Here is a 275,063-nt window from a genome sequence, read left to right on the forward strand (position 1 = left end):
TTTGTATCTGAGCTTTGTGTTGTTTTGGGAAAGCTTCTATAGGGCAGTGTCACGTGTCTGTTGATAGATGTTCCAAAGTTCTATGGAAAATGTAGATTCAATTCTGTCCTCTAACCCTCTTTCTCCTCTGGTGGTGTGTTTCAAAATAAGAAACCAATTCTTAGGGCAAATCATCATCATTCGTCAGCTTGATAAAGTCACCAGGAAGGCTGATGATGCATTTCAACCAATTGAAACCAAACTGTCAAACAAAAACTGTCAGCCAGTTATTTTACCTTTTATGGGAAAGTTGCTTAAGGCCAATTAGCTGCAATGAAAATGTTTTCAGTAACCATGTTATTACAAGGAATTTTATGATGCTTGGGTTATTTCTGGGCTTTCTATTCTATTCCACTGATCTATATATCTGTTTTTGCGCCAGTACCATACTGTTTTGATAACCATAGCTTTGTGGTACAGTCTGAAGTCAGGAAGTCCAATTCCTCAAGTTCCATGTTTCTTTTTCATATTGCTTTGGCTATTTGGGATCTTTTGTGTTTTCATACAAATTTTACAATATTTTGTTCTAGTTCTGTGATGAATACCACTGGTAATTTGATAGGGATTGCATTGGATCTGTGATTGCCTTGGGTGGTATAGTCATTTTGACAATATTGATTCTTCCAATCCAAGACCATGATATATCTTTACATATGTTTGTGTCATCCTTGATCTCTTTCATCAGTGTCTTACAGTTTGCAGAGTACAGGTCTTTTGTCTCTTTAGGTAGGTTTATTCCTAGGTATTTGGTTCTTTTTTAATGTAATGGTAAATGGGACTGTTTCCCTAATTTCTCTTTCTGATCTTTCATTGTTAGTATATAGAAAGACAAATACCATATCATATCACTTATGTGTGGAATCTAAAATATAAATGAACCTAACTACAAACAGAAACAGACTCACGGACATACAGAACAGACTTGTGGTTGCCAATGAGGGTCGGGGGAGGGAGTGGGATGGACTGGGTGTTTGGGGTTAGTAGATGCAAACTATTATATTTAGAATGGATAATCAATAAGATCCCACTATATAGCACAGGGAACTATGTCCAATCTTTTGGGATAGACCATGATTATAATATGAGAAAAATAATGTATATATATGGAGCATCCTTTCTTAGTCACTTTTCTGTACAGAAGAAATTGGCACAAAATTGTAAATCAACTATAATTTTTTTAACAGAAGCTTATGGTATTCCACAGTTTGTTTATCCATTCACTTACTGAAAGATACCAGCTGCTACCAAGTTTTGGCTGTTAGGAATAAAGTTGCTATTAACATTGTAGGCAGGTTTTCGTGTGGACAAAAAGTCTTCAACTCCTCTGGATAAATAACCATGAGCTCGATTTCTGGATCCCATGGTAAGACTGTGTCTAACTTTGTAAGAACCCACCACACTGTTCCAAAGTGGCTGCACCATTTTGCATTCCCACCAGCAAAAAATGAGAGTGTCTGTCACTCTACATCCTCAACAGCATTTGGTGTTGTCGGTATTTTTTATTTTAGCCATTCTTAGAGGTGTTTCACTGATAGATTTTTAAACCAGCTCTGCAGGATAAGGAAAAGCCTCAAATAGTTTGTCGACTTTCATGGTGTAAATACTCCCATCATGGCCAATTTAAGCAACCAAAGTGGTATCACTGAACACAGAGATGGGAGATGTGCTGAGGTGTGGGCTGACTCCAGTTCCATTGCCTGTACAGATGCTCATTACACAGAGGGGGCACTTAGCCATGCTGGACAAATCCTGCTGTCATCTTCTTAGACTGGCAGCCACTGCATGATGACTAACAGTGATATCCTGATGTTTGAAGTGGGGAAATTAAGAAAGCGGCTGCCTCTACAGAACCCAGGCGTAACCGGGCTAATTTCTACCTTACTGACAAAGAGGCTAAGGGTGGCAAGTGGGTGTTTGGCAATCACTAACCCATTCTCTTCAATGCTTGGTTCTACAGCATATTTTCCAATCTCTAGAAACTTGTTCCCCAAATCATCTAAAATGGTTTATTCCTGCAGGACCAAATCCTTTCCACGCTTTACCTTCTCCCTCTTCTCTTTGACCCCCACCCCACTCAGCACCCAATGCTTTTCTGGGGTCACCCCCTTTCTCTCCACAGCCAATGGGGTTTCCACGCCTTCTCAGAGGACATCTTCTATAAATGCTGAGCTTTCTGAAATAAGAAAGGAATCACATGCGCACAGGAGTATGCTTTTTTAACCTCACTGAGCGTCCAGTTATATAACTGATCCCTCTCTTCCTAGAGCATCTTTTCTTAGTCACCAATAATTGGAGTTGGTAATGATCATTTGATGATTTACTGTGGGGCAATTATTTGATTAAAGCTAAATTTAGCCTTTATATGGGAGATTATGCTTTGAAGTGTGACCAGTGAAACCAGGCTCCACAAGAATGAAACAGGTGCAGCCAAGAAGTCCAAGCCAGGGTGTGGGAGCCGGGCTGCTGGGTCCCGTGCCATTGCAGTAATCCTAATCCACCTGCACAGAGGGGAGACTTTTGTACAATTAGCAGACAGGATTAGTAGGGGTGATCATCCCAGATAAGTGAAGTAATTTGTCTAAAAAGAAAACAGCTCCCACAGCTCTGAAGGCCCGGCCAGCAGCCTGATCCCTGCTGGCTTCTCCTGTCCCTGGTAATCGCTCTGCATGAAGCCCAGGTCTGACCTTGAGCAGATTATGCAACCCCTTGAGGTTAATGTCCTCATCTGTTACCTGAGACCACAGCCTTTGATGAAGGGCAGGTGATCAAGCTCAGAGGGTACAGCCATGGGCTGCAAGCAGGAGACAGGGAATTTAAAACTGGTTTTGTCACCTGTGGTGCTATGTGACCTTGACTGGGAAAGCACTTAATTTGAACCTGTTTCTCTCCCTAAATAAGGATGACAATGATGGTGATGGGCTAGGAAGTTACAGGATGTCCACTGTAACCCCCTCGTCCACAGAAATCCTGTTAACCCTGGTCCAAATCCCAAGGCCTTGGCCCTATAGATGTCCGAAGTCCTCCCAGTGGTTGCTGTGAATTCCTGGGCTCACCTTTGCATGATTCTCCTGCCTCCAGGGGCCTCCCGTGTGCGTGTTACCTCCATTCTGGCCACATCAACCCAGATGTCAGCCCAGTTCGACTGCCTTGACAAATGCACTTAGAAGTTCACAAGCACCTGGTGAACAGAGAGAGAGTGGACATGGGGGAGGTGGCCATGAAGTGGGGTCACTCCAGGCACCTCACAGCCTTTACATGCTCCCAAAATCTCCCTAATAGGATGTACAACCCTCTCTATTCCTCCAGGCCCAGGTCTGCCTAAATTCCAGCTTCTGTTCCAAAGCACAGATCAAAGTATTTCCCCAACGATCCAGCTCTCTTCTTCTAAGGGAGATGCTGGTGAGTAACCTCTCCATCTCACTGCAGTTGCAACAACTTATACCAACGCACTTTGTTCCTGGGCGTGTATAGGCCACCTCATCCTGTCCTCAAAACAGCTCCGGAATGTGTGACTTTACAGACAGGAAATGGAGGCTTGGAGATGTGAAGTGAGCACCCTGGAGTTCCCGCTGTGGTGCAGGGGAAATGAATCTGACTAGGAACCATGAGGTTGCAGGTTCGATCCCTGGCCTCGCTAAGGATCCAGCGTTGCCATGAGCTGTGGTATAGGTCGAAGACACGGCTCGGATCCCATGTTGCTGTGGCTCTGGTGTAGGCTGGTGGCTACAGCTCCAATTCGACCCCTGGCCTGGGAACCACCATATGCCACGGGTGCAGCCCTAAAAACAAATAAAATAAAACAAAAGTGAGCACCCTGGGAGTTCCTGCCGTGGCGCAGTAGTTAATGAATCCGACTAGGAACCATGAGGTTGCAGGTTCAATTCCTGGCCTTGCTCAGTGGGTTAAGGATCTGGCATTGCTGTGAGCTGTGGTGTAGGTCACAGACGCGGCTTGGATCCCGCGTTGCTATGGCTCTGGCATAGGCTGGCGGCTACAGCTCCAATTAGACCCCTAGCCTGGGAACCTCCATATGCCACAGGACCGGCCCCAGAAAAGGCAAAAAGACAAAAAAAATAAATAAATAAGTGAGCACCCTGCACACCCAGGAGGGGCCAGTGCCCAAATCCTAAGCCAGGCTGACTCCAAGGCCCACGTTTTCCCTCCACCACCCACCCCTTTGTTTCTGAGGCTGAAGACTGACCCCAGGACCAGCGCAGACAAACACCTGCTCCAGGAGGTGTTGGCAAGCCGCCCCCGCCCCTCCAGGAAGGTGAAGACCCCGCTTCCACACCACCCCCTCCCCAGGAAAGCCTGGTCCTCTGACCACCAAGGAGCAGCCACAATCTCCCAAAGGTCTTTCCCAGGAGCCACAGGAAACACGCTGAATGGGGCAGGAGGAGGCCCGCGCTCTGGCTTTCCTCCCTATGTTTGTCCTTCCACAGCCCTATCAGCCTCTGGGCGCCCAGCCAGGACACCCATGTCCTGACCACAGAGAGAAAAGCCCAGGCTGGTGGGTGATTCGGAGACAAAGTGAGAAGCAGGCAGGAGGGAGCAGCGGAGGAAGGAGTCTGAGCGAGGCTGCGACACAGTGGAGGGCCAGTCACAATGGAAGTAATAGGGGTGGAAGCAGAGGACCCACAAGGGCACAGTGAGCCTAAAACCGTCCCAAAGACTGACAAGTCCCCATCAGGTAATGAGGATGAGGAGACGTGGGAACGCATCTTAGCAAAATGCGCCTCAAAGATCCGCTGTGCTCTGAAATGCAGCTTGTCTCTCACAGGCCTGCACCAGCCAACCAAGTCTGGCTCCGGTTGGTACTAGGAAGCTGGTAACCTCTTGGCGCATTCCCACTGCCCATAGGGCAAGAGGAGGCAGAGAATGTGCCAGGAGGTCTGGGGTTAAGGATTGGTCATGGATAATCTACAAGATAAAGTCCAGCAGAGAGTCAGAGCTGCAACAAGGGGATGCCAGGGCTGAGCAAGGAGGCGGCAAGATCCAATACAAAAATGCCACTTAGGAGCTCCCGTCATAGTTCAGCGGGTTAAGAACCTGACTAGCATCCATGAGGATGCAGGTTCCATTGCTGGCCTCGATCAAGTGGTTAAGGATCCGATGTTGCTGGAAGCTGTGGTTTAGGTTGCAGACGTGGCTGGGATCCCATGTTGCTGTGGATGTGGCCAGCAGCTTGCTGGCAGCTCTGATTCAACCCATAGCTCAGGAACTTCCATAGGCTGCAGGTGCGGCCCAAAAGAAAAAAAAAAAAAAGCGACATTTATTTATAGGCCACCAAGTAAATGGAAGGTGAAGTTGTAATAATTCCTCACATTTCTACAGCACTTTATAGTTTGCCTAACACTTTCGTGTACATCCTTTCAGTTAGAGAACTGAATCCTCTGGGCTCTGGAGTTAAACTGCCCCACCATGCACTCGTCTAGGACTATATAAAGACGGTTTTCTTCTTGCATCTCGGGCTTCCCATTTGTACAACAGAGGTGCTAACAGTATGCTCCTCACAGGGCCATTATGGGGACTAAGTGAGATGGCCATTCATTCACTCATTCATTCATTCAACAAACAGTTTTGAGCGGCTCCTCTATGCCAAGCTCTGTTTCACAGGGAACAAATTATGCCAAACTCTTTCTCTTCAGGAAATGCTCTCTTTAGTGGGAGGGACAGAAAAATTGGCCATTGAGTGGACTGTACTGAATGAACAAAACTGAGCAGGTAGGTGGGACCACGGCGCCTGGCACTTCCAAAGCACGTGGCAAACACCAGCCATTATCACCCCTACCTCACAGCAACCCTGCGTGGTGGGCAGGCTTAAAACTCACATTTTACAGACCAGCCACGGAGCTCAGAGAGGCTAAAGACCTGCCCAGGGCCACACAGCCAGCCCAGGCCAAGTCAGGACTTGATCTTCTGACTCTCACCCCCGACCCCTCTCCCTGCCTTGTCTGCAGCTCCACAAGGACGAGAGGGGAGACCAGCCGTAGTAAGTAAGAAGTGGTGAAGCCTGGAGGGGACTCACCCCAGAGAAGCTGCTGTCACCGCAGCTCTGACACCTCCTTCCCCGCCCAGCAAGCCCAGAACCTGCTGAGCAGGACACATGGGTGGGCTGGCCCTGAGCGCCTGCTGGGAGGCTGGGTCCTAAAGGAGCCTCCTGAACCAGGGTTCCCACGGTGAGGAGGCTGTCAGGGCGCCAGGGGAGAACCGCCAGCTTGTTTTATTGACTTTCCACCCAGCCGCCTCCTCCAGCCTGCGGGGTAGGAGACAATGAACAGAAGGCAGCAAAGATGCAGCCTGGGCAGCCCCCTGAGGCCGCACCTTCTCCCAGCCCAGGGCCTCCAGGAGGCTGGCAGGGCTCAGCCAGGCAGCCTGGAATAGCAGCCAGTCTGCAAACAGGCGGGGAGCAGGCTCCAGGCACACCCAGTTCAGAAGGGGCCCTGCCAGGCCTCAAAGGGGGAAGCGGTAGGCAGCTTCCACACCAGGCCCCAGCCTGCTTCCCCATCCGCATTGCTGTGGATGTGGCCAATCATCATCATCATCATCATCATCATCCTAATACAGTATTGCATATTTGAAAGTTGCTAAGGGAGTAGATCTTAAAAGGTCTCATAAGAAAAAAATTTTTTGTACCTGTGTGTGGTGACGGATCTTAACTAGACTTACTGTGGTAATAACTGCACAGTATACACAAGCATTGAATCATTATATTGTGCACCTGAAACCAATATAATATTATATATGTCAATTATACCTCAATAAAAAATTAATAGCTCCCCCTGCACTCCTCCTCCTTAATCTCAATCCCAGAAGTATCCACTCTTAATAACATTTTGGCAGGTATCCTTCCACTTTTTTACACACACACACACACACACACACAGAATTCTTTCACACAAACAAGAACATTTCATGCGATTCTGCACTTTGCTTTTGTGATTGCTGCATGGATATTTTCCCATGCAGGGCATGTAAAGCTAACTCTGGCTTCAGTAGCTGCTGTGGCATTTGCTGCAGAGATGGCCCGTGATATGTTTAATTTTTCCCCTATTTGTTTTTGTCTTTTTAGGGCCACACCCGAGGCATATGCAGGTTCCCAGGCTAGGGGTCTAATCGGAGCTGTAGATGCCAGCCTAGGCCATGGCCGTGGCAACGTGGGATCCAAGCCACATCTGTGACCTACACCACAGCTCACAGCAACACCAGATCCTTAACCCACTGAGTGAGGCCAGGGATCAAACTCTCTTCCTCATGGATACTAGTTGGGTTCATTAACCACTGAGACACAATGGGAACCCCATTTGTTCCCCTATTGATGTATAGTTAGGTTGTTTCCAGTTATTCACATCTACAAACAGAGCTGCAGTAAACATCTTTGCGCAAACATCTCGAACTTCTGTTTTTCAGTGGGTTCATTTCCAGGAGCACTTGTGATTCCATTTTACTTTGCATTCTTTTTTTTTTGTCTTTTTTGCCATTTCTTGGACTGCTCCTGTGGCATCTGGAGGTTCCCAGGCTAGGGGTCTCATCAGAGCTGCAGCCACCAGCCCACGCCAGAGCCACAGCAATGCAGGATCCGAGCCGCGTCTGCAACCTACACCACAGCTCACGGCAACACCAGATCGTCAACCCACTGAGCAAGGGCAGGGACCGAACCCGCAACCTCATGATTCCTAGTCAGATTCGTTAACCACTGCGCCATGACGGGAACTCCTACTTTGCATTCTTTGATGATGAGTGAGGTTGGCATATTTTCACCTGTTGGAGGGCACTTTGCATTTCTTCTGTGAATCTCCTGCCTTCTGCTCTGAGGTCGTAGTCAGACTCAACTCTCCAGCCTTCCACTCACAATCCCTTTATCTTGGCCACCGCCAGCTCTGACCTTCCTCTGCATCAGTACAGAGCAGAATCTACATTCTCATGCTGGTTTGGCTCTAATACAGCCGCGGTAAAAGCACACTTCTTGCATAAATTTTCCCAAACAGAGGGGGAAGGACCCACATCCTCCTGCCCATCCAGGCTCCCTTCAGAGCCCTACAGAGCCTCATCAAGGAGGACCCCGCTCTCACCCAGCCCATGGTGGAGGCAGCAGGCTCTGCAAGGCCCAAGGATCTTGTCAATCAAGGACGGGTGTCCCAAGTGAAAGATGAGGCTGTCAGGAGGGAGGTGTGGAGGAACTCAGTAGGGTCTGGAGAGACACTGGGAATGAGAGTAATGACGGCGTTTTGTCACAGGCCCCTTGGCAAAGCCCTGAGTGATGAGGTCTTATCCTGCCTCCTCTTCCCCCACCACTACTGAGGGCTGAAAGGTGATGAGTAGCTAAATGACATCCCTCATTCTCTGATGATGCGTTGCTTTTGCTCTTGGAGCCCTTTAGGAATTGATACACTTGACCTTGGGAAGGCAGTATGGTGGTCTTTGGTACAAGGGGGCAATGCCCAACCTAAGCAAGCATCAGCCTCCCACCCCCAAACAGCAGAGGTGATTACAGACATGACCTAACCCCGAAGCTTCAGTGGCCCAGAGGCCTGTTCCACTCCCTCCTCCCTGCTCCCCTCCAGAAGCCACTAAAGGACACCCTCTCACAGGACAGAAGGACCCTGCTGCTCAAGCGATGCTATTATAACAGAAAATCTTAAAATGGAGCAACAAGAAAATTTGCAGGGGCCCATCCAACCTTATCTCTCATGAATTCTAAAAACTTCCATCCAGGCCTGTGTGGTCACCTCTCCTCAGAACCTTTCCAGGTCATGAGACTGGCTCTCGCATGGAGTGACCAGCTCTCCTTGGACTGTGGCCGAGGCAGGTGCTTGGATAGTGACCTGGGCGTTGTTCCCAGGCCAGTCTGGGCAAATTTGGGATTGTGTCCCCATGGCTAACACTCTGTTATCTCTTCAGAACAAACATGGGAACGTCACATATTAGAAAGTCACTCTAGATTTGGAAAATATTTAAATTAGCAGAGGAATTCACACACATAACATGAGTGTCCACATGCCATCCTCCTAGGGCCTCAGGCGTTCGGGTCAAATGTGAATATGTGTAAGGGTGCGTTTCATAACTGCGCATTACTACACAGAAAACATCAAAACTGCTGTACGTTTCCATTTCTACTGTATTGCAACCTATTTTTAATAAACTTTGTATGTACTTTAAAAAACAACCCTTGGGTTAAGTTATTGTCACCACGCCTGTTGATAAGGCCTGTTGCCTTATGCAAAATGAACTTCAAAGACATTCCAGTACTTGGAGAAGTCACATGGCTGATAAGTGGGAAAGCATGAATTGAAGCCCAGGTCTTCAGATTCTACATCCCAAACTCTCTCCATCACCCAAATTGATTACATAATCCATTCACCATCTCTCAAGTGGTGCGGAGCAAAACCCCTCTGTTTTTCTTTCTCTGTTTCTCCGATCTGATCCGTGAGCATCTCCAGTGGGCAGTGAAGAAGGAATCAGGAAATACGGGGAGATCAGTCAAGAGGTGGGAGAATGGCCACCAGTGGAATTGCAGGAGGCCAGCTCACAGATGGCCGGTGGACAGAAGGAGGCTGTCTGAACAGACACCTCCTTCCCACATTCCACCATCCTGGTCAGTGTTGTTGTTAGAGTCAGCAAGCTGAGGTGGGTAGGAAAAGGGCAGCCACTTCCAGCTCAGAGATAAGTTCAAAACCAGCCATACTGAGATGGGGAGAAATCACAGGCCTTGGTAAGAAGGGAAGTAGCCAGGAGTTCCCTGGCTGCCTAGTGGTTAGGAGGCGGGTCTGGTTCAGTCCCTGGTCTGGTCCCACATTTCAAAACCTGCTGTGTGTGGCAGGAGGGAGGGAAGGATAGAGAGAGATGGGAAGAAAGAGAGAGATACAGAAAGAAAGAGAAAGAAAAAAGAAAAAGAAGGAAAGAAAGAAAGAAAGAAAGAAAGCAAGCCAGCCAGCCAGCCACCTCAGCCCCTCAGTGCTACATGTGGCAACCACAGAAACTCCCCACCATCTGGGCATTCGTGAACTTAACTGGCAGGCAGTGGCATGCTGGTGAATGTTTGACAACCAGATCTCTAGAAAGACCAAAAGCCCTGAGTGGTAGCAGCATCTGCTGGATTTCCATGAGGTAAATACCACCTCCCAAGGCCAATTTCAAACTCGAATATGATGTCACAGGTGCTAGAGTTGGGAAGAGTCACTCAGTCCTCTCCCAGCTCTCTCAAGGTGGTGTGGTTGGCTCCAGCATAGCCGTGGAGGACCTTGGACCCGGGATGCAGACGGGACCCGGTGGAGAGGAGGAATCAGGGCCTCATATAACCCATCCGCTTCTTGTCTGTCCTTATTCACTACATGGGCAAGACCACGCACCACTGTAAGCAATGAGGCATCTAAGTCACACAGGTAAGGAGCAAGGGGGACAAAGATGTCAGCCGAGAATGTCCTCTATTGTTTGAAAGTTCTTTTTAAAGAGAATGCTTGGCTTCTCTTTTTTTTTTTTTTTTGTCTTTTTGCTATTTCTTTGGGCCACTCCTGCGGCATATGGAGGTTCCCAGGCCAGGGGTCCAATCGGAGCTGTAGCCACCGGCCTACACCAGAGCCACAGCAACGCGGGATCCGAGCCGCGTCTGCAACCTACACCACAGCTCACGGCAACGCCGGATCCTTAACCCACTGAGCAAGGGCAGGGACCGAACCCGCAACCCCATGGTTCCTAGTCGGATTCGTTAACCACTGCGCCACGACAGGAACTCCAGCTTCTCTTATTGTATTTCCTAACCCCACAGCCTAAATTTGAGCCCTAAGGAGCTCTCAGAGTTGAAGTGATGGAGGCCTCCTGTGGCTGGCTTTATTCCCAGCCCGACCTTCTCGGACGGTCTCAGTATGGAACCTCCTCGTAGAAGAAGTCTAATCACTTCCCTCCCCTTGAAATGCTTCCATCCCATCCCGTCTCTTTAACATGATCCGTAACAGTCTGTCCCCCGCCCACCACCACAGCCTCAATTCTCTCCTTTGCCCTGAATCCTAGTCATAATGAATGTCTTCCAGCTGCTTGAGCTACTCATTCTCTGTCTCAGCCTCCCACCTCTGCACAGGCTATTCTTTCTACTGGGGACTCTCTTTGACCTCCTTCCCCAACTGCTCCAAACTCCTCCCTAGGTTTCCAGTTGACTCACTTCCCTGACCTCTAGCCTGGATGAGACCTCGATGCCGTGGTACCAGGACCCCCCATTTTCCCCAGTGTCGACTCATCAAGCATTGCTGCTATGACTTCCTGCCAAACTCTACACCCTTCCAGGGCAGAGACCTCTCTGCTCTACTGCCTTCTTAGAACGATGTTTGGCATAGGTAAGCACTCGGGAAACAGCTGTCCAATGAGCCTCCAGCTTCTATTCAAGAATGCATTCATCAAATATGTGTAAGCACACTAACGTGCTAAGATCCGAACGAGGCCCAGGGATTCAGAAGTCAGAAGTCATCATAGGAGCAGCAGCACACCCTCATTCTCCCTGAAACACATGGAGCAAAAACAAGAACCAGAGGACCAAGGCGCCTACCTCTCTGGTAGAGAGCGACCAGGGGAGAAGTAGGAAGCGAGAGGAAAAACTGTGGATTCCAGCTATAAATTATACAAATGCCTGGCATTAAAAAAATTATTTTAACCCATCAAATATTAAGTCATTCGTATGCTCTGCAATTACTTTATCTGTCATCAGCACACTTCAGCTATTTGAAGCAGTGACAGATGGAAAGGAGTCCCTGCCAGTTTTTCCTGCAGGTGTGCATCTGGGCGAGAGGAGAGGATTCTGTACGTGCAGGAAGGGAGGGGAAGGGGCAGGGTGACCGGGGTTATGAAACTGGAGCTGATGTGAGAGGCTTGGCAAAAAAATTAAAATGACAAATTTGCATCCTGGATCACTGCAGGGCATCGCGCTCCCTGGGAACCCAGAGTGATGATTAACCAGGCAGCTCAAAGGAGGTGAAACGGCCTGCTGCCCACATTACAGAAGGGGAAAATCGAGTCCTGGCAGAACGCAGGAGGTTGGCAAGGCAGAACTAGGGACCAGCCTCAGGAGTTCTGCCTCCTCTCCATTTGTTTGGAGCCCTAATCAAGTCTCCAGGGCAGCAACCTGGAAAAAATCAGGCAGAATGGAGGGGGTACAGAATAGCCTAGAGACTGGGGCTCCTCAGAGGCCAGCAGGAGTGGGGAGCAGGTGATGGATGGAGGGATGGAGGGATGGAGGGAAGATCAACACAGATTATCTGACCCAGGCCAAAGGGTTTTCTAGAAAATATTCTGGCACAGGATATGAATTGCACCTTTAAACCCAGCCTGTTGCAGACCTTCCTGGGTCCAATAAAGTACCCTGCCAGGTGGCATTACCCACTCACCCCAGCTCCTCTCCAAAAGGCCTCTGGAAGTCAGGGCATGGCTGACGCTCATCGTCTCAGGCCACCTCCTTATGACTCCACACTCTGCCACTCCAGCCCCATCTTCTGCTTCCACAGTCTGGATGCATCCAATCACTCCGATTTCAGATCACATGATCTTAGCTTTTGGAATCAACTTTGCTTTCAGGAGTTCCCATCATGGCTCAGTGGTTAACGAATCTGACTAGGAACCATGAAGTTGCAGGTTCAATCCCTGGCCTCGCTCAGTGGGTTAAGGATCCGGCATTGCTGTGAGCTGTGGGGTAGGTCACAGATGCAGCTTGGATCCCGAGTTGCTTTTGGCTCTGGCGTAGGCCATTGGCTGCAGCTCCGATTAGACCTCTAGCCTGGAAACTTCCATATGACTTGGGTGTGGCCCTAGAAAAGCCAAAAACAAACAAACAAACAAAAAACTTTGCTTTCAGAGCTCACTGCTCCCTCCTTCCTTTCACTCTGTTCCTTACAAATATGGACATGAGAAGACGGTTATGTTTCTCAAAGGAGAAACATCTTTTTTTTTTTCTTTTTAGGGCCACACCCGTGGCATAAAGAGGTTCCCAGGCTAGGGGTCCAATCGGAGCTGTAGCCACTGGCCTGTGCCACAACCACAGCACCATCAGATCTGAGCCACATCTTCGACCTACACGACAGCTCACGGCAATGCCAGATCCTTAACCCACTGAGCGAGGCCAAGGATCGAACCCGCAACTTCATGGGTCCTAGTTGGATTCATTTCCACTGCGCCATGACAGGAACTCCTAGAAAAACATTTTCATTGGAGCAAAGGTGCCTGCTTTATTCATTCCTTCATTCATTTATTCCTACAAGAAAAGAAACTCATTTCTTACCGTGGACAAAGTATTCCACTAGGCCTGGAATTATAAAGTTAAATAAGGCCTGGTCCCTGGCCCCCAGGAAGGCATCATATGACAGAGGGAGAAGGTATAAGAGCGACTAACTACTGACCTTCTTGTTCAGGTGGGTTCTGAGATGTAGGGTTCTGCAGGAAGAGGAGAGAAGGGACATCGGACCTAGCTTGGGTCAGGAAGCCTTCACAGAGGCAGGAACGTTTGAGCAAGTTCATAGGAAGCTCAAGCAGAGGAGAGTCTGGGACCCTATAGGCCCAGAAGCAAACAAAACCCACAGAAGTGTGGAGGTTAAACCATCATCACGTCTTCCAAAGGTTCTCCTCCATGACTGAATATTGATGGGAGAGTGGTTGATGCAGGGAGGGAGCCAGGGTGGTGGTGGGCGGGGGGCAGGGGCACCCCCTGAGCTCAAAGATATACACTTACAGGATTGTTACGTTGCAGCAGGAATACACTGGAGAACTTTAAGGAGAGAAGGGACCCAATTGGATTGAGATTTGGAAAAATCACCCTGAGAAGGCTGGACAGGAGAGGAGGAAAGCTGGGTCTAATGGGAGGGGCACAGGAATTAGGAGGCTCCTGCAGTAATCTGTGTGGAAGAAGGCTGCATGCTGGAATCTATTCCATCCTGGAGATCAACAACATATCACACCTCTCCATCGTTCATCACAACCGTGAATCTAGTGATTTTTTTTTTTTTTTTTGGTCTTTTTCCAGGGCCACGCCCTCGGCATATGGAAGTTCCCAGGCTAGGGGTCAAATCAGAGCTACAGCTCCGGGCCTACACCACAGCCACAGCAACTTGGCATCTGAGCCTCGTCTGCAACCTACACCACAGCTCATGGCAATGTTGGATCCTTGACCCACAGAGCAAAGCCAGGGATCAAACCTGCGTCCTCATGGATGTTAGATGCATTTCCCCTGAGCCACGATGGGAACTCCCAAATCTAGTGATCTTAAATGTCATCGATTTCAAGGAGGAGTGAAGAATAAGATTGGAATAAAAATGCAGAAACTCCGGGGTTGGGGGGGGATTGCAGTTACTGCAGGATAGACTCAGAGGAACAAAGAGCAGCTTTAGGAAAAGAAGTGAAGGGAACTAGGAAAAGCCGGGCAAAAACGACCTTCCCACTCCCTGAAGAGCTGAGAGCTGAATTCCAGAAGAAGGCTTTAGGCTCCTCAAGTATCTGAGTCTTAAGGAGTCTGGCGGAAGGGCCTCCAGTTTGAATGTCATCTGCCACGTTGCCTTGAAGCCATTCCTTGTGGGGACCCTGGCCCAGGGGATGCTGTTCCCTGGCTGGCCTGGTCGGCTCTCTCCATGGGTCAGGAACAGAACTGAGCTTTCCCAGCTCAGCAGCTCCGACAAGATCTCTGCCCCAGGAGGCCCAGTTCCCTGGCAGGCACTGGCCCCCTTGCCACACCTGATGTCGAGAAAAACGATGCAATCCTCCCAGATGGATTGGGCTGAACTGGGAGACCAAGCCCTTGTCAGTCAAGTGCCAGCAGGGCAGCTATGAACCTGCTGGCTGGGTGAGTCATCACCCTTATAAAATCAAATACCCCAATAATTAATACGGGAAAAATTAATTAAAGGAAGGGGGCCCATTATGAGCTGGGTGATGATTATTAGCAAACCCAGAAGAGGTTTAGTAAGTGCCCCTGACTCCCGCTTCATTGACGATGAACTAAACGCTGAAAACCCGCGTATCTGATGTCAGAAAAAACAGTGGCTGAAACAGGTGACATGGCCACCTAGGCTCAGCCCTCGGCCTGAGCATTTTACCCATTTGAGAATTTTCTTAAGCACCTCTGTCCTCTGGCTGGTTACAGTTCCAGCCCTCAGGTAGAAGAACCACAGGCGTCTCCCCACGTTTTGATGGGAGAGCAGGAATAAGGGACCTCAATCCTATAACAGCCAGGCCTTGCCTCCACCAATGCTGCCTTCCCCATCTTCCAAGGAGCACTTCCTTGCTCTGGGGCATCTACCCCCCTTCTCTGCCATCCACCCACCTTCGTCTGGGCTATATTCAAAGGGCTTCTGGATAAAACTTTATAGATGATTGGAAACAGGGACCCCATCCAACCTGTGCTTAATTGGCTTTTTTTTTTTTTTTTGTCTTTGTAGGGCTGCACCCACGGCATATGGAGGTTGACAGGCCTGGAGTCGAATTGGAGCTGTAGCTACCAACCTACACCACAGCTCACAGCAATGCTGGATCCTTAATCCACTGATCAAGGCCAGGGATCGAACCTGCATCCTCATGGATGCTAGTCAGATTCGTTTCTGCTGAGCCATGACGGGAACTCTGAGGCTTTTTTTTTTAACCATCTCACTCACTTGCTACATAAATTATTTATCTACCCACTGGCTCTGCTCCCTCTCTTTCCAGGTCATGAACAGAACTGACCTTCCTGGGAGACAAGCGGCCACACAGCATGTCTACCAGGAGGTCAGATTTGCGACCAGCACTGACAGCCTGGCAGGCACCAACCCTCTCACCACTCGTGAGGTCAAGAGAGAACTCGTCATCCTCTGGAATGCACTGCATTTACTGCTCATTACCTGTCATCTCCCACTACAGAGAAAGGGCCACAGGGCAGCTTCATTTTATGGACAGATGTGGTCCATGAACTTAGAATGGCTCTTGCTGAGTAAGAGACTGAGGAAGGGGTAAGAAAAGAAACTGGAGTGATTGGGAGGGGTCAGGTCATGTTAGGGAGACTGAACTCAACCCTAAGGCCAATGGAAACCATTGGAAGGCTTTAGGGAAGGGATTCAGGGGAGAGCTTTCCAGCTGGAAGGGTGAAGGCGTAGGAAGGCAGCAAGATTTTGGGGACACCAGCTCAGGGTGGTTGTCACCCAAACTAGATGTGGGCTGGAGTGGGATGGAGAGAAGTGAGGTGGTCACAATGGCTTTCAGCTGAGGGATGTACGGGGATGTTTTTCAAACTTACGGCTTCATTAACAAACAAGCACAGTTAATACTGTTCTGTTGCCCTGGCACGTTCAACAAATATTTTGTTGACTAACACAGTCAGCACTTTTGGGGGGTATATTTTACAAGTTCTGTAGGATCCTAAGGGTGAAAGAGCACAGCGGTACCTGTTTCCCATCAGCATCCCTGTCCATCTATTGCAGTGGGGTCTGTGGGAAGCAGGAGTAGGGAGGGGAGACCAGAGCAGCCTTCACACAATCCCAGTCTGTGCAGCTGCTCAGGGACCTTGTGAATCAGCCAGGGCCTGAGAGGAGCTGACACTCACAGGATATGCACTCACACCTCCCCTGGGGATCCTAGGACCACATCTCCAGCAAATTCAACTTGACTCAAGCCACTGGGCATTCCTAGTCCCAACCAACTAATTGCATTGCAGAAATGCAGTGAGCAGCAGTGCTTTCGGCGCCTGCTGGAAAACCTTTGTTAGAATCCCAACCCCTGGCTCTTGGACATGGCACAGCTCCTGGTCTCCAAGTTCCCGGAGTGCCACAGCAACACAGGGTCTGGGCCACGTCTGCGACCTACACCACAGCTCAAGGCAACGCTGGATCCTTAACCCACTGAGCAAGGCCAGGGATTGAACCCACATCCTCATGGATGCTAGTCAGATTCGTTTCCACTGAGCCACGATGGGAACTCCTGGGCTGCAAAATATTGACAGATAATAAAAGGAGAAAATATTTCTTAAATGGATTCAAGAAACCTTTTGCAACCAATCCCTGGTAACAGACAGTGTCACATTAATCCAGCCCTCTGGTAACTGGCCAACTGGGATTTCATCTCCTTTAATGAGGCTGAAGGTGTAGAATATTCTAGTCGTGAGGCAAACTGAGCCCCTTAGAAAGAGTGGCAGGTCTCTATGGTCACCTGTCCACACAGAGACAGCAACTGGATTCTGAGGGGAGGAGGTCCCACTGGGAGCTCCTATCTCTTCACATGATCTGAATTGCTTCAGGGCAACAGAACAGTATTTACTGTCTTGTTAATGAAGCCGTAAGTTTGAAAAACATCCCTGTACATCCTTCAGCTGAAAGCCATTGTGACCACCTCACTTCTCTCCATCCCACTCCAGCCCAAATCTTGCTGCCTTCCTACCCCTTCACCCCTCCAGCTGGAAAACTCTCCCCTGAATCCCTTCCCTAAAGCCTTCCAATGGTTTCCATCGGCCTTAGGGTTGAGTTCAGTCTCTCTAACATGATCTGACTCCTCCTAACCACTCCAGTCTCTCTTCCGACCCCTTTCTCAGTCTCTTACTCAACAAGAGCCATACTCATCTCCTTTCTATTTTCCAAGACACAAGGCCTGCATCCCTACCAAGTGGTCCATCGTGCTACATCCTTCACAGCCCTCATCTTCCTCCATCCCTCCCCAATGAACCTCCTCTTCACCTATTAATGCTGCTCATCCTTCTAGCCTACAGCCTGCAGGCAATCTTCTGATCCCCAGACCTGGTTACCTCCCCCTGCTATGTATTCTCATCTGTCTGAACTTAGCCTGTCTTAACCCTCATTAACGCTCGGCAGTGGCAGGCTTCCCACAGGACTGAGAGCCAGCCAAGGTCTGGCATGCTTGCTCCCTGCTGCTTTAGCAACACCCAGCACATTGCGGCATCCATTAAGTGTGTGCTGGACAAAAACATAAACGCATTTCAGAACAGCTACGAATCTCCACCTCTCTGCTACCTCTCCAAACTCCTGCCCATCATTGCCTCTAGTTCTAGGTTCATCTCACACCTGGGATCCTCCTTCTATTCTATCGCTCAAGACCAGTCTTCCTGTTCTAATATCCTCCGACACAACTTTTTTGTCACTTTTCTTGCCCCCTCTCCCCAACTTAGCCTCGTACTCCTCCCCTGGTCGGGAAATTCCATCCCACTAAGGACCTCAGAAGTTCCCAGAAACTTTGAGAAATGCTGAAGGGTTGGCTGCTTAACCTTTCGCTCTAAGGGAGGACTGGCACACCCCCTAGAGGTGACAGTGAGTACTTTTGTAAAGTCACCTGGGCCTTTCGGTGGATCCCTGTCAGCAATTTCCGGAATCCCCAGAAATCACTAAGTGGAAATCTGGAAAGGTCTGGTAGGCGTCCTCTAGCCCAGCTGCCTACATTTACAATGAAACACTTGACCCATAAGATCTCAAAGAGGAAAGATGGTGAAAATATTGGTCTGATGTCCCACCTTATGCCTCCCAGTCCCCTTTGGCATTTTAACCCCCTCCCACTATAAATTCAAAGAGAGAAAAATAAAATAAAAAATAAATTCAATGTAATTTTTTTGAACTCACCCTCCAAAAATACTTTGGATCATTTTTACCCACTGACTATTTTGGATCATCGATTTTTACATTAATTGGTGACATCACTTGGGTGAAAGGGAAAAAAAAAACTATTGATTATAGTGTCTTCTGAGGTTGATTCTGTTTGACTGTGTGTGTGATGATGCAAAGTTGAAACAAAGCCTGGAAAGTTCATTCTTGATCTCATTAACTACTGGAATCATTGTTTTAATCTCTTAGTGGAAACTTTCAGTTGCTTAATTCTGTATTTAAGGAGTCTTTTTTTTTTTGCTTTTTTGGGCCACACCTGCAGCATATGGAAGTTCCCAGGCTAGGGATCTAATTGGAGATACAACTGCCAGCCTACACCACAGCCACAGCAACACCAGATTTGAGCCCTGTCTGTGACCTACACCTCAGCTCATGGCAATGCCAGATCCTTAACCCCCTGAGCAAGGCCAGGGATTGAATCTGCAACTTCATGGTTCCTAGTTGCATTTGTTTCCACTGCGCCATGATGGGAATTCCTGTATTTAAGGACTCTTTTTCTTTTCTTTTTCTTTTTTTTTTGTTTTTTTGTTTTGTTTTGTTTTGTCTTTTTACCATTTCTTGGGCCGCTCTGCGGCATATGGAAGTTCCCAGGCTAGGGGTCGAATCCGAGATATAGCTGCTGGCCTATGCCAGAGCCACAGCAATGTGGGATCCAAGCCGCGTCTGCGACCTACATCACAGCTCATGGCAACGCCGGATCCTTAACCCACTGAGCAAGGCCAGGGATGGAACCCACAACCTCATGGTTCCTAGTCAGATTCGTTAACCACTGAGCCATGAAGGGAACTCCTAAGGACTCTTTTATATTCTCACAACATATGTAGAAACAGTAACCTGTGAACTATACTTTTCCATAACTTCAAAATATATATATATATATATATATCTTAAATGAATGCAAGTGCATAAACATTTTTTAAAAGCAAGAGTGGGAGTTCCTGTCGTGGCGCAGCGGAAACAAATCTGACTGGGGACCATGAGGTTATGGGTTCGATCCCTGGCCTCGCTCAGTGGGTTAAGGATTCAGTGCTTCAGTGAGCTGTGGTGTAGGTCGCAGACGCGGCTCGGATCCAGCGTTGCTGTGGCTGTGGTGCAAGCCGGCAGATGCAACTCTAATTGGACCCGTAGCCTGGGAACCTCCATGTGGCGCAGGTGCGGCCCTTAAAAAGACAAAAAAAAAAAAAAAGCAAGAGTGAACTATTTGCACTTTTTGCTAATGCCTCTATTTGCTTGCTTTGGCGTAAAGAATGAGCCAATGAATCTCTGTGTCCTGTGGAAAATGTATAATGTTATCTGATACTGCTCTTTGATGTAATGCTAATATAAAATCACAAATAAACAGTATTTGAAGTAGAAAAATAAACAAATAAATTCAAAGAGAGTCAGCCAAGAAAAATGCCTGGAAGTGGACACAAGTCTGCTTTCCTTCCCTCTTTCTTTTCTTTTTTTTTTCTTCTCTCTTTAACAGGGCTGAAGAACTGTTATTGTCCTTAGTGACTGTTTGTTTTATAGCCTAGGACATAGTCTAAAGTACCAAGTGAGGAGTTCCCATCATGGCTCAGTGGAAACAAATCCAACTAGTATCCATGAGGATGCAGGTTCAACTCCTGGCCTCGCTCAGTGAGTTAAGGATCTGGCATTGCCGTGAGCTGTGGTGTAGATCACAGATGCGGCTCTGATTTGGCATTGCTGTTACTGTGGCATAGGCCAGTGGCTACAGCTCTGATTCAACCCCTAGCCTGGGAAACTCCATATGCTGCAGGTGCTGCCCTAAAAAGACAAAAAAAAAAGTACCAAGTGAGAGCTGAGGTTCTTTAGTTGGGGGCAAATGGGGGTGGTGGGGGGGACATCCAGGAACTCAATTCCTGAATCTCTTTCCCAGAATTATGCATGATGGGATTGCATTGCAAAACCTCATTTCTAACAGAATTCATTCACTCGTGTAATAAAACACCTGGAACACTCTGGTCAAATTTAGCAATCATATGAAATGAGAAATTTTTACTCATAGACTTTTTATGGTACCTATATGATAAAATGAGTGATACTATCAGATTTTTTTTTCTTAAGTCTAAGGCAGTTCTACCCCATGTCTGCTGAGTCTGAAGTGAGATGAACCTATTTCACTGTCAGTATTCTAGGGCTTGGGAAAGGTGGGGGGGGAGCTGAGAATTTTATATATATATCACTGTGTAGCAAGATAGTTCTTGTGCCAAGAGAAGACATGGTATTCATGGGCAGGAGGATTTTCCTCAAAAAAGATGTTCCCTTTTTCACATGTGGCACATCCCAAAAGTTATCAGATGGGTTTTTCTATCACAATGCAACTGTGAGTCAAGACATTAAAAGTTTATACATTTTGAACACTCAGAAACCCTTAAAGTGTGATCTACAGACCACTAAGAGGCCTCCCAAACATTTCTGAGAGTCTGAGGTCAAAACTATTTTCAAAACAATACTAAGATGTTATTTGACCATTTCACAGTGTTTACCATTCACTGGTGGAAAAAATTGCTGGTGCCTTAGTACAAATCAAGGTGGTGATACCAAACTTTGCCAGTAGAACTGCATTCCTTGCCATGCACTCAAAGGAAAAAAAAAAACCAGTTCTACTTAAGAATGGCCTTGATGATAAAAAGAACAAAGCTGCAATAATAAAAAAGAAAAAAAAGAACAAAGCTGCAGACAAAACCTTCCCAAACTTCAGACAATACTACAAAGCTACAGTAATCAAAACAGCATGGCATTGGTACCAAAAAAAAAAAAACCATTTAGATCAATGGAATAGAATAGAGAGACCAGATATAAACCCATCAAAAAGTCTACAAATAATAAATAGAAGGTGTAGAGAAAGGGAACTCCCTACATTGCTGGTATGAATGTAAATTGATGTAGCCACTATGGAAAACAGTAGGGAGGTTCCTTTAAAAACTAAAAATAGAGTTACTGTATGAATCAACAATCCCATTCCTGGACAAATATCTGAAAAAGTCAAAAACTAATTTGAAAAGATACATACACCCCAGTGTTCACATCAGCGCTATTTACAATAACCAAAACTTAGGAGCGACTTAAATGTTCATCAACAGAGGAATGGATAAAGAAGCTGTGGTTTATATAACTAATGGAATATTATTCATCCATAGAAAAGAATGAAATATTGCCATTTGCAGCAACACAGACAGACCTAGAGATTATCAGACCAAGTGAAGTAAGTCAGAGAAAAAAATTATATAATATCACTAATATGTGGAATCTAAAAAATAATACAAATGACCTTATCTGCAAAACAGAAACAGACTCACAGACATTAAAAACAAACTTACGGTTACCAAAGTGGGTAGAAAGGAAGAGGAGGGATAAATTAGGAGTTTGGCATTAATAGCTAGACATCACTATATATAAAATAGATAAGCAACAAAGATTTATTGTATAACACAGGGAACAATATTCAATATCTTGCAATAATCTATAATGGAAAATAATCTGAAAATATATATATGTCACTTTGCTATACATCTGAAATTATCACAATATTGTAAATCAATTATACTTAAATTAAAAAAAAATCCCTGAGGAAACTGAAATATAAATGTTATTGTCTCAGTCCTTGCATACACACCTCTGAAAAATGTAACACACTGAGCACTTTTACTGCACACTAAAGCACACCCCTCTCTAGAAAATAAGCAACTGTGGGTTTTCTGAATTGCAAGCTGCACTGGTTTTTTCATGGGACGCTACTATTACTTGAAAGAGTGACTGACAAACTATGCTTATTCAGACATGGATATTTAGAGACTTGTTCTCAAAAATAAATAAAATGAGACTGTCACTTCAATGGAAGCAGTTGACAACATTTGTTGCCAATGATAAATTTTGACCTTTCAAGCAAAAATACAGTTTTGGAAACTTTGTATCCGACACAGTAAACTAGACCCCTTCCAAACACTTAAGGACTTTTCCAGTGAAGTCAGTGGTGTCATTAACCAATGGGACATTTTTTATCTTGTGTAATGAAATTTGTCAACATTTGGAAGATCTGCGTAACTCGGTGAGTCACTATTTTCCAAATGACCAGTCCATGATGTGACTAAGTCACATAGGAGCGAAGAGCCACTCAAGTGCATGACGAGCAGTGGAAATCAATCTAACGGGGTATGAAATGCACCAATGCAGTTTCAGATTCCACACACAACTAACCTCTAAGACACAAATACCTGTCAATTTTTCAGGTCAAAAAAAAATCCCAATTATCTATTAAATATTTTTCCTCTTTACTACTATGTATCTGTGTGAAGCCAGATTTTCACCATAATCTGAACAGAAACAACACATTTTATTCAGAAGAGAACATGAGAATTCAACTGTCTTCTTTTAAACCAAAAATTAGGAAGCACTGTAAACATGTAAAATGATACCACTCTTCTCATTAAAATTTCTTTGGAGAATTCCCTGGTGGCCTAATGGGTTAAGGATCCAGCGTGGTCACTACTAAGGCTTGGGTTCAAATCCCTGGACCAGGAACTTCCACATGCAGTGGGTGTGGCCAAAAAAAAATTGCTTTGCTTTCAGAAAAAAATTTATTTATAAAAATTGAGTTATTTGTGTTAACATATGATGCATTTATGGATGCTAATTTTTTTTCTTTTTTTTTTTTTTGGCCATGCCTGCAGCATGCGGAAGTTCCCAGGACAGAGATCAAACCCACACCACAGCAGTGACCTGGCCATCAGATCCTTAACCCGCTATGCCACAAGGGAACTCCATTGATGTTATTATTTTTTTTTTGCCTTTTCTAGGGCTGCTCCCACGGCATATGGAGGTTCCCAGGCTAGGGGTCTAGTCGGAGCTGTAGCCACCAGCCTACACCAGAGCCACAGCAACGTGGGATCCAAGCCTCGTCTGCGACCTACACCACAGCTCATGGCAACGCCGGATCCTTAACCCACTGAGCAAGGCCAGGGATCAAACCCACAACCTTATGGTTCCTAGTTGGATTCGTTAACCACTGCACCACGACGGGGACTCCCAATATTATTTTTAATTAACAATTTTTTAAACTTCTTAGTTTGCATTTCTAACATATATATGAACAAAAATATCCCTCTCTCATGATTATCTCCATAGTAGCTGTAAATAAATTAATCTATATCACTCCCCTGATTAAAAAATCTTCCATTAATTCCCATTGCAATTAGAATAAAATCCAAGCCCTTTTCTGCTGCCAATGATGTACTAAACAAGACCCATGGCCAGCATCTTCTGTCATCCAGGGCCCCACGCCTCAGCTCCAGTGCAGCCCCCTGCTCCCTATTTCAGACCATATCAAGCTGCTCTCGCTTCAGGCTTTCGTACTTACTTATCCAGGCCTTTGCACAGAGTCTGTCACTGTGCAGGCCACCACCACTGCCTCAGGACCCTCTGCTGACCCCCATCCAAAGCAGTATCTATGCCTGGTGCTCGTATCCCTTGAAATCATCTCACCTATTTGTGTTTTTATGTCCCTGCTTATTGTCTGTCATAAATACTTTTATGCACCAGCATAAAAGCTCCATTAGGGCAGTGGCCTCATTTGCCTTTTTTAATCCCTATATCTCCAGTATGTGGAACAATTTCAGGTGAGTCATAGGATTGAAATAAATGCTTTGAATTAATAAATCTTTCCTGTGTTACAGAGACTATGGGAAGGGAGGAAGAATGAAGAAGGATTGAGTGAGAGGGCAGACACATTAGCCAGGAATAAAAAGTCAGTGTATAACAGTGGTGGAAGTGTTACCCAACTCAATTTCAGCTGCTCGTGGCTCAGGAATCCAATACTGAGACAGAAGTGTTGGGTAAAAGGAAAAATAGCTTTATTGAGGAAGCCAGCAATCCTGGGGAGAAGATGGACCCAGGTCCCAAAGAACCATCTCCCTACCATCAATCAATGGGAAAAAGGATTTTATTTTCTTTTTTTTCTTTTTTTTCATCTTTTTAGGGCCCCATTCTTGGCATATGGAGATTCCCAGGCTAGGGGGTCGAATCGGAGCTACAGCTGCTGGCCTACACCACAGCAACTCAGGATCCAAGTCATGTCTGTGACCTACACCACAGCTCACAGCAACACCTGATCCTTAACCCACTGAGCAAGGGCAGGGATCAAACCTGTGTCCTCATGGATGCTAGTCGGGTTTGTCAACTGCTGAGCCACAACAGGAACTCCAGTGGGCAAGAAGTTTTCTTTTTTTCTTTTCTTCTTTTTTTTTTTTTTAGGGCCGCACCCTCTGCATATGGAGGTTCCGAGGCTAGGGGGTCCAATGAGAGCTGTAGGTCCACATCTGTGACCTACACCACAGCTCATGGCAAGGCCAGATCCTTAACCTGCTGAGCGAGGCCAGGGATCGAACCCTCATCTTCTTGGATGCTAGCCCGGTTCGTTAAGCTCTGAGCCACGACGGGAACTCCAAGGGCAAGAGGTTTTAAAAGAGTTTTAGTGGTGCATAGGTGGGGTGGGGGGGTTACATGCAGAAACAGCACAGTTGGCTCTGACAGTCGTCAGAAACTGGCCATGTGGTGGTCTGACCAGCACTGTCTTGATTGTTTTCAGTACAGTTAATCTTCAGTCCAGGGTCAGTTTGTTTCCATTTCTTTGAGGCCAGTTCCCAGAATTATGTAAAATGGAGCAGCTTACATCTGGCTGCAGTCTGGTCATCATACGGTTAACTTCTTCCACCGGGTTGGGGCTGTGGTCTCTACAAGCCAGCTCATAGGATATGGCTCAGAATACTCTCTCCAGCCCTCAAGGAGGAACTAAAAGTCCTTGACTTTGCTTAATAACTAAACTATTATTATTTGTCTTGCCTGACTCTTTTCCTTTGTTTCTGCATTTTCTCAGTTTCCTCTGGTTAAATTTATTCTTTGACTAGAGTTTCTCTACATGCAAGAGGCAGGCGGAGGATGTAGTGGGGGTGGGGTGCCTGTCCTGGAAGACCCCTTGGGGTCCTACTTGGTTACAGAAGTGCCTTATCAATTGCTCAGCCTCTGTAAACATTTTCAAAGAGGAACTCAAGACGTCGCTTCACTGTGACTTTGGCGCATACACGCTCTTTCTCACACACAGGCTCACATGCGCTCCACTCACATCCAGGCACATAGACACTCACACACACAAACGTATACCCACATTTATAAATATGTTTCCCTTTAACATTCTTCCCTCTTCCTTTCCTGGAATGTCATCATTCCCATCCTTTCTGTTCCTTCCAGATTTATGAGTTCCAACATGCTTTTTAAGTAAGGATTTTATAAATCCCTTAGATGTCCCAGGTGTCAAGTTCACAGCAGGATGAACTCTCATAGTCTCAGGCTCCCTTCTCGTCTGTGAGCGTTCCCGTGTCCGCAAAAATGACGTGGTCCCTCCAAGAACAATCATAACCAGCTTGAATCTATAAAGTATTTTACACACCAGAGCAACTTGGCCCAGAATAACTTGCAAAGGTAACAAAAGACACAAAACTCAAGTAGAAATGACTGAAACCCCAGGCAGGGTTCCCTTAGCATCCACCATCCTGATGAATCTCTGAGGCAAGGGGGATTGTAGCCGTGGCCAGATTTAGGAAGTCACCAAAAATCCAGGGCCTTTGTCCTAAATAAACTGCAATTCTTTACCCCAAACCTTTAACATCTTGTGATTCTGTTCTGCCTAGAAGTATAGATGAGCGGTCAGGAAAGGTGAACTGGTCTCACAGGGTCTCTGATGAACTGGGGGCCATGCCAGGCAGTGGACTGCTCCACAGTGGAATACAGGCCATGCGTGGCCACACCTACCACATTTTCTGGGGAAGCTAGATAACCCGATTTTTATGCAAAATGCATCCATTTTTCAATGGCAGTTCATATTCCTTAAGAGCACTTAAAAAAAAATACCTTTAGGGAGTTCCCCTCGTGGCTCAGTGGTTAACGAACCCGACTAGTATCCATGAGGATGCGGGGTCCAAGCCTTGGCCTCGCTCAGTGGGTAAAGGACCTGGTGTTGCCATGAGCTGTGGTGTTGGTCGCAGATATGGCTCAGATCCCATGTTGCTGTGGCTGTGGTGTAGACCAGCAGCTGTAGCTCTGCTTTGACCCCTAGCCTGGGAATTCCATGTGCCGTGGGTGTGGCCCTAAAAAGGCAAAAAAATAAAAATTAAAAATACATTTAAAAACAGGTCTGTTTTATAATATAAACCTTGATGTACATGTTGAGATATTTGGACAACAATGAAAATGCCTTAAAAGGAATAAAAAAAATAAACAAAACCAAAAAAACAGGTCTGTAGGTCAGATTCAACCTGCAAATCACCAGTTGATGACTTTTATTCCCGAAGCTCAGAGTTAAAGAAAGAAAGAGGACAAAAACTCTGGTGGGGGGAGGGGACAAAGAAAAAAGAAAAAATATGCTTTTAGCAAAACTAAATTTCAGGACTGCAGAGAGGCCCTGGGCTCCAAAATGATGTGTGTGTCCCTGACTCAATTCCCATTCACTCAAACCCCAGCCAAGTCTTTTCTGGTGATAAGGGACCTTAAGAACTTGAGGACAGAAGTGAGGTGGCTCTGTGGGTTAAGGACATGACGGTGTCTCTGTGAGGATGTGGGTTTGATCCCTGGCCTCACTCCATGGGTTGTTGCTGCAAAGTGTGGGATAGGTCACAGCTGCAGTTCCAATTCGACCTCAGGTTCAGGAGTTTCCATATGCCACAGGTGCAGCCATAAAAAGTTAAAAAAAAAAAAAAAAGACGAGGCCCATGTGGACCAATCAGAGCCTTGACTGGGTCAGCCCCAAAGTTGAAGGAGAGAAAAACACTGAGAGGTAACGTAATGACAAACTTCACAAAGCAGGAAACGCGGAAAGAACAGCCGGCCGTGGAACGTTGCAGAATGCCCGGCAAGGCCTGACTCCCAAGACTGGGTCAGGGTGGGTATAGGAGGGGCCTGTCCAGTGTTTTGGAAGCAGCTTTCTGCTACTGGTGAAGCCTCCAAGGCAAGAGGGGGACCAGGCACCTGTTTGCAACAACAGGCACCTTGAGATGCTGAGCAAGGCCTGGGGAGGTCCCTGAGATGGAATTCAGGGGACCCCTCGTTCCCCGGCAAGAGGAGCTGAATGGCAGCTGACAGCACCCTGGTTTGGTGTTGAGTGGAGTCTCCACTGTCAATTTTTCCTTCCTATTTTCTTTCCACTGAGCAGGCCTTTCCCGCCTCAGTCCCTCATCTCCTTTCTCCAGAAAAAAGGATAAGGAATCCTATGGAGGTGAGCACCGTAAGAACAAGGCAAGCTGGGCACCTCCGCTCCTTACTGCCACCAAAAAGGCAGCATAACCCCAAAGAACTGAAGACAGGTGTTCAAGAGAGACTCAACACACGTGTTTGCTGCCACACTATTCAATCGTGCCAAAAGGTACAAACAACCCTGGTATTATGACTGACGAACTATAAACAGAATGTGGCATACCCACACTGTGGAATGTTCTTCGGCCACAAGAAGGAAGAAAATACCCATAGAGGCTGCAAACAGGAAGAACCCCCCAAATTTTTGGCCCACCAAAAAGTCAGGCACCACGGTCACATGTTGCATGATTCTGTTTCTATAAAATATCCAGAAGAGGAGTTCCCGTCGTGGCGCAGTGGTTAACGAACCCGACTAGGAACCATGACGTTGCGGGTTCGGTCCCTGCCCTTGCTCAGTGGGTTAACGATCCGGCATTGCCGTGAGCTGTGGTGTAGGTCGCAGACGCGGCTCGGATCCCGCGTTGCTGTGGCTCTGGCGTAGGCCGGTGGCTACAGCTCCAATTCGACCCCTAGCCTGGGAACCTCCATATGCTGTGGGAGCGGCCCAAAGAAATAGCAAAAAGACAAAAAAAAATCCAGAAGGGGCAAATCCAAGAGTCAAAAAGCAAATTAGAGGTTGCTTGGGGGTGGGGGGTGGGGTGCAGGGGAGAAGGGAGAATGAGGAGTGACTGCTAATGGGTTCAAGGTTTCTCTTTGGGGAGATGACATGTTTTGGAACTGGTGAGAGGTGATGGTGGTACAACCCTCTGAATGTACTTAATGCCATTGACCTGTATGTTTGACACAGCTAATTCTCTATTATGCGATGTTTAGCACAATTTTAAAAATAAAAGTCATCCCAGTATATTGGTTAAGAACTGACTGTCCTGGGGTGGAATCCTGACCAAGCCACCTGCCAGCTGTGAGACCTCAGGCAAGCTGCTTAAGCCCTCTGTGCCTCGGTTTTCTCATCTTAAATTGAGGGCACTGAAAACACTTTCCTTACAGGGTTATTATGAGGAGTAACTGAGTTAATATTTTCCAGAGGTGTGTATTGTACGCTAAGTGCCAGATGAAGGTTTTTAAGTAGATACCTGAGCCCCACAGCCCACTTCATGCCAGTTGCTCAGACCTGGGGTCCTGCCCTCCGGGCCTGTGGCTCCAAGACCCATAGGATGGCCTCCTGGGGAGCCTGGTGCCCAGTAGAAGCTGAAGCGCTCAGCCGGGTAACTGCTCCTCTTTCAGAGATCCTGGCCCAGTGGAAATGAACAAGAGCTTATAACCGGGGACCCAAACTCTCCAATGCCTCAGAGTATGAGACCTTGTTTTTAAGGACATAGGAGCTTCCTGCAAAGAAAAGGAGATTGAGGAGCTCTGAAGAAGCTACACAGGCAGACAGAGGCTCACGTCCACAAGGAGGCTGGAGTTCACTGGCCCTGCCCCTGTCCCAGGGTCTTAGGATAGGAGGCTGCAGAGAGCCACACTGTGCTGGGACCCTAGCCCCCCAGCGCCCAGGCAGAGGGGCCGCACCTGTGAGGAGGCCGGGTGGGGGGAACGTTCTCCACTCCCCTCCAGCCCAACTCAGGCAGTGGAACAGTGACCGCATTATTGGGTTTGGGGTCCTGTTTTCATTGTGCTCTGTTTTTGTCCTTTTTTTAAGGGCCACGCTTGCGGTATATGAAGGTTCCCAGGCGAGGGGTCGAATCAGAGCTGTAGCTGCCGGCCTACGCCAGAGCCACAGCAACACCAGATCTGAGCCTCACCTATGACCTACACCACAGCTCACGGTAACGCCGGATCCTTAACCCACTGAGCGAGACCAGAGATTGAACTTATGTCCTCATGGATACCAGTCAGATTCTTTTCTGCTGAGCCACAATGGGAGCCCCTGTTTTTGTCTTCTTTTTTTTTTTTTTTAATTTTACTTTCATTACAGTATAGTTGATTTATAGTGTTGTGTCAATTTCTTCTGTACATCTTAGTGACCCAGTTGTACATTCATATACATTCTTTTTCTCAATGAAACGGCTTTATTTTGTTTCAGAATAGGTATTCCATTGGTCCAAAATCAATTCACACCAAAAAGTGAACAATAAAGTCTCATGCCCAGCCCAGTTACTATTTCTCCCCTCTCCACAGCCATTCCATCTTACTAGTATCCTGGGTATCCTTCCCAGGGTCTCTTCAAGGTAATAAAAATACAGATGTCTTCTTATTTTCACTCCTACTTATAGGTAAGGTAGCATATTGTATACACCCTACCATATTTGAACTTTTCACTTAATAATCCTTGGAAATCAGCCTCTATATAGCTTCCTCAGTCTTTTTGTGGCTACGTAGTATTCCATGGTAAGGAGGTACCATAATTTACTTAAACACTCCCCTCTTGAATTTATCTTTAATGATTCCCCTCCAAATTTTGCTGTTAGAAACCAGTAGCAATTAATGTTTTGCATGTCATCATGCAAATGTGCAATATTCTATAAGGTAAATTCCCAGGAGTGTTCTTGTTGGGGGTCAAAGGTTATATGCAGTTGTAATTTTGATAGCTACTGCCACATTACTGTCCCTTCTGCTTGCCAGCATTAATCTGAGAAAGCTCTGTCTCCTCACAGATACACCAGCACAGCACATGGTCAAACTTTTAGACTTTTTCCAGCCTGATAGGTGAAAATGGTACTTTGCTGTAGTTTTAATTTGCGTTTCTCCTATCATGAGTGAGATTGAACATTATTTTTATATACTTAGGGGCCATGTCTATTTTCCACCCTATGAACTATCTGTTCACATCTTTCATCTAATTTGCTTTGGGATTTTTTGGCCTTTTGCTGATTGGTAGCTGTGAGTTCCTTTTTCTCTGATGTGTTTCAAATATTTTTCCTAGTTCATCATACTTGCAAGTGACGTTTTGCCATGCAGATTTTTTTATGTTGTTGAAGTGATTAATCTTCTATGATTTCTATGGTTTTGTGATTTCTGGATTTTGAATCAGAGTTAGAAACATATTACCTCAAGGTCCTAAAGGTTTTTACACAGAAATCCTACCGAGTTCTCATTTATACTTACACAGGAATTTTTAAATTTTATTTTAACATTTAATTTTTGGTCCGTTGAGAGCTTTATTTTTTTTTTCCCTAACTTCCTTTCACACAGGGAAGCGGATTCCTTGCATCTTCTCTCCATCCAGCCCCCCCTGACTCCCCTTCTATCCTAACCTGAACTTGGCCCTGGCACTACCTTTAGACATTACAGCAGCTGCCAGCAATGCAGACTTCAGGACAAGGCAGCGCCCTCAGGCACCTCCCAGAGGGATCAGAGTTTCCACATGAATCCATGCTGTCTGGGATGAAACAAGTTTTTGGGGGGATGGAAGGAGGCCACTGAAGGAACCCAAGAGCAAGGACCCCAAAGTTGGTTGCCTCAGCCACTTAAAATTCTTGGAAGCATCGAACAGTGTCACTTGGAAAGGGAGAGAAACGGACTTAAAAAGCAATTCCAGGGTTTCAACATGTGTTCCTCGCTGGTAGAATTCAGGATGAGGATTTGAAGGGCCCTGTGGGAGTATCTCTTCTCCGCTCAGCCCTAATCCTCTCCAAATCGCCTGGCTCTACAGCTGTTGGTTAGCCAGATAAACTATTTGTTCAATTATTCTTGGCCTCGACGGGGCGGCTTGCCTCAAAGGCTTTGGGCTTCATAATTCGGGCCACTTCAATCAGCCCAGGCCCTCCCAGGGCTTCGGACGGGAGACAGGGCCCGTTTGAAGACGGCAGTGGTCCCCACAGCCTCGGTCTTCCACCGCCCTTTCATCTCCACCCAGACGGGGCTGGGGCGCTGACACCTCCCCAAGGACCCCAGTGTCGGAGAGCAGAGTTCGCTTTGGGAACGATGCCAAAGCAGAGAATCACGGCGATAAAATAATTACAAATGAAAGGGAGATTAGCAGGCACTGTTGGGACAAATGCTTCCAAAATGGTTCCTGAAATCTCTGGGCGGCACAGTCTCAAAGGAGACGCTGCTGCAGCTGCTGTCTCCATGGCAACGGGGGCAACAGATGCCCGGCTGGGAGTGCTGGCCGCAAATATCAGACCCAACAAACCCCAGCCCCAGGGAAGAGAGATGACAGACCGGGTCACCTTTGCATCATGGAAATGGACTGGTAATTAACACAACTTTATTTTCTCCATTTGTCTGCTCTCCCTCCGCCTCGCTTTGGCTTCGGTAGAGACCCACTAATAAATGGTTGACAGCTGTTGAGAGATGGGTCCAGTCTGGCGGTTGCTATGAGAAGCATTCTCTTTTGGGGTTTGATCCTCCTGGCCGCTGCAGAGTCCTGGGCAGAGCTGCTGGTATGCCGGCCCTTCGGCTGAGTTCTCAGCTCGGCTCCTCTGCCGATCTTTATTTCAGTTTCTCAGGACCTCCGGAAGCCTCATGGAGAAGTGGCATCGAATAGCCACTCACGTGTCTCCAGCCCACGGTCTCCATCATGTCCCTGGGACCCAGGCTGATAAAATCCCTAGGACCCAGGCTGACAAAAGTAACACAACTGGAACTGCCGAATCAGCCCCTGAGCTTCATCCTTCCAAAAAGACTGCCACTCCTCTATACCATTTTATAGCATATTCTCTATAAAAATGCTAGAACTACTACCAACAGCGCCTTTCCATCTAAGATGATTATAAACTCAGATACTCTCCACACTTCATACCAGCTCAGGCATCCCTGTGGGGTACTTTCCCTAGAAGCCAGAAGTCTCAGCAATGTAAGCACAGGTTATGAAGAGGGTCTTTCTAAATACTCAAGAGACCTTTCTTTCTTTCTTTCTCTTTCGTGTGTGTGTGTGTGTGTGTGTGTGTGTGTGTGTGTGTGTGTGTGTGTTTTAAGGGCCACACCCGAAGGATGTGGAGGTTCCCAGGCTAGGGGTCTAATCGGAGCTGTAGCCACCTGCCTACACCACAGCCACAGCAATGCCGGATCCTAAACCCACTGAGCAAGGCCAGGGATCAAACTCGCAACCTCATGGTTCCTAGTCAGATTCATTTTCACTGTGCCATGATGGGAACTCCCGAGACCTTTATTTGTTTTTGTTTGTTTGTTTGTTTGTTGTCTTCTTCTTTTCTAGGGCCACTCCCGCAGCATATGGAGGTTCCCAAGCTAGGGGTCTAATCTCCAGAACCACAGCAACATGGGATCCAAGCTGTGTCTGCGACCTATACCACAGCTCACGGCAACACCAGATCCTTAACCCACTGAGCAAGGCCAGGGATCGAACCCACAGCCTCATGGTTCCTAGTCGGATTCATTAACCGCTGAGCCATGACAGAAACTTTCCAAGACCTTTCTTTTAAAAATGAACTTGTTGGAGTTCCCGTTGTGGCTCAGCTGGCTACCAACCCAACTAGTATCCCTGAGGATGTGGGTTTGATTCTGGGCCTCGCTCAGTGGGTTAAGGATCTGGTGTTGCTGTGGCTATGGCATAGGCTGGCAGCTTTGATTTGACCTCTAGCCTAGGAACTTACATACGTTGAAGGTGCAACCCTAAAAAGCAAAAACAAACAAATAAACAAATATATAAAGAACTTGTGTAGTTACTGAACAGGAGTCAAATAAATTAGATGCTATCTCAGCTCTGCATACTATGTACAAGGGTAAATTGTAAGGTCCCAGAGAGTAGACATTACACAAATTATGGGTGTGTAGCAGAATGTCTAGCAGAATGCTCATGTAACTATACTTTAATAAAAAATTTTCTAGGCGTTCCCATTGTAGTACAATGGAAGCAGCACCATCTCTGCAGCACCATCTCTACAGCTCCAGGATGAAGGTTCAATCCCCAGCCTGGCACAGTGGGTTAAAAGATCCTGCATTGCCACAGCTGCAGCATAGGTCACAACTACAGCTCAGATCCTGTCCCGGTCCCAGGGACTCCACACATGCCATGGGGCAGCAAAAAAATAAAAGAGAGAGAGAGAGAGAGAGAAAGAAAAAACAATTTTTTAAAGAATTCCCAGAGCAAGCACCAACAAAACACAAAAATTCTATTAGGCAAGGTATTCCAAACTTTTGAAATCATGTACTCTTATCAGAAAGTTTTCAATAGGCATTCCCAATATAGGTGTGTTTGAGTAATATGACCTTATTCTAATAATAAAAATGAACATTACAGAACATAAGAAAAGTAGAAGTTGAAAGGGGTAAGATAATTAGAAGTTGTAATACTTTTTTCTTATACTGCAATGGATCCTCTTTTTCTCGCCCCTTAGAGACCACTGCTGTAGAAGATACACAGTTTCTACATTCAGGACACCATGTACTAGTTGAGAAGACTTGAAAAAAAAATAACACTAGAACTTCTGGGGAAAATACAAACTAAAATGAAAGTTTAGAGGGGGAAGCAATCACCAAATTCATGGACCGCCTTCATGGAGCCCAAGAACCCCGCTGGAACTGAACGCCGAAGTTTATAGGTATGTGCATATGTGCACATTTTTAAAAGAAATTTCTAGAGTTTTCACACGATTCTCAAATGGATCTGGAAGACACAAAAACTATAGAACATGTAGTTTAAAGGGAGAAGGGAAATAAGGGAAAACAAAGCATCCTTCCAAAGTTGTCCTTGCTATTGCAGATAGAACAATCTAGACCTGAAGGTATCCAGCTCCAAAAGTTACCTGAGGAGGTTAAGGTATTTCCAAGGATTGAAACTTCATCTCTAGGTTAGAGATTTTTTTTTCATTGCTTTTAGCTGTGCCCACTTTCTAAACAAAGTCTTACATGGAAGCCACACATACAAAAAGAGATCAATCAGAGTGAAGATGCTTCAGGTGAAGCAGGGTCGATCCCAAACCACCACCCTCTCATCATCCTCAACCTCAACATCCCCACACTGGTGAGTCCAGAGGACCAGGGTCTTTTTTCAAATACAACTGGAAATCTCTACACCAGGCATACTTGAGCCTGTGGGTTGACAGTTTTCTTTAAGCAACATCCTCTTCACTCTGTCCAGAATCACACCTCTGCTCGGAGTCCACTTTCACCTATTTTACTCCCTTTGTCTCGTTGACAAATCCTCCAAGATCTGCAGTATCCAAATGCCACTCATCCAGTCCATGACCCACCCTCACCAGAATTACTGGTTTGCTTGTTAAAGATGCAGAACCCTGGGCATCACAGCAGGCCTCCTGCCTCAGAACCACTGGGCGCAACGTCCCTCCTGTGGGGCTTCCACAAGCCCCTCATAGATTCTCACACACCCTTGAGTTTCGTATCTACCCTGGGGCTCACGTCGGGACTCCCACAGGAAAGCACTCAGCTTCACCTGAGCCCACCTGAAACTAAAGTCAGAGCCCAAGAAGACAAAAATCTCAGGTCTGGAGTTCCTGTCATGGTGCAGTGGAAATGAATCCAACTAGTATCTGTGAAGATGAGGGTTTGATCCCTGGCCTCACTCAGGGGGTCGGGGTTCCGGCATTGCCATGAGCTATGCCATAGGTTGCAGATGCGGCTCGGATCCTGCATGGCTGCGGCTGTGGCGCAGACCGGCAGCTGTAGCTCGGATTCGTCCCCTAACCTGGGAACCTCCATATACTGCAGGTACAGTCCTAAAAAGCAAAAAAAGAAAAGAAAAAAGAAAATCCTAGGCCTGTTCGTCCCTGGCTCCAAGGAGGACCACAGCTGCATGTCCTCTGAGGTGACAATCCTTTCTCTAGTCTGGATGCACAGTGACAGACGTCCTCCTTTAAATACAGTGTATTAGGCCCCACAGACTTCCGGAGGGAACCAGGGCTGCTCAGAGGCGCTGCATTTACCCACCTGGAGGTCAGTCATCTGCAGCCATGGTGCAGGGGTCGGGGGATCCCAGGGAGACTGACCCCCGAGTTGGATCACTCAGTGCAAGGGCAGAGCCCTTGAGCCTCTGCATTTTTCCTACAGTTAAAAAGACAGCAGTGGCCCAAGCCTGAGATGAGGCCACCTGGAAACCTGGCATCATGGGACTGTCCCTGAGCCAAGTGGTTTTGCACTGCCGGCAGGACTGAAGAACCATGCAGGGAGCTGAGACTGGCTGGGTGCAAAGTCATAAAGTCAGTTCTCTGTAATCTGCCCATCTGTTTTTTTTGTTTTTTGTGGGTTTTTTTTTTTTTTTTGCCATTTCTTGGGCTGCTCTCAGCAATGTAGCACAGGTTATGAAGAGGGACCTTCTAAATACTCACAAGACCTTTCTTTCATTCTCTCTCTCTCTCTTTTTTTTTTTTTTTTTTGTCTTTTAAGGGCCACACCCGAGGCATGTGGAAGATCCCAGGTTGAATCAGAGCTATAGCCGCCGGCCTACACCACAGCCACAGCAATGCGGGATCTGAGCCACGTCTTCGACCTACACCAAAGCTCACAGCAACGCCAGATCCCTAACCCACTGAGAGAGGCCAGGGATCGAACCCGCAACCTCATGGTTCCTAGTCGGATTATTAACCACTGAGCCACAACAGGAACTCCCTGCCCTCCTCTTTATTTATTTATTTATTTATTTTATTATTATTATTTTTTTTAATATGTCTGTACCCACGGCATATGGAAGCTCCCAGAAACTGAATCTGAGTCGAAACTGCGGAAACACTGGATCCTTAACCCACTATGCCAGGCGGGTATCAAACCTGCACCTCTGCAGAGACCCAAGCTGTTGAAGTCGGGTTCTTAACCCACTGTGCCACGGCAGGAACTCTTCTGCCTCCCTTGGGACCCCAGTCCCACTCTGCTGCTTTTCATGAAGCCTTCTGCTCACATCACTCTCCCTCCCACCTCCTCACACATGTGTATCAGCGGCACACATTTTAATACAAGCTAATTCTTCACTTTAGAATTTTGCTTTTGTCTCCATGACTGTATGTCATAAGCCCTGAGCACAGAGATCACATTGGATTTTCTCGGTGCCTCCCCTATTTCTGTCACAGTGTCAGGGTGTCCCAGCTGAACAGAGAGACCTCGGCAAAGGGAGAGAGGGCTGGGAAATAGCAGTTAACAGCCAGTGTGTACTGAGTACCCATTATCACAGGTGCCACAGCCACTGGAAGCATTTAATGTGTGTTACTCAGTTTCCACCACAGACTTCTTTTCCCTCTGCCCACAGACTGCAGCCTCCCCCACCTCCCAGGAGCCCTCCCTGCCTCCGCATGGTTGGAAGAGGTGGGGGGAAGAGGGTGGCATTTGTCAGGGCAGAGCAGCTCCAGATGAGAGTCCCAGCTGGCATCTCAGAGTCACCTCCTGGGGACAGTCCCCAACCGGGCTGCACTGAACCCTGACTGGCAGGAGAACCCTCAGCGCCCTAGAAAAGCATCCCCAGACTAAAACCACCCCTCACCCACCCCTGGCCCATGCCACAGACTTTCTTCGAAACCCTCTAACGCTGGGTGATGAGATGTCCCCAGGTCCTACCCCTATGCCCACCCCAGGTGGCTACAGTCAAAACTACCAGAGACACCTGCTCGGCGCCGACTAGGAGACAGGCAGCACCTACTGCCTCACAGGAAAGGATTTTGCTGCGTGGAGGTGGGAGAGGAAACTTTCAATGAGGTGGGAGAGACTTCCCTTCAAAGACAATGACTATTTGAAGGATTTTTCTTTCTTTTTCTTTCTTTCTTTTCTTTTTTAGAGCTGAAGCTGTGGCATGCGAAAGTTCCCAGTCTAGAGGTGGAATCAGAGCTGTAGCCACTGGCCTTCATCACAGCCACAGCAACACCAGATCCGAATTGCATCTGCAATCTACACCACAGCTCATGGCAACCAGATCCTTAACCCACTGAGCGAGGTCAGGGATTGAACCTGTATTCTCATGAATGCTAGTTGGGTTCATAACCCGCTGAGCCACCATGGCAACTCCTGAAGGATTTAAGATATGAGCATGTGAAAGTGAACTTCTTCCTCTGGGAATAACTTAAAAATGTAAACATATTCCTAGATAGATAGAGCAACAATGAACACAGCATGCCAGCGGTCTAAGGCGTAAAATACCGGTAGGGTTCCAAGAGACACTGGCTTGGCTTGGTTTCTATGGAAACCTCTATGGGTATAAATTCCTTCTAAATAAAAGGGAAGTTTCCTTCATTCACTCTCCAAACATCTACTAGCGTCTACCGTGCTGGGCTCGCCCTCAGGCTGCATGCTGGAAGTGGGAAGGTGGCTGCGCCCCTCAAGGAGGCGATGGCCAGGAAGATGCGGACAAGAACATAGGCGCGTGCAGTGAAGGACGGGGTGTCTAGGACAGATGTCTCAATCCCACAGGCATCAAGGAGGGGACAGGAGTTCCCGTTGTAGCTCGGTGGGTTACGAAATAGTTACTACCCATGAGGACGCGGGTTCAATCTCTGGCCCCGCTCAGTGAGTGGTTAAGGATCTGGCATTGTCATGAGCTGTGGGGCAGGTCTCAGATCTGGCTCAGATCCCTTGTTACTGTGGCTGTGATGCTCTGGTTTGACCCCTAGCCTGGAGACCTCCATGTGCCACCAGAGCAGCCCTAAAAAGCAAAAATAAAATAAAAAATGCAAAATCTTAAAAAAAAAAAAAAAAGGAAGCGACAGACCCAACCAACAAGGGGCTGAGGCAGGGTGATACGGGGGAGGGGCGCCACTGAAGGATGCACGTGCTCACCAGGCACGGGGCCAGGGACACCCAGGTGGGCAGCAGGGGTCAAGGTGGGGAATATGGTGCAGATTAATACTGGAGGGGTGGGCAGGAGTCAGGGCACGTTACTTAAAGATTTACTCTATTAATTCAATTCCTGTAATCACGCTCATCTGAAGCTGACCAGGACCTGATTCAAGGTCCTTCTTTGGCTTGAACTTGACTGTTTCATGGGAGAAACAAACTTTCCCTCCTGCAAAGAGAAGCCAGGGCATGGTGGCCAGTCCTCAGGGGGCTAGCTAGGGTGGGGCAGGAGGGAGTCAGGGAGCCAGGAAGCTCTACCCTTCCCAGGGAAGCAGGTTCACCTCTCGGTCCTGGCTGCTTGATATTGCCTAAAGTTCAAGGATTTTCAATAATTTTCATATCACAAATAATAACTGGCCAAAAGTTTGGTGATTTTTTTTTTTTATGTGATAGCTTTTGGAGAGTAGGATGTGTTTTCTTTGTTTGGGGGGGGGGGTTGCCTTTTAGGGCCTCACCCGAGGCATATGGAAATTCCCAGGCCAGGGGTCAAGTCAGAGCTGCAGCTACTGTTCTGTGCCACAGCCACAGCAACACTGGATCTGAGCCAAGTCTTCGACCTACACCACAGCTCAAGGCAACGCCCAATCCTTAACCACTGAGCAGGGCCAGGGATCAAACCAACAACCTCATGAATACTAGTCAGGTTTGTTACTGCTGAGCCACAACAGGAACTCCATATATGTACTTACTGCTGACACAACACACTTGGGAGGTAGAATTACGTCCATATTCTGCATGTGAGAAAGCCAGCTCAGGTTGCAGCCATGGCCCTGTAAGCTGTGGGTCAGGGATTCAAACTCAGGTCTGCTTGGCCTGGACTCTGTGCCCTCTGTTACCTACACCCTGGGCTGGCAGTAGGGCTCGCACAGGGCCCAGAAGCTTTCAGCCAAGCGTCTAAGATGTGAGATGCGTGAATGCTGCCTTCCCTCCCTTCCTGCCCTTCTTACATCACCCCTGGAAACAGAGCAAAGGTTCAGGGAAGACCCACTGTCTCAGGTTCCTCTCCATCCAAAATTTCACACTCTCCTCTGACACACAGAGCAGCCCAATTCCTACCGGATTTACATCCTTCCATTTCTGATCTTGGATTTTCCATCTTCCCTCCTCCCCCTGCCTGAGAGGGAGAAACTTCCTAGAAGACAAAGCCTGTGCAGGTAAATGGAAGACTTTGGGACTCCAGGAAGTTGCTGATCCCACAGGTGGGATAGAAGTTACAGTGACCAGAAGCCTGCAGCCTTCTGCTCTCTGCCAGGACTGGCCCAGAAGACAGCCTTGGAAAGGACATAGCCGGTGTGCAGCAATCCCCTCCCACGGTGGGCACGCAGCCTCCTTCCTGGTCTCACCTTCTCACCTGGCTCTGCTGAAACCTTCAGGTGCAAATGCGGCAAGAACAGGACAAAGAGGGGTGCTCCTTCTGCCCCTCTGTAAAGAGAGACTCGCCAAAGAAATTAATATTTGCTTTAAGTGATAGCGTGTTCATAGAATCCAGTTTTGAATCTCAATGGCAGGCTTCTGCTGGCGGACAAACGCCAGGGTGGAGCTGAGACACCGCTATCTATCTATTACGGTGTCTGGCTTGTTCAGAATATCCTTTCACGCCTCTCACCTTTCACAGTGATCCGAGCCTGAGAAGCCAGGACAGAATACTGCCGTGAAAGTGCCTTGGATCTGGGATGTGTAAGATCCAAACTATATCTTGGAAGATAACAGGTTAGGAAGAGAGGAGATGGACTCTGAGCTCTGCACAGTTTTGTATTTTTCTAGGAGAGCTGAACATAAGCCTGTCTCACAGATTAAACTTGGTCTAGAAGCATAGTAACAGAAGAGCTCTGGCTGACTGGAGACACTGGGACTGCAGGTTCGCACACTGGAGGAAAAGAAAACACTGAGACTGCTTCAGGTCTCTGGTGCCAGCTGCAGGGAGGAAGAACGGACCCGAGCGCTCTCAGCTGTCACACTTCTCCAGGGCAGCACAGCACCCCCTGGTGGCGGCAGGAGGGTGCATGTCATCTCTATAGCGTGGCAACAGCGCCACCTGCTGAGCACTCTGTCGCGTGCAGACTTGCCAACGCAAACTTTTCTGCAGTTGCTTAAATTTGCTGAAATTAGGCAGTATTGGAAGTGTTCTAATGAAATCTAAAAAGAAAGTGAAAAATACAGTATGTTTTGCTTACTTAATGGGAGTCGAGGAAAATGGGCAGCAATTGTTTCAATAGTAAGTGCTGCCCATCTGCCCTGAGGTGTGAACAAACGTTAAGTCTGCACCGTGCAGTGAAATAAGCATGAATTTTGGCATCAGACAACTGAGATCAAATTCCCACGAGCTTTGTGAACTTGGGAAAGTTACTTAACATCTCTGAGCTTCAGTTTTCCTTATCTTTAAAGCGGGGAAGAGGTTTACCTTGCAGTATGACAGCAAAATTTAAATGAGATCATGTATATAAATTAAAAAGGAAATATATAAAGTAAATCAGATAATATATATAGTAATTAGGTTTTTAAAATATAATATACAATTGTAATGCAGAAAATCTCCCCTAATTGTTAGAATTGTGAAATATTCCTAGAATGGATATATCAAATGAGAAGGTGGATTCTCTGAGGTTTTTTCTTTAATAGTCTAGATTTTCTTTTCCCTAGAAAGGTAAATTCTGACCCTTCAAAAATCAATCTACTTCTGGTCATTGGGCCTAGAAACAAAATTTTGCTGAATTGAGCTTCCACTAACATGTATTGAAATGTCAGCTACGTGCTGGACACTTTCAGAGATGCTCTTTTATTTTCATCAGTAAAACCTAAAGCATCAAGGTCTTGATGGGTCATCTCTTCTTTCCACCAGAAAAGTCATTGCCAAGAATATTAGAACTTCCTGCTCTCATTCTCTCTCAAGTACTTTCAAGATTACTTAGAAAAGCCCAACACTGTCAACAACCCAAATGTCCATGAACAAAGAAATAGACTGTAGTCTATCCCTACAATGAAATGCAACCGCACAATAGAAAAGACAAACAACCAGATAAACACAGAAATACTGGTGAACCGCAAATCTCATGGGAAAAAAGCCAGACCAAAAAAAAAATCTATATCTACTGTATTTCTATGAGGTTCTAGTGTATGAAAAATCTAATCTGTGGTGAGAGAAATCAGAAGAGTAGTTTGCTTAGGACGGAGGTGAGGACTGACCCCAAGGAGGCACCAGGTAACTGGTGGGGGCATGGAAATGTTCTAAGTCTTGATTTGGGTGATGGTCACACAGGTACTGCAGCCCACTGGATCCATCAAGAGTACAGAAGGTTACCTTTTCAGGAAGTTTGCAAGCCAGCTGACAATCACATTGGTAGCTTGGAACCCACTGTGGTGAAAGTATTTATACCACAGAGTGGCTCATAGAAATCAAGAGAAAACTTTTACTTACTAGATCACCGGTTTACTGTAAATGGATTGAACACAGGAGCGGCCAGGTGGAAAACAGAAGCGATACAAGGGCGGGGCGTGTGGGAGGGGGAGGAGCTCCACGTCCTCTCCTTGCAGGTAACCCCGCCCTTTCTAGGCGTGCTGGATTACAACATTGGCCATTGGCGACTGATCCCAACCTCCAGTCCCCCTCCCCTCCTGGACGTGGAGGGTAGACTGAAAGTGCCAATCTTAATCCTGGGGGTTGGATCCCCTGGCAACCAGCCCCCATTCATAGGTAAGGAAAGGACTTTCCAAAAGTCACCTCATTAACATAACAGAAGACACCTTTATCACTCTGGTCGCGGAAAATTCCCAAAGTCTTAGGGGCTCTGTGCCAGACATGGGGACAAAACCTGTATACACACACACACACACACACACACACACACACACACACACATATATGGAACCCATATATATATATAAAATTTATATCACATCATAGGACCCTAGACACTAGGAGCAGACTTTGAAGGGGCTAGCGATCCTATGAGATGATGGCAGTACAAGAAGCAATGAAACTAGTGTTTTAAATTCATGATATGCTATTTCTGTAGGCCCATGAAGTCAAGAGAAAATGTCAACAGAAAGGACATGGAGATTTTCACTTTGGCCCTTTAAAACTCACCTGCCCTTCTCCTCCATCATAACACCTTCGAAAAGGCTCTGTTCCACCTTCTCCGCAGAGATGCTTGGAGCTGCGAAGGTGTCTGACCCCAATCACACCGCTAAAGACTACAGGGTGTCATCTGACTCAACATCAGGCTGCCTGTTAGTCATCACACTCCCTTGCTCCACTTACTTTTTCTATCATGGACAGATTCTCCAGGCTACAGAAATTACTCTCTAAACGGGATATCAAAATACCACTGGTTTATTAGAGAAATGCAGGTCAAAACCACAATGAGATATTGCCTCACACCAATCAGAATGGCTATCATTAAAAAGTCTACAAATAACAAATGATGGCGAGGGTGTGGAGAAAAGGGTACCTTCCTGCACCGTTGGTGGGAATGAAAATTGATGCAGCCACTATGGAAAACATTATGTGGGGTCTTCAAAAAACTGAAAATAGAATTAACCGTAGGACCCAGCAGTCCCACTCCTGGGCATATACCCAGACAAAACTACAATTCCAAAAGATACATGTTGAACCCCTATGCTCTTAGCAGCACTATACACAATAGCCAAGACATGGAAAAAACCTAAATGTCTATCAACGGATGAATGGACAAAAATGATGTGCATAAACACAATGGAATACTACTCAGCCTTTAAAAAGATTGAAAGAATGCCATTTGCAGCAACATGGATGGAACTAGAGATTATCATACTAAGTGAATTAAGTTAGAAAGAGAAAGACAAATACCATATAATATCACTTATATGTGGAATCCAAAGCATGACACCCATGAATCTACCTACCAAACAGAAACAGGCTCACAGACATAGAGAACAGACTTGTGGCTGCCAAAGGAGAGGGGGTCAGGGGAAGGAAGGACTGGGAGTTTGGGATTAGCAGACGCAAACTATTAAACACAGAATGGATAAATAACAAGGTCCTACCGTATAGCACAGGGAAATATATTCAATATCCTGAGATAAACCATAATGGAAAAGAGTATTAAAAAGAATGTGTGTGTGTGTGTGTAGCCAAGTCACTTTGCTGTAGAGCAGAAATTAATACATTGTACATCAACCGTACTTCGATTTTTAAAAAACCACCAGAAGTGCCCTCGACACCATCGTCTCTTTCCTCCCCTTCCTCTGTGAACCACTTTCCTCCTTTGCCTCTTCCTCAGCTCCCACCTACCCCCATCCTCCCCTTCCTTCCTCCTCCCTCTTCCCCAACTCCCCTCACTGAGACTGAACACCTGCCAGAAACCGTGCCACCCCTGGGCCCCTGGGGAGCTCCTGCAGCCCAGGCCCCCGTGACTTCCTATCCGCCCCCAGCATCCTGACGTCCCTGGGCCTCCCGACAGCTGGGCCCTTCCTGCATCCCCTCGCATCACCGAGCTAGGTCAATGTTCCAAAACAGTCTCCCGAGCAAGGATGACAACTGCACAGTTATTTTGGAAGATGTGGCCAAGACCCAGAACAATGCATTAAAGATAGCAGGGAAGTGACTAGTGAAGACAGCAGGGCCAGCTGTGTGTGTGCAGTGAATTCAAAAGCCCAGACCTCTCAGGATGGAGAAGCACCCAGGGTCAAACAGAGACCAGCTCCTTATGCACTCCACCCCCACCCCCATCCCTTAAATGCACAAGGGCTGTAAACACAGAGGGACAGCTTCCTTTAAAACGCTATATTGTCCTCACCAATGACAAAAATCCAGGCCTGGATCACAGCAGGTCATGGCCTGTTCTAAGCACCAGCACTATTCAAACTCCACTCCCAGTTTCTAGAATTGCTCAGAACAAAGTTCACTTATACCTAGTGATATATTTCTGGTTCATTTTTTGCAAGTTTTGTAAAACCTACATCTAGAAACATACATAAGTTATGACGTTTCACCTCAGTGAACCAGGTAAACATATCTGTAACACCAACACCCAAGCCATGATGGAAAGCAGCCTAAGTGTCCATCAACAGAAGAATAATCAGGAAGAGGTGATATGGGAGTTCCCATCGTGGCTCAGAGGTTAACAAACCCTACTAGCATCCATGAGGACGCACGTTTGATCCCTGGCCTCGCTCAGTGGGTTAAGGATCTGGCATTGCTGTGAGCTGTGGTGTAGGTCACAGACATGGCTCAGATCCCATGTTGCTGGGGCTGTGACGTAGGCCGGCAGCTGCAGCTCTGATTCAACCCCTAGCCTGGGAACCTCCATATGCTGCGGGTGCAGCCCAGAAAAGACAAAAAAAAAAAGAAGATGTGCTACATATATTCTAAGGAATATTAGCTATAAAAAAGAATGAAATAATGCCACCTGCAGCAACACGGATGAACCTAGAGATTATCATACTAAGTGAAGAATGTCAGAGAAAGACAAATATATGATATCATTTACATGTGGAATCTCAAATATAATACAAATGAACTTATTTACAAAATAGAAACAGACTCACAGACAGAAAACAAACTTACGGTTATCAAAGGGAAAAAAAGGGGGGAGGAATAAGTTAGGAGTTTGGGATTAACATATACATACTACTATATATAAAACTGATCAACAAGGACCTACTGTTTAGCACAGGGAACTATATTCAATACCTAGTAATATCTGTATGGGAAAAGAATCTGAAGATTCACATATAACTGTATAACATATATATTTATGTATAACTGAATCACTTTGCTGTACACCTGAAACTAACTCAATACTGCAAACCAACTATAACTTGATTAAAAAAAAATAGCACCCCCCCAAAAAAAATCAAGAAACAGAATATTACAAAAATCCCAGAAGCACCCAACCCCACTTGCAGTCACTATCCTCAACCCCAGGGCACCACTGTCCTGACTTCTAACACAGTAGATCAGTTTTCTTTTTTCTTTTCTTTGTCTGTTTTTGTCTTTTCTAGGGCCACATCAGCAGCGTACAGAGGTTCCCAGGCTAGGGGTCTAATCGGAGCTGTAGCCGCCAGCCTACACCACAGCCACAGCAACGTGGGATCCAAGGCACGTCTGTGACCTGTACCACAGCTCACAGCAACGCCGGATCCTTAACCCTCTGATTGGGGCCAGGGATTGAACCTGTGTCCTCATGGATGCTAGTCAGATTCATTTCTGCTGAGCCACAATGGCAACTCTTGGAACACATTTTTTGATAAACATACACATGCACTTCTGAAGGGTATATACCATGGAGTGTATATACCCAGAAACATATTTCAAAGAAAAGAAAACAAATTCAAGTTGCAATGGGTTCTGCGATTGCAGGGGACCCAAGCTGGCCATGAGCGGTGCCTGGAGTGTGCTTAGCAAAGGACAGCTCTCCTGCTGGGAGGCAGAGAGAGCTCAAGGAGACCAACGAGAGAAGCACTGGGTTCCTTTAAAATGACGGGGAAAAGATCACAGAATCATTCAGATAAATAAAGCTGATGAACTTTGAAAACAAACTTATGGTTACCAAATGGGACAGGTGGGGCGGGGTGGGGGGGTATGGACCAGGGAGTTTGGGGTTGAGATATGCACACTGAGGTATATGGAATGACTGGCCAATGGGGACCTGCTGTACAGCTCAGGGAACTCTACTCAATATTCTGGGATAACCTATGTGGGAAAAGAATCTGAAAAAGAATGGATGTACACATATTTACAACTGAATCACTTTGCTGTACACCTGAAACTATCACGGTATGATAAATCAATTATATGCCAATAAAACTTAAAAAAAAAAAAAAGGCTGATGGGTAGGGCCCATGACTACCTTCAGAGAATCTGTGTGAGATCATGCAGTTACTCCTCATTCGTATATTCAGAACGTTTTGCCCATGAGAGCTGTGAGTCACTAAAAAAAGAAAACAAACAGGAATGGGAAGGGTACAATTTGTGCACGTGGGCTTTAAAAAGTCTGCACTGAGAGTTTTTTGTTTTGTTTTGTTTTTTAATAATCCTAGGCGGAGGCAAGGAGGCCAGCAACATTCTGCTATGCAAGGGAAAGAAGATTCCATGTCACCATGCTCTGTGTGAGCGAAATAACTTATTAATGCTGCCAGATCCCCTCACTGAGACTTGCAAAACACTGATGTCATTCGCACTCTCCTGGAAGCGGCAGAATTAATCTTTTTTAAAAAAACAGAAAATAGAAGCCCGAAGGAAACCTGTATTTTCTAGTTTCAGTTTTAGTCAACCATCCCGGAAGTTCTGTCCTAGTGCTTGAAGGACCCACCTGTGAACCGTTCCAGATGGGAAAGCAGCGCCGCCGAGCCGACAGCGCCATCTGGTGTTCACCGCGGGGCAGCTACCTTGCTCCTGACTATTCCATCAAGCGTTATTCAGTACTGAGTACTGAGGGGATACTCGCTCATTACCTTAGGTGTAGGACATTCAGAATGAGTAAGACCGTGGTGGTTTTAGAGCCCATAGAGCTTTGGACATCTTATCTTTTACCTCACTGTGCCTCACTTTTCTAAACCTGAAAATGGAAATAAGAGGAAGAAAGTCATAGAGTTTCTTAGAGTTAAACATTTGGGGCATGTAAAATGCGTATCTGTGGCAACATGGATGGAACTAGAGAATCTCATACTGAGTGAAATGAGCCAGAAAGACAAAGACAAATACCATATGATATCACTTATAACTGGAATCTAATATCCAGCACAAATGAACATCTCCTCAGAAAAGAAAATCATGGACTTGGAGAAGAGACTTGTGGCTGCCTGATGGGAGGGGGAGGGAAGTGGGAGGGATAAGGAGCTTGGGGTTATCAGACACAACTTAGAATAGATTTACAAGGAGATCCTGCTGAGTAGCATTGAGAACTATGTCTAGATACTCATGTTGCAACAGAACAAAGGGTGGGGGAAAAAAATGTATACATGTAAGGATAACTTGATCCCCTTGCTGTACAGTGGGAAAATAAAATAAAATAAATAAATAAATAAAATAAAATGTGTGTCAACTTAGTAATCACTCTACATATGCTCAATGGAAAACATGATCGCTTCAAGAGCTGATGTTCTCATGGAGGAGGCAGACAAATAAATGGAACAAAGAAAACATACAAATAATGAAACAAATAGAATTTTTTCCATGGATATTCCATCCACAGAGACACATCACTCTTACTATGTACCTTGAGCATGATGTGGTACATTTGTTTGATCTCAGTGAAAAAATAAGTACATACTAAAATAATAAGGGACCTGCGTGTCCTGTGTGTCCAATGAACTTTCAGGTTCAGGTAGTAAGTTATCTTTTGGCATCAAAGGAAGTTCCCAGCTATGTTTCTCAAGCCCTTGTTGTTACATATCAACATACATATATCATATATAAACTATATACATAAACACTTCAGAATTTTATTTTATCAAAACAGGCATTCTCTAAGTCCATTAACCCTAGCGGGTTACTATCCAAAAAATACAGCTGACAAGCATAATGGCACTTTTTTTAAAAAATTGCAAAGCCTCTGCCTTGAGCTCACCCTAGCAAAGAGAGTGGAATTCCAGTTCCCCCCAGTCTTGCCAGTTCATGGGTGCTTCAAGAATGAACCCTGCAGCCTGTAGATGCTACTTCCAACTTCTCTGCAAGCAGCTCCCCTCCTCTGCTCAGTTAGTTCTTCCTCTCTTTGCTAAAGCTGCTTCCCTGTCCCCAGGGCTCACGTGACTGATACTAAATCTCTCCTCTCATTGCACCTGAGCTCTACTGGGTCCTGGGGCTGGGACAACCACCTTTCCCATAGGACTCTTCTTTTTTTTTTTTTTTTTTTTTATTTTCCCACTGTACAGCAAGGGGGTCGGGTTATCCTTACATTACAATTACATTTTTTCCCCAGCCTTTCTTCTGTTGCAACATGAGTATCTAGACAAAGTTCTCAATGCTATTCAGCAGGATCTCCTTGTAAATCTATTCTAAGTTGTGTCTGATAAGCCCAAGCTCCCGATCCCTCCCACTCCCTCCCCCTCCCATCAGGCAGCCACAAGTCTCTTCTCCAAGTCCATGATTTTCTTTTCTGAGGAGATGTTCATTTGTGCTGGATATTAGATTCCAGTTATTAGTGATATCATATGGTATTTGTCTTTGTCTTTCTGGCTCATTTCACTCAGGATGAGAGTCTCTAGTTCCATCCATGTTGCTGCAAATGGCATTATGTCATTCTTTTTTATGGCTGAGTAGTATTCCATTGTGTATATATACCACATCTTCCGAATCCAATCCTCTGTCAACGGACATTTGGGTTGTTTCCATGCCATAGGACTCTTCTTTAGGAAAGTCACCATCACTGTCACCATCACTGCTTTGGCCTGAACCAGAGACCCTCAGCAAAGCTGTAACATGCGCATGGGAGCCTCTGTCCAGAGTGGAGGCTCCTGCCCCAGGAGAGGGTGGACACTGCTCTCTTGTCCTGGCTGCATCCCCAAGAGGAAGCTCTGTGCCAGCCTCTCCTGCCTGGGTGGCAGCCACCAAGACATGTACTATTTCACCCTCTTTTATGTGCAGCACCCAATAAGGTAAAATTTACAGTGTCATGCATCCAGCCAAAAATTAGCAGAAATGCAAAAAACAAAGAGGAAAAATACCATCCATAATGAAGAGATAGACAAAACATAAAACCAACTCAGAAATGGCTCAGATTATACAATTAGTGGCCAAGGACAGTAAGACAGTTATTATAACGATATTCTGTAGGTTCCAGAAGTTAGAGAAAAGACTGAACATGTTGGTAGAGACATGGTGTGTATTTTTAAATTCTCAAATGGAACTTCTGAGATTAAAATGAAAGTGTTTAAGATGAAAACATACTAGATGAGATTAACAGCAGTTTAGACGTTGAAAAAGAAAAGGTCAGTGAACGTGAAAACCGTGTAAACCATCCACAGGGAAACACGGAGGTAAAAGCACTGAAAAACATGAAAAGAGCATCTGTGAACAGTGGGACAGCTTCAAGCAGTCTGATATATGAAAGAAAAGACACTAAAAAGCTTCTGGCTGCAAAAAGGAATCCTCTAAAATGCCAGGGAGCCCATCAGAATTTTCTTCTCATTTTTAGAGCCGCACCTGTGGCATATGGAAACTTAGTAAACATTATTTGGGACGGTGCCCCGAACCCTGCCCAAATTAAAGCGCTCGGAAATTAAAATTACAACGGTATAAATGCTAAATTTTAATGGACAGGTTGGAAGAATTATTAGAATTAAATGACAAGAGATTTGTGTGTGTGTGTGTCTTTTTTTAGTTAGGGCTGCACCCACAGCTCATGGAAGTTCCCAGGTAGGGGTCTAATTGCCGGCCTACACCATAGCCACAGCAATGCAGGATCCAAGCCGCACTTGCGACCTACGCCACAGCTCATGGCAACGCTGGATCCTTAACCCACTGAGGAAGGCCAGGGATCAAACCCACATCCTCACAGACGCTATATTAGGTTTGTAACCCACTGGGGCACAATGGGAACTCCAGGATTTTTAAATACAGATCCTCCTCTTCTTACAGTAGAGTTCCATCCCCAAAAACCCATCACGAAGGGAAAATATCATCAGCTGACGAGGCATTTAATACATCTAACCCACTGCACATTATCACGCAGCCCAGCCTACTCAAATGTGCTCAGAACACTTATATCAGCCTACGGTTGGGCAAAGTCATCTAACACAAAGCCCATTTTATAAAGTGTTGACTCATGCAACTGATTGACTGCTGTGCTGAAAGTGAAAAGCACTTCTAAGTGTGTTGGTTGTTTGCCCTCAGAACAGCAGGGCTGACAGGGTGCTGCCCAGCATGGCAGGAGAGCCTTGAACCACACATTACTAACCCTGCAAAAGATCCATATTCAAGATTTGAAATAGTCTCTACCCAATGCAGCACACTCCAGCACCACCCTACACTCAAGAAATCACAGATCAAACCATTGTTAAGCCAGGAACTTCCTATAGCTTTACTGAAAAAAAAAAAAAAAAAAGAACAAACTTATTTTGGTGCCCAAACTCCAGTCATCTTTGTGATGCGTTCTCTTAGGTATCACCGATCATCACATTCTGCTCTTGTGCTGACACAGCTCCATCCCAGGACCTCCCCTCACGTTTCTCACTTAGTAATGTTTTTAAATAATATAAAAATAGGAGTTCCCGTCGTGGCGCAGTGGTTAACGAATCCGACTAGGAACCGTGAGGTTGCGGGTTCGGTCCCTGCCCTTGCTCAGTGGGTTAACGATCCGGTGTTGCCGTGAGCTGTGGTGTAGGTTGCAGATGTGGCTTGGATCCCGCGTTGCTGTGGCTCTGGCGTAGGCCGGTGGCTACAGCTCCGATTCAACCCCTAGCCTGGGAACCTCCATATGCCGCGGGAGCGGCCCAAGAAATAGCAACAACAACGACAACAACAACAACAACAAAAAATAATAATACCTGACCAAGTAGAGTCCATCCCAGGAATGTAAAAGTTGTTCAACAATGGGAATCCTGGAGTTTCCATCGTGGTTCAGCCGTTAACAAACCTGACTAGTATCCATGAGGACGCGGGTTCGATCCCTGGCCTTGATCAGTGGGTTAAGGATCCGGCATCACCATGATCTGTGGTGTAGGTTGCAGACGTGGCTCAGATCCTGTGTTGCCATGGTTGTGGCGTAGGCCGGTAGCCTCAGCTCCGATTGAACCCCTAGCCTGGGAACTTCCATATGCCAAAGGTGCATCCCTAAAAAGACGAAAAAAAAAAATGGGACTCCTATCAACTGAAATCATTACATTTATATACTAAAGGAAAAAATCCCATGCTTTTCTGAATAAATTCAAAGAAAGTTTTTCTCCTAATATTTAATATCATTTCTAATAAAAAGACTAATAACATTAATAGGAATATTTTTTAAAAACTGCTTAAGGAGTTCCCTGGTGGCTCAATAGGTTGGGGACCCGGAGTTTTCGCTGCTGTGACTCAGGTTGTTGCTATGGTGAGGGTTTGATCTCTGGCCCGGGAACTCCCACATGCCGCAGGTATAGCCAAAATAAATAAATAAAAGGAAATGTAGTTAAACATGATGAAGACTGTTTACCAAAACCCACTGTTGGACAGCTGCTTTCAATCCTGGTGCAACAAGACTGGATTTACCCTCTCTCTTCAAAAAACTAAGTGGATAGGAAACAGGAGTCTTTAGCATCACATGACAGGCAATGCAGGACATCGACACCCCTGAGAGAAGGAAGCAAACGAAGTGAACCCTAAAAGTGCCCGGCTCAGCCAGTCTAAAGGGGAAACGAGAACAGAGACCAATGTTCTCACAGGGTTGAGGGTGCAGAGCTTGGGGGAGGAGGTGATGAAAAGGTGTGAGGCAAAGTATCAGAGGGGAGCTACAGAGATGGGGTGGGGGAGTCTCCCAAGATCTGCAGGGGGCCCCCAAGCCCTTGGCTGAGCGCTGCAATGTGCATGTGTGAGGAGACCTCCAAGGCTGAGAAAGAGCATCGGATAAGGGAAGACAGGTGCAGCCCAGGAGCTCACTGGGGGCCAGCTCACTGATCCCACCAGTCTTACATCTGGCATGGTTCTCAGAAGCATGGCGCCCCCACCCCGGTTAAACCAAATTAGCCACCATGCCCCATGCAAAGTTACATTAGACTTGTCCTATCAAAACTTAAAGGTAAGCCTCAAGAAAACCAAAGAGACTCTAAGAAGCTTATTGCAATCTAAAGTAAGCCCATAAAAATCTAAAGGATTTCCAAAAATCCAGCAGCCATAAAATGTACAATATCTGGCATCCAAGCAAACATTACCAGGTATGCAAATAAAAAGGAACAATGACCTGCAATCAGGGAATAAACTCAGATCATTAAGCCCAGCAAATCAATTCCAAAGAGCAGAAAGAACACCCATTAATCCAGAATTCACACCCTTGCCTCATCAAAGCTTTGAGCAGCAGATGCTGACTCAAAAATTATGCAGCATAGATAGACCTAGGAGAATATTACATTAGTGAAATAAGCCAGACAGAGAAAGACAAATATTATATATCACTTATATGCAGAATCTAAAAAATACTACAAATGAATCTGTATACAAAACAGAAACAGACTCACAGACAGAGAAAACAAACGTCTGGTTACCAAACGGCAAAGGAATAGGGCGGGGGCTGAGGATAAATTAGGAGTATGAGATTAGATACTCATGGATACTCACAGATATAGATATATGCCTCTATAAATAAAATATATAAGCAACAAAGATTTATTGTATGTCCAGGTAATTAAACTGAGTATCTTATAATAACCTATAATGGAAGTAACCTGAAATTTATATTTATATATATGTGTGTATATATATATATAAAATAACTCAATCACTTTGCTCTACACCTGAAACTAACACAATATTGTAAATCAACAACACTTCAAAAAAATTACAGAAGCAATAGATTTCTTTTTCTCAATTTTTGATGCTAATAAACCAAAAAGTTATTAAGAAGAAAGAAAAACAAATGCCTAGGCTATATCCGCAGAGTTCTCCACTCTTCAAAATTCCAAACCCTGCTTCACTCTTGACTCCCTTCTTCTTGCTTTTGGTTGTTTATTACCATGAGCATTTGCATAGAAGTCTTTGTGTGGACACCTATTTTTATTTCTCTTAGATACATACCTATGAGTGAAATATCTGGGTCATATGACAAGTGTGTTTAACTTGCTAAGAAACTGCCAAATTGTAGTTCGGTGTGGCTAAATTATTTCACAATCCCCCAAGGCAATGGATGAGGGATTCAGTTTATCCATATTCTCCCCAATTCTTACTATTTTCTATATTTTTTTATTATAGCCATCTAGTGGACACCTTGGTATCTCATTATGGTTTAATTTGCATTTTTCTAATACTAACTTAGCCATTTTTTTCCCAGGCTTTTCAGACATTCATATGCCATTGTGGGTAAATTGTCTAGATGAATATTTTGCCCATTTTTAATTGGGCCTCCTTATTATTGGGTGATAAGACCTCTTTGTATATTCCAGACACAAGTCCTTTATCAGAGATAAAACTTGGAAATAGTTTCTCCCAGTCTGTGGCTTGAGTTTTCATTTTCTCGTACCTTTTGAGTTTTTCCTTTTGATGAGGTACAATTTAACACATTTTTCTTTCATGGGTTGTTCTGTTGGTGTGGATAGCTTAGCTTCTCTCCAGTCTATGCTATACAGATGTGTGGAAACTTATCCAGACCCAGGGCTGTCTCATATTCCAAATCTTCCTGTACAGTTTTTGGCAGTCTCTCATTTTATTGCTTGTTCCAGCCAGGATCACAACCTCAGTCTAGCCAAGACACTGATTTTATATGTTAGTTTGCCACAGAGATCTCATCGGGGTTTTCCATGCTCATTCAAAATCATGAGTCCCCCCCCCCCCAAAAAAAGGAGTTCCCGTTGTGGCGCAGTGGTTAACGAATCTGACTAGGAACCATGAGGTTGCAGGTTCGATCCCTGCCCCTTGCTCAGTGGGTTAACGATCTGGTGTTGCCGTGAGCTGTGGTGTAGGTCGCAGACGCAGCTCAGATCCTGCATTGCTGTGGCTGTGGTGTAGGCTGGCAGCTACAGCTCCGATTGGACCCCTAGCCTGGGAACCTCCATATGCCGTGGGAGCGGCCCAAAGAAATGGCAAAAAGACAAAAAAAAAAATCATGAGTCCCCTTTGGCAGTGAAAGTGTGCATTTTCACAGCTGGAACACCCTGGTAGGACCTCTCACAAACCGAGGTGGAGGGTGGGAAAACAGGAGCAATCCCAGGTAAGATTGCCACTGAACCTACTGTTTTTACTCAGAGTTCAATGTTTCATTAATAACCACCTGTAAAGTTGCTCATATGCCTTTGGTCAGTTTCCAGAGTCTTGAAATGGTCATTTTTGACAATTTAGTCCAGTTTTATCATTTATTTGTGGGGAGAGAATTTGCTGCAGTTTCTTCTTGGCACTGAACAATGCTAGCTTGGGGGTGGAGGGAGGCTGCAGGCAAAATGAAGCTTTTCGGAATTCCCATCATGGTGCAGTGGAAACGAATCTGACAAGGAACCATGGAGTTATGGGTTCAATCCCTGACCTTGCTCTGCAGGTTGGGGATCTGGCATTGCCGTGGGCTGTGATGTAGGTCGCAGATGTGGCTCAGATCTGGTGTTGCTGTGGCTCTGATGTAGACTGGCAGCTGTAGCTCCAATTTGACCCCTAGCCTGGGAACCTCCATATGCCTCAGGTGCGGCCCTAAAAAGCAAAAAAAAAAAAAAGAAGAAGAAGCTTTTCCTCTAAGATCAGGAATAAGACAAGGATGCCCACTCTTACTACTCCTATTCAACACAGTACTGGAGGCATTAGCCAGAGCAATAAGGCAAGAAAAAGAAATAAAAGGTAGCAAAATCAGAAAAGAAGTAGTAAAGTTGTCTTTGTTTGCAGATGATGTGATCTTATAGAAAATCCTAAACACTCCACCAAAAAAAAATCTATTAGTAAACAAATTCAGTAAAATTGCAGAATATAAAATTGATATATAGATAACAGTTGCATTTCCATATAATAACAATATATCTGAAACAGCAGTAAAGAACACGATCTCATTCAAAACTGTATCAAAAACAATAAAATACTTAGGAATATAGGCATACCTTAGAAATAGTGCCAATTCTGCTCCAGATGACTGCCATAAGTTAAATATCACAACAAAGCAGTCACAAGAATTATTTGGTTTCCCAGTGCATATAGTATTATGTCTAAAAAAACAAGGCACATATACCTTAATTTAAAAATAATCCATGGAGTTCCCGTCGTGGTACAGTGGTTAACGAATCCGACTAGGAACCATGAGGTTGCGGGTTCGGTCCCTGCCCTTGCTCAGTGGGTTAATGATCCAGCATTGCCGTGAGTTGTGGTGTAGGTTGCAGACGCCGCTCGGATCCCGCGTTGCTGTGGCTCTGGCGTAGGCCGGTGCCTACAGCTCCGATTCGACCCCTAGCCTGGGAACCTCCATATGCTGCGGGAGCGGCCCAAGAAATAGCAAAAAGACAAAAAAAAATAAGAAAAATAAAAATAAAAATAATCCTGTTGGATAAATGACACCAGTAGATTTGCTCAACATAGGGTTGCCACAAGACTTTAATTTGTAAAAAGACAAAACAAACAAACTACAAAAAAAAACACGTCTGTGAAGCACAATAAAGAAAAGCTCAATAAAACGAAGACTGACCATAAATTTAACCAAGGAGATAAATTATCTGTACACTGAAAACTACAAGAATTTGATTTAAAAAACTGAAGACACGAATAAATGGAAAGACATCTAATGCTCACAGATTAGAAGATTTAATTCTGTTAAAATGTCCATATTACCCAAGGTCATCTATAGATTCAGTGCATTCCTTATCTAAATTCCAGTGGAATTTTCTCACAGAAATAGAGTAAATAATTCTCAACTGTGTATGGAATCACGAAAGACTCTGAATAGCCAAAGTGATCTTGAGAAAGAACAAAGCTGCAGGCATCACACTTCCTGATCTCAAATTATACTTCGAAGCTATAGTTTTTACAAACAGTATAGTACTATTAAATGATAAAAATAGAACGCATAAAAATAAACACATAGGGAGTTCTCTGGTGGTCTAGTGGTTAGGACTCTGCACTTTCACCACTGCAGCTGGGAAAGTGGTGAAATCCTTAGTCTAGGAACTGAGATCCCACATCAAGCTGCTGCACACCACAGCCAAAAACAAACAAACAAAAACCCCACATATACCAATGGAACAGAATCGAGAGTCCAGAAATTAACCATCACACCATATGGTCAACTAATATTTGACAAAGGAGTCCAAAATATTCAATGGGGAAAGTATAGTCTCTTTAATAAATGGGGTTGAGGAGTTCCTGTGGCCCAGTGGTTAAACAAACCTGACTAGCATTCATGAGGATGCAGGTTCGATCCGTGATCTCACTCAGTGGGTTAAGGATCCAGCGTTGGAGTGTGAGCTGTGGTGTAGGTCACAGACGCGGCTTGGATCTGGTGTTGCTGTGGCTGAGGTGTAGGCCAGTGGCTACAGCTCTGATTCAACCCCTAGCCTGGGAACCTCCACATGCCACAGGTGCAGCCCCAAAAAAAGACAAAAAATAAATAAATAAATGGTGTTGGGAAAACCAGATGTTCACATGCAAAAGAATGAAACTGAACTGCTATCTTACACCATGCACAAAAATTAACTCAAAACGGGAGCTCCTGTCTTGGCACAACGGAAATGAATCCGACTAGGAACCATGAGGTTGCAGGTCCAATCCCTGGCCTCGCTCAGTGGGTTAAGGATCCAGCATTGCCATGAGCTGTAGTGTAGGTCACAGACGCAGCTCGGATCTGGCGTTGCTGTGGCTCTGGCATAGGCCAGCGGCTACAGCTCCAACTCCAATTAGACCCCTAGCCTGAGAACATCCATATGCCATGGGTGCAGCCCTAAAAAGACAAAAGACAAAAAAAAAATTAACTCAAAATGGATGACAGAGTAACTAAATGGACTTAAACATAAGAACGGAAACCATAAAACTCCTATAAGAAAACATAGGGGCAAAGCTCCTCAACACTGGTCACGGCAACAATTTTGGGGGCATGAAACCAAAAGCAAAAATTCCTAAGTGGGACCATATCCAACTAAAAATTTACTGCACAGTAAAAGAAATAATCAACAAAATACAGAGGCAACCCACTGAATGGCAGGAAATATTTGTATTGTGTATCTAATAAGGGGTTCACAGCCAAAGTATTTAAGGAACTCATACAAGACAAATATTGTATGTTCATATTTATCTGGAATCCAAACTCATAGAAGCAGAGAGTAAATCAGCGGTTTCCAGGGGTTGGGGGTGTGGAGAGTGCAGTCTAGCTGATGTGTCCTTGTGGAAGTTCTGGGGCCAGGAATTGCACCCTCGCTATAACAGTGACAATTCCAGATCCTTAACTGCTAAGCTACTAGGGAACTCCCTGATGTATCCTTTGATAAAGGGACATCATAGGCCCAAATGTCTCGGGCTGAAAGGCATAGTTAGGGAAGGGGCCAAGGTCTCTAGTTTCCAATACAGACTAGTTGCCCAGTACACCTGTAGGATAAAAGGGGAAAGATGGGACTTCAGACTTTTATGTGGCGCTTGGATACCAGTGCCCATATGACAATATTTCCAGGTCCCCATAGGGGTAAAATTAAACTGATGATATTGAGGGTTACTCCACCCAAATACGGCGACCCCTGGCAAATAGGTGCTCACATGCTTAGAGATGGAGCCCTTTGGACCACACTTCAAGTAGCGGTCACTATGATTCCCACTGTGGAGGCCTAACAGGTGTTGACATTTTGGCCATGTGCAGGACTGAACACCATCACCATCTCAAGGGGAATGTACCCCCAACAAAGACAGATTCAGAGCCACTGTGGTGGGCCAAGTGCATTCCTGCCCCCCAAGAATTGCCCAGACTGTGGCACACTATCCAACAGAAACAATTCTGAATACCAGGTGGGTAGAGGACATCACTTTATTAATCCTGGACTCGCTGCAGGCAGGAAGTTTACAAACCACTCTGTCACAACTTAAACAGCCCGGTGTGGCCAGTTGAAAAGACTTCCAGGGCTCAGAGGCTGGCAGTGGACTATGGGCACTCTGAGTGCAAGATTCTGATCTTGGCCCCTACAGGGCCAGACATCACCACTGTCACCAAGACAATGATAGCCCATGCTGGAGATCGGTGAACTGTCACTGACTCTGCTAATGCTTATTTCTCAATCCTCTTGCAGCACAAAGATCAAGACAATCAGTATCCACAGGAAATAACTTGCAGCACAAGTTTCATAGGCTTCCACAAGGCTTCCTCAGCTCCCCAGCAATGTGCCACCAGTGGGTAGGGCTTGACCTTCCACAACCCCAGGTCACCACAGGGAGTGTTGACCATCTGTTACATCAATGATATCATGATAGTAGGGCCCACCCCAAAACAGGTAGAGGTGGCCCTGCAGTTAGTCACTGACAAAACGACCAGTGGCAATGGGGCTGTAAACCCAGACAAAGCATGGGACCCAGCACAGCAGGTGCAATTCCTAGGGGCCACTCAGTCAGGAAGCCCAAGAAGTATCTCAGATTCAGCAAAATAAAAACTGTTGGCCCTGGAGGTCCCCACTCATAAAAAGGAGATCCAACCTCTGGTGGGCCTCTTTGGGTGCTAGAGATAGCATGCACCCCACCTGGGTCTTCTTTTGGCCCCCTAGTTTAGGAAACCCACAAGGCCACCGATTTTCTCTTTTTTTTCTTCTATTTTTTTGCCTTTTTTTAAAAGGGCCACACCCATGGCATATGGAGTTCCCAGGCTAGAGGTCAAATCAGAGCTATAGCTGCTGGCCTATACCACAGCCACAGCAGCAGGGGATCCAAGCCACATCTGTGACCTACATCACAACTCATGGCAATGCTGGATCCTCAACCTACTGATTGAGGCCAGGGATCAAACCTGCATCTTCATGGATACTAGTCAGATGTGTTTCCGCTACACCAAACAGGAACTCCAAGGTCACCAATTTTCAAGTGAAGCCCTTTCAATGAGACCTGGAAGAGGTTCAACAAGCCATGGCCCAGCCATTGCCTTTGGGACCTTTGGAGCCTATTAGCACAATGGACCACGGGTGTGCACAACCTCCACACGTGCTAGTCAGAATGGGTTGGAGGGTGGGGGTGGTAAAACAAAACTGCCTCTAGGGTGTGCTGGCCTCTTGGTCTTAAGACCCCTAAGTTGCCTGAGGCAGCCACCACACACATGCCTTTGGAAGAGCAACTCCTTGCTTCTTTCAGGCACCTGTGGATGCTGAGCATCTTATAGTCAAAGCACCACATGGGCAATGCCCTTGAAGTGCCCTCTTTCTACTCACATGCTTACCAACCCCACCAATCAAACTGGACAGACTGAAAAGAGCTCGATTTTTTAAATGGACATGGTTCCAATATCAGGCCCTGCCACAACCCCAAGGAGCCTCCTTGAACAAATAGCCAGCTTACCAGAAGGGACCAAGCAACCCAGAGGGAATCCAAAGAGGAGAACTGGAGCACATTAACCAAGGACTAGCACCCACTTGAGTCTAGCAGACTGACATCAGACTCCTGTCCCCCAGCTCTGGGCACCAAAGGTGTCTCACTGCTGTTGACTCTTCCTCAGGAATGCCATACGGTATTGCCATGCCAGTCCAACACGTGGACGCCAGACTCCCACAGCTGCCCTTGCAAAAAACTTATGTTGTGTTTGTGGATGCCCCCAAGGGACTTCACTCTGACAAAGGAACAGCTTTCATTGCCCAAGCAACAGCAATGGGTATACCTTTCCAAAACATAATAGACTTTCCATGTGCCCCATCACCCACTGGTCAACGGAGCCATGAAGAACGGCCAACTCAAACAGCAACTCAAAAAGGGTATCACGATGACCTGCTCATAGTCAGGTCGTACCCCTGCCTGACTAGGGCAATAGGGACACTAAACACTGCACTATAGCTCAAGGGGAAACTCGGCATTGCAGTGCATCTTGGGAAATACCAAACTTGGTGGGGGTAGAGGTGGACCAGGGAAACCCCCTGATTAGGCTGTGCCTGTGAAGTCCCAATCTCAGTAGACCCTTAGAGCGTATCTCATAAGTGGCTTGCAGTTCCAGCCACCAGAATACCCTGGACAAAGCCCCCTGACTCTAACATGGGGGTGATGCTTCCAGGAGAAGAGTTACCAGGAACACCAGGGTGCCAGGGTCCCTCTAGTGGCACCAAAGGCACCTGATCTTTCCGCTTGGGTGGGCATGCCCAAGACTGTGCAGAACACGACCGCCTTCCTAGACTGGATGATCAAGGTTGAAAGGTTCTGGGTCAAGCAGCAAAGACAATGGATGTTGTGGAGATAGTAGACTCAGGACTTGGACAGACAGCCTGGGTGCTGTCCCTGGACAGCCAGCACCCTTAGTCATAAACAAGAATGCCTCCCACCACAGGGAAGGGAATGAGGGTAAGGAAAACTAATCTCTGCCCATCTTGCTCCCTCGGACCACCCACTGGTGCAGGAGTGACAACACGCTGGAGAAGATCTGCATGGTGGCAGCAGCAGCAGGGAGGAGAGTAGCAGTGTTGCTGGATGTTCCACCTGCATATTTGGAGCCTTTTCCCCCAGACTCCAATAGTCTACGAGTGGTCAGGGATCCCAACACCCCCATTAATGGTTCCAACCAGAGTGACACACTCAGTGCAGGTTCAGAGCCACCTAGAACCTGTGCATGAAGCTTACTTCTAATAAACACATAAAATGAGAGGCAGACTTGAAACACCATCAGTGGTATGAGACGGTTGTACCCAGATTCAACAGTCTTGTTTCATCCACACTTCTTCACCCCTTAGGCATTGGTGGTTAGGATTTTAATACCTTTATTACTGAACACTTCTCACCAAGAGACTGAGAGCCTGAACAGCTGTGCCAGCCTTGCGTGGGAATATCTTCCTCTTACTCAGATCAGTATGTGTGCCTCTGTTCCGCTTAGGTGCATGCATCGACCATCCTCAGGCATGCCCCCAGCTTTCAGTATCTCAGGACCCACCAGTGAGGAGTCAGTGTTCTTCTGCTCCAGCATGGGAGGGGCACTTGATGACCAATTGCACTATTATGCCTAGCAAGGGTGGAGTAGGACCTGCTGGCTATAGGAGACTAGCACACTCCTGGAGCTGATCCTGTTCTGTCTCTTCTCTAGGTGAACACAGCCATGTCCCACCCAGGGCAACATGCTGTGTTGTTTTCCTTGGCGACTCTGACCAAGACACAGTGGGCAGAATGTCTTGACCTGGACTCCTGGTGGCTGGTGCTGTGATGGGCTTTGCTCTCCTCCATTTAGTTGTAGACCTCCCTGGGACTGGCCACTGACACGCTTGCTGTGCTACACTCAACAGTTTTATCTTTCTCCTTTTGTGGCCATGCCTGCAGCATGTGGAAGTTAACTGGGCCACAGAAGTGACAATGCCAGATCCTTAACCACTAGTCCACTAGGGAACTCCCTTATCTTTCTCTTTTGAGTATCATTATAAATTATCAGTTTTTAACATAGTCAATATGTCTTCTATACGCTTATCATTCTACTGGCTTTTCACACTGTCCCATCTTTAGAGTGTTCCTTTAAGCTGGCTCCTGTTTCCTTTTAACAAAGCTCCTGTCTTTACATAAGTTTCCCCAAGTCAGAGCCTGAGAAAAAAGTCTGTGTGCAGGTATTTGGGAAGGTGATTCCAGAGAGCAGGAGTGAAAGATGGAGGGAATGTCATGAGGAAGAGGGGAAAAGTTGACCACCAGAGATTTTTCTTTTTTCTTTTTTTTGTCTTTTTGTCTTTTCTAGGGTCGCACCCGTGGCATGTGGAGATTCCCAGGCTAGGAGTCTGATCAGAGCTGTAGCCGCTGGCCTATGCCACAGCCACAGCAACACCAGATCTGAACTGCGTCTGCGACCTAAACCACAGCTCATGGCAACGTCAGATCCTTAACCCACTGAGTGAGGCCAGGGATCGAACCCACAACCTCATGGTTCCTAGTCGGATTTGTTAACCACTGAGCCACGATGGGAACTCCAGAGTTTTTTTCTGATTGGTACTTTTTTGAGACTTTTGACCTATAATCAGAACTATCTCCCCATGGGTCAGAAGAGAAGCATTTATGTGTTGGCTACTATTCCCATTCATGAAAAGTGGCCTTGTGGGTCCTTATTCCCTCCAAATTCCTAGTTGCACATGCATGACCACTCAGCAGGTTCCTGCCAAGGTAAGCCTGTGAGCCTCAGAGGAGTCACAAGTCATAAAGCACAAGCAGCCAGGGAAGCACTCTCTGATCTGCACAAAGCCTGTCAAAGTTTGCATGAACTGTCACCACAGCCACAATTGAAAAAGGAGATGGGGTTAAAAGGATTCTCCAATGTTGCACCAGAAGTGTCTAGTGTTCACTAGAGCCACTCAGGTCCTCCTAAGTCCAGTTCATCACGGAGCCTTCTTCCAGGTAGTGGCAAATCACAATTTCTGCAAGGGCTCTGTGTAGAGAATTAGTGGAAAAAACTAGTCCTCACTATTCATTTGGTCCTAAGGCCATGATTAAGATAGTCAGCATATACAACCCAATCTAGTCCCTCAGTTTCACTAGCACTTTGGCTAGGAACACACTTCTGAAATGGAGTTAATAATCTCACCCCTCCCTCTCGTCTGGTGTTATTTCCACAAGATAACCAAGGTAGCTTTCCATACTTTCCTTTATGTTCATACATGTAACATACACACACATACACACACACACACCACACATACCACTTATGTGTATATGTAGTATGATCACTATATTGTGAAACAAACCAAAAGAAAACTAGATCTAAGAGACATATACAGAACACTCCACCCGACAACAGTAGAATACAAATTCTTCTCAAGTGCACATGGGACATTCTCTAGGAGAGATCATACATGAGGCCACAAATCAAATATTGATAGATTTTTAAAAGACAGATATTATACAAAGTATCCTCTTCTGACCATAACAGAATGAAGTTAGAAATCAATAACCAAAGGGAAATCTGAAAACACACAAATTTGTGGCAAATTAAACAATAGATACTTAAAGATGCCATGGATCAAAGAAGAAATTGTAATGGAAATTTTAAAATACTTAGAGATGAGCAGCACATATACTGAAATTGGAACAATACAGAGATTAGTCTGGCCTCTGTACAAGGATGATATGCAAATTCGTGAAGCATTCCGTATTTTTGAAAGAGACTCCCAGACATACAGAACAAACTTGTGGTTGCCAAGGGAAGGACTGGAGTGGACTGGGAGTCTGGGGTTAGTAAATGCAAAACTATTACATTTAGAATGGATAAGCAATGCGGTCCTGCTGTATACCACAGGGAACTATATCCAATCTCTTGGAAGACAATATAAAAAAAGTAATGTGGAGTTCCCATTGTGGCTCAGTGGCAACAAACCCATCTAGTATCCATAAGGACTTGGATTTGATCCCCTGGCCTCTCTCAGTGGGTTAAAAGATCCAGTGCTGCCATGAGCTGTGGTGTAGGCTGCAGATGCAGCAAGGATCCAGCATTGCTGTGGCTGTGGTGTAGGCCTGCAGTTGTAGCTCCGATTCGATCCTTAGCCTGTGAACTTCCATATGCTGTGGGTGTGGTCCTAAAAAGGCAAAAAAAAAAAAAAAGAATGTATATGTATGTATGACTGGGTCACTTTACTGTACAGCAAAAATTGGCACAACACTGTAACTCAACTATAATTTTTAAAATGTTAAAAAATTTTAATTAAAAAATAAAAATACTTAGAGATGACAAAAATGAAACTATAACATACTAAAATCTATGGGATGCAACAAAAGCAATAATAAGAGAAAATTTTATAGCTCTGAACACTTACACTAAAATCAAGGAAAATATCAAATTAACAATCTACCTTTACAACCCAAGCAACTAGAGAAAGAAAAAAAAACTAAATCAAATGGTAGCAGAAGAAAGGAAATAAATAAAAGTTATAGCAAAGATAAAATCAAGAACAGAAAAACAATAGAGAAAAATCAATGAAACCAAAAGCTGACTTTTAAAAAGATTAACAAAGTTGAGAAATTAAATTGACTAAAAAAGAGAGAAGACTCAAATTACTAAAATATGAAATATAAGTAGGGGCATTACTACCAAGTCTATAGAAATAAAGAGGATTATAAGAGAACAAATGTACTATGAACAATCATATGTCGGCAAATCAGATATCCCTGATGAAATGAACAAATTCCCAGAAACACACAATCTACCAGAAATGAATCATAATGAAAGAGAAAATCTAAACAGATCTGTAAGTAGTAAAGAGATTAAATCAGTAATCAAAATCCTCCCGACAAATGCCCTGGGCCTAAAAATTCACAGGTTAATTTCACCAAACTTTTAAAGAACTGACACCGATTCATCTCAAACCCTTCCAAAACACTGAAGAGAAAGGAACACTTCCAATCTCATTCTATGAGGCCAGCATTGCCTTGGTATTGAAGTCAATAAAAACACAAGAAAAGAAAACTACAGACCAATATTCTTTTTTTTTTTTTTGTCTTTTTGCCATTTCTTGGGCCACTCCTGCGGCATATGGAGGTTCCCAGGCTAGGGGTCGAATCGGAGCTGTTGCCGCCAGCCTACACCAGAGCCACAGCAACGCAGGATCTGAGCCACATCTGTGACCTACACCACAGCTCACGGCAACGCCGGATCGTCAACCCACTGAGCAAGGGCAGGGATCGAACCCGCAACTTCATGGTTCCTAGTCAGATTCGTTAACCACTGCACCACGACGGGAACTCCAGACCAATATTCTTTATGAATATGGATGCAAAAATCCTTAATGAAACACTAGCAAAAATAATTCAACGGCATATCAAAAGGATTATACACCATGACCAATTAGAATTTATTCCTGGAATGCGAGGAGAGTTCAACATAAGAAAACCAATTAATGTAATACACTACATTAAAAGAATGATAAGGGGGAAAAACTATATGATCACCTCAATCAATCAGAAAAAGCATTTGAGACAATTCACAGCTCTTCATGAAAATAATAGTCAATAAACAAGGAATAGTGACTACCTCAACACAATAAAACCCATAAATGAAAAACCCACAGCTTATGAGATACTCAGTGGTAAAGGACAAAAAGCTTTTCCTCGAAAAATAGGAACTAGACAAGAATGCTCAGTTTTTCCAATTATATTCAACATAGTATTAGAAGTTATAGCCAGAGCAATTAGGCAAGGAAAAGAAATAAAAAGCATCCAAGTTAGAAAGGAAGAACTAAAATGATCTCTATTTACTGACGACATGATCTTATGTGTAGAAAACCCTATTACAGACACACACACACACACACACACACACACACACACACACACTGTTAGAAGCAGTAAACAAGAGTTCCCACTGTGGCTCAACAGAAATGAATTTGACTAGTATCCATGAGGACGCAGGTTCGATCTCTGGCCTCACTCAGTAGGTTTAGGATCCGGCATTGCTGTGAGCTGTGGTGTAGATCGCAGATGTGGCTTGGACCTGGTGTTGCTGTGGCTGTGGCATAGGCCAGCAGCTACAGCTCTGATTCAACCCCTAGCCTGGGAACCTCCACATGCCACGCGCTAGGCCCCGAAAAGCAAAAGCAAAACAAACAAACAAAAAAAACCAAAAACCTTAAACCTCCCCTAGCTGTGACTTGCACAAAATATAATTTTATTTCTCCTCACATCTCAGTCTGGCACTGGGCATTCCAGGACTGGTAGAGAGACTACTGTGTGAGTCTGCCCAAGTAACCCAGCCTCCTTTTATCATCTTACTCCTCCACTCATTTCCATGGCCCTAGATGACTCATTGCCACATCCACATTCCAGCCAGCAGGAGAAGGGAGGGGAGAAGACAGGGACAAGCCCTTCCTTTCAGGATTCCACCCTGGAAGTTGCTACTTCCAGTTCCACTCCTAGCTTGCTGTTCTGAATTTAGTCACGTAACCCATCCTACCTTAAAGGAGATGCTGGAGAAGTGTGTCCATGCTGGGTGGCCTTGTGCCCAGGTGGCACCATGATGGCCAAGGGGAGATGGGATAGTGAGCAACTCTACAATAAGATCTTCCAAGAGAAGAGTCAATTATGTCAGCAATATTTATAAAGTAAACCATTTCCAATTGAATTAAAATGCCATTCTTGTGTTGATTTAAGCAAACTGCAATTGATGTTTCTAAATGCTAACTGTTCCATTTTTATGCTGAAATAGCTTTATAATAATTGTTAGTTGATCTTAGTGTCTTCATTTTTAGTTGCTCATACATTAGTAATTTAAATAACTCTATGATTTATGGTATTTCCACAGATACCATAGTTAAAGATGATCAAACTTATTTTGTCAAAACTGGTTTTCCTGGCACTTGGATATTACCCTTTGAAGCAGAGGTAATTTTCTTCGTTCAGTGTTTTCAATGTCAAGAAGCATCTCTATCCACTTGGAACTACACCTAAAAGGTCACGCATTTGTTTCATCATCATAGCCTTAGAGGAAACGAAACCATTACCCCCATTACCAAAGAGAAAGCCTGACCACAGAAGGGGCCTGGTGACAGGAACAGATTCCCAGGGTAACGGGCATCCTAGACTCCACCTTACCATCCATTTTGCAAACAACGGGTGTGGGCAAGTGCCAGAAGGAAGCCTAATGATTAAGTCAATTTCCCAAGCGAATGGGAAATTACAGAGGTACTGTCCAGCTCCTGCTCCGGCACAGTGTCCATCTCAAGGGTGTGGCTCAATTAGCCCTTTCACTGATAGCATCGTCTCTTCCATTATCTCCTTCCACCAGGCCTCATGTACTCTGTTTATAGAAGAAAATTTTGCTCAGGGTTATGCCTCATCCTCTAAAATACCTTCCTTTGCCTCTGACTTTAAAGAAAAGCCATGTGATCAAAAGAAGCTGCCCTTGGGATCTTATCCCCTTTCCACTCTGCTAGAGTATATCTTTTGCCTTTCTCTAAAACCTAAATACAGCATCTCTCCCATGAAGGCTTCCTGGTTTCCAGTGCCTGCAACAATGGATTAAGCTGGAAGGCATCTTAAAGATCCAGAGACTCCCCTCCCGGCTCTGACTTCCTCTGGTCACCTGAGAAGTTTTTGACAGGAACCCCTGCCAGGGCTCCTCCCCTAGATTCTGATCCATGGATCCAAGATGGAGCCATTGCTCTTGCATTCTTTTAAGTTCTACAAGGTATTATCAGCAATAGATAGGGTGGGACACTATACAACTAGGCTTAACTTGGGAACCAGAGCCTGGAAACCACAAGACACTACAAAGAAAGGCATGCATTCCCTCCTGGAAGCAGCTCCTTCAAGGCAGGGACTTTCTCTCTTTTGCAGCTCTGTTTTCAGCACCTAGAGACTGTGACTGTTTGTTGAATGAATAAATGAATTCATATGCCACCAAGCTTAAACTTGAAAACTAGATTCTGGTCCAGGATATAACTCCAGAGCCTTCCTTTGCTGGAAGGGGACTGGCTTGCTGCCCTGTTCACCATGACTGCTTGGCTTGGTAAACAGTCTTCCTTGTGACAGCCTGCGCTGTCACCTCCCAGGTTTGTGATTGCGTTACATCATAGGAGGTCAAGGTTGGTCACAGCCCGCCCTAGGTGTCCAGAAACCAGCCCCTGTTGGAGCACACACTTTAGGGAGTGTCTGGAACCAAGGATCACCTTGGTGGGAGGGTCCGGAGAGTGCAGGGCAGGACGAGCTTTGAGAAGGGAGGCCCAGCACAAGCAGGTGCGGGGAGGGGCAGGAAAGGGTGGGGAGGACCGGCTGGTGGCGTCTGGGCGGGTGGCGGCTCCACTCTGCACTCAACGCGGCAGCAGACGGACGGCTGGAGGCTCTCGGCGCAGGTGAGACGCCGGCTGCGGGCAGGGGGTTGGACCGAAGGGGTTCCGACGCGGAGGGGCTCGGCTGGGGAGGGGGCTCGGCTGGGCAGGGGCTAGGGGCGCTGGAGGCCCAGGGATGGGAGCGGCGCGCTTCTCGGCTCCCACCGTGTCCGCGCACCTGTGTCCGATCGCCGGCGGCCCTGGAGGGAATATTGCCGCGATCCCGGCCAGTCAGGGCGACCGTGTGGTCTAGTGAGAGGAACGTCCAAGAGGCAGGCCCCTGCGGTGACAGCCAGAACCCCGCCAATCCACTGAGGCACCAAATCCTTTCCTAAGGCCAGGAAGCCTGGAATCTAATAGTAAGAGGCGATTGACCGAAAACGCCCCCTGAGCCATTATTTAGCTTCCAGGAACTGGCCTGTGGGCAGAAAGGGATGTCAGGGGCAAAGGGGTTGGTTTAGCCATGGTGGGAGAGGTTTACCTGGAACTTGAAGTTAGTTGGAGGTGTCTCTGTCTGGGTCCAGAGGGACATAACCTCTGGAGATAGGGGCCAGCCCTAGCTGTAAGAAGGATTTGGGGGTTCAGCAAAAAGAACCTTTCGCTTTGTAAAATAAAGTATTTAAAATTTTAGCCAGTCTGAAAGTCACAGAAGGGACCACTTCCCTCACATTCTTTTCCGCCACGGCCCTTAGCATCTGCCATTTTCCTCACATCCCTGACTGATTGCCCTGATGCCCCACCTTCCGCTCTGCTTGGCTCATAAAGTGGCAAAAGAATTTTACCTGTATGTTTATATTCATTTTAATAGGTAGTGTGACTTTTTGTTAAAGGAAACTTGTGGGTTTTTTTTTTTAACCAGATGTGCAATACATTCAATATAATCTGGGTTTTGTGCCCGGTTGAACACTAGAGGGGAGACTCATAATACACTGAGAGATAAGGGGCTGACCATGCTTGGACTGAGCTCTTCAAGACTGAGTTCCTCTGCTTAATACGAAGTAGATGCCCTCTGTCCCTAGAGTTTCTGGAAAAGATATGGCACTGATATGGAGGCTTTATTGAATATGGCCCCTTGGTTTTACAAGGGGAGAGCACCTGACACAAGCAGAGAAAAGGGCATTATTTCTGATTATGCATTATCTGTTCTGGTATTACATGAGGCAAACATTCAATTTTCTTTTTAAAGACTTTTGATCTTCTCTCACTTCTTCCATGGGAGGTGGAAACAGTGCCACCACTTGCTCATCTCATACTCTTCATTTTCCCTTATATTCTGTGCATTCTCCCCGACCCTTCTGAGGGATGTTGGTTATGACGGATTAGGTTAAGCTGCTGAATCTTTATGTGGTGTCTTCCCCAATATATCCTTGGTTATGTGTATTGCCTAAACTTAGCCAATGGCACTTTTAGGTTGCCAGGATTTGGCAAGGGCTGAGGGGAAAAAGGGACAAAAGGGAAAGAAAGACTTCTGCTTTCTTATCTCCCCACCACCTTCACATTAACTTTGGCTGCCATGCTGAATGGGTCAAAGTACGGATGTTACCCACGTTAGTGATAATCAAAGGATTATCTCTTTTCCTCAAATGCACATGCTTGTTGAAAATGGATAAGGGCAGTTTTACCATATGCAAAGCCACTCCCATAACCAAAGTCCCTGTTATTGCAAAACTTTTTATAACTGTGGCTAAGAGAATGGAAGTCACTACTGCGTCATCAACTAATGGCTGCATGTGTAGACAAATTTCCAATCTACACTCATTCCTTATAAGGTTATCAGGCAAAAACTAGATTATTTACAATGGATTAAAGTATATATAATACTAATATGGACAATGAGAGGTCACAGGTAAGGGATGTAATTCCCACACTTCAGCTGAACCCAGCTTCGCTTTTAACCAGCCAGCCCTCTCCCGCAACCTTCACTGGAAACAAATAGAGATGATTTCAGTTTTAGCTGGTTTGGTTTCTCTGGTCTGTTTTCTTGCGCGAAAATAAAATGGGTCACAATGTATATGACGGGAAGAAGGAAGCTCAAAAGATCTATCAGCCTTGTGTGATGAAGAATTAAACTGAAGACATTAAAGTACACGTTTGTATTCCCTTGGCAGGATTTCGGTTTCTAAGCCATTATCAATATCTTGCTGGTATCAAATCATAATGGGTCTCTACAGGGCACCAGGCAATCTCCTCTATAAACAGCACCGTGAAGTCAGAGTAATAGCCCTATTTCACAAATGAGGAAATTGAGACATGGAAACACAGTACCTGGCCCTGGGTTACTCAACTGTTACCTGGCAGAGCCAGGTCTCAAACCAGAACTTCTCTAATACCACAGCTCCCTCCGGTGTGTTTTTTCCCCTTTGTTTGTTTAACTGGGAGTGGGGAGTTGTAATTTAATATATTCTCTGACTTGCACTCTTACAGAGTCTACATTTATAAACACTCTTGTTTAGTATGTTTCGTGGCCATCTTTGCTCAATATAACCACGACATATTTTAGAGCTGAGGATAGCCTAACGATTATGAAGCCCCAACTTCTTGTGTTTCAGAGGAGAAAAGTAAATTTGGGAAAGATTAAGCAAACGCCCCATGTTGCTTCCCCAAATGCACTTTGCCAATGAATGACAGCTAAAACCTAGGTCTCCCAACGTCCAGATTATTGCTCTTCTTGGCATCTGGTCCCCTAAGGATTTCCTACATACAGAAATCGAGTGGTTTATTTCAGTTAACTCTATTGCGTTAGGGTGTGACAGCAAACCACATCCTCTCTGAATCCTGGACTCAAATACCTATAGATTCGTCTAACTATATTCTTCATTCCATGAGGGAAAGAGCCTTGTCTGGCCTATTGCATTATTTCTAGGACAGGGCCCAGAAAAGCACTCCAAAATATGTGCTCAGTATATGGCATATTTAACAAACATTTGAACAAGATTGAAGTGTCCTTAGGACGTCACTCAACTACTAGTCATAGAAGACCCTACTACGGGGGCTTCATAAGTAAGGAATTTTGTTCTTCTCAGATAACCAGATGTCTGGAGGTGCAAAAGGCAGGGCTGAGACAGGCTCCTTCTGTCCTCCCGCACCACCATCCTTAGCCCACTTTCGTCCTCAATGAAGGACAGGCACCTCTTCTGTGCTTAACAGAAAGAAGGGCAGAAGGCATGAACCAGCTGCGTCTGTCCCTTTTTTTATAATCTTAAGCTCTTTCCTGGAAGCTCCACCCAATAGACCCCTTACATCTCACTGGTATAACAACTGTGTTACATAACCACTCCTAATGGGAAGGAGCCTGAGGAAACCTAGTGTTTTGTTGTTGCCAATACAACAAAATAGGGATTCTGTTGATAAGGAAGCAGGGGAGACTGGATCCCGGCTAAGCAGCCAGCATTGTCTGCCATGGTGTGTTTTATGGGCCACTGACTGTTTCTACATCTGTTATTGTTCTTCATTTTATTTATTTTTTGTTGTTTGGTTTACTAAAAAGCAATAGATAGTGCAGTGGGTCTAAGGGAACTTTTTGAAATTAGCGATTCCAAGTCCTACCCAGAGAAATGCTGATTATTTAGGTCTGGGATGGGTCCATAAATCTGAATTGTAAACAAGCACCGCAGGTAATTTGAATGCAGGTAGTCAAAGGACTACAAGTTGAACATCACTGAACGTGGGGTAGTTTATCGGAGGCACCTTCGTCTTATTTTCCGACAGCTTTCCATCCCATTCCTTTAAGGCTATTACTTTCCCTCTCTTTTTTTGGGGGGAGGGGCGGCATGCCCATGGCATGTGGAAGTTCCCAGGCCAGGGATCAAACCCATGCCACAGCCACACCCCAAGCAACAGCAGTGACAATGCTAGGTCCTTAAATGCTAGGCCACCGGGGAACTCCTACCACTTTCTTTTTTAATTTTCTATTTTGGTCAACATAAGGGTATAATCTTAAAAGCCGTTAAGTGCTACAAGTTTTTTACTGAGTCCGTACTGAGCTGCCTCCCCGAGGCAACTACTTTCAATGCTTTGGCTATGTTTTCCTCATGTTTACCATCATATTCCCATATATCATGTAAATATTGGCCATTTCTCTTCTTTCCCTAGTTCTAGATAATATCTAGTGACATCCCTACCTTGGAGGATGAGGATAAAGCTCTTTTATACCCTCATTATTCCACGTCACACTCACTTCCCTTTATTCAAGGTCCCCGTACAGTTATATCCTAATATGTTTTGATACAGTAATGTTTAGTGTTTACATTATGACTATGCAAATATTATTCTTCACAACTGAGCCATGTGATAAACCATGATTTTTATGCTGCCTTTTTTTTTTTTTTTTTGCCTTTTTAAGGCCACACCCAAGACATATGGAGGTTTCCAGGCTAGGGGTCAAATCGGAGCTGTAGCAACGCCAGATCCAAGCCATGTCTATGACCTACACCACAGCTCACGGCAATACCAGTTCCTTAATCCACTGAGCAAGGCCAGGGATGGAACCTGAGTCCACATGGAGGCTAGTCAGATACATTTCCACAGATGGGAATTCTACACCACCTTTCTTGTACAATCTTTTTCTATCCCCTGGAGTTCATCTTTGCCACATCTTATTTGCTTAGTTTTTTGAGTACTCATTACCGATTATTACTTAACCTTTGACAGGACAGTAAAATTCCTCTCAGTAGAGTTAATAAAAATCAAGTAAGTGGCCAGTTTGATTTTTTTTTTTCTTGGAAATATCCCTGCTCAGCCAGCCTCCCATTCTCTGGAACTGGTTATATTCTCTGAATCCCTTGCTACACTGCGAGCTCCCTCATTGGCACTCTGTGAATTGCCCTGGATTCCTGTTCCTAGGACTCCGTGCCTTCTCATTCCTCAGTTTTACTGGTGCACAGCCTCCTGAGAAAGGACACACGGAGGCAGGGGCAGAGACAGATTCATCCTGGAGCTGATAAAGTCATGGGGCCACTGTGAGCCTTGCAAGTTGCTACAAGTTGTCAAGGGGGGACAAAGAGCCAGGTTGCCATCAAGAGGCATTTTTTTTTTCGTCAGTTTTATAAAGAGATTTTAAAAGAAAGGGCCCCGAACCTCCATGACTCCAGTTCGGGGTGATTTCTTTCCTCGAGGTAAATAAATATTCACTTTCACACTCAACTTTGTAATTTAATGACTTTTTCTTAAAGTGGGTAAGATTCAGGTCCCACAAGACCTGATTGCTTTTTGAGACCTTGCACATTTATTTTCTCCTTCACACTTGACCGATGGTTTGACTGGGTACAGGATATGAATTGGAAATAATTTCCTCTCAGAATTTTGAAAGCATTTTCTTTGACCTTCTCATAGTGCTGTTGAGAAGCTGATCCCTTATGTTTGTTTTAATCTCTAGAAGTTTGTAGGATTTTCTTTTCTTTATTCTTCATGTTCTGGTATTTCATAAAGTTGTTAGCTAATGTTGGGGGGGGTTATTTGTTGGTTTAGTGTGGTCCTTGTTCTAGGTACTTTAAAGACTCTGTCGATCTAAAAATCATATTCTTCAGGTCTGGGCATTTTCTTCTGTTACATAATTCCCATCATTCTATCTTCTGAAACTTACATTAACTAGATGTTGAATCTCTTGATCTAATTGTCTTTTCTATTTTAAAAAATATCTGTCACTGAGTTCTGATAAATCTTCCAACCTTTCCATTAAATTTTATTTTTTTAATTTTTTTGTCCATTAAATTTTAGCATTTCTACCATCATAGTTTTAATTTCCAAGGGCTTTAATTTGGGCAGGGGTCAGAGGCACCTTCCTCCAAAAAATCTTTATGGCACCCTGTTCTTATTTCATGGATGCTAGACCTCATATTTCTGAGAATATTAACAGTTATCTTGTCTACATCTTAAAAATTTCATTCAGCTGCCTACAATGGTTGTGTTTATTTTCCAAGTCCCCTTTTCTGTTGTTTTGGTTCTGCCTTTCATAGTGGAAGTTGTATTCATAAGTCCATGTTCAAGAACGGTGTGCTAACACAATTTGTGAGTGTGGCTTATAGGCGGGCAGGCCTCCTTATAGGGTAATTAGGCAGGCAGGCATTTTTGATGCCTTATCATATGTCTCTAGCAGCTTTCTAGTAAATCAGTTTCTCATTAGAAAGCCATTTAGGAGTTCCCATCGCGGCTCAGCAGTAACAAACCCAACTAGTATCCATGAGGACGCAGGTTCGATCCCTGGCCTTGCTTAGTGGGTTAAGGATCTGGCATTGCTGTGAGCTGTAGTGTAGGTCACAGATGCAGCTTGGATCACGTGTTGCTATAGGCCAGCAGCTACAGCGCCAATTTGACCCCTAGCCTGGGAATTTCTATATGCTACAGGTGCAGCCCTAAAAAGACAAGGAAAAAAAAAAACCATTTATTTTTGTTTGAGAAAAGGCGATTAATAACTTAGACCGATTTATTATGTGATTTGTTTAAGAGGAGAGGTTCTTGTTTTGAGGTGGGGAAGTGGTATTCTAGGGTTCAAAAGTCAGAACTTGTTCTTCACTCTGCCGGCTTTGAAGAACCTGGGGCCTCTGTGCCCCTCTGCATCATGGGAGAAGATCAGAAGGCTTCCAGAAAGACAGCTCTTTTCCACTAAAAAATAAAAAGCCCTGAGATCCTAGCGTAAAGAAGGTCCTATGAACACATGTACACCTAATTGTTTTGTAATAACCATTGGCAAAACATTCATTATCCACCAACAATGAAATGCTTATCAAGAATAAATTAGGGCCTTTGGAGAAAGAAGCTCCATATCAGGCCAGTGTTTCTCTTAACAGGTCATTTGGGAGAAAACTGAATTACAATGGAAAAGTATATTAGCCTGGCATTTTTCTTTCAGAGATTATATCGTGGAAACATTTTCCTAATACCTCTAGAGGGTGTCTTGGTGAAAGATTTGGGGAGAGAATTTCTGCCCTTGAAGGTCCCACTCCAAATCCATACCTAACCTCACACAGCCTAACATGGGACAATCAAATGGGTGCATGCCATTTGCAGCAACGTGGATGAAATGAGAGATTCTCATACTAAATGAAGTCAGAAGGAAAAATACCATGTGATATCACTTATATGTGGCACAAATGGGGATTTCTGTTGTGGCTCAGTGGATTAAGAATCCGACTTGTATCCATGAGAAAATGCAGGTCCGATCCCTGACCTCGATCAGTGGGTTAAGGATCAGGTGTTGCCGCAAGCTGCGGTGTAGGCTGCAGATGTGGCTCGGGCCTGACATTGCTGTGGCTGTGGCGAAGGCTGCCAGCAGCAGCTCTGATTAGACCCCTAGCCAAAGAACTGCCATATGCCGCAGGTGTGGCCCTAAAAAGAAAGAAAAAAAAAAGTGGCACAAATGACCCTACCCACAGAACAGAAACAGACTCACAGACATAGTCAACAGACTTGTGGTTGCCAAGGGGAAGGGGGAGGGAGTGGGATGGGCAGGGAGTTTGGGATTGGTAGATGCAAACTACTACATTAAGAATGAAGGAGCAGGAATTCCCGTCGTGGCTCAGTGGTTAACGAATCCGACTAGGAACCATGAGGTTGCGGGTTCGGTCCCTGCCCTTGCTCAGTGGGTTAACGATCCGGCGTTGCCGTGAGCTGTGGTGTAGGTTGCAGACGCGGCTCAGATCCTGCGTTGCTGTGGCTCTGGCGTAGGCTGGCAGCTACAGCTCCGATTCGACCCCTAGCCTGGGAACCTCCATGTGCCGCGGGAGCGGCCCAAAGAAATAGCAAAAAAAGACAAAAAAAAAAAAGAATGAAGGAGCAATGAGGTCCTACTGCATGGCACAGGGAACTGTATCCACTCTTTTTGGATAAAACATGATGGAGGACAGTATGAGAAAAAGAATAAGATAGATAGATAGATAGATAGATAGATAGATAGATAGATAGATAGATAGATAGATAGATGGATGCACACACACATATATATATGACTGGGTCACTCTGCTGTACAGCAGAAACTGGCACAACACTGTACATCAACTATAATTTTTAAAAAAGATACTAGAAAAAAACTTGTGGCAGATTCATCACTGTTTTTGCTGGGAAAGCATCAAATAACAGAAATGTTATAGGAATGGTTCCTGGTTTAGCTTTTAACTTAACTGGAAGGCGAAGCCCTTAGATACTGATTTTCTACTGTTGGCTCTTCCTTCTCAGGCACCTTCAAAGATGACTGCAGACTCTTTGAAAGCTGGAGCCCAGTCTTATCTCTGTTCCTCCATCACCCAGAACAATGCCTGATATATAAGAGACACTGGATAAATGTGGCTGGAATTAAGTAGACCACATTATCCATGTTAAATGAGCCCTTCCTACTAGTCCCCTTGCTGTTTCCTCTGCATCTTCTTTATGTTACTCCCTCCTGGATGATGCTACCTCTTTCTCAAACTTGATGTCAAACAGCTGTCAGAAGACAGACGGGGAAGATCTCAAACTCAGGACCCCAGGCAGAATCCCCAGGGGTGAAAACGCCCCATGTCGTCTTACTAAAGACGTAATAATTTCTTGGGTTATCAGCAGACACCCCACCCCCATCCCACCTGCAACCACAGTTCTCTTTGATCTCATCTCTCCTTGCCTTCCACGCCTCACTGCCCTGTCCCTTGCTCCCTTCTGTTTTCTCTGATTTGGTCCCCATTTTGACCCAAAACTTCTCTTTCTTCTGTTCTGACCTTGACTTCCTGCCTCCCCCACCTCACCTTTATCTATTAGCTGGTATATTTTGTACAAAGCACAGCTATGTACCGATTTCTGAAAACCTACCCTGCCTATCAGGCAGACACCTTTTCAAACCTAACTCACACCCAGGATGAAAAGTCTCTCTTCTGGATGTTTTTTGAGATTGTGTTTATGCTTTGGTCTCCCTGGGGTTGTTTATTTTTATAAGGAAGGCTGTAGAATAAGAAGTAGGCTACAGTGTGATACAGTGACCTGTAGATTAGTGTTTCTCAAAATGCTACCACTCACCATAGAACAGGTGTTCCTAAGACACAGAGGCTTGGCTGGGGACAGCCTGGCATAAGCTGAAGCCTCTCTCAATGCCAAACACATCTTTTCCCAAAAACCTTTAGGTGAACCTGACACTCTAGGATGGTATATCATGTTGTCCCTAGGAATTCAGACATTCCTTTGGAAGGAGGGACATCCCCACAACAGCCTAAGAGGCAGAGCACTTGTAAGATGCTCTTGTAAGGACTCATCCAGGCTGAAAAATTATATGGAAAAGAAATGGTACCAGCAACCCTACTACTGGCTGGATTAGGAGACAGTTTCCCCGTGATTCAGGATTAAAGTTAGGTTGCATAAATTCAGTTCAGACCAAGAACTATTATTATATACCCATCCTTGTGCTATGCCATGGAAAACTGAAGACGAAGCAGATGGAGTCTCTGCTTTTGAGAAGCTATAGTCTAGTAAGTAAAACATGTAAATGTGTAATTTTAATATGACACGGTAAGTGACAAAAATCAATATATATCTAAGGTAGTAAGATAGCACAGAGGTGGGGCATATGGCCCAACCTGGAGTTTCACAGGAGGCTTTCTAGAGGAACTAAGCCCACCTATTGAAAATGAATAAAAGGAGTTCCTGTTGTGGCTCAGCAGGTTACAAACCTGACTAGTACCTATGAAGATGCAGGTTCCATCCCTGGCTTTGCTCAGTAGGTTAAGGATCTGGTGCTGCTGTGAGCTGTGGTATAGGTTGCAGACATGGCTCTGATCCTGAGTTGCTGTGGCTGTGACACAGGCTGGCAGCTGGAGCTGTGATTCAACCCCTAGCCTGGGAATGTCCATATGCTACAAGTGCGGCCCTAAAAAAAAAAAAAAAAAAAAAAAAGCAAAGAACACTGAGTAAAGGTGAGCTGGGTGAAGAAAAAATGGAAAGGACATACTAGGGGGAAGGAATAGCAAGGGCCAGGTGTACTCTGCGAAGGTTGTGGTGGGGAGAAACAGGAGATGAAGTTGAAGAGACAGGCAGGGAGTCAGGTCCTAGGTGCATGCAATGCAAATAGCATGAACTGCATCCATCTGGTGGTTAGTCAAGGAAATATTTTAAATCTATCGTGGTGTAGTCAGATTCACACTGTAGGTAGATGGCAGCGGCTGCAGCGTGAGGGATTTATGGATGTCAGGACTAAAGGCAGTGCAGGAGCCCAGGCACAAGAGCCTCAATGAGATCACTGCTGTAGAAGGGAAAGGAAACGAGAGAACACCAGAAAACTTGGGGGAGCAAAATAAACAGAATTTTCAGTCTTTTGGGGAAACAGGAACATTACAGGGCAGAGTAAATGATGAACAGGAAACCGGGATGGCCCAAGATTTGGGTTTTAAGACTGCCTGGATACGAAGTCATTACCTGACGGTAGGATACAGAAGAGAAGCTGATTTAGTGGGGAAGAAGATGACAAGTTCAGTTTGGGACATGTTGACTCTGACATGTCTAAGAAGCATGTTTCTGTGCATGTCTCTCTACTCGGCAGGTTGTTAGACATGTGAGTCTGAAATTTCAGAGGTCAAGGCTAGAGACAAAATCCTGTCCTTGTAGGAGGTGAACCCCAGGTGTGTGAGTTCTTGCAAGAAGATATAGATGTAAAGGAACAGTGGACCAGAGGCTGCTTGTGTTAAAGGAGCTGAAGGGAGCCAGGACCAAAGTGTCACAAAAGTCAAAGGGAGTAAAGAGTGTCAAAGATAAGTGACTTGTTGACAGTGTCAACTACAGGGTAACATCAGGAACAAAAGTGAGAGCATTTGGTGACATCAATGAATACAATTTCAGTGTGGTGGTGAAGAGGGAGGACTAGATGGAATCAACAGTTGTCTTTCCAGGTTTTTTTCAAGAAACCTAACTGATTTTGATAATATTTTATTGTACTACACAAAATCACCAAAATTCCCTTCTATCCAAAGAAAACTTCATTTAAGTGGTAATTGAATTCAATGACATTTCAAATCATTTTTTTTTTTTTGTCTTTTTGCTATTTCTTTGGGCCGCTCCCGCGGCACATGGAGGTTCCCAGGCTAGGGGTCGAGTCGGAGCTGTAGGCACTGGCCTACGCCAGAGCCACAGCAACGCGGGATCCGAGCCTCGTCTGCAACCTACACCACAGCTCACGGCAACGCCGGATCGTTAACCCACTGAGCCAGGGCAGGGACCGAACCCGCAACCTTGTGGTTCCTAGTCGGATTCGTTAACCACTGCGCCATGACAGGAACTCCTCAAACCATTTTTAATATTAAAAATTACTTAAGTCCCATTGGTTTATTTTTATTTCCATTACTCTAGGAGATAGATCCAAAAGATATTGCTGCAATTTATGTCAAAGTGTTCTGCCTATGTTTTCCTCTAGGAGTTTTAGAGTTTCTGACCTTGCATTGAATCTTTAGGTCTTTAATCCGTTTTGTGTTTATTTTTGTATGTGGTGTTCTAATTTCATCCTTTTACATGAAGCTGTCCAGTTTTCCCAGCACCATTTATTGAAGAGACTTGTTTCCATTGTATATTTTTGCCTCTATTGTGGTTGATTAATTGACCACAAGTACATGGGTTTATTTCTGGGCTTTCTATACCATCCCATTGATCTATATTTCTGTTTTTGTGCCAGTACCATACTGTTTGGATAACTGTATCTTTGTAGTATAGTCTGAAGTCGGGGCACCTGTTTCCTCCAGCTACCTTTTTCTTTCTCAAGATTCCTTTTGCTATTCTAGGTCTTTTGTGTTTCCACACAAATTTTAAATATTTCTGTTCTACTTCTGTGAAAAATGCCATTAGCAGTTTGATGGGATTGTACTGAATCTGTAGATGGCCTTATGTAATATGGTCATTTTAACAATACCGGTTCTTCCAATCTAAAAACATGGTATTTCTTTCCATCTGTTTGTGTCATCTTCAATTTCTTCAGTTGCTTTCATCAGTGTCTTACGGTTTTTGGAGTACAGGTCTTTTGCCTCCTTGGGTAGGTTTATTCCTAGGTATTTTAATTCTTTTTGATGTGATAGTAAATGGGGTTGTTTCCTTAATTTCTCTTTCTGATCCTTTGTTATTAGTGTATGAAAATGCAACAGATTTCTGTGTATTCATTTTCTATCTTGTGACTTTTCTGAATTCATTGATGAGCTCTATTAATTTTTTGGCAGTAGGTCATCTTTAGGATTTTCTATGTATAGTATCATATCATCTGCAAACAGTGACAGTTCTACTTCTCTTTTCCAACTTGTACTCCTTTTCCTTTTTTTCTTCTCTGATTGCTGTGGCTAGGACTTCTAAAACTATGCTGAATAAAAGTGACAAGAGTGGACATCCTTGTTCCTAATCTTAGAGGAAATGCTTTCACAGCTTTTTACTACTGAGTATGATGTTAGCTGTGGGTCTGTCATATGTGGCCTTTATTATGTTGAGGTAGATTCCCTCTATGCCCACTTTCTGGAGAGTTTTTATTTATAAATGGATGTTGAATTTCATCCAAAGTTTTTTCTGCATCTATTGAGATGATCATATGATTTTTATTCTTCAATTTGTTAATGTGGTGTATCACACAGATTGACTTGCAGATATTGAAAAGTCCTTCTATCCCTGGGATAATATATGATCCTTTTTTAATGTATTGTTGGATTTGGTTTGCTAGTATTTTTTTAGGATTTTTTGTGTCTATGTTCATCACCAATAAACTTAAAAGTTTTTCACAGCAAAGAAAGACAGCCTACAGAATGGGAGAAAATATTTGCAAATAATGTGACTGACATGGGATTAATCTCCAAAATATGCAAATAACTCAAAAAGCTCAATATATAAAAAAACAACAACCCAATAAAAAAAAAAAACAGCAGAAGATCTACATAGACATTTCCCCAAAGAAGACATACAGATGACTAAAAGGCACATGAAAAGATGCTCAATACTGCAAATTATTAAAATGCAAATCAAAACTTCAATGAGGTATCACCTCACATTGGTCAGCATGGCAATCATCAGAAAGTCTACAAATAGGAGTTCCCATCGTGGCTCAGTGCTTAATGAACCCAACTGGTATCCATGAGGACACGAGTTCCATCCCTGGCCTTGCTCAGTGGGTTTAGGATCCAGCATTGCCGTGAGCTGTGGTGTAGGTATACAGCTCGGATCCTGAGTTTCTGTAGCTGTGGCGTAGGCTGGCCGGCTACAGCTCCAATTCGACCCCTAGCCTGGGAACCTCCATAAGCTGTGGAGCAGCCCTAAAATGACAAAAAGACCAAAAAAAAAAAAAAAAGGTCTACAAATACATCTACTATAATGGAAAAAATAAAAATCATTTTTTAAAAAGTCTACAAATAATAACTGCTGGAGAAGATGTAGAAAAGAGGGAATCCTCCTACATTGTTGATGGGAATGCAAATTAGTATAGCCACTATGGAGAACAGTATGGAAATTCCTTAAAAAAACTAAAAATAAAACTACAGTATGATCCAGCAATCCCACTCCTGGGCATATACTGGCAGAAAAACACAATTCAAAAAGATACATGTATTCCAATATTCACTGCAGCACTATTTACAACAGCCAAGACATGGAAGCAATTTAAATTGACAGATGAATGGATAAAGATGATGTGGTTTTTTATACCATGAACTATTACTCAGCCATAAAAAAAGACTAAAATAATGCCACCTGCAGCAAGATGGATGGACCTAGAGATTAGCATATTAAATGAAGCCAAAAACAAATATCATATGATATTGCTTATTTGTGGAATCTAAAACAAATGATACAAATGAATTATATACAAAACAGAAATAGACCCATAGACACAGAAAACAAACTTATGGTCACCAAACAGAAAAGGTGAGGGGAGGGATAAATTAGGAGTTTGGGATTAAGATATACACACTACTATATATAAAACAGATGACCAACAAGGACCCATGGTATAGCACAGAGAACTCAATATTTTGTAATAACCTATAAGGGAAAATAATCCAAAATATATATATTACAGAATTACTTTGCTGTACATGTGACGCTGACACAATCTGTAAATTATACCACAGCAAAAAAAAAAAAAAAAGCTACTATCTATAAATAAATCTATTATCAAAAGTGTTTATTGGCTACTGACTGGGTAAGATGGTGAGGAAAAAGATCCACATGCTTTGACAATATAAATATGTATAGTGTAAAAGTGTGCACAATTATATGTCATTTGGAGATAATGTACATAGTAAATGCATGGTATACAGCAAAGCAGAAGAAGGTGAAGGCTAAACACACAATTCAGGATAATGGCTGCTTCTTGGGGGGGAGCAGGGGTCTGAGGAAGCTCCAAGGATGTTGGTAAAGTTCTCCTGCTTAAGCCGGTTCATGGGACATGGTTGTTAAATTATTCTTTGTCCCTTTTATAGACATTATATATATTACGACTGAAATAGGAAGAGCGACACAGAACCTTCTTCTTTCATTATTTTGTTGGAAAAGTCTTGGGCCTCGGCAGGGTTGCAGGGGGAAAAGGGTAGTTTATCTCCTGTGGTAGTTTATCTCCTGACATCAGTTTTTCACTAGTACATAGCTCCCTTTTAGATTATAAACACCTTAATGGTAGGGATCCTTTCTTATTCAATTGATTATCCCCTCGGCACCTAGCACAGAGTCTTATATTTGATAGGCACATGTTGGCAGGGGTGGGGAGTGGGGGGGATGAGACCATAGTTTGCTTAGGAACCAAACTGAGCTCTTGTTCATGGTAATTTTGTTCCATATCATCATGAACTCATGCTAGAAAGAGGTTCAGCCTCATTCCAGACTTACTCTTTCTGACCATGTTCTTCTAAGGACTCACGCACAGAGAAAAAACAATGGCAAATTCTGAAGAAGAGTGATGGACTTCAGAGTTGCCTAAGGCCTCTTGGGCCAGTGTAGAGCAAGGATACACCTTGCCTCGAGTTCAGGACTAAGCAGGTCACCTCAGCCTGTTGGCAACAGAGAACTTTCAACACTGAAACTTGTGCTTCCTCTGCATTACCAAACAGCTCACAGAACAAGGAGGGGTATTAACCCTGTTTTTTGGAGAGTCACCGAAAGCTGAGTCAGGCACGGTTGGTTGTATTCCAAAGTAAACACAGTCCAGAAAACACCTGAGTGTTTCTGTTGGCAGGGACAGATTCAGAAAATATAAAAAACCAGGAGTTCCCGTCGTGGCGCAGTGGTTAACGAATCCGACTAGGAACCATGAGGTTGTGGGTTCGGTCCCTGCCCTTGCTAAGTGGGTTAACGATCCGGCGTTGCCGTGAGCTGTGGTGTAGGTTGCAGACGCAGCTCGGATCCAGCGTTGCTGTGGCTCTGGCGTAGGCCGGTGGCTGCAGCTCCGATTAGACCCCTAGCCTGGGAACCTCCATATGCCGCGGGAGCGGCCCAAGAAATAGCAACAACAACAACAAAAAAAAAAGACAAAAAAAAAGAAAATATAAAAAACCATGTTCTGGAGTAAAAGAATATGCTGTATTCTTCCCATAACCTATTCTCTACTGACCAAACACACTTCCTATTTCCATTAAAAAACAAACAAACAAACAAAAAAACCCCTCTCAATCACTAGCCTCTCCAAGATGAGATAAAGGTTCAACAGTGATCCCCTGCCTTGGGGTCAGCTACTTAAAGCAAAGGATAGCAGCCTTGCTTGGTTCAAGAATTATTCTTCTCCTAAGAGAGAAGCCCAAGTGTCTTCCCCATTGATTGGGGGAATGGGTATAAGAGCACCAGAGAAGAGAGGAAACTAAAATTTATTATATTCTTTTTCTAGTTAGCTGCTAGACCCTTTCAGTTAATCCTTGCAAGATCCCTGTGAGGTAGGTATTAGTGTCCCTATTTTAGAAGGACAGGCACTGAGATTCAGAGAGTTTAGGGGATTTGTCCAAGGTCTTACCAGTGGAGGTAGCAAAACCAGTGTGACCCTCCAACGTTCATGTTCTTTTTCTTACATGACTATATTTCCTCTTAAAGGGAAGCTTAGGAACACAGTTTCCTTTGGGGAAATCTAGGCAGTAGAAGACACTCATACCAATATAGCCCTTGACTCACATCTTTTCTAACTCAGGTCCATGTGTGAGTCGGTCGATATCCTTTTCCAGAGAAACGTGGGCACAGAGGACCACAATGTCTAGTTGATTTGAATTTTAGGTAGACTGTCTTTTTCATTCCAAATCAGACAATTTCTTTCTTTTTTTTCTTTTGTCTTTTTGCCTTTTCTAGGACCGCTCCCGCAGCATATGGAGATTCCCAGGCTAGGGGTCGAATCGAAGCTGTAGCCACCAGCCTACACCAGAGCCACAGCAACGCGGGATCCGAGCTGCGTCTGCAACCTACACCACAGCTCACGGCAACGCCAGATCCTTAACCCACTGAGCAAGGCCAGGGATCGAACCCACAACCTCATTGTTCCTAGTCGGATTCGTTAACCACTGCGCCACGACGGGAACTCCGAATCAGACAATTTCAAGGCATTCCTCCCATGGAAGGGAATGACACTGGGTCTTTAAGGGCAAGGGGGATGGTAGGGTAGAAAGTGGGCAACAGTATCCAGCTTCGCTCTGACCACACGGATGGTTGGCTGCAACTGCCTCTCAGCAATTTCGTTCACTATTTGCTCTGCCTGGAACTCCACCCACGCAGCCTGTGTTTTCTCCTTTTTCAAGGTAGCATCAGGGATACTTCCTTCCATAATCCTTCTCATCATCCCCTCAGGCTAAATTGGAATCCTCCCTTCATTGTTATAACACACTGTACACCCTATTAATTAATATATGTGTCATAATAGCTAAATTACTCTTTCTTCATTACGGTATTATAGGCCAAGATCTTCCCTGAATACTGATGAAATCCATTTGCAAGAATAAAAGGTGGGGAGTTCCCTTCGTGGCTCAGCATTTAACAAACCCGACTAGGATCCATGAGGATGTGGGTTCGATCCCTGGCCTTGCTCAATGGGTTAAGGACCCGGCATTGCTGTGACCTGTGCTGTAGGCTGCAGACGCAGCTCCAATCCCACATTCCTGTGGCTGTGGAGTAGGCCAGCAGCTGTAGCTCCAATTCAACCCCTAGCCTGGGAACCTCCATATGCCGTGGGTGCCGCTCTAAAAAGTAAAATAAAAATAAAGAATAAAGGCTAGACACATTTCACCAAGACAATTCGACTGGGGGAAAGAAGAATATTTTCAACAAATAGCTGGGATAACTAGATACATAAAAGGGTAAAATTAGATCCCTCCCTGAAAAGTTCATTAAAATGGATCATAGACATAAGAGCTAAAACTGTAAAAATTTTAGAAAAAAAATAACAGTGAATCTTCATGACAGCGAGTTAAGCAATGGTTTCCTAGATATGATAAAATACAAAAAAGAAAAGGAAAAAATTAACTGGGTTTCATCAAAATTCAAAGCTTCTGTGCCTCAACGGGCACAATCAAGAAGGTAAAACAGGGAGTTCCCGTTGTGGCTCAGTGGTAATGAACCCGACTAGTATCTATGAGGACAAGCGTTCTATCTCTGGCCTTGCTCAGTGGGTTAAGGATCCAGTGTTGCCATGAGCTGCAGTGTAGGTCACAGATGCAGCTTGGATCCCACGTTGCTGTGGCTGTGGTGAAGGCCAGCAGCTGCAGCTCCAATTCGACCCCTAGCCTGGAAACTGCCATATGCCTAGGGTGCGGCCCTAAAAAGAAAAAAAAAAGTGAAATGACAACCCAGAGAAAGGCAGAAAATATTTTCAAGTCATATACTGATATAGGACTTGTTTTTTTTGTTAGGTTAGGTCATGCTGGATAAAAACAGCCCACAAAGCTCGGCGGTGCATTACTCCTTATTTCTTGTGCCATGTGTTCTTCATGGCTGGTGTGCAGTACCCGTCGTTTCTCACTCTGGGATCTAGGCTGATGGAGGAGCTACTGTCATGAATACAGATAGTCAGGAGGGAAGGGTAAGTGTTCTGAGGGTCTTGAACTGACTGCTACCCGTCTCAGCCCAGAAGTGCCACGTGTTACTTCTGCTCTCAGCTCACAGGATCCCACCAAACCACAAGGGGCCAGAAAGTGCCACTGTACCATGTGCCTAGAGACAGAGCCAGAAATGCTTAAGCCACGCCCTTATCACGTAGAAGTACCTAGGCCAGGGATCAAACCCCAGCCACAGCAGCGACCCAACTCACAGCAGTGACACCAAATTTTTAACCACTAGGCCACCAGGGAACTCCAACGAGGGTGTGTGCATTAAACACCGTCAAATAATTTTCCGTTTTGCTTTCCCTGTTCACACAATCACATACCCACACACATGTGTATACAGATGTGCGTGACATAATCAGTTCTGCACAAAATGGAGTCATCATGTTATAAGCAGTCTTTCCCATCTTGCGTGTCTCCCACAACAATACTTTGAGGAAAACCTTCCAGAACAGCAGGTATAGTGCTAATTCCTTCTTGTTAATGGTTACATAACATTCCATGATGAAGACAAGCCCACAGTGAAGATAACTTAGCTCAAAGGTGTGACTGGAGCTAAGCAGAGATCCAGGCTGTGATAGCTGGGAGCCTATGTATTTGCATCCTATCGTCACATACTCAAGGAAACTGGCTTTAACTCTTCCCCTGCAGTGAATGCCAAGTCCTTGGTTCTTCTAACCTTGGAGGTTGTAAACCTTAAGCACTCAAGAAAACAAAATTCACTTTTCTTGCTCCTTTTCAATCCTCTCATTCATCTACACAGAGCCTTCCTTCACTATTCATGCTTTTCCCATCTAAACTAGGGGGAGGAGTTCCCATTGTGGCTCAGCTGGTTAAGAACCTGACTAGTACCCATAAGGACGTAGGTTCAAACCCTGGCCTTGCTCAGTGGGTTAAGGTTCTGGCATTGCTGCAAGCTGTGGTGTAGACTGCAGATGTGGCTCGGATCTGGCATTACTGTGGCTGTGGCCAAGGCCGGCAGCTGCAGCTCTGATTTGTCTCCTAGCCTGGGAACTTTCACATGTCACAGGTGCGGCCCGAATACTAAAAAAATAAATAGAGGGAAATGTCAGATTTATTTAAAAAAGAAGAGGCACCACATCAAGTTTTTTTTTTTTTCTTTTTATGGAGCACATAGAAGTTCCCAAGCTAGCGGTCAAATCAGAGCTACAGCTGCCAGTCTGCACCACAGCCACAGCAACACGGGATCCAAGCCTCATCTGCAACCTATGCCATGGCTTACAGCAATGCCAGATCCTTAACCCCGTGAGCAAGGCCAGGGATCAAACCCTCATCCTCTCGGACACTATATCTGGTTCTTAACCCACCAAGCCACAGTGGGAACTCAAGTTTTATTTTTAACTACAGGCAAATGGCATCAACCAGTTTCTCCTCTCCTCTGCACAACCTGTCCCCTACTCCTAGGACTCCTTTCCTCACTCCCTACTCATTCTTACTTTCACCTCCTTGTCCCCTTTTTAACAGCTTCTCCCTTGTCTTGCATTTAAATTACCTTAAATGAAAAAGAGGGAATGCAGATTGGGGGGGCGGGGATGCTTAAAAACCAGGACTACCCGGAAAGCAAGCAAAACCTCTCACTCACATGATGTTCCTTTTCCTAGACATGAAATGAGAAGTTGCCCAAACCTCTAGCCTTGGTTTCCAGCTTTAACTCAAAGCCGTTACCTCTCAAAACATTTAATCTTCCCTTCATACTACTATCTCATGCGACATCAAGAGTAAATTTATTAAAAATACAGGAATTTGTCTTTGTGGAAGCACTCCCTATGTTTTCTTACCTGTGGGTTTTCTTTAATGGCCACACCGTTCTGTGAATTCAAGAGGTCACCCCTTAATTGTTTGCTTTATTTTTATTGAATGGTGTTATCAAAGTCTAATATTTTCATTCTGTTTGACGTTATTACCTTGATTCCTATTAAAACTGGACCCGCCCTCTCTCTCTACACGTTCTATAATGTAGCTCATCTAATAACCTATTAACGTGTTAAGGGAAGAATTCTACCTCTCCTGCTGCTCTTCCATCAAATCAAGGTACTCAGCCTCCTAAGCAGCACACATGAAGTAAAAAGCAGTTTCTCCACACATGCTGCAGGTCCCACTATCCACCGGTGTGAATTTTAAACCAGGTAAAAGGGAAGGGTGAGGCTTTTCAAATTGGACATCATGCAGGCAGGAAAGGACTTTGCTTCCACTTAGGGTTCAGCTTCTCAGAACAATGGGGAAGGGCAGGGCAGATTTGCAAAGCTTGTTTTTCTGCACTTCTGACTAGGCAAACAAAGGAGTATAACAGTCTTGATCCTGAAAGGAACCTGTATTAAACATTAAATGGAAACAGATTTTTTTTTTTTAAATGTTGATCGGTAGAGGGCTAAAAAAGAATGAGAAGAGGGACTTCCGGTTATGGCAGCATAAAGAGACAGGCAATTCCCTTCATGACCCCTCCCCCAAAGTAAGTGTAAAACTAGACAAAATTATCAAAACCAACCAACCATTTCAGGGAAGCAGAAATTGACCAAAGATAGACAACGAACTGGGAAGCCGTGATGACTGTGAACACCTGGAATGTCAGAGGGTGGGCCTCAGTTCAACAACAGCCTGCAAGAGAACTGAAGTAGCTTATTACTCACAGGTCCGGGAAGGGTACACAGCACACCCTGAGGGACATGCCGGGAGATCAAAGGAGGATACAGGCAGAGAAAGCGGCAGGACAAGGGACACATATGTGCCTTTATTAGGGTCCAGAGATGGAGTGCTTTAGGGTTCCCAGATATTGGTCAATTCAGACTAAAAAGATCAGGGTGTTAGTAAGCTTTGCAGGGTCTTATCCAATGGGTACACCAAGGGCGAAGGCCCTGAGACAGGAAGACTGCACACCACTTGTGGCTCTGCGGCTGTTTCGAGGGCATGTTCGAAAGAGGGGCTAGTGTCAGGTGAAGGCCCCTTTTCACAAAAAAACAGGTGCCAAGGCGGCAATACCATGGAGTAGTTCATCTAAACTCTCAACAGAAGCGTTTATTCTTGTGAAACTATTAGACCCTCAGGTAACAACATGGAAGACTGTGGCCTGACTGCACCCTAACAGGGTCCCCCTTATTCAATGACTTTTAAATATGGTGGTGCTGGTCTCAAAGACAAATGGCTCTGCTGCCAAGGAAACAGATTCAGTTCAGGGCAGTGATGGGGGGGGTGGTGGAAATCCTTGGCTTTACTGGCTACCTGTGGGAAAGAACACTCGAAGAATGGCAGGGGGAAGGCAGAGCTTTGCTAGTGCCTGAGGTCGCAAGCCCAGCTGTGGTGGCAGCAGACCAACCAGGAATTTGACAGAGAAAATTCTAGAAATCGATCATAGAAAGGTTGAGATAAGCTCTCCGCACCTCTAGCTGAATGACAGACGTTGTCATTTTACTAAATTTGAATGATCATGTTCACTCATACTTAGAGGGCTGTATCAAAACTCTAATTCTGGGAGTGCCCAGCTGTGGCACAGCAGGTTAAGGATTCGGCATTGTCTCTGCAGTGGCTCAGATGGCTGCTGAGGCATGGGCTCGATCCCTGGTCCCATGCGGCTTGGATTCCATCCCTGTTGGGGAACATCCATATGCCAAGGGTGTGGCAAAACAAAAAACCCTCTAATTCTTCAAATGAGGTGAAAAATGATATTGTTTTCATTTGCACAGTAAGAGTGATCAATGTATATGGTTTTGTGAATCGTGTGGTTTGTGTCACTCTTCTATGGTCTTTTATTAACTTTGTATAGGCTCTCTAACGGAATATCCATTTATCACACCTACCGCAATGTTCTCCACCAACCCGCCCCCTCCTCCCTGCCGCAATGGTCTGCTTTCTCATGTGTTTTATAGGCATACTTATGGAGATGACTATTTTTCTTTTCTAATTATCTCCTTTCCCTTTGCATCTAGGGAGGTTTTCCTATCCTAAGATCAGGATATATTTACCCTTCCTCCTTTCCCCTTTAATTATACCCACATTTTTGAAAGTCTCTGGGCCACTGGTATTCTCTTGTGCTTGTAACTCACTTAACATAACACCCAAGCTTCTTCTGCAAGAACGAGGGGCTCCTTCACTGGTTTAAAACGTGGAACTTTCAGGAGTTCCACGTTTCGTGGCGCAGTGGTTAACGAATCTGACTAGGAACTATAAGGTTGCGGGTTCGGTCCCTGCCCTTGCTCAGTTGCCGTGAGCTGTGGTGTAGGTTGCAGACTCGGCTTGGATCCCACATTGCTGTGGCTCTGGTGTAGGCCGGTGGCTACAGCTCCGATTGGACCCCTGGCCTAGGAACCTCCATATGTCACGGGAGCGGCCCGAGAAATGACAAAAAGACAAAAAAAAAAAAAAAGTGGGACTTTCAGGCATGGACCACGTTTCCTGCCAAAATACCCCTTTCTGTTTCCTCCATCCAGCCACCTAACAGCTGTCCCCTTATTTAGGTGTCCTAGGACCCTGATGGCAAACTTCAAGGGCCATGCCCTCCCGGGGAGTTTCTTCCTGATAGTTGGCCTGTGGTGGTCAGTAAAGTACCCCCTGAAGTACTTCTACCAAAAGGCGAAAAGCAGCCAGCTGACTCATTACTATCAGCGTCTCGAGATCACTGAAGCTGCCATCAGGACTTTGTTCTCAGTCATCGGTAAGGATGGGGGCCATCTGGCCCACGGTATCTCCCAGTCATCCCCAGAACCCTGTGGGACCCTGTGATCTGGATGTCTCCACTGGCAGGGATAGAGAGCAAGAACTTTCAGTCGGGCACTGAACACTGCTTCATAGTACCTCCTGTGTCCTGAGCTTTGTAGTTGATGGTTGTTAGTAGCACCTTACATCATAGGTAAGTTTTATACTATGAGAAACTACTAAGGAGCTCCCGTCGTGGTACAGCGGAAACAAATCTGACTGGCATCCATGAGGATACAAGTTCAATCCCAGGCCTTGCTCAGTGGGTTAAGGATCTGGCATTATGGTGTAGACCACAGACATGGCTCAGATCTGGCGTTGCTGTGGCTGTGGTATAGGCCAGCGGTTACAGCTCCAATTTGACCCCTAGCCTGGGAACCTCCCCATGCCGCAGGTGCAGCCCTAAAAAGACAAAAAACACAAAAAAATTAAAACTACCAAATAAACTGCCTTCTTCCCCCAGAAAGAAATAGGTATAATTCATAGGAACATAGACCTAGATGACATACTTCATAAAAGAGAGAAAACACATGGAAAAAAAAAAAAAGAGTAAGCTCATGTACATGAAAAAGTACTAAATGGAACTTAGATTTAGAAAAAAAAATTGCTTCCCCCCCCCACCCCCAGTTGTCTCTCCACTAGAATCTCAGGAGTGGTTAACGCCCTTGGCATAACCTCCATCACCAAAGCTCAAGCACTCACGGAGATATGAAATTTATGCTGGAAGGCTAGTCAGGGAAGCAGGGGAAGAGAATGAAAGAAGCCAAGAGGGCTGTTTGAGGGTGATTTTCCTCCACTGCACCCCATTCCAATAAAATCCACCCACTCCTGGCCCTCAAGACATTCCTTCTCAGGACCAGCCCATCACGTGTGTGATGAGGGCTCTTACCCTGCAATTACATTCTGCCTCCTGTCATCCTGGCCCACAGCTGCTCTGAGGAGAGCAAAGCCACACAGTTCCGCTCAATCTCTCCTCCACCCGTTACCCAGGCATCAGAAAGCCCTTCTCAACTCTCTGAAGCTGAGAAGTGATTGGGCCCATATGGCTTAAATGGCAAGGACGGCATCACCTTGGCCTAAGTAACTAGAAAAATGGGATTGGGTGTCTTTGCTAGTGAAAATATTCATCCTGGGCTCCTACTTGCGTGCCAGGGACTGGCTGTCTAGGTGCTGGGGATGCAATGGGAAGCAAACAAGAGTCTATGCTCTTAAGGACTGGGACATCCTTTTTCTGGGTTGTTTCCACCAACACCTTCATCCTCTATAAATTCAGAAAGGGGCCAATCTGAGAAAGAAATATTTGGGAGACAGGGTCCAGAATGTTGTCATGGAGGACTTGTTCTCAGCTTCAAGAACATCCTGGGCACCAGGCAAAAGGCAAATCGTTTGCTTCCAAAGAAGGTGATGAAGTAGATGGGTAAGAAGTGAGAGCTGCCCTGAGTTCCGCTTCACCCAGGTCCTGATCCCCAGAGCTCACCTTCTGAGCTAGAGAGTGGCCAGAGACAACAAGGTGTGGCCTCACCTTGTTCTCCTGGCATCTGGGGTAGAGGCCTCACTCAGTCTGAGGGACCCTGGACTCTGAGCTCGTTCTGTGTATAAGAGCAGCTCACACCTGGGAGCCGCTAGGCTTGCATTAGCATCTTCGCTACTGATGTGTCTCACTGGGATTCTATTATTCTCAACCTAATTGTTTCTTACCGGATTTCTTTCACGGCTCACTTGGCAGAGGGAACCCACAGATGGATGAATCTATCGGCTACACTCTCACTTAAGTGACAAGGCCTCGTTGTCATCTCAGCTGCTGGTCAAGTGTCCTGGGGACCTGTGGGCTGTGCTTCTATTGCTTTTTCTCCCCTACCGCACCCAAAGGAATGACTAAAGTAACACGTCTACACAGGTTCCTCGGCAGGTACTTAATGAAACTGGTGCATCTGCGAGAGCAAAGTAGGTCCACCGAGCCGAGGGCTGCCTCCACCCTCCACCACCCCTTGCTCAGGACTTGGGGTTGCTCTGCTTCTGTCTTGGCGCTGCTCTTCCCTCCTCAACCCCGACTCCCACTTCCCCGCAGGGATCCTGGCAGAGCAGTTTGTCCCGGATGGGCCCCACTTACACCTGTCCCATGACAACAACTGGGTGAAGCTCATGAACTGGCAGCACAGCACCATGTACCTGTTCTTTGCGGTCTCGGGAATCATGGACATGCTCACCTGCCTCCTCACCCACATCCCCTTGGGGCTGGACAGACTGGTTATGGCTGTGGCAGCATTCAATGAAGGTAACTTGGTGGTAGAGATGGAGAAACGAAAGCAGACACAGATGGGCCGTGTCGAGAGGGGCTGACGTGCAAAGGATCAGAAATATACGGCAAATTTAATAATCTTCCCCAGAAAATCCCAATCTCTGAACTTTGGAATCCTGTAAGGACTTAGTCCTATGCTCTGGATGTACAGATGACATATTCCATAAAGCAGCACATGAAAGCCTAAGGCTTTCAGCCAGAGCTCTGGCTGGCAGAGCCCAGACTCTCCCTGCCCCTCCACACTTGAGGGATCACCCTCTGGTTAGGGAGACTTTGCACTCCACTCCACCCCTGGCCCATTTGGACTCCATCACATGTCTCAGAGGGCCAACCCGGAGGCTAGAACAGAAGAACTCATATTAACTGGGTTAGAAAAAGCATTTTATAATCTAACCACCTCATTCAAAAAAGGCTGAAAGATGGCAAAACTGAATTTCAAGGATGCATACAATTTGTCACAAATTAGCAATGTTTCACCTTCCATTCCGTAAAGATTCTTTTTTGCTGCTTTACAGAGACACACACACAGACAAACACACACACACTTAACCTGCACCAGTTTATGGCCCCAGAGTGTTATATAAACTCACTTCCCAAGGGGTGGAAAGTTTAGCCTTGAGACAGATACTTCCCAATAAGGCAAAGTTGAGACAGACTCCCTGGAGTGGGAGCAGCAAGCCCGTGGCCGTCTTCTCCCCACACAGGCTTCCTCTTCTACTACCACGTCCACAACCGGCCGCCGCTGGACCAGCACATCCACTCCCTCTTGCTGTACATCGTGTTCGGAGGCGCTCTTGGCCTCGTCCTGGAAGTGATCCTCCGGGACAACATTGTGCTGGAGCTTTTCCGAACCAGCCTCATTATTCTTCAGGGCACCTGGTTCTGGCAGGTAATGATTCGAAACCATGCTCCTCACCTGGTGCATGGATGAAGTAGCCCCGCTGAGCGTGTCCAGGAGATGCAGCACAGAGGTACTCCTCCAAGGGGGTCAGAAGCCACGTTTCTGCCTGTGCCCACCTATTGACTTTACCCATGATATCCTGCTGACGCATAAACAAGTGGCGTCTAGGGGCACACGTGGCGAGCAGATGGGGATCTCCCTGTCTGCCCTCCTCAGCGGAGCTACTGATCCCATTTATAGGCTCCACTTGCTAAACCGTTCACCTGCAATGTGGGCCCTGAAACTTTGTCTTAAGTAAGGCTACACTAAAACCAGAATTAACGTAGAGCAATCTCCTGTGCAAAGAGGCCTTTGGATGCTAACAGAGGTGTGGGGAACCACAGACAACTCTGGCAGCCACGGGTGGTGAGGGGGCTTCTCAGGCCAACTAATGGCAAGCCTGGCTTCTCTATAATCCACCAGATTGGGTTTGTGCTGTACCCGCCTTTTGGAGCACCTGAATGGGACCAGAAAGATCACGACAACATCATGTTCATCACCATGTGCTTCTGCTGGCACTACCTGGCTGCCCTCTGCATTGTAGCCATCAGCTACTCAGTGGTTTTCTGGTATGTCCAAGACGTGACACCTTTGGTCAAGTTTGTCCTTCTAACCAATCTGTCCCCAAAAAGTATCACACTGCATCACTTTTGCTTCCAGTGACCCACTTTTCCTAACTAAGCAGTACTAACTAACTTCTAGCACTTAATGAGCACCAACTGTATGCCAGGTTCTGTACCAGGTCCTCTACACCTACAGAAGCAGGTGATAAGGCTTGAGAAGTTAAAGGACCCGTCTGGTCACAGCGACCTGACAGACCTGGTTTTAAACACAGTTCTGATAGATTTCAAGCCTGTGGTGTGATGGGAACCATCACACTGCATTAGACAGGGGTATGGAATCACAGTCCCTGCTCTGTCCCTAAGTCATCCCAAGCTGACCCTTTACTCCTGGATTTGCCCTACTTCCCAGAGACCCATGACAACCAGATAAGACAGCACAGCAGCAAGTGCTCATAAAGTGCTCGCTCCCCAGAGGTTGTCGGAGCAGCCGGAAACCCACAGCCACCTACTGTGTCCCAGCACGTGAAGTGTGCTAAACGGCCCTACTTACTGCTCATTTATGAAGGACGCATGTTATGTTTATAGATGGGGAAACCAAGGCTCTGAAAGACTCACTGGGCGACCTTGATCCAGGTTACCCAATGAGTCAAGGGCAGAGCCAGAGTCTTCAACCACTGAGAGACTTTTAGCACCTGGTACCATCAGTTCTGTCCTCAGAGCTGCGCCTCTGTTTCTTCCTAGTCCCTGATTTCCCTACCCAAAGCAGGGGTACCTCACCCAGAAAGAGTTCCACGCAGACCAAGCAGAAGGGAAATGAGGTCGTGGTTTCTTTTTCACTACCTGGCCAGTGAAACAATAAACTGGGGGGGGAGGAGACCTAAGTTTAGTCTCAGTCATGACATTAACCCTTAAATATTACTGATCATGAGTCCTTTTACCCACGAAAGAATCCTAAGAAATCAGCCATGCAGACGAGCCCTCACGGTCTCTGACAGAGAAAATGCTTTAAGAACCAGAAGGTGCCTCCGTATCCTCAGGTGAGGGAATAAGGGTACTTGCTGGGGGTCACTTGCTATTTCTCTATTACAGCATTCTGACTCGGTCAAAGAGGCCCGGAGAGAGAGAAATCATTGGGATTCAGAAGCTGAAGTCGGGCCACACCTACCAGACGGCCCTCCTGAATGGCTCTGACGAGGAATAGAGGCAGCCATCGGTCCCCAGCGGAGGTGGCGTGGCCTCTGGGCACACACATGGTGGCAAACTATGCAGGTCCCCTCCACTTTAAGCCTCACTGCGGTCTGCTCTCAAGAGTCTGTATGTTTGCACCTCCTCGCTCATCCAAGTGAAGGCTGTGTTGGGAGGGGTCTCCTTTGTGAAGAAAAGCGAGGCGAGCCTTTCCCTGTGTCTCAGGGTGAAGAGAAATCAGACCTGAAAGTTTCAGAAGTGACCTCGTGGATGAATTGAGGTTATGACGCCAGCAGAATTACTGCTTCTGATAATTTAGCCCTTTTTCTCTCAAGAAAGCAGGTACTTTCTTATCAGAAATTAAGTCAATAATGACAGGGCCTTTTATTAGAGCTATAATTCTAATATACATTTTCCAAAATAAAACAATCCACAAGTTTTGTATTTTAAATGTCACTTATTAAACATCTTCTAACTAATCATAATATCCCAGAATTACTGTAATATCACTCACTGTTGATAAGTGACAAAGTTGGGCCAAAGGTGTTTGTTTAATCAGGAAGCCAGTTAGTGGCTCAGCTGAGAGCTGGAACTCAGATGTTCTGACTCCTCAAAAGCACCCTAATGAGAGAGTGCTGACAGGAGCTCTCTATAATGACGTAGAGAGAAAAATGCCCAGTTACAGAAGGCAGAGAATAAAAATCCTGCAAAGGATATGAATCTTGAGCTAGTAATATAAAGTCTTGATAATTGAGTCTTTGTTCTAGGTCTATTCTTTTTTTTTTTTTTAAACTTCCTTCAACAAACATTTATTAAACATCTATTCTGCGCCAGCAGGGAAATGGCTGTAAGGATTAACGAAATGCATGCCCAGCAAGGAACGCAGCCTAAAGGGAGAGATATAAGCAGGGTGACTGGTGCCTTGAGGGGTGGAAGTACAACTGCCGCACATGACAAAGGAGGGGGTAGAAGCAGCAGGCTGCCTGAACAGAAAAAGCACATTCCAGGCACACAGAATCGTCTGCACGAGGGCAATTAGAACAGGAAGGAACACGGAATTAATTGAGTTCTGTAAACCGACAGGACAAATCTGAGAGGTCACATGGACCCACAGCACTGTTTGTGCAGCTCTCCCTAGACTCTGAACCGCATTCTATCTCACAAGCCCGGTACCAAAAAAATCCGGCTCTTCAGAGAGCTGGACCAGCCTAAGGTCACACAGCTACGAAGTCCTAAAGCCAGTCTTCAGCAGGACTCAGAGGCTGGCTTATCGCCTGCTAGGTCCCTCTGCTATGTCACACCAACAGAGCAGAGACCATCCATAGGACGCACTTACGCTCTTCGGGAGAAACACCGTACATATGTGAAAGGAAACCCCCTCGGTCAGCCAGCATCTCAGAGTTGAGGTCACATCTTAGAGAGGGGTAAAGAATGAGCTATTGAAAACGATGACCGAATCATGAGAAGAGAATCATGAGAAGAGAAGCTGAGGGTACCCCTCTCAGGCCCCACTTTGGTCTGCCTGCTGAGTAGGAATCCAAACATTCATTCAGCAAGTTCTGGAGAATCTATTCTTGGCAACTAATGTAATTCGTGTTCTTTTCTGGAGTTCCCTGGTGGCCTAACGGTTAAGGATCTGGCATTGTCACTGCCGTGCAGGTTTAATTCCTGACCACGGGAACTTCCATATGCCATGGGTTCGGAAGGAAGGAAGGAAGGAAGGAAGGAAGGAAGGAAGGAAAGAAAGAAAGGTGGGGGAGAGAGGAGGCAGACCACTTTAAGGAAATGTAGCATTTTCTCCAGAGTGAGGGGCTGAGGTGTGATGATCAGATAAAGAATATTAAAATTTTCTTTGATGCCCCTTTCACAGCATGGTTTGGAAGTGATCAATCGTGCATACGTGTTCTTACGTGTGGTAATAAAGTACAAACCCATCACAGTGCTAGTCACCAGATCTACTGTCAGATACATGGTTTGAATAATTTTACCAGTCTCTGAGCCAACTTCTTCTGGAACTGCTCTCCCCAAAACACCCACCACAGAGACTATGTCTCTACAAGACCCCCGAAGTCTGCATCTAAGGAACCACAACTGGAGCAAACGGCAGTCACGTCACCAGAGTAGCTCCGACGGGGGCAGCCATCCTATGGTACCCGCTGACGGGCTGGGCAGAAGTACCAGACCACACTCACCAGGCCGCCACCCCTACAGTGGTATCCTGAAACATACCTGTTTGCTAGGATGTAAATGCCCCCAGGCACCAAGGACACGGGTGGAGTCAGGTGACTTCAGCCAATAAAAGTGGGGGGTAGGGTTGAGGCTGAACAAATTATGAAATCATTTGTTAAGTAAATTCAGAAGGGGTTTGTTTTAACCAGCAATAAACACCAGAGACAGGATCCCTCAAATTTCTACCATCCCCTCATTCGGAAACCATCACATGGACTTCTGACGTGAGATGTGCCCTAGGAAACAACGCCATGCAGAGGCACTCTCCTCCACTGGGTCCAAGGCCAGGATGTGTCCTTCACCGCAGCCTCTGCCTCTCTCCGTTACCAGTCTTTTTGAAACGCCAGCCCCCTTCCACCCATCGAGAGCTCCATCTTACCTCTGCCAATTCATCCCGTGCTCTGTAATCCGGGCTCACCACTCCCAGCTCTGGATGGTCAGCACGTCTCGGCAGGACACACCACGGCCCCCTCCCCACAGGAAGGCAGCAGCCAGGGCCCCTGACTCAGCATCAGAAGGGTGCATTTACATCTCGGTTCTCTTTAGCTTTGGCCCACTCTCACATTTTCTCATAGTTAAAACAGGGATGATGTCTATTTTATAGAACTGCTTTAAGAATTAAATGTCTGTAAAACCACTGTATATTCAGCCAGCTGCTCTAACCTTCTCTGCACCTCTGCAACTTGCCTAATCACTCAACTCCCACCAGCACCCCCTCTACATGAAGTCATTCCAATTCTTGGCCCTCCAACTCCACTTTCTCACCCAGACCCCATCAAAGATCATCACTAAATTTCCATGGGTTAGAGATTTTTTTTTTTTTTGGCTAAGCCTACAGCATGTAGAAGTTCCAGGACTAGGGATCAAACCTGAGCGACAGCAACATCAACGCTGGATCTTTAGCCCACTGAGCCACAAGGGAACTCCCAGAAACATACTTAAATAACCTGGATACTTTCAAGACCGATAGAGAAGCCCTGTCACTGCAGAAAAGCTTTACCATCCAACCCCTGCTCCAACATGAAAGAAGCAGATATTGTTAACAACCAGTCCTTTTAATTACATTTTAAAATGTCATTCTGAGTGCTGCCTGTAGCTTGATGAAGGCTGAAAACTGAAACAGCCAGGATCAAATGACTGTAAATCCAGATCCACCTCTTCTGTGGCCAGTGCTACCTCGTGGCCACAACCCCTCCTCTTCCCGCCTCCTTACCCCAGCGAAGAAGTGAGCAAAGTGTTACTTAACAGGCCACTTGAGAACTATTTTGGGCGTGAGGCCACATGGTCTCTATGACACTACTCAGTTCTGCCTTCTAACTAGAGCAGCCATAGATAATACATAAATGAAGGGGCGTAGGCAATGTTCCCGTGTAAAATTTTATTTATAAATAGGGTAACCCAAGGTGTTTGCTGACTCGTACTCTGGTGCAAAGCTAAACGTATAATCTCTGAACTACAATGAAGTCTGTGCTGCAAAAGCAGCATCTCTGCTGGCGTTTGCCCACTCTGTCCACTGGTCCTGGACTTGTGTGTGGACAGGCTTGCTTAGGAGGGCAAAATCAACAGGCAAAACCAGCAGATACAGACCACCATCAAGATCCTGACACCCCAACTTTAAGAGCTGCTGCCAAACTACTCATGTTTTGGGGAACCCACTCCCTCACGCCCCACATTTCTCCCCCATCTTACAGCCACTCCATCACCATGCAGATGGCAAGTCAGCCACCAACTCACTGAGACTCTTACTTTTCTCTCATTCTGGTCAAAAGAACAAGTAATAGGTCTGGGGCAGGCGTAGGGGTGGGCCAGGTTTCTACCTGAAAAAGACCTGTTGCATAAAAACATTTGGAAACAGAACTTGGACCAGACCACCAGTCATAGAGAAGACCAGAAGCTCAACACAATCCCCCGCCTGGCGTGAGGCCCATTCATCGTCCGCACAGGGTGTAACCGCCCACCCGCCTGCCTGCCCTCAGGGCCCTGCTCTCAGAAGGCAACGTGGCTTGTGTGACCTCGACAGGCTTACACAGCCCCACCAGAGAAGCTTCTCCTGGACTAGATACAACAGACCTCGGAAGCCCAGTGAACCTTTCACAGCGCACTCCCCTCGGGGCGGCAGCCGTGCCATCATCCCACCGCTGGCCTTCCTGAGGCACGATGCAGCCACCTGGCTCCCTCCTGCCAGCCAGGAGGGCCGACTGGGTGTGGCGTCCACAGCAGCCGTCCTCCTCCCTCAGCATCACTGCTGCTCAGGTGCCTGTTTAGGAGACGGAGCTGTGGTCACGACGACAGTGGAGACCGCTTTGGAGGAACCAGAGGCTGTTCCCTGTTGAAGATGGGATGCGGGGACAGTCTGGATGCGCACCTGCGTGCAGAGAGAGAGGGTCAGGTCCACAGATGGCAGGCGGGCTCACCAGCCAAGGGCAAGAGGCAGAGAAAGAGGAGAACCAGATGCGGTGACAGCTGCCTGGAGCTCACCTGTGTGGCCTGACCTTGCTGCTGAAGCTGCTGCAACTGCTGAGCAGTGAGGAAACTCACCGGCTTGTTGCCGGCAATGAGCTTGGTACCCGCTGGCATGGTGGTAAGGATGATGTTGCGGCCCAGCCCACTGAGGCTGCGGAGGGAAAGCAAGAGTGAGGCACACGATGGGGCAGGGCACCCTCTCTGGCCCAGAGAGAAGCCAGGCGCTGGAGGAAAACGGGGAGGTCTGGTGCCCAGAGAAAACCCTTGCATTCTGGACCGAAGTGGAAACCAGCTGGTGAGACCATCTTTCTTCCAGCACCTATGCTTCCCAGGTCAGAGGAAAGAGGAGGGCCAAAGGTTCCCAGGGCTCTGGATGCAATGGCCCTGCATCCACATGGCGACGGGCAGGGCCCCGGGCTCCTGACCAGAAACCAGCCCCCAAAGCAGCTGCTCTGAGCCTAGCAGACTGTCTTGTCACACCCTTCATCCTTGTCTAAGTCAGAACCACAGTAAGCCCAGGCTCCCTAGGAGGCCCTTACCCTCTGAGCCATCACACCACAGGGCTCCCACGTCAAGGCAAGGCCTTCTCTAACACCCACTCTGGGAACTACCACCTGGGCTATGTCAGCACCACCCCACCCCAGCACCTCCTGTGCCTTTCCCTGCTCTTTCCTCAGAGCACACAGCACCACCCCCGGTGGTATTTCACCATCTCTCTCCCCACTCACTCTATGGTATAGGCCTGAAGACAGGACAGACTTCTATTTCAATTCCTGCTGTGTCCCCAGCACCAAAAACAACACAAGGTGCTCAAAGAAACACTGCTGAACACAATGAAGGAACCCAGGACACCAGCCACCTTCCTGTCGTGCCCAGAAGTCTCCAGTGGCCCTGCCCATCCCTCACCACAGCACTTACTTGGCCCCGAGGTTGCCTTTGATGATGGGGGCTGTGACCACACTCTTGCCCTTCATGGGCTGGCTAATGACAGACAGGGGAACCGTGATCCGTGCAGGCAGCTTCCCCTAAAGAGAAAAGGCTGTCAGGTTTAGGGACAGGAGGAGGTAAGGACCACTGTCCAACATCTCCTAGGGGCTGTGCCAGCCCAGGGTCCCCCTGCCGCAGCTGGGGCTCACGTCTGTGCTCTACTGAGGATCGCCTGGTCGGGGAGCCTCTCTTTCCTGCCACTGGAAGCAGAGCACTCACTGTCTGCTGTCATCAGGAGAAAACATGCGCCTGAACCACAAAGGGAAGCAGCTGAGCTCTCAGACAGGAGAGTCTTATTCATCCAGTTACTCCTGACACTGGGACAGGGTAACCATGTGGAATGACTCAGGGAGGGAAGAGTTAATACAGCAGGTGCATAATTGCTGCTCCCTGGAGCAGGCGCACTGTTTGGGAGCTCAGCGCAGGGCAGGTTCCCCAGGTGCTCTGTTTCTCCCAGAAATGAGGGAGGTTAGTCAGGCACCACCAATAATAAACTCAGCCAAGTGGAAAGTTCAACCCCAGCTGGCAAGGCCGGGGAGAAACACAAAAGGATGGGGAAAGGCCTGGTGTCTTTGGGGTTACACAGGATGGCTGGGCTCCCATTACTAGATCGGCCTGTTTTAAGGCTGCTGGGTCTTTAACCCTTGACTGGTAATAAAATTATATTTACATACAGTAAAAACCTTGTATAAATCTGACTTCAAAGCATCCAGGGAGTTCCCATCTTGGCGCAGTGGAAACAAATCTGACTAGGGACCATGAGGTTGTGGGTTCGATCCCTGGCCTTGCTCAGTGGGTTAAGGATCCGGCGTTGCTGTGAGCTGTGGTGTAGGTCAGATCCTGTGTTGCTGTGGCTATGGTGTAGGCTGGCAACTGTAACTCTGATTTGACCCCTAGCCTGGGAACCTCCATATGTCCTGGGTGCGGCCCTAAAAAAGCCTTCAGGAGTAAATCTACATCCCAGGGCACCACCCAGGTCTCCAGATGACTTAGTGTGTAGCTCATTAGAATGCACTGTCAGCAGGCAAGAAAAAATGGCCTGAAGGCGCTTCCAGGTTAATCCACTATGGCTGTATTTTCTTAAGAATGTCTGAACTGCTTAAAACATTTCAGACCAGCAGTCCATCAACTGGAATTACCCCTTCCTGAACTAGCCTAAACAGCTGACGAGACAGGGAAAAAAGAGCACCATTCAATACCTCCTGCCCCACCAAATGCTCTTGGGTTAATAGTTACTCAGATTGATGACCACAGGGAAGATGCCCCTGGATAGGCCTTCTGGTGTTAGAAGGACTCAAGAGAAACAGAAGAGGATCAAGCAAGCACTGTTTGCTTGCTTCCTAATTTTAATCTAATATGAGAACCTAAACAAACATTTCCTTTAAAACCACAGGGTGGTTGGCTTTTCCAACATATGTCCTCCTCCCTTCATCACTGCATCTTTTCCACATTACAGAAGTTTTATGGCACGGCTTGCTTAGAAAAGTTAAGACTGTTTTTTTTGTTTGCTTTTTAGGGTCGCACCTGCAGCACATGGAGGTTCCCAGGTTAGGTATTATACTGTCCAGATACACTTACCCTCCAGAGCGATGCCCCTTATCTAAAAGCTCAAGAATAAACACATGCACCCAGAAACACACCTGCTGATATGGGAATCTGGTTTATGATAAAGGTGGTACTTCAAGTTGTTGGGGAGAGATATACTAGTCAGTGATGCTAGAATAATTTGAAAAATATAAAATGAGATCTATGCCATATGCCATTCACCAAAAAAAAATATACTTAAAATGGACTTTTCAGTTATACTTTTCCTAAAACAAAACAAAACTCTAAAAATACTTTATGAAAATGAATGCTGACACCTTTGTAACCCTGGGAGGTTAGAACGGCACAAGACATGAAACCCAGGAACCATAAATGGAAAAGTTGACGGATGTAATCTGATAAAATACCTGTAGAGCAAAAGGCTTCATACGCAAGGTTAAAAAGTGACAGACTAGAAGGAAATACTTTCTACACATACAAGAACTAACATAAGGATAAAGGTTGGTGCCAGCTCCCACAATGTGAAAAGGCCAAATACCCCAGAAGAAAACTGGCAAAGACCGATTCACACCCCTGGAGAGCCTACACCAATCACTGGATGAATGGATGCCCATCCTCACTGAGGATCAGGGAGAGGATAAAAAACTCTATTTTCACCAGTAAGATAAGGACGTAAAGTGTGGGGAAAAAAAAAAAAAAAAAAAAAAAACCCTCAGGATATCCAGCACTGGTTAGGGTATGTGGGAAACAGAACACTAGCTGATAGGAGTATAAACTGATATGGCCTTTTTCCTAATAAAACTGGAATATAAGAACTTCCATTATGTGCACCCCCCAACCCCTTCCAGGGACCTCCAAAACACTTACACACGTTCACACACAAACATTCACTGTAGCGCTGTTTTTTAACACGATATCACAATATCATTAAAAGGGCATAGTAGGTGTTCCCGTTGTGGTGCAGCGGAAACAAATCTGACTAGTAACCATGAGACTGCGGGTCCAATCCCTGGCCTTGCTCAGTGGGTTAAGGAACTGGCACTGCCGTGAGCTGTGGCACAGATTGCAGATGTGGCTCGGATCCTGTGTTGCTGTGGCGTAGGCTGGCAACTGTAGCTCTGATTAGATCCCTAGAGCCTGGGAACCTTCATATGCTGCAGGTGTGGCTCTAAAAAGGAGAAGAAAAAAAAGGCATAGTCAGTATCTGCGTAGGATCTAACAACCCCCAAGACATATTTTTATTTATTTATTTAGCCTTTCTGACTTTTCTAGGGCCGCAGTCGCGGCATGTGGAGGTTCCCAGGCTAGGGGTCGAATCGGAGCCGTAGCCACCGGCCTACGCCAGAGCCACAGCAACGCAGGATCCGAACTGCGTCTGCAACCTACACCACAGCTCACAGCAACACCGGATCCTTAACCCACTGAGCAAGGCCAGGGATCGAACCCGCAACCTCATGGTTCCTAGTCGGATTCGTTAACCGTTGCACCACAACAGGAACTCCCAAGACATATTTTTAAATAAACAAGGCAAATCACAAAATAACATATCAATTGAGGTCTCTCATAGAGATTAAAAAAAAAAAAAAAAAAAAACTAGGTGTATAAGTACGAAGATGCTCAGAAAAAGAAGGAGGAAGATAAATGCCAAATTACCACCAGTCATGAGCCCTCCAAAGGGGGAATCAGGATAATAAGAGAAATTTCCTATCTACTCTATCTACATCTCCACTGTTTAACACTTTTATAAGAACATAAACCTGTACTATACTTTCATAAATTTGTTTCGAAATTAAACAACAAAGTATTTTAGAAATAAGCTGGTTTGGGAGATCCTGTCATGGCTCAGTGGTTAGCGAATCCGACTAGGAACCATGAGGTTGCGGGTTCGATCCCTGGCCTCAGTGGGTTAAGGATCTGGCCTTTCCGTGAACTGTGGGGTAGGTCACAGATGGGGCTCAGATCCCACAATGCTGTGGCTCTAGCGGAGGCCAGTGGCTACAGCTCCAATTCAATCCCTAGCCTGGGAACCTCCATATGCCACGGGAGCGGCCCAAGAAATGGCAAAAAGACAAAAGATAAAATAAATAGATAAATAAGCTGGTTTGGGTCAAATGAGGTGACAGACTGGGCTTGGAGTCGGCACTCCTAATGAGAAGTTCAGTACTCATCAGACTAACGTTACTCACGGCCTGGGACGTGGAGACAACCGTGGTGCTGACAGGGACCTGCCGCACGGTGGGGGCTCCTGCCCCGATGCTGATGGGGGTGTTGGCAGCCCCGGAAGCCACAGCCACAGTCTTGGACACGGCAGCATTCACGCTGGGCAAGGACACTGCGGAAGTATGGACAGTTCCAGACCCGCTGGCCATGGAGGCCCCTTGCTTGGCGTGAGCAGCCACCGTGATGGTCTGGCCTGCCTTGGGAGGCATCACGCCCAGGCCCTGCACGATACGGATGGTGGCAGCCGGTTTTGCCTCAGAAGAGGCCACTGTGCTTTTCCCCTTCTGGTCTGCCACACTCACACCCAGTGCTGGCATCAAGCGGAAAGCAGAACTCGAGGCTTCTGTTGGCTTGAGGTCAGGAGTCACTTTGACCACAGTGGTCCCTGCTGGAGTGGACGAAGAGGCACTGGCTGGACTGGCCTTGGCAGGGCTGTCAGCGGCATGGACTGGAGTGGAAGTGACATGTAAGGTAGCAGAGATGCCTTTGCCTGCAGTGCCACCTCCTGTCCCAAAGAGGTCCTGGGTCAGTTTGACTGTGGTGACCTGGGACTTGGCCAACGTGGCCATCATGTCTGGAGTAATTCGCAGAACCGTCTGGCCTTTGGCGTCCGTGGTGATGGAAGAGGGTGGCAGACGCAGAACATCCTTACCCTGGATACGGAAGTTAGTGGCTGTGAGTGGGATGCTGCTGCTCGCCTGGGGCTTCACGCCAAGCTGCCCAGTGATCGCCACCTGGAGGAGAAGGAACAGCACTGACGCAGTGTTCCAGAGGCTGAAGTGGTTATGGAGAGTGAATGGGAAACCTCCACTGCAGGAAATGCACTTCATATATTTTTCTTTTTATTTTGAAAAATGGAAAATACTCACTCAAGTAGAAAAGAGTCTAACAAATCCACGTACCCATCATCCAGCTTGAAAGGTCATCACACTTGGCCAATTTTGTTTTATCTAATCTGCCTCACTCTTCAGGGGGAAGGGTAGGAATATTTTGAAGTAAACCAATAAATATCATTTCGCTGATGAATACATTCGTCCCTCAGTACCCCTGGCTACTCAAGTCCCTTACATGAAATGGTGACGTCAACCCTCCACACCTGCAGGTTCAAAATAATTCGATCCACAGTGGGCTGAATCTGCATATACAGAACCCAGGAAAGAGAGGGCCGACTGTGCTTCTACATATCTCTAACCTAGAAAAGGACTTCTACATTAAAAAATAATCACCGATCGCCTAATAACCTCCAATAAATATTACAATATGTACGCACACTTCCCTTGTCTCAAAGATGTCTATTTATGGCTGCGCCAACCTTCACTTGGCGAGCAGCTGCATGGCGCCAAAGATATAATAAGCTCTGGAGCCTGACTCCCTGGGTTCCTAACCCAACTGCTGCCTCGGGCCGATGTCCATGTGTAACAGGTGCAACCCTCCTAGCCAGGGGGGCTCTCCCTGCCTCATGAGCCACCTGTCTCCTGGACCACTCGCTGCCACCAGAATGCAGTTCCCATCCTAAAACACAAGCCCTGCTTCACTCACATCCCCACTCCAGCCCCAGTTCTCTACTCTCTTCAAAGACAAGACGTCTAACAATTACCCACAGTCACTGTTTCTGCTTCCTGGTCTCACACTCTCCTTTGAACCTGTGCCCCAAAGGCCACAGCCCACTGAGCCCAGTCAGGTTCACTTATTATCCATGTCTGCTGAGTGGCCCATTCTCCGGCCTCGCCTCACTCACCTTCACACACTGATGCCGGGGATGACCTCGTGAGCACACTCGTTTCTCCCGGTCTGTCTCACACCTCAGTGTTCCCTTCCATCTCAGTCAACGACAGCACCATCCAGCCAGGCACTCAAGCCCAGAGCCACAGGGTCATTCCTGACCCTGCATTCAAACCACCAGGCAATCGCACTGCTCTGCCATCAGCCCCACCCTCCAATCCTAACACCACCCACCCGCATGGCTGCAACTCGCTCCCACCCGAGTTCCCCGCTCCCACTCTTAGACCCTAAAGTCCACTCTGTGCAAAAGCAGGGGGTTCCGTAAATCAAGTTATCCTGGCTCACGATCTTTCAATGGTTCGCATCACATTTACGTTAAAAGTGAAGTGTGACACGACAAAAACCGGCAACCTCGCCTTCTGACACTTTCATGCTTGCTCACAAGCTTCGCCCACAACAGCTTTCTTATTGTTCCTCAGACGTCCTCCTGACTCCAGGCCCTTTCACCTGTTGGTCCTCAGTCAGGAATGCCTTACCCCAGACAAGCACAGCCCAGCACTCTCCTAACCTGGTTCACCTCTCCTGAAGGCCCTCTTCCCAGACAGGCCTTCTTTGACCCCCCTCCAACTTCGCACACCCTCTCAACCCTCCTGCTGCCCAACTCTCATGGCCCCGCTGTACCTGACCTGGAAGTACTTGCTCATCCCCTGGCTCTGACACTGAGCCTCAGGGAGGCGAGGACCTGGTCTGTGCGATGCACCCCTCAATCCCTAACTCTCTGGACAGTGCCTGGCACACAAAGAGCACTAAGATTTGTTTGCTGGGGGAAAAAAAAAAAAAAACGTTATTTCTCATTAGGGGTTCCACTTCCACATCTGTAAAATGAGGACAACAAAAGTGCCCACCCTGTGGCTTCTGAGAAGGACGTTATTTAGTATGTGTAACACGTTCAGCACGGCGCAGGTACATGCGAGGCACTCCTATCAGCACCCAGTGCTACTCTGCCCAATAATTCCTTGCAGTTTAACAATTATCCTCATAGCTGCACAACCAAAAAGTACAGGTGAGGTGTGTTCTACCTCTCTGAGTATAAACTGAAATGCCAATAAAGTCCATCAAGTTATTCCATAGGATTTTTTTTGGGGGGGGGGCGCACTTTTTAGGGCTGCACCGGCAGCATATGGAAGTTCCCAGGCTAGGTGTCGAATCAGAGCTGCAGTTGCTGGCCTACACCACAGCTCACGGCAACGCTGGACCCTTAATCCACCGAGCAAGGCCTTATGGATACCAGTAGGGCTCATTACCGCTCAGCCACGATGGCAACTCCCATAAGATTTTAACTAAGTAAATTTTCAGAGACGCTACTCCAAATCCAGCTCAGCTACTAAACGCTGAGTCAGGGAAACAGAAAAATACCCTCTTCGGCATCTACGAAGCTTGCACTGCCCTTGGTGGAAACTCAACCCTCAAAACACCTGTGAACCCTCGAAACACTTATGAAATCAAGGTCACAATCACCAAGTTCTCCAACTGTCCTTTAACTGTGAACAAGGAGGCAGACCCACCCGAACAGATGTCCTCCTACCTGCTTGATAATGTTCTGTCCTGTGACGTTCTGAATGACGGCAGCCGTGGGGGCACTCGGAGCCGAGCTCCCAGGAGAGCTGGTGGCTGGTTTGCTCACAGGGTTGGCGGAGGCAGGGAGACTGGTCACCGTGAGCCCTGCCGGCCCGGGGCCAGGCCGCTGCACCGCAGCTGCTGCCGTCTGAGCTTTGACTGGAACGGTGGCCATTACTGTCTAGTTCAGGGCAGGAGACCAAGAGCTTAATTAGACCCTAAGATGCAGACTAGCAAAGCGGTCTCTAGCATGCCATTACTCATGAAACGTGCCTCTGAAATGCTTCTCATCGGTGCCAAGGGCTCGCCACTCACTGAAACAGACACTGCGGAGTTCTTAGTTTGGGTAAAACATCTTAATTTTCATAAATACTTCCACACTTGGCATCCCATTATATTCCTACACACCAATGGCAAATATCATACCCCTTTTACAGTAAAGGAAAATGAGGCAGAAGACCCTTCTCTAAAGCACACAGTTTGTAGCCTGGCTAAGGCTAGAGGCAAGAAGGAGCCTGAGGCTTAGAATCACAGGTCTGGACTCACATCCCTCCTCCACCAGGGTCCTGATGTTGCAATCCGGGGCAAATCACTAAACTCCAAGTTCTGACTCCCAGCACGTAAACACAACTTATAACTTGCTTACCTGGCTATGAACATTAAATGACTTGTGTGATAAACATTATCAGAGCCTAGTCCTGGGTCCCAACCCAGACTGCCCACCAGACTCATCAGCCCAAGCCCAGGTCTGCTGTCCCCATTTACCTGGGGCACGACCTTGGTCTGTGTGGCAGTGGCCGGAACGCGGATCTGGGGTCCTGCTGGCATCTGTGGCAGCACTGGCCCTGCTGACTGCTGAGTGACGGCAGGAAGGCTGGGCTGGGCCACCACCCGCACCTGGGGGAGCCCCGCCGAGCCAGAGTGGCTCACAACACGGGCTGTGGCCTGGGAACTTGGTGGAGTCTGGCCGGAGGCCGGGGAAAGCATTGTCCCCAGCTGCGGCATTGTTGGTGAAGACACAAGAAGAACGCTGTGAGCAACAGCGGGGAAACAGAAAACAGACAGCTTAGGACAGGGACTCAAAAGGCTGCTGGAGGGAGGAAGCTAGAGAAGCCAGAGAAGGCTTACCCTGAACTAGATTTCGCTGGTTCTGAGACTGGAGTGGGGCCACTTTTGCTCACTGATGACACAGGCGGAGGGGAGATAGGGGTGGTGGGCAAAGCCGGAGTGGTGGGGGTCACGGGAGTGACAGGGGTGGGAGGCATGCTGGAGTCACTGAGGCTCATCTGGCTCTGCTCAGAAGGGCCACCGCCAAGGACCTTCATGGAACTCTCCTTGCTGCTGGACTTCTGTGAGCAAACGGGAGGGTACACACGCGTGGGGGTCATGACGGCCCCTGCAGTCCTGGTACACCGAGCTGAGGGGAGGGCCGGCCACCGCCACCCCAGGAAGGCACCTACCACCTTGGATGGGGGCTTGGGTTTTTGTTGAAGGGCTTTTCTGGCTTTAGCAGCAGCTGCCTGGGCTTGGTGGATCCGCTCTAAGGACAAAAGTGAGAAGCTTCAGCAACAGCTTGACCTCAGCACCATAAGCAGAGCCAGGGCTACACCGCGCCTCTACATCCTGCCCCAGTGCCAGTGAGGAGAACGGAACTCGAGTGGAAAGTGGGAAGCAGCCCTGTCTGGCTGGGCACACGCGCCCAGGGGCCTCACGCACCAAACTCTTCCTCGCTCCGGTCACGATGCAGATAGATCCACAGCTTCCGGCCAATGTCGTACTTCACGCACGGGTCCTTCTCGTAATGCAGCCGATCCAGGGCACCGCTCACCACTGTGTTCACCTAAGACCCAGACAACGGGGATGAGGGACAACGCACCCAGGCTGCAGAGGAACGCCACTGGCCTGAGGCACCGCTGACACACAGACCCCATCTCCCCAGGGCCCACCCCATCGCTCAGCAAAACGAGAGACGAGTCCTGAGAGATGCTGTCACACGAAAGAGAAGCTGAAGGAACGCTCTCGGCCTGCAAGGTCACTGGTCAGCACTGCTCAGATGTCTCAAGACAGCCTCCTTCTCTCTCTCTAGCAGTCTAAAATTTATGTTATCCTAGCTTGTATTTCCTTGGAAGCTTCCCTTGAAGCCACCCTGGAACAGAGCACAGCACGAGTATCCCCTCTGCCACCTACCTGAGTGCTGGTGACGTCGGGCGCCAGGAACTGGGAGTCCTTGAGCAGCTCGCAGATCTCCGCCCGCGTGCCCTCACCGTTGGGCAGCCGCGCCGCTGCATCACGAACTGACACCAAAAAATGCAAAGTCAGCGGGGGCTGCTCTGAGAGCTGTCCCTCAAATGCTGGGGGAACCTCTGCCTCACGCTGACCTGGCAGCAGGCGGGCACTGCCCTCTGGGGGCAGCTGCCCACACGTTTCACACCTTCGGCCAAGGCTGAAGGCCCAGGGCAGAGTGGGTCCAGCAACACAGGCAGGACCAAGTTATAACTTGGATGGAAACACAGCACTCCTTTCCATCATGAACAAGGGTAACAAACCGTAGTCTGTAACAAACTTCTCACCACAACCAGACAACGCAAAATATCATTCCCACGCACCACTTCTGGGAAGTTAAGGGAGTTATAAGATCTGCCACTAGATCTTGCCATTTAACATCATAATAAAAACATGTATGTCTGCACCATAAATCTGTTTCAATAGTTTGATGACAATTTCAATATGACGGGTTTCTTTTGTAACTCTGTGCATGCTACTTCAGGCATTTAAAAATGTAATTCTGAGAAGGGGTCCAGAGGTTACCATACTGCCAAAGAAATTCATGGCACAAAAAAAGGTTAAAAACCTCACCTTGAAGGGAATCCCAGTCTGGAGGAAGCAAATTCCTACACAGGAGCTGCTTGGCAGCCTGTGAACAACCCTTTAATGAATGTAAACACGAGTCCAGAACCCTAACCCCAGGGAATTCCCCCTTCTAGTCCCTCCGGTTACAACAAGCCTCCAGCCTTTGCTGGGAGTGGGGGGCATGAGAGGACAGCAGGGAGAAGGCGCACCCAGGGACAGGATGGTGACATAGGCTGGCCGGTCAGAGCGGAGCAGCGAGTGCTCTCGAGCCTTGTTGAGCGAGGTCTCCTTGTCAAACACGCCCTTCACGGGCCCCACAACGGACTCGAAGCCATGCATGCGGAAGGTGAAGGCCTTGTGGGGCTGGCTGTACCTGTAACGCTCCTGCCAAGAGAAGGAACAAGGCTCCTAAGTCAGTTAATGGGGTTCTCTCCAGAGCCCCCAGACAGTAAGGGGCTGATCTGGAAAGTTCTTTGTTTTTTGTGTTTTTTTTTTTTTTTTTCTTTTTCAGGGCCACAGATATGGCATACAGAAGTTCCCAAGCTAGGGGTCGAGTCAGAGCTAAAGCTGCTGGCCTACACCACAGTCACAGCGTCCCGGGATCCGAGCCATGTCTGCAACCTTCACCATGGCTCACGGCAATGCCAGATCCTCAATTCACTGATCGAGGCCAGGGACTGAATCCACATCCTCTCAGATACTAGTTGTATTCATTTCTGGGTCACAATGGGAATTCCTGATCCAGAAAGATTAAAACAAGAAGGAAGTAGGCTATTGTGCCACTAGGAAGACTGACCACAGTGGGAAAAGGATGGTCCCAAAGGCCAGTCACTAGCAGAGGGATGGGAGGTATGTGTTTTGCATCTGTAAGAAAAACGATCAAAACATTTTTCATTCTCTTCTTAACACCATCTCCACCCCTATAAAACAACCCCAGCCACCAGAATAGCTAAGGTTAAGGGTGTGAGTTTCTTCCAAGAATCTGTACTCAAGGACAGTCAGGCTCAGGGCTTCTCTATGCATGGCCTCATAGGTGCAGAGGTTTACACAGGGTTCCAGCTTCTTCTCACCTGCTCCTGAAAAACGCGCTTCTCCTCTCCCGTGCTGGGCCGCACCACATAGTCAGTTCTTCTGAAACATAAAGAACTTTGGCTCTATCACCCCTTCTCCAGCTCCCAGAACCACCCCCTCTGCAAATAAGCGCTCTGTTCCTTAGCACTCTATTCTTGCAAAGGGCAGGAGTCCACTTTCCAGATTCTGCCAAGCGGCTCCTATTGGTATTTCCAAAATTGATTCTTAGAAATCTAGAAAAAAGCTGACATTGTTTACCTGTTTGCAGTACTGTTGCCAAGTAAGCCTCATCTAAAGGCAACAAAGACTTCAGCTTGAGAGCAACAAAAGGACTTCACATTTGTAAGAGGACAAGGGTGGTTCTTGTGCTTCTTAGGAACCTGAGTTCCACATCCCTATTTACGTAAGGGGCAATGATTCTGCCACATTCAGGCTGGCCCTCTGTGCTGGTGTCAGTAGTCAAACTACAGAACCACACAGCAGCATCAAAGCAATAAGACCTTCAGGAATACATTCAACCAAGGAGGTGAAAGACTTTGGTTAAAGAAACTGATTACACAAATAAATGGAAAGATACTCCATGTTCGTGGATTGGAAGAATACTGTTAAAATGCCCCATTACCCCAAATCATAATTATCTACAGATTAATGTAATCCTTAACAAAAATTCCAATGGCATTTTCCAAAAAAATAAAAAAATCCTAAAATTCGTATGAAACCACAAAAAGACCCCGAACAGCCAGAGCAAATCTCAGAAAGAACAAAGCTGGAAGCATCACATTTGCTGATTTCACACAATTACAAAGTTATAGTAATTTGGAAGAATCCAAAAAAGGAGTCCTCCTGCGGCACAGCAGGTTAAGGGTCCAGTGTTGTCACTGCAGTGGCTTGGGTCACTGCTGTGGCACGGGTTCGATCCCTGGCCTGGGAACATAGACATGAAACATATGGGGCACAAAAAAAAAAAAAAAAAGTATGGTACTGGCATAAAAATAGACACAGGAACCCGTGGAACAGAACCAGAGAGGGAGTTCCCGTCGTGGCGCAGTGGTTAACGAATCCGACTAGGAACCATGAGGTTGCGGGTTCGGTCCCTGCCCTTGCTCAGTGGGTTAATGATCCGGCGTTGCCGTGAGCTGTGGTGTAGGTTGCAGACGCGGCTCGGATCCCGCGTTGCTGTGGCTCTGGTGTAGGCCGGTGGCTACAGCTCCGATTCAACCCCTAACCTGTGAACCTCCATATGCCGCGGAAGCGGCCCAAGAAATAACAAATAGACAAAAAAAAAAAAAGAACCAGAGGGCCCAGAAATAAACCACTGCATACATGGCCAACTAATACTTGATAATGGAGTCAAGGACGCTCAATGGAGAAAGGATAGTCTCTTCAATAAATGATGCTGGGAAAACTGGACAACCACATGCAAGAGAATGAAACCGGACCCCTATCTTACACCATTCACAAAAATTAACCTGAAATGATTTAGACTTGACAACACCTGAAACATACAACTCGTAAAACATAGCTCTGAAGAAGCTCCTACGCACTGATCTTGGTGATGATGTTTTGGATTTAATAACAAAAGCACAAGCAACAAAGCAAAAGCAAACAAATGGGACTACATCAAACAAAAGCTTCTACAGAGCAAAGGAAACCATCAACAAAATGAAAAGGCAACCTAGAGAATGGGAGAAAATATTCGCAAATCTTACATGTGCTAAGAATATCTAAAATATTTAAGAAACTATTACAACTCAACAACAAAAAAGAAAAGAAAAAATATGATTAAAAAATGAGCAAAGCAGGAGTTCCCATCGTGGCTCAATGGAAACAAATCTGACTAGCATCCATGAGGACGCAGGTTCACTCTCTGGCCTTGCTCAGTGGGTTAAGGATCCAGCATTGCTGTGAGCTGTGGTGTAGGCTGCAAATGTAGCTCAGATCTGGTACTGCCATGAGCTGTGGCGTAGGCCAGCAGCTGCAACTCCGATTTGACCCCTAGCCTGGGAACTTCCACATGCCATGGGTGCAGCCTAAAAAGTCCAAAAAAAAAGGGCAAAGCATTGTGATAATCTATGTAGGAAAAGAATCTGAAAAAGAATGTACGTGTACGTATGTAAAACGGAATCAATTTGCTGTACAGCACATATTATCACAACACTGTAAATCAACTGTATGTCAATAAAACTTTAAAAAAAAAAAAAAGGGCAAAGGACCTGACGATATTTTTCTAAAGATAAACAGATGGCCAACAGGGGTGTAAAAAAGTGCTCAACATCACTAATCATCAAGGAAATGCAAATCAAAACCACAATGAGATTATCACCTCACACCTGTAAGAATACATGTTACCAAAAAGACAAGAAATGACAAGTATTGGTGAGGATGTAGAGAAAAAGGAACCCTTGTGCACTGAGGTGGGAATGTAAATTGGTGCAGACAGTATGGAAAGCAGTATAGAGGCTCCTCAGAAAAGTGAAAATAGAACTACCATATAACTATGATCTAGCAACCTTACTTGTGGGAACACTTCTGAAACTAAATGAAGTCACCACCTTGAAGAGATATCTGTACACCCCATTATTTACAACAGCCAAGACATGGCAACAACCATGATAGATTAGTGTCAATGAATGGAGAAAGAAATGCTGTTTGTACACACACAGTGGAGTATTATTCAGCCATAAAAAGGAGGAAATCCTGACATTTGTAACAACATGGAAAAATCCAGAGAGTATTATGCTAAGGGGAATTAAGTTAAAGACTTATGTATGATTTCACTTACATGTGGAATCTAAAAGAAGCCTAACTCATAGAGACCAGAATGTACTTAGCAGGGGATGGGGGAACTTAGCAGATGGTGGTCAGTGTGTCCAAACTTCCAGTTATGAAAAGTTCTAGGGATCCAAGGACAGCATGGTGACTAGAGTCGACGACACTGTATCACAAACTGAAAGTTGCTAGGAAAGATCTTAAACGTTCTCACTACAAGAAAAGTACTGGTAATTATGTGAGGTGACAGAGGTCACAGATATACACACACGTTAACTCAACACACTGTACACCTTAAACCTACACGATGTTATGTCAATTATACTTCAACAAAGTTGAGGGAAAGGGACCGTGACAAACTGGAAACAGGCACATGAGATGATACAAAAGCTCAGGAGGAGATGTTGAGAGACTGAATCCTGGCCTGTGTCCTGTCACTGACCTTCAGCGAGTCACAGCCTCACAGCTCTGTTTCTTTGTGGGTACAGTGAGGAAGAGAGGCTGGATAAGCCACTCTCCAAGAGGAACTGCCGGAGGGCATGGGGAAAGCCTGCACTCAGAGGGGGTCACACCCCCAGCCCCTGGGGAAACACAGCCGGCAGTGCACTGCCCTGCTGGGGTGGGGGGGTGGGGACAGGGAGGACTGTGGCACAAGGGTCAGTGGATCCCAGGATGTCTCAAGCCCACCACAGCTCTCACACGACACAGCAGCACAGCAGTGGTGGTGCTCAGACAATGGTTTCCTGGGGCACCACCCTCCATCCCAGCATTGTACTCACACCCGAGGAACAGGCGTCGTGGCATCTGAGCTGTCTTCATTTTCCTGCCAGAGAAAAGGAAAAAAGTAACGGTTAAATAGACTAAAGGACCGTGGCTAACTCAAGGGTTCTGGAAGCCAAATAAGAAAGAGCTGGTCCTTCTTAACAACCGTACCTTACAGAAGGCCTGGTCTTTGGTTTCCAGCCATAGCTGGAAAAGTGCAGCTAATTCCTTTTCATTATCTTGGGACTGGCCTATTGGAAGAACAAAAAGCCAGAAAAACAATAACATGACCTAAGGTGTTACTCACGATCCCCCTTCCTCCTTACTTGCTGTATCTGTGCCAGAGAAAGAACCTGCCAGGACCTGTACGTGTACACCAGGTCCTGTGCACAGACTACCCCTCCATCTGTACCCCCACCAGACATCATTCACAAAAACTAACTTGATGTTAACTTCAAAGGTCCATATAGGAGTTCCCATCATGGCACAGTGGTTAACGAATCCGACTAGGAACCATGAGGTTGCGGGTTCGATCCCTGGCCTTGCTCAGTGGGTTAAGATCCGGCATTGCCACGAGCTGTGGTGTGGGTTGAGGATGTGGCTAGGATCTCGTGTTGCTGCAGCTCTGGTGTGGGCCGGTGGCTACAGCTCCGATTAAACCCCTAGCCTGGGAACCTCCATGTGCCCTGGGAGCGGCCCTAGAAAAGACAAAAACAAACAAACAAAGGTCTGTATGGACAGCCATAGGGAGGTCTATCCAAGACCCTGACTCCTCAGTCAGGTGACCTGCATGGCCTCCTCCCTCCACTCCACCCTAGCCACTTACTTCCACAATCACAACTGGACTTTGCCATTTCCCCAAATGGCTCCATCTTCACCATGCCTAATCCAGCTTCTCAACCCTGGCGACACGTGAGAGTTATCTGGAAACTTATAAAAGGGCCAAGCCCTAGGCCCCCACACAAGCAGTTAATTAGAACCCCTGTGGGTAAGGCCCAGGCATTAGCATTTTTAACACATTTCCCAGCTGGTAGCAGCACGAGGCCAGAGCTGAGAACCTTTGAAGTCGCCCTTGCATTCTGCACTCTGACCAAAACAGCCTCCCCTCCCCGCACCACCTCTCCTGCCAACACGTTACCCAGACTCAACAGCACTGCCAGTGCAGACACCCCACTTCTCCAGTCCCATCAGCTCTCTTCCTTCACAATGCCCCCAACCCCAGCTCAGAGTCTACACCCACCATTTCAACAACACGCTCACCGACACAGTGATACCTGACATCCGTCTCTTCTATTCCTGCATCACTCACATGGGTCAAAACTCAAATTCTAAACTATCCACCTTCCCTACGTGCTTCAACTCGGGTAGTTGCTGGCTGCGGGTGGAAAAGCCCAGGGACAGGCAAACAACCCCTCTATGAGTGGACAGAGAGCCGTGTCTGCTGGCCCTCAACCTGCCCGTGAGTGTCGTCTCCTCTGGACAAGGTGGTCCCCCTGCTCTACGACTGCCCCCACGCCCTCAACCCCCTTCCCACTCATGGTGGACCTCCTTACTGCACACAGAAAAGCCATCAGACCAAAGCTCCCCACCTCCCGCATCCATCCTCTCCTCCCCCTGCTGAAGGAGGCCGCCCCCGGCCCACCCCTAGGAATCCCCTTTGGGAGATTTGGCCTCTGCCTCCTGTCCCTGTGCCCTCCCTCTCCATCAACACTCAGTCTCTCTCAGTTTTTAAGAAAAAGTCCTCCTTGGCTGCCAGTCCCCCTCCGTCCCAGACTTCTCGACAGTACTGTCCACAGTCACTGTCTCTTTAACCAGGGGGACTGGGAAACGTTTACCTGACAGGCAGCACATGCAGACCTCACGGTGTACGTGAAGGGCAGCAAACTGCTTTTGTAAACCAAGTTTTGTGGTCATTTTAGATGTACTGTCCATGGCTGCTGTGCACGGAGCAGAGCTGAGCATCTGCGACACGAGCTTGTGACATATTATCTGATCCCACTAGGCCTGCCAACCCCGGCTGATTTCCACCACCAGTCAGGCAGGCAGGAAGAGAGGCAGTCAGTCTCACAAGTGGCCCTCAGCTCACCAATGCCCTCAACCCTCAATCACCCCACTGAGGAATGAATCATCATTTCTTCCATGTCTTGTCTCGTCTTTATCCTACTGAATCTTTTTGGGACAATCTAGGCTACGGAGGCCCCCCCCCCCCCGCCCCGACCTCCTGACCCTCAGACTGCACGGCTTCCTGCTGACTCTGCAGTCACTGCCTCCTCCACCTGAGAGCTGACAAGGCTTAGTCCGAGGCCCTCTTTCCTCCTTAGCACCCTCTCGCTATGCCTTTGGCTTCAATTACAGCATCTGTGCCTACAACAAACTCTACCCTGACTCTCAGGTCTGGACCCGAAGCCCACACGTGCCACCGCCCATCCAAGGTCTCCACTCCAATAACTCAAGGCAGCTCAAAGGTGGCGTGTCCAAAACTCAACTCACCACCCTCATCCGCACCCAAGCCTGGACGTCCTCCACAGCTGCCCACATCAATGGCAGGACCCCGTCCACCAGGCACTAATCTAGCAGAAGTGACCCCAGACAGCCTTCTCCCTTCACGTGCCACACCTGACCCATACCAAGTCCTCTGGCTTTTCCCACCTAAAACTTTCTCAAATTCACCCGTTGTCTCTACCCAGGTCCAGAGTATCATCGTCTCATGCAGGCTTGTGTGATCTTGAATCGCACCTTTCCAGCTCCGCAGACTCCTGCTGGTCCTCCAGGGGAGTGTGCTTCCCCTTCGCCCGTCCAGCTAGTCCCTACTCGTCGTTATTACCTCCCAGACCACACACGGCTCCAGTGCCCCATTATAAACGTCCAGCCCCACCAGAACTCTCCCTTACAGAATGCACACGTCTGTTACTTCACTTGAGTGAATATTTGTTCCCCAAACCAACCTCAGACCCCACAAGGGGAGCACACTAACTCACAAAAAAACATTATATCCCCCAGCACCTAACGGTGCCTGACACCTAGGAGGTGGATAAATGTAAAGAATGAAAGAATCCACTGCTTTCACAATCTTCTTTCCCTATTTCTCTTCACAGACCACTGAAGAGTCGAGAAAGGTTTGTGCATTTCCACAAGAAATCAACACTGAATCCTCATCTCCATCACCAAGTAACACTCTCCAAGTTATTTCAGGTATACGTTACTACCACAACTTACACAGTAAGGGGAAGTCTACTAGTTTCTAACAATAAGAGGCTGCTCTTTAGAAATAGCTTTACTCAGGGCTGCCCAACACATCATCCTCAAGAGCAAAGCCCGTTTTAAGAAAGAAAAGTAATCGGAAGATCCCGTCATGGCTCAGCAGAAAGGAAAGTCCAACTAGCATCCATGAGGACTCATGTTCGATCCCTGGCCTCGCTCAGTGGGTTAAGGATTCGGCACTACTGTGAGCTGTAGTGTAAGTCACAGACACGGCTCAGATCCTGTGGTTGCTGTGGCTCTGGCTCTGGCCAGCAGCTATAGCTCCGATTCAGCCCCTAGCCTGGGAACCTCCATATGCTGCGGTGCAGCCCTAAAAAAATAGAAGACCAAAAAAAAAAAAGAAAGAAAGAAAGAAAAATAATCATATTGTTACAAGTTAATCTGAAACCATAATTATGATTGACATAAATGTAGGTGTTACTGGAAACTACCCCATAGATTTAAATTAGCCCCAGAGTGCTTCAGAACAGAAGGGCAACTCCACCTTGACTAAAACCCCATGGCAGTGAACTCAGACCCGGAGGGTCTCAAAGAGGTCTTGAAGGATTCTCTTACTGAGCAAAATAAGGTTTAATATGGGAGTTCCCATCATGGCTCAGTGGTAACAAACCCGGCCAGCATCCATGAGGACACGGGTTTGATCCCTGGCCTCGCTCAGTGGGTTAAGGATCCCGCGCTGCTGTGACCTGTGGTGTAGGTCACAGACGAGGCTCGGGTCTGGAATTGCTGTGGCTGCGGAATCAGTCAGCAGCTGCAGCTCTGATTCCACCCCTAGCCTGGGAACCAAATTTCTCCTGGCCTGCACTGACTGGAAGGGACAAGAAGCTTAGGGGAGGAGAGGAGAGAAGGAAAACCTACTGTAGCAGGAAGCTGACATGCATTACTCACCAAGCAATTTCCATTGCTGGGTCTTCTCTTTGAATTCAACAAAAGGAGAGAAGCTGGAAGGTACAGCTGCAAGAAACAGATCCCATGAACAAGCCACACAAGTTGCAGAGTCCTAAACTCAGAATAATTGACAGCCCTGAGCGCTGAGATTAATGCCTGTGTGTTCATGGCATATCAGGAGCAGAGGCTGACAAGGCATGGCTTCATGCAAAGCCATAACGGATCCCACCAGTAAAGCTGCAGTTTACTATGAGAATTTATTAGACAAAGGGCGGGAAACACTGACCCTACAGAAAAAAAAAAGTACCTTACCACGGCTTTCCCCAGCAAGATACTGCAGGGCTGGTAACACCAACTCCGCCCAGTTGGGGGCTGCAGAAAACCAGCTATTGAGGGAGCTGGCGGGTGATGACTGCCAGTCCAAAACTCGCTCTTCTAGCTGAGGGGAAGTAAAGCAGAATCCAGTCAGATTTCATTTCACACCGGCAATTCTACGGCTGTGCCAGGGCAAGCTGGCTATCTCTGTCCAGCCTGCCCAAGTCACAAAGCAAGTGAGGTGCAGAGCTGTAGGGGAGTTCTGCAGAACTGAGTTCTGCTTCTCAAGCCACAGACCAACAAAGATTTCTACAGTCTGAAGCTCTGCTGTACACCTGACTTTCCCAAAACTCTTACCATAGGAAGGCTAGCCTGCCCCTCTATCAGCAAGATCTCCAGGAGAAGAGAGAAGAAGCTGGAAGATATTTCATTGATTCCAAGACATGGCTTGAGGTCTTCAAGAGGCCTAATGAGGGAAGATAAATTAAGAACAACCGAAAGACCAAGAACACATTGCCAGGTTGCTTTAGGCCTTCCAAAGCTCGTAGTAGTCATAAAAATGTTCAGCAAAGGACCACACACTTTCCTGAGAAGGACCCCTGGGACTTAGGGCTCCCTGATCAGCCCGGCCCAGCTCAAAGCAAGCACAGCAGTGGGTGCAGCCCTGAGCCCAATCCTGTTGCTCACTTACTCCTCCTTGATGGCAGGTATGGCCAGTGGAGATGGAGCCTGTGAGAGCGGGGGGAGCCCTTCAGTACCGCTTAGCGGTTCAGCCAGATCCTCTGCCTCTGACTTGATCATTTTTATTTTCTTCTTCTTCTTTTCCTCTTTTTCTTTAACTCTTTTTTTAAGGACAGCCAAGTCATACAGGGCTGGGGGGAAAAAAGCAACACAAATCACAGAACTGCAGTTTCTGCATCAGGAAATGAGGGGGTTTATCTGCATATTATTTTCCCGAGGCCCTTCAGTAAAAGAAAGATCTCAGTAATGAGACATATACTTTTTCTTTTCCCAAACCAAATCTAATGAGTGATTTAAAGTCAATGATCCATTATACTGATTATATATTTCCTATCTATAAATCGATAAGAGGCAGTAAGAAAACAAAGGTCATTAGCAAGAAGGCTGCTACAGTTTCATTTCTTTTGCCACATGGACAGGCCTGTGTAATCTACCACCAGTCAGTTGATGGCCACATACAGAGGATGTCCTTTACCTGCGAGGGAGCCCTTCCTGCCGGCATTTACTCGTGTCATGATGTCACTGAGAGTCAGGTCCCCCGTCAAAAGGTCCGGGTGATCCTAGATGTGATAGTCAGAGATCTGTTGGTGCTAAAAAGGAGCTAAAACTGTTGGTGATTGTGCCGACATACCCAACAAATACAATTAGATGCCAGGTGTGCTTGAGAAAAGGCACAGAGACAAAGACTGCTGCTCTTTATCACAGGGCAGGGGAGGATCCCCTTCCATGTGCGCGTTTACAAAGCTGTTTTCAAGTCCTTGTTTTCTATGCCCTTCAAACAGTCTTAAGTGCTACTATACCTTCCAAAGACTGAAATGGGGTTCAGAGAAATTAAGGGCTTTGCCCAACAGCATCTTAAGTGGAAAAGACAGAGACAGAACTCAGTTCTGACCCCATGTCTCCCCACTCTGCCTTGTTCCTCCACTGGGCGCCCTGGCTGGCATCACCCCAAGTTGGCAGGATGGAGGAACGGAGTGGGAAAGCACAGGCTCTGCCGCTTGGCCCTGCCACTTACTGGCCGTGAGGCGCAAGACAAGCTCCCTAAGCTCTCTGCGCACTGCTAACCGGACAGAAGGCTTCACACGGCAGCCTGTTCACGGTGTGGGCCTAAAGCCCAGATCAGTAAGCACTCCTTACAGAGGCAAAGCGCTGTCTTCGCCACACATCTCTGGTGTTTACGGGCCTCCCACACAACTCATGTCCCCAATAAGGACCAGGAAAGAGGATGTGGGACAAGGAGGTACTGACTCCCTGCACCTTCCTCAGGATACCCCATCCAGAGAGATCAAATGGAAAACCTACTGACCAACCCCCTCGGATCTTACTGGCTGATGCTTCCGCTTCTCATGGTGCTTCTTTAACATTATCTTCAGGTCACTGTCCCCCAGCTCTATTTTATCTGAGAGAAAAGGAACCAAACCACGTGGACGGTCATTCGCTCCGACAAGGCTGAAATGCACATCTTTCTGGTCATCATAATATTCAAAAGTAAGATATTTTCTGAGTTTCCCTTCTGACCCTGGTGCATACGACAAGCACCATCCTTGAAATACTCACAGCTCAACGCTGAAGTTTTTCTGTCCTTTGGTGGATAATAATGACCTAAGCTACTCCTAAAACACCTAGAACTTTCTCAACGTTCTTCTTTGATTCCTGTAACAATTAAAGGTATTCTCACAGAGAAGCTGAGAAATTGCTACAGGTCTGGTTACCCCTTTGATGTTAATACTGAATTGTCCCTTAGTATTTTGACTTAAATTATCAAAACAAATAAATGACTGAATTTATCTTTTTTGTGTGTGTCTTTTCCTAGGGCCACACCTGCGGCATATGGAGGTTCCCAGGCTAGGGGTCCAATCAGAGCTGTAGCCACCGGCCTACGCCACAGCCACGCCAGATTTGAGCCGCAGATGCGACCTACACCACAGCTCAGGGCACGCCGGATCCTTAACCTACTGAGCAAGGCCAGGGATCGAAACTGCAACCTCATGGTTCCTAGTCGGATTTGTTAACCACCAAATCACGATGGGAACTCCCGAATTTATCTTGATTTAAGATTCTATTTTCCTTAAGGCTAGCTCCAGATCACTCTGGAGGGAAATTTTCAAAACAAAGGAAGGCCAGCAGACTTACCTACTTGTAAAAAAGTGGAACCACCCAAAAACAACCTCTCCAATCTCCTGGTTCTAAGGAACACTGTTTTGTCTCCTGGCAGGAAAGGCCCAGGGTATCTCACCCACGTACAGACCCCCTGAGTGTCCATGGGACCAGCTCAGCGCTCACCTGCGGTTTTCATGTCGGTGGTGGCAAGCGTGGGCACCACCCGCAGGGGCACCGCAGGGCTAGGAGAGCGTGCTGGAGAGCTCGGAAGCCATGAGCTGAGATCTTCAAAAGAAAATTTTTCTTGTAAATCCAATGCGGCTGTGGACTCCAATAGGGGAGATTGGGTAAGTGGCCATTTGGGTTCAAGAAGGCTAAGCCAACAAGAGGGAGGCAGGCTCCACCATTCCTTCCTGACCCTTCCCCAGATGGACTGGAGCACTTAGGTCACTTCCAGGACCTCCTTCCAGGAGGAGAGACTTCAACAGAGCGGTGGGGTCGCACTGCAAGGCCCGCAGTCACTACTACTGTCCTGTAGGGGAAAAGCAGCTCTCTCAAGCGGCCAACAGGACCAGAGAGCCTGCAGGGAGGGCCCTGCCTCGCCTACAGGGGCTTGGCTCACTGAACGCCAGTGAGTGAGCACCAGGGGCAGTAAAGTCTGCAGTCACAACCCCACAAAGAGGAGAGTCTCAGGGCCTGAGGACCAGGGGCTCTGAGTCCCACAGCACCACCTCAGGCAGGCCATGGGGGTGGCTGCCCTACTGGGAGAGAATGGCCACCACTGCCTCCAACCAAACAGCTGGTGATGCAGATCAATGCTCAGCCCCCAGGAGCTCGAGGACACGCACCTTCCTCATCAGACGACAAGGCTGTGTCCCCACACTCCTCCTTCACCTCCCGCAGGACCTTCAAGTAGCGCTGCTGGGTCCGCCACTCCCGCTCCTCAGGGGTGCGGGATGGTGACGGCCGCTTCTGCCTGGAGGGGAAGGCAGGACCACTCCGCCGGGCCATCTCCAGGAGGTCCTAGAAGAGACGGGATGGGGTGCAGGGCCTCATTCAAAGCCTGTTCTGCCACATTCTCCGGGTCTACACTCTCTTCTCTTCACTGTTTAACAAGCTCAATTCCCTCCCTCCGGATCACAAAGAAGATGCCTAGACATGAATAAAAGGGACCTATGTTGATTATGACGAAAAAAATCCCAGTTCTGAGTGTTGCACTGCTCCACCGAGAATAAATACTTACAACAGGAGTTCCCTTCGTGGCTCAGTGGTTAACGAACCCAACTAGGATTGATGAGGACGTGGGTTTGATCCCTGGCCTCGCTCAGCGGGTTAAGAATCCAGCGTTGCCATGAGCTGTGGTGTGGGTCAAAGATGCAGCTCTGATCTGGCGTTGCTGTGGCTGTGGTGTAGACTGGCAGCTATAGCCCCAATTGGACTCCTAGCCTGGGAACCTCCGTATGCCGCAGGTGTGGCCCTAAAAAGCAAAGCAAAGCATAAAAAAAAAAAAAAAAAAACTTACACCAGACACCCAAATATTTCCAAACCAAAACTTAAAGGACCATTAAGGCCAGAACAACTTGGCCTCAAAGAATCTAAAGCTGATCCAGACCCGACAGGCACGTGCACATCAACTTTAGGGCAACCGGCTTCTCCTTCACGACCCACCATGGATCTGAAAGCCACTTCTTTTTCACCAATTTTATGATGTGTTCTTTTTTTTTTTTTTCCCCTGTTCTAGCATCTCTGAAATCAGGGAACATCTTAAAACGTATCATAAGAAAGAAAGATACACTTAGTTGTGTCTGGGCTTAACTCGTAGCTTGTTTCCTTAGTGGGACCTTCTGCTTTTGCCCCTGAACCCACCCGGCTCCTGGCTGCACTTACATTCCGGGAGGCCAGGATCTGCTTCAGCAGCCGGTGGAAGTACTGCTGCTGGGAGCTGAGGTAGCGCTTGTACTGTGACTTGAAGCACAGCTGCCGGTACTTGACCACCTCCGGGTTGAAATGTCCATCTGCAAAGAACAGGCACAGCATGGGTACATCAGCCTAGGACAGTTAGGAAGGTGGTAAACTCTGCACTGAGTGGAAGACAGTGTGGGGAAAGAGAGCCTGCAGTCCAGGGGCAGAGACAGAAACCAGACAAGCCAGCAGGTAACTGGTACTCTACTCTCTTAAGTGCTGTGAGGAAACTCACCTGAAACAACTGTAAAAGGCAAGAAGAGGAGTTCCCGTCGTGACGCAGTAGTTAACAAATCTGACTAGGAACCATGAGGTTGTGGGTTCGGTCCCTGCCCTTGCTGAGTGGGTTAAGGATCCGGCGTTGCCGTGAGCTGTGGTGTAGGTTGCAGACGCGGCTCGGATCCCGTGTTGCTATGGCTCTGGCGTAGGCTGGTGGCTACAGCTCCGATTCGACCCCTAGCCTGAACCTCCATATGCTGAGGGAGCGGCCCAAGAAATGGCAAAAAGACAAAACAAAACAAAACAAAAAGGCAAGAAGAGTTAAATCAGAAAAGGGATCTCTAAACAAAGATACATTAAATGAGGTCTGAGTAAAGCAACTGTGGCAAAACGTTAACAAGTGATAAACACAGATGAAAGTTTTATGGATGTTCACAGTATATACTGTTTTCCAATTTTTTTTTAATTAATTTTTTTGGGCGTCTTTTTAGGGCCACACTGAAGGCATATAGAAGTTCCCAGGCTAGGGGTCAAATTGGAGCTGTAGCTGCCACAGCCACAGCAACTCCAGATCTGAGCCGAGCCACAGCTTATGGCAACACCAGATCCTCAACCCACTGAGCAAGGCCAGGGATCAAACCTGAATCCTCACGGATACTTTTCAGGTTCATTATTGATGAGCCACAAATGGAACTCCCCCAACTTCTCTATGTTTAAAAAATTTCAGTTCTCATTGTACCTCAGCAGGTTAAGAACCCAACATAGTATCCATGAGGATGCAGGTTTGATTCCTGGCCTTGCTCAGTGGGCTAAGGATCTGGCATTGGTGCAAGTTGGGACATAGATCACAGATGTGGCTCAGATCTGGTGTTGCCGTGGCTGTGGTGTAGGCTGACAGCTGCAGCTCCAATTTGACCCCTGGCCTGGGAAGTTCCATATGCTGCAGGTGCGGTAGCCATGAAAAGAAAACGAAAGAGAAAATTTTTCAAAATTAAAAATTGGTAAGGAAATTAAGTAGGAATTTTTAAAATAAGTAAAAACGAAGAAAAGGCAGAAGAAACAGCATGTGCCAAGGCAGGCCCTGAAGCAAGGAAGAATGTGGCACATTCCAACACTTGAAATGTCAGTAGGATGAAAGCCCAGTGGGGTGAGCTGAGAAGTGAGATGGGCCAAGCAGCGGGTGAGCCAAGCAATGGCACGAGATGATCTGGGAGTTGGGCAGAGGTCACAGCCTGTAGTCTGGGCCTTTATCCTGAGCACAATGGAAACCATCTGAAGGGTTTCAAACAGGAGAATGACTCAGCCAAGAGCACAGAGACAGAAAACCACTGTAGTGGTCTAGTGAGGAAAGTGGGCTACTCCAACTTCTTCCCTCCACACTGAGGGTAAAATGAGGCCCTCGGGGCCCTTCATCATCAATCCCCCCAGCACCATCGGCTGTTTCCTGAGCAGACCCTACCTCACAAGACCTTCGTACTGAAGTTCCCGCTGCCTGTAATGCTTCCAACTAAGCATGCATGGCTGGCTCCGTCCAAACGCACCTCATCACAGAAGCCTCACCCAGCCACCAGGTCTGAAACAGCTCCTTCCCATCACCCCCAGTCCCACGGCCCTTCCTCACTCTTTGCAGTGCTGAACACCAACAAACGCTCCCTTGGCTGTCGTCTGAGTCTCCCCGCTGCCGGCCACTAGAAAGTAAGATTGTGACTTACCTCCAGAACCTTGAAGAATATCTGGCACAGCCTGGCTGATTAGTAAACAGTGATTAAGTGAAGGGAAGTAGAGAGACTTGAGTTGTATCTCAAAGGAGAACAGGTTAGACCTGCTGACAGTCTGGATGCTGGGGTGGAAGGGGAGCAATGGAGAGGTCAACTGAGCGCAGCACCTAGATAACTGCACATGAGCAACTGGTACCATCACGGGCGATAGGAAGAGAGAGGTCTGTTTTGGAAAATGAGATGTGAGCAGGCGGGCTACGATGAGAACTGAGGGGAAAGATGGAGAAGCTAATCTCTGAGAGCGAAAATTAAGGCATCCAAGTACATGATGTTCCTTCTTTCTTTTTGACACTCCAAGGTAACTGATAACAGCAAACACTTAGAACAGTACCTGACATGTAACTGCCACCATATAAAGGTCTTGCATATATTACCTTTCCACTTCATCTTCACACACCCCCATAAAAGGAAGGTACTGCTACAGCCTCATTCTACAAATGAAGAGCCTGAGGCATAGAGAAACTAAATAACTTGCCTAGGGTCACACGCTTAATCAAAGGCAAAATCAGGTCTGAACACCAGAAGTCCAGCTCCAGAGCCCAAGCTCTTAACCACCGTGTTACACTGTCTATGGTAAAGAAACAGGAAATCTGACCTTCAAGAAAAGCAACAAGAGTTAAATGCTACTGATGCTGATAAATAGAAACTGGATGAACAGTCTACTTATTTGGCTCTGCACTTCTCTGAAGTTACCTTTCCTTTAATCTTTAATTTCCCACACTTTTTGACAGCCATCTGACAGCCACTGCCTCTATTAAAATAATGCTTTGAGTATATCTAAGAAAACACAGTATTAAAATTAATATAATTGCTTTTACTATTCTTAATGCAGCCTCAGGAAATTCTTTCATTGAACATGTGGCTCATGTGGTATTTCTACTGGCCTTGCTGGGCCAGAGAGCAGTGGAAAAGGAAACTGCAGCACCAGGTGAGGTGGAAGAAGGGGACAACAGAGTCTTGTAGGCTGTGTTTTTTGTTTTTGTTTTGTTGTCTTTTCTAGGGCCGCACCTGCGGCATATGGAGGTTCCCAGGCTAGGGGTCTAATCGGAGCTGTAGCCGCCAGCCTACGCAAGAACCACAGCAATGCGGATCCAAGCCACATCTGTGACCTACACCACAACTCATGGCAACACAGGATCCTTAACCCACTGAGTGAGGTCAGGGATCGAACCCACAACCTCATGGTTCCTAGTTGGATTCATTAACCACTGAGCCACGACGGAAACTCCTAGGCTGTGTTTTTTACTCCAAGTGAAGGTGATTGGTAAATACTCTGAAAAATGAAATTTTGAGATGAGCACGCTGGTTGCTATGTGGAGGTGGAGGCCGGACCAGACCTGGCAAGAGTCGCTGCCGAAGAGCTGGTGGGTGAGGGCAGGCCAGCAGGGAGGGAGAGCAGGCCATGCTGCAGGGCAGAGGCCTGACGTGAGCAGGCACGGGCTCAGCACAGGTTGGGGGCTCAGCACAGGATGGGGTGTGGGGTGGGCCACCAATGCAAAGCAGGAACCTCAAGATCGAGAGGGCATCAAATTGCAGACAAAGAGAACTACAAAGCATCTGCTGGTTTGCAAATTACAGTTCAATGAAAAGGATGGAGCAGAGAAAAAAAAATGACCACTGGAACAGCTAGCAAAACAGGAATATGGATGACAATATAGATAGCAAAATATCAACATTAAATTTTATGCTGAATAACAGAAAGTACATACAGAAAATCTATTTTCTATATTCCTGAATTTGATCATTTCTGGTTACGTAAGAGAACATTCTTGCTCTTCAGAGATGAATACTGAAAAATTAGGAGCCTTCTGTCTGCAATACTCTCAAATGGTTTGGCAAATACGGTAACAGTGGTGATAATAAAAAATGACAAGAAAATAAATGTGGCAAAATGTTAACAGTTTGGTGAACCTGGTAAGGCATATGTGGGGATCTATTATAAATTCTTCTAACATTTTTCTGTACATTTGAAGTTTAAAAAGTTGAAGGTGGGAGTTCCCTTTGTGGCTCAGCAGTAACAAACCCGACTAGCATCCATGAGGATGTGGGTTCGATCCCAGGCCTCACTCAGTGGGTTAAGGATCTGGTGTTGCTGTGAACTGTGGTGTAGGTCACAGATTCAGCTCAGATCTGGCATTGCTGTGGCTGTGGTGTAGGCCAGCAGCTGCAGCTCTGATTCGACCCCTACCCTAGGAACGTCCACATGCCACAAGTGTGGCCCTAAAAAGACAATCTCCATGAGGTAATAGGGAACAGCCACAAGGGGAAGACGGCTATGGATGCCTTTCAAGAAGTTCAGAGAAAAAGAAAAATGACAGATGATGAGGAAAGGAATAGATGGTTAAGGACGTTCTTAGTACGAGACCCTTGATCACATCTACAGGCTGAAAAAGAACTAGTGGCGTGAATACGCCCCACCGAACAGTTCACTGAGACACGAGGTCCCAGAGGACATAGAAGATGAAAGGATCAAGAGCAGAGGTTAACCTTAAACAGAAGAAAAAAAATCCTTCCTCTGAGACAAGTAAAGATGGTCAGGATGGACGGACATAGTAAGCTGGGGAGCATGATGACAATCCCGTCCTGTAGCAAACAGGAGGCAGGGAGCTTGACAGGCACTCGGAACCTAAGGCAAAGGTGACTATTCACAGGAGCTCCCGTTGTGGCACAGTGGAAACGAATCCGACTAGGAACCATGAGGTTGTGAGTTCGATCCCTGGCCTCGCTCAGCGGGTTAAGGATCCGGCATCGATGTGAGCTGTGGTGTAGGTCGAAAACGCAGCTCAGATCTGGCATTGCTGTGGCTGTGGCATAGGCTGGCAGCTATAAGCTCCAATTAGCACCTAAACTAGGAACTTTCATATGCCACTTCTGGTTACGTAAGAAAACATTCTTGCTCTTCAAGGAAAAAAGGGGGGAGGCTTTTGGGAAATGAGATTATCATATGGTCCCCAAGTATCACCTTACAGATTGCTTCTTAATTAAAAGGGAGCTTCCAATGTGGCACAGTGGGTTAAGAATCTGACTGCAGCAGCTTGGGTCATACAGAGGTGCGGGTCCAATCTCTGACCTGGCACAGTGGGTCAAAGATCTGGCATTGCCACAGCTGTGGTGTAGGTCTCAGCTGCAGCTGGGATTCAATCCCTGACCCAGGAACTTCCATATGCCACATATGAAACCAAAGAAAATAAATAAAGTTATAAGGAAAAAAAGGTACCCTTACAGCCAGGAGGTCTGGCAGACACCACATAACCAAGTGATCAAACGCACTGTTACCAACAATGTCACGAGCCCTGAGGTGTGAGCAGGGAAATAAATGACACTTCCCGTCTCCTATTCTGGGCAAAATGTTTAACCCAAGTTAACTGTGAGGAAGCAAGAAGATAATTTCCCGGAAAGCAGGACATTTTACAATTCAAGTGTCCCGGCCTCTCACAAATGTCAGAATTTTGAAAGACAAGGTAAAAAAAGACAGAGGGCCAGAGATTCAGGGAGCTAAGAGACAGGAGTTCCAAACACAATGCATGAACCTTGAGGGGATCCTGGATTTCAAAGTCAACCATAAAGGACACTTGGGAACAACTGAGAAAAACCTGAATATGGAATATTCTATGATGTTATTTGTTCAATTCAGAGCTTCCTGGGTAGGATTATGCAGAAAAACATCTTTGTTAAGAGATACACACATGCTGAAGTGCTTGGTGATTAAGTGTCAGGTTTTCTGCAGAAACAGTGTATGTGCATTATACATATACGTACATGTGATAAAGCAAATGGTAAGCTGTTTTTAATGATTTCTGATGGCTAGTCATAAAGGGTGCTGCTAAGAAGTTAATAATGTTTTACCTCTTGATTGGGGTGGTGCTTACACAGATGAGTTATTATAACAAATCAATAAGCAATACAATGACTTATATGCTCTATGTAAGTCAAAAGAAATTTTTTTCTCCACGGCATATGGAAGTTCCTGGGCCAGGGACTGAACCCATGGCAGCAGCCCACACCATAGCAGTGACAACACCAGACCCTTAACCCACTGCACCACAAGGGAACTCTGAATTTTTTTTTCTTTTCTTTTTAGGGAGGTACATGCGGCATATGCAAAGTCCCCGCTGGGAGTTCAATCAGAGCTGCAGCTGCCAGCCTACACCACAGCTACAGCAATGCCAGATCCAAGCTGCATCTATGACTTATACCACAGCTCACGGCAATGCCACATACTTAGCCCACTAAGCGAGGTCAGGGATCGAACCTGCATCCTCATGGGTACCAGTAGGGTTTGTTACCACTGAGCCACCACCAGGAACTCCTGAAACTTTTTACTAAAAGAACAGCCTAGGCAGCAAAGTCGCATGAAACCGAGTCAGTGTCTGTATGTAACAGCAGACAGAATAAAACACAGGAGGAGGCACACAAGTGGGTGTGTTCCCATCCTCCACCCCCTCAGACCCAGAACACCCGGCCACATACCTCGGAAAAGCTTCTGGGCAATGTGCAGAGGGTTTCCAAAGCGGAAGTTCTCCCCGCTGAAGAGGGCGAGGATGAGCTGACTTTGCTGCTGGATACTGTCTTCAGGAAAGTGGGGCAGGAACTGCTGGAGGTGCTCACGCTGGGAGTCACTCAGTACTTCCTGCCACGTTGAGAGGCTGACTACATCAAAGAATATCTCGGGCTAGAGAATCAAGAAGAGCAGGAGGAAAGCGAACAAGAAAGAAATGATGTTCTTAAAAGTATTCTGTGCATGAAATGGTAAGACATGTTGTGCCACCATCACTACATCTAAGTTTTTACATTTTTTAAACAAACATAAAATGATCTTTACTCATTTTTTCAACAGGTGAGTTTTAAAAATTCCACTGATCTTTCCTCACTTCTAAAAACTTGAGAGATTGGGAGAGATTACATAAAAGCCACAATCTTATAACCAACATTAAAGCATTATTCAGAGGAAATGAGCTCAGAAGAGAGAATTCCGTTTGGAAACCACTTCTGCCAACAAGGGCTATGATGGTGGACCTCCAGGCTCAGCTGAGAATGAGTGGCAGGAGAGTCAACATGTGGAGTTCCACTGTGGCTCAGCAGGTTATGAACCCAACTAGTCTTCATGAGGATGCAGGTTCGATCCCCGGACTTGCTCAGTGGGTTAAGGACCCGGCGCTGATGTGAGCTATGGTGTAGGTCACAGATGTGGCTGAGATCCCGCTTGCTGTGGCTGTGGCGTAGGCCAACAGTTGTTGCTCTCATTCGACCCCTAGCCTGGGAACCTCCATATGCCGTGGGTGCAGACCTAAAAAGGAAAAAAAAAAAAAATACCACAGAGCAAACCCCACAAAAACAAAAGAATAATTAATACAAAAGACAGCAGTTACCTGTGGGGGGAATGGAGGGGGAGGAGATGGGGAAGGGTACAAGGGCTTGAATGGTACTGGCAACTTTCTTCTTAACCAAAGTAGGGGTTACATGGATATTTTATCATTGCTTAAACTGTAAATATATGTATTTTTTACACTCTTATGTCTGAATACCTTTCACTTTTTTGTGTGCATGTGGCAGAACACACGGCACATGGAAGTTCCCAGGCTAGGGACTGAATCTGAGCTGCAGCTTCATCCTACCACAGCTGTGGCAATGCCGATTTTTTAACCCACTGAGCCAGGCCAGGGGTCGAACCCAGGCCACTGTAGTCAGGTTCTTAACCCACTGTGCCATAGCATGAACTCCCCTTTCACTTTTTAATTAAAAAGAGTTTGACTGGCTCAAGGACAGGGAGGGAAAGGGGAAGCAGCAGGCAGTCAAGAAAGGAGCAAGAAATCTCTAAGCACATTCAATACTTGTGACTCTATCCTAAGGACAATGGGGAGCCACTGGTGGGTTTATGCAGGAGACGACCCAGAAACCCAACCACCTGCCAGGTGTCTCAACACGCATGCTCCAAAGCACCTCCTGCTCTCTGTCCAAGATCTTCCCCAGCAAACCCATTTCTGCACATCACGTTATTCCCGGCATTGTAGCATCTGGCATCAAGTAGACACTTAAATAAAACAAGTATTTGCTGACTAAATGAATGGCAGAAAGAGACTTGCTTGAAAGTGTGTACAAAGAAAACATGGATAGGAAAGATACGCAGCCATTTCTTCTTTTTTTTTTTTTTTTTTTGTCTTTTTGCCATTTCTGGGGCCATTCCCACGGCATATAGAGGTTCCCAGGCTAGGGATCCAATCAGAGTTGTAGCTGCTGGCCTACGCCAGAGCCACAGCAATGCAGGATCCGAGCCTCGTCTGCGACCTACACCACAGCTCATGACAACGCTGGATCCTTAACACTGAGTGAGGCCAGGGATCGAACCCACAACCTCATGGTTCCTAGTCAGACTCAATTTCCACTAAGCCACGACGGGAACTCCAGTGACTTTAATTTTATCTACAATTTCTGACAAGTTATGAAAAAATATCTGAACCCTATATGACTAAATTATCTCCCAAAACTAAATGATGCACAGATGTTCGCCACGATACTCTACATTCTCTGAATTATGGCAAAACTATGTTTGCCACAGTTCAAACGTATATGAACTATATGAAACATAGTTCCTATGTTTGAACTAAGGCAAAATAAACAAGATAAATAAACATGTCTCGGCATACCTAGTGCCTTGCACATAAGCACTTAGTAAATGGTAGCCACCTTAATGACTACACAGCCTGCCTCTGAAAATGGTCAAAAGCACACTGTTAATGCCATTCCAGGGAACATAGCATTAATTGACCAGAAAATTGGTTACCTTATAAAAAGAGATAATATGGTGGGTTTTGGAGTTCCTGTTGTGGCTCAGTGATTAACGAATCCGACAACCATGAGGTTGTAGGTTCAATCCCTGGCCTCAATCAGCGGGTCAAGGATCCAGCGCTGCTGTGGCTGTGGTGTAGGCCAGCAGCTACAGTTCCAATTCAAGCCTGGGAACCTCCATGTGCTGCCAGTATGGCCCTAAAAAGACCCGCAAAAAAAGAAAAAAGTTGGGTTTTGTTTCATGATTCACAACATGAGTAAAAACATTAGAATTAATGTAAAGATATACACAATTCTGCCCTTAAATATGCAACTTCTTGTTAATTGCCGAAAATTATCTGGTTAAAATATGGCTTATATATTATCAGGTTAACACTTTATTAAACGTGCAGAATGTAGCTTAACTTTCTTCAGTAATTTGAAAATTAAATAGACTTTGCACTTTAAAAAAAAGGAGTTCGTGCTGCAGCACAACGAGATCAGAGGTGTCTCTGCAGCACCAGGACACAGGTTTGATCCCTGATCCAGTACAGTGGGTTAAAAGAGTGCACCTAGGAGTTCCTGTTGTGGCACAATGGTTAACAAATCCGACTAGGAACCATGAGGTTGCGGGTTCGGTCCCTGCCCTTGCTCAGTGGGTTAACGATCTGGCATTGCTGTGAGCTGTGGTCGAAGGCGCAGCTCAGATCTCGCATTGCTGTGGCTCTGGCGTAGGCCTGTGGCTACGGCTCCGATTCGACCCCTAGCCTGGGAACCTCCATATGCCGAGGGAGTGGCCCAAGAAATAGCAAAAAATTAAATTAAATTAAAAAAAAAAAAAAAGAGTGCACCTAGAGTGTAGGTTGCAACAGCAGCTCGGATCTGATTCCTGGCCCAGGAACTCCATATGCCATGGAGCGGACAAAAAAGAAAAGAAGAGAGACAGAAATCACTCTGGCTGCAACGGAGAAAATCAAACAGAAAGCCTGCAGAGTGCGGAAAAGGTTGAGAAAAAATGGTTAGAAAGGAAATGATGGGTGTCAATGTCACTACTCACATCCTCCAGAAGGTCCTCAGGCAGACTGACCCTAGTGCCCCCCAGGAGGCAGTCCTCCATGATCCGAGTGCCATGTCCATCGCCACACGGGCCCAGTTCCAAGGGATCCGTCAGCATGTGGTCCAAGGAATCCATTGCTTATGCTCCACAGTAACCTAGACAAATAAGTGCGTCAGACCACGAGACAGGCAGAAATTCCAGGGATCTGTTGACACAAAGCCTCCTTCACAAAATACTCTGGCCCAGAAAACATTCAATCTCGAATGTATTCTTTTTTTTTTTCTTCTTCTGCTTTTTAGGGCTATACCTGCAGCATATATGGAACTTCCCAGGCTAGGTCTAATCCATACACAGCCATACCAGATCTGAGCTACATCTTCAACCTGTGCTGCATGTGGCAACACCAGATCCTTAACACACTGAGCAAGGCTGGGGATTGAACCTGAATGCTCATGGATACTAGTCAGGTTTGTAACCACTGAACCACAACAGGAACTCCCTCAAATGTATTCTTATACCTATCTTTACACTCTAACTACAGCTAAACAGCTCCTTAATCCCTACATTCTCATCTGAATCTCACATCTTACCCAGGAGGTCTGTCATTACTCTAAGTCCCCAATTTATAGAATTTCTTATATCTTCACTTAACACATGAGCAAAATTAGACTCAAAGATTAAATTACTAGAGTCCACAACTTAGACTTCCCAGGCCAATAATCTCTCATTACAACATAATTCATTTAGTATTAATTGTTGGGTTTTGGTGGTTTTTTTGTTTTGTTTTGTTTTTTGTCTTTTTGCTATTTCTTGGGCCGCCCCTGCAGCATATGGAGGTTCCCAGGCTAGGGGTCGAATCGGAGCTATAGTCACCGGCCTACACCAGAGCCACAGCAACGTGGGATCCGAGCCACGTCTGCAACCTACACCACAGCTCACGGCAACGCCGGATCGTTAACCCACTGAGCAAGGGCAGTGACCAAACCCACAACCTCATGGTTCCTAGTCGGATTCGTTAACCACTGCGCCACAATGGGAACTCCTGTTGGGGTCCTTTTTAAGCAATTAATTTTTGTTGTTCCTTCACCAAAGAGAATTCACCGAAAATCCACATAGACTAGTAAAGTTCAGACAGTAACACTAAGTTATTTAATGAGGGCCTATTAAGTCCCAGGCCTTCCACATACTTCATTTAATTCTTACAAGTGTGCAATATAGTTATTACATCTATTCTACAGATACTAAAACCTAGGATCAAAGTAGGTAAGAAACTTGCCCAACCCCAGAGGTACAACTGAAAAACCCACGATTGCAAACCCCTGGATAAACTGTCAATTTAAATCAGGAAAAAGAAGTATCTTAACATGACTTTACTAGTCCATACAAACTCTAGAGTCTCCACACACCTGACCAGGACAGCCAGCAAAGTCAGTGCCCAAGCCTCCTTCAGCTGGTCAGGCTGATATTTATAACCATGTAAATATAATACTATTTTTCTCCTTCCAGTAATAACTGAACACTGCTGGCTACCTTTAGAAAAGTATGTGGGAAACTTTTTCTTTCTTCATAAGACTGATGATGGCTGGAATCAGGTGCAAAGCTGAGGTCACAGGAGTGAACAAGTTAACAAGCCCACAGGCAGGCTGAACTCACTCACTCTACAAACATTTGCTAAATCCATTCTCTAGCTCTGATTCCTACCAAATGGAAAGAAAAAGACAGATTTAACAGTTAAATACCAAACTTCTAGCCTAATCTCAATGACTCTGGGCAAATCTTAACTGACTGGCTATCAAGTTCCTTATCTGTAAGATGAAGGGGAGTTGGGCGAGGTCCTCTTCCCTGTTATTTCCAATCCTGGAATCCTGAAATGAATAATCTCCAGATGGATGCATTTATATAACTTCATGTAGTCATGTAATGACTTCTCATTCTGAAGCTCTCTAGTGATAAGGAGCAGACTTGTAATACTACTGCTAAAATAAGCACCTTTCCACTAACTAGTTCAAGATATCTGGAAGAGATGATGCCAGATCTATGTAAAGACGCGGTGGAAAGACAGTGTTCAAAGCAGCTGTGTGGTCTCCAATTAACTGTGCCCAGTACCCTTCAGCTCTTGGTGAACTAACACTCCTGGTGCCTAAATAACTGAAGCAGGTGAGAAGAGCACATGGCATCAACGTTCATAAAACTTTTGAAAAGAAACAAAATGTAGATGCAACCTGACGCTCAGAATAAAGTCCTCTTAACAGAACTGGCAAAGAACAGGCTAACAGCTGCAAAGCAGTGTTCTGACTCTTAGGAGGTTCACCTGTTTCACACTTGTTCACAAGTTTCTTCAATTACGGTGAATGGGTAGCTAAATTTACTCTAATCGAGTGGCAACCTTTGCCCCAGTACTATTCTGAAGAGGATCTCAAAATACAAAAAGCAGGCAGCTGCCAAAGGGTTGGAACCCCGGAAGCCAAGGATTTCTAAGTCTTGTGGACTCCTGGAGCTCTCTACTAGACCAACCTTCCCTTCTCTACGGACAACCTTCCCTCCAGAATCCTCCCCAATACAGACGCTAAACCCTAGGCTGCTTCCGGAGCAACCGACCACTCCAAATCCGTGGCCCCTGCTGCAAACCCTCCCTAGCGGCTCCGCCCCAGCCCAAGGCACGGGTCCCGCCCCCCCAAAGTGCACCTCCGCTGCCACGACCCCTCCCCCACGCCGTGCCTAACCCTAACCCCCACCTACCCGGGCCGCCCGGCTCCCATACACGCCCGCTCCCCTGCCCGGTGCCCACAGGAGCAGCGACCCTCGGAGACCCAGCCGTGCGCTCCCTCTTTCCGCTCCCCGGCAACACTTTAACCCTTTCGCCGCCCATGGCCTGCCCTCACCTGCGCCGCGGGCGCGGGTCTCCAGACCCGCTGCGTTTCTCGGCCCGCGGGCTCCCGGACGCGCTCGCTCCCGCAAGGCGTCTCGGTGCGTGCACGCTCCGGGCTCAGGCGGCGGAAGGGGCGGGGCTGCGCTGGGCGGGGCCTCGAAGCGCCGGGGGCGGGGCGGGGCGGGGCGGGGCAGGGCGAATCCTGGAGCTCCTCGAGCCCTAGCTGCTGGGCGTGGCACTTCGGCTTGAGCTCTGCTAGCTGGACTTCCCTAGTTTAGAAGCTTCTTGAGGGCGAAGACGTAGTCGCTAGTGTCTTACCTCCCGAATTGAGGTTCCGGAGCCCGCGAGTGAATGAATGCAGTTTTGTTAGCTAACGTTTGCAGAGCGCATACCCTGCTCCAGGAACTATGCTGAGCACTTTTCATTCAGCATCTTTGTACCTCAGCTGCGTGCACTGTTTGTTCCCAATTTGCGATTTCTGAGTTTCAATGAGGATAACGTGGATCGGAGCCCGTGCCCCTCCACCCTACTTCTATCCCCCTCATCCCGCAGCGTGCACGGCCCCACCTCTCTCTCAGGTCCCTGGACCCTTGACGTCTGGAAAGTACGCACGTCGAAGAAATAATTTTAAATCACACTCAATAACCTCCCTCTTATTAAGAATCTGGATCCCTTTCTTCTTATTCACTAGGTTTTATTTAGAATAGTTTCAAACTTCTTATTCCACAGCTACTTTCAACCAGTCGTGCAAAGACCATCCTCGTTTCTCCCGATTGGATGGAAATATTTCAGAGAGGCTGGCGGGCCAAACTAGAGTTCCTCCCTGGTTGGAAAATAGTGGTTTCCAAATGAAGCCATTCTAGTTCCTGTTACGTTGTTGGGAGGGGTCTCGAATTAGAAACCACCAAGTAAAAGGGCCTGGAAACATCATTCCATAGTTGTCATCCCTAAACTCCCAACCTTACATCTCTGACAACACCAGAGGGAACCCCAGTCAAAACAATGTAAGTTGTAATATTGAAAAGAAAAGAAAAGAAAAAAGAGTTCCTGTGGTGGCGCAGCGGAAACGAATTTGACTGGGATCCATGAGGACTCAGGTTCCACCCCTGGCCTCACTAAGTGGGTTAAGGATCCGGTGCTGCGGTGAGCTGTGGTGTAGGTCGCAGATGCAGCTTGGATCTGGCGTTGCTGTGGCTGTGGTGTAGGCCGGGTACAGCTCCAATTCGACCCCTAGCCGGGGAACCTCCATATGCCGCGAGTGCGGCCCTAAAAAGAAAAAAAAAAAAAAAGTAATGATCTCAGAAACTTGTAACTTATACACATACAAACAAGAAGGACGTTTATTAAAAAAAAATATTTATTAATTTTTACACCTGCTGAATAGCACAAGACTATTAATACTATAACTCACTGAATGTACAATAAATGTTCACATTTAAATAACAGGATAGGGTCAACATTTTCAACCTGTGGGTCAGCTTTAGCATCTCATGAAGTGCTTTTTAGTCGTACATATCGTAAGAGTTTTTTGAAAGGATAATTCCAAATCAGAAAACAATTCAAGATCAAAACAATAGGTTTTCCCAGAATAACAGGAATTTTACATGATGAAATGTCTGTTTATGTGGGCACAAATCAAACAATAAAAATATAAAATATATATGTAAGGTACTCCATAATTTTCACACTACACTGTCAGTGTGTCTTAGGAGAGGCCACAATATAAACATTGCCTACATACATTTTTTTCCAAATTGGGTCTTCAGATGGCTTATCATCTGCCATCTCTTTAAATCCAAATCCTTTTGAAAATTTTTTACCTTAGAATAAATGTGCAGAACACCTGATCTCAAAGCAATGTTGTCTGGCTTGACTGCCACCCCTGCATCTCTGGTTGATAATATACAAATCAGTTTTAGAGTCTTTACTTCTTCCATGTAAGGACAGAAAAACAAAAAGGGGGAAAAAAGAAATCAGATTGGAAAGAAACACAGGTCCTTCCACAATATTTTTTCCCTTCGGTGTATTTTAAAACTTGAAATAACTGGCATAAAATGAACATTCCATTCAGCGATAGTTTTCAGCTTTAATCAATGTTATTCCTGAGGGGAGGGAGGTACCTTGTTGGTTCAAATTAAAAAGGACCCAATAGGACCAAATTAAGTTATAAAAACTAAACTGGACCTTTGAGAAAGTCTAACATTCTTTACTAGCAAGTCTTTCTAGACTGAACACTAGCATATTTATAATCATCACATTGTAGGACTCTGGGACTCAAAATCTCTATATTGTGACACAGAGTCATTATTTTCTATTGAAAACATCAGCACCTCTTTGTTACCAAAGATACAGAGCCCATTTTTATTTTTTACACAATTACCAGGTTAACTTTCAAGTCCTCTTAGTGCCTAAATTTCCAGGGATAACTAAATGAATGAGGTCTCAAAAATAAAGTGCAAAATTTACATATTAGTAAAGATAGTTCAATAGAGTTGTTTCCTTTTGAAAAAAAGTATTTTTATCATAAAGAAGCTATTATACTTCCTAATATATAGAACCAGTTTTTACCCAGAAGTGTAAATAAAATAAATTAGTTAACTTCATTTGAAATTGAAGGTAGGTCTTCCTGTGCTGGAGTGATAGATTCTACCATACCATAATTCTTCTAAAAATGAATTAGCATGTCACAAAAAGTTGTCAAAATACATACTGATTTCTGCATTGTTTTAGGTGCACAATAGGAATGTACAGTAAAAAGGGAAATATCTTCTCCCACTGAATTAATAGCTAAGAAGACACCCAAACAGGAACACAAATAAGAAAAACTATCATTTGAGGCAGGTTTTTCTCCTTCTCCCAACTGACAGTGTAATATTAAGACTGGACTTCTACCAGATCCCTTATAATTAGCTTAATATATGATAAATGGTCCTCACATTTTTATTTTTCCCCTACATGTGAAGTTGGTCATTTTACCAAAAGGTCAAAAGTGTTAAGAAATAAAGAGGACCACCTTTCCATCCAACCTTAAAGAATGTTCATTTTAAGACAGCATTAGAAATACTAAAATACACTGAATGCTGTGAGCAAGAGTTGAATAGATACCTGGTTAAGAGCCAGGATTCACCCTTTACCAATGAGGGGTAAGTGGATCCTGGACATGGTCTCAGTGCTTTTTATACCCTCTATAAAGTTTTGGTAATTTTTCTTGGTACCGTCATCTCCAATATCCTCTTCTTCATATAACCAGAGAACGGGAGGCCAAGCTTTAACGTAGGAATTGAAATTCTGCTGCCATCAAAGCAACCTGTGCTTGTACAGGGAGTCCACATTGTGGAGTAACAAAGTAAGATCCATCAGAACACGAGGTTCTGGCCGAATGGGCCGAGGGCCAGCGTCTGTGGAAAGCACTACCAACAGCCTAACAATGGTCTTCCAAAAAAGGCAAGTTTTTTTAAAGGTCAGCAATTTAAAAAATGTAGATGACAGTTTTTTCTCTAAACCACCACTGCCAAACCTTTGTTTCATCATTTCAATTTTCATATTCAATAGGCTCCCTTTGTAAAATTACTGAAAATGCAGACTCATAAGATGAAGCACTTCTGACCTAACACACACCCATAAAATGCCCCTTGTCCTTTGGTGCCACGGCTTGGAATTAAGAAGTCCAGTAGCCATGGACTTGGCACATCCTTTCTCCACCTTTGGTACAAACACAATACACCACTTAATATTTCCACAGAGGAAAAGTAAGGCTTATCCATGTGTTAAAAAACCAACTCAAGAGCAAGGCAAAGTTTCTCCATCCTGAAATCTATTTTCCCCTGAAAATTCTCCGTTCCAAAGTTCCGAGTGTGGCTCAACAGGATCGGCCTCTTGGGAGCACTGGGACACAGGTTTGATCCCCAGCCTGGCACAGTGGATTAAGGATCCAGCATTGCTGTAGCTGCAACTCAGGTTGCAAGTGTGCCTCAGATCTGATACCTGGCCCAGGAATTCCATATGCCTTGGGGCAGCAAAAAAAAAAAAAAAAAAAAAAAATCTCCATTCCATGGCAGAAACTCCTAAGGTTTGAAGGGTCAATTTGGTAAAGACAACCTGGATAAAATAAGCCCCAGTGTATGCATGAGTGTCAAAACTGTGATTTCCAAACTCTTGAGTGAATGATACATCTTAAAAAGGAGCTCTAAGTGTCAGAAGCTTCCAGACTTATAAATAAGAAATGATATGATATGACTGCTTGACTCTGGCCCAAGGATGGAAGTTAAGGTTTAGTGATATGCACTTCGCTGCTCCCATTCCCATTGGTGGTGGTTGTAATGATATACTGTGTGGGCTGCTGGCTGGTGGTCTGGGGGTCCAAGTCACTGTGAGAGGTTGCCTGAACCTGGACTCCCCCAGAGAGAGCAGAAGCTTGCTTTTCCTCCAGTTCTGGTTGACTTTCTGATAACACATAATGACCCTAGAGCAAGAAGAAAAGGATCTTTAGAAATCTGAGGTCATGGAGTTCCCCGTTGTGGCTCAGCAGAAACGAATGTGACTAGTATCCATAAGGACAGGGGTTCGATCCTTGGCCTTGCTCAGGAGGTTGGGATCTGGCATTGCTGTGAGCTCTGGCATTGCAGGTCGCAGACATGGCTTGGATCCTGCGTTGCTGTGGCTGCAGTGTAGGCCGGCAACTGTGGCTCCAATTCGAGCCCTAGCCTGGGAGCTTCCACATGCCATGGATGCAGCCCTGGAAAGAAAGAAAGAAAGAAAGAAAGAAAGAAAGAAAGAAAGAAAGAAAGAAAGGAAGGAAGGAAGGAAGGAAGGAAGGAAGGAAGGAAGGAAGGAAGGAAGGAAGGAAGGAAGGAAGGAAGGAAGGAAGGAAGGAAAGAAGGAAGGAAGGAAGAAGGAAGAAAGAAAGAAAGAAAGAAATCTGAGGCCTAAGCGTGGGGGGGGCAGTGATTAGGGTCATGGGGTGGGGGAGAGGAGGAATATTTTTTTAAAAAGTTACAAGGGGGACCAAAATAGGCACCTATGGGAGATACTTTACCTAAGTGCTGCAGAGAGGATGGCTCAGTCACAGAAACAAACTACAAAGTTAATGTAAGGGAGCACCTTAGGAGTCCTACCAAACGATACAGTGAAGAAATCTGCATCATGATGGTAACCTCTGTGGCAAGGAAATGTGCTATTGTATTGTCCCTAAGAATTTAGAAATTCATAAAATAAGGTGATCATCTATCAATTAATGTTTAAGAGTAATACAAAAATGGATCTTGAATTCTGTGGTAGTTCAGTGGGTTAAGGAGCCAGCATTGTCACTGCTGCAGCTCTAGTTACAGTAACATGGGTTTGATCCCTGGCCCAGGAACTTCTGCATGCCATGGGTATGGCCAAAAAAAAAAAAGAAAGAAAAAAAGGATAAATTCTCCTTAAAGAGACAGAATGGCCCCCAAGCCAAGCTCAAGGATTCCTAGACTTCAGAATTTCAAAGATCAGCAAAATTACAGTAATAATAAATATTCCCAAATTTTATTTAGCCAAGCAAAATCATTTTTTTTAATCCTACTGCAAATCAGAAGCATTTCAACAGTCAAAAGCATAGGAAGCACACAACCTTAGAATAGTGTTTTATACTGAATACATTTAACTTTATGAAAACATACTCTGTCTTAATTTTTCATTTTCCCCCGATCATGAAAATGTCTCCATAGACCTGCAGCTAGCTCTGTCCCTACATTAACCCTTTTTTTTTTTTTTTGGTCTTTTTAGGGCTGAACCCGAGGCATATGAAACGCCCAGGCCAGGGGTCACAACGGAGCTATAGCTGCCGGCCTACAGCACAGCCACAGCAACACCAGATCTGAGCCATGTCTGCGACCTACATACACACACCACAGCTCATGGCAATGCTGGATCCTAGACCCACTGAGTGGGGCCAGGGATTGAACCTGCATCCTCATGGGTACTAGTCAGGTTCCTTACAGCTTAACCACGGTGGGAACTCCTACATTAAAATTTTTAAAGAAAGACTGTGTCCATCAGGAGGTTTGGTCAGTTACAGAGGCTGAGAAAAAAAGGAGTCACAGAGGAAAACTCAGGCAGTAGCCTTTCCAAGCACTGTCCAGAGAGAAAGCCACAGCCAAGTACCCATCTGATTTATCTAGGGCTCTTCAAAGCAACTCTCTTATCAGGATTTGGTTTCCCATGTGGGTCTTTCTCTAGCAGGAAGTGGCTGGTTCTCAACCTGAGGTCCATGGACATCTAAGCAGGTTCATACATGAGCTTCAAAGAATCTATGAACAAAACTGTACACTAAATTTGTTTGTATGTCTTTATATGTGGCAGGGGGAAGGGAACATCCTTGGCTATATAATGGGGTTCCCAAATGGGCTCCTGGCCAAAAAAAGGTCGAGTTAGCGAGTCCCACAAAGAGCAAAAATTTTATCAATCATGTCAATGAGCCTATTCCATTTTACATTAGATATTGTTTTCACTGACAATAGTGTTACTCTGGATTTGTACATCACTCCTAAGTCTAGGGAATGTGAATTTGTGTGCTGAGAAATAGATGAGTTCTCAGTGTGCTTTGAAAAAAAAAAATCAAATCAGGTTTCTGAAGCCACTAGATTACCCTGCTACTCTTTGACGCCTCTTAGGAAATAGTCTTCCCCTGGGAACATCTCAATATCCCTAGGCACTTAAGAGTATTTTTCTTAATTTACATACTCTGTCTTCCAATATCTTAGAGGTGGGCCAGAACAAACGAATGAAGATAAAAACAGAGGTAGCGGATATAATCAACATTGACCTGCCTACCCTAAATATAACAAGATAGAGTTCCCTGGTGGCACAGCAGGTTAAGGATCCAGCATTATTGCTGCTGTGGCTCAGGTCAGTGCTCTAACTTGGATTTGAGTGTGGCCAAAAAATTACACACACACACACACACACACACACACACACAAGATAATTTATGGCAATGCCTTTCATCTTGGGGTGGGAAATTGTTTAAAATAGATGAAAAGCACTCCATAATAGATTCATTATATTATTCTCTCCCAACTCAGCTGAGTACCAATAGTCATGTGCTTTCTAAGAAGCACATAAAAAAGGGATAGATGATCTGTATGTATCTATATGTATATGGATCTAGGAGGTTCATTATAGCTAACAATTGAATAGATCTTTACTGAGCATTTGCTGTAGCCAGGCCTCCTCTGCAAGGCACGGTGGATAAAGAGATAAAGAACAAGACTCAGCTTTCAAGGAATTCCCTGCTTACTGGGAAAACATAAGACAGTAAACCAAAAATTAAAATACATCATTCTATAAAATAGCACCACAAGATATGATGGGAATACAGAGGAGGTACTTTTAAATCAGTTATGAAAAGTTGGGGAGCAGAAGACAGAGGAAGGCGAGGGTGGTGCAATGCACTGAACAAGAAAAAGCTCAGAGCAGCACTGCTTACCGGGGTAACCGCCTTCACCTGGCCGGTGGTGACAGGAGTTGCCACGCCACTATCTGTAATCACAAACTGACCTGGGGGAAGTGTCATCATTTGAATCTCGGATGCTGAAAAACAGGAAATAGCCATAGTTCAGTGGTCTCAGATTTTCATACAACTTGTAGAAACAAATACCTCACCAGTGACCACATTCCCCCCTGAGTCATTGTCCGTGGATTTACTTGCTATGAGAGCCTTAGGTTGATATCATTTCTTGATACAATGAAGGCACCTCTGATTAAGAACTGATCAAATTAGGTTAGCAAAGGGTTACTACATCAGAAACAATCAATGCATCAGCTCAAATATGGCTTCTGAATATCCATAAAGACAAATATTCAAACAATTTAAAACCTTGAGATAAGTTACAAAGATTCACCTGTGAGCTCAATATTTTTACCTTTTAGGTTCACATTTGAATAGTGACACAAAGTCTCCACTCTTGCCTAGCAATCACAACTTAGTTTAAGCTGAATTGTATTTCACCACTGTGTTATTAATTCTACTTAAAAAAGAATTCACCCCAGCACCCAGCTGATAGTCTCTAAGTAATATTCTCTGCTAAAAGGAAACAGAGCTTCTTGGGAAAATGGCCAATTCCACACCTAGGGCATAAAATGTATTACGTGAGCCTAGAATATGGTGTCACAGCAGCATGCAAAACTCTATAAAAACTGCAGGGTCATGTGGAAAAGATACAGGGGCTGATTTGAAGATTTTCCCATCAGCCAAAGATGGCCTAATCTGAGCATCAATAAGGGTAATGACTGCAATGGTTTGAAACATGTCAAGTGTGTTGAAATTCCCAGTGATACCAACACGTACCCATCATCAGTCACCTAGGAAACAACTCATTATTTTGAAAACTGGGAAATAAAGAAGATGGCAGAATCCTGCCATTCCCATACAAGCTGTACCTCAGAGTCACCTAATAGTTAAGGTAACATTATTTTCTTTATAGAAGTTTTCCAGCAGTAAGTGAATAAAGGCTGAGAGAATCAGAATATGACAACTTTGCAGTCCCTAATGAAACAGTGGAGCAAAGGGAAAAGAGAGGTAAACAGGAGTTCCCTTCATGGCTCAGTGGTTAACGAACCCGACTAGGATCCACGAGGATGCGGGTTCAATCCCTGGGTGGGTTAGGGATTGGGTATTGCCATGAGCTGTGGTGTAGGTTGCAGACACGGCTCGGATCCCATGCTGCTGTTGCTGTGGCAGTGACATAGATCCGCAGCTGTAGCTCCAATTCGACCCCTAGTCTGGGAACCTCCATGTGCAGCTGGTGTAGCCCTAAAAAGACAAAAGACAAAAAGAAAAAGAAAAAAAAGAAAAAATGTCATATTGGGGTGGCCCTGAGATCAGATGCCACCTTGAGTTTTGTGGTGAAACTCATTCCAGTACATGTTCTCTGGAGTGTAGAAAATGGCCAATGATCCTTTAATCCAGAAAATCGATGATAAAGCTGAGGACATTTCGTCATCCCTTGGCTACAGACTCCCCACCCATGCCCTGGGGCACCACCTCTCACTTACAGTAGCCACGGAAGGAATTCCAGGTGTTGGGGAGGTAAGTGTGCTGGACGGTGGAGCTGGGGGTCTGCTGTGGGAGGGCCCCGCCCTGCGAGGAGGAGCCACCTGCCAGGTGGGAGGGGCTGAGCCCCTGCTGAGACTGCTGGGAGGAGGGGCTCAGCGGCTGCCCCGCCACCTGGAAAGAAAGTGCAAGAGATGGATAGATTGAAAACTCAATGTAGCTAAGACTTTGAAGTCACAAGAAAGTAAATCAGGCTAACAGGAATTATAATACTGAAAGTATCACTGCTAAAATAGTAATATTTTATTTTTTTATGTCCCCTGACCTACAGATATATCATGACATTGGTCTGTCAGATTTTATTATTTTTTTTTAGAGAGTTCCTTTGGCATGCAGAAGTTCCCAGGCCAGGGATCCAACCCATGCCACAGCAGTAACCTAAGCCACAGCAGTGACAATGCTGGATCCCTAACCCGCTAGGCCACCAGGGAACTCCTAAAACAGTGATATTTTAAATAATTAACAAAAAGCAATCATAGCTATGAAATCCTAATTAGTTTGAGGGATTATCTACAAGAGTATCCAAAAACTAAACTTCAATAAGCTTGTTAGAAAAGTAAATGAATGAAAGTAGAATTATCTTCATTACATAGGTTAAAAAAATTGAGAAGCTGAATAACTTGCCTAGGTCACTAGGCTAATCTGTAATACAAACTGAAGTAGAACCCAGACACCAGAATTTCCACCGAAGGCCACAGGATAATCGCCCAGTTGGTGGAGAGAAACACAGGTATACGTGCCGACCCCCGGGGAGAGGCCTAACCCATCTCCAGGATGAAGCCCTCACCATCTGCCCTCCAAGCCCTCCACACTCCAGCGTCAAACCACCTTCCCAACTTTGTTCCCAAACCCCATTTCCTGTACTCACCTAACAGTTTTTATAAATACACCACAATTTCCCACCTCTATGTCTTTTACTCACAATGAGAGCATATTCAGATCACAGTGCTTTCCTCAACGACCACGTCAGAATCATACTCCCCCGCAACACCTAATGCAGACACCACTTCCACAAAAATGTCCTTGATGTCCTGCTAAACACCATCTTTCCCTCATCTGAACTCTTGTAACCTAACGACACATCCACACTGTCCTCAGAGCCCAGCAAAAGGGACCCTGCAGGGACCTCGGCTGGCCCTTTCCTCAGTGCCACATGTGTGAGGCCACATGTGTGAGGCCACATGGATCTCGCAAACACGCTGCACCCACTTCTGGGATCCACACAGTCTCTTCTTCCCGCCTGTCCTCCTGCAGGGTCTTGTCTCCTGGATGTAGACTCCTCTAATGGTATTCGGGCCCCTGGAACCAAGGAGTTGCCCACGGGATCGCCATTTGCAGAGTGTGGATGGAGCTGACACCCCTGGGTTAGAGTGTCCATGTGGGATGCAGGGCTCCCGAGTGCAGAATGGAGCCTGGGTGAGGAGAAGGTAGGAGCAGCCTCGGGGAGGGTGGTCCCCGGGTTACCTCGTTCCCCCAGGGAACTCTGAAGAGTCCACCCTGGCCTTCCAGCCTCAAGGTCCTCTGGAAAACTGAAGTGTGATGGCAGTGGGCGTGGGAAACTCAAAGCCCCTGATGGATAGAGGCTGCCTGTCCTGGGCTAAGTCACCAGAAACCTCCCACTAGAAGAAGGGGAGGGCAATCCAATGGGAAGCAGCAGAGCCTCCTCCTCAACCCCCGCCCCCACCCTCCCTCCACCCCCAATCCACAAACAGGAAGGCAGAGAAGTGCATGTTTAGCCTATGGATTTCCACAGCAACTGGAGCCAGCAAAAGAAGTTTCAGAAAGCATTTCTCCCACTTCTTCCCACTCCTGCCTGGCAGCTGCATGTGTTTGGCAGAAAAATGCATTGAGTGTGGAAGTGGCACTATCCATGTTATTTAGTATCGACTGTTACTTTTTGTGTATTTTTCAATTTTGTCTTTATGAAAATACCCATGTCAAGTAGGAAGGCAGAACATATTTGTTTAATGGTGCGTAGGCTGGACTGAAACTTTTAACTACTGAGGATTACAGCGCGCAGGCCTCCTTTGTGCTCTTGCTCTGGGCATGCAGGGTGGGTTTCGAGGCTTCCTTTATGGTTCACAGACCTTCACTTCATGCCCTGCTTACCTGTGTACAGGTATTACATCCCTACTAGATTCTAAACTCCTTGAGGGCAAGACCTAGAAGTTTCATGCCAAGAGTAAGCATTTAATAAACATTTCTGGAATGGCTGTAGCTAGTCGCCATCACACAAAACAGTAATACTCCACAAGGCCACTGTTCCAAAATTATAGCAACAACCTAGCAATTGCAGACTGTCATACAGCCATTTGGAACAGGAAGCAAAGGCTGACGTTGTCTCCAGGAGATCAGAGGCCAGGGCTCCATCCGGACAGGGGAAGCTAAGCACTTTATGGAGCTGTGTCCCTAATACCAACATAAAAACTGGAGGCAAAGGCAAGACTATTTAAAGGGCCAAAGGTAACTTTTTTTTTTTTTTTTTTTTTGCTTTTTAAGGCCACATGAGCGTGGCATAAGTTCCCAGGCTTATTGAATCAGAGCTACGGCTGCCAGCCTACACCACAGCCATAGCAAAGCTGGATCCGAGCCACGTCTGCAATCTACACCACCACTCAAGGCAATGCCAGATCCCCAACCCACTGAGCAAAGACAGGGATCAAACCCACATCCTCATAGATACTAGTCAGATTTGTTTCTGATGAGCCACAACAGGAACTCCCCCAAAGATAACTCTTTCAAAGAGCAACTAGAATATCAAGGAGACCAGGTCTAGAGATAACATCTCTCCACTCTTATTCCATCCTCAGGGTCCCTAAGGCCATGTTAACCTGGGACTGGTCTAGCCTCTGGAGCAGCGGGAGCAGCTCACCTGGGATGCAGGTGCAGCTGGGGCGGGGGGCTCCGTGACCTGGATGTGCTGCACCTGGATGGCGTGCTGTGTGTAGGTCTGAGGGTCGTGGAGCTGGCCGACGTCCACCGTGGACTGCTGGGACTGGTGAGGGGAAGTGGCCTGCAGGGAGGAGAAACCCAGACGCACACACTGATTAAGGTTAAGGGAACGCCTTCCAGAGAAAACATGCAGCTAAAGCAATATCCCAGCAGAAGAACAGGTGGGACTTCAGATCCAGAGCTCATTTGTGGAGAGCCCGCACCTAAGCCAAGGAGGAAAACATCAGAAAAAAAGACAGTTTTTAAAATTAGGCTTATTGCAGAGTTCCCGTCTTGGCGCAGCGGAAACAAATCCAACTAGGAACCATGAAGTTGTGGGTTCGATCCCTGGCCTTGCTCAGTGGGTTAAGAATCTGGCGTTGCTGTAAGCTGTGATATAGGTAGCAGACTCGGCTCAGATCTGGCGTTGCTGTGGCTCTGGCGTAGGCTGGCAGCAACAGCACTGATTCGACCCCTAGCTTGGGAACCTCCATATGCCGCGGGTGCAGCCCTAAAAAGACAAAAGACAAAAAAATAAAAATTAAAAATAAAATTAGGCTTATCAGAATTCCCATTGTGGCTCAACGATAACAAACCCAACTAGTATCATGAGGACTCGGGTTTGATCTCTGGCCTTGCTCAGGGGGTTAAGGATCCAGCGTTGCCGTGAGCTGTGGTGTAGGCTGTAGACGCAGCTCAGATCCCACGTTGCTGTGGTGTGGCGTAGGCCGGCAGCTGCAGCTCCAACCTGACCTCTAACCTGGGAACTTCCACATGCCATGGATGTGACCCTAAAAAGAAAACCTAATAAAAATAAGTAAATAAATAAATAAATAATAAAATGAGGCTTATTAACTGTAAGACAGTAGTGCTCTTTAATCTGGAAGAGGAGACAGAGGGAACAGAGCACCTAATAAGAAGCTGAATGAGGAGCACTCAGGAATCAAGTCTTTTTTCCTTAAAGTTCAATTAAATTTCCTGGCATATCCTTTATGTGTTAAAAGAGATCACAGAAAAGAATTTGCTTTTAGCTTGTCACTATGAACCACTAGGACAGTGATTCCTAGCCTTTCATGTATTCACAGACATCTCTGAAAATCTACCAAAGTACAGACACGTTCCCCAAAGTAATGTACACGTATTTTTCAAGCAACTTCAGGGATTCACAGATTCTTCCAAACCTAAGAACCCTCCCATAAAACAATTTTTATTAAAAAATAAAGAATAGTCAATGGCAGTGGCAGCCTCTAATTTCCTGCTTTCATATTAGTTTAAAATTTTTAGAGTCCAATTTCAAAGCAGAAAGTTTGTTCCTGTGTATCACCGTAATTAAATGAAATAATAGTTCCAGGAGGATTTTTATCTTTTAGCTCCTGGATCAGGAAGAATGAGCTACTAGTTACCTGGTAGAAGGAACACCTCTCTACTAACAAGGCACCAACTGATATTCAAAACTCAGTTATTCCTTACAGCCTCCTGCTGACATACATCACTCAACGCCCAGGTTGGGGCTGATCAGACCAGCTCCTCGCCAAGTAGTCAGCCTGGGTGCCCTAGGGTAAGAACTCAGAAGAGGCTCAGTGCTGGGTGATGGTACCTGCTGGGTACCACTGGCAGAAATCTCTTACACTGAGAGTCAGAGCCCCTCGACAGCTGGAGCTTGGCATAAGCCTTGACGCAGTACACAGAACCCAGTTCCACTCTGAGAAATGGGTGCCTCGTTGACCCCAGCTGCCATATGGGCTGGTGGCAATAGGGCGTTCAGGCAGGAACAGAGAAATAAATGCAGGACAGTACCGGGGCCACCTGCACCACTTGAAGCTGTATGTGCTGAGGCTGCTGCAAACCAGCTGTAGACTGCGACACAGGGATGTACTGGATTCTCTGGTAGTCCCCTGGCGGCGCCCGGTAATCCGTTGTTAAGGTCTGAGACAGTTCTGTCATAGCCTGGGTTAGCAGGTCCGTTGTCTAGAAAAATCACAAAAAGCCCGTCAGTTGATAACAGCAACTGCTTGTAGCTATTTCTGTGCTCTGAAATCCTGCAAAAATTTGGTCTGTCTCCCTGGCGGATCATGGGACTACAAATAAGTCCCGAGCTCAGACAGAAAAAAATCCAAAGTTAAGAAGATGTTGAGAGTTCCCTTTGTGGCTCAGTGGTAACAAACCCGACTAGTACCTGTAAGGATGTGGGTTCAATCTCTGGCCCCACTCGGTGGGTTAAGGATCCAGCATTGCTGTGAGCTGTAGTGTAGGTCACAGATGCAGCTAGGATTTGGCGTTGCTATGGCTGTGGCGTAGGCCAATGGCTACAGCTCCAACTGGACCCCTAGTTTAGGAACTTCCATTTGCTGCGGGTGCAGCTGTAAAAACAAAAAAGAAGATGTTGGAAGCCTACCTATATATCTACATCTGTCTTTTGGGGCCCAGGGAGTTACCCTGGAGATTCTCACAATCTTGCAGTGAACAAGCAGCACCAAAAATTTCCTGCTACTCCTTTTACAGAGAGCTTTGAAGAATCCCAACTAGGAGACCCAATCAGAAGCACAGTGCCTTGTGCAGAAAGCTGAAGGGTGGTGGGCTCCATGTGCAGCCAGATAAGTACCAAGATAGCCATGGCCCTGGCACTGAAGCTATGATGGGCAGTGAAGGAGAGGAGGCCCTCTCACCAGCCACACTCTTACCACCACAGTCTCTCCAGTCGCACTGTCTGTGGTTAAAACGGCTGGGGCTGCACTGATCACAGTTGTTGTCAGCGGCGTATGTATGGTGTTGGGGAGCTGGGCGTACTCTGGATGCTTCTTTCGAATGTGTTGTACCATCTTGGTCTAAAAAATTATGGCAAACACCAAGAATAATTACCAGAAGTAGTTATGTTCAATATTCCTGGAATATAAATGGCTCCTAAAACCTTTCATGTTATGTCTTTTCAAAAAAAAAAAATCAGAGCAACACTGACTCTGCCTGTCCTTCCTGTATCAAGACAATGGTACAAAAGGGAAAACAGAAGAAAAAGCAAAGACTCGTGTGACCCCACACCATCCAGCAAGGTCAGAATACCTCCCATTATCCTCTGATCCCACCACTACCTGCAGCAATCAATGACAAGGCCCCCAGCAAAAATGACCCCCTTGTCAAGAATCACCGCTTAAGTTCCTACATAGAGCTGCTGTAGGCCGGAGCTCACCAACCAGAAGCAGAGAATATTCATGGGGCCAAGGGAGAAGGAACCCATGTGAGTACTAAGGCTCTCAGATGGCACTAATTTCAGGGAGAGTTCACTGTATTCTCTTCCCATTCTGTGCTCTGGTCCCTGGTCTCAGGATGCAGCTCCTTTAGTCCCCCATCAACTCAGAAGAGGCCATCACAGCATCTGGATGAGAAGCCGTCTTCTCTTAAGCAATGCTCCCTTAAACAAGGACTGTGGCCCCAGGGTCACCCGAAGCCCTCCCATACCTTGCTGCTGTACTGTTTGGAGCAGTGAGGGCAGCAGACGGGCGGCGTAGCTATGGTGCCCGTGAGCTGGGTGTGGGTGCTCAGCATGGGGTCTGGTTCTCCAGGGCCCGCGGGACGAAGTTTCCGAATGCTCGGGGGGAGCTCAGCCCCAGGATGGTTCTTCAGAATGTGGGCTTTTCGCTTGCTGGCACTTTTATAAACCTGCAAATTGAAAAGCTTTGCCATAAAAACAGTGTCTAGTTCCTCCTTCTCGCTTAAAGCAAACAATTTCACTACAGGAAATGAGAAAAAGTATTCACGTAGCCCACAAGAAAATTTATTTACAGATACATGGAAGGATAATGAGGATAAATGTAAACTAGAATAACATAGGAACATAACATAGCTGGGACTTCCCGTTGTGGAGCAGTGGAAATGAATCTGACTAGTATCCATGAGGATGCAGGTTCGATCCCTGGCTTCACTCAGTATGTTGGGGAGCTAGCATTGCTTTGGCTGTGGCCAGCAGCTGTAGCTCTGGTTCGACCCCTAGCCTGGGAACTTCCATGTGCCTTGGGTGTAGCCCTTCAAAAAATACGTGTGTGTGTGTGTAGGTATGCATGGCATCTTCCTTGAATTTATATATCTAATGATAGTAATGGTAAAAGTATCCTTTGCCCTGAAGTTTAAAAGGTGGATATGCAGTTATAGAAAGAACTGTTTCTCAGGCCAGCTGTCTTTAGCCTTTCTGTCAAAGCTCCCTTGTGATGTACATAGTTGACCATTAGATGCCAAAGAATCTTCCAAAATGGCAAGTCCAATAGCAATAGTACCTGTAGTGGTGAGTCTGTGCTTTAAAAAACATTTCTTACTTTTAAGTTGATGCTACTTATATGCAGCTTATACTATACACAGCTGACATTGTATAAAGAAACAATATTACAATGAAACAATAAATGCAGATTCTATTCCTGTCTTTTTTTAACTACACAAAAGTTAAGAACAGAATAGTACAAATAGAGTATTCTACCACAGAACTCTTTCACATCCCACTCAATTTTCTAGAAATCCAAAATCTACTGTATCTTTTACAAGCAGGATGATGAACTCTCATTTTAGAGCTTGGGAACTGAAAACGAATTCATATACTAAATTCTTGGTAATAAGCCTCTTCTTTAACAGCAAAAATTACAGAGAGAAAGAAAAACAAAATCAACTAATTATTAAGAAAAAGTTTTGGCTTCAAATGAGGCTGCTTTTTTTTTTTTTTTTTTTGTCTTTTTAGGGCTGTACCCATATGGAAGTTCCCAGGCTAGGGGTCAAATCGGAGCTGCAGCTGCCAGCCTACACCACAGCCACAGCAACACCGGATCCTTAACCCACTGAGCAAGACCAGGGATCAAACTTGCGTCCTCATGGATACTAATCAGGTTCATTACCACTGAGCCACAATGAGAACTCCTTTTTATTTTTTGCTCACCCTTTCTTGTCGAAATGAAAAACTACCGAGAGAAAAGGACCCATCCGTTGAGAGACACTGCGAGGTCCTAGTATATATTTATGCATGCAGACGCTTGGCCCCCACAGAGCAGGGCTCCCACAGAGATATCCTGTGGGCACGGTCTCCCTTTACCTTATCACAGTACTGACAAAAGTAGTCCCGGTTGGGCTTTATGATGGGTAGAGTTAACTCTGGCACCTCTTCTATCTTCATGTCTGGGTGCCTCTTTGATAAGTGATTTACCTAGAAGGAAAAAAAGCAAATGAGAAAAAGACAACCCCATTACTAGCAGACGCTGAACAAACACTTTTGATATTAACTGCTAGAAGTTGAAATTCTCTGAAGCAATGTCCCCAAACAGAAGGCTTTAGGCCAGAACCGGCACTGCCAGATCCCTGAGATACCAGGAGTTAACAGTAATTCAGCAAATGACTGAAAGTGAATTGAGTGGCTGTGGATTCCAATAACAGTCTTTGACTGAAAGAGCTGCTGGTGGGAAAAGGAATTCTTACCGGAGCAGGAATTTCTTGTGTGAATTCTCCCGATGCAAGCCTATCTTTCATTATTTAGTGCCCTTGCTCTACTGAGGACATTGAATGAGATACAAACTAAGGTTCTTACGTATAAGGAACGCTCTATGCCTTAGCTCCTGGCAGAAGGATATTCTGCAGAAACTATGATCAGGGCGAAATGAAGTGAGACTGGAAAGCTGGCTCTCCGGGTGTTTCTGCTGACCTGATTCCCAGAGGCCGCCCTGATGGCAAGTTCCCCCCTTCGACTGCTGTGTCATATACGGAACAGAGAGGGACTGACAGAAATGATCGGCGTGGGGACTGGGGTAAAGGTCCCACCAGAAAAGTATGGTCAGGAACACAGAAGAGAGCAGGGAGCAAAAACACAGAACAGAGACTGAGACGGGCAAAGCAAAATGAAACTAGTCATGAAAAGTGATTGAAAAAGGGCTTCTTCCAAGAGACATCAGAAATGAACTGGGCAAAGGGGGGCAAGGGGAGACTGGGAAGGAGACAAGCCCCCTGTTGGGAACTGTTGGCTTCTGCTTTGTGCCCAGCCAGTGATGAAACCCAGTGAGAGACGGAGGACAGGATACGGTGCCAGGCCGTCGCCTGGGCAGACGCAGGCAGGCCTGGAAACCAGGGCACTGACCAGCATGCCTCGTCTCCGGAAGCCCATCATACACAGGCGGCACTTGAACGTGAAGCTGTCATAGTCGGTCGACGTGATGCGTGGCTTGAAGGTCTTAGAGCGGCTGATGCGGTCGGCTTTCTTGGCCTCCCTCTCAGGGTTGTGCATCCTTTGCATGTGTTCCCGTAGCTTGTCTTTTCGCTATTCAGAGAGAATTTTTGAGAGGGCATGGGGGTGGGGAGTGGGGGTAAAAAATATTTAATTGAAGGGATAAAACAAAATCAGCACGAGTTAGCAGTAACACAACCCAGCAGGCTGCATCCAAGTTGCTGGATTGCAACGTACAGGGACGTGGCAACGGTGGCTGGGAATTACTCTGTTCGCTAGCGAGCAGATGCATTCCAGTGAGCCTTGGTTTAACATGACCACTCAGTTTGAAAGCTACATACTGATTTTTGAGAGGAAAGACTTTGCATTGATGTAGAAGAGATCAAAGGGCACATGGAGTATGTTTGGTATTAAGATATTGGTAATGAATGGTAGGTAATATTGATTTACAAAGCAGTATGTAATCATTTTCACATGTTTTAAAACACGTCATGACATTCTTTTTTTTTTTTTTGTCTTTTTAGGGCTGCACCCATTGAATATGGAGGTTCCCAGGCTAGGGGTCAAATGGGAGCTGTAGCTGCCAGCCTACGGCACAGCGACAGCAACTCCAGTCCGAGCCGCCTCTGCGACCTATACCACATCTCACAGCAATGCTGGACCCTTAACCCACTGAGCGAGGCCAGGGATCAAACCTGCATCCTCATGGATACTAGTCAGGCTCATTAACCACTGAACCATGATGGGAATTCCATATCATGATATTCTTTAAATCCCAAATGAATTTAAATAAGTATCTCTTACATATGGATTTAGAAGTTCAGATGAGCGGTATGCTGCCTGCTATGGACAGGGCCCATGGTCTAGGTCACAGCTCTCAGTCTAATGACAGAATCTACCGACACATATTGATGTGAATCCCCAGACAGAAAATTAGGCAGAGCCCATCCTGAATAAAAACAAATCCCAAAAATGGCAGCTCCCTATTCAGTGAGGCTCTGCTCTTGGACATATGGTTAAACTGTTATTGGTTTTTTGTTTGTTTGTTTTTGTCCTTTTAGGGCCGCAACCACGGCATATTGAGGTTCTCAGGCTATGGGTCAAATCGGAGCTGTAGCCGCTGGCCTACGCCACAGCCACAGCAATGCAAGATTCGAGCTGGGTCTGTGACCTACACCACAGCTCACGGAAACGTGAGGCCAGGGATTGAACCTGCAGCCTCATGGTTCCTAGTCAGATTCGTTTCCACTGCATCACGATAGGAACTCCCTGCTATTGGTTTTATAAAGATTTTGAGATTTTCCACCATTCCAGTTCTTTCCACATTTTGGTATGGGAGTGTTTCTGTAACTACTTCATTTACTTAACATTCTCTGACTGCCCACCATGTATCTGGAACCATGCTAGGTTCAGAGTGCAATGCTAGGCACCCCCAGTAGCCTCCCTCTTCTGCTACAATAGATGTGACCCAACTGCTCTTCCTTCCTGCCCCATCCACCCTCGTTTCTGGGACACCCAGGAGAGAAATTCATTGCTCCCTACCTACAGTAAAATTTGGATTAAAAACACCACCCTAGGGAGTTGCCTTTGTGGCCCGGCAGTTAATGAACCCGACTGGGATCCATGAGGATGCGGGTTCGATCCCTGACCTCACTCAGTGGGTTAAGGATCGGTCATTGCCATGAGCTGTGGCATAGTATGCAGACAAGCTTGGATCTGGCATTGCTGTGGTGTAGGCCAGCAGCTGTAGCTCTGATTTGGCCCCTAGCCTGAGACTTTCCATCTGCCGTAGGTATGGCCCTAAAAAGTGAAAAAACAAAAACAAAAACAAAAACCACCACCCTAAATAATAGCGTTTCTCTTTAGTCCAAATACAACGATAAAGCTCACGACCATCTCAGACCTCTGCTACATTTCTACTTTTTCCTAAGTATCAGTATTCACTAATTTACCCCCACCTATTCCCTTTAAACAGACCAATTTATTTTAACTGAATCACTACATAAACCCCAAAGCCTAGCACTAATACTACACCATACTATTCAAGTGTCAGACATTTGTGGAATGCCAAATCTCCAGAAGGCCTTTCCATAACAATAGCTCCAAAACCAGTCATCATCTTCCCACCCCCTCCTCCTGCCCCAGGCTTGCTCCTGCATCAGAAGTGGTTGCCAGCAGCGAGCCCGCCAACCTACAACTCTTACTGTCCACCCTTCCCCCTTCCGCCCAGATGCCAGATCCCAACAGCTCTCACTCAGACACGGTCCTGAGTACCAGTGCTCTGCCCCAGGCCCACGGCCTATACCTCAGGGCAGTCCCAGCTCTCAGACGCCATAACACACATTCCACAAAACTTGAGCTTTGAAAATTACTTTCTATTTCTCTTTAACGTCTCCATATTCTGTACAAATCTCTCCTTTTAAAATTCATTCTCCTTGGAGTTCACATCATGGCGCAGTGGTTAACGAATCCAACTAGGAACCATGAGGTTGCGGGTTCGATCCCTGGCCTTGCTCAGTGGGTTGAGGATCCAGTGTTGCCGTGAGCTGTGGTGTAGGTTGCAGACGTGGCTCAGATCCCGTGTTGCTGTGGCTCTGGCGTAGGCTGGCGGCTATAGCTCCGATTAGACCCCTAGCCTGGGAATCTCCATGTGCCAAGGGAGTGGCCCTAGAAAAGGCAAAAAAAGACAAAAAAGAAAAAAAGAAAATTCATTCTCCTCTCCTGAATCCATATCTGACTCTTCCAGTTTCTAGGACAGCATGACCTACACTCACATCCTGCAGTGTCTTTCAACGACATCTGCATTTCCCAATGAAGTATATTTTGTTTTATTTTATTGCTTTTTAGGGCCACACCTGCAGCATATGGAAGTTCCCAGGCTAGGGGTAGATTGGAGCTACAGCTGCTGGCCTACACCACAGCCACAGCAATGCGGGATCCGAGCTACACCAGTGACCTACATCACAGCTCACGGCAACGCCAGATCCTTAACCCAATGAGCAAGGCCAGGGATTGAACCTGCATCCTCAGTGGATCTTAGTCGGGTTTCTTAACCGCTGAGCCACGAAGGGAACTCCCCAGGAACTCCTCAATATGTCTTTTTTTTTTTTTTTTTGGCTCTGCCTGTGGCATGTGTAGGTTCCCGGGCCAGGGATCGAACCCGAGGTACTATTGCAGGCTGCAACACAGCTGTGGCCACACCAGATCCTTAACCCCCTGCACCACAAGGGAATTTCCTCAGATGTGTTTGTTTAACTCTTATCTCTGAGTCTCCTGTGAGTTTTTCCTTTACTTTCTTCTAAATTCCAGGTAGGTTACTAATACTTGGTATTTTTTACCTTAATCCTGGAAGTCATTAACACTCCCCAAAGTAGTCTAAGCCCTCTCAACAGTCAACAGATCTCCCACCTCTGCTGGATGAAGGTCTGGATGCCCAGGGCTCAATTATCAGGCTCCTATACTTAATAAGTGCTCAGTACAAATCTCTTGATTTGGTGGGTAAAAGTCCTCTTAGGAGCTTCTTGATAGCAATTTAGTTCTGTTCATTACACACTTGGGATTCTTGTAGGAGATGCACTATCACTCTGTTGGGGGATTTGAATTAATTATTTGGGGAAAGTAAGGTGAGTTTCCCCCTTAATTTTATCATAATAACTAAATCAAACGAGGCACAAAGTGCATCTCACATCTGTTCTTTGAGCAGGCTCTCGTCCTCAGTGGCCGCCCGCTGGTTACTCACCTTAAACTGCTTCCCACACGTGGAACACAGGAAATCCTTGCGGTCCGAGTGTCGGAGCATGTGCAGCCGCAGCTTGTCGGGCCGGCAGAAAGCCTTGTCGCACTCTGTACACTGATAGATCTTTTCTGAGTGGAAGCTTCGCACGTGTTTTTTCACCTGGCAGTGAAGACAGAAAGTGAGGGGCTCAGGCGCCACGGAAATGACAAAAAGGCAGCTCATGGCCGCTAGAGGGAGCCAAACGCATTGCTATGGGTCCTCATCCACCTGGCACCTGAGCCGATCTGCTGTGACTGGTAACTGACCTCGAAACACCACCCTGTCAGAGAGAAACAGAGCAGCCAGAAAGCCTTACAGACAGGACTTGAAGAGCAGGAAGAAAGTACTTGCTTAGTCCAAGGCCTGAGCACATGGGACCTATTTTTCTTTCTCTCTTTTTTTTTAAGATTAAAAGCAAGAGTTCCTTTGGATTTAAATGAATCCTGATCAAAGTTATCTATAAGAAGACACTTTTTCCTGCCTCCAACGTGTATAGAAATAATTTAGCCCCTTTTAGTAACTGGTCCTTTAACATGTTCTATAAAATCAGGTTCTGAAGAATTAAAGACATGAATTAGATGAAATAAAACACATTATCCATTTATGAAGACAACGGAAGTGTCATTTCCCCTTAATTGGGACTTATTCCTTGTACTCTTAAGGTAACTTAATATGGCCTCTGAACTCTCTTAGCTATAAATATTCAGGGAAGAAGAGTTATGGATGGGAGCTAAGTAGTGAGTCACATAAAACCATCCCTATAAGACGTTTCCCTTCATTATTTTTGAAGTCTCTTTTACCACTAAATTCTGTTACAGCAACTTTTCTAATTGTTTGTATAAAGTTAGAAAATCACCAAGACTCTCAATACTAGCAGAACTATGATGAAATCCTAGTCTCTTTTTGCTTTGTTAATTTAAAAAAAGAGAGAGAGAGATTTGTTGTTGTTATTGTTCTCTTTCTCGGCCTTGAGTGTAGCATGCAGAAGCTCCCAGGCCTGGGATCAAACCCATACCCAGCAATGGCTGGAGCCACAGCAGTGACAATGCCAGATTCCTAACCCACCGAGCCACCAGGGAACTCCAGAGAGAGAATATTTTTATTAGATATTCAGATTTACTTATTCATTCACTGGCATATAATAATATCATCACTTGAAGTCCAAATGAAATCATGAATATTCTGGAATTTATCCCCACCCATTTTGCTCCAGAATACAATACAGGAGAGGAGATCAGTGCTTAATATACAAGTACATTATATACCAACTTTCTCTTTATTTCCTTCCAAAGTGCATCACTTTAGTAGTGCAAGACAGGACACCATGGTAGCAGGAAGAAAATCTTTCCAGGCCAGGAAATGGGAATATGTCTTTTGCAGGGTCTGTATATTTTATGAGTAGTGGGTTTGGCAAGGATTAAGCAAGACTTTATAAAAAATACATCCAGATCTGGGTATCTAGTACTTGTAATTCAACTAAATGTTTAAATGCCAATGTCTTATTTGGTCAATTAAGGGTCATAATAATCTTTTGCTTATCAAAAGTAGTTTGATTGAAGAAGTATCATTCTCAGCTATACAGTTGATGCAAAGAAGGGATGAAAGTGCAGATGTTAGGCCGACTCAATTTTCCAAAAATCAACGTTTCTTTCACCTAAAAAAGGAAGCATATAGGAATCTCAGTAGTAGACACTCACCTGGATAAAATCTGGGAACCGTTTCTTACAAGTTGGGCAGGTGAAGTAGCCATCATTGATATGAATGGCCACATGATCTTTCAACAAATCAAGACGGTCAAAGGATTCTGGGCAAAAAATGCAAGAGTAAGTCTTCTGGTCTGAGTGGAGCTTCATGTGGCTCTCCAAGGACGCACTGCTGATGAAGCCCTTGTTACAGAGGTCACAGGTCAACGGGCAGTTCCCCTCCCGCCCATGGAAGCGCAAGTGTTGGTCCAGTTTGTCCTTTTCACGGAAGGCCTTCCCACACTGCAAACATTTAAAAGGCCGGAAGGACTTCCGAATAAAGAGATGCTGAAGAGCTGCGTTCTGAAAAACACACACAAATGAGATTATTTAGTGAGTAAATTGAGTGCAAGCAGCGTGCACATTTTTAGGGAAAAGGGATGCTCTCTGCCATCACAGACTTTCCACAGAAAGTAAACTCTAGGACGCACAGTGAAAGGAAGATTTTTCTGGTGAAGACATTAAAAATGAAGCCATCCCCAAAGAAGTCCATCTTGAAAAGACAAACTCTGGTGTTCTGTTTTATGTCTGTGTGTGTGTTTTCTTTTGAAAGGATCCAAGTAACATTCAAAAAATAGAGGACTTAATGTAAAAACAAATCCCAGAGTGAGACAGAATAAAAATTGAAGATTTGGAAGAAATGACTTGGGATGAGTCACACATGCATGAAGAGGCTGGAGTAAGTCAGCCAAATGTTACTTGTTGAAGTCTTTGAGGAAAAGAACTTGAAGCTCCATTAAAATGTTTAGCAAAAATAAAGATAATAAAAAGAACAGAAGCGTAGTACTTGCCAGGGCTGGGGGAAGGAAGCAGTGAATATGGGGTTTCTTTTCAGGGTGAAGAAAATGTTCTGGAATTAGTGGTGACAGTTGTGCAGCTTTGGGAATATATAAAAACCACTATGAAACAGTGAACTTTATGGTTATGTGAAGTATACCTCAATTTATGAAAAAGAAAGAGAAAGGAGGATACAGATTGACATGAGCGTACTGGCTGCTGAGACAAGATATATAAGCACACAGCAGAAATGGAGTATATGCACTCATCACTTCCTACTTAGGAAACGCAGAGGACAGCTTCTCAGTATAGCTAGTTAGTTCCATTGGTTAGAATGCCATGCTAACAAGGTTAAGCTTATCTCTCTGTTCCCTACCTAAACTAGTCAGTTTTGCTCTCTCTTTTTTTTTTTTTCTCCAGTCACAGATCGCACTTCTGATGCTGATTAGCCACCTTGTAAATTCATGCAATGGTTATAAGGAATCCAAATGAGAGAATATGGATACTCAGTGCAAATTCATCACCACCACTGGGAAAACAACTCATGCTCTACTGAGAGCAAATCAACAGAATCATCTTTCACACAGAGAATACAGAATCATTATTTTAGTTCTACTATAATGAAGACTCATTCATAAATTCCTCAAAAACACCAGGGGCAAAGCTCTAGATAGCTACGGGGGGAGGGGGGGGGAAATCCCTCAAAAAATACATGTATCTGTGAATGGGTATGTTTACATAACTATAAGGGAACAGTAATTAAAGGGTTAATGGAGCTCTTACTGCATGGATAATGGAGATCAGTATCTGGGCAATGAAAAGAGTGCAATGAACAATGCTTAAAACCTTAATTTCAAATTACAAGCAGCAATTTCTAAACCAAATTTAATGTGAAGTAATCACTGAAGGGAAAGCAAAATGATTACTTTTGAGTTAGCGAAAATTCTGAACATAGTTACTATATAACAGAAAAGACCTTCTCGGGGCTTCTCTAATATGACTGGGAGAGATATTTTACCTGCTCATTTTTTGGGGGCCATGCCCGTGACATGCAAAAGTTCCCAGGCCAGGAATCGAACCCAGGCACAGTAGTGACATGCTGAGTCCTTAACCACTAGAACTCCCCTCCTCCTTTATCTTGAGTAGATACTGAGCAACCCTGTGTCTTCCCATGTTAGCCAGGGCTACATCATGTTTTATCCTCCTTTGTATCTAGATCTCTTTAAAAAAAAAAAAATAGCTTAGCTCACAGGAAGTGATTGATAAATATTTGCAAATTAATGGGATTCGTGTGTGAGAGGGGTTTTTTTTTTTTGCTTTTTTTAGGGCTGCACCCACAGCATATGGATATCCCCAGGCTGGGGTCAAATTGGAGCTGCAGCTGCCGGCCTACACCACAGTCACAGCCACAGCATTGCCAGATCTGAGCCATGTCTGTGACCTATACCACAGCTCATAGCAACACCAGATCCTTTACCCACTGAGCAAGGCCAGGGATCAAACCCACGTCCTCATGGATACTAGTCAGGTTCAGTTCATTACCCCTGAGCCACAGTGGGAAATCCTAATGAAATATGTTTTATATGAAAATCAAAAATAATTATTTCAAGATCTTTTCCGGAGCATAAGGGACTATAAAGAACTTTTTCAAATCAGCCCCAGAGCTTCCTTTCACTTCGTTACATTGTTTACCAGTGACCTAATCTTTTTACTGTATCGGGACAGATCCTTATTTTACGTAAAAGCTCTTGAGATTCTGGCTAACTTTCAAAAACTTACGGAATGGGTAAGCAATGAGATCCTGTGCAGAGCACTGGGAACTACATCTAGCCACTTATGATGGAGCAGGATAATGTGAGAAACAAGAATGTATATATATATATATATATGTACATGTGACTGGGTCATCTTGCTGTACAGCAGAAAATTGACAGAATACTGTAAACCAGCTATAATGGAAACAAATAAAAATAATTAAAAATTTTTAAAAGAAAGCAAGAGCCAAAGATGGCTATCCCTCTAAATAAACAAAAATTACCCCCCCCCAAAAAAAAAACTCATGGAAATATGACAAATGAACAAACACTATTGTGAGATTCAGAGATTCGAGATTCAGAGTGCCTGGGGAATGCAACCATTGTTTCCTTTACCCAAGTTCAGTGACGTTTCCAAGGGCAGACACAATGCACAACCACCTGGGTCCCGTGGGATTCCACGTCCCCTTGGGTGCCAAATCTAGAACTCTATTAGGCTCACAAGTCTCCTGCCACCTCGGATTAGTGTGAGTGGCTCCAGACACTTGCCCTAAACCAGCAGCCATGGGCCTCCACCTTCTTAGTTCTATTGACAAACTTTGTTCTTACCATCTTTTTCATTTCCATGGAGCCCTGCACATTGTCAAAGTATTCAGGAACTAGACTGTGTTTCCTGATCGAATGATCCTAATGTAACCCTCTAACTACCAGGCAGAGGAGGTGCTGAAACTGTTGTCCACCCCCCACTCCCCAACCCACTAGCAGGCCATTTCTACTCTACGGCATCTTCTGCAGTTTAGAGCTGCAGTGGTGCACATTTTCTAGAAGAAATTATTTTAAAATGTGGAAGCAGCAGAGATGGGTCTCAGAGCTGCAGTCAGCCAACCACTACATACTGGATGGTACATAAGCTACGCTAAAGTGCCAAGGAGTTCCCACTGTGACACAGTGGTTTAGAATCTGACTGCCGTGGCTTGGGTCACTGCGGAGGTGCAGGTTTGATCCCCAGCCCAGCGTGGTGGGTTAAAGGATCTGACATTGCCGCAACTGTGGCATAAGTCACAGCTGCAGCTTGGATTCAGTCCCTGGCTCGGGAACTTCTAAATGCTGTGGGTGCAGCCATAAAAAATAAATAAATAAAGGTGCCAAAATGGCATAGTTGCTAAAACATGTGATGAGAAATTCACTGAAATGAATTCTGAGATAGTGTCTGCTGTGGCTCAGCAGTGATGAACCCAACTAGTATCCATAAGGACTCAGGTTCAATCTATCCCCTCTCAGTGGGTTAAGAAGCCAGCCTTGCCATGAGCTATGGTGTAGATCACATATTTGGCTCGAATCTGGTATTGTCATGGCTATGGCATAGGCCGGCAGCTGCAGCTCTGATTCGACCCCAGCCTGGGAACTTCATATGCCATGAGTGCAGCCCTAAAAAAAAAAAAAAAAGAAAGAACGAAATGAATTCTGTGACAACAAATTCTTTGCAAGACAAAAACCATTAAAATGTTTCTAAAATATGATATTAAGAGCTAAAGGAATCTGATTTTTTTTTAATTTTTAAAAAATGTTTTGTATTTAGGAACCTAAATTATTGATCCGATTTTTTATTATTTTGATCTAGGATATCAACGTTTCTTTCTTTCTTTTTTTTTTTTTAAGCAATTTTTCTCTGGCCTGCTTTCTGCTCAGTTTTCAAAAGCTTTGGTGCAGGAGCCCCACCCAACATACTTCCTCTCCACCATCCTCCAAGTGGCACCTGTGCGAGGGTCAGGCCAGCGTGTGCGCAGTCCCATAACTACATCAAGCATATTCCTGTGTCTCAGCCTTTGATGCCATGGCTGCCCTCCTCTGAAATGGTCTACCTTCCTCCTGTCTCTCTTTCAAGGACAAGTTTAAGATTTACATCACCAATGAATTATTCCCCGACTCCATCTTTCTTTGGCCTTTCACTCTTCCAACTTCCTATAGCGATTATAGGCTTTTCCTTTAAATTTAGCACTTCACTGTGACCCACCTTACATTAACATCGTCTGTCAAATTAGACTGCAAGATCCCAGGGGAAAGGACTCCAGTGAAAATGCTACTGGGTCTCGGCAGTGCTACACATACAGTATGAACTCAGAGCCACTGCAAAAGTCTTTCGGTTGTTTCAGAGCTGGAAGGGACCTTGCACATCACTTAGTCCTACCATGTGTTGTGTGTATGTGCAAACTGCAGCCCACGGTTTAACTCGCTTCCTACTTGGAAATACATTATTGGTATTCATTAACTAATTTGCGTTTATAGCAACCAAATTGTCGTTTCCACCAGGATTTAGTAAGTACAGGTTGCAAAGAACAGCAGGTCAGGCAAACACTTAAATAACATTCTGTTATGTGAGTGAAACACAGGAAAAAAACCTACCTGCAGCTCCAACTGAGCAGGCAGCATTAGAGGAGAGAAAAATAGTTACATTACCAATGGGGTTGGAAGGCTTCCCTTCAGTTGGTCATTACCAATCTGGATAGAAAAGATGAAAAAATACATAGCCCTGCTTTTTAGAATGTGTGAGAGGAAAAAAAAAAAAAATAGCTCACCTAAGACTGACCTCCAAAAGCCACATGCACGTGGCTTTGGCTGTGACACAAGGAACTTTGTACTAGAGCACAAGTACCAGCATGGCTACACTACCCTTGCACATCCACACCTCACTACACATGTGGACTTTAGTTGTTTTCCTTCAAAAAAATTAAATCTAGCAAGCATTTCTCTGGACTCAATGAAAAATCAGAATGGCCAAAGCAGAAAAGACAGTTATTTGCATAAGAGGGTGCAATGCAGATTGGGAAATCTTGGAGCAAGATGAATGGAAGGTATTCATAGCTTTCTGCCTTTCTGGTCTGTATGTGTTTACACATTCTTTTGAAATGACATACATGGAGGCACACATTTTCAAAGTTTCCATGTCAGGACCCTGCTAAAGGCCTCGGTGTGCTCAGGGCTCTTCCATCCCGTCACACGGTACAAACGTTTAAATGCATTTCTACATGAAGGGATGGACTATTCGGCTGTTCAAGATCCCTTCTAGCCTACAGGCAAATGAGAAGACCCAAGAAACATAAGCTAAAATGATCAACCATCTAGAAACTGTAAAGCCTGGGAAGTTATACAAAAAGTCTCTCTCATCCACACATGAAGGACGAAGGAAAGGCTTGAAACGCCCTGCTGCCACAAACATGGGTTGAAGTGACTGTTTTCTGGATGTAAATTGTCAGCAAGGGCGCTCATCCCACAAAACCACGTTGCTCTCCACACTCATCCCCTGCAGGTTCTAACTCACACTCGAGGCTATGAGTGACATGGGGATAAAACACACCTGGCCCAGCAGCCAGGCAGGCCCTGCAGCCACAGGGTCTAAAGTCAAGACGCAGGTCACGGAGGTGACACTGCCCTACCCCTAAACTTGAAGGTTAGCTCTGAGCTGCCCCAGTGTGTGGGCTGCACCTGCCCTATCAACCTAGACACGGTTCCTTTGCACTGACAAGTCATGGCATTTGCCAGCCATCCCTTGGAAACCGCCAATAACCAAATTCAAAACCCCAAATTAACTTGAGAACTGTGATTAGGCACAAATTAGCCTGGCTTAAATACAAGTAACTATTATAACTCAATGTACTTATTTCTCCAGTTCCAGTCTGTGAGTAAGGGATCCAGAGAGCTACCCTACTCTAACCACAGCAGTCCAGAAGCTGCCAAGAGCCAGGCTCCCGTGCCATGGCTAAATTGGTCAAACCTAAGACCAGCCATTCCAGCCTGCCATGGAACACAGTGACTCCAAGAAATAGTTAATACTTTCTTCCAAAGTGAGGAGCTTGAGCGTGTGATAGGCCAGATGCAAGGTTTAGAAGTGGATGGCGAACGGCTTGGCCACCCACAAAGCTGGCCGCCTGCAGCAAGGTCAGCGCCCACCCAGGAGAGGGAGCTGGCTTCCCACTTACTCGGATGCGCTTGGCCCTGCGCATATCGTCGGCTGTCAGGGTGCTTGGGGCTGGCAGCACGCTCTCCTCATGGTGGGGCTGCAGGTGTAGCTCGTGTGTTTCTGGCTCGTGCTCCAGAGAAGATGCTGCTTCCTGTGGCAGCTGAGGGATTGGGAGAGGGGTCTGCTCTGGTTGATCCAGCCCATTCAGAGCCGCTGGTTCAGCCTCATCAAACTGTTCCTTGGTGGAAAAATGTAGCAAGTCCTGAAATGACAATAACCAAGAATTATCTCCCTACCTAGATGGACATTAGTGCTAGGATTTAGAGTCGCTGCTTTTTTTTTAAAAATGATGCTCAGATAAAATGTTTTCCTTCTGAGAGGGTTAATTAGGTTACCATCCATAGGACTTGGAAACCATGAGATAGTTAGTCCAGATCATTGCATGAGGAAAAGACTATGACAGGACTCTTCTGGAATATCATAATTGTAATTATTTAAACTAATTAAACGGAGTCTGCAGTAGTGTCCCTGGACAATTTCACATCTTTAGGGCAGTGAAGTTGGGTTTTTGTTGTAAGTAATGTTTGAAAATTCTTTTTTGTCTTTCCCTAGTCAGATTTTTTTTTTCCCCTTTTCGGCCACACCTGCAGCATGCAGAAGTTCCTGGGCCAGGAATCGAACCCCACCCCAACAGCAACCCAAGCCACAGCAGTGACAATGCTAGATCCTTAACTCACTGAGCCACAAGAGAACTCTAGTCAGACTTTTAATTAACAGGCAACGAAGCACTGACAGACAGCGCTACCCATCTCTGAAGGGCATTTTATTTAAGTCCAGTAATAGTTCTAAATCCTCTAGGCAAGCATCCAAAAAGCAGCTCTTTCTTCCCCATCCTCCATACCTGGGTCCCATCATCACACTTTTCCCCATTTTCGCTGGTTATTTCCAAGCGGATAAATTTTGGAGGACGCCCTGGCCGTCGACCTGGGCCAAACCGCCTCTTGCCTCGTCCCCTTCCTCTGCCTCTCGTTCTGGGGACAAGAGATTGGGTTATAAAGAGTCATGGTTACACAATACTCCATAACGAATGTTTTCCTAAACGATCTGGATTAACCTCGACTATTGATTTCCTCTCACTTTATTTCTTTTCCCGATTGTTTTTTCTAATGGAAACAACTGTTTTGCTAATACACACTTTCTAATTTCTCATCTTTGCTGCCTATATAGTTCAAAGAGATGTTTTAAATTATTCAAGGGAAAAAAGGGAGCTTTAAAAATTCAAAGCACTGACACCATTTTGCTGCTAGAAGTTGTGAAAGCTCGAACACACCTCTGCAATGATGTGAGCAATGCAGACACGACAGAACATGCCAAGCCAAGGGTGTGTCCTGGAGACAAGATTCCAGTCTTTCCCCTTGCTCACCTCATAGTCCTTTCTTGGAATGTAGCTAGAGTCAAAGGAACTTTCTTGTTTTATTGTAAGCTTCTGGAAGCTTAGAACAAATTTCTAATTCAACAGTTCCATAACATGCCTAGAAAACACCAAATAAATTGTATCCCCTTTATTTGGTTACCTTTTTTTTTTTTTTTGGCTCTTTTTTAGCACCGCACACATGGCATATGGCAGTTCCCAGGCTAGGGGCTGAGTCGAAGCTGCTGCTCCCAGCCTATGTCACAGCCATAGCAACGCGGAATCCTTAACCCACTGAAAGCAATCAGGGATCAAACCCGCATCCTCGTGGATACTAGTCAGGTTCATTACTGCTGAGCCACAATGGGAACTCCAATAGATAGATCTAACATACAAAAATTCCCTAATAAAAGGGATTCAGAAAACATGTCATTAAAACCTCTTCTAGAAGATGTGTCTCTGAGCTGTGTATAAGATCAATCAGACTGTGTTTTATTTTTCCACTCACTTACTTAACAACTTAACAAAAATTACATATTTTTCCAAGAACTTTTAAAAGATTCTTTTTTATGGGCATTTCTGAACCTCGGCAAATACGTAGAACACAAAAAAGAGCCCTGGGTGCCCACCCCCTCACTGCAATACTTTTCAACTCATGGCCAATTTTATCCCATCTATTTCCTCAATACTTCTCCTATATACATACCCATTAGACTATTTTGAAGTAAATCCCAGAAATCATTTCATCTAAATATTTCAGAATGTATCTCTAAAACATATGTAGATAATACATACACCTCCACAATCCCATTATCACACCTAAAAAATAACTGATAGTTGCTCAATACTACTAAATCTAGTCAAAGTTCTAATTTTCCTAGTTATCTCAAATTTCTCTTAACAGTTAGCTAACACAGTTACCTCTTCTGAGTCATGCATTGTGCTGGGCACGAAGGATGGCAAGTTATTCTTTTTTAATTTTTTATTACAGTTGATTTACAATGTTCTGTAAATTTCTACTGTACAGCCGAATGATCCAGTCATACATACATACATATATATATGTATATATACATACACATATATTCATATGTATACACACAGACATTCTTTTTCTTATATTATCCTCCATCATGTTCCATCACAAGTGACTAGATATAGTTCCCTGTGCTATACAGAGGGATCTCACTGCTTAAAGGACGGCAAGTTACATGCAACAGTTTTTACTCTCAGAAGTCCAGAAGAGACAGCAGCATATATACCAAACAGCATATACACCAAAAATCACAACATAATATAAAAAGTGCTATAACAGAACCATGGATGGAGTTTTCAGGATACCCAGGAGGGAGCGGCAGAACTCTATGTCCTGCATGTGCCTCAGACATTTGCTCCCTCCCACAGTCATACCCTAGGCTTTGTCAGCCTCAGTAGGTGCAGAACCTGCACTGCCCGAGTCCATGCCTTGCACACTCTGACACTGTGTCCTGAGTCCCCAGCTCACTCCCTCTGGGACCTGGACTCAGTCATCCTTCCCCTCACTACCATCTCTAATGCAATCCTCCGTCACCCATCTGCAGTCCTGCATCCTCTTGATATTTTCTCTCCCTCCTTCCAAAGTCCATCGCTGTGGTCATTCCTTCTACATGCCCTTGATGTCCCACCCCACTGCCACTGCATCATTCTTGCTGCATTGTAAGCTCTTGGTGAAATCACCCAACTCCCCACCCCCTTTTGCACTGGCACCTTTGAGGTGAAAGACACTGGGGAATGACTTGGCCAGACTAGGGGACTCACTTTAATTTCATGACTGTGAGCCTCAAGTAAGCTCTTAATGTTGCAGGCAATCTTACCGGACTCCCCTGGAATATTTACTCTCTCGCTTTCCTAAATGCCATTTCACACCATCTCCCTTTTCAAGTCCTATAAAAGCTGGCAATCCTACATCCGTCCCATTGGTACTGCTCTATCTCAAACCACTCCCCCCCCCTTTTTTTTTTGGTCTTTTTGTCTTTTCTAGGGCTGCACCTGCAGCATATGGAGGTTCCCAGGCTGAGTCTAATAGGAGCTGTAGTGGCTGGCCTACACCAGGGCCATGGCAACACGGGATCCGAGCCATGTCTGCAACCTCCACCACAGCTCACGGCAACACCGGATCCTTAACCCACTGAGCAAGGCCAGGGATCGAAACCACGACCTCATGGTTCTCAGTCGTTTTCTTTAACCACTGTGCCATGAGGGGAACTCCCACTCCCATTTTTCATTGGACCTGCTGAAATAGCTTCTAACTGGACTCGCCATCTTTACTCTTGCTCCAATATAAGCTAAGGTGACATTTTTATTTTTATCCACAGAGAAATATAATTGACATCAAAATATCCCTTGATCAGATGCCTGTATGGAGTTCTCATCACACAGGGAATGAAATGCAAATTTCCCACCATTACCCATCAGGCCTAGGTGATCCAGCTACTGCCAGCCCATAGCATGGACTTCTCCTTCATCTTCCTTTTTTATATAGTGTGAATTAAATATATGACTTAGTTTGATGAAGAGATTCTACTACTGAAAAGAGTTTTTAAAAACCACAGATGCGGGTTATTTCAGAGTGAATGCTAATCTCTAGAATTCCTATTTCAAAATCTCCAGTTAGGGGAGATTTTACTGAACTGAAAAGATCTCCTGTTGCTGGGTTTTGGTTACACTGGAAAAGACAAACATGGTAATGAGGACCAGGGGGAGAAAGGAAATAACAGATAATAAATATCCCTCAGCAGCCAATCCGGTTCCCTGTCTATACACATGTACACACACACACACACACATACACACACTTGTAGCTTCATAAACTCTGGAGCTTTAAAACTGAGTACATGAAAACTTCCCCCCTTATACCTGCTAAACACATCCAGTTTCTCATCATGAGAATTGAGATGCTGTTGCAGCTGCTCCGAGCTTATAAATCGGCGGTTACATTCGTAGCAGGGCCAATTCTTCTCTTGCTCGCGAAGAACTGGGGTCACAGGAGAGAAACCATACAGGCTGGTGATCAATAGGCACCAAAAAAGGTCAAATGCCTGCACTCCCCCCCACCCATCTCACCACAGCCCAGTGTTCATGAACACCCAATGTCTGCCATTTTGTTACCAAATCAAAAGCTAATGTTTGACAGAGAGCAGCTTTTTAGGATCTTATTTTCTGATATATTCATGTAAGACATCAAAGGAACAAACACCTTCATGCCACCCACCCACCCCCAACACACACACACACACACACACACACACACACACACAGGACCTCACCACACTGGAAAGACTGGAAGAGCTACAATGGAAATCTGTATTCAGCTAACCTAGTGATTTAGATCCAAGTTTCATAATAAGAGGGTATATTTCATTATAAAAATCTGAAAATCATTGCCCAAAATAATCATTTTGGCAAAACATTCAGAAGTACCTATTGAAGCTGAATATATACATAGGCTATGACCCAGCAATTCCACTCCTAGATCTACACTTAACAAAAATATGCACATGTTCACTAAAAGACATGTAAGAATGTCCACAGTAGCATCCTCATAATCACCAAAAACTGGAAATGATTCTGTTGTATATATAATCAGGAACTTTGCTGGCTCTTGTCCCTGCATCCTGGGAAATAGCCTCTAAATCTTCGGAATTTCCCAAGTAGCAGGCGTGTCTTTGTTATTCCTGGTGTCCTGTGAGGTACCTGAGTTTATGCTAAAGAGATGGCCCTGGATGGGTCTGGCTGTGCTAGGAAGACCAACTATCTGATTACAGGGTTGGGGCTTTGAGCCAGGTGATATGAGCCAGGGAGGGGAGCAGGCAAGAGGGGAGCAAGTTCAATCACAGGCCAAGGAGCCAATCAATCAGGCCTATAGGACGATGCCTCGATGCCTTGATACAAACTCTGAACGCAGAAGCTCAGGTGAGCCTCCCAGGCTGGTAATCCTACATCAATGCTTCAGGTAAATGATACAGCCTAAGGACACAGCAGCTGGACATTTGCGGCCCTCCCAAACTTCGCCCTAAATGTCTCTTCACTCAGGTTGGTCCTGATGTATCCTTTATAATAAAACAGTAATCATAATCACAGCATTTTTCTGAGTTCTGTGCATCATTCTAGAGAATTATCAAGCCTAAGAAGATAGTGAGAACTCCCCAAATTGCAGCTTGTTAGTCAGGAGTGCGGGGAACCCCCAGGGCCTGAGGCTGGCACCTAAAATATGGAGTCTTATGGAAGACTCTGCCCTTGACTTGTGAAATGTGACCTGACCCCAGGTAGTCAGTATCAGTACTGCATGGTGCAACCCAAATTTCCATGGTACAACAGATAAGATAGTCATGATACTTTCATACAATAGAACACCAAATGGCAACGAGAAAGAACAAATTACAATATACGCAACAATAGGGAAGACTCTTACACCAAAAGTGTGCAAATCACAGACTTCCATTTATACAAAGTTCAGTAACAAGCATACTGTATCCACAGTGTTGTAGTCAGGAGATTTGTTACACCTGGGAGTGCAGAGGATAAGAAGGTGCAGGGAATTCCCAGGGCCATGGCCACGCTTTGTGTCTTGACCTGGGCGCAGGTTACCCAGGTGCGCTCGTGAAGTGAAAATTCATTAGGCTATTACCTAGGATTTGTGCACATTTCTTTTCTTTTTCTTTTTTTCTTTTTTTTTGGTCTTTTTAAGGCCTCACCTGCTGCATATAGAGGTTCCCAGGCTGGGAGTCAAATTGGAGCTATAGCCATAGGCCACAGCTACAGCAACACCAGATCTGAGCCCCATCTGTGACCTACACCACAGCTCACAGCAACACTGAATCCTGAGTGAGGCCAGGGATTGAACCTGTGTCCTCATGGATGCTAGTCAGATTCATTTCCACTGAGCCACGACGGGAGCTCCTGTGCGCTTTTCTGTGTGTAGATTGTACTTCAGTGACATTTACTTTGAAACAGAGTCAATGCCTGCCTTGGCTGTGTTCAGAGGTGATTAAATCTAGATAGGGACCGTCCTCTGATCTAGGTTCTAATTTAGTATTTGGAGGTTTTCATTATAGTAAATACTATTTGCCAGGACCCATGAGAGAAATGTAAATATGTCATTGTCATTTGACCCTAGAATTAGACAGGGATGTGTAATTCTAAAAAACCTACTGTGATATCTTAAATACACAGAGATAAGAAGAATTAGAGATTGCATAAAGATATAATATGTACAAATTAGAATCAATATATAAAATATTAAATATTAAAAAGTCCAAGCACCTTTCCTTTCTTCCTCAGAAATGTCATGAATTTTCTGGTTCACAAACTCAGCATAGGATGCAGCATACCATACCTGCAAGAACCAAGCACATCATCAAGAACTAAAGGACATCAGTGGGTGTGCTTTGCATGCTTAAATTCTTTCTCCTGCTCACAGAAAACAATTCAGACTTTTCCACAGCCCACGAAAAACAAACAACAAAAAAGGCTGCACCGTGAGCCGACCCCATTAGCACCAGTCTGCAGGTGGGCAGTCAGGAGGCTCACTTGCAAAGACACACTGCGGTGTCTTCTTTTCCCTTTTATAAAAATTGTTTTTGTTATTAGAACAGCTTCACAAGGGATCATATTAATAGTCTCTCGATCTAAATAAAACATTGCCCTCTTCTGATTTTTTTTTTATCTGTATTTAAACACAGGTTTCTACACATCCGTGATCACAGTGGCTCCACCCACTACACGTCACCAGATGGCTCTTGCCAGGATCGCAGGTGACTATTTCACATGCTACCCTGCCCTCCCAAGTCTCTTCCTCCATCCTACCCCACTGGCTCCCCTCTTTCTCTCCTAAATAGCGGTGTTCCTTGAAGCTCAGTCCAAGTCTAGGGCCTGCCTATCTCTCCCAAAGGTGATTACATCCTTTTGTGACCAGCTCTATACTAATGACTCCCAGGTCACTGCCTCCACCCCAGACCCTCCCCATCCATTCCCTCTATATGCATTCTGCTACCTGCCTGATGGAACATGTACAGAGCTGACTTCTAGATGTTTCCGTGCTCAGCCTCCTCCTCCCCCCGCCTCTCTTTCTCATCTCAGTAAGTACCCTACCTTCTGCCCAGTTGCTCAGACTCGGAATCTAAACAGTATCTCTCATGTCTCAGTTTTCTTCTGCAACGCCTCAGTAAGAACTGGGGACTGCTCCAATGTCCATCTCCACTCCGCTCAGCTAGACGCCCACCAAGATGAGCCCTTGCCTGCTTTTCTAACGAGCCTCCTCTTTTCCACTCTCGCTCCCTCCAGCCCACTCCCCACACAGGAGCCAGAGTGGTCTTCCTGAAACACAATCTGATTTCATCACTCACATGCTTATAGCCTGCAACAGTCTCTCACCTCATAATAAGCGTGATGTGTTCGACACCAGCCCCAGAGGCTCAGTGATCTCATCCCAGCTCCTATCTCTCCCTTACCTGCCTCCAGCTCCTCAGAACAGCTGAGTTCTTTCCCACCCCGTACCTTTACCCTTGGTCTTCCACCACCAGGAATGTTGGGTTCTTCCTCCTACCCAACCCTAACCCTTCCACACTGCTGGCCCCTCTCCTTCCACAGCTCTTAGCTCAAATGTCATCACTTCAGCAAGACCTTCCTCTCCACCATCTAAACTGGTACCTCTGTTGTTATCTGCTCCTTTCACATCTTTTGTTTCCTTCACAGCACTTTTCACTATTTGATATTATTTGCTTGTTAACATATTTCTGCCCATCTCCCCTCTAGAGGACAAGTTCCCTGAACACTGGTCACCAGCTCGTCTTCTCCTAATGTCTGAAACATAGAAGTTCAATATGTTGATCATGAAATGAATTAATCATGTACAATTGTTATGGAATGTTATTTTAACCACATGGAAATAATTATATTGAAAGACTTCACTTTGAACTGTGGAACAATATTCTATAGAGTCTATATTCAATAATTTACTTGACCATGACCATGTGGTCACATTTTTAGGTGGTTTATCTTTCTGCTGTCATAAAAATTCGACCCTGTTCATTGATTCCAAGAGGTATTCTCCTTGTAGTCTCTCAGAAATCAGAATAGGCCTCCCAATCCATGGCGTTCAGCAGTTACTGCCCTAATGAAGCTGTCACCACCCACACACTGCTCCTGCTCAAATGTGATTGAGCTCTTTCTATTCTCACCTTATTCCCGTGTGTGATCAACTACCATTCCATGAGTTGTTACACTTGCCAAACAATACAAATGATGCCCAGGGAGTTCCCGTTGTGGCTCAGTAGTAACCAACCTGACTAGTATCCAAGAGGATGCAGGTTCGATCCCCAGCCTCGATCAGAGGGTTAAGGATCTGGGGTTGCCGGGGCTGTGGTGTAGGCTGCAGACTCAGCTCGGATCTGGCGTTGCTGTGGCTGTAGCATAGGCCAGCAACTGTAGCTCCAATTCAACCCCTAGCCTGGAACTTCCACATGCCACAGGTGTGGTTCAAAAAGCAAAACAAACAAACAAATAAACAAATGATGCCCCCCAAAATTTCCATTGCCCTCAGAATAAATGAAAGAAATTTCAAAGCAATGCAAGGCTGGTTTGATCACCCTGGAGGACTCTCATTAAGGTTTCAAACATTAAGTGGCCAGAAACCTCCCACTGACTTGATCAAAGAACACCTAACTTCCAAGGACTCATGTTTTAATCAAGGAAAAAGATACACATGAGTTCAGTCAAAGGGAAAGCACAGCTTCAAAACTTGCAGAAAAGCTACTATCAGTGGCTTGGAAAAATATCCCAGAGGTGATAGCGGAGCACTTATTTTAAAATACTGCATCACCATCAACACCTTAACGGCACAGAAGAGGACAGATATACAAAGCACAAACATCCATGACAAAGTAAAACAGTGATTCAGTAGAAAAAAAAAAATCAGACTGCACACAAAGGAGTCTACATCTTATCCAATTTGCTTTGCCTATATTGTGCCTTTCTAAGTATGCATAAGTGTAATGTGATTTCAAAATTATGTCTAAATAAGTCCAAAATAGCTCCTGCAATAAATAGAAAATAACTATTTCTGTTGATTAAAATAAGCACTGTAACATAGCTTAACTGGCAGGATATTTTTTTCTTAACGGTGTATACAATAATAGTGCATCTCAATGTCTGAGTCAGTAAAATACGACATTATGAAATTCTAATGTATCTACCTCTATCTGTGCTTATAATTATTTCCTTGGACTAATTCTGTAACATTCCTATTTTTTTAAATCCTCACATTCCTTGTACTATAACTGTTAATTTTTGCAAGTTTAAACTAACAAAAATAGTAACTCTTAGTTGTTTTAAGGGTTTTTAAATCATCGATGTTTAAAAATTTTTTTAACATTTCTTTACTACTTGATCCCTCCTCTAAATAAAGTCTATTCCTGATATTTGTTTATTTGTACATCTGAACATAATGCAGTTAGAGGTACACAATTTTTCTCCCAGTTTTTATACTCAAACCTTTCAATGTGTATTACAAATATTTCCCCCATTCTGTTGCTTTCTATCTGCTATTTGTTATTATACAAACCTATTATATTCCTATTTAATTGCTTCTGTCTGTCTTCACCTCTACAATTCTACCTGCTGTTTTTTGGTTTTTGTTTTTTGTTTTTTTTGCTTTTTTAGGGCGGCATATGGAGGTTCCCAGGCTGGGGGTCGAATTGGAGCTACAGCTGCTGGCCTACGTCACAGTCACAGCAACGCCATATCTGAACCGTGTCTGCGACCTATACCACAGCTCACAACACCACCAGATCCTTAACCCACTGAGCCAGGCCAGGGGTCAAACCCGCAATCTCATGGTTCAATTTGTTTCCGCTGCACCACAGTGTAACTCCATGACTACTGTTTTTTTGTTTGGTTTTGTTTTTGGCCTTATATGCAGGATGTGAAAATTCCTGGGCCAGGGAATGAATCCGAGCCACAGCTGTAATCTACACCACAGCTGTGCCAACACCAGATCCTTAACCCACTGTGCCACAGCAGGAACTCCCCACCTACCACTTTAAAAGAGAAAATAGGGAGTTCCCGTCGTGGCGCAGTGGTTAACGAATCCGACTAGGAACCATGAGGTCGCGGGTTCGGTCCCTGCCCGTGCTCAGTGGGTTAACGATCCGGCGTTGCCGTGAGCTGTGGTGTAGGTTGCAGACAAGGCTCGGATCCCTCCCTCGTTGCTGTGGCTCTGGCGTAGGCCGGTGGCTGCAGCTCCGATTCGACCCCTAGCCTGGGAACCTCCATGCCAAGGGAGCGGCCCAAAGAAATAGCAAAAAGACCAAAAAATAAAAATAAATAAAAGAGAAAATAATCTCCTGTCCAGAGTTAAGGAGTATTCATTCAGGGAGGTCCCTGGTGGTCTAGGGGTTAAAAAATCTGGTGTTGTCGCTGCGGTAGTTTGGATCACTGCTACGGCATGGTTCAATCCCTAGCCCAAGAATTTTGGCCAAAAAAAAAAAAAAAAAGATGTCTTCCTTCAGCTTCAAAAATTTATTGGGATATAGGTATGAGACATGAATCTCCTTATACATTTATTTTCTTTGGTGTTTATAGATTATGTACTTATGGTTTCAAAGTCATGAGTTTTGTATAGCTTTTTAACCAAAATCTAGTTCTTTGTTCCCTCCTAAAGAACTATCTATTTCTCACTTTATACACTGAGGCATGGTGTCATTCAGTGTTCCGGTACCAAATTATTGCTCGTATACTTTTCATTTACATCTTTAATATTTTGACCCCCTCTTTAAAATAGCTTTAAAAAAGGAGGGAGGAAGAATTTTCCCTTAGAATCATAGTAGACTTTTCATTATATCGTCAAGAGTTAATATTTAGATAAATTCCCACAGAGTTATCCCTGAAAAATATATTCCTAAAATCTGTGCGTAGAATTCTTCGGGTAAAATGAATATTCAGATCAAGAAAAGAAATCTTGCCCATACATCTGAATTCCATTTTACATGACCTGCTGTTTCCTAACCGATTCTTCTTTAGAATGTGTAAATGATGTTAAGGGACCCTCACCTTTAATCATTCCATCACACATACCTGTCTGCTCCCCCAAACAACTACTTCCTTCCCCCTGGGCCTGATATCTTCATGAAGGCCTTTGACAGACCCCAAAGTCATATACATTTCATCCTGTTTCATGTGTGAAATTATTAGACATGTGCAGGACACAGCAAGTACTCAGTAAGTAAATGAGTTACAAGAAAAGAACCTTTTTTTTTTTTTTTTTAAGAACCCCCTTCAAGGAGAAGAAGAAGTATGAAAAGCATGAAGCAAGCCCTATTTCTTAGAGGCACCACCAGCCCAGCAGGTACCTTAAGCTCCTGCTTGGGCTCCACGTTCTTGATCGTGGTATAGTACACGTGGTGGCCATACTGGTAAGCCACCAGGTTCTGCTCCAGGTGATTCTGCGCCGGACGTACGAACATCATCCAGTTACAAAGGGTCTCATCGGACAACTCAAACCATAAGTCTTCATGCAAATCCCTGTCTTTTCTGTCCCCTTTATCAAGAGAAACCTGCAACCACAGTGAAAGCAAAAAGATACATGTGCACAAAACCTTTAATATGATGGCTATCCACGCAATACACAAAACATTGTTCCATAAATTAACCACAGATGCTGATTCTCCCTTGGTATCTAGAAAGATACTAGACTTTTGTCTGGCCAAATGTAAAAGGGAAAGGATATTTTCTGAATTCTCACCGGTAGGAGAATTACCTAGCAAAATCTAAAAGTCAGCACCCTGAGTGTATTGCTTTGGTTGCTATTTAATCATTAACAAACACATCAAAAAATGCTACTAATAAGCCAGAAAATACAAGCAAAATTCTCCCCCGTCCATTACAGGTTGCTTCCTTTGGAGATTCAACTGCATTCAGTTAAGATGTGCAGCTCGTGATAGGTATTTCTCTTTACAAAGCAATATTCTTTCCCAGACATCTTAAGCACTCACCAAGAAAATCTCAATATGACAGCTACCAATTTCTCAAAAAAAAAACACCCCAAATATCCTCCCTTCCCACTGCCCCTTCTGGGTTCTCCAGATAGGTCCCCAAGAAGCAGATAGCAGAGGGGTTGGAAAGAAGCAAAAGCATCAAAAGTGAGGACTAGAGATCAGTATAAATATACTTTAACATAGCATTGAACTATGTGATGATCAAAAGATTTAACAGGATGGCCAACAAATACATGAAAAAATGCTCAACATCGCTGGTTATAAGAGAAATGCAAATCAAAACTACCATGAGATATCACCTCACACCAGTCAGAATGGCCATCATTAATAAATCCACAAATAACAAGTGCTGGAGGGGGTGTGGAGAAAAGGGAACCTTCCTGCACTGCTGGTGGGAATGTAAACTGGTACAGCCACTATGGAGAACAGTTTGGAGATACCTTAGAAATCTATACATAGAACTTCCATATGACCCCGCAATCCCACTCTTGGGCATCTATCCGGACAAAACTCTACTTAAAAGAGACACGTGCACCCGCATGTTCATTGCAGCACTATTCACAATAGCCAGGACATGGAAACAACCCAAATGTCCATCGACAGAGGATTGGATTTGGAAGATGTGATATATATACACAATGGAATACTACTCAGCCATCAAAAAGAATGACATCATGCCATTTGCAGCAACATGGATGGAACTAGAGAATCTCATACTGAGTGAAATGAGCCAGAAAGACAAAGACAAATACCATATGATATCACTTATAACTGGAATCTAATATCCAGCACAAATGAACATCTCCCTAGAAAAGAAAATCATGGACTTGGAGAAGAGACTTGTGGCTGCCTGATGGGAGGGGAGGGAGTGGGAGGGATCGGGAGCTTGGGCTTATCGGACACAACTTAGAATAGATTTACAAGGAGATCCTGCTGAATAGCATTGAGAACTTTGTCTAGATACTCATGTTGCAACAGAAGAAAGGCTGGGGGAAAAATGTAATTGTAATGTATACATGTAAGGATAACCTGACCCCCTTGCTGTACAGTGGGGGAAAAAAAAAAAAAAAGATTTAATAGGACAGACCTGTTTCAAAAACTGAGAAGACGTTTTTCCAAAAACATTATGGACACTTAACAGATAACATGAATCTATGTAATTCTCCTTATATTTCAGTCAAAGTTAATTGGGAAAAAAAAAAAGTGTCAAAAGTCCCTATTATAGGCTGTATTGTGTCCTTCCCCCCACATTTGCAGGTTGAAGCCCCAGCTCCGCTGCAGCTTAGAATGTACGTATGTTTGGAGACAGGGCTTTGAAAGAGGCGATTAAGTCATGAGAATGGGTCCCCATCCAATCCGACTGGTGTCCTCCTAGGAAGGGGAGATCAGGACACAGAGAAGCAGCAGAGGCACCTTGCAGACATGGGCAGCCGTGTGCAAAGGCAGCCAGAGGGCAGCTACCTGCAAGCCAGGGAGAGTGGCCCCAGAGGAAGCCAGCCCTGCCTGCTCTGTGGTCTGGGACGTCCAGCCTCCAGGACCATGAGAAAACAGCATCTGCTCGTTAAGCTGCCCAGTCTGCAGAGTGTGGTTCTGGCAGCCCTCACAGACCAAGCCAGCCCTGAGAACTACATCCCTCAGGATGAATCACGGAATGCTTAGGGGACTGAAAGGCAACCTCATTTTACCGGTGAGAGAACAAACATCTCCAGTGAAAACAAGTTAAGCATCAAAAGAAAAAGACTAGCCAACAACTGCTATGAGACTGAATTAAGAGGCTCGGGGAGCAGGGGGAATCCAGGCCCCCAAAAACCACTGGAACAAGAGTGGACTCTGACAAGCATCCATTACCTTGAGGTGAATGTAACAGTCCTTCAGCTCGGACTCCCTGACCAGCGGCCCCTCCACGGGGCCAAACTGGGTGCGCTTGGGGATGCGCCTTTTGGAGAACACACCTCCGAGGAACCTGTCGATGTACAGCACCAGCGGGAGGCTGGCCCGTGCTCTTGTCAGCACTGGCCGGTTGGGGATGGGGTGCAGGGGGCCATGCTTCGGGCACACAGACGAGTGTGCGTTGTTACACTCTTCGCACCCTGCACAGGAAAGAAACCTCAATGTGATGGGCTCGGGAAAAGCTCTGACCCGACAACCTCCCAAGTTTCCAATCAAAAGTCAATTAAGTCCTCTGGCTGCACTCCTCATTCAAATGCAATACATTACTCTTCACAGACCAGTAAAATCCTCTGCTTCTCCAAAATCAGAATCTGCTTAAGGCCTGCCCAAAACAGCACACAGGTCATGACTTATCTCTCTATTAGACGTGCATGTGAATAGTGGCACTAAATTTACAAATCAACTATAATAGGTCTGAAAAGAAAAAAGGAGTGCTTATTAGGCTAAAGTTGCAAAATCTGATGAGACTAAATAAGTGAAATTTTTTTTTTTTTTGGCCAAACCTGCAGCATATGGAAGTTCCTGGGCCAGGTATCAAATCCGAGGCAGCCGTGACCTCCACCACCGTGCCGGATCCTTAACCCACTGCACTGGGCCAAGGATCAAACACCTGCCTCAGCAGCAACCTAAGCCACTGCAGAGGTAATGCTGGATCCTTAACCTTCTGTGCCACAGCGGGAACTCCACAGGTAAATTTTATAGTATGTAAATTATACCTCAGTAAAGCCGATTTTTTAAAAACCTGACAATACTATTTAATCAATTTCCTCAAAGGGAGCTATAGAAGCCTTACTGTCTGGGCATGTTTGAGATTTCCACGCATACTGTGTGAAGATAATGCTGAAATGAACAAATTTAGCATCCCATTTTTCATTCACCTGGATGACACAATTGGCCCTGCCCTGATATGTATTTGCAGCTTTTCTAGGAGTGATCAGTTGCACTAAGCATCCACTCCCTTTCCCAGGGTCACTCATCTGCCAGCTAAGCACCAGAATCAGAAGTGTACAGCTGCAAAAAGAGAAAAGTGGTCCACACAGAGATTCTACTCAGGACCCTTAACAAATCTAATTAACCAGACATTTTACCGAACTCTGACTGCATGATGATGGCTTAGGAAATGGGTATTTTCAATTTCTACAACCCTTCAATATTACAGAGCTACGCTGCATTTAGAAGATAAAGTGACTTTATGTGTATTTAACTAAGGAGTTGCCTTGAGAGCTTATGACTTCTAAGAAAAATAAAATGAGGAAGTTCTTTCTTGGGTGTGGAGAGGAATACTGGCCCATGCGAATAGGCTCACCACCAGCACACGGAAGGTCCCAGGAGAAATGGGGTGAGGACAAAGCTCTCAATAGCCTTGTTAACTCAAGAAAGGAGATAAGGACTTTGCCATCTATGCATGGACACAGATGGCCAGCAGCCATGGCTTGGTGGAGGCAGCAGGAACACCCACACACCCCCAGCAGGAAGGACAGACAGGCAGTAGGGTCAGCTGACCATGGGCACCTGGTGCCAGACCACCTGAGTTTGAACCCTGACTCTTGCAACCACTGATCATGACCCTGGGAAAACTGTGAACCTCACCGGACCATGGAGAGCATTAGTCAAGTTAGAAACGGTGGAAGAGTTCCCACTGTGGCTCGGCAGGAATGAACCCAACTAGCATCCATAAGGATGTGGGTTTGATCCCTGGCCTCACTCAGTGAGATAAGGATCCGGCAGTTGCCATCAGCTGTGGTGTAGGTAGCAGACACAGCTCGGATCTAGAGTTGCTGTGGCTGTGGCGGAGGCTGGCAGCTGCAGCTCTGATTCGATCCCTAGCCTGGGAACCTCCATATGCCTTGGGTGCGGCCCTAAAAAGACAAAAAAGAAAAAAAGAAAAGGTGAAGCCCCAGTGCCTGGAGGGTAACAGGTGTCTATTTATAAGAAGGCATTTCTTAAAGTTGTTATGAAGAGGGGGAAAGCAGCAAAGGAGTTCGTGAAAGCTGAACTGGCTGGATCTTCCAGGACTGGACATCACCATGGTCTGGCAGCCAGAGCTCTGGGATCAGAGACTGAGGCTCATGCCTGACCCACCCCCCACCACCCCTACAAGAGTGAGCACGAGCAGCCCCAATCCCCCTCCCACGCACCCCCCCCCCAACTTGCTCATCAGTGAAATCAGAGCTCTAGCGTCAGTCTATACTGCCCTGGCAGAGGCCAGCCCACCAGGCCCACATGCTCACATGAGCAGCTCTACTCACACAGGTCGTGCGGATCGAAGGGCCGAGGGGGGTCAGGCTCCCAGGCATCCAGGTCTGTGTCTTCGCCCTCCTCCTCCTCGTCGTCCTCAGAGTCCTCCTCTTCCTCTTCCTCCTCCTCTTCCTCCTCCTCCTCCTTGGCCTCCAGTCTACCCATGGGGTTCTGCAGGGTAGCCAAGGGGTCGGAGCCGTCCACACCCTCCATGGAGGGTAACACCTGGTTGTGCACTGGCAACGAGGCCTGGACAGCGGTGAATCATAAAGTCAGCTGGATGTGTGCACAGAAGACAAGACAGCCCTCACACCAGCTCCCTTCAAGGCCTGGGAGAAACCATCTCCATTTCCATCCATGGGCTGTGATGAGGAATCTGTTTTCACCTATGCTCTGTCGGCAGATGGCACCCCTGGTGCTAGCAAGGGTTTCAAACTCCACAAGGCCCTGCCCATGTGCTCAGGACCCTCATGCCAACCCCGCCCTTGCTCCCTCAGTCATCCCAAACCTGCTTGAGAGGCCTGCCCGTCTCTCCAGAGACTGTGAATATGAATGTAATGAGCCTTTCCACACCCTCCTGAAGCTATGGATCACCAGCCTCAACACCTGAACTCGGTTTTGGGTCGGGGTTCCTCCTGCCTTTGCAGGGTGGTCACACCGCCGTGCTGGTAAAGAGCTGACCCATCTTTAACCACGCTGCTTAAAAATTGTGGTGCAAGACGCAGGTGGTAAAATGCTAACAGCTCTCCTTTCACACACTTCAGAGAGGCTGAGGTTTGTAGGTAAGAAATAAACAAATGCCTGTTTGTGTCATCACGCTGATGTTGGTCTTTTGCAAATAAGACATGGTTTGGGTCATGGATTAGACTAATGCAGCTTTACCAAATACGCTGGCAGAAAATCATGGTTCCTTAAAAAGTTCTTCCACCTCCTAAATAAGTGGCACCCAGATTCCTCTTGTGGGAGTGTATTTCTCCCGCCCCATTAGCACCATTAGTCAAACTCAAGCCACATCCCCTTCCTGTTCAATAAATAAGAGACATGTTGTCAAATGCCTACTCTCTTTTCTTCATCTTTCTTCACCTAAACAGCTCTTCCCTGGCCCTTCTCTAAACTCTGTCATCTCCACTTTCTTCAGGAAGCACCTCCACTCTCAATTCTGACTACTTGCAGCACTGGAGTCCAGGATCCTGCTCTATGACACTGTCCAACTGGGCTTCACGTTTCATCTTCACACCCACCCAGCAGCCCACATTGTCCCTGTGGAGTCAAGACCACCTGACCTTCCTCTCCAGCTAGCCAGAGAAAGTCCATGCTCTGCCACATGAAGACAGCGCCTCCAGGACTTCAAGACCCAAACCCCTAATTCACTGACTCATTCCTCACGCAGCAAATCCTCCAGATCCCTCAGAGTCCTGCTGTCTGTATGTACCCCTCAGCGGATCCCTGCCAACTTACATCAGCACTTACATAAGACCCCCACATTCTACAGCCTGCAGGTAACTGAAAACCCTGGGTATCTTTCGTGTTCTTAAAGAGTGCTGAGGAACCACTTTTCTCCTCCACAAGATCTAGTTGATTTTTACATCAATGGCCGTTTACCTCCAGTAAATTTCATTTTATTGCTTTTTCTGCTCTTCTAGTCTTCCGAGATCTATTAAAATCTTGGTTCTGACATCTCCCACCTTAGCTCTCCCTCATAGCTTTGTATCCACTGCCATACACTATTTCTTCTTCAATGAGTGGGCCTTTTCCGGTGAGCTCAGCTTGCCTTTCCAGCTGTGCCTCAGGGAAGTGTACCACAAGCTTTGGAGTCAGACAGATTTAATTAAAATCCTGGATCCTTGAGTTCCCATTGTGGCTCAGCAGACTTAGAACCCGACTAGTATCCATGAGGATGTGGACTCGATCCCTGGCCTTGCTCAGTGGGTTAAGGATCCGGCATTGCCACAAGCTACAGCACAGGTCGCAGATGCGGTGTGGATCCCGAGTTGCTGTGGCTGTGGCTGGAGCCCGGCAGCTGCAGCTCCAACTCGACCCCTAGCCCCAGAACTTCCATATACTGCAGGTACAGGTCTTTTAAAAAAAAAAATCCTGAATCTACCATTTAGCAAGTTATTAAACTTCTCTGAACCTGTGTTTCTTTACCTACAAAATGGACAGGGTAATACATAACTCATAGGTTGTTGTGAGGATTAAAGGGAACAATGTGTATAAGAGACCAGTAGTAGAGTATCTGGCGTTTATTAACTGCTTAATATTAATAATAATAGTAGTAGTATTATCATAAGTTCTTTAAGGACCAAGGTGGTTTTTTGGGGGGTTTTTTGTCTTTTTTTGCCATTTCCCAGGCTAGGGGGTCTAATCAGAGCTGTAGCTGCCAGCCTACACCAGAGCCACAGCAACATGGGATCTGAGCTGCATCTGCAACCTACACCACAGCTCACAGCAACGCCAGATCCTTAACCCACTGAGCAAGGCCAGGGATCGAACCCGCAACCTCATGGTTCCCAGTCAGATTTGTTAACCACTGAGCCACGACGGGAACTCCCAGGACCAAGGATTCATTGTGTATTTCTTCTACAACCTTAAAAGGCTGCTGGGTTTAAAGACAATACAACATGACACCATAAAACTCCTAGGAGAAAACATAGGCAAAACACTCTCTGACATAAATCACAGCAATATTTTCTTAGGTCAGTCTCCCAGAGCAAAAGGATTAAAAGCAAAAATAAACAAATGAGGAGGTTCCCATTGTGGCACAGCTGAAATGATTCTGACTAGTATCCATGAGGGGTTTGATCCCTGGCCTCACTCAGTGGGTTGGGGATCTGGTGTTGCCGTGAGCTGTGGTGTAGGTCGCAGGCACGGCTCAGAACGCTTATTGCTGTGGCTGTGGTGAAGGCTGGCGGCTGTAGCTCTGATTTAACCCCTAGCCTGGGAACTTCAATATGCCTCGGGTGAGGCCCTAAAAAGCAAAAAAAAAAAAAAAAATAAGTAACGTAATAAACAAATGGGGCCTAATTAAACGTAAAAGCTTTTGCACAACAAAAGGAACCATCAACAAAATGAAAAAACAAGCTACAGAATGGGAGAAAATATTTGCAAACAATGCAACCAATAAGGGCTTAACTTCCAAAATATACAAACAGCTTAAACAACTCAATAACAACAAAAAACAACCCAACAACCCCCAAAAATGGGCAGAAGACCCAAATAGGCATTTCTCCAAAGAAGAAATGCATATGGCCAACAGGCACATGAAAAGATGTTCAACATTGCTAATTATTAGAGAAATGCAAATCAAAACTACAGTGAGGTATCACCTCACACCACTCAGAATGACCGTCATCAAAAAGTCTACAAACAACACATGCAAACAATAAATGTAGAGAAAAGGGAACCCGCCTACACTATTGGTGGGAATGTAAATTAGTGCAGCCACCATTGAAACAGAATGGAGGTTCCTTAAAAAACTAAAAACAGAGCTATCAATTGACCCAGCAACCCTACTTCAGGATACATATCCAGAAAAGATGAAAACCCTAATTCAAAAAGATACAGGCACCCCAGTGTTCATAGCAGCACTATTTACAATAACCAAGACATAGAAGCAACCTAAGTATCCATCTACAGATGAATGGATAAAGAAGACAATGGAATATTACTCAGCCATGAAAAATAATGAAATATTGCCATTTGCAGCAACATGGATGGCCCTAGAGATTATCATACTGAGTGAAGGCAATCAGACAGGGACCAATATACTATATCACTTACATGTGGAGTATAAAAAAACAATACAAATGAACTTGTTTACAAAATAGAAACAGGGAGTTCCCATCATGGCACAGTGGTTAACAAATCCGACTAGGAACCATGAGGTTGCCGGTTCAATCCCTGCCCTTGCTCAGTGGGTTAAGGATCCAATGTTGCCATGAGCTGTGGTGTAGGTTGCAGACGAGGCTCAGATCCCCCTGTTGCTGTGGCCCTGGTGTAGGTCGGTGGCTACAGCTCCGATTTGACCCCTAGCCTGGGAACCTCCATATGCCTCGAGAGCAGCCCAAGAAATAGCGAAAAGACAAAAAAAAAAAAAAAAAACAGAAACAGATTCACAGATATAGAAAACAAACTTATGGTGACCAAAGGGGAAAGGAAGGCAAGCAAGGATAAATTAGGAGTATGAGATCAACAATACACACCACTTTATATAAAATAAATAACAAAGATTCACTATTTAGCACAGGGAACTAGATCTCATAATGACCTATAATAGAAATGAATTGAAAAAAATACATATATATGTATAACTGAATCATGGTGCTATACACCTGAATATAACACAATATTGTAAATCAACTTCAATTTTAAACATCAATTAAAAAAAAAAAGGCTGCTGGGCATGTAGCAGGTATTCAAGGAAGACCAGTTTGTGTAAATATATTTGGCCCTTTGGGAAATGACATCAATCCCTCTGGGCATCTAAAGGGACTCTGCTGCTATTCACAGAAACACTCTTTCTCAGCTGTGAATCTAAGAACTTCTTTAACTCTATAAAGAAATACTATTGTGCATGTTTATAGAATCTGACCTGCTATAGCAGTTAAAGGTCACTGCTCAACAGGCCCCAGAGAATAGATAAAATCAGCTCCTCAAATGGCCTATGCGTGTTTTAACATGCATTCACTTAACCCAGGAGCCTGAACTCTGATGCGACATTCCATCTGTAGCTCAGGACCTTCTTGAAGTTTAGACAGGAGGACAAAATTCTAGGAGATGCTTTTGCTTCAACAACAATAAAAACAATAAAATGCTCATTGCGATGAGGACTAAAACAAGAGCAGAGACTTCTAGCAAGGAAACTGCACTTGCCACCCCCTCTGACTCCTTCCCTGATACTGCAGGGAGGCTACTTGGCTCCCCTGTGGTCTCAGGCCCCTTTACTCTAAGCCACGTGCATTTCACGCCAGCGTTAGGGATGAATGTTATCACACACTGAGCAAACTCAAAGCCCAGAGTCACCTCTACTCCTCATAAATTCTTTATCTCTTTGCAGAGCCAACCTGAAAAATGAATTCAGTCATTGAGAGTTACTCCCGTGAAGCATCAATGTATTTTTTTTTCCCAACAGATGCTGCTGGGAAGACTGTGGTCAGGCAAGTTACCGCTGGCTTCTCGCCACTGCTAAGCAAGTTGACATTAAAACAGACTGACAACCGCAACGTCCCCATGCTGGAACTCTCCTCAAAGGCAAGGAAAAGGCTCAAAGCCTTCGGCTTTTATCTAGAAGGACTGATGCTTAAGCATGGGTTGAACATATACCAAAATCATGCAAGCCACCGTTGAAAAGGGGTGGGAGGCGTGAATGATAATCACGTGTGGCTAATACTATGTATTTCAGAGAGCATGGACCTTAACACACAGTAGGCATGCATTACAGAATTTTTTTTTTTTTTTGGTCTTTTTGCTTTTGTAGGGCCTCACCCTTGGCATATGGAGGTTCCCTGGTTAGGGGTCTAATCGGAGCTGTAGCTGCCAGCCTACACCACAGCCACAGCGATGCCAGTTCCAAGCCATGTCTGCGATCTACACCACAGCTCACAGCAACACTGGATCCTTGACCCACTGAACGAGGCCAGGGATCGAACCCGCAACCTCATGGTTCCTGGTCGGATTTGTTTCTGCTTCACCACAATGGGAACTCCACAGATTTGTTATAATTCAAATTCAACTGACATTTACTGAGTTCCAGGTAGATATCTAAATTCATTTGAGGTCAGATAACTGTACCATACAGCTCCTGAGGGGCCCAGAGGAAATTCACATTTAGACTCCAACCGCCTTTTCCACAATGTTACAATGGCCCCTGTGGAGTCTATGCAAGGAGGGTGGCAGAGGAGGTAAACATCACACCTTGAACACCAGAGCAACCAGGTGACACACCTGCTCCTGCGGCAACAGGCAGGCAGCAGGGCGGAGAGCCTTGGGGCCACCTTGACTTAGAGTAACAGAAATGGTTTACTTCCATGCATGTTGTCACGCACAAGAAAACATGACAAGAGGAAAAGGAATGTGTTCGACTCATTGCATACTTTCTCCTGCCCACTTAGCATCACTCTCTGTGATTATTTCTGAAATTACATAATGCATTTCAGGACACAATTTATCTGAGGGTGAAATATGAGACTACACTGGACGGCAGCAAACACAACAGGATGTTCTGGGTTCCTACTGAGACCAATTATGAGGGCAGCATATTTTCCTCTCAGTGTGTGGGGAGCCACACATGTCCCTTTTCAGAAACAAAGCAGAAACTGCTTCTAGGTCTGGGGAGTGTCATTTCTTAAGGACGAGGGAATCATATATGAAAAAAGATTTCAAATGGATTTTACCACCACTATAAACAAGTGAAACAGGAACATTTCTGATAAAGAAAAAAAAAAAAAAAGGCATCTATCATCTAGGTTAAAGCCTTACTTCAACTTTCTATCCAAAGTGTATCCAGGCCATGGAATAAAGGGATAATCACTGAGGTGTGAGAGCCAGAAATAAAAACCATGCAAGGAAACTGCAGTAAAGACAGATTCTAAGCCAACAGTTACATTGCCTGCCATGTCAGGCTCACAGAGCGATCTGAGTACAGCGTTCCTTTTGTGCAAGACATGAAACAAGCAGATTGTTTCTGAAGATTGGGGAAGATGAAAGCCCGTTTGAGGTGCAACTGGCAACAAAACCTGTGATTAAGACGATGCCTTAATATTAAAACAACAAAATACCACTTTGCTTATCAGATTTTGATAGAACACATATACCCAATGTGGCAAAGGCATATGGAAATGGGCATTCTCATATACTGTTGGTGGGAATATAGTTTTTCAGCATCTGAAAAGCAATTTAGAAAGTCCTATCAAAATAACTTTTCAAAAAAAAAATAATAATAACTTTTCCAGGCACTCCTGTTGTGGCTCAATGGAAATGAACCTGACTAGTGTCATAAGGATGCGGGGTCAACCCCTGGCCTTGCACAGGGGGTTGGGATCCAGTGTTTTCATGGCTGTGGTGTAGGCCGCCAGCTGCAGCTTCAATTTGACCTCTAGCCTGGGAATTTCCATATGTCACAGGTATGGCCCAAGGAAGCAAAAATAAAAAACTTTCCCATTTATGGTGACAAATGTCTAACGTATATCAAATAGACTAGTATAAAAAATGGTACGTATCCATCACTCAGCTCTAACAATTGTCACTCATGGCTCACCTGACTTCAACTGCTCTCCTACCCACTCTCACAAGACTGTTCTGAAGCAAACCTCAAACGTGACACACTTTCATCTCTAAGAAGTTCAGTAGAGGAGTTCCCGTCGTGGCGCAGTGGTTAACGAATCCGACTAGGAACCATGAGGTTGCGGGTTCGGTCCCTGCCCTTGCCCTACACCTTGTGGTGTAGGTTGCAGACGCGGCTCGGATCCCGCGTTGCTGTGGCTCTGGCGTAGGCCGGTGGCTACAGCTCCAATTCGACCCCTAGCCTGGGAACCTCCATATGCCGCAGGAGCGGCCCAAGAAATAGCAAAAAGACAAAAAAAAAAAAAAGAAGTTCAGTAGAGATCTCTAAAAGAAAAGGGCTTCTATATTCTATACATTATCATACCTAAAAAATAAGCATTCCTTAACATCATCAAATATCCAGTTATTATTGGGATTTCCCCAAACATCTCCTAACACTTTTTTTAGAGTTGGATGGTTCAAATCAGGACCCAAACAAGGTCTGCGTCTACTGCCTCTGACTGATGAGTCTCTGAAGTCTCCTTTAATCTGTAAGTTCCCACTTCTCTCTTTTTCTTCACAATTTGTCTGTTTCCTACAGTCTCGATTGTGCTCACTGCATCCTTATGTACTTTGTAACTTGTTCCATTGGGTTCACTGTGCTTCCTATGTGTTGGCAGTGAAATCTAGAGACCTGACCAGATTCATGTTCAATTTTGTGGGAGGACTACTTATGTGGTAAAACGCCAAGGGAGGCAAACACCACCAGAAGCCCTATAATGAATGTTCTCTCTTTTTACGATGCTGACAATGTTCCGATGACGGTAAGTTGATCCATTCGTTACAAAGTGCCTCGTCAGCTGTTTCCTGACGGCAGGAGATGAAAAATGGTGCTACTCTAAGCCAACCACACCTCCCCCCCTTTTACTTATTAGTTGGATGCTTCTATAATGAAATTTCCTCATCAAGTGATTGTTTTCCTGAGGACATTCAGAAGGAAAGGCTGGATCCCTTCCCATCATTTACCACTTCTCCCAATAACGTGGTGGTCCCCTTAGCATCCGCAAAAAGTGACCAATGAGTTATCTGTTTTCATATCAGTATGAACTCGTGGGTTATAAATATTTAATGTATTTCAATCTATGGTAGATATTTTCCCTTTTTTAGGGGTCAAACTGTCCCATTTTGGCCCCTTCAAGTTAGATCCTGAGTTTTTTCCCAGGACACCAGAAGAGAAGTATTTATTAGCTTCCTTGCATTCTGATAAGACAGATGTTTCAGGCACATCATACACATTTCCTGCCCCAGAGCTGCCATGTCTCTAAGTTCCCCCATTCCTTTCACCGGAAAATTGTATTTAGAGGCCACTTGGGATCATTGCTACTGGATTGATGGCTGTATGTAAATCTTTTCAGTGGCCAGAACTAGAAAATACATTTTTTAAGAGAAAAACAATCATGAGTTCATGCTAATATTCTAATTCAAATTAAGGATTCTGACTTTTCATTTAACTTGTTTGATTTTTATATTTGTATCTTTTTCACTTTCATAAAAACTGTAGTTCTTAAGTAATTTTAAAAAGTGAATACCTTGAGTATCATTTCTCTCTGAGGAATTTATTCTACGGAAATAATCTGATATGGCACCTATGAGAGTGTTCTTTTATAAGAGTTCTTTATAGTAGCTAAAGAAAGAGAGAAAGAAAGAAAAGAACCTATATATCAAACAATAGATGGAGAACAGAAACAATAGTACATCCCCATGTAGAATACTATATAGTCAACAAAAAATGATGATGTATCTTGTCAGGATGCTATTAAAAGAAAAAATATCGCCAAGATGAAAGCTACTTTAAAAGAAAAAAATCAAATACACTGTCTAAAAATTAAATGGACTATATTTGCATAAATATGTAATACCCCAAACAAAATAGCAGCAAACCAAATCTAAATTCTAACTTATATGAAAAGGATCAAATAGAGTTTATTACAGAATGCAAGTCTGGTTTAACTTAGAAATGTTGATTAATATAGTTTACCATATTAATAGAAAAGAAAAAATTCTCAATAGGGAGTTCCCGTCACAGCTCAGTGGTTAACAAATGCGACGACTCTCCATGAGGATGCAAGTTTGATCCCTGGCCTTGTTCAGTGGGTTAGGCATCTGGCGTTGCCATGAGCTGCAGTATAGGTTGCAGATGTAGCTCAGATCCCACGTTGCTGTGGTTGTGCTGTAGGACAGCAACTACAGCTCCAATTCGACCCCTAGGCTGGGAACTTCCATATGCCTCAGGTGAGGCCATAAAAAGACAAAACCCACCACTCAATAGATTCAAAAAAATGTATTTGATAAAGATCAACACCCATGAATAATAACCACATCAATTAATTATGATCATTCATTAAAAACCATAAATAAAAGAAGCTTTCTTTTGACTTTTTTTTTTTTAAGGGCCCATGGCCTGTGGAAGTTCCCAGGCTAGGGGCTGAATTAGAGCTGCGGATGTCAGCCTACACGCCACAGCCACAGCAACACCAGATCCAAGCCACATCTGTGACCTACACTGCAGCTTGCAGCAATGCTGGGTCCTTTAACTCATTGAGGGAGGCCAGGGATCAAACTAGTATCCTCATGGATACTATTCGGGTTCTTAAGCCACTGAGCCACAACAAGAACTCCCAGAGGGAGCTTTTTTATTTTATTTTATTTTATTTTATTTATTTATTTGGTCTTTTTTAGGGCCGCACTCACAGCATACAGAAGTTCCCGGACTAGAGGTCAAATCGGAGCTATAGCTGCCAGTCTACACAGCAGCAACACCAGATCAGAGCAGCATCTGCAACCTACACCACAGATCACGGCAACGCAGAGCTCATGTCAATGTCAATTCCTTAACCAACTGCACAAGGCCAGGGATCAAACCTGTGTCCTCATGGATACTAGTGGGGTTCATTACTGGTGAGTCACAACAGGAACACCCACAAAGGGAGCTTTTTCAGTGTGTTCTTTTTATTAAAATCCTACACTAAACATCACTTTTTTTCCTTTTTTTTTTTTTCTTTTAGGGCTACACCTGCAGCATATGGAAGTTCCCAGGCTATGGGTCGAATCAGACTGTAGCTGTGACCTACTCTGCAACACTGGATACTTTTAACCCACTGAGCATGGGCCAGGGATCGAACCTGCACCCTTTCTATTCAATAATGTACTGAGATCCTAGCCAGCAGACAAAGAGAACAGAAAATAAAAGATATAAGTGAGCAAACATAACAAAACAGAAACACTTACAGATACAAAGAACAAACAAGTGATTACCAGAGTAGAGGAGTGAGAGGAGGAAAGAAAGAGTTGAGGAGATTAAGAGGTACAAACTTCCAGTTGCAAAGAGAGTCATGGGTTCAAATGTACAGTGTAGGGAATACAGTTAATAAGTAATATCTTTGTACAGTGACATTATAACAAGACATCGTGGAACGAATGAAATGTAAAGAAGAAAATCACTACGTTGTATAACAGTAACTAACATAGTATTATATGTCAATTATACTTCAAAAACAAACAAACAAACATACAAACTCATAAAAAAAAGAGATCATATTTGTTGTTACCAGAGATGGAGGGTAAGGGGAGGGGGGATTGGATGAAGGTGTTCAAAAGGTGCAAACTTCCAGTCGTAAGATAAATAAGTCCTGGGAGTTCCCATCGTGGCTCAGTGGTTAACGAATCCAACTAGGAACCATGAGGTTGCCGGTTAGATCCCTGGCCTTGCTCAGTGGGTTAAGGATCCGGTGTTGCCGTGAGCTGTGGTTGCAGACACGGCTCAGATCCTACGTTGCTGTGGCTCTGGTGTAGGCCAGGGCTACAGCTCCAATTAGACCCCTAGCCTGGGAACCTCCATATTCCGAGGGAGTGGCCCTAGAAATGGCAAAAAGACAAAAAAAAAAAAAAGATAAATAAGTCCTAGGGACATAATGTACAACATGATAAATATAATTAACATGCTGCATATTATATATGGCAGTCGTTAAGAGAGTAAATCCTAAGAGTTCTCATCACAAACAAAGAATTTTTTTCTATTTCTTTAATTTTAGAGATGATGGATGTTCTCTAAACTTCCTGTGGTAAACATTTCATGATGTATGTGAGTCAAATCACTATGCTGTATTAAAGTTATAATACAGAGCCATGTGTCAATTATATCTCGACCAAAAAAAGATGGAAAGATGGATAGAAATAAAACTCTCAGTATCCATAGAAAACATGAATACTGACAGAACTTAGAAGATGAAAAAAATTCTAAATTATACTGTAATTATGTTCATTGCAGCACTATTCACAATAGCCAAGACATGGAAACAACCCAAATGTCCATCGACAGAGGATTGGATTTGGAAGATGTGGTATATATACACAATGGAATACTACTCAGCCATAAAAAAGAATGACATCATGCCATTTGCAGCAACATGGATGGAACTAGAGACTCTCATACTGAGTGAAATGAGCCAGAAAGACAAAGACAAATACCATATGATATCACTAATAACTGGAATCTAATATCCAGCACAAATGAACATCTCCCTAGAAAAGAAAATCATGGACTTGGAGAAGAGACTTGTGGCTGCCTGATGGGAGGGGGAGGGAGTGGGAGGGATCGGGAGCTTGGGCTTATCGGACACAACTTAGAATAGATTTACAAGGAGATCCTGCTGAGTAGCATTAAGAACTTTGTCTAGATACTCATGTTGCAACAGAAGAAAGGCTGGGGGAAAAATGTAATTGTAATGTATACATGTAAGGATAACCTGACCCCCTTGCTGTACAGTGGGAAAATTAAAAAAAAATAAATAAATTATACTGTAATTTACAATACCATCAAAAGATACCAAATATCCAGGAATAAATCTATCCAAAGACCTCTATCCAGAAGGCAATTTCCGAACTTCTGTTTAAAACTCAGGGATAGGAGTTCCCGTCGTGGTGCAGTGGTTAACGAATCCGACTAGGAACCATGAGGTTGCAGGTTCGGTCCCTGCCCTTGCTCAGTGGGTTAAAGATCCGGCATTGCCATGAGCTGTGGTGTAGATTGCAGAAGCGGCTCGGATCCCGTGTTGCTGTGGCTCTGGCATAGGCAGGTGGCGACAGCTCCGATTAAGACCCCTAGCCTGGGAACCTCCATAAGCTGCGGGAGCAGCCCAAAGAAATAGCAAAAAGACAAAAAACAAAAAAAAAACAAAAAAATAAAACTCAGGGATAGATCATATTCACAGACTAAAAGGCTCAAGATTGTAAAGATGTCAATTCTTCTCAAGCTGATCCACAGATACAATGAAATGCCAACAAATTTCCTACAAGGACTTGGGCAGACACTTCCTGGTTGATCCTACAATGTGTGTGGAAAAGCAGAGGGCTGAGAAATTCTTGAAACAGAACGAAGTAGAGGGATCACATTTCTGAATGCATCTGGTACATTCACAGAGCTGAACACGACACAGCAACCAAAACAGAAGGAAAAAAACCACAACAACGCTGACACACAAACAAAGTGACTCTCCTAAGCATGACGTGAAAAAAAACACACATGGCAGAAAGAAAACCATGCTAAGGAATTCTGTTTATATAAAGTTCCAAATCATGAAAGACGGATCCCTGGTGTTAGCAAGCAGGGGAGTGAGGAGAAGGGAAGAAGAGGTGATGGGAGGAGCGTGAGGATGGCTGTTAGGAGATGGTGAAGTTCCAGTATTTAATCAGGGTGTTGGTACAGAGTATGTTCACTTCATGACATATCACTGCACTGATGATTATAATTTTCCATACTTTTCTATAGGTATGTTATTATTTAATCAGAAAATCTTAAAAACACAGTAAGGAAATATGGGGGCCATAAAGGAAATTACACAAATAACATGGAAAATAACAGATATAAAGATCATAGAGGAGTTCCGGCTGTGGCTCAGTGGTTAAAGAACCATGAGGTTACGGGTTTGATCCGTGGCCTCGCTCAGTGGGTTAAGGATCCGGTGTTGCCGTGAGCTGTGGTGTAGATCGCAGACACGGCTTGGATCAGGCGTTGCTGTGACTGTGGTATAGGCCAGCGGCTACAGCTCTGATTAGACCCCTAGCCTGGGAACCTCCATATGCCACGGGTGCAGCCCTAAGAAAAGACAAAAAAAAAAAGATCATAGAGAAAATGTTAGATACAGAAAGCAGAGTCGATATACTCACACTGATATTCCTGAAAAAGTGAACATATCAAATGAAACTGAAAAGATCTTCAAAGGCCTAATAGATGAAAATGTTCCAGAAATAAAAGTCTTAACCGGGAGTTCCCACTGTGGCTCAGTGATAATGAACCCAACTAGTATCTATGTGGTTTCGGGTTCGATTCCTGGCCTCTCTCAGTGGGTTAGGGATCTGGAGTTGCCATGAGCTGTGGTGTAGGTCACAGATGCAGCTTGGATCCCTCATTGCTGCGGCTGTGGTGTGCGCCAGCAGCTGGGGCTCCAATTCGACCCCTAGCCCAGGAACACCCATATGCTCTAGGTACAACCCTAAAAAGACCAAAAAAAAAAAAGTCTTAACCTATACATCAAAAGGACATACCCTGTCCAAGGGAATTCTGATTCATGAAGTCATCAGACTTCAAAGAAAAACTTAAAGGATAAAGAACGACACAAAAACAGGCATTAGGACAGAAAAGAAATGAAGAAAATGATCAAAATTAGACTCAAGATTTCTACAAATTAAATGCCAGGAGATAATGGGACAAAATTCTAAATAGCTTTGGATACTGAACGGAACATAAATACATTAGTTACAATAATAATGCTAGAGTTCCCGTCGTGGTACAGTGGTTAACGAATCCGACTAGGAACCATGAGGTTGCGGGTTCGGTCACTGCCCTTGCTCAGTGGGTTAACAATCCAGCGTTGCCGTGAGCTGTGGTGTAGGTCGCAGACGCGGCTCGGATCCCGAGTTGCTGTGGCTCTGGCATAGGCCGGTGGCTGCAGCTCCAATTCGACCCCTAGCCTGGGAACCTCCATATGCCGCGGGAGCGGCCCAAGAAATAGCAAAAAGACAAAACAAAAACAAAAACAATGATAATACAACTAGCCCCCAACAGTGGGAGGTAGGGGAGGGGGAGGAAGTGTCAGTGCCTGTCATCACAGTGGCGGCTGAGGACAAAGAGGACAGGGGCTCAAGGTCAGTTAGGGAAAAACACCAACCCCAACTTCTTTCAGTTTCACCTCAATTCCCTCTTCTTCTGCTAAATTCAAGTAAATTTAAGGTATTTAGATTAATAATAGCATTTAGGGCACAATGCCATTTCCCCCTGCTTGTTTATCTTTGTCTGTTTTATATCTGGAAGAAAGTCTGGAATAACAGTTACCAACTGTAAGTCAATGAGGATGTTTCTAGGCAGATTTTGTTTGAGTTTTTGTATACACTCTTTTGGGGGGGGGGTTATTGCTTCAACTTTTTTTTTTTTTTTTGTCTTTTTGCCATTTTTCTTAGGCCGCCCCCTCGGCATATGGAGGTTCCCAGGCTAGGGGTTGAATCGGAGCTGTAGCTGTCGGCCTACGCCACAGCCACAGCAACAGCAAAGCGGGATCCGAGCCTGGTCTACAACCTACACCACAGCTCACGGCAACATCGGATCCTTAACCCACTGAGCAAGGCCAGGGATTAAATCCGCAACCTCATGGTTCCTAGTTGGATTTGTTAACCACTGAGCCATGATAGGAACTCCGGCTTCAACTTTTTTATGAAAAAAAAAAATCATCACTCCAAAAAGAAGTGGATGAATTAATCATCTAGGAAAAAGTCAAAGGCATTTCATTTTATTTTTTCCTGTCAAGTTGTAACATTGCCTCCTGATGGAATCAACAAATAGTCACAGAAATGGACATGATTTGTTACATCAAGACTATACCTAGGAGTTCCCACTGTGGCTCAGTGGTAATGAACCCAACTAGTATCCATGAGGACACAGTTCAATCCCTGGCCTCGATCAGTGGGTTAAAGGATCTGGTGTTGCTCTGAGCTGTGGTGTAGGTCGCAGATGAGACTCAGATGCTGAGTTGCTGTGGCTGTGCTGTTGCTGGCAGGTACAGCTCTGATTCGACCCCTAGACTGGAAACTTACATATGCTACAGGTGCAGCCCTAAAAAGACAAAAAAGGAAAAAAAGAAAAATGAAAAGAAAAAGAATATACCTAATTGTACAAAATTACTAAATTAAAATAGTAACTCTGCTACAGGATATTTGTGTCTCTCCAAAATTTATACATATGTTGAAACTTAACTCCCAGTGTGCCAGTACTTGGGGTGGGGCCTCTGAAAGATCAGGAGGGTGGAGCCCCAGTGCATGGGATTAGTGTCTTTTCACAAGATCCCAGGGAGCAGACTCGCCCCTCCTGCCATGTGAGGATCTTGCCAGCTGAGAACAGGAAGAGGGCCCTCACCAGACACCAAATCTGTTGGCACCTTCTTTCCACATTTCCATAAGGAGATCCTTTCAAAACTCAGGATTACTCTTTGGTACTTGAACCAATGTCTAGTTGATACCCTTTTTTTTTTGGTCTTTTGTCTGTGAGGGCCATACTCACAGCCTATGGATGTTCCCAGGCTAGGGGTCGAATAGGAGCTGCAGCTGCCGGCCACAGCCACACAGGATCTGAGCTGGATATGCTTATTTTTAAAATTTCCCTGACAAATTTTGTATTACTAATATTTGTAATACAATACCAATTTTGTATTACCTGATTAGAGTGTTTAGCTTTGTTTTCTTTTCTTTCTTTCTTTCTTCTTTTTTTTTTGGCCACACCCTATGCATACAAAAGTTCCTAGGCCAGGTATTGAACCTGAGCCACAGCAATGACCTGAGCCACAGAAATGACAATGCTGGCTCCTTAACCCTGCTGAGCCACCAGCAAAGTTCTGCTTTGCTTTCATTAATGGAAATGGAGACTATTCTAAATACGTGCAAAACAGACATCCGGAGAATGCACAGTGTAGAGAGCTGGAGGCATTCCAGGGAAGGGTAACTTCAGAGTATATTATCCCCAAAACACAAAAAGGCAAAAAGGCAATTCATTACCTGCTGAGCTGTAGCATCCTGTTGGACGTAGGCTACCTGGCCTGGGTCTGTAAACAGAGTCTAGACAAAAAAAATATACATATATATATATATATATCAACAGATCTTTAGATAGCTCATCTACACAGGAAAAATTATTCTACTGCTAAGCACCAGTTCTCAAGAGTTAAATCCCATATACCTAGTAATAACCTTTCATTAATAAAGAAGATAAAGATAGTAATCTTACATTTAGCTAAAGCCTTTCATTCAGATGGCTCCAAAGAGACCGTCTAAACTAACCATCGCCACTGACTGATAGACTTCATACTTCGTGATTTCATTCTAAAGCAAAGCCTCTCCTGAGGTTGAATGTCACAGTTAATTAAAACAGGCATACCATGAACAAGAGTGCAAGCATTCACTGTATCACTGTATCACTGTATCGCTGGGGTAGATTTGCAATTAAATAAAAATGGTTGGAGATATACGGACTAACAGAGGAGTATTATATACTCAAGGATTACAATTCTTTCAAATATAAATGCACATTCATTATCCAAAGAGAAGTAGAAGGAAAATAAATGTAATGTCCAACAGATTCTCTTTTGGATAAAGCCAGTACAATCATCCTTTTTAAAAGTCTCATTATAAACACTTAATTTGAGTCATGGTGCAGCTAAGCTACTTAAAGAAGGAAAATCTTCAAAATCATTTTAACCAGGGCACCACAGAAAATCTCCAATCCAGAAAAATATTCTTTCCTTTAAAGCTTTTAAAAGGTTAATTTGCCCAAGGCTTTGGCAAACCTATGGGCATAAGAACCATGGTTAAGTGTTGACTCCAGAGAACTGCAAAAAAAAAAAATTGCAGCCAGTGTCAGATTTCTTAGATTTGACATTTAAAAACTATCATAATACAGATGTTTAGTAACAGTAATTAATTAAAAGCTGGGCAAGGCACATTCTTTATACAACCTACATGTTCTTATTTTAATACAATTTAGAGACTAAAACTAAAAAGGGACATTCCAAAAGTTCCATCTGACTATTAGGCAACTTCATTTTTATTATATAGATTTGAAAGTATTTATTAGGTGGGTCTCATTTCTTCTTGGGAGTGATCTGAGTCTCTTGATTAAATATTTCATGAGGACCTTTTTTTTTTTTTTTTGGTCTTTTTAGGGCCGCAGCCATGGCATGGAACCTCCATAGGAGGTTCCCAGGCTAGGGGTCAAATCAGAGCTGTAGCTGCCAGCCTACACTACAGCCACAACAGTGCCAGATCCAAGCTATGTCTGCGACCTATACCACAGCTCATGGAATGCTGGATCCTTAACCCACTGAGAGAGGTCAGGGATCGAACCTGTGTCCTCATGAATGCTAGTCAGATTCGTTTCCACTGAGTCACAATGGGAACTCCAGTGAGGATAAATTTTTTTTTAACCAGGATCCTACTATAAAACCATGGAACTGATTTCTCTTTTAATATGTTCAAAAGTGCTCTGACATTTAAAGTACAAACAATACAAAAAAAATTATATATTGGGAATATTCATGTCTTGCATTTAGAAACTAACACTCAGAGTCACTGGCAAAAAAATAAAAGTAGCTATAACTGGACAGCTTTTACCTGTGCTTCAATTACAGTCCTACAAATCACAAAGTTATTGGTAAAGAGAAGTTAATGAGCTAGGAGGATCCCTAGCTTATGCATTTAACTGAAATAATCTACATGTTTTCACTGATCCATTTTTGATTAAGATACACAGAACTAAATGCCATTTTTGCCCTGGTTCTTCATACTTAGGAAAAGTAACAAGTTGATAATCTAGTCAATGAGCAGTCAGTGAGGAAAAAAACTCATTCAAGGCTAGTGCTTTAACTGCTCATTACATTTGATTTAAATAAATAAGCCATATCTACCTCTGCCAAGTTGGCTGTAAGCTCCTTGAGAGCAAAATCTGAGCTGAACATTTCCTGCATCACCAGCAAATAACCCCATGACTGGCAAAGAGTCAACCAAAGTAACTGGTGAATTAATTGATTAACAAACTATATAAACAACAGTCCTTCACATGCCTGCGCAGCTTCCACGGGATGGATGTAGACCAGTGTATGCTCTGGACCATCCACTGATGCGTAGGAGGCACCATCTGCCGTGTACACCACCTGCTGTGGTGGCCGGACCTGGTCATCGGTGTAGACAATCTGGGCTACAGTTCCAGCGTCTGGAACAAAGTGCACCTGGGACAAAAAAACGACAAATACGTAGCAACCACCCTTGTGAAACAAAACTGTCTCAAAAAGATGCATAAGTGACCGAGAACATGACACGCTTGCATTTCCAAAAGAAAACAATTGATACACCTTCATTTACACAGTGGGATCCCAGGACTTTGCCACTGATTTGCTGCTCAAGGTTAGGCAAGCGATTTAAATACCCCTTTGTCTCAAATGTCCAATGCAGATGTCTTTTAGGGAGTAATGAGGGGGTGGTTCAGTGGACCTGGAAAGGTGACAGAAGACACCTATGATGACATTACCAAAAGACAAAACACAAATGTGAAAAAATATGTCAAGACTCAATAGCCAATTGCTTCCAACAGATCATAAAAATTCTACTTAATAACTACAAGTGCCTTTCAGCAAGCACATTAAAACAAGGTCACTTTCTTTCCTACACTCTTTCCTACTCCAGGGCTGTTCTGGAAGCATATCGGTAAACATCTGCTGACTCAATGAATGTAACAGGACTCTTCCTTGTCAACTAGGTGAAGATACAAAAAATTCTAAGAACGTCCTTTGAAGGGGTTTTGGACAACTATTTTGGTGTCACCAGGAGAAATTATTTTCTATCTACCAGAAACTAAAGCCAAAACTGGGTATGTAAAATGCTGTCTGAGTTGCCAGCTTTGGAGGTTCAGGCTCTTGAAGGCTGGAGTTTGGCACACAGCCTGGTCCCTGGTATTGAAGGTAGGCAGCAGATGGCCAAAGTACACATTTGGGAGAGAAATAATTTACGTGCTGATACAGAAGTTAGACCCTCTTCGGTTGGAATTCTTACTCTTGGACTGTCTCAGCTTTAGATATAACTTCTTTATTCCAGTTTTTCCAGTGGAGAATAGTACATCCCAAAGATGATATAAGCTAATTCAATCTCCAGAAAGAAAACTGGAGACCAAATGCAATCAAGCACCCCAGAAAGAAAACAAACTTCTACTTCTCTACTAAGTGCTTGGTCCAGCTTCTACATAAATCTGATCTGGCCATGAAGACGTAGTCTGGATATTGAAGAATTAGGATTATAAGCTATTTGCACAGTTTTAAGTGCTGCTAGATAATTTTGTGAGTTTAGAATTTGTTTGTTAACATAAAAATCTTGGACTAGTTTCAATGCTTAAAAAGGAAAAAACATTTCCTCAGAAGAAGTTATCCAAGCTTTTCAGCTTGGTCTTCATCACCTGGTACTCTGCTAAGTCAGAATTCCTGGGTGGGAGAAGGAACACTGCAGAGGGAGGGTGCAGAAGGGGTGCTCAGCTCTGCGGTCTACCAGCTGGTGACGCACAAATGTGAACCCCATTTATTAACAGACTACATTTTTGTTTCTATTTTTTTTCTTTTTTTTGTTTTTTTTAGGGCCACATTGTGGCCTTGGAAGTTCCCAGGCTAGGGGTTCAATCAGAGCTGCAGCTGCTGGCCTACACCACACCCACAACAGTGCCAGATCCAAGCTGTGTCTGTGACCTACACCACAGCTCATGGCAACGCCAGATCTTTAACCCACTGAGTGATGCCAGGGATCAAACCTGAAACCTCATGGATACTAGTTGGGTTCTCGACCCACTGGGCCTCAAGAGGAAATCCCTACATTTTTATTTATAAAAAAAAATACCAAAATATATAGCCAAACAAAAGTAGCCCTCCAAATAGTTGCCATGAGAATCAAAATGGTGTTCTCATTCATCTTTCTGGAAGCATCTCTGAAACTTTTTTCAGCATTCAGACTCAGACTTTTAAATCATACTAGGCAATCAGTTTTTATTTACTGTAATATTTATTACTCTGCCTAAATTAAATAAAATGTGTATATTTAAAGGTTTCAAAGTTAACTTCCTGATTTTGATATTGCTACAGTTATGTAATTGGATGAAAATTACAACTGCATATATATTATAAGGCTTTAAAATGAAGTTTTATAGTTTGGCCACATATAAAATATGGCTCCCTATGACTGCTGACTCTTCCCAAAATGCAAATGCATACCAAAAATGCAGAGGTTTGCCTCTGCTAAGAACAGTCAAGAGACTGTGTGGCTGGTTAGGATGGTAATATGAAAGGGAGAGATGACCCATTACAGCAGCATTTGAATAAGTGACAGCCTCCAGAGCTGTGATGGACTCAATGGGACAATTTTCAGAAATTCACATTCTGAATTTGAAAAGAAAAGGAAAAGCCACTCGCTTTATAGACAGGCCTTTTGCTTCATTACACACAAAGAATCAAAACCCTTTCCTAGATGACAAAAAAGAAACACTATACTTTGAGGCTTTTTGCACCAGTACCCTGAAATAAAACGGGAGTGAGACATTATGACAATAAGCTGGCGGGGGGAGGCAGAGCAGCCTACAGAGTATGTAGCTCCCCTAAAGAGCAATGACCTAAGTGGATGAAGCACTCAGAGCGCTGAAACTCTCACGTGCCACCTCTGCACGTCTGCTCCTTCCAACTATTCACTATACAGAAGCTGCTGTTTCTCTGTCAGCCAAAGATACCCAACTAAAAAGCTGCTATCAGTGCCAAGCCAGAAGACCACTCTTCACCTGCGTGGCATTCTCCTCGTGTTCTGCGGATGGAGGCCACACGTGTGAGCTCTCATCTTTGGAATCCATCCCTTCCCTGTTGGACAGCAGCCCAGGCACCTAGAACAGCATGGGGTGAAGGACAGTCATCTGTCCACCACGCTCGTGTTCATAAAAGACAAAAAGGCCTCTCTCTGCGACGTGCCTGGAAAAAGAGAAAAGGAATCAAGGCTTTAATGAATTACAGTTTCAACCACAAAGAGGAAAAAAAAAAAAGCTTGGAAAGGAAAACACACCGAAAAAGAATGGATGTGTGTATATAACTGAATCACTTTGTTGTACAGCAGAAATTATCACAACATTGTAAATCAACTATACTTCAATAAAACTTTAAAAATGGACAAAAAAGAATGTATATCTATGTATAACTGAGTCACTCTGCTGTACAGCAGAAATTGGCACAGCATTGTAAATCAATTATACTTTAATAATTTTTTTTTTCTTTTTAGGGCTGCACCCACAGCATATGGAGATTCCCAGGCTCAGGATCGAATTGTAGCTATAGCTGCCGACCTGTACCATAGCCACAGTGATGTGAGAGCCACATCTGTGACCTACACCACTGCCCATGGCAACGCCAGATCCTTAACCCACTGAGAGAGGCCAGAGATGGAACCTGCAACCTCATGCTTCCTAGTCGGATTTGCTTCCGCTGCACCATGATGGGAACTCCAAAAAAAAATTATTTTAAAAGATAGCACACCTGGGCAGAAAGGTAAAAATGGAGAAATTATTTGTAATAATGACAGTGTGTTGCATGCTTGCTCTGTTCTAGACACAGTGAGGTGGATGTAACGCTCCTCCCAAATGCTGACTGTAGTTCTCTTATGTCTCATGGTAAGTAGGAAGGGGCCTCCAGATGTTAAATGCAGGTAAGTGTTGGGTTCACACCAAGTCTCACTGCTGCACGGCCAGCTCATGCCTCCCTTGCACACTTGTTTAGATACTGACTTCCTGTATCACTACTCAAAATGAAGAGGAGAATAATAAAAGCCACAACACAAGGGGGAAAAGGCAGGCAGAGGGGGAAGAATTTTCTGGGCTACAACTTGATCAACACAAACATAAACTTTGTTTCCCATTTGGTCAATACAGGAGTGATAAGTGAACAAACCCAAAGCCTTTCTAAATAAACATCAATATACACAAAATCTACATCTTCAAACACTGTTATTTTCTTTTTTTTTTTTTGTCTTTTCCTAGGGCTGCATCCAAGACATATGGAGATTCCAAGGCTAGGGGTCTAATCGGAGCTGTAGCCACCGGCCTACGCCACAGCCACGGCAATGCGGGATCCGAGCCGCGTCTGCAACCTACGCCACAGCTCACAGCAACACTGGATCCTTAGCCCACTGAGCAAGGCCAGGGATCAAACCCTCAACCTCATGGTTCCTCGTCAGATTCATTAACCACTAAGCCAGGAAGGGAACTCAGAAACTGTTATTTTCCACTCAACTTAAAGGTAAGAAGGATCATTGCCCAGGACCTAGCCAGAATCTTCTCCATTATTAATAGAAATATAGTGAGAAACATTCTTAGACTACACATGCTCCAACCTGGAAGCAGAGTAAAGCCCAAAGGAGAAAGAAAAGATACTATAATGACTGGAGTTCCCACAGTGGTGCAGTAGGTTAAGAATCCAAGGTGGCAGCAGCTTGGGTCTCGGCTTGGGTCTCTACAGAGGCTGGGTTCAATCCCTGGCCCAGGGCAGTGGGTTAAAGAATCCAGTGCTGCCTCAGCTATGGCATATGTCGCAGTTACATCTTGGATTCAATCCCTGGCCCAGGTACCTGCATATGCCACATTGAGGCCATTAAAAAAAGAAAAAGAAAAAGATACTGTAACAACCAATGTCAGGACCTAAATCTACAATGTGTGATTTGAACCATCCTGTTCAAACTGCCTGCGAGCCTCTTCCGAGCCACTGAGGAGCTTGATCATGCTCAGCCTCAACACCACTAACCTTACCCCCACCCGAAACCACCCCACCACACACACACTTACCCCGCACACACCCTGCCTTTCTTCCCTCCATTCAGAGGGTACTGGAAATAATGCCCATGGCCACCAACAGGTGCCTATATAAACAAAGGGGAGAGCAGGCACTTTCTGGAGAAACAGAAAAGTTCTACATCTTATATCTAGACTGGGGTGTTGTTACATGGGGAATTCATGTGCCACAAGTCATCAACCCATTCAATTAAAATACGTGAATTTTATCATGTGTAAATTATACCATAATAATGTTGATTTTTGTAAAAAAAAAAAAAAAAGCCTTTCTCATTTAGTAATACTATTTAAGCACATATAAAAAGAGACTCGGGGGAGCTGTATAGTATGTAAATTATACCTCAACAAAGCTGTTACATCTTTTTAAAGGGACACAAATATTAAGAAATGTAGGAACAAAGCATCACTATAAAGATCTATAGGAAGAAAATCACAAAGTTGAATAAAAGGACATAAAAGGCTCAGTATTACAAAATCATAAAATGTTCCAAATCAGAAGTGCTTTTTAAAATTGTTTATTTTGAAATAATTTCAGACAGAAAAGCAGCAAAAACAGTATAAAGAATTCAAAAAAAAAAAAAAAAAAGGAGTTCCCGTCGTGGCGCAGTGGTTAACAAATCCGACTAGGAACCATGAGGTTGCGGGTTCGGTCCCTGCCCTGGCTCAGTGGGTTAATGATCCGGCGTTGCCGTGAGCTGTGGTGTAGGTTGCAGACGAGGCTTGGATCCCGCGTTGCTGTGGCTCTGGCGTAGGCCGGTGGCTACAGCTCCGATTCAACCCCTGGCCTGGGAACCTCCATATGCCTCGGGAGCGGCCCAAGAAATAGCAACAACAACAACAACAAAGACAAAACAAAAAAATTAAAAATTAAAAATTAAAAAAAAAAGAATTCCTGCATTTCTTGAGTTTCTCCAAATGTTAACATTTTATCGTGTTTAAAATATCTCCCTCTTTTTTTTTATCTTTTAGTATTTGAAATTAAGTTGCAGACACAAAGCCCCTTTATAAAAAAAAAAAAAAAAGGACATTTTCTTGCATAACCACAGAAGTACTATCAAAATCAGAATGTTAACATGAAAACAGTACTATTACCTAATTACCCAATTCACAGATCACAGACAAACTTTGCCAATTGTATGATTACCATCCTTTGTAGAAAGGAGACACCTCTTTCTCTGGCCCAGGATCCAATCTGGCATCACACAGGGTGCATCCCCATTGTCCCGTCCTGTACTGTCAGTCCCCTCTGATCAGGAACAGGGACGAGTCTTTCCCATTTCCCCCATAACCTTGACATGACCTTGCATAGGCCATTTATTTTTCAGAGTGTCCCTCAATTTGAATGTCTGATGTTTGTTCATGATTATATTTAGGACATGTAGTTTTAGCAGGAATTAATACTACAAAAGAGATGTAGTGCTTTTCCCATACAGGAATTTGAGATTTTTCCTTTCAACTTGGTTCATAGATTGCACAAATACTCAAGGGCACACTGTGCCAGGCACCAGGATCAGGGAGCATCAAGACAGGCTCATCCCTGCACTCAGGAAATACTTCAGCCCAGAGTGCCTTTCTTATTTGTTTTCATTTCTAGAAAGATGCTTATTATTTCTTTTATTTTAATTTACTTTTTTTTTTTTTTTTTTGCTTTTTAGGGCTGCACCCGTGGCATGTGGAAGTTCCCAGGTTAGGGATACACAACAGCCACAGTGACACCGAATTCAAGCCACATCTGCAACCTATACCACAGCTCATGGCAATGCCAAATCCTTAACCCACTGACTGAGGCCAGGCATCGAACTTGCAGCCTCATGGATACTAATTGGGTTCATAACCTGCTGAGCCACAACAGGAACTCCATATATACATATATTTTAATAGTAAATTCAAGTGGCTCAAAATTGAAAAGGCACAAAAAGTTATACTGGACAATCTCTCTACCTGGAATCCCTTAGCCACTCTAAGCCACTCTTCAGAACCAACCTATACTATCAATTTCTTATCTATTCTTTCTAAGATACTTTATATATATGTAAGCAGAAAGATACTCTCTGATTCTCCAACCACAAATAGCAGTATGCCATTGACTCTATACAAAGTAGCATCTCTTTTAAACCTTGTTTATTTCACATACTACCATTCTTTCTACATTGTTCCACACTCTATATTATTTCTTTCCTTTATTAAAGCTGCATCAATTCATTTTAAGACTATATCATGTATTTAATCGATCTTGTACTAATAAACAGGTTATTTTTCATATTTTGTGATGAGTTTTTGGACATACCTTGTGTTCTATTTTGAATTCCAAAGTCTCTGAGAGAGCATACTGAATTCAAGAGGCTGTATGACTGTTAAGTAACTGTTACTTAACCATTGAGGCTCTCCTCTCCCTGTGCCTAGCCAGTGGAGGTCTGGGGGACACACAGGGAAAAGTGTTCCAATCTGTGCAGCGGCAGCGGTTAGTACAAGAGGCATGGTGTTTGTGAGCTAGGGTTCGACCTGGACTAGGGTAGCAATTCTGTGACTTAACGGGCCTCAGGCAAAACATGGTCAGTCTCTAAATCCCCCTCCTTCTCTGTAAAATCGGGATCATAAGGTTATCGAGAGAACATGAAATAATGCATATAAAATGCTTAGCACAAGACCTGCTACATAATGAACACTCACATTTTAGTTTTTTTTTTTTTTTAAAGACATTCCATCATCAGAGTTCCCATCGCAGCTCAGTGGAAATAAATCTGACTAGTATCCACGAGAATGCAGATTTGATCTCTGGTCTTGCTCAGTGGGTTAAGGATCCGCATTGCTGTGGCCGTGGCGTAGGCCGGTAGCCACAGCTCTCATTAGACCCCTAGCCTAGGAACCTCTATATGCCGCGAGTGCAGCCCTAGAAAAAAGACAAAAAGACAGAAAGAGAAAAAAAAAAAGATATTCCATCATATTGCATTTTTCTGTCTGTCTCCCCATCTCACTGTCCGTTCAAGTCAAGGAATGTAACTCTAGATCTGCACGTGGCAGGTCCTTGATTATTTGTATAGACTGGGTGCAGAGGAAAGAGAAGACACCTAATCCCAACAGAGATGTCCAGGGATGACTTCTCAGGGAATGTAAAACTTGAAGGTTGAAGAGGAGCAAGTAAGCAGAGATGGGAAAGGACAGGATATTTACTCCAGACTGAAATACCTTTTTTCTAATCCTACCAACATAAGGAAGTAAACATTACATGACACAGAATATCAGAAACTGCGTAAGGCAAGGATAAAGGCGGGGAAGAAGGAAATAACTACTTAGCAGATGTGGAGCAAAATAGGAGAACAGGTCATCTACACATTGGGAAGTTGGCTCATAAAGTTCAGCAATACAGATGTGAAATACTGCCCACCATGGCAGTTCCTAATAATTTCAGATACTGTTAGCACATAAAGAAGCCCAAGATGGTGAAAGCAAATACAAAAACTGTTTAGAATCTAAAGCAGCAATAAGAATACCCATTTCTTATTCTTTTTTTTTTTTTTTGTCTTTTTGCCTTTTCTAGGGCCACTTCCCATGGCATACGGAGGTTCCCAGGCTAGGGGTCCGAATCGGAGCTGTAGCCACCGGCCTACGCCAGAGCCACAACAACGCGAGATCCAAGCTGTGTCTGTGACCTACACCACAGCTCACAGCAACGGTGGATCCTTAACCCACTGAGCAAGGCCAGGGATCGAACCCACAACCTCATGGTTCCTAGTCGGATTTGTTAACCACTGCACCACGACAGGAACTCCCCCAGTTTTTATTCTTTAAGATAAAGTTTTAAGACCTACTGAGCTTTTGTAACTACTAAACTACTCAAAACACCAGTGTGACATTCTGCAATTATTTATTGCTAATAAATTGTTCAATAAAACTGAATTCTAGGCATGAGTCCACTACTAAATAAGTCATTTTAAATCTTCTAGCATCAGTGTCCTCATCTGTAAAATGAGAATATAAAGTGGTTTCTAACATCTATTTTAGCCTTAAGCTTAGATGGGAAGCGGCAGGGTATAGGAGAAAACCCATAGACTCCGAACTGAACATCTTGTCTTCCCCACTGGCTCGGCTGCTCAGTGGTTGCCCAAATCACTCAACTCCTGAGCCTCAGTATCACCCTTTGTAAAACAGAGATAATAATTACCTCCTGGTGATATTTTAAGGGTTATATGATACATGTAAAAACCCTAGGCACAGAGCTGGCACATGACACTACTCTACTACTGATGAGCTCCAAGAGCTTCAAAATTTTCAAAACATTTCATATTTTTTTAAACCTGGAAATTTATCAAATAGCAAATGCCCTGTACCTGAACTTTCTTTATAAGCAACTGTCATATTTGATTTCCTTTCTTATATTTTTAATTGCATGATTTATAGAGCTCTGCTGATGTTGATTTATAGGCAATGGGGAAGGAGGATTCCAGGAGCTACTCCAGCGCTGTCCAACAGGCAGGTGCTGACAGGCTCTGCTAGCTTGGGACAGACTTCTTCCCCTCCTCCTCTCAACTAGAAAGAACCTGAGGATCACAAACTATTCCTTGTCTAGAAGATGGTCACCAATCTTCCTTTCTTTTACCCACCATGCAAAGTTTTAGAGACTTCACAATTTCAGGAAGAGAAATTTCTGCATTTCTTTTTTTTTAATACTTGCATTTCTACACCTTCAATATTTATTAAAAACCTAGTATGTGCCAGGTACTGCTCTAGGTCCTTAAGAAGTGTGTGTGTGTGTGTGTGAGAGAGAGAGAGAGAGAGAGAGAGAGAGAGAATGAATAGTGCTGTATAGTTGAAAGTGTGAGCTTTAGAATAAGACAAATCTGGGCTCTGTGCCCCCAAATCTACCATATGTTTAGTAGGTGTGTGGTTAGTAAGCCACAAACTGATCCTCAGTCTCCTCATTGGAAAATCCAAATTATCTGCCCAGCATGGTTGTTGTAAGAATTAGCAGTCTGCATTTCATCAAGTCTTTGATGTACCTTTTTAAACATTTCTGAATGGGGCATCTATTCACAGCACGAGTATCCTGCAGTCACCATCGCCCAGGAGGCATTCAGCATGGGGATGCACTGCCTGCTCGTGTGTGACCTTGCTCACAGCCCTTCATTAGTTCTGTCCTCCCTTCACTGAGTCACGTGTATCATCAGCACCAGACACCCTGTAACTGCCATTTTAAATGTCTTCAAAAAGATGACACTATAGTTTGGCCTTAAAACTGACAGGCATAGGCAGCAGCTGGGCATAAATTTGATTAGGGAAGCAAGCATCCATCATTGGAAAAATGACCTTGCCAGCCAAACCTACGGGACTTGGGTTAAAGAGACAGCAGCATGAATGATGGCAAACTGCTCACTGTTATTACTGAGATACGTGGCAAGATGGGCCTGCCACAGGCTGAGTAAGAAAACACAAAGATCAGAAATTCTAGGATGGGTATGGGCTGCTTGGAGGAGATTCCTGGTGAGAGCAATGAGCCTTCTTTTCAGAAACACTGTGCTACCAACACTCTTGATAGCACAGAAACATCAATGACTCTGAGCCAAGAATGATTCCGAAGAGTCAGGCTCTGAAAGTGACAACATTTTAGGAATCTTAAACAACTTATTTCACTTACATTTTCCCTTTGGTGTATGCACAAGAGTAATGTAATAAACATGCAGCCCTAAGGAGTTCCTGTTGTGGCACAGGGGAACAAATCCAGCTAGGAACCATGAAGTTGTGGGTTCAATCCCTGGCCTCGCTCAGTGGGTTAAGGATCTGGCTTTGCTGTGAGCTGTGGTGTAGGTCATAGACATGGCTTGGATCCCAAGTTGCTGTGGCTGTGGCATAGGCTGGTGGCTACAGTTCCAATTCAACCCCTAGCCTAGGAACCTCCTTATGCCACAAGTGTAGCCCTAAAAAGACTAAAGACAAAAGACAAAAAAAAAACCCTAAATAAACCTAAAAGAGCTCTTTCAACAAGTATATAACAAAAATTCTAAGTAGCAAAAAAACACTTGTATTGGGGTTTAATTACAAAGTCTTTTTTCTCTCTTAGTGATACATAAAATAATTGTGTCTTACCATCAGTCACCTTAGATTCAATAAAACATCCTAGTATTTGGGATCACATAGCATAAGGAACAATCGAAAAATGGTAGCAATTTTTTTCATGCCTTGTGAGCATCAAGCACAAAATGTGAAGAACTCTGCTTCCATGGAACTCAAAACCTCGTGGGAAAGATGACAGCTGGCTTTGCAGTTCACCAGGTGATGCCTGCATGGCAAGACTGACAGTGAGGAAGGGTGAGAGGGAGAAAGAAAGAAAGAGAAATGCTTGTTTTTCCAGGCAGTTCACTAATGAGGCTGGTCCTGAGCCAGATGGTCCGGTGGAAGGTCCCAGTGCCCTGGCGCCACACTGCCTGCCCTCCTCAGCCTTTCTCGGGTTTCCATCCCACTGCTCACCCCAGAGTCCCACCCCTTCACCATCCACCGGTCTTGTTCCCACCATCACCAGGCCCTCTGGGCTGAAGGAAGCCAGTTCTCCAAAACCACTCAGGATTCTGGAGTCAAGACACTGTCTTTTCATCACCTGCCTGTGGAGGTGGAAGAGGAGGCCCAGTCCCACCGTCGAAGGCAGGTGTATACCTGGGATGGCACAGTGAACTACAAATACAATTTCACTTTAAATGGTGTTGTATCTAGTGATTAAATTCCACAGGACTGTTGGCACATTAATGAACCTCAGAAACATTAAGAATGCAACAGAGGTTTCTGTACTGGGGTGGTGCCTCCCAGATACATCATTATTTAAATGGAAAGAAGTGGACCACATTCTAGATGGCACACTTACAGACAGACTTTTCTGGCGCATTACAAATTAACCAGCAGAAACTGCTAACTCCTTCCCTGAAATCCAACATGAGACACACCATAGAAAGAAGTTAGAAGGAAGCTGATGAATTTGCAAAATGAATATAAAAACCGTGAGAAAGAAAACAGAAGAGGTTGATTTGCACCCTGGGAGGGAGCTGTGGATGGGCTCTGGAGGCAGAACAGAAGGGGACCAGTCACGACAGGGGGAAGGGAGGCAGAATTTCTCTGCTGTCCTCCCCTCCCCCACCCCATATTGTCCTGAGCCCCCGCTGTCTGTGCCTACAGCCACCAACACTGTGAGGCAGGAACACAGCAGCCTGCCCAGTGCTGTCAGCAATGGGGAAACCTCACGGCAGCACAAGAAGGCTGGGTTGGGAGCAGATACCAAGGGCCAGGAGGCTGGCCAGCTGCCGTGCCTCAGGGCTAGGGCAAAAGTATAGATACACAGAGGTTCTCCTGGGGCAAACAGAGAATGGCTGGGCCCAAAAGCTCTCTGGCTTGATGCACAGGCAATGGTTTATTTTTGCTTGTTCGATCTTTCACCTTTCTTTGAACAATTATGCACGGCAATCTGGTGACTTTTGCTGACCCAGATATAAAACAGAGAATCCTTTAGGAACACTTATGAAGAAATTATTCTCCATTGAAAGGAGTGCTGTTTGAATTCCTGTTGTTGTTGTTGTTTGTTTATTGGGGGTTTTTTGGCCACACTCAAGGCATGTGGTTCCTAGGCCAGGGATTAAACCCGCACCACAGCAGTGACCTGAGCCACTGCAATGACAACATCAGATCCTTAACCCATTGAGCCATAATTATTTAATAGTAGATAACAATTGTAACTAATGTACACAATATAAAAACACCTTTATGTCAAGAAACAGAAAAGAAACCTTCCTTAAGTCATATTTAAGATTAGATTCCACTTGGTAGATGAAAAGAGTGATTTCACTCTATGGATACAGCAAAAAACATGTTCATTAAATCATTAAATTATAAAAAGGGGAATGTAAGATTATGAGGAATCCAATTCTATGACATAGAATAACTGAATTTCAGAACTAGAAGAGAAATTCCAGGCACATGGTTTTCAACTATGTTCAGAATACTGGACCACAGTGTTCTTTAGCTATGCACCATGAACCATTAACAGATAAGATTTTTACATTACAGGAGTTCCCGTCGTGGCGCAGTGGTTAACGAATCCGACTAGGAACCATGAGGTTGCGGGTTCGGTCCCTGCCCTTGCTCAGTGGGTTAACGATCCGGCGTTGCCGTGAGCTGTGGTGTAGGTTGCAGACATGGCTCGGATCCTGAGTTGCTGTGGCTCTGGCGTAGGCCGGTGGCTACAGCTCTGATTAGACCCCTAGCCTGGGAACCTTCATATGCTGCCGGAGTGGCCCAAGAAATAGCAAAAAGACAAAAAAAAAAAAAGATTTTTACATTACAAAACAGTGTTAGCTAACATTTGTGTAGCACTTACTATGCAGTAGACATGTTCTAAGTACTTTACATGTAATTCATTTACTCTTCACAAGAACCTAGGAAGTAGGTACATTATTATCTCTACTTTACAGGGGAGAGACTGGGCAAGAGAGGGGCTGAGTGACTTGCCCAGGGTAACAGAGCTGGTGAGAGCTAGTACCATCCACTCGTGTGCAATGACAAGTTGAGATGTTATATACTTCATTGATTTCTAGAAAACATACTTTCAGAACTCAAAAGAAAAAAAAACAAAACATACTGAATTTGGTTCTAAATGGTGAGCACGAACTGGAAGGGGAAGTCACAATGGGCAAATAACAGAATTATACAGATTTCAGCACAAATTCCTCTTTTCTTGCAAAAAAAGAAGAAGCCCAAATAATCCTCCCCATAGTTTCTCCATTTTAGAAATTCACAACAAATTCTTACACATTGAGGAAAAAATGGGAATGAGAAGTGAAAACTCTCAGCAACACCCTCCCCTTGCCCTGCAGGGTCCCCACGCCCTGGCAGACACTATTAATCCAAACTTCACCTCAGCCCTGGAGGAGGGCTAGAGGTCACAAAGGACAAAATGACCAGAGAGAGAGTGATGACTTGCCCACAACCCTGGGTCTGGTCAGCCCAAGGTTCCTCCCTTTGCTGGAGCTTAGTCCCATCTAATGAAACCACTCTGAGCCCAGCTACAGGACTCCTGGAAACCTACAAGTGAGGGTAGAATAGCAGGACTAAAATATCATTTTGTATTCACTTCCACCAGGAACTAAAATGAGCACAATTTCAGTGAAGGGAAATGTGCCTAAGAAACGAAGGTTTAGGAGTTCCTGTCGTGGCACAATGGTTAACAAATCTGACTAGGAACAGTGAAGTTGCAGGTTCGATCCCTGGCCTTGCTCAGTGGGTTAAGGATCCGGCTTTGCCGTGAGCTGTGGTGTAGGTTGCAGACGTGGCTTGCATCCTGCGTTGCTGTGGCCGTGGGCTCCGATTGGACCCCTAGCCTGGGAACCTCCATATGCCACGGGAGTGGCCCTAGAAAATCCAAAAAAAAGGAAAGAAAGAAACAAAGGTTTATGAGAAAGTAAATAATCAGGGAACCAGGCTTTCATAAAGGCTTTCGACAAATTGAAAAAGTCATAATAAGAAACACTGACTAGGTTCCAGATAAAAAAGAAGTTTTCAATCAAGCAGGTATGGATTTGGAAGATTTCCGTAGAAGCAGAGAGGTCAAGAGTAAAGATAATGGACGAAAAAGTGATCACAGTGGGGCCCTCCAGGTATTCACATTTCCCATTTGCTATAAATGAAGCAAACAATGAAGGGTACAAGATCGCAGAAAAACCCCAGATAAAATTTTAGGCCATTGGAAAAAAATTTCCAGAAAAATCTTCAGAAACTGGATAATGAGCAGACAATGGCAAATGAATGTCAGGGAAAGCAGTACTTTTTAATATCACGAGACTGAACTAGCTGTTACAATCTGAAAACCACTGTAGGACATGTCCTAAAGAAATGTTCCTAAGTTGTTTCTGGCCAACAACAAGGACAATCTTATGTAACCAGAAGAGAGTTGAACTAAGGTAAAAAAAAAAAAAGAGAGAGAGAAAAGAAAAAGAATAGAAAACATAAGATGACAAAAGCAAGCAAGGAATAAGATCTCTCAAGTAGGTCTGAAACGGTCACTGTGGCCATCCTTTCTTCTCCATTTCTGCATCCCTTTGCCTTCCACTTCCCCTACAGAAATCTTCACTTTAGGCCTTGATTCCTCCTACTTCTCTTGTGCATAAAAAGGGCTTCAAAGACTATCAACTAGGGGCTCTCTTCCTTGAACGAAAGCTATTTTTTCCAGTCAGGTCTGTAGCACTCCTTTCTTCATACCTCAAAAGGGGCATGCAAGCAAATCTTTCTCTGTGTCAACCCAAGAAATGTGGGCTGTATTTTCCAAGATCATATAAGAACCATTCATGCACCAAAAAACAAAGACCGATCCTCCCATCCCATTTGATAGTTTGTTAGCAACGCATTAGAAGCCCACCAAGTCATTCAAAAGAACTCTTACTCAAAGAAAAAGAAAACCCAGGCTAAGGACATGTCGGAGGTCTTAGCCTGACAATTCTACACTAATATCCTTGAGAGTTCAAAAGGAACCAGCACTCAGTGCGAGTTCTAAAGAATGATAAACTTTGATGTTTGCCTTTTCCTTTTTTACAAAGAAGAGCTGGTTGGCTGGTAAAATGTGAAGGCAATTTCAAAGAGAAGTCTATCAGAAGTCCTCCATTCTGCTCTCACCAGATTTCAGGTGGAAGCCTCAAACAGTGTGTATCACAGACCTACAGAAAAGCACACTAGTGCTTCATTAGTGTCCGACTTGAGGGATGTTCACAAAGTAAATGCGGATGGATCAAGGAACAGAATGAAACCAGGGCCTTAAAGCCTCACATGCCCTAGGAGCTTGGCTTTGCAGGGCTGGCAACAGAGATGTCAAGGTGTTTCCTAGGGAGCCTCTTCCTTGGTGGGCCCTGAATTCCAATTTTTTCTTTCCAACAAAATGAAACTACCAAAATCCCACTCTGCTACTCAGCAGTTTTTGACTTGACTTGTGGGCCCCCCCACGAGCAAAAAAAAAAAAAAAAAAGAAAAAAGAAATGAAATGAAATGCTGATATACGCTACAATAAAAATAAACCTTGAAAACTTTGCTAAGTGAAAGAAGTTAATCACAAAGGACCACATATTGAATGATTCCATTTATATGAAATTTGCAGAAAAGACAAGTCAAAACTGGTAGAAAGTGGATAAGTGGTTGCCCGGTGATTGGGATGAAATGAGGAATTAAGGGGTGATGGCTAAGAGGTATGGAGTTTCTTTTAGGGTTGTGAAAGTATTTTAAAATTGAACGTGGTGATAGTTTTATAACTGTGAATATACTAAAGTCACAGAATTGTTTACTTTAAATGAGTGAATTGCCAAGCAATCCCACTCCTGGGCATCTATCCAGAGAAAACCATGACTCTCAAAGACACATGTACTCTAACGTTCATTGCAGCACCATTTTCAATAGCCAAGACATGGAAACAACCTGAATGTCCATCGACAGAGGAGTGGATCCAGAAGATGTGGTACATATACACAATGGAATATTACTCAGCCATTAAAAGGAACAAAATACCGCACTTTCAGCAACATGGATGGTCCTAGAAATTATCATGCTAAGTGAAATCAGCCATACAATGAGACACCAACATCAAATGCTTTCACTGACATGTGGAATCTGAAAAAAGGACAGAATGAACTTCTTTGCAGAACAGATACTGATTCACAGACTTTGAAAAACTTATGGTCTCCAAAGGAGACAGTTTGCAGGGTGGGAGGATGTGCTGGGGTTGTGGGTAGGAAATCCTATAAAACTGGATTGTGATGATCATTGTACAACCATAAATGTAACAAATTCAGTGAGTAATAAAAAAAGAAAGAAAGAAATAAATGAGTGAGGAGTTCCTATTGTGGCGCAGTGGTTAACGAATCCGACTAGAAACCATGGGGTTGCGGGTTCGATCCCTGGCCTTGCTCAGTGGGTTGGGGATCCAGCGTTGCCGTGAGCTGTGGTGTAGGTTGCAGACGCGGCTCGGATCCCACGTCGCTGTGGCTCTGGCTTAGGCCGGTGGCTACAGCTGCAACTGAACCCCTGGCCTGGGAAACTCCATGTGCTGTGGGAGTGGCCCAAGAAATGGCAAAAAGACAAAAACAAAAACAAAAATAAATGAGTGAATTGCATGGTATGTGAATTATACCTCAAAAAAAGATGGGCATTTAAATCAAAGCAAACCTTCTCGGAAGAAATTTGGCAATAAACATCAAAAACCTTTATGAGAGAGAGAGAAAGAGAATACTATTACTACTAGAATAAATATAAAAGCATTTCTGATGAAAACAGCTTGAAAATGTTCCAGAGGCAAGAGAAACTGAGGACATGCTCAAGGACTAGTAACTATAAGACAGGAAAGCCTCAAACAATAGGATGGGCCTATGAAAGACTTCAAGTTGAAGAATTACAATTCCCAAAGTCTATGAACTGATTTTATCAGCTTCTCTGAAGGACCTAGACAAAAAGATTCCAGAGTCTCATCCCTGAAATGCTGGATTCTATCAATTGCAAAGGCAGAGGAAGAGCTGGACTCTCTCTTCCTAAACTTCTCCAGATGATGCTGCAGTCAGCCAGATCTGGCCAACTCTTGCACAAGAAGGCAAGAAAAATATTTTATCATGGCAATAACACTTTTTGGAAAATCATCCTAGAAATATATGAGAGACTGATTATAATGAGGCCAAGAACTGCTTAATGAAGCACCGGGCAAAGACTGGAGCTCTGAATTCTTACTCCAACTTCATGATGTTAATAAATATGCATATGCAGACTTCCTGTGCTCAAAGTCACCTTTAAAAAAAGAGACTTTTATTACTACACAAAAACTTAGAATCCTTATGCCTTTCTTCAAAACATACAACTTACCAGCTTCTCTAGTATGTTTGCTGTACAAAGGTCTTAGAATTCTGAAAAGGCGGGGAGGTTATTAATTTAGGTGGTCCTCCTTGCTACCAGGTTACTGTCATGCACATCTGATGGCCTAGCTTCCCTTCACCATACGATAACAAGCAAATCTGTTCCAAACACTTACCGGGAATATTTGAAATAAGCTTTGTATGCAAGTACGGATTTATGACGAACATCTGAAGATTGAAAGATGGATACAAACGACTCATCAAGTGATACTCAGCATCCATGTTTTCCGACTATGGATAATGGATGACACAGCTCTGAGCACAATCCCTGTAGCTCCCTCTTTCAACAGTAGCATTTGTTCACAGAACTGGCAAGAGTACAAATACAGTCTGTGGCTGGGCACACCCTGTACACAGAAAGGTATCTGGCCCACATATCACAAGTGCTTTTGTTGAGTTAACCATTGCAGGAACTAAATAGGAGACCTGCAAGTAAGTCTTCTGGGGCCCTGAAAGCCTTTTTTATAGATGGTTCTCAGTGGTAACTATGACTCAACAATCATAAATCCAGGTTAGGATAAAATACTAGATAATGTTAAGAGGTATAATCTCAAGTATAAAGCTGTTTCCTCAATAATTTCAAGGGCTTTAAAATGTTTTAACTGGAAAAGAAGAATACTAAATTTGCCTAGAGGAAATTACTCTAGAGCACAATTTTCATAATTCAACACGATATAGGAGTTCCCATCATGGCTCAGCAGAAATGAATCTGACTAGCATCTATGAGGACACAGGTTCGATCCCTGGCCTCGATCAGTGGGTTAAGGATCCAGCGTTGCTGTGAGCTGTGGTGTAGGCCAATGGCTACAGCTCCGATTCAAACCCTAGCCTGGGAACCTCCATATCCTGCAAGGGCAGCCCTAAAAAGAAAAAACAAACACTATATAAACAGTGTAACTACCTGTTCACTCTACCTCAATTCCTGAGAAAAGCACAGACTTCTGCTCAACTATACTGAACCAGGGCATGGCTCCAGGACTAAGAAGCAAAGTGATACTGATTTGAAGTAACTGCCTTTATGTTCAATTCAGTCTCTCAACCTCAGTCCCTTGTTTGCAGCGTTAAATATGAAACATGGAATGGTAAAATAAGCAATCAATTAACAAGATGGTGAGCCCAGACAGACCACATAGTGAGGCAGTTATCTCCTTCAAAAAAAACTCTATATTAATGGTGTCTAATTAATATTTATAATCTAATTTCACCTCCTCCATCTTTTTTTTTTGGGGGGGTTGTTTTTTTGGTTTTTTGGGTTTTTTTAGGGCCGTGCTGGCGGCATAGTGTGGTTTCCAGGCTAGGGGGCAAATCAGAGTTGTATCTGCCAGCCTACACCACAGCACAGCAAAGGATCTGAGCTGCATCTGCGACCTACACCACGGCTCATGGGCAACACCAGATCCTTAACCCACTGAGCAAGGCCAGGGATAGAACCCACATCCTCACGGACAGTAGTCAGGTTCGTTACCACTGAGCCACAACAGGAACTCCTCACCTCCTCCATCTTAATAAAACTGCTATAAGGCCAGCATCTACTGGTCTGGTATAAAAGCCAGGGTATTTCTTAAAGTGTTTTCTCAGTAAAGAATAGTAGGAAAATACTGGATGTGAAGGCAAAGAAGTTCTTTGACAACTAGAATAATAACACCTGATTTACCTAACTTATGGACTCACTGTTAAGAGAGTGGGATGTTTGTTGCAGTATACTACGATGGAATAAAGTGTATTCCAAATGCTACGTATGAGTTCATAAAGGTATCAATCTTCCAAGTAAAAGGCAATACATTTTCATTATTAAACAATTAACTGGGGGATAAATATGTCTTAACGGTAGGCAAGGGTCCTCTCAACTGATGCATTTCACTAGGTAACACGTATATTTCAATGTAAAATGAATAGAATTTTAAGACTATGTGATTAGCACTTTCTTCCATCAACAGAGATCCTATTCCTGTTTAGAAAGCTCAGCTATATCTACTCTTTGCAAATACTTACTGGACCACTTCCTTCAGATATAGGCTACACATGTTAAATGAGACCACAACATTAGAATCCTCTAATAAATGGAGTTCTTTTTTTAAAAAAATCAGCATAGGAGTTCCCGTCGTGGCACAGTGGTTAACGAATCCGTGGCGCAGTGGTTAACGAATCCGACTATGAGGTTGCGGGTTCGATCCCTGGCCTTGCTCAGTGGGAACGATCTGGCGTTGCCATGAGCTGTGGTGTAGGTCACAGACGCAGCTCAGATCTGGCGTTGCTGTGGCTCTGGCGTAGGCAGGTGGCTACGGCTCTGATTCGACCCCTAGCCTGGGAACCTCCATATGCCGCGGGAGCATCTCAAGAACAGGCAAAAAGACAAAAATAAAAATAAATAAATAAAATAAAATAAAAATAAAAAATCAGCATAATCGTAGTATATCTGATTGAAAACACTGCAGACATTCAATGTTACTTAATTAAACAACTAGTGGCACAGTAATCATTATGGCTATTGCCATTTACTGAACACCTATCATATACCAGGCATTGTGAAGTGTCCTTCAAAAACTGTTACTTGTCCAAGGTCACACTGCTAATAAGCAGGATTTGAACCCAGATCCCTTCTACTACAGAGTTTAGATATCTTTTCCCTTCCCTGCTGCACAGCTTTCCTCCCAGGCAAAGCTGCCAGAACCAGAGCATGTCTCCGCCCTCAGTCTCCTCATTCTCCAACCAGATGATGCAATCACCAGGTGAGGCTTGATCTCAAAGGAACCAAGGGAGGTTGTAATTTACCAAACCCACAAACAGATTTAATTGAGCAAATTAGTCAATAGCCAGAGAGTTAACTACAAAGTTATAGTGAAGGGTACCCACTACAAAAACTCAAATAATAAATTTTTAAAACGCAAAAATATAGGAGTTCCCTTCATGACTAACATGGTTAACATTGTTAACTTCATGGTTAACAAACCTAAGATCCATGAGGATGCAGGTTCAATCCCTGGCCTCGCTCAGTGGGTTAAGGATCTGGCGTTGCCAGCTGTGGTGTAGGTCACAGACAAGCCTCGGATCCCACATTGCTGTGGCTTTGGCATAGGCTGGCAGCTGCAGGCTCTGATTGGATCCTTAGCCTGGGAACCTCCATATGCCATGGGTGTGGCCCTAAATAGCAAAAACAAAACAAAACAACAACATATATTAAATGACTATTCTATGCCCAGAACTGTTTTAGGAAATGAAGAATAGACTAGATGGAAGATTTTATTAAAATATTCAGCAGAGTTGGTACAACCACTATGGAAAACAATATGAAGTTTCCTCAGAAAACTAAATACCAGCAATCCCACTCTTGGGCACATATCCAGACAAAACTTTCCTTAAAAAAAGATACATGCACCCATATATTCATTGCAGCACTATTCACAATAGCCAAGACACAATCTAAATGTCCATTGACAGATGAATAGATTAAGAAGATGTGGTATACAGGCACAATGGAATACTACTCAGCCATAACAAAGAACAAAATAATGTCATTTGCAGCAAAATGGGTGGAATTAGAGACTCTCATACTAAATGAAGTAAGTCAGAAAGACAAATACCATATGATATCACTTATATCTGGAACCTAATATATGGCACAAATAAACCTTTCCACAGAAAAGAAACTCATGGACTTAGAAAACAAACTTGTGGTTGCCAAGGGGGAGGGAGAGGGAGGGGGACAGACTGGGAATCTGTGGTTAATAGATGAAAACTATTGCCTTTGGAATGGATAAGCAATGAGATCCTGCTATATAGCACTGGGAACTATATCTAGTCATTTACGATGGAGCATGATGGAGGATAATGTGAGAAAAACAATGTATATATGTATGTGTGACTGGGTCACTTTGCTGTACAGTAGAAAACTGACAGAACACTGTAAACCAGCTATAATGGAAATATTAAAAATCATTAAAACAATTTTTTTAAATATTCAGCAAAGGAGTTCTTTTGTGGCATAGCAGGTTAAGCATCTGGTATTGTCACTGTGGCACAGGTTTGATCCCTGGCCTTGGAACTTCCACATGCCACGGGCATGGCCAGAAAAAAAAAAAAAAAAAAAAAAAGCCACCAGTATATAGAATATAGCAGCCCACAGATATTAAACAAATCAACTCATATCAGGAAACTTAATTAGTCCAAATATTTTTCCTGGTTCTCTCATGTGTATGCACTTCTCTCATAGTGGAACTGCTAGGCTTTGGACTTTCTAGGTAATGCCAAACTATTTTTCTAAGTAGTCACACCAATTTGTACTCCTATCAGCCAAGTATGATTATCCTATTGCTCAACAGCTTTAAGACTTGGTACTGCCAACTTTTAATTTAGCTACACATTTACCAACTTTTAAAGTACAGTAACATGGCAATGTGGTTGTAATTTGCATTTCCTTGATTATTAACAAAGCTGAACACATGTGTTTATTAGACACTTGGATTTCTCCTTTTCAGAAGTGCCTGTTCAAGATTTATGCCCACTATTCTGTTAGCACAGGTAACATCTTACATAAAAAAAAAAACCTTCTCTAGACTGAGGTAATGAACATATCCTCCTATGTCGACTTATAAAAATTGTATTGTTTTGCCTTTTATCTGCCATGCCTCTTGGTTCATAAACCAAATGTCCAAATGTGTGTGAGATGGTTTCTGGTGGTGGTGTTTGATTGATTACTCTATCCTGGTGCCAATAGCATAGTCATAATTATTGAGCTCTTCTTGATCCCTTGTAGAGAACTTTTTCCAATGTTGTTTTCTTTTCAAGAGTGTCTTGCCTTTTCTCAGGCCTTGGCAAAAATTTTATCAGTCTATTCAGTTTTTTTTTTTTTTAATTTGCTGGGATTACATTAAATCCATAAGTCTGTTTCTAAAGAATTGCTGCCTTACAATATTAAATCATCTAATCACCAAAGTAGCATCTCTCCATTCATTCAGAGTTTATTTAAAGTCACTCAAAAAAGTTTCAGAATTTTTTCTGTAAAGGTTATATACATATCTTGTTAGGCTTAAAATATAACTCCTACAGTTTATAAATATTGAAAAACCATGAATCTGAAAAAAAGATTTTTTTAAATGATATGTATAAAAAGATAATTTTTGAAGAGATACCTAAGGTTTGGGAAAAGTACATATAAATATGAACATCAATTTTCTTAAACTTTTAAGTGAAACAAAGTTCATCAAAGTACTGCCCCATAATTTCGTCTTAATTCTAGAAGTACTGTTTTGCGGTTATCTCTCACCTCAGGGGGTTTAACGTACTTGAGAAAACTTGTGCATCACATAAACAAGCGTCCGAAACATCAGTTGGTCACAGGACCTCATATTTATCAAATTATGACGTACTTGAAATCCAGAATAATTTTAATTCATCAACTTCAAAGAGATGATGAATAAATGATGAATAAGAAGCTAAACTCTTATAAATATACACAGCCACTGCCTGAAACTGAGGACTTAGCCACCTTGCTCCCACCACTCTTCAAAAATCCTTCTGCCTCTTTCTCATTTGTAAATTAGTTATAACATTGTTCAATCATCATCACACACTATGGATTAAATGCAAACAAGTACCTTAGAAAAGACACTTAAGGGAGTTCCTTTCATGGCTCTCTGGTAACGAACCCTGTAGGTTGCAGACTTGGCTCAGATCCTGAGTTGCTGTGGCTGTGGTGTAGGCCGGCAGCTGTAGCTCTGATTCGACCCCCTAGCCTGGGAACTTCCATGTGCCACATCTGCGGCCCTTTAAAAAAAAAAAAAAAAAAAAGGCAGTCAAACACAAAGCCATAATTAGTCAAAGGATCATAGCCATTCCTCTATCAAAATAACATTATAATAGGTTACTTACAATCATGGTTTGTGGCAAGACTGAAAATAACCCCCAACAAACTAGTAGAATTTGCAATACAAAAATAAGAATATTGAAGTAAAGGGAGGAAAATTCCGGAACTCACTTTGAATGTCTTAAATTGTATTATTTTCCTTTATCCCGCCAAACATTAGGAATCCACTAAGTAAAAGGCATTTTTGTACTGCAACCTATAGGAGGGGATTAAAAATATTCCAAGCTTCTGGGAATTTATGTTTAGGAAGCAAGAAATAAGTACAAATAGTTGCTACCTAATACTAATTAAGCACTCAAATTTTTTTAAGCACTAAAAAAATGTCCTTAGGACATGCAGAGACTAGAGGGATCACTTTCAAGTAAGACGGGTCTGTCCACAGGCTCAGTGAGGTGTGCTTTTACCTTGCTCCAGCATGATCTGACACCTGTTTATTGTATGGCCTGTGAGCTAAGAATGGTTTTACATTTTTAAGTGGTTGAAAAGACTCAAAAGAAGAATATTCGTGAAATTATATTACTTCAAATTTCAAGGTCCATAAATACAGTTTAATTAGAACACAGCCAAGCATTCACACCAGGGGCGGAGACTAGTTGCAACAGGGGCCACCTGACCCATGAAGCTGCAAATATTTACTATCTGCTTCTCTACCGACCACTGCTGTAGAAGAATGGATGGAATTTTGGTGGGCAGAAGTGGGGGAGAAAAGAACAAACATTCCATTTGAGAAATGAAGGTGTGAAAACATGAAGGAAAACCCCAGATCTTGTATGGACAGTGGGAAGACCGGTTTGGCTGAAGCAGAAGGTCCAAAATCAGCAAACAGTTATTGAGTCACTGACCACTCTTTGCTTTGCTACTGAGCCATTTACACTCCCTGGTGATAACAAGCATTTTCACACTGAGTCTTTGAGGTCAATACTATTATTATCCTCATTAACAACTAAGAAACTGGCTTAATAATTTGATAACAAAACTAAGGTGTGCAGAGGTTAAGTCATGGACCTGAGACCACAGCCAGTTCTTGAGCCATGAACCTAGATTCCTTTGCCTCCAAGGCCCATGCTGTTCAGTGCAACATGGTATCTAACCCCCATTTAGCCTAGTAAAGGAAACACATCAGCAATGTTAAGTGAGGGCAAAAGGGTCAATGTTTCCAAATATAGGTATAAAAAGGATATGATTTTATCTGTGGGTTAAGGTTCTTTAACTTTTTTTTTCTTTTTAGGGCCGCACCTGCGGCATATGGAGGTTCCCAGACTAGGGGCTGAATTAGAGTTACAGCTGCCGGCCTAAGCCACAGCAGCAACACCAGATCAGAGTCTGTGTCTCCATATACCACAGCTCACAGCAATACTAGACCCTTAACCCACTGAGTGAGGCCAGGGATCTAACCTGCATCCTCATGAATACTGCTCAGATTCATCTTTGCTGAGGCACAACAGTAACTCCCTGGTTCTTTATGTATAAAAAGATAGTTGTCTCATGAGCTAGGCCAGTGTTTCACATCTTGAAGCAATCTATTGTGGCCTTTTCTTTAATCACACGAGAAAAAAATTCTGAGCTTGATTTTCTCAATTTCAAGCATCTCCCAAAAATATTTCTTGAATCTTTGAAAAATACATTATAAAAATCAATGAGGCACAGCAGGTTGAGGATCTAGCATTGTCACCACTATGGCTCAGGTCACAGCTGTGACTCAGGTTCAGTCCCTGGTCTGGAAATTTCTGTATGGCATAAGTACAGCCAAAAATAAAAATTAAAATTAAAAAAATGAAATCAATGAGCAGGTAGCAGATCAAGTTGGGAAAATCTTGGCTGGTTATGCTTAGCTCAACTTTTAATGGATTATGTGCTTAACAGATGTCATTTCATTAAAGTTCAAAAGATTAACTGAATATATTAACTGAGTAACAGTTAACTCAACTACCTGGAACTGGTTTTAAAATTAAGGTATTCTTGGAGTTCCCATAGTGGCTCAGCAGTAACAAACCTGACTAGAATCCATGAGGACTCAGGTTTGATCCCTGGCCCCGCTCAGTAGGTTAAGGATCCTGCGTTGCCCTGGCTGTGGTATAGGCTGGCAGCTACAACTCCGATTCAACCTCTAGCCTGGGAACTTCCATACGCCTCCGGTGTGGCCCCAAAAAGACAAAAAATAAAAATTAAGAGTTCCCGTCATGGCGCAGAGGAAACGAATCTGACTAGGCACCATGAGGTTGCGGGTTCAATCCCTGGCCTGGCTCAGTGGGCTAAGGATCCGGTGTTGCCATAGCTGTGGTGTAGGCCAGCGGCTACAGCTCCAATTCGACCCCTAGCCTGGGAACCTCCACATGCCTCGGGTATAGCCCTAAAAAGACAAAATAAATGAATAAATAAATAATAAAAATTAAGGAATTCTTCAAAAGAATAATAATGCTTCTGTGAGAGCTATCATAAGTACTAAAAAAAATCAGACATATCTACATATAAACAGTAGCTATTGGTTGAAACTATAGGAACAAAGAGACAATACATGGTATTATATTGACTCACTGCCACCTGGGAACACCCCACCCCATGGGATTGTCTAAGGCAGCACTATTCAATGGATGTTATCAAGCAAGCCACCCATGCAAGCCATATACATAATTTAAAATCTTCTAGCAGCCAATTTTTTTCCTAAGTAGAAATAGACAAAATTAATTGCAATAATATATTTTATTTAAACTGGTATATGCAACATATAATCATGTCAACATGTAATCAATATTTTATAAACTGAAATATTTCAGGTTTTTTTCAAACTAAATCTCAAAAATCTGGCAGGCATTTCACACTCACAGTACTGGACATATTTCAAATGCTCCACAAACACATGTAGCTACTTGTAACAATAACTGGCCTGCAAAGATCTGAAGGAGAGCAGCAAAGAGGCTCTGGTTGCAACCAGAGCACAAACCATGAGATTGAAGGAAAAATCATGAGTGAAGGACATAGGTTAAAATAAAAAAAAGGCAAGCCTTTAGCTCCAAAGTTCTGAAGCTGAAATAAATGAGAGTTCAACTAAAAAATGGATATAACAAACAGTAACAGACTATTTTAGCAGCTAGTAACCTTTTAGCAATGTATATGTTTGAGGTTCTTGAAAGCATTGCAGAGTATAGATTTTTAAATTTTATTATGAGTGTCTTTACCACATTTTAGCTAGTCTTGCTAGAATTGGGACTAGGGATTATCTAAGTCTCCCTCCTCCCTGTTTCTCAACCCCAATTCTTTAAAATATTTCAAAGTTACCCATTTGCTAATATATTAAAGCAACTATGATAAATTTAAACAGTAACCAATAAATTCTGCTTGTGAAAAACCACAGGAATGGTTGGACAGGGTGTGTCTACATTCTCTGGGACTGTGGCAGGTGGGGGAAGACTGTGTATTTTAGTGGTAATAGGTCAAAGTACATCAGCATTCTACTTGAAAACAAACTCTGGTGAAACAGTTCCAACATTGTAACGACAGGGTGTTTACCCGTTTATCATTTGTACCAAGTGAAATTATGCAGTTACCATGTGTTCAGAGTGCTTAAAATGCAGAATTATTAAGGAAGCCAAAATTACTGCTCGGTATTTCTCAACTCTTGGAATAATTCTATTTGTCACTCGGAAACCTCTCCCATTAGGTTACCTATGATAAACTTAAACAGTCATCAATAAATTCTGCTTGTAAAAAACAGAATGAATCAAATATTGTAGTTCCTAGTTCAGAGATTTCATGATGCCCCTTCAAGTAATGGGGAAAACAAGTGAAAATGGCAAATCATCAGTGGTGTCATTAGGTACATATTTACATTAAAACAAAAACAGAAACAATCCTAAATATGGAAACCATATATCAAGATACCAAGTTTCTAAAAATGTTTTCTACACACACACAAAAAAAGATTTGAAGCACACCAAAATATCAGTAGAGACCATCTCTGATAATTGTACTTCAGCTAATTTTTACTTTTTATACTGTTTCTATATTTTCTACAATGATCATGTATTACTGTTAAAATTAGAAGGAAAAAATAAATTTAGACAAGTGGAAATTGAGGCAGTGCCAACCAATTCAGGACTGCACTGGAATGATATATCATCTCTTATGCCACCATAATCTCTTGGTAAAAAACAGAGGGCCCTTGAAGACTTGAACTTTGCCTCACCTGATACACACTCGATTACATTCACATGTACAATACACGGGGCACCTGGTGGAGCACATTGCAAAACATTAGAAAACTAAAAATAGCTTATTTAGAAAAACAGCCAGCAGTTTTAACATCCTCCCAAAACAAATAACAGAGGAGAGCCAAGAGCCAGGGCTCAAGGAATAAACGAATAGAGATTCAGGGTGGGAAAAATGTTTCGGTTCAAAATTTTTAAACGTGCATATTTGATACTAATTCAATCACTTTAAAACGGTTTATATTATGTCAATTTCACTTCACTTTAGAAAGTAAACCCAGACAGTTTCCACGGTAGCTCAGCGGTAAGGAACCACACTAGGATCCATGAGAAGGCGTGTTCAATCCCTGATCTCGCTCAGTGGGTTAAGGATCCGGCGTTGCTGTGAGCTGTGGCGAAGGTCGCAGACACGACTAGGATCTGGCAATGCTGTGGTGTATAGGCTGGCAGCTGCAGCTCCAATTAGACCCCTGCCTGAGAACTTCCATATGCAGCAGGTGCGGCCCTATAAAAAAAGAAGGAAAAAAAAAAAAAGCCCAGAAGTTACTTTGTAAATGTATCAGATTGAATTAACATTGCTTTAAGCAGAGCTTGCCTCGATCTTTTTTAATTTAGTTTTTTTCAATTTAGAACATCATATAAGTACAGTTCCTCAACACAGAAGCGCTTGCGGTGCTGGGGGTGGAGTGGGCAGTGTACCAAAAACACACACAGTACACCTTCCTGCCTTCAAAGAGCTTACAGCAAAAGGTGGAGAAACAAAGGAATGCGTCAGAAAAAGAGGCCGCAAACCCTCACGAGTGATTTGTTTTTTATGAAGTGCTTCTGAGTTTAAAGAACTTTGGGGGGCGACCATCCGGGCAAGATTTGAACAGGCTTCGAATGGCACATGGCCCAGCTTGGGTGCGAACCCTCTCAAGCTTGATCCTAGAAGGTAGCCAGCCTTGTGCTTAAACGTACACAAACATTGACTGAAAATTGATCGGAACCCAACCAACCCGCCAAACAAGGCTAAGCACGAACGCAAACAAAATTCGACAAATCTGCGTTCACTTGACTTAGTAGAGCACCCGAGATGTGGCCACAGGCTAAGTGCTTAAGCAAAGCTGACGACAGGCTGGCAACCCAGTACCGCCAACCCGCTTCCCAAAGGCCTGGGGCTCGAGCCTCCGCACCCGTCCCCGCCGCCCCAGAGCACAGGTGGACCTCGGCCTGCGCCCTGCCCACCGCGAACACTGTCCACCAAGAATGCCCCAAACGGGCCATCCCTCGCCGGGTCCCGGGACGCCAACTTGTGCATAAGGAACTAGGAGCCAACAATCAATGGCAAGACGGTGGCGCGGCCTCCCGAGACAAAGCAGGGAACCCAGACCACTGAGCCCGCCGGCCCCTAGTCCAACGCCGCGCCGCCGCCCCCGCGCCCGCCAGCGGAGACCGCCTGCTGCACCCCGAGCGCCCGCCGCACCCCAAGCGCCCGCCCAACCGCCGCCGCAGAAGCGTGCAGGGCGCCCAACCGCCGTCCCGGCCCAACCAACGCGGGCAGGGGAGGAGAGGTGCGCGCGGCCGGCGGAGCGTGCGAGCCGCTCGGGGGTCGCAGGGGGGAGGCTGCGCGCGGGGAAGGCAGGGCGAAGAGGCGCCGGAGCCATGGCTGAACACAGTGCCAGGAGGGGCTCGGGTAGGGGATTTTGCCCCTTTCCCCTTGGAAGGTGCAGATGGTTTGACCCCCCACCCCGAGTGAGGTGCCTTGTCCCAGCCCCGGCTGGACTGTACCATCGGGCGGTGCCGCCGGGATTTCTCCCCCCCACCACCATCACCAAGCTCCCCCCCCACCCGGGTCCGCGGTCGGTTGGCCCCGGCCGGGCTCTGAGACGCGGAAAGAGCTTGGCGCCATTTTGGGTGGGACTAAGCAAAGACGAAACACCCTCCCAGTCGATGGGGTACTCTGGACGCTGGCTTATCCGGTTCCCTTAATCCTTTAGGTACTTACACGACGTTGGGTGAGGGGAGCTGGTAGATCAGCGGGTCCCCGATCCTCTCTCCCTAGGGGTGATGGAAATCAAACCCCCCCGCCACCTCCAGGTGGTTCTTCCCGCCGCAGAGTGGGAGCAGCATAAAAGGCGGGGCCTCATTAGCATAATCTGCCTGGCAACCTGATCTCGGCGTTATATGATTGGTTGAACTCTGTAAACTCCTTGCCCTGCCGAAAGACGAGTAACGCTGGGGCGAACTGACAGGCCCAGATTTAAGACTCATGACGAAGATCCTGAGACGCTTATTCAGTCGGTGGAGAAGCCAAAAGGAGATTCACACAATGGCCCAATGGCTGAAGGCCTCTTTATTTCGTGCTCTGCTGTTCGTTTAAAATCCAATCAAAGAGCGGGTTTCGGGCAGCGTTCGCCTGCGTTTGTGCTCTAAGCCAATCAGAAGAGCCGACTCTTCGGATTCAGGGTCAAGACAGCTCACCGGGACCCGCCGCGGCCCAGGTGGGAGAGTTCCAGCCTCTGTTCTCCGGGTGGCAGCTCGCCAGCCTCAGTGCCCCAGGTGGGAGGAGGGGCTGCAAGTCTGTCGGGTGCCAAGCCTTCCCCGCACGCACCCGAGAGCCCTAGCCCTGAGAGCTGCATCCGGGGACACGGTGGGCCGAGCGCACGCCCCCCTGCTCCGGCCCGGCTGCCAAATCCACGCCACGAGCGGGACCCGAGCTGAGCCGGCCCACAGCGTCTAAACTCAACCCTGCAGACCCAGGGAGCGCCGGTCTGAGTCTCTCCTTTCCTTTTACCATTCTGAAAAATTTCACAAACATGAAGTGTTACGCAACACTGGTTAACCAAAGACTTAGCTCTGTTTTCTTAACCTCAGGCTCCCACATCGTACCGTCCCTCAAAACTGCCTCTGCAAAGGAGCCAAGTGCAGAGAAATGAGCTCAGACTCTACAATAAAACACCAGCTCTAGTTCCCCACCCCTAATATGAATAGCAGCTAGAACTTGAAGAGACCTAGAGCCTTTCCACGTACAGGGAACAATTATCCCATTCATGACATCTACCTTGCTATGTTGTTTAGAAGACTAAGTGGGATTTACATGTAAAATACTTAGCACACTAGAATCTAAACGGATAAAAGTGTTAACGGTGATAGGAGTTCCCTTGGTGGCTCAGAGGTTAACGAACCCGAGTAGCATCATGAGGATGCTGGTTCAATCCCTGGCCTTGCTCAGTGGGTTAAGGACCTGGCGTTGCAGTGAGCTGTGGTGTAGGTCGCAGACAAGGCTCGGATCCAGCGTTGCTGTGGCTCTGGTGTAGGCTGGTGGCTACAGCTCCGACTGGAGCCCTAGCTTGGGAACCTCCATATGCCGCGGGTGAGGCCCTAGAAAGACAAAAAAAAAAAAAAGTGTTAACGGCGATAAAACATGCAAAATTGCTAAACTATTGGCTAACCAACAAAAAAAAGTAAAATTAAGCAAAACACTTAATAGAAAACACGTGGGTGAAGGAGAGGAGGATGTAAAGTTTATTCAATAATATTCCTTTTGCTGTTTTATTTATTTATAAAACTGGAGGAGTTCCTGCCCTGGCACAGTGGGTTAAGAATCCGGCTGCAGCGAGTCACTGCTGTGGCACTTGTTCAATCCCTCTCTGGTCGCAGTGGGTTAAGGGATTTGGCTTTGCCACAGCTGTGGCATAGGTCACAACTACTAGTGGGATTGAGTCCCTGGCCCAGGAACTTCTATATGCCAAGGTGCAGCAATTTAAAAAAATATACGTATTAACATTTAAATTTGTACACAGAACTCTCTCCTATACAAGTATTGAATATGGACTATGTACCAATCACTGTTCTAAACAGTGAGAATGGGAATAGGGAACCAAAAGCAAAAAGCCTCTGCTAGAGTTCCTGTCATGGCGCAGTGGTTAACGAACCCGACTAGGAACCATGAGGTTGCGGGTTCGATCCCTGCCCTTGCTCAGTGGGTTAACAATCCGGCATTGCCGTGAGCTGTGGTGTAGGTCGCAGATGCAGCTCGGATCCCGCGTTGCTGTGGCTCTGGCGTAGGCCAGTGGCTACAGCTCCAATTCAACCCCTAGCCTGGGAACCTCCATACGCCGAGGGAGCGGCCCAAAGAAATAGCAAAAAGACAAAAAATAAATAAATAAATAAAAATCCCAACCTGGAGGTTCCTGTCATGATTCATCAGAAATTAATCAGACTAGTATCCATGAGGTCTCAGAAATGAATCAGACTAGTATCCATGAGGTCTCAGGTTCCATTCCTGTCCTCTCTCAGTTGGTTAAGGATCTGGCATTTCTGTGAGCTGTGGTGTAGGTCACAGATGCCCCTGGGATCTGGCATTGCTATGGCTGTGGCCTAAGCCGCAGCTCAGATTTGACCTCTAGCTGGAACCTCCATATGCCATGGGTACATCCCTAAAATGACGTACACAAAAAAATCCCAACCTTTATGGATCCTTTGCTCTAAACACACTGAAGGATATAAAAAAGCCTGAGTCAAGAACACAGAGCAGGGAATATAGTGACTCAAGAAAACTTGGCAAAACAGGGAAGGGCCAGATCATATACAGTTTTGAAAGATATAGTATGTGAGTTGTTAATGCTTTTTTTTTTTTTTGGCTGTACCCAGGCCAGGTGAAAGTTCCCGGGCCAGGGATTGAATCCATACCACAGCAGTAACAAGGCCGGATCCTTAACCCACTGAGCCACCAGGAACTGCAAGTTGTTACTCTATTTTAAGTACAATTTAAGGTAGTTAGATGTAGAGTTCCCGCCATGGCACAGTGGGTTAAGAATCCGACTACCTCGGCCCTGGTGGCTGTGGAGGTATGTGTTTGATGCCCAGCACAATGGGTTAAAGGATCCTCAGATTCAGCCCCTGGCCCAGGAATTTGCATATACCATGGGTGCAGCCATAAAATTTACAAAATATGTATATATTTATATAACTCCGTATATGTTTTAAGCAAGGGTGTGAGACAATGTTTTGTTTTGTTTTAAAAGATAACTCAGGAGTTCCCTGGTGGCGTAGCAGTTAAGGACTCAGTATTGTGACTGGTGTGGCTTGGGTTACTGCTGTGGCTCAGGTTCGATATCTGGCCCAGAACATTCTTGTGCCACAAGCACAGCCGAAAAATAGAATAATTCAGGCTGTTCTAGGAAGCTTATCACTTTGGGGGAAGTGAAGACAAATAAGAGGCAAGGAGGGTGGTGAGGGTCTGTTTCAATACACCCTAAGCAAGAACTGATGGTGATCTTGACTAAAATAGGAGTCATGTAAATGGGGGGGGGGGGGGGGGGTGAAGATGTAGGGACACCAGATATACTTTGGAGGTAAAGCCGAAGAACTTGCAAAGAGGTAAGATAATGAGAGTTGGGATTTCTAGTGATAAGAAGAGAGTGATCAAAAAATGACTTATAGGAGTTCCCATCATGGCACAGCGGAAACAAATCCAACTAGGAACCATGAGGTTGCAGGTTTGATCCCTGGCCTCGCTCAGTGGGTTAAGGATCCAGCATTGCTGTGGCTGTGGTGTAGGTTAGCAGCTACAGCTCTGATTTGACCCTTAGCCTGGGAACCTCCATATGCCTCCGGTGCAGCCCTAAAAAAAAAAAAAAAAGACTTATAAAGCTGAGACTCAAGTAACCAAGTAAATGTGATGGCTTCACTGAGGTTGGGAAGACTGGGAGAGATATGGTTAGAAAATTTAAGAATTCTATTGTAGTCACGTCAAGTTTGAAAGATCTTTTAGAAATCCAATTGGACATACTGTAGAGGCAGCTGAAATTCCAGGAGAGATTAGGGCTGCCATAAAATTTTAGAATTCATCAGATTGTGAGTTGTATTTACATATTTTAAATTTTTTTTTGCTTTTTTGGCCCGCACCCACAGCATTTGGAGGTTCCCAGGCTAGGAGTCTAATTGGAGCTACAGCTGCCAGCCTACACCACAGCCACAGCAACACCAGATCCTTAACCCACTGAGCAAGGCCAGGGATCAAACCCGAAACCTCACGGTTCCTAGTTGGATTTGTTTCTGCTGCTTCATAACGGGAACTCCCTGTGAGTTATATTTAAATACCCAGGATTACATGAAGTCTAATTAGATAAGGTCATCTAATGAGGATTAATGAGGCAGGGAGTGTTTATAGAAAAGACAAGAGGGTCCAGGACCAAGCTCTTGGGAACTGCTGCATTTAGAGATGAAAAACAGAAGGGAAGCCAACCAAAGAAATGGTGAAGGCCAGTAAAACAGGAAGAGAACAGAGGAGGGTCTGAGAAGCCAAAAGAGGAAAGTATTTGAAGGATGCAGTCGTCAGCTATACTTAAGGATGCTGATAGTTAAAGAAAGTTAAACCAGGTTACCTGTGGGCCTGGAAAGATGGAGGTGGAAGGAGCTGGTCGTTTGTCAATAACAGCTTCAGGGTTTGGAAACTTATAGGAATTGTCTGAAGAAAGAATGAGAGGTGAGGAATGACATCTATTGCCAATCATATAGCAGATAAGATAGGCCAATAAAAACAACTAAAATGCTGTAAATGCTCTTTGTAAACTTTTTTTTTTAATGCATCACAGAGCTGGCATCAGAGGGAGGACTCTGCAAAGGTTAAAAACAAAGTCCATAAGTAAAAAGGGAACGCTTATCATTACAGAAGAAAGCAAACTAATAAAAGAAAAAAAAATGCTGGAAAGAGGAAATGTATCATTTGGCAGCAACTGTAACAATTATTAAATTTTTTCGAGCAAGAAGGATCAATGGATGCTAAACCTAATGGATGAAAATTTGATGATTTGATTTGATGGTTTCAAAATATCTCCACAAAAGACACTTATTAATTACAAAGGAAAAAATAATAGCTGTACAGTGGAGAAATTTGGTCCTCAGGAATAAGAACGTGTGCCTCTGCCTACGATGCCCTGGGAAGGATACAGCTGCAGCTTCTGCAATATGGCTGCCAGAAGGTCATAACCTGGAGTTCCTGTTGTGGCTCAGCAGATTAAGAACAGGACATAGTGTCCATAAGGATGCTGGTTCGATCCCTGGCCTCAGTCGGCTAAGGATCTAGTGTTGCCGAAAGCTGCAGCATACATCAAAGATGCACTTTGGGTCTTCCATTGCTGTGGCTGTGGCATAGGCTGGCAGCTGCAGCTCCTATTCCACCCTTGACATGAAACTTCCGTATGCCACAGGTATGGCCATAAAAAGGAAAAAAAATTCATAACCCGACTCTAATTATAAGGAAAACATCAGCAAACTCAAATTAAGGGATATTCTATAAACAACTAGCCTGTATGCACCCTGAAAATGTTAATGTCATGAAAGACAAACCCTAAAATACTGTTAACCGACAAAAGGAAACTAAAATGACATGACAAATGCAACATGTGCCCTGGATTGGCTCCTGGGCCAGGAAAAAAAAAATCATTTTTTCACATACATAAAGGACATCAGTGACACAGTTGTTCGCATTGGAATAAAATCTGTAGATGACACAGTAACACTATGTAAATAATAATTTCCTGATTTTGACCATTGTACTCTGGCTATATAAACGTATATCCTTGCTTTTAGGAAATATACACCAAGCAAGGGGGAAATGATCTGCAATTTATTCCAAAACAGTTCAGAAAAATAAAAAAAATATATATACTTATGGTTAAGATGTTAGCAGATGGTAAACCTGCATGATATACTTGTACTATTTTTGCATCTTCTTTGTGTAAGTTCAAAAGAGTAAAACAAAATAATAGAGAGGTTCCTGGGGGCCTAGCCGGTGAAGGATCTGGCTCTGTCACTGCTGTGGCTCAGGTTCGGTCCCTGGCCCGGGAACTTCTGCATGCTGCAGGCACAGCCCAAACAAAAACGAACAAAATAATAGTCCATAAAAAACAAAACAAAACAAAACAAAAAAACAGTGGTTTAGCTTCAGAGCCCTGTGAGGACAGGGGCAACTGGTGTTGGAACTGAATGGGCTACAGAGAAGGAATCAGGGAGTTTGTGACCAGGCCAGAGCAGTTCAGAGCTTCACACTTAGGTAAGACTGGTTGTGGAAGAAGCCTAAATGTGTCCAAGTGTGGATGATGATCAGCGTAACTGAGTATCTGACATTTGTACTGTGAATAGTGTTTTCCAAGGTCCATATCTGGAATCTGTGACTGTGAACTTATTTGGAAATAGGGTCTCTGCGAATATGTTAGTTAAGATGGAGTCACACCAGATAGGTTGGGCCCTACCCCAATGACTGGTGTCCTAAAGAAAAAAATCAAGACAGACACACAGGGTTAAAAAAAAGACACAAAGAAAGGGAGTTCCCATTGTGGCTCAGTGGAAACAAATCTGACTAGTATCCACGGGGACGAAGGTTCAATCCCTGACCTCACTCAGTGGGTTAAGGATCTGGTGTTGCTATGGCTGTGATGTAGGCCAGCAGCTACAACTCTGATTGAACCCCTAGCCTGGGAACCTCCATATGTCGTGGATACGCCACCCCCCAAAAAAAAGACGCACAGGGAAAGATAAATGACAACAGAGACAGAGATGGAGTATGATGCATCTACAAGCCAAGGAAAACCAAAGATTGCCTGCAACCACCAAGAAATTGAAGACAGCAGGATTCTTCCCTAGAAACCTCAGAGGGATCATTGGCCTGTCAACACCTACATCTCAGACATCTAGCCTCCAGCACCAAGAGAGAATACCTTTCTATTATTTTAAGTCAGCTAGTTTATGGCACTTTGTTATGGCAGCAATGGGAAATTAAGACAACACTATAAAGCAAGAAAGAAACTGTACAGGGCCAAGATTGTGTGTGTGTGTGTGTGTGTGTGTGTGTGTAGGGCAGAGCATCTGAATGTGGATGGCTGGGATTTAGCTGTGCCCAAAGCATGTGGAAGTTCCTAGGCCAGAGATTGAACCCGTGCTACAGTAGCGACCCAATTCACTGCAGTGACAACGACGGATCCTTAACCCTCTGCACCACAAGGGAACTGGATGGCTGAGATTATGAGAAATTATGAGATAGAAACAGTTTAAGGGATATGGGGGGGGTAAGATTTGAAAGAAAAAAGCTAAGGAATTGAGCAGGTAAATATTTTAAAATGTGACTTTTATATAAAATCAGACACATGGAGTGGAAAATAAAGTCAGCTTTAAAAAAAAATGGATAAGATGAGGAACTTGCTGCTATCATGTTTCTGCATTTGTGTGTGGCACAGACTTCCAGGGATCTTAAGTCACAAAACAGGACACCATCTTCAGTTCAAACAGCTAGAGTCACGGATGTGGGAGAAAGAATTGTAAAGGAGGCAAGGTCCAGAAGAAGCCTGGGAAGTTAATACACAAAGGCAGAAGCAGCACGAAGCCCCTGAGTCAAGCTGCATCTTTCTCAAGAAATACAGTCATGGGAAAGACAGAAAATATATGAAAGGGAGAAGTACATCCCACTAAACATTGTCACTTCAAGAAAACACTTTTTGTTTGTTTGTTTGTTTGTTTGTCTTTTTAGGGCCACACTGGTGGCATATGGAGGTTCTCAGGCTAAGGGTCTAATTGGAGCTGTAGCCGCCGGCCTACGCCAGAGCCACGGCAACACCAGATCCTTAACCCACTGAGTGAGGCCAGGGATTGTACCCGCAGCCTCCTGGTTCCTAGTCGCATCTATTAACCACTGCACCATGACGGGAACGCCAAGAAAACACTTTTTTTAAATAAAATTTTTTCTGCTGTATTTCTTTTCCTCCCCCATTTCTTTTTTTCTTTTCTTTTCTTTTTTTTCTGGCCATGCCCATTGCATGCAGAAGTTCCCAGCCAAGGATTGAACCCGTGCACAGAAGCGACCCAAAGCAGAGCAGTGACAAATGATCCTTAACCCGCCGAGCCACCAGGGAACTCCAACACTTTAATGAATGTAGCTCAGATTGTAAATTTTGGACCATAATATAGTTCTCATTGTAAGGGGATCTGTGTAAGCAAGGAATATTATGAATATAATGAGTATGCTAAGGTTCATTCTATTTGTGATGATCTCATCTAAAGGCAATTGTTGTGAGAAGAGTCTTATCTCAGAAATACAATGTCTGGGAGTTCCCATCGTGGTGCAGTGGTTTTGGTTAACGAATCTGACTAGGAACCATGAGGTTGCAGGTTCGATCCCTGCCCTTGCCCAGTGGGTTAATGATCCTGCATTGCTATGAGGTGTGGTATAGGTTGCAGACGCGGCCCAGATCCAGTGTTGCTGTAGCTCTGGCATAGGCTGGTGGCTACAGCTCCGATTCAACCCCTAGCCTGGGAACCTCCATATGCCGCGAGAGTGGCCCAAGAAAATGGCAAAAAGACAAAAAAAAAAAAAGAAAGAAAGAAATACAATGTCAACAGATACTTGAGAATTAATACTAAAGAGAAACTGTAGCATGTAAGGAATGTTGGAAAGCCTCTAGCCAAAGAAAATCTCCTTACACATAAAAAAAATCATACTGTAGAAAAACTCATGAATATGAGTGTGGAAAAACCTTTAGCCTGAAGCGATAGCTCAGAGATCATGAGAAAATGCACACTGGAGAGTGTGCGTTCATGCGTGTGCTGAGTGGAGTGCAGGGGGCGTCTCTCTCTTTCAAGCATTGTCTTGAATCTACATTTTAGAACCCACATAGGAAGGAAATCATATAAAAGTGACAAAAATGGAAAAGACTTCAGTTGTCATAGAAAAAGTTCACACTCAACATTCTAGGGGGAAACCTAATAAATGTGGGAAAGCTTGTATTCAGATGTCAAGACGAATTAGAAATCAAAGAAGACAGGCTGGAGAGACCCTATGCATGTAAAAAAGGCAGGAAACCCACACACCAGTAGCAAATCGCATCTCCCAGAGCAGGAGAAAATTCATACTGGAAAGAACTCCCTGAGTGTAATCAACATGAAAGTGTCTCATTGACACTAGAAGCAATGCCTTGCTGAAGATCAAAACATTCATACTGGAAAGAAACTCTGCAAATGTAATGAATGTAGAAAATCTTCAGACAAAAGGAAAAACCTCATTATTCATCAAATCCATGTAAGAGAGAAATCTCATGAATGTAGTAAGCATAAAAGTGTTTTATTCAGAAATCAAGCCTTATTAGAGGTCATACTAGAGAGAAACCCTATGCACAGAGGAAGGTGAGAAAGTATTCAATGGCAAGTGAAAATTCTCATTTGAGAAATGCCCTAAAAATACAATGAAATTGCAAAAACCTTCAGGCAGAAACTATGTTTCATTAAATATTACATTTGGATAGGGGAGATACCCTAGAAATGTACTCAAGGTAGAAAAGCTTTCTCTGGAATTGCATTGCTTACTGTGCATGAAGAAAACATGCAGGTAACAAACATGAATGTAAAATGTGTAAAATGTTTTCTCTGCATGAGAACAGATCCTGAATGGGATGTGCATTAACAGGTGAGTGGGTAAATATATTGCAGTACATCCATACGATGGAGTGCTACCTAGTGATAAAAAGAAATAAAGTACTGATACATGCAATCATGTACATTAATCTCAAAATAACTATGCCAAGTAAAATAAGCCAGACCCCCCAAAAAAAAGAGTACCTACTTCATGATTATAAATTCTAGACAATGCAAATAAATCTATAGTGAGAGGAAGCAGATCTGTGATTGCCTGGAGGGAAGGAAGGAGGGGAGGGATTACAAAAGTCAGAAGGAAACTTTTAAACATGATGAGTATGTTGACTTTCTTAACTGTGGTGATAGGTTCATGGATAGGTTTGTATTTCAAAGATGGTTAAGGCGCCCACTTTAAACATGTGCATTTAATGTATGTCAGTTATACTTTGATAAAGCTGTTCGGATTGTTTTGGGATTTCTGACAGTTATAATAAGTTAAGAAATTTTAAAAATGTGTTATGTCAAATGATTCAACAAGGGCTTAATCTCTAAAATAAACATACAGCTTATACAACTCCACAGCAAAAAAAACCAACAACCCAATTGAAAGATGGGCAAAAGACCTGAAGAGACATTTCTCCAAAGAAGATATACAGATGGCCAACAAGCACATGAAAAAAATGCTCAATATCACTGATTATTAGAGAAATGCAAATCAAAACTACCATGAGATACCACCTCACACCAGTCCGAAGGGCCATCATTAATAAGTCCACAAGCAACAAATGCTGGAGAGGCTGTGGAGCAAAGGGAGAACACAACATTGCCATGGCGCAGCTCACAGCAATGCCAGATCCTTAACCCACTGAGCGAGGCCAGGGACTGAACCTGCGTCCTCGTGGATGCTAGTCAAATTTGTTTCTGCTGAGCCACAACAGGAACTCCACCAAGATTTGAAACCAAGAAACTGTAATGGGCAGGGGGACTATAACAGAGACAATAAGCATATTTTAATTGTATGTAAGTAAAACTTTGAGTATGCTTACCATAAAGAAAGTCAGTAAACAATATATTAAAATTTTTGCTATACCCAGAAAAAGAGCAATTTCTTATAGACTTGTAAGAAAACACAAACAACCCAATAGTAAAATATACAAGATATATTAAGAAAATAGCCACAAAAAGGAGTTCCTGTAGTGGCTCAGTACGGGACTAGTACTGACTAGTAACCATGAGGACTTGGGTTCGATCCCTGGCCTCACTCAGTGGGTTAAGGATCCAGAGTTGCCATGAGCTGTGGTGTAGGTCACAGACACGGCTCAGATTCCAAGTTTCTGTGGCTGCGGCATAGGCCAGCAGCTATATCTCTGATTTGACTCCTAGCCTAGGAACTTCCATGTGCCATGTGTGCAGCCCTAAAAAGACAAAAGACAAAAAAAGACAAGAAACTATTGAGGAAGAGTAAATCCAAATGCCCAAAACTGTATAAAACATACGCAAACTTTAAGCATCAGGGAAATGGAAATTAAAGTAATTATTAGATATTACTTTATATTCATCGGAAAAAAATTAAATAGAACAAGAATACCTATTGTTAGAATACTTTCATACAGTGTAGTGGTACTAGTAGTTGTTCCAGTCACTTTGAAAGCAAGGTAGTAACATCAATTAAAATGATGTATATATGTATATACATATTACAGGAGATACCTATATAATCATTTAACTCAGCAGTCCCCATTCCTGGATTCTATCTACAAGAAAGAAAAACACCGACATAAATTGTTTAATGGAACATTTTCCATAATGGCAAAAAAGCTGGAAAAAAATCAAAATGTAATGGTACATCTACACCATAGACCAATAGGCAGCCATTAAATAGAAATGAGCTGTAGGTATATTAGTGGGCTTGGAGTGATTTCCGAGAAATATTGCCATATTAAAAAGGCAAAATGGGGAGTTCCTGTTGATGCTCAGTGGGTTCAGGACCCAACTTAGTGTCTGTGAGGATGTAGGTTTGATCCCTGGCCTCACTCAGTGGATTATGGATCCCACATTGCCATGAGCTGTGGTGTAGGTCACAGCTGTGGCTCAGATCCCAGCATTGCTGTGGCATAGGCCGGCCGCTGCAGTTCCCATTGGATTCCTAGCCCAGGAACTTCGGTATGCTGCAGGTGTGGCCCTAAAAAGAAAAATAAATAAATAAAAAATTTCAAAAAGGAAAAATGAAGAGAGTGTGTTGTATCAGTCAAGACTCATCTAGAGAAACAGAACCAGTAGGGACATGTATTAAGGGATTTATTGCAGGATTTGCTTTCACAGCTGTGGGAACTGGCTAGGCAAGTCCAAAATCCATGGGGCAGGTTGTCCTGAAGGACAGCTGGAAGTCTCCTGCACAGGTTGAAGCTGCTGTCCATAGTGGAATTTCTTCTTTTTCCCTGAAGTCCTAGTTCTGCTCTTCAGGCCTTTCAATTGGTTGGATAAGACCCACAGAGTCACTGATTATGGGTTTTAATTACATCTAAAAAATACCTTCACAGCAACACCTAGATTACTGTTAGAGTAACCCAGGTGACACATATAAATGACCAACAAAAATAATGGAGTTCCCGTCGTGGTGCAGTGGTTAACGAATCTGACTAGGAACCATGAGGTTGCGGGTTTGATCCCTGGCCTTGCTCAGTGGGTTAAGGATCCGGTGTTGCCGTGAGCTGTGGTGCAGGTTGCAGATGTGGCTCAGATCCCAAGTTGCTGTGGCTCTGGCGTAGGCTGGCGGCTGTAGCTCCAATTCGACCCCTAGCCTGGGAACCTCCATATGCCACAGGTACACCCTAAAAAGACAAATAAATAAATAAATAAAGGCACTTAAAAACTAAAATACATAAATATTTATCAAGTATTCTATAGATAAGAGGGCTTTTTTTTTTATCTTTTTGCCTTTTCTTGGGTCGCTCCCGCGGCATATGGAGGTTCCCAGGCTAGGGGTCTAATCGGAGCTGTAGCCACTGGCCTGCACCACAGCCACAGCAACGCAGGATCCAAGTCACATCTGCAACCTACACCACAGCTCACGGCAACGCGGGATCGTTAACCCACTGAGCAAGGCAGGGATCGAACCCACAACCTCATGGTTCCTAGTTGGATTCGTTAACCACTGCACCACGATGGGCACTCCAAGAGGGCTTATTGTTAATTTTCTAAAATATCATAGTCAAGGACAACTGTTCTTCTTAAATATCTGTTTTTTGGTTGTTGGGTTTTTTAGCCATGCCCACAGCATGAGAAGTTCCAGGGCCAAGGATTGAACCTGCGCCATAGCAGTGACAGCTCCATATCCTTAAACTGCTGAGCTACCAATCAACTCCTAAATATCTGTTTTAATACACAAACAATATCTGTATTAGTTTCCTAGTAGCAAATTACCATAAACTGGAGGGGTTGACCCAACAGATATCTATTCTTTTGCAGTTCTGGAGGCTGAAAGTGTGAAGACAAGGTATGGGCAGGGCCATGTTCCCTCCAAGATCTCTGGGGAAGAGAACTTCCCTGCCCCATCCCAGCCTCTGCTGGTGGGTGGCTATCCTTGGCATTCCTTGGCCTGTAGCATCATCCCTCCGATTTCTGCCTCTGCCATCACATGAGTGTCTCTCCTCTGGTGTATGTGTGTCTCCAAGTTTCCTTCTCCTAAGGTGACAATGATCATGGGATTTAGGGCTCACCTTAACTTGATTATATCTGCAAATAAGGTCAATATTCACAGGTACTAAAGGTTAGGACATTAATATATCTTTTTTTGGGGGGGGACATAATTCAACCGACTATAGTAAACAACTTATGATAATCAACTAAAACATTTCTATTAAAAGGAGAGAACACGGAGTTCCTGTTGTGGCGCAGTGGTTAACGAATCCGACTAGGAACCATGAGGTTGTGGGTTCGATCCCTGCCCTTGCTCAGTGGGTTAACGATCCGGCATTGCCGTGAGCTGTGGTGTAGGTTGCAGACACGGCTCAGATCCTGCGTTGCTGTGGCTCCGGCGTAGGCCAGTGGCTACAGCTCCGATTAGACCCCTAGCCTGGGAACCTCCATATGCCGTGGGAGTGGCTCAAGAAAAGGCAAAAAGACCAAAAAATAAATAAATAAAAAATAAAAGGAGAGAACATGGAGTTCCCTGGTGGCTCAACAGGTTAAGGATCAGTCATTTTCACTGCAGTGGCTTGGGTCGCTGCTGCGGCACAGGTTCAATTTCTGGCCCAGGAAATTTTGCATGCTGTGGGTGCAGCCAAAATGAGAGAGAGAGAGAGATAACAACGATGCCGTATTTATTGCAATTGTTTACCACTGCCCTGGAAGCTCAAACCAATGCAATAAAATAGAAAACAAAAATAAGAGAGTTATGGGAAAGGAGGAAAAAAGTTAGCATTATGTGCAGAAATTTGGAGAATATGTGTCGATATACAATTGGATCTATAAGAGAGTTTGAAGTAGTTACCACATACTCAATAATGAAATAAAAATTAATGCTTTTTCCTTAATAATAAAAAAAAAAAATCATAGGAAGCACCATAGAAAAATATGTAGGTGTGAAGAGCCTGCTGTGCACTTAGCTTCTTTAAGTGTGATGACTCACTTATTCAGAAGGATTTTCTGGATTCCAGGGGTGAGGTTTACTGCTCCAGGCACACCTGACCTGCTTTACCATTGGCTGTGGTCTGTGCACTTGCCAAGGTTACTTCTGATCCTCTCTGAATTCCTCACTGACAGCAGGAAACATAACTGCGTGATTTATGATTCTCATTTTTCTGATCATTCCCATTTGTTTCCAAAGTGGTTTGTGGGTAGCAATCCAGACGCACAGTGTATGATTTCACTTGTGACTGTACCACTGGTTATTGCTGGTTGTTTATAAGAGAAGGTCACTTTCTAGGCAGAAGCCAAGAGCTGTATTCAGTGTAGACAGTTTTAAACAAACTGTGGCCCTTTGCCAACTTTTTTCTCCTGTTTATAAATTGACTTTACCTCTAACTGAACAATCATGAGAGGAAATGACAGAAGGACATGACAGAAGGATAGAAGAGAAAGGCAACTGCAACTTTTGATGGAAAAAGTTGTTTTGGGAGCAAAATTTTAAAAATAAATAAAGAAAAAGAAAAACAAGAAAATCAACTTCACTAGAGCAAGCTAAGAAGATGTGAATGACCAGTTTGCAAAAAGTTCCCAGAAAACATTAAAGAAAACACTTTCTAAGAATTTTCCCAAACATTCAGAGCATCCTTTTTTGGTTTACTTTAAAGCTCAATTTTTAAAAATAAATGCAGGGCAATTTCTATGTTGAGTTAAGCTCTTCTTTTTGGATAGCACTGTTTAGCTGAGCATATGGATGGCCCCTTTTGATCTAAGTGAGATTGCAAATGTATTGGCTGACCAAACAGTACACTGGGGTTAGTCTTATGCTGAGTAGGAGAATGGAAATGGAAAATTTTTTAGAAAACAAAACGCTAAGCCAAATATAGCCAAGATTAAGATCCGCAGAAACATTGTTCTAAATATTTATGGGTAATCCATGGATAATCCTCAGAAATAGATATTGCTGATGCAAATCAGATGGAAAAAAAAAAATGGGGGTGGATTTTCTCCAGCACATATGGCAATCAAAAAGAATAAAACAGAGTGATACTGTTACCAGGGCTATGGATACATAATTTTAAAGACTGAGAGAAAGCTGAGTAAGTGCCATTGATTAGAGAGCAATCCTCAATGAGGACCCCGTTTCCCTGATTATTACAAAGAAGACAATAAGAAATGAGGGCAAAACTCCATACTTTACTGCTGACTATTATGTGTGGATTTTAAGTTGCTTAAGCTTTTTGTTCCTTCTCAGTAAATATTAACAAAAGTCAGGTCTTGCATCGATTTAAATTTAAGTAGGACCTTTTCTGCTCCTTCACAGTATTTTTTATTTACTCTACTCCTGTGGGCATGGAATGTAAATATTCCCTTAACTTCTCTTTCTTATCATATTAAAATAACCAATGGAGAGCTTGAGAATTAAGCAGGATTCTTTCCCCTTAAGCCTGCTTTCAAATTCTAGTCTGGCATCAAATTTCATTTCAGTCAAGACAAAATCAGATTTTTTTTACATTAAATGTATTTAATTAATTAATTAATTAATTATTGCTGTCTCTGTTGCATATGGAAGTTCTCAGGCCAGGGACTGAACCCAGGCCACGGAAGCAACCCAAGCTGCTACAGTGACAATGCTGGATTCTCAGCCCGATGCACCAAAAGGGAACTGTATGTCTATTTTTTTATTTCCTCATCAGGAAGAAATATTAATCACTAATACCTACAAATGCAGGTGACTTTGTCTTGCTGATGACTAGGTTTCTAGAAAAAAAACGCTTTTTAGTTTTTTGTTTTTGTCTTTTGTCCTTTTTAAGGCTGCACCTGTGGCATATGGAAGTTTCCAGGCTAGGGGTCTAATCGGAGCTGTAGCTGGCAGCCTACACCACAGCCATAGCAATGCCAGATCTGAGCCACATCTGTGACCTACACTACAGCTCACGGCAATGCCGGATCCTTAACCCACTGAGCGAGGCCAGGGATCGAACCTCAACCTCATGGATCCTAATCAGATTCATTTCCACTGCACCACGACGATGGGAACTCCACTTTTTAGTTTTGATTGTTCACACAAAAGTCATACATACACACAATAGCAAGCATCTCAGCTATTTGGGTTCTGCTCATGCCCTAGTCAATGAGCTCATTCATAGGTCAATTGTTGGAAAGTGTTCCTTCAGGTTAGAAAAGGAAAATAAGATGCTGGATTTTAGACTTGAGACTCTGAATCTCTCTAAAAACTGTCAGGCAAAGCACAGTGTTCAAGTCTTTTTTTTTTTTTTCTTAGGGCTGCACCTGCAGCATATGGAAGTTCCCAGGCTAGGAGTCAAATCGGAGCTATAGCTGCTAGCCTATGTAATAGCCATGGCAACACCAGATCTGAGCTGCACCTGCAGTCTACACTGCAGCTTGTGGCAATGCCAGATCCTTAACCCACTGAGCAAGGTCAGGGATTGAACCCGAATCTTCACGGATACTATGTCAGGTTCTTAACCTGCTGAGCCACAACAGGAACCCCGGTGTTCAAGCTCTTATGTGCATTTCTTGTGAGGGGAGATTTCATAGTTTCCAGTACATTCCAGGGAGTCCAAGATCCCGTAAAGACCAAAAGTCACTGTCTTATAACAATTACTGAATACCAAGGAACTTTTATATTGCATTCCATACACTTTCTGAATTGGGTACGTCAGCGCTTCCTAAATTTCAATGCAAATACAGATCGTGTGGGGGTCCTGTTTAAAATGCAGATTATAGGAGTTCACATCGTGGCTCAGTGGTTAATGAATCCGACTAGGAACCATAAGGTTTCGGGTTCAATCCCTGGCCTTGCTCAGTGGGTTAAGGATCCAGAGTTGCCGTGAGCTGTGGTATAGGTCGAAGACTCGAGTCGAATCCTGGCTTGCTGTGGCTCTGGCGTAGGCCAGCGGCTACAGCTCCAAGTATACCCCTAGCCTGGGAACCTCCATATGCTAAGGGAGCAGCCCTAGAAAAGGCAAAAAGACAAATAAAATAAAACAAAATATAATGCAGATTATAATTCAAAAGGTCCGGTGTAGACTCTGAGATTCTTCATTTCTAAAAAAATTTAAGGTGATGCTGTTCCCACTAGCCTATGGACTTCACTTTAAGTAACAGCAAAAAATATGACATACCCAAAGAGGGCCCTATACAGAGTTCAGAAATTCACCTATTAAGAAGATTCTGGGGAGTTCCCATCATGGCTCAGCAGACAAGAACCTGAGTAGGATCCATGAGGAAGTAGCTTTGATCCCTGGCTTCGCTCACTGGGTTAAGGATCGGACATTGCCATGAGCTGTGGTATAGGTTGAAGACGAGGCTCAGATTTGACGTTGCTGTGGCTGTGGCGTGGGCCAGCAGCTATAGCTCCAATTAGAACCCTAGCTAGGGAACCTCCACATGCTGCAGGGAGTTTCCAACCATTTTTCCTAGTGGAAACGAATCTGAGTAGGAACGATGAGGTTGCGGGTTCAATCCCTGGCCTCTATCAGCAGATCAAGGATCCGGCGTTGCAGTGAGCTGTGGTATAAGCCAGCAGCTACAGTTCTGATTCGACCCCTAGCCTGGGAACTTCCATATGCATCGGGTTCGGCCCTAAAAAGACAAAAATACAAAAAAAAGGTTAAAACAAGGAGTTCCTGTTGTGGCTCAGCAGGTGATGGCCTAGCAGGTTGAGGGTCCTTCATTCTCACTGTTGTGGCTATGGTTGCTGCTGTGTGGCATAGGTTTGATCCCTGGCCTAGAAATCCCACATACTTCCTGTGGGGCAAAAAAGAAAAAAGAAATTAAAAAGAGAGAGAGAGAGAGAACTTGAAATAAACATTGTAACTCTCATTTTAAAAAAGAACCTGACATAGTGTCTATGAGGAAATGAGTTCCATCCCTATCCTTGCTCAATGGGTTAAGGATCCCACATTGCTGTGGCTGTGGCATAGGCCAGAAGCTGCAGCTGCAATTTGACCCCTAGAAAAGGAACTGCCATATGCCACAGGTGCAGACCTAAAAAGGAAAAAAAAATGGTTAACACAGGGTCTAACACATAGTAAGCTAAATATTAGTAGTTATCATTGCCATTTTTATTACTGTCAACTAAATGTATTATAATTTCTCTTGTGTTGCACATTTAGGTAATTTGCAACTATATATATCATATTTTGACAATATCATTCTGCATAGTATATTTATCTTTTTCCTCACATAGGAGTATTCCCTAAGTATAGATCCCCAAAGTGATATTATCAAAAAAGCATGATTTTAAAAATTTTTGACACATACTGTCAAAGAGCTTTCTAAAAGGATTGCACCAATTTTATACTTCCACCAGAAATATTTTAGTTCCTTGTTTATCACACACTTTTTTTATTTTGTTTTTGGGGGTTTTCTTTGCTTTTTTTTTTAGGGCTGCACTCACAGCATATGGAGGTTCCCAGGCAACGCAGGATCTGAGCTGCATCTGTGACCTACACCACAGCTCATGACAACGCCAGATCCTTAACCTACTGAGTGAGGCCAGGGATCAAATCCACAACCTCATGGTTCCTAGTCGGATTCATTTCTGCTGCGCCAAGACGGGAACTCTGCAATAAGCCTAATTTTTAAAACTATCTTTTTCTCTGATGTTTGCCCCCTTGGCTTAGGTGTGGGCTCTCCAGGAATGAGCTCTGGATCTGAAATCCCACCTGTTCTTCTGCTGGGATATTGCTTTAGCTGCATGTTTTCTCTGGAAGGCGTTCCCTTAACCTTAATCAGTGTGCGTCTGGGTTTCTCCTCCCTGCAGGCCACTTCCCCTCACCAGTCCCAGCAGTCCACAATAGGAACTCCATGTTTTATCACATACTTATCAGCCATGGGTATTGCCAATTTTTCTTTCTTTCTTTCTTTCTTTCTTTCTTTCTTTCTTTCTTTCTTTCTTTCTTTCTTTCTTTCTTTCTTTTTTTTCTTTTTTTTTTTCTTTTTAGGGCCCCACTCATGGCATATGGAGGTTTGCAGGCTAGGGGTCAAATCAGAGCTGCAGCTGCCAGCCTATGCCAGAGCTACAGCAACACCAGATTCGAGCTGCATCTGCAGCTTATACCACAGACCCACACTGCAGCTCGAGGCAATGCTAGATCCTTAATTCCATGATGGAGCCCAGGGAGGCCAGATATAGAACCCTCATCCTCCTGGATACCAATCAAGTTCCTTAAGGCTGAGCCACACACAGGAACTCCCTATTTACATTTTTAAAATTTTTATTTTCCTAATTAATTAGCAGTTCAAATTTAAATGGGAATTGAATCCTTTCAAATTGCATTTCACTAAACTGTTTAATGTTAACAAACTTAGCACTCTTGCTCTCTTTACAAATTTCTTCTGCTTAGAGGGGTAAACACTTATACAATTTTAAAATAAAGATTTGTCCTTAAAAAAATTTAAGAGGAGTTCCTCTTGTGGCGCAGTGGGTTAACAACCTGACTAGCATCCATGAAGATTCGGGTTTGATCCCTGGCCCTGCTCAGTGGGTTAAGGATCTGGTGTTGCTGTGAGCTGCAGTGTAAGTCAAAGATGCGGCTCGGATCTGGTGTTGCTGTGGCTGTGGTGTAGGCCAGCAGCTGCAGCTCTAATTAGACCCATAACCTGGGAACTTTCATATGCCAAGGGTGTGGCCCTAAAAAGACCAAAAATAAAAAATTTTTTAAGACACAAGAAAAGACAAATATATGATATCACTTGCATGTAGAATCTAAAAAATAATACAAATAAATGTATTTACAAAACAGAAATGGACTCACAGACATAGAAAACAAAGTCATGTTTACCAAAAGGGAAACAGATGGACAAGGTGGGATAAATTAGGAGTATAAGATTAACAGATACTTCGAGTTCCCATTTTGGCGCAGTGGAAACGAATCCAACTAGGAAATAGGAGGTTGCATGTTCAATCCCTGACCTCGCTCAGTGGGTTAAGGGTCTGCCGTTATCATGAGCTAAGGATCCAGCATTGCCATGAGATGTGGTGTAGGTCACAGATATGGCTTGGATCCTGCGTTGCTATGGCTGTGGTGCAGGCTGGCAGTTGTAGCTCCAATTCAACTCCTAGCCTGGGAAACTCCATGTGTCACAAGTGAGGCCCTAAAAAGCAAAAAAATAAAAAAATTAAAAAAAATAACAGATACACACTACTATATTTAAAATATATATGGAGTTCCCGTCGTGGCGCAGTGGTTAACGAATCCGACTAGGAACCATGAGGTTGCGGGTTCGGTCCCTGCCCTTGCTCAGTGGGTTAACGATCCGGCGTTGCCGTGAGCTGTGGTGTAGGTTGCAGACGCGGCTCGGATCCTGCGTTGCTGTGGCTCTGGCATAGGCCGGTGGCTACAGCTCCGATTGGACCCCTAGCCTGGGAACCTCCATATGCCGAGGGAGCGGCCCAAGAAATAGCAACAACAACAACAACAAAAGACAAAAAGAAAGAAATAAAATAAAATAAAATAAAATATATAAACAAGGATTTACTGAATAAAAGGAACCATATTCAATATCTTGTAATAACCTATAATGGAAAAGAATCTGAAAAAATATGTATATATGTACATACAACTGAATCACTTTGCTGTACACCTGAAACTAACACAATATTGTAAATTAACTGTACTTCAATTTTCTTTCATGTAAGGAGTTTCCTGTTGGTTCAGCAGGTTAAGGATCCAGCATTGTCACTGCTATGGCTCTGATTATAGCTTCAGTGCAAGTTCAATCACTGGCCCAAGAACTTCTGGATGTCATGGGCATGGCCCAAAAAATTTATGACCCAGGGTGAAAGAATCAGTGGTTTCACTCTGAAGGGAAGAAAAAATAGAGCATCACTTATTTATTATTTTCATACCTCCTCTGTCATGAAGAAAGTCAGAGTTCTTGTGGCTCAGTGGAAACGAATATGACTAGCATCCATGAGGATGCAAGTTTGATCCCTGGCCTTGCTCAGCAGGTTAAGGATCTGGCGTTGCTGTGAGCTGTGGTGTAGGTCGCAGATGTGGCTCGGATCTGGCATTGCTGTGGCTGCGGCGCAGTCCAGCAGCTACATCTCTGATTGGACCCCTAGCCTGGGAACCTTCATATGCCATGGACGCGGCCCTAAAAAGACAAAATAAAATAAATTAAAAAAATTTTTAAATGAAGAAAGTCCTAGGAATTAGTAGAAGTCTTATAGAATTAATATAGCTCTGAAGAGGTCAAAACAACTATCCCATCTACCGTGAAGTATTTATTGAGCACTGCTCTATGTCCAGGCCTGCCATAGGTGCTAGGAGATAAAAGGAGAGAGAATAAGAGGTCCTTTCAGGTAGAGCAGAGAGGGGACGAGAATAGGGAGAAATCCAGATGCAGGTTCCAGAGCCAAGATAAAAAGGATCCTTTGTAACCTGCTAAGAACATGGCTTTTTCTCCACAGCAACGGACAGCCTTAAAAATATATATATATATATATATATATATATATATGTCTTTTTAGGGCCATACCCACGGCATATGGAAGTTCCCAGGCTAAGGGTCTAATCTTGGAGCTGTAGCTGCCAGCCTATGCCACCGTCACAGCAATGCCAGATCTGAGCCGAGTCTGCTAAATACACCACAGCTCACTGCAACACCTGGTCCTTGACACACTGAGCGAGGCCAGGGATTGAACCCGCAACCTCATCGTTCCTAGTTGGATTTGTTTCAGCTGTGCCATGATGGGAATTCCTAAAATATATATTCTTGGCTATACCGTAAATCATGGGGCATGTTCAAATGCACAGACATGCATGGTGCTACCTTTGCCATATATGCAACACCATGAATCTCATTAAATAATAAAATGTCACCATTTTTCTTTGAATAAAAAGATGTGTTTTAGGAAGATAATTCAGGAGACAGTGTGGAAAATGGCTGCATAGAGGAGATATGGATGACGGATGACTACTGGAAGACAGATTTTAATAGTCCAGGTGAGCTAAGACGAAGTTCTGTTGTTACAATGCATCATGCTAACCACAGCAGGGAAGAGAAGCTGAGTGAGACATGGCCCCTGCTGGGAAGGATGAATGAAGGAAAATGCCAAACTCCTTGCTCATTTACCCTAACATGAGGAGGCCTCTGGAGTGGTGATGTAGAAAGCTAGGAATAAGGGAAGATGGACTTCTATTAAAATTCTGCTGAAGGTAGAGCTTATAGAAAGCAATAATTCTTGCTTCGTCTGTTCAATTTGACCATCTCCCATGTCTTTACATAATCAATTTATACACCCTACTGTTTGCGTTTTGACCCACCATACAAAACAAAGCAAAGGGAACAATGCAGCCAGCAGCCGAGACTTGCTATCGGATGTGATTTCAGTAACTAACTACGTGCTGACTCAGAGACAAGGGGAAAGCGAAAATCTCTCTCCCTGTTCTGTGGCCAGCCAAGCGATTACAAGACTGTCAAAGTTCACAGGGATGGGAACCTCTTTCTGCTGCCCAGTTTGCTCATTTGCTGTGTCATCCCTTCAGCAGGACCCAAGTTGTGTTCTAAAGTGAAAGAAATAAGCGGAATTTATAAGTGAAAGTAATGAGTCAATCACTTCCGGGGCTGGTTGTCCAGGGCCCATGGGGCAAAAATGACCACCCTGGCTCGAGGCCCTATTACTCACTTGCTGTCTCCAGGGACACCAAAGAGGGAGCCAAGAGCAAAGCTACTGCAGCACCCTCCCCCCCACCTCTACCCAAAAATGCAAACACCCACCACAGAGCCGAGTCCCACCGTCAAAAAAGGCTGGGATGTGGAATCAGATAAGGCTGAATGCTGGCTTTGTCAAAGCTATGTGACTTCCCGCCAGTCAGGTAAGCTCTTTCAGCCTCCAGCCTCCCACCTATAAAACAGTGCTTCTGATATGACCTCACGTATCTCTGCAAAGTAACATATTTACAATACCTGGCACTCTGCTACTTTGCGGGTAGGAATGGAAAAGGGTGCCGCCTCTTTTTGGGAAACAGTTTGGCAGGTTCTTAAAAAGTTAAACATAAATTTACCATACAACCCTGCAATTCTACTCCTAGGCATCAACCCAAGAGAAATGAAAACATCTGTCCACACAAAGACTGAAGTGTGAACGTTCACGGCAGCATTATTCATGAGTGAACCTCAGAAACGTTACGCTAAATGAAAGAAGCCAGACAAAAAAGATCACATATTGTATGAGTCCATTTACATGAAGAAAGACAAACCCACAAAGGACAAATCTACAGAGACTTAAAGTAGGTTAGCATTGCCTGAGGCTGAGCAAGGGGGTGGGGCGGGCAGCTGCACCTGGGCAGGAGGGATCTTTCTGTGGTGATGGGCATGCTCTGAAATTGGACTGTGGGGACAGATGCACAATTCTGTAAATTTACAAAAAGTCACTGAATATACACATAAAATGGTGGAATTTTATGATATCGAAATTATACTTCAATAAAACTGTTTTTAGAAGCTCACCAGGCAGATAGTAGATACTCAGTGCTCTAGCAAATGACTAACATTTAATAAGCATTTATTGGTAAGCTACCTTAAACACGTTACCTGTCGTAGCTCAGCGTAACTCATTTCTTTCTAAGGCACTTTTCTCGGTTTCACAAACTTCGGTCTTTCAAATACCATTTTCACTACTTTTTCTATACCCATTTACAGTTATCAAGCAAAGAGCCTTCTTTAAACAAAATTACTTTTTAAAACCCTTGGGATAAATTCCTTTAAAAACAAAATATTTTAAAAAATTAAAAAAGAGGAATTCCCGTTGGGGCTCAGTGGTTAATGAATCTGACTAGTATTCATGAGGACACACGTTCGATCTCTGGCCTCGCTCAGTGGGCATTGCCATGAGCTGTGGTGTAGGTCGTTGACTTGGCTCCGATCTGGCGTGGCTGTGGCTGTGGCATCATGGGCCAGCGGCTATAGCTCCAATTTGACCTCTAGCCTGGGAACTTCCATAGTCCCAGAGTGAGGCTCTAAAAAAAAAAAAAAATGGTATCACTGTGGTAAATGTAGAATGAGTACCACTGGTCACAAATAAAGTACTGTGAGAGTAAACACAAGGAAAGCCAAAACATCTTAGTCTGTCGACACATGTGGTTACTTAGGAAAGCTTGCTCTCTCTGCTTGAAAAAGGAGACTGAAAATGTTAGCCAAGTGACTTCTACCAGCACCAAGAGAGGATTTCTCTCTGATGTAATCAGAACCTGCGACTGGGATCCCAGGCTGAGAACAAAGAAGGTTTCTAGTGCCTCCACCATCAGTACAGAGTTGAAAACAATCAAGGCCCGATAACTTCTTAGTTTATCAGCTGAGCCTCCGTTAAAGTTGATGCCTAGAAAGAGGGGTTGGGGAGGGGGTGGGAATCTTTGGTCCTGACTCCTGACTTGGCAGTCAGGAATTCTGCCTTCCCTGATGCGGGAGCGGGCCTGAGAGAATCACTGGGGGGGACCACAGAATAGGAAGGAAGGGGACAGCATCCATCCCCTGGAGGCTGGAACCAGCCTCAGCCTGGAGCTGTGACCCCACCAACGTGTGTGGAGACAGAGGCCTTGGAGGAGCCTGGGTGCCTCCCCCGACCTTCCACCCTCCGGAGCGTGGACGGTACCTGGGATGGGAGCTGAGGGAGAGCTGAAGGGGTCAAGCTGGAGGGACCCTCCGATGTCGAGGGCCCACTGAAGGATGTGTCTTCACACTCATGGGAGAATCAGACTTTATTAAGATGGAGCAAGGGGGCCTCAATACCCAAGAAGTGTTAGTCGGAGAGGCAGCCGAGCAAAAGGAGGACCAGACCTAGCTTAGGGAGGAGGCAATTGTTCCCTCTTCCTTCTTTCCCCTATCATGGGGAAAAGAGATTCAATTGAGCATGACAGAAGGGAAAACATAAAACATTTCCAGTTTGGGAGTTCCCGTCGTGGCTCAGTGGTTAACGAATCCGACTAGGAACCATGAGGTTGCGGGTTCAATCCCTGGCCTTGCTCAGTGGGTTAAGGATCCGGTGTTGCTGTGAGCTGTGGTGTAGGTTGCAGATGCAGCTCGGATCCCGCGTTGCTGTGACTGTTGCATAGGCTGGTGGCTACAGCTCTGATTAGACCCGTAGCCTGGGAACCTCCATATGCCACGGGAGCAGCCCAAGAAATGGCAAAAAGACCAAAAAAAAAAAAAAATTTCCAGTTTATATTCCACTTGATTCAGATTGTTCGACAAACTGGGTAGAGAAGGATTGAAATAACCGACAAAGGTCTCACTTTCACACTCTGCCATTCAACTATTGCCTAGACTCTGACACCTAAAATCATCTCTGGGAGTTCCCTTGAGGCAGAGTGGGTTAAGCATCCTGCATTGTCACTACAGTGACCCTGGTCCCTTCTGTGGCACAGGCTCCATCCCTGGCCGGGAACTTCCACATGCTGCTGGTGTGGCCAAAAGTAAATAAAATAAAATAAAATACAACAATAAAATAAATCATCCCTGGTTCCACTGCTCTAAGAGAAGTAAAGAACAGCCGTCAATCCCTAGGCTTGCCAACAGGGTGCTGAGAATGTGATAGCTGCTTCTCCTCCCAATCTTTGTGAACTTTGTCTGTCTTTTCCAAGCTATGGAGCCCATGGTAAAATTTAGTAACACAATAACCTTGACCAAAATGACTCTTTTCTTTTTAGTCTCCTGCCCCCTTTCTATTTTTCTCATCTGTTCTATTTTTCTTTCCCCTTGTTGACTGCCAGTTCTTGACTTTCTTTTGTCAGAAGAGAGAATTCCTCTCCAATGGTGACTCTTAGGGCCAAATGAGAATGCTGGGCTCCACGGAAGGCAAAATATTGGGAACAAAAACTCCTGCCTGCAATGGCCAGGGTTTGAGTTCAGATTCTGCCCCTTGTGACCTATTTAGCCCCAGAGCGAGTCCCTGAGCTTCTTGAATTATGTTTCTTTATCTGTTAAATGGGATTTTTTTTTTGTCTTTTGTCTTTTTGTTGTTGTTGTTGCTATTTCTTGGGCCGCTCCCACGGCATATGGAGGTTCCCAGGCCAGGGGTTGAATCGGAGCTGTAGCCACTGGCCTACGCCAGAGCCACAGCAACGTGGGATCCGAGCCGCGTCTGCAACCTACACCACAGCTCACGGCAACACCGGATCGTTAACCCACTGAGCAAGGGCAGGGACCGAACCCGCAACCTCATGGTTCCTAGTCGGATTCGTTAACCACTGCACCATGACGGGAACTCCTAAATGGGATTAATAATAATATCTGCTTCCCACCTTGTTGTGAAGCTCAAATGTGATAATATGTAAATACACACCACATAATTCCATTAAAATGTTACTTTTTATTATCATGGCAGTGGGTTTGTGAGTGTGTGTGTGTGTGTGTGTGTGTGTGTGTGTGTGTGTGTGTGCGCGCAGCATCTGTGGCATGTGGAAGTTCTCAGGCCAGGGATCAAACCCACACCATATCAGGGACCTGAGCCACTGCATCACAAAGGAACTCCTGAAAAAAATTCTTAAAAAATGTTTCTGCTTGGAGTTCCCTTGTGCCTACCAGTTAAGGATCCAGTACTGTCACTGCTGCAGCTTAGGTCACTGCTGTGGAGTGGTTTCAATTCCTGGCCTGGGAACTTCTGAATGCCATGTACACAACGAAAAAAAAAAAAAAATTCTGCTCAGTGTCAAAAATCTATAGAAAACTGAAGTTTGAATTATGACTCAGACGGTTAAGAACCCAACACAGTCTCCATGAGGATGTGGGTTCTATCCCTGGCTTCACTTAGTGGGTTAAAGATCCTATGTTGCCACAAGCTTCAGCATAGTTCGCAGATGTGGCTCGGATCCAGCATTGCCATGGCTGTGGCTCAGATTCGACCCCTGGCTAGGAACTTCCATATGCCACAGGTGTGGCCCTAAAAAGGAAAAAAAAAAAAAAATCTGTAGAAAACAGAAAAGGGTAAGGACAATAACAGTAATAGAAGCCCTACTGAGGAGTTTCCATCGTGGCTCAGCGGAAATGAATCTGACTAGTATCCATGAGGACGCAGGTTGGAAGCCTGGCCTCCCTCAGCAGGTTAAGGATCCCGTTGCTGTGAGCTGTGATGTAGGTCGCAGATGTGGCTCGGATCTGGTGTTGCTGTGGCTGTGGTATAGGCCAGTGCCTACAGCTCTGATTCAATTCCTAGCCCACGAATTTCCATATGCCACGGGTGCAGCACTAAAAATACAATAAATAAATAGGCAAAAATTAGGGGGGATAAAACCCCAACTGAAATAACCACTATCAACCTTCATAGATATATGTATCTCCCATCTTTTGTATTCATTTATACTCACAAGAATTTAAATACAACTGGATCATTTTGTTTTGTGATACCTAAGTCATCTGCCAGCAGCTGGGTTGGATTGCCTTTGGCCTTGGTGTCAGACAGCAGGCCTTATGAACATGAAATATTCCCTCCATCCTTTTATTACTGAAGCTTCTGGTTTATAAAACTGCTCTTTACAAAAGATCTGTTGTGTAGAGCATAAATATTTAATTTAATCCACATCCACTCAGGCTGGCGTGGTGTTTGTTTTTCCTTTATATTTTATCATGTTACATAATGCCCAGTTCAACTGCCAATTCAGTCCATTCAGTTTTTTTAAAAAAGTAAAGTAGTTTTTTGTTTGTCTTTTTTTTTTTTGTCTTTTTAGGGCCGCACCCACGGCACATGGAGGTTCCCAGGCTAGGGGTCCAATTGGAGCTACAGCTGGCCTACACCACAGCCACAGCAACACTGGATCCTTAACCCACTGAGCAAGGCCAGGGATCAAACCCTAAACCTCACGGTTCCTAGTCGGATTCTTTTCCGTTGAGCCATGACGGGAACTCCACAAAATAGTTTTTTGGTGTTGTATGAATACCAAATGTTCAGGTGATCAACTAAATACTTTTTTTATCTACTTGGTTTAGAATTGTTTATATGTCCTCCTTCTACCCCGGTAATAGATGAGGGTATTTTTTTCCTCTTCACGCTTTTTCTTTTCAACTGCTTAGTTCTTTGAGCTTGAACCAAACTCAGGAGTTGGTTAAGGTTAAGCTTTCAATACTCAACTTGTCAGGAAATCTGAATATGGCCTCTAATAGCTAGAAAAGTCACCTGAAAGTCTAAATCTGCCCTGTCTAATATAGTAGCCACTAGGCATATGCAGCTCTTTAAGTTTAACTTTGGTAAAAGTAGGGAGTTTCTGTCATGGCTCAGTGGTAATGAACCTGACTAGCATCCATGATGATGCGGGTTCAATCCCTCGCCTCACTCAGTGGGTTAAGGATCTGACATTGCAGTGAGCTGTGGTGTAGGTCACAGATGTGGCTTTGATCCTGCATTGCTGTGGCTGTATCTGTGGCTGGCAGCAACTGCTCCAATTTGACCCTTAGCCTGGGAGCTTCCATATGCTGTGGGTGCAACCCTGAAAAAAAAAATTATTAAAACAAAATAAAATTTGGAGTTCCCTTGTGGTGCAGCAGATTAAGGATCCAGTATTTTCACTGCAGTGGCTTGGGTCACTACTGTGGCACAAGTTTGATCCCTAGCCCAGGAACTTCCATATGCCATGGGTGTGGCCAAAAGAAAACAAAAACAACTAAATAAAATTTTAAATTCAGTTCTTCAATCACACTAGGCACATTTCCAAGTGCTCAGTAGTTACATATGGTTGGTGGCTACCATGCTGGACAGCCCAGTTGACTCTCAGAAAGAACTCTTGGGTGGAGCTGGTCTAGAACCAGACGCCAGCAACTATGTCATTTCCTGCACTTTCCAACTTCCCCACCTTCATCTTCCTGACTTCGAAAAGCTTCTGCAGGTGTAACTCTGGATGAGGAAACTGGGCGAGACAGGAATGATGAAGGCAAAACTAGATAATTGGAGTCCTCTTCATGCTTCCCTAAAGACTGTTATTTCTGGAGTTCCTGTCGTGGCATAGTGGTTAACGAATCCCACTAGGAACCATGAGGTTGTGGGTTTGATCCCTTGCCTTGCTCAATGGGTTAAGGATCTGGCATTGCCGTGAGCTGTGGTGTAGGTTGCAGACGTGGCTCGGATCCCGTGTTGCTGTGGCTCTGGTGTAGGCCAGTGGCTACAACTCTGATTAGACCCCTAGCCTGGGAACCTCCATATGCCATGGGAGTGGCTCAAGAAAAGGTAAAAAGACCAAAAAAAAAAAAAAGACATTTTTCATGAGCTACTCTGGCCTCGGTCTTGGTCAACATCTTTAAACTGCAAGATTTTCAGATAAAGAGCTTACCAAAGTCAGAAGATCCAAGCACTCAAGCCTCCTTATTAGGTTTAGTTAGGCAAGAAAGTTTAAAGGATTTGAGGCAAATGTAATAGGTAATCCAGTTTTGTCCTTAAACTTCTACTCACTGTTTCCGTCTTGGAAGGTGGACTCGTGGTCAACTGACGTAGTATGGAGAGCAGGAAACTGACCTTGTCCCATCTAGTGACTCCATAAAGTCAGTAAATGGTCAGCTCAGAAGTGCTCTTATTTGTGTAGAGGACACACTCTCCTGACAAATAAGGCAATGAGATAAGCTAGCACCTCTAAATCTTTGAATCAAGGAAAAACCATGAATGAAATTTCCCGTGAATGCATCTTTCCAAAACTCACAAGCAGAGTCTTCTTAAAAACTCCTTCATTGTTTCTCTGTACCTGCTGTGCCATTGTTTAACTTTTCATTGGAGTTTTTTTCTCTCTGTACTTCTCCATTTTGCTTTTACAGAAGTGTGTTCTATGGCTCTTCTAGAATGACGTTATATACCATTTAATCCTTAAATCACCACATTTTATTAGCACACCTATAAAGTATTTATTATTTCAATTAGTAAAAGTACGTCCTCTTTAATAATTGCCTTGGGGCATGAGTACAAAGTTAAAAATACTCAGAAAGTTATGTAAAACTATAAAAGCCTTCAGCCAATGACAAATGTGCTCTTTAGGCATTAAGCCATTAAAATTTTTTTTTTTTTATCTTTTTAGGGCAGCACCTGTGGCACATGGAAGTTCTTAGGCTAAGGGTTGAATCAGAGCTGTCGCTGCCAGCCTACACCACAGCCACAGCAACACAGGGTCTGAGCTGCACCTGTAACCTACGCTGAAGCTTGCATCAGTGCAGGGCAGGGTCTTTAACCCATTAAGTGAGGCCAGGGATCAAACCCACGTCTTCATGGATACTAGTTGGCTTCTTAACCCACTGAGCCACAACAGGAACTCCCATTTTTTTCTTTTTCTTTTTTGTCTTTTTAGGGCCGCACCCAAGGCATATGGAAGTTCCCAGGCTAGGGGTTGAATTGGAGCTGTAGCCTCCAGCCTATGCCACAACCACACACCAGATCTGAGCCTTGTCTGCAACCTACACCACAGCTCACGGCCACGCTGGATGCTTAACCCACTGAGCGAGGCCAGGGATCGAACCTGCATCCTCATGGATACTAGTCGGGTTCATTACCGCTGAGCCATGACGGGAACTTGGGAACTCCCATTTTAAATAATTTTAAAGCAGCTTTCACAAACTACTCTCTCATGGAGAGGTCAGCTAAAGAAAGATAACTGTTGGTATAGATTCTGAAGGACATCAAACTAGAAGCTTCCGCAGGGTTGGAATAGGGAAGAGCTTATACAAACAAGGGTCCTCCATGATGAGGCCTCTGTTACTGCCAGGTCCCTCTTCTCTAGAAGAAATTTGGGACCTAGAAGAGATGTGCCTCACCAGATCTCAAATTGCTGCAGCACTGCAGAGGGAGAGAGGCAGTCACTAAGGTAACCAAATCTCAAACCACTTAGGTTTTACAGACGTGGTCAACACTCAAAATTCTCCTGGGAAGCCAATAGGCAGCTCATTCAGACTCTCCAAGAGGAGTTCAATCTCATACATTGAGAGTTTTAGATAAAAAGGGAATGCATCTGATGAGTTTTAATTTAATCTTGTGACTCTTCCCCGGAATGCTGGGCAAATATTAGCACCGTGGGTTGTCCCTGCTGGCTTCTCTTCAATTCTCTAGAGGCTAATCATCACTCCCACCTCCTCACCTTGCCCTCTTAGCTGTAACAATAATGAGCTTAGAAAGAGACTCTGAGAAGCCTCTTTGATTTTAATCAGCCAAAGTACCGTGTTACAAATAATCTCACTTCTTGTTGAGCACGTAATGCTCAGACACCCATCTAAGTATGGTCACATGCTCCCAACAAAGCATCAATTCCCAGGCTCCATCTAAGACCCAATTTCAGAATCTGCTGAGAGAGGTATCAGGAATCTGCCCTCTAATAAGCTCTCTTCCATGATTGTGTGTGTGTGTGTGTGCTGCAAAATACACCAGAGCACATGGCAATCCCAGATCCTTAATCCACTGAGTGAAGCCAGGGATTGAACCATCCTCAGGGATCCTAGTTGGGTTTGTTGCCACTGAGCCATGACAGGAACTCCTTCTTCCGTGATTCTGTCACTAAAATTTAAGATTGAATGGATGGAGGATAAGAAGAGTTTTTAGGTTTTTTCCTATGAAAAAACAAAATGAGTCAAAAATTCTGCGAAATTCTGAGTCAGAACAAAGAAAACTTTTAAATTGAGAAATCTCTGGGCAAAAAGCAGAAATAGGAGAGTTTTAAATCTCTAACTACTTCTAAGGGGTCCGGTGACGCTGCAAACAATTGGTCATCATCTGTCCCTCATTTTTCAAGCCAGTCCAAGTTTCAAATATCCTGTTATGTTGGTTGAGACCACAAGCAAATGTTCACTTCTCTGTATTTCCATTTCTCATTTGTAAAATCAGAAATAGATTTTTCTGTCTTGTATATGCCATAATGTTTTTGTAAAGATGGCTCCAATGAAATAACATATGTGAAAGCAGTTTGCAAACTAAAATGTGTTTTACAAACATGATGAGGTTCAGAGAAGAGTGAATCGTATTATTCTTTCATTGACTAATTCTTTGTCATTTGGGGGAAAAAAAATCAGTTACTAATTCAATCTTCTCTTCTGTGAATTAGGGCCATGTCTTTGAATCATGAGTGAACTACATTCTGGCACAATCAATTCATTCATTGTTTGTCTTTGCAATTGAGCTAACATGTGGTAATTTACACTGCTTATGGAGATACTCAGATAAGATGCCCTACTCAGGGTTCTTTGAAAATGCAGACACAATTTAAATCCTCATCCGTCTCATCTTTTTTTTTTTTTTTTTTTGGCTGCCCCCATGGCATGCAGAAGTTCCTGGGCCAGGGAATAAACATGTGCCACAGAAGTGATAGTGCCAGACCCTTAACCTGCTGAGCATCAGGGAACATTGCCTTTCACCATTCTTTTTTTTTTTTTTGTCTTTTTTGCCATTTCTTGGGCCGTTCCCGAGGCATATGGAAGTTCCCAGGCTAGGGGTCTAATTGGAGCTGTAGCTGCCAGCCTACACCACAGCCACAGCAACGCAGGATCCGAGCTGCGTCTGCAACCTACACCACAGCTCATGGCAACGCCGGATCCTTAACCCACTGAGCAAGGCCAGGGATCGAACCCACAACCTCATGGTTCCTAGTTGGATTCATTAACCACTGAGCCACGATGGGAACTCCATCCTTTCATCATTCTTCATTTTGTTTTTTTCTGCCGTTCATTTGAAGTTATCTCTTTAGTTTTTCAATAAGTAATGCATTTGTTAAGAATCAAAAAGCAAAAGACTGGAGTTCCTATCATGGCTCAGCAGGTTAAGAACCTGACATAGTTTCCACGAGGATGTGGGTTTGATCCCTGGCCTCGCTCAGTGGGTTAAGGATCCAGCATTGCTGCAAGCTTCAGGATCGGTTGCAGATGCCACTGGGATCCCGCATTGCTGTGGCTGTAGCACAGGCCATCAGCTGCAGCTCCGATTCAACCTCTAACCTGGGATTTCCATATGCTGAAGATGTAGCCAAAACAAACAAAAAAATTAAAAGATATAAAAAGTCTCAGAGTTCCTGTCATGGCTCAGCAGAAACGAATCTGACTAGTATCCATGAGGACACAGGTTCAATCCCTGGCCTTGCTCAGTTAAGGCTCCGGTGTTGCTGTGGCTGTGGTATAGGCCAGCAGCTGTAGCTCCAATTCGACCCTTAGCCTGTGAACCTCCATATGCTGTGGGTGTGGCCCTAAAAAGACAAAAAAAAAAGTCTTTTAACTCCTCCATCTCCCATCCAATTCCTACCTACCCGTGGTAAGCAATTACTGCCACTGATATCTTGTGTACTTTCAGGGATTATTCTTATGCATATGCAAACAGATATACATATTCTTTTACTTTTTAACATGATAACAGCATACTCCCCACATTGTTCTGTGTGTTGCTTGTTTCACTTGACAATATATCTTGGAGATATTTCCCTAACACACCATAAAGAGTTTCCTCAATCTTTTTTACAGCTACAATAAATTTTTATTCTATAGTTGAGCTATAATTCATCTAACCAGTCTCATAAGGATGAACTTTTAGGTGGATTCCAATCTTTTGTCATTACAAACAATGTTGTAGTGAATTCACTTGAACTTTTATTATTTTCCATTTATGTGAGTGTATCTGGAAGATAAATCCCATATGGCTTCTTTTCTAGCCTCTGAATGTTTTGGTTGATTTGGGGGGACTATTCCCAAATTGTGCACATCTTTCTTAAATTAGGGAAACCAAAATTGTGCACAGTACTCTAAGAATAATCTTCCCAGTGATGCATATAGCAAGATTGTCTTTCTCTCTTTTGTTCTTGCAAATCAGATCTGCCAAAATTGTAAGCCAATTTTTTTTAAATGGCACAACAACTGTGCTAAAAAAATGAAGTTTATTAAAAATAATGACCTTGGAGTTCCCTTGGTGGTACAGCAGGTGGGGCATGACACTGTCACTGCTGTGGCTCAGGTTCACTCTCTGGCCCTGGAACTTCTACATGCCTCAGACTCAGCCAAAAAAAAAAAAGACCTAACAATGCTGAAGAATATTAAATATCCAAGCACCATGATTTATTTCCAGTTATTTGACTACTTGCCTTTACACATTTTTTTTTCCATTTTAATACATGTACTTTGTTTTGGTTTCTTTTTTTTTTTTGTCTTTTTGCCTTTTCCAGGGCCACTCCTGCGGCATATGGAGGTTCCCAGGCTAGGGGTCTAATTGGAGCTGTAGCCACCGGCCTACGCCAGCCAGGGCCACAGCAACGAAGAATCTGAGCTGCGTCTGCAGCCTACACCACAGCTCACGGCAACACTGGGTCCTTAACCCACTGAGCAAGGCCAGGGATCGAACCCGCAACCTCATGGTTCCTAGGCGGATTCATTAACCACTATGCCACTACGGGAACTCCCTGGTTTCTTATCTTAGTGGAAGGATGTTTTTTTTTTTGGTTTTTGTTTTTGTCTTTTCTAGGGCCATGCCTGCGGCATATGGAGGGTCCCAGGCTAGGGGTTGAATCAGAGCTGAGCCGCTAGCCTACACCACAGCTCACGGCAACACCAGATCCTTAACCCAGTGAGCCAGGCCAGGAATCGAACCTGCAACCTCACGGTTCCTAGTCAGATTTGTTAACCACTGAGCCACGATGGGAACTCCCCCAGTCAGATTTGTTAACCACTGAGCCATGACAGGAACTCCCGGAAGGGTTTGATTAAGGTCAAGTCTGCCCCACACACCACAATGAAAGCGATTATGAACAAGGGGTAGAACTGGAAAATATTATTTTAGCTGTCAAGTGTGTATGATGACTAACTGTTCTGATTTAAAATATTTCATCTCATTATCTGATCACATGCCTTACCTTTAGAAAATATAGTTGCCACACAAATATAGAACATCTTTGGCTCAGGAATTTGGTAACTAGAGGCTGTGAGGGTTTCAGGCGTCAGTAACTGCTTGAGAATCTCCAGTTTTCTTTAACTTTGGTTAATACTCGATGATTCAAAGTGACCTAGTAATAGGCAGATATAGCCACTAACTCTGAGGAAATTTTGAGGTATTTACTAAGCATACACAAACCAAATGGCACTGCATTCCTTTTTGATAAGAACTGAACTTAAATAATGGAAGGCCACAAACAATCTTCAAACTTCCCTTTAACTAATTGTCTCACCATGATTTTCTCTTTTTTTCTTTTCTTTCCTTACTCCCAAATCTCCTTGTGCCAGAATCTCTCAAGCAGCAGTAAAATTGACTTTTTAAAAAACATCAGGAGGCGTTCCCATCGTGGCGCAGTGGTTAACGAATCTGACTAGGAACCATGAGGTTGCCGGTTCGGTCCCTGGCCTTGCTCAGTGGGTTGACGATCCGGCGTTGCCATGAGCTGTGGTGTAGGTCGCAGACGCAGCTCGGATCCTGAGTTGCTGTGGCTCTGGCATAGGCCGGTGGCTACAGCTCCGATTAGACTCCTAGCCTGGGAACCTCCATATGCTGCGGGAGTGGCCCAAAGAAATAGCAAAACACACCCACACACACACACAAAAATCAGGAGTTCCTGTTGTGGCTCAGTGGTAATGAACCCAACTAGTATCCTTGAGGATGCAGTTCCATCCCTGGCCTTGCTCAGTGGGTTAAAGATCCAGCCTTGCCATAAGCTGTGGTGGAGGTCGCAGATGCGGCTTGGATCCTGGGTTACTGTGGCAGTGGCTGGCAGCTGCAGCTCTGATTCGAACCCTACCCAAGCCTGGGAAATTCCATGTGCCGAAAGCGTGGCCCTAAAAAAGTACCCCCCACAACCCGCAAAAAAAAAAAAGCCTTTGCATTTCTTCAAAGGAATGTCACAAAAGTGGGTTAGCAGTTTGAGGAACTAGGAGGTCCCGGAAACACATAAAGTAGATGATGATCAAAGAGCTGACTTTGATTTTTGTTACACACTTCTGAACTCAGATTAGAATCGACATATAGCTGACTGATAGAAAACAGCAGAATGCAGAATTGAACACCCCAATTTTTTTTTAAAGAACAAAGTCATGGCTCAGTGGTCAACAAATCTGATTAGGAACCATGAGGTTGCAGGTTCGATCCCTGGTCTCGCTCGGGTTGCCGTGAGCTATGGTGTAGGTTGCAGATGAGGCTTGGATCTTGCGTTGCTGTGGCTCTGGCATAGGCTGGGGGCGACAGCTCCAATTAGGTGGGGCCCTAGAAAAGACAAAAAAAAAAGCAAAATAGTATGATGAAAAATGAGAAAGCCATTCTTTAGCTTTGCTGAAAGTTACGAATCTTAAGGTGTTCCCTTGTGGCTCAGCAGGTTAAGGATCTGACGTTGTCACTGCTGTGGCTCTGGTTACAGCTGTGGCACGGGTTCTAACCCCAGCTCCAGAACTTCTGAATACCTCAGGCAAGGCCAAAAAAGAAAAAAGAAAATCCTGAGATCAACCCCACAACTTCATGGATCCTAGTCGGGTTCAATAACCACTGAGCCAAGAGGGGAACTCCCTAGTTGTACCAAATATTCAATGTGGTTCACTTCTCACAGGCTCTTCATTTAGGGACAAGCTCTTCTTCTTCAGCTTCACCCTTAGATTTTTTTTTTTCATTTGCATCTCAAAGGAAAAAATTTTTTTCTCACATGACCCCAACACCATTGCCACATCTAACAAATTTAACAAAACCTCTCAAGGTGAGTCTTTACTTCATACCATTTTACCATGGCAATGTAATTTATTGTGTGACTATCAGCAAAGGACAGGTGGCGCAACCCTGGTTTTTGCAAAAGTTCTATAAATCTCAGGCTGAGCAACAGCTGAAGCGGTGATGGTGGAGTGAGTCATCACAGGGCACTTTGTCTTGTCTGCAACCCATCCGCCCAAAAGGAAGAAGACCTGGAGATCTACTACAGTAGATCTGGAAACAACTCAAGCCTTCAGCAGCCTCCATCCTGTAAAATGGCATGAGGGATTTAAAGCTGATTTAGACTGTGTTTCTGGACTGCTGGATGCACAACCCTTTTTATCTCAAAATAGTACAGACATCATCAAAAGTCCCTGTAGGGCAGGCATCCAGGAGCTGTTTTGAATCCTGCTGACTGTGCTTTTGAGGAGATGTGCCAGAAAATGGGATCAGGAACAACCTATAAAAAGTTAGTAGAGGAGTTTCCGACGTGGCTCAGTGGTTGACAAACCTGACTAGTATCCATGAGGTTGTGGGTTTGATCCCTGGCTCTGCTCAGTGGGTTAAGGATCTGGTGTTGCCATGAGCTGTGGTGTAGGTCACTGACACAGCTCTGATCTGGCATCGCTGTGGCTGTGGTGTAGGCCGGCAGCTGCAGCTCTGATTGGACCCCTAGCCTGGGAACCTCCATATGCTGTGGGTGTGGCCCTAAAAAGACAAAAGACAATAAAAAAAATGTTAATAGAGAGAGCTACACGAAGGCACCTCCAGAATTTGGATACTAGATCACCTTTTGAGAATAAAACTACTGAGAGTTAGCACATATTTATTATCAAGTAGCCATTTGTGGAAGGAAGAATGTTGTGGGTGAAAACATTGGAAACAATTCATTTCCAACAAAACAGTAAAATATTTGGTGGCATTTTAGCGTTATGCATCTGATCTAGTACTTAGGAGAGACAGTTTTGGAAAGAGGCAGACCTGAGTTCACATCCTCGTTTCCATCTATTTTCTTTTTTGTTGTTGTTGTTGTTGTTGCTATTTCTTGAGCCGCTCCCGAGGCATATGGAGGTTCCCAGGCCAGGGGTTGAATCGGAGCTGTAGCCACCGGCCTACGCCAGAGCCACAGCAACGCGGGATCCGAGCCGTGTCTGCAACCTACACCACAGCTCACGGCAACGCCGGATCGTTAACCCACTGAGCAAGGGCAGGGACCGAACCCGCAACCTCATGGTTCCTAGTCGGATTCGTTAACCACTGCGCCACGACGGGAACTCCTCCATCTATTTTCTATGTAAACTGGAACAAATTATCTAGTCTCTCTAAGCCTTGGAGAGTTGTTAGACTAAATTAAAAACTAAATAAATAATCTCCAGCTTCTCATATACCTTGATACTGGAAAGGATGTTCCCTAAATAGCTAGCATAAGTATTCTCCTCTCCTAAAAGCAGTAACCCCATTGTTGGTTGATGTATTGTCTTCAAGTTCTGCATGGCGATCTCTTTTGAGTTTGGTTACCTTATGATGGTACTTTGAGGGTTCTGATAAGACGGAATTTCTTTTTTTTTTTTTTTTTGGTCTTTTTGCTATTTCTTGGGCCACAGCAATGTGGGATCCGAGTCACGTCTGCAACCTACACCGCAGCTCACTGCAACGCCAGATCATTAACCCACTGAGCAAGGGCAGGGACCAAACCCACAACCTCATGGTTCCTAGTTGGATTCGTTAACCACTGTGCCACGACGGGATCTCCAAGATGGAATTTCTGATCTGCAAAACAGTGGACTATCATGTGACCCAGAAATTCTACATTTAAATATACACCCAAGAGAAAAAAATATATAGGTCCACACAAAAATTTGTGCACAAATATCCATAAAATTATTATTTATAATAGTCCCAAAGTGGAAACAAGTATCCATCAACTGATGAATGAATGAATGAAATGTGATCTATCCATGTAATAGAATATTATCAGGCACTGGCAGGAAAAGAAGCACTGATATTGCAGCAACCTGGTTTGCTGAAGCTTGAAAACATGATGCTTAGAGAAGGAAAGCCAGTCGCAAAAGACCACATATTTTATGATTCCATCTATATGAAAGGTCTAAAGAAGGCAAATCTATAGATCCAGAAAGTAAACTAGTGCTTTCCTAAAGATGGGAGGAGGAGGGTGGGGGAAATGGGGACTGACCACAAATGAGTACAGTGATTCTTTTTAGTGTAATGAAAATGCTCCAAAAATTGAGAGTCCACTACAAAATTGATTGTAGTGGAGTTTATGGTGTGGCACAGTGGCATTGGCAGTGTCTCTGGAGCGCTGGGATGCAGGTTTGACTCTTAGCCTGGCACAGTGGGTTAAGGATTGGTATTGTCCCTGCTGTGGCCTGAGTCACTGCTATGGCACAGGTTCAATCCCTAGCCCAGGAACTTCCACATGCTGCAGGCTGGCCCCAAACACTACCACCACCACCACCTCCCGCCAAAAAACAAACAAACAAACAGAACAAAACAACAAAAAACAGAAATAGCCCTTGAAGTCCCACCAAGTGCCTCTTACCTTGTGAGGCTCCACCTGAAAAGCTAGCTGGGCTCACTCTCTGTTGAAACAACAGGCAAACGTTGTCAACAGAAGCCAAAGAAAAGAATACGGCCTATTAGCTTGTTCTACAGTTTACCTTCAACTCAAAGGTTTTTCAGGTAATTTAAAGCTGAGAGGTTTCATAACTCCTTAATCAACATCTGTTCAAGATGCACCAAATAACAACTAGAGAACCAAAATAAGGATCCTAGGGAGGCCAGCTGGCAAGGAGGAAAAGATGAAATTTGTAGCTAACTTGGCAGTAAGAGCCAAACCAAACTGAAGGTTGAGAAATAAAGTAATGGACATTGTCTATTGCCTACTCAGTATTCTTTCCCCAATTCTCCCTTCCTATTTGATTTTCATTCAGTTGTCACCCCTCCTCCACTCCCCCCCCCCAACTCTGTGGGGTCCTGGTCGACTTAAGATACTCAGCACGTTTTATTTTACCGCTCTTATCTCCACCTCCAATCCAGGTATTCATGCAGGAAGGGTGGGTGACCTCAGTTGTTTGACCAGAGACTCTCAGGACTCTTGTCGGGAAGGCTGGGGCAGAAGCTGTATTTTCTGCTGGACGATTTCCTGCGCAGACATAGGACAGAATGCAAAACTGTCGAGACGCCTTGGTGTTAGCCTGTGTCTGAAGCTGCCAGATGAGGAGGACCAAGAAGATGCCAGATGAGGAGGAGCAGATGAGGAGGACCAGCTCAGAGATATGAGCTGCAGCCCTGATTGGAATCATGCCCCATCTTTGCATTTTCACCTCTGGATTTTCCCAGTTCCATAAGCCGGTAAATGCTATTTTTTTGTTTAAGCCCTACTGAGGAGACATTTCTATTATAAACATAAACACAAAAACATAAAAAGGAGATAATTCTAATAAATTCTAAGCTCATATCTAAACTTCATATTTATTAGGATGCTTCAGACAATACCTGGCATGTAGTGAGTGCTATGTAAGTGTTAGTTATAGTTATTATTATTGATAGATGTGTTAGTATTATGAAACGGAGAAGATAATAGTGGCTAACTTATATACTTAACAAGACATGTTAATAAGACAAAGGAAAACAAAAAAGAAAGGCATCATGCCTCCCTTCATTGTAAAAGTAACATACATCCAATATAAAAAATGTGAAAAACACAGATTAAGAAGAATCTTAAAATCATTTATAATCCCACTCTCTAGAAAAAAAATTTTCTTCCAGGCTATTTTAACTATGTAATTGAAATTATTCTTTTTTTTGGAGTTCCTATTGTGGCTCATCAGTAATGAACCCGACTAGTATCCATGAGGACGCAGGTTCGATCCCTGGCCTTGCTCAGTGCGTTAATGATCCAGCGTTGCCATGAGTTGTGAGGTAGATCTCAGACATGGCTTGGATCTGGTGTTGCTTTGGCTGTGGCGTAGGCCAGCAGCTACAGCTCTGAATTGACCCCTAGCCTGGGAACTTCCATATGCTATGGATGCAGCCCTAAAAAAGACAAAAAAAAAAGAGAGAAGAAAAAAAAATTTTAAATAGAAATTATTCTTTTTATTTTTTTTCTTTTCTCAGCCACACCTGCAGCATATGGAAGTTCCTGGGCTAGGAGTCAAATTGGACCTGCAGTTGCTGGCCTATGCCGCAGCCTGAGGCAATGCCAGATCCTTAACCCACTGATGGAGGCCAGAGATTGAACCCACGTGCTCACAGACACTGTGTCGGATTCTTAACCCACTGAGCCGCAACAGGAGCTCCTGAAATTATTCTATATATACAACTTTGCATTCTCTGCTTTCAAAAAATTTACCATATCTCTTAAGTATTTTTCCATAATTTCTTTTTCTTTTCCTTTTTTTTTTTTTTTTTTTTTTTAAGGGCTGCACCTGTGGCATGTGGACATTCCCAAGCTAGGGGTGGAATTAGAGCTGCAGCTGCCAGCCTACACCACAGCCACAGCAAGGCAGGATGCAACCTGCATCTGTGACCTACACCATAGCTCACAGAACCTTTGAGTGAGGCCAGGGATCAAACAAGTGTCCTCATGGATACCAGTTGGGTTCGTTACCACTGAGCCACAACGGGAACTTCTAAAGAGACTTTTTTTTATATGTTTTGTGGTTTTTTTTTTCTTCTTTATGGTCACACCTGTGGCATGTGGAAGTTCCCAGGCTAAGGTTCGAATTGGAGCTGCAGCTGCCTGCCTATGCCACAGCCGCAGCAACATAGGATCTGAGCCGTATCTGTGAACTACAGTGCACCTTGTAGCACAACTGGGTTCCTTAACCCCCTGAGGAAGCCAGGGATCGAACCTGCATCCTCATGGATATCAGTTGGGTTCTTAATCTGCTGAGCCACAAAGGGAACTCCTATTTTCATTTTGGATTATTTTCCTAGGATGGAGTCCTTGAAATGAAATAAATGAAACTTGCAGGGTTCTTTTGAACATGAAATGAGATAATGGATACAAAAGACATTGGAAAATTGAAAAGCACTATATGAATATGAACAACTATAGTAATATCATTATCTCTTCCCCTAAACTCACTCCTCCTCCTGAATTCTCTATTTTGCTGAATTGCGCTAGCAAGATTACCACCACCATAAACAGCCATCCACAATTACCTACTGTCTTGTACGGAGCACTTATTATGTGCTATGCACTGGGCTAAACACGTAAGCACTTTATCCATTATTCCATTTAGTCCTTGTCAGATCCTTGCTAAAAAGATGATATTATTCTATTTTGCAAAGAGAATTCTAAGCTTTGATGAAATGAAACCATTTAAGGTCATACAACCAGAAACTGTAGAGCAGGGATTTGAATCTTAAAATTCATCTGAGTCTAAAGTCCCCACTCTAACCACTTGCTATCT

General features: G+C 44.6%; 3 protein-coding genes and 1 non-coding gene across 7 annotated transcripts; 2 read left to right on the top strand and 2 right to left on the bottom strand.

Moving 5' to 3' along the window:
• The first annotated feature begins 63,350 nt into the window (after window positions 1–63,350).
• Window positions 63,351–63,456, top strand: LOC125112230 (U6 spliceosomal RNA). Its single transcript, XR_007131037.1, has one exon. It is a non-coding gene; the product is annotated as a U6 spliceosomal RNA (small nuclear RNA).
• A 4,472-nt stretch (window positions 63,457–67,928) lies between these two features.
• On the top strand, window positions 67,929–96,224 carry TMEM45B (transmembrane protein 45B). The gene is made up of 6 exons (XM_047753369.1): window positions 67,929–68,138; window positions 90,556–90,752; window positions 92,862–93,068; window positions 93,797–93,981; window positions 94,456–94,601; window positions 95,685–96,224. The coding sequence occupies exons 2-6, from the start codon at window positions 90,572–90,574 to the stop codon at window positions 95,794–95,796; spliced, it is 831 nt and encodes a 276-aa protein (XP_047609325.1). The 5' UTR covers window positions 67,929–68,138; window positions 90,556–90,571; the 3' UTR covers window positions 95,797–96,224.
• Window positions 96,225–99,372: 3,148 nt separating this feature from the next.
• On the bottom strand, window positions 99,373–138,092 carry NFRKB (nuclear factor related to kappaB binding protein). 4 transcript variants are annotated; one of them, XM_047754314.1, is made up of 26 exons: window positions 137,984–138,092; window positions 135,102–135,256; window positions 131,750–131,951; window positions 125,208–125,335; window positions 124,169–124,343; window positions 123,504–123,605; window positions 122,546–122,619; window positions 121,696–121,780; window positions 121,171–121,351; window positions 120,837–120,945; window positions 120,477–120,603; window positions 120,165–120,230; window positions 116,187–116,266; window positions 116,033–116,076; window positions 112,484–112,544; window positions 111,623–111,797; window positions 110,751–110,857; window positions 110,280–110,403; window positions 110,024–110,103; window positions 109,692–109,912; window positions 109,329–109,593; window positions 108,532–108,744; window positions 105,191–105,958; window positions 101,391–101,497; window positions 100,488–100,623; window positions 99,373–100,374 (listed from the first exon to the last, which is right to left on the bottom strand). In XM_047754314.1, the coding sequence occupies exons 2-26, from the start codon at window positions 135,234–135,236 to the stop codon at window positions 100,249–100,251; spliced, it is 3,891 nt and encodes a 1,296-aa protein (XP_047610270.1). In that variant the 5' UTR covers window positions 135,237–135,256; window positions 137,984–138,092; the 3' UTR covers window positions 99,373–100,248. The 4 variants fall into 4 exon arrangements, with proteins under 4 accessions (XP_047610270.1, XP_047610269.1, XP_047610268.1 ...); XM_047754313.1 differs by having other exon boundaries at window positions 112,484–112,541; window positions 123,504–123,641; XM_047754312.1 differs by having other exon boundaries at window positions 110,027–110,103; window positions 123,504–123,641.
• Window positions 138,093–139,314: 1,222 nt separating this feature from the next.
• Window positions 139,315–233,773, bottom strand: PRDM10 (PR/SET domain 10). The gene is made up of 22 exons (XM_047754315.1): window positions 232,981–233,773; window positions 205,966–206,149; window positions 203,225–203,389; window positions 201,165–201,224; window positions 184,817–185,054; window positions 182,466–182,707; window positions 179,973–180,176; window positions 174,889–174,961; window positions 172,483–172,600; window positions 169,078–169,207; window positions 168,196–168,438; window positions 161,643–161,990; window positions 159,910–160,065; window positions 156,084–156,263; window positions 155,052–155,162; window positions 153,440–153,640; window positions 152,668–152,811; window positions 151,784–151,954; window positions 149,928–150,068; window positions 146,998–147,169; window positions 145,430–145,533; window positions 139,315–142,432 (listed from the first exon to the last, which is right to left on the bottom strand). Exons 2-22 carry the CDS (start codon window positions 206,032–206,034, stop codon window positions 142,235–142,237), a joined length of 3,468 nt encoding a protein of 1,155 aa, XP_047610271.1. The 5' UTR covers window positions 206,035–206,149; window positions 232,981–233,773; the 3' UTR covers window positions 139,315–142,234.
• Between the last annotated feature and the right edge of the window lie 41,290 nt (window positions 233,774–275,063).

This window comes from Phacochoerus africanus, chromosome 11, assembly GCF_016906955.1.
Source record: "Phacochoerus africanus isolate WHEZ1 chromosome 11, ROS_Pafr_v1, whole genome shotgun sequence".
Lineage (NCBI taxonomy): Eukaryota > Metazoa > Chordata > Mammalia > Artiodactyla > Suidae > Phacochoerus > Phacochoerus africanus.

Coding starts and splice junctions, on each gene's coding strand:
- TMEM45B (XM_047753369.1), top strand. CDS start 90,572: ATGGCAAACTTCAAGGGCCATGCCCTCCCGGGGAGTTTCTTCCTGATA. Junction 93,069..93,796: donor TGTGGCAGCATTCAATGAAG/GTAACTTGGTGG, acceptor CTCCCCACACAG/GCTTCCTCTTCTACTACCAC. Junction 94,602..95,684: donor AGCTACTCAGTGGTTTTCTG/GTATGTCCAAGA, acceptor TCTCTATTACAG/CATTCTGACTCGGTCAAAGA.
- NFRKB (XM_047754311.1), bottom strand. CDS start 135,236: ATGGATTCCTTGGACCACATGCTGACGGATCCCTTGGAACTGGGCCCG. Junction 110,104..110,279: donor CCGGAGCGAGGAAGAGTTTG/GTGCGTGAGGCC, acceptor TTTTGTCCTTAG/AGCGGATCCACCAAGCCCAG. Junction 100,375..100,487: donor AGCAAGGTCAGGCCACACAG/GTGAGCTCCAGG, acceptor CTCTGCACGCAG/GTGCGCATCCAGACTGTCCC.
- PRDM10 (XM_047754315.1), bottom strand. CDS start 206,034: ATGGATTCCAAAGATGAGAGCTCACACGTGTGGCCTCCATCCGCAGAA. Junction 153,641..155,051: donor TTTGTCAGTACTGTGATAAG/GTAAAGGGAGAC, acceptor TTCAATTTGCAG/GTTTATAAAAGTGCCAGCAA. Junction 151,955..152,667: donor CGACTGGAGAGACTGTGGTG/GTAAGAGTGTGG, acceptor TGATTTTTCTAG/ACAACGGACCTGCTAACCCA.